This window comes from Physella acuta, unplaced genomic scaffold (genome assembly GCF_028476545.2).
Source record: "Physella acuta isolate Inbredline_101_S28 unplaced genomic scaffold, ASM2847654v3 ptg000863l, whole genome shotgun sequence".
Lineage (NCBI taxonomy): Eukaryota > Metazoa > Mollusca > Gastropoda > Physidae > Physella > Physella acuta.
In genome coordinates, this window is record NW_026732380.1 from 611,262 (window position 1) to 838,950 (window position 227,689).

Below are 227,689 nucleotides of genomic sequence, written 5' to 3' on the forward strand. Positions count from 1 at the left end.
GATTTAAAAGTATTTTCTAATTTTCTATCTAAATTATGTTTTTTTTTCTCTCGTCGGGGGAGGGAGGGGGGGGGGGGGCTATAACACTGTAACTGTAGCTGGGAAAATAAATACATTTCCAATATTCAGCTAGTGAATCGTGTCTGTTAATATATTTTTGTTGGTTATTGTGTGCATATTCCAATTTAAAAAAATATTCGGGGAGGGGGGAAGGGGGTAATCCATAACTGATGCAGACTTTTAAACCCAACCCACCCCTTAGAGGCGTAGCGACCCATTCCAGCGCAAAAGCGCCGCCCTCCCCCAAATTAGAAAAGGCGGGGGCGCTTTTTACCAATCACGTTTTTTATGCTGATGTCAAATAATTGATGTCAGCTAGAAATGTTTTTTTTTTTTTTTTTAAATTCCAACCCCGTTCGGCGCCCCCTAAGGTCGGCGCTTGGGGCCGCTACCCCACCCGCCCTCCCCTAGCTACGCCTCTGACCCCTCCTCCCCTTTCTCATCCCTCACTATAACCACATTGATCGCGGCGTCGTTTGTGGACGACCCCTAACCCTCATTCTGTCAACAATCCATTTTTTTAAACATCTCTTTAGAATGGAGCAGGCGAAATGCAATTATATTTTATTATATAGATCCAGACCTCGATAGATCTCACACAACAACTTGGACCATTTTATTATTGGTCACCATTATACCAAAGTCGCTATCTAATTTTGTACTGAAAAGTGGAAATTACTTTAATATACAAACAAATAATGTTTCCATTGTGTACCTATGGTGTGCCTTAAAGTTGTAAAATGGGATTTCGTCTCGTATTTTACTGTATATGGAAGTTCACCGATTACTTCCAATTTCCAACATACGATCATTAAGAATATGTAATAGTATAATCTTCTTCCATGTTGTTCTAAATATTCTTGCCTGAAAAACTAAAGATGGCTGGACAGCAGGGCTGTACCACGTCAACAAATATTTGCCCAGTGTAATATGCAATGTGGGAAAATACATTTGTCATATTGACCGTTAAATCTGATATTTGTAAGCTGTAGTCGGCAACAACATCCAACAGGTCTGATGTTGTACAACATCCAACTAGTTGATAGGATGTTAGGTCTGATGTTGTACAACATCCAACTAGTTGATTGGATGTTAGGTCTGATGTTGTACAACATCCAACTAGTTGATTGGATGTTAGGTCTGATGTTGTAAATTGACAACAACATCCAACTAGTTGATTGGATGTTAGGTCTGATGTTGTACAACATCCAACTAGTTGATTGGATGTTAGGTCTGATGTTGTAAATTGACAACAACATCCAACTAGTTGATTGGATGTTAGGTATGATGTTGTACAACATCCCACTAGTTGATTGGATGTTAGGTCTGATGTTATGTTGTACAACATTCAACTAGTTGATTGAATGTTAGGTATGATGTTGTAAATTGACAACAACATCCAACTAGTTGATTGAATGTTAGGTCTGATGTTGTACAACATCCAACTAGTTGATTGGATGTTAGGTCTGATGTTATGTTGTACAACATTCAACTAGTTGATTGAATGTTAGGTATGATGTTGTAAATTGACAACAACATCCAACTAGTTGATTGAATGTTAGGTCTGATGTTGTACAACATCCAACTAGTTGATTGAATGTTAGGTCTGATGTTATGTTGTACAACATTCAACTAGTTGATTGGATGTTAGGTCTGATGTTGTACAACATCCAACTAGTTGATTGGATGTTGGTCTGATGTTGTACAACATCCAACTAGTTGATTGAATGTTAGGTCTGATGTTATGTTGTACAACATTCAACTAGTTGATTGGATGTTAGGTCTGATGTTGTACAACATCCAACTAGTTGATTGGATGTTGGTCTGATGTTGTACAACATCCAACTAGTTGATTGGATGTTGGTCTGATGTTGTACAACATCCAACTAGTTGATTGGATGTTGGTCTGATGTTGTACAACATCCAACTAGTTGATTGGATGTTAGGTCTGATGTTATGTTGTACAACATTCAACTAGTTGATTGAATGTTAGGTATGATGTTGTAAATTGACAACAACATCCAACTAGTTGATTGAATGTTAGGTCTGATGTTGTACAACATCCAACTAGTTGATTGAATGTTAGGTCTGATGTTATGTTGTACAACATTCAACTAGTTGATTGGATGTTAGGTCTGATGTTGTACAACATCCAACTAGTTGATTGGATGTTGGTCTGATGTTGTACAACATCCAACTAGTTGATTGAATGTTAGGTCTGATGTTATGTTGTACAACATTCAACTAGTTGATTGGATGTTAGGTCTGATGTTGTACAACATCCAACTAGTTGATTGGATGTTGGTCTGATGTTGTACAACATCCAACTAGTTGATTGGATGTTGGTCTGATGTTGTACAACATCCAACTAGTTGATTGGATGTTGGTCTGATGTTGTACAACATCCAACTAGTTGATTGGATGTTAGGTCTGATGTTGTACAACATCCAACTAGTTGATTGGATGTTAGGTCTGATGTTGTACAACATCCAACTAGTTGATTGGATGTTAAGTCTGAAAAAGTACAGCATGAAACTCCAAAGTAAACAGAAAACTGGCTGTTAAAAACCTTTTATTTCAAGTGGACGTGTAATTAATTAACCACAACAGCGCCCAAGCAACACTTAAGTTCACTCACAATAAAATGTTTGCAGCACAAAACTTCATTTGTTCTTAAAACAGTCATACAATTTTGTTGAATATTGTTGTATTCAAATAAAAATATATAATTTGCTGTGGAAAAAATCGATTCATGTATTCTTAACATTAATACATCAATTATTTCTGGCTTTTTTTTTTGTTATTATTTTTTTTTTTTTATAAATGTTTTTTTTTTCAACCTTGAAATCAAATTTCAATAAAAGAAAGGTAATAAATAAAATTTTTAGAGACGCATAATTGGAAGAATTCTCTCCCTTGGAGCCTCGATGGCGGCTGGTGCAGGTGCTTCAATGCTGAGAACGCCGTCTGCTGCTAACGTTGAGTTCAAGCTGAGCGGGTCAATCTTTTGGGGCAGCACGTACTGGCGACTGAATTCACGGTACACCTGAAACATTCACAACATTTAGTTGAACAAATTGTTTTTAATTAGAAGTTTTTTTTAATTAGAAGTTCTATGATCCACTAACTACAAACTAGCTTGTGGTTCTGGAACATTCGTTTCACAACATTCAGTTAGATGGAGGTTGTTTGTATTACTGTGGTTTTTAATTGCAGTTTTGAGACCACCAGTATAAACACACCCAAACAGAAGGATTAAACACCCTAGACCCCCCCCCCCCGGACACAGAGTTGTGTAGTGACGCCACTGATGAGACCAGTTACCTTTCTGCCGGGTGACTCCTCTGTATGTTTGGCCTGTACCATCAGTTTGTTGTCGATAGTTTTCACTGTGATCTCTTCAGGTTTAAAGTCTTTACAATCAAACCTGAGGTAAACCAATACACAGACAATAGAACATCGGAAATAGCAAAGTGAAAATCTGAATGAAAGGTGTTGTGTAGTTATTTAGTAAAAGAAAAAGGTTTCTGTTTCATGCCCTTTACGAGTGTATGTAATAGACTGGTAGTTATTTTAAATGTGAGTGTAACTCTTCTGTAACAAAACCTAAGTTTTACTGTCTTTAAGCACAGCCCCTATGGTGCCAACTGTTTAAGTAAACATTTGGAAGTTTCAATAAAAGTGTCATCACACTAGTCAACACACACATCCTATGACGTCAGCAGCACACGCCACAACTAGACTATGACGTCAGCAACCTACATTACAGCTAGCAGATTACCTCAGCAGCATAACCACACTATGACAACAGCAGCATAACCACCCAAGACAACAGCAGCATAACCACACTATGACAACAGCAGCATAACCACACTATGACAACAGCAGCATAACCACACTATGACAACAGCAGCATAACCACTCTATGACAACAGCAGCATAACCACCCTATAACAACAGCAGCATAACCACCCTATAACAACAGCAGCATAATCACCCTATGACAACAGCAGCATAACCACACTATGACAACAGCAGGATAACCACCCTATGACAACAGCAGCATAACCACACTATGACAACAGCAGCATAACCACACTATGACAACAGCAGCATAAGCACCCAAGACAACAGCAGCATAACCACACTATGACAACAGCAGCATAACCACACTATGACAACAGCAGCATAACCACACTATGACAACAGCAGCATAACCACACTATGACAACAGCAGCATAACCACACAAGACAACAGCAGCATAACCACACTATGACAACAGCAGCATAACCACACTATGACAACAGCAGCATAACCACTCTAAGACAACAGCAGCATAACCACACTATGACAACAGCAGCATAACCACACTATGACAACATCAGCATAACCACACTATGACAACAGCAGCATAAACACCCTATGACAACAGCAGCATAACCACCCAAGACAACAGCAGCATAACCACCCTATGACAACAGCAGCATAACCACCCAAGACAACAGCAGCATAACCACACTATGACAACAGCAGCATAACCATCCAAGACAACAGCAGCACACGCCACACGCAGCCCTTGACGTCAATAGCACGAACAGCTAGATTATGACTTCACAATCTACATCAGACTATGACGTCAGCAACATACGTCACAGCCAACCTATGACGTCACTAACGTACCTGAGAGACAGCCGTTTGTTCCCCTGCTCATCAGACACGATGGGCCGCTCGGGTTTGATCATGGACGAGCCGAAGTCGTTGAAGTCGAGGGCCTTGAGGGTGAACATCTCGCTGCGCATCCTCTCCAACTCGCGGTCAAACTCCTTCCACTCCGAGTCCATGTCCTTGTCCATGCCCTTGAAGATGTCGCTGAAGACCTGTCTCTGTCTCTCGAAGAAGCTCCAGTTCTCACGTCTGAGGGGCACTAGATGTTCCATTGTCTTGTACTGTTGGAGCAGACGATCAAAGTTCTTGCTTGGTTTGTCTAGCGAAACTTGTTACTTGATGAGTTCTTTGGTGTCTGGAAGTATATTTTGTAAGTACAGTTTACTACTTACATCCATTTATTGAATGTTAGTTTAACTACATATGTTTGTAATTATAATCGATAAAAAATACCAAAAGCTACAAAACACATTTCTCAATTTAATTCTTGACTAGAGAAATAAACAAACAATGAAACTTTGCTGTGAGCTTATTTTGTTTTGTTTTTGTTGAGAGATAACTGCCTTCTGCTACTGCTACACATTGCTTATTTACTTGCTACTCATTGCGCACTTTGAAAGCGAGCTTTAGTAAACATATATTTGAGTTCTCTAAGTGTCGGCTAGGCACGCACTAGACGTATCTGTTTGTTTTTTCCCGTGATAGTTTTTAGATGTTTTGTATCAAACGATGATGAAAAGTGGGTTGAAAAAAAAACTTTCCCCATTCCTCGGCCATTTATCACCTTAAATCTCACGTCTGCCAGTGGCACAATGACAGATCCACCTGTAGTCTTTACCTGGGCTAACGTCTGCCCTAACAAGGATGGAGTGTCGGAGCCATCAACTTTTTAATCAAATAAAACTAATCAATTTTAATGCCAGCGATGCTTTAAGATTGGGGTATCTAAAATTGTCTGTTGTAGGCCAACATTTAGATGCACCAGGGGGAGTTTCCTACGATTTTTGGGGCACTTACCTGTGGTTGAAAGTGGGCAAAGGCCCGGGCCTGACAAAAATGATACAGGTGAAAATACGGACCAGTCGCAACTTCCTCAGTAAGGAGATGAAAACTGACCTATATATCCCTTGTACACAGATGAACACAGACGCATATATATTTCATAAGTGTTTCTTTCAGGCATCAGTTGGGGGGGGGGCACGTTTACTGCCCGCCCCCAAAGAAATAGATTCTTGGTAGAAAATATTTAATTCGGCCAAAGTTTCAAGTCCGTCGTCTTATTCGTTCAGAATTTCAAAACAGAGAGAGGACCTCTTTATTCAGTCTATATGAATGGGAGACAACTTCCCAAAACTTTCACTTATTTTTAGGATTGTATACTTTTGTGCGGTGAAAAGTAAAGCACTAATTAGAATTCGTAAGCGTAACGATTCCATTACACAATACATATTGATTTCAAACAATAGAAAGTATATAAACCAACTCAATAAAATAAAAATTGGGAAAATTTTGGTTGAGTTGTATAGCACAGGAAAAGTGTTTCTTCGTGAAAGGTGGAATGTAGGCCATATCCTATTTTAAGTAACTCGATGGAACTCTTTTGTGCCAAAAATGCCCGTGCTAACGCTGTAATAAAATGTTAGGTAGTTAAAGCTTTATTTATTACCCCTAAAATTATAAAAAAAATCTTCCCTTAAGCTGCTGGAGACCTATGATAATTATCTAATCCAATATTTAAACACAAAAGCTCATGCTAAAATCCATGCATGCCAATAGCATTAAGGAGCCAGTGCATATTTTCAAGCAACCTAAAATAACCTGAAATTACTTTTCCAGATCGAAGTCAGTGGGTTATTTGTTCATTGTTAAGAAAATATATAGCCGATGGAAAGGGGAGGGGTACAATGTCAGGGAAGGATTCTGGAGTGGGGGGGGGTACAATGTCAGGGAAGGATTCTGGAGTGGGGGGGGGGTACAATGTCAGGGAAGGATTCTGGAGTGGGGGGGGGGGGTACAATGTCAGGGAAGGATTCTGGAGTGGGGGGGGTACAATGTCAGGGAAGGATTCTGGAGTGGGGGGGGGGGGGGTACAATGTCAGGGAAGGATTCTGGAGTGGGGGGGGGGGGGGTACAATGTCAGGGAAGGATTCTGGAGTGGGGGGGGGTACAATGTCAGGGAAGGATTCTGGAGTGGGGGGGGGGGGGTACAATGTCAGGGAAGGATTCTGGAGTGGGAGGGGGGGGGTACAATGTCAGGGAAGGATTCTGGAGTGGGGGGGGGAGGGTAAATCTACCTGAAGGTCAGCACATAATCTTGGCACCAAAGTGAGGCTGTACACCTGGGAATCGTACCGGCTGGCAGACGTCGTTCTTTTGGTCAGAGTGTTTAACCCTTTTAAGTTTATTTTCTTTTACCTGTGTTTCCGGGGGGTTGTTTGAATTTTTGGGGGTGTTGTAATGAGGTGTGTTGTATAGGGGGTTGTTGTATTGGGGTGTGTTGTGTAGGGATTGTTGTATGGAGGGGCGATGTATAGAGGGATGTAATGATGTGTTTTGTTGCATAAGGGAATGTTGTATTGGGGTTGTTGTATGGGGGGTTCGTTGAATCGAAGGGTGTTTTATGTTGAGGTGCAGTATAAAGGGCTCTTGTTTTGTATATATATATATATATATATATATATATATATATATATATATATATATATATATATATATATATATATATATATATATATATATATTACTTAAAGCAAGTATAGTATGAGTGTCAATTTATATACATGTCTTAAAGACTGTATGAAGGTGTCATTTTTGTCGACGAGGTTGTGTAACTTGTTATAACACCATTTTAATTCTGTCGGTTAAAATCTTTTTAAAAAAGGGAGCGAACACTAATTTACTAACAGGCCTTAATATCCACAAATTTGAAGTTTTTAAAATGCATCGCCAGCAAAAATGCATGACCGTAATAATTGTACTAAATAGCAATTTTTACTTTCTTTTTGTAAGCCAAATGTAAGAAAAGTTTTAAAAGAAAAACTATCTACTAAGCTCTATTATAGCACATTGTAGTTTGGCTCTGAGACTAGGGTTTAGAACTGTTTTCTTGGTCCGTGTAATAAACGAAAGAACCCAGTGTGAATGTGGTGGCCACAGGTGTAACTCTTGTGCCAAAAAGATCCGGAAAAATGCTCCATGCGTTTTATTTTTAAGTGAAGTAAGATGATAAAAAAAAGGAAGAAAAAAACTCTTCCTAATGAAAAACAATCAACTACTCATCGGCTGCAATATTGGTTCAAAACTCGCGCCACAAATATCGAATCTTCTCGCTCGATTTCACTCCGTAAAAAAGTCGGATCTTTTGTTGGCTGATAAAAAAACCAAGATGAGAAGAAAGTTAATAGGTCTAGCAGTTGTACAGGTAAACATACAGAGGACAGAAGGTCACAGGTAACTCAGTGGGGGGGGGGGGTTGCTGAGGGCTCCAGAACTAGGTTTCTCCAGGAGTCTTCTTTAAGAAAATGATTTCTGACAGGCTCTGGCTATCGGCTTACAGCGAGTTTCAAGTCTGTTGATTGTTTACTCACGGCGAGGTGTGTTTATACTCGCGCTTGTACCAACAGTTCGACTTCATCGTCGTCAGGCTCACGGGTGTAGCCGATCGTTGTAGTGTCGATACGACTAGGGCGGTTCATTGGGCCGATACGGTACTACTTCAGGTGATTGGTTGGTCAATACGATACTACTTGATGTGATTGGTTGGGCGATTACGATTCTACTTGATGTGTTTAGTTGGGCCAAAACCATACGACCTCGCGTGATTTGTTGGGCCAACACGATACTTCTTTAGATGGTGGTCAATCTAATACAAATCTTTCAGTTATGGGTTGGGCCAATACGACGCCATGAGATTAAAATAAACCACAGACCACCCACAGACCACCCACACACCACCCACAGAGCGTGAGATCTCGACCAGCCTCAGCCACCTGACGTCATAAACAAAGGGAACGGTTGACCCACCGTGACGGGGGTCGAGCCCTGGGGTCGAGCATGGGGGTCGAGCTAACCAGCCAACAACAGAAAGAAACAGCAGCACACACAGAAGGTGGTCTAGATCCCTCATACCATCTCGCGTTCCCTCCACATTTTTCCCTCCACAAGGTCTACATTTTTCCCTTCACAAGGACGTTTCAAAGTGCAAGGCAATTTTTTATCTCTAACGAATGCTGACTTGCCAAAAACACTTTTTTGAAAAGCTATGAAAGCAGACGACTCCTCCTGTTGTTGACGATAATCAGGTCGTTCAAAAACTCACATGATGGTGCAGTCACGTGATGTTTTATCTGATTCACTCCAGTGACAGTGAGTAGAGTTTGTACTTTTACATGGTCTTACCTGATGTTACCTGGTCTTACCTGATGTAACCTAATGCTATCTGATGTGGGGGAACCGCTTGACTGGTAGATACATTTTTCATTTCACTTGCAAATGGAATATGACATCGGCATAGATACAAACTTCGACGCCAGGAATATATATATATATATATATATATATATATATATATATATATATATATATATATATATATATATATATATATATATACATATATATATATATATATATATATATATATATATATATATACATATATATATATACACATATATATACACACATATATACACATATATATACACATATATATATATATATATATATATATATATATATATATATATATATATATATATATATATATATATATATATATATATATATATAGTCCCTTGGTAAGATGTTAGCTACTCAGTATACCGCTCGTTAAAACGGTGCACGTGACTCTGATAAAGTGGATTAAACTCCAGGAAAGATTTGTGTAGCTCCGGTATTCTCGTACATTCTGTGTAGGACCAGGTGTTATTGGCACGTGCTACAAGTAAGGCGATGTTGGTTCATCGTCTGCTGGTTTGATGGTTAAAGCTGATACCTTGTTTCGACATAAGGGATAATAAATGATACAGCCAAACTCTGCCTGTTTGATTGGGTACTAAACGATCTTGTAGGGAGCTGATAGCTAGAACAAAGCTTCGGAACTGCATGTGTTTGCTTGATAAAGTGATACTGGGGTATTGAAATCTTTGGGACTTTTGACTAGAACTCTCATACCTTTATTTCATGGTATTTTATTTTTTTGCTCACCTGTAATTTATAATGCAGTTTTGATCTTGATTAAGAAAATTCTACAGCCATTACGTCAGAATATCTTAAAATATGACAACACAAGACGCTTGAAAACTGTAATCTGGCTACTTTTATGTCGTGAGTACAAGCTATTTGACAGAATACATTCTGACGTGAAACTGCGCTCATGCCTGCTTTTTTTTTAAAAAACGAGATTAATGTTAAGTATATTTTAACTGCAGTAGCCCGACCCTACCTACCCCTCTCCCTGGCACCAGTAGCCCGACCCTACCTACCCCTCTCCCTGGCACCAGTAGCCCGACCCTACCTACCCCTCTCCCTGGCACCAGTAGCCCGACCCTACCTACCCCTCTCCCTGGCACCCACAAGGCTCCAGACGCAGGCTACCTTTCAGACGGTAACAAACACATCAATATCAATAAATAAACAAGCACAGGCTCTGGGAGAGGACTAGACCCAGGAAGAGGCTCCAGGCTCTGGGAGAGGCCCCAGGCTCTGGGAGAGGCCCCAGGCTCTGGGAGAGGCCCCAGGCTCTGGGAGAGGCCCCAGGCTCTGGGAGAGGCCCCAGGCTCTGGGAGAGGCCCCAGGCTCTGGGAGAGGCTCCACGCTCTGGGAGAGGCCCCAGGCTCTGGGAGAGGCCCCAGGCTCTGGGAGAGGCCCCAGTCTCTGGGAGAGGCCCCAGGCTCTGGGAGAGGCTCCACGCTCTGGGAGAGGCCCCAGGCTCTGGGAGAGGCTCCACGCTCTGGGAGAGGCTCCACGCTCTGGGAGAGGCCCCAGGCTCTGGGAGAGGCCCCAGGCTCTGGGAGAGGCCACAGGCTCTGGGAGAGGCCCCAGGCTCTGGGAGAGGCCCCAGGCTCTGGGAGAGGCCCCAGGCTCTGGGAGAGGCCCCAGGCTCTGGGAGAGGCTCCACGCTCTGGGAGAGGCCCCAGGCTCTGGGAGAGGCTCCAGGCTCTGGGAGAGGCTCCAGGCTCTGGGAGAGGCTCCAGGCTCTGGGAGAGGCTCCAGGCTCTGGGAGAGGCCACAGGCTGGGGGAGGCTCCAGGCTCTGGGAGAGGCCCCAGGCTCTGGGAGAGGTTCCAGGCTCTGGGAGAGGCCCCAGGCTCTGGGAGAGGCTCTCTGCTCTGGGAGAGACTCTCTGCTTAGGGAGAGGCCCCAGGCTCTGGGAGAGGCCCCAGGCCCAAGCATGCAGAACAACAACCCGGTCGTTATTTAATCCTAACTGTAAACTCGCCCTACCTGTGGCGTTCTATAAACAGGTGTGACCTCTAACGTGAGTGCTGGTGTGTGTTACATGTTCTTTGTGTGTGTTTGGGTGTGAGAGAGCCGTGTTAAGTCAAACGTTGTGTGTGTGTGGGGGGGTGTGAGCCGTGTTAAGTCAAACGTTGTGTTATATGTGTAAGTTCTAGTAATACTACAACAAAATTACATCCACTCAAGAAGCAAAAATTAAAAGACATTTCACTTTAAAAACCTAGCCAAGAGTATTTGCGTTTATTTCTATGCCACTAGACCCCCTGAAATAAATGCCACTAGACCCACAGTAAATAAATGCCACTAGACACACTGTAAATAAATGCCACTACACCCACTGTAAATAAATGCCACTAGACCCCCTGAAATAAATGCCACTAGACCCACAGTAAATAAATGCCACTAGACACACTGTAAATAAATGCCACTACACCCACTGTAATAGACCTATTGCTTGTTTATGTTTTATTTTTCCTCCGTGAGTTGTTACTGTTTTCTTTTATTTAAGTCGTGTTAAAAAAAAAACTATCACACATGAAAATCCCGTGGTTCCATTTTATTTCTAATGTAACATGCCAGCAAAATGCACAAATGCAAAAAGAGTTTCTTCCAGCGAACAAAATGGAATTTACATAGAAAACATATACTTTTACAAGTGTCCGACCCCTCCCCGGAAAATGTTGTCCGCCCCCCCCCCCCCCCGAAAATATCAAGTGACCCCCCCCCCCCCACCCACCCACCCATCCCACCCCAGAGAAAGAAAAGTCTGAAAAAAACACTTGCATCAACTAATTTGTGTTTTTTGTTACCAGCAATGTCCAGTTTTTTCCTCAAGTTTTTTTGATAAACATCCCGCCACAAGACAAAACAACAACATCACAAAATTAAAGTTTTAAGAGTAATGTTTTTTAAATCGTCAGCACATTCCCGTTCTGCCGTTTTTAAAATTACGTGCACATTCTTTAATTCAAGAAATGGGAACAACGTGGGATAAACACTAGGGCTAATTGGCGATCTTTCGACAGGCAAAATATATTTTATAAAGTGATACAAGGCGGTGTCAGAAGTAGCGGTCCGCACCGGGTGACACCATTTTAGGGGTGACACCATTTTAGGGGTGACACCATTTTAGGGGTGACACCATTTTAGGGGTGACACCATTTTAGGGGTGACACCATTTTAGGGGTGACACCATTTTAGGGGTGACACCAAATCGAAAAATATGTTGTCAAAACAATGTTTCATCCTGTTAAAATAATAAAATAGAGTGGCAGAGGGATGGGATGACACCTAACCGAAAATGTAAAATTGTTGGAGGAGGGGAGGGTCCAGAGTTTCTTCCAGGCATCTCTTCGGGGGGGCTTAGCCCCCCCGAAAATTTTTTACCGCCCCCCCGAACGAAATGAAATTTATATAATTTATATAGAAAATATATACTTTTAACAGTGTCCGCCCCCCCCCCGAAGAAAGTTTGCCGCCCCCCGAAGATTTCAAGTGCCCCCCCGGAGAAAAAAGTCTGGAAGAAACACTGGGAGGGTCACACCCTCAGTCACCTCACAATGTAACACCCGACCCAGTGACGCCACTGTATGTGGGCTGTACAAGCCTACATATACGTGTGCGTATACAAACCTACATAGACGCTATAACTAAAACTCTAAAGACGCATGTTTTCATGTACCAAGAAGGTGAGACGTGACAAGGTCAGACTAGGAGTATAAAATAATCCATGGAGTCGTTCACGCAATCGCTCAGATCGATGGATAAAGGACACGGAACACGTTCGATTTTATTCAATCACACGATTGTTAACTGCTAAAACCTCGATGTTTTTAACATTATATTTGTATCGTTGTATAGAGATGAGGCTAGAAACAGGCCTGTATACTCACTTAACAGCTATTTACAAATAAAAGAACAGCAATTTGCTTGCTCTATTGAGATACTTCGCTGTCAATTAATGGACCCAAAGAGAACTAGAATCTTTACAGTTAAAAATGTATTTATTGTTTCAACCAATTTGCTTAAACAATTTATTAATCAAATCCTTATACACAATGCTAGAAGATTTTTGACGGAATGTGATCTATATGCCTCTTTTAAGAAGCATTGGTTTATTTCCCTTTACGAAAAAAAAAACATTCAAAAACCTATTAAAATTAGTTTAGATTATTCAATGCCATCTCTCCAGTACTCTCTTGTGTTAGCGTAAATATAAATACCTGTATAATTATTTCATGATCACCTGTTATTTTATACTAAAATCTAAATTTATAAAAAAATTGTAAGTTTACCTTCCGAGTAGTTTCTTGGTCTAGAAAACTGGAAGACGTAAGGTTGTCAAAGTTCTTGTAGTTGAGATCGAAACCTTCACGGTGTGAGATGTTGCTTCAAATGGTGCCGTGGCTGATAGCTCGCCAGGTTATATAGAACTCACACCTGTGTGTCACAGCAGAACTGGGCCAAGTTCGTACCAGACGATTCCAGCCCGTGGGTGCCCGGTGAGATCATCTCACGGCGTCATGGCTCAGGTATGGCAGACAGCTCACCTGTACTCTTGTACGCGCGGAGGTAGGAGGATAATGACCCAAACATCTATAGGACACACGGAGGATAATGACCCAAACATCTATAGCACACACGGAGGATAATGACCCAAACATCTATAGCACACACATAATGACCCAAACATCTATAGCACACACGGAGGATAATGACCCAAACATCTATAGCACACACGGAGGATAATGACCCAAACATCTATAGCACACACGGAGGATAATGACCCAAACATCTATAGCACACACATAATGACCCAAACATCTATAGCACACACGGAGGATAATGACCCAAACATCTATAGCACACACATAATGACCCAAACATCTATAGCACACACGGAGGATAATGACCCAAACATCTATAGCACACACGGAGGATAATGACCCAAACATCTATAGCACACACGGAGGATAATGACCCAAACATCTATAGCACACACAGAGGATAATGACCCAAACATCTATAGCACACACGGAGGTAGGAGGATAATGACCCGAACATCTATAGCACACACGGAGGATAATGACCCAAACATCTATAGCACACACGGAGGATAATGACCCAAACATCTATAGCACACACGGAGGATAATGACCCAAACATCTATAGCACACACGGAGGATAATGACCCAAACATCTATAGCACACACGGAGGATAATGACCCACACATCTATAGCACACACGGAGGATAATGACCCAAACATCTATAGCACACACATAATGACCCAAACATCTATAGCACACACGGAGGATAATGACCCAAACATCTATAGCACACACATAATGACCCAAACATCTATAGCACACACGGAGGTAGGAGGATAATGACCCGAACATCTATAGCACACACGGAGGATTATGACCCAAACATCTATAGCACACACAGAGGATAATGACCCAAACATCTATAGCACACACGGAGGATAATGACCCAAACATCTATAGCACACACATAATGACCCAAACATCTATAGCACACACGGAGGTAGGAGGATAATGACCCGAACATCTATAGCACACACGGAGGATTATGACCCAAACATCTATAGCACACACAGAGGATAATGACCCAAACATCTATAGCACACACGGAGGATAATGACCCAAACATCTATAGCACACACATAATGACCCAAACATCTATAGCACACACGGAGGTAGGAGGATAATGACCCAAACATCTATAGCACACACAGAGGATAATGACCCAAACATCTATAGCACACACGGAGGTAGGAGGATAATGACCCAAACATCTATAGCACACACGTAATGACCCAAACATCTATAGCACACACGGAGGATAATGACCCAAACATCTATAGCACACACGGAGGTAGGAGGATAATGACCCAAACATCTATAGCACACACATAATGACCCAAACATCTAAGGCACACATGGAAGATAATGACCCAAACATCTATAGCACACACATAATGACCCAAACATCTAAGGCACACATGGAAGATAATGACCCAAACATCTATAGCACACACATAATGACCCAAACATCTAAGGCACACATGGAAGATAATGACCCAAACATCTATAGCACACACGGAAGATAATGACCTAAACATCTATAGCACACACGGAGGATAATGACCCAAACATCTATAACACACACATAATGACCCAAACATCTATAGCACACACATAATGACCCAAACATCTATAGCACACACGGAGGATAATGACCCGAACATCTATAGCACACACGGAGGATAATGACCCAAACATCTATAGCACACACGGAGGATAATGACCCAAACATCTATAGCACACACAGAGGATAATGACCCAAACATCTATAGCACACACAGAGGATAATGACCCGAACATCTATAGCACACACGGAAGATAATGACCCAAACATCTATAGCACACACGGAGGATAATGACCCGAACAACTTTAGCACACACGGAAGGTAATGACCCTTCCGGGGCGCCAACCTGCGAATTAGACTTTTTTTTGCAGATACCTTCCTAAAGTTTCATGGCGATCTAAATTAGATTCTAATGAAAGGTGTAGTAAAGAATAAAAGACATTAAATAATGTTTTTCAGTAATGTATGATTTATTATCCTTGAATAACAAATACATTAACAACTCAACTTATTGTCTAAAAATCAGAGGTTCTCAATGTGACTTGATATGGGTAGAGTGGAGCTAGAGTGGGGGTCACATACATGTTGACACCATGACAGTGCATGAGGCCTGACTGATGACAATATGAAAGATGATAAAGAAATCAGACGTAAAAGCTGTATGTGGGTAGTTTTCATAAAATATGAACACCAATAGATTAAGTGAAATAATGTCTTTAATATGTGGGAATAGTGAACATAAACATTAATTGAACGTATCACAGAAATTAATTTTAAAATAGTTGTCACTTAGTCAATCACATTTGCCTACAGTTTTAGCATCCACACAAAGCCTACTTCACATTGGGCACATTCATATGTGGTCCATTTATAATCATTACATCCAAATATTTATAATCACTTTACCTTAACACTAACAATCCATACAACATAACAATAAATGATATCAGAAATAAAAAATGGCAAAATGAATGCAATATGCATTAATTAATACTTTAACATAAAATAAAGTTTAAATAAATAAAATATAATTTCAATCAACTTGTTGCATAAAAATGAACCCAAGAACCAAAAGTAATCTTTAAAATTCCTTTTATAAAAAGGAGATCCTCGAAGTGCATTTTCAAGGATTTAAAAATCTTGATGGATTTAAAAAATCATCAGTTTACAACAGCATCCAACTCCTCTCAGTGGTAAAATGTGGTACTCCAATGTTTAGTTAACTGGAGATGACACCCATGTTTTATAAAGACCTCATGCCTACATATCACATAATGTGTTGTGATCTTAAAGTTCATTAAAATAATTTAATAAAACTTATGACGTTATTTTTTTAACTTAAGGTAATCCTCAGTGCATGTTCTGAGTTATTTAAAAAACTGTCAGTGGTTGATGTAAAAACAAAAACCAGACAAGATAAAACACAAACTTAACTGAGAAATAAACACAGCCAGAATTAAAAGAAATAAAAGTTAAAAGGTTGATGTAGAGGACTTGAGCAGATTGAATGCTGCCAGAATGGAAGAATTTGATTGGTTAAATTCTCTCAGCAAGAGTTAATCATCCTGGAACATCTCCCCATAGACGGAGACCCTGCTGTGGAATGTCTGGGCAGGACAGTGCAGGATTGTGGGGTCATGAAAATAATTTAATGTGTAGTTAGACAAGGAGGTGTAGAGACCAGACAGGCTGGGAGCTTTGGACTCCTGCTCTGTCTCCTCTGTTGTACTGGAGAATAGGTTGAGAATTTTTCTTGTGATTGATAGAATGTTGTCTCTCTTGACCTCTAGGGGTGAGGGGGGCGTGTCAGGCGCCATGACGGGTGAGGCTGGATCCTGCTGAGTGCTCTGGGTCTGTATCTGGTGCTCTATGTGGGACTTGAATTTTTCTGTTGTTGGGTTTGGTGACCTGACAGTTTCTTCTGTACTTTGTTGGGGTGTTACCTCCCCTTGACCTGTTTCCATTTTTGTTGAAGAATCACCATCAGATTCTTTACCATCAAATTCTTTACCATCAGATTCTTTGCCCATTTTAATGATGACAACACTTTCCTCGCCTCTCAGAGTTATTTTATGCTGGATGACAGTTTTCCTTTCCCCATCACTGCTTACAACTTTTTCTTCTACAATCATTGCCTGGTTATCTTTCTGTTCCTCTTCATGGTGACTTGCCTCAGGGTGACTTGTGTCACCAGACAACTCACCTTGTGAGGCTACTGGATGTGAAACCTGATCAATTACATTTGAAGCAGGGGCAGTCTCTGGCACATTTGTAGCAGGGACAGTCTCAGGCACATTTGTACCAGGGGCAGTCTCAGGCACATTTGTACCAGGGGCAGTCTCAGGCACATTTGTACCAGGGGCAGTCTCAGGCACATTTGTACCAGGGGCAGTCTCAGGCACATTTGTAGCAGGGGAAGGCTCTGGCACATTTGTACCAGGGGCAGGCTCTGGCACATTTGTAGCAGGGGCAGGCTCTGGCACATTTGTACCAGGGGAAGGCTCAGGCACATTTGTAGCAGGGGCAGGCTCTGGCACATTTGTACCAGGGGCAGGCTCAGGCACATTTGTAGCAGGGGCAGGCTCTGGCACATTTGTACCAGGGGCAGGCTCAGGCACATTTGTAGCAGGGGCAGGCTCTGGCACATTTGTAGCAGGGGCAGGCTCAGGCACATTTGTACCAGGGGCAGGCTCAGGCACATTTGTAGCAGGGGCAGGCTCTGGCACATTTGTAGCAGGGGCAGGCTCAGGCACATTTGTAGCAGGGGCAGGCTCTGGCACATTTGTAGCAGGGGCAGGCTCTGGCACATTTGTAGCAGGGGCAGTCTCAGGCACATTTGTAGAATTCTGCACTGTCTCCACAACTGGCAAATTGTCCCCAGCTTCCAGAATCTTCTTGGCAGCATTGTTGGCCAGATTCTCATACTCAGAATCCTTGTACTGCTGTCTTAACTTTTCTGCTATTTGCACCGAAAGGTTTTTCAATATATTCTGTATCTGCATCTCCTTCAGGAAAATGTGCGTCAGATTTCTCTCCTTCTCAGTAAAACTTGTCATGTCTATAACTTCAAGAGAGCGTTTACCATCAGACTTGTGCTTGTGTGAATCAACTGAGTCTTTATCCCTCCAGGACTTGAAATCTGTATCCATATCCTCAAAACTCTTAAAATCATCATCATCATCATCAGGACTGTCTTCCTTAACATCCTCATCTTCATTAACCTTGACAACATCAACATGTTCACTGCCTTCCACCTCATCCTCCTTACCAACCCCAGCAACCCTCTTCGCTGTCTTCTTTTTGAATCTTTTGTTAGCAGACAACCAGTTGGTTGGTTCTTTGGTTTCCACCAGGCTAAACAGAGAGAGAAGGTCAAGGTTGTCGTGGAACTCCTGCAGCACACGCTCCTCTTCTTTCTTGAAGGCGCTGCAGCAGTGGACGGCGGCCAGGTCGATGGGGTGAGCCTCTGTGTTGAAGACGTAGCCACCGGCCTCTATGACACAGGAGCCGCTGGGTGTGTGCACCACATCGCCGCGGCTGCCGTTGTTGTGGATGAAGTTGTCGGGGTCAAACAAGAGGTACAAATATTTGGTCGTCTCCGCTAGAAAAAAAGATTCCATTCTGTCCTCAAGTCTGTGGTCTCTCACGTCTTTGATCTAGGAGACAAGAAATAAATTGATGATACCATATCACGTCTTTGATCTAGGAGACAAGAAATATATTGATGATACCATATTACGTCTTTGATCTAGGAGACAAGAAATAAATTGATGATACCATATCACGTCTTTGATCTAGGAGACAAGAAATAAATTGATGATACCATATCATGTCTTTGATCTGGGAGACAAGAAATATATTGATGATACCATATTACGTCTTTGATCTAGGAGAGAAGAAAGAAATTGATGATACCATATCACGTCTTTGATCTAGGAGAGAAGAAAGAAATTGATGATACCATATCACGTCTTTGATCTAGGAGAGAAGAAAGAAATTTGATGATACCATATTACGTTCTTGATCTGGGAGACAAGAAATAAATTGATGATATCATATTACGTTATTTGATCTAGGAGACAAGAAATAAATTGATGATATCATATTACGTCTTTGATCTAGGAGACAAGAAATAAATTGATGAAACCATATTAAGTTATTTGATTGAGGAGACAAGAAATAAATTGATGATACCATATTACGTATTTGATCTAGGAGACAAGAAGTAAATTGATGATACCATATTACGTTATTTGATCTAGGAGACAAGAAATAATTGATGATACCATATTACGTCTTTGATCTAGGAGACAAGAAATAAATTGATGATACCATATTACGTTATTTGATCTAGGAGACAAGAAATAAATTGATGATACCATATTACGTTATTTGATCTAGGAGACAAGAAATAAATTGATGATACCATATTACGTTATTTGATCTAGGAGACAAGAAATAAATTGATGATACCATATTACGTTATTTGATCTAGGAGACAAGAAATAATTGATGATACCATATTAAGTTATTTGATCTAGAAGACAAATAAATTGATGATACCATATTACGTTATTTGATCTAGGAGACAAGAAATAATTGATGATACCATATTAAGTTATTTGATCTAGAAGACAAATAAATTGATGATACCATATTACGTTATTTGATCTAGGAGACAAGAAATAAATTGATGATACCATATTAAGTTATTTGATCTAGAAGACAAATAAATTGATGATACCATATTACGTTATTTGATCTAGGAGACAAGAAATAATTGATGATACCATATTAAGTTATTTGATCTAGGAGACAAGAAATAATTGATGATACCATATTATGTTATTTGATCTAGGAGACAAGAAATAAATGATGATACCATATTAAGTTATTTGATCTAGGAGACAAGAAATAAATTGATGATACCATATTAAGTTATTTGATCTAGAAGACAAATAAATTGATGATACCATATTACGTTATTTGATCTAGGAGACAAGAAATAAATTGATGATACCATATTACGTTATTTAAAAGCAATCAATTTAATACATTTCTCAAGCAATTAAAACAAGAGAATAAACAATTACAAAATAAACAATAATATCACTTCAGACAAATCAATCAAGTTTTTGAGTCGCTGATAGAAACAAGCAATTATTTATAGAATAAAATTGTTTTAAAGTAATTAAAGATTAAGAACAGAATCATTACACAGCAAAATCAAGATAGCCAACACATTTTATAATTTCAATGATTTTTAGGATCACCATAAACATTTTAACAACTAAATATACAAGCATGGGGTGTAACCAGAAAAACAATGCCTTAAGTCAATGCATACATGCTGGGAATGGCTGTCCAATGGGGAAACCTAAATGAACTGAAACAACAAATGATCACTGTCTTACTGTAGCATATCCACAAGCTGTCCTGTGGGAAACCTAAATGAACTGAAACAACAAATGATCACTTCCTTACTGTAGCATATCCACAAGCTGTCCTGTGGAAAACCTAAATGTAAACAACAAATGATCACTTTCTTACTGTAGCATATCCACAAGCTGTCCTGTGGAAAACCTAAATGTAAACAACAAATGATCACTGTCTTACTGTAGCATATCCACAAGCTGTCCTGTGGAAAACCTAAATGAATGTAAACAACAAATGATCACTGTCTTACTGTAGCATATCCACAAGCTGTCCTGTGGAAAACCTAAATGAATGTAAACAACAAATGATCACTGTCTTACTGTAGCATATCCACAAGCTGTCCTGTGGAAAACCTAAATGTAAACAACAAAGGATCACTTTCTTACTGTAGCATATCCACAAGCTGTCCTGTGGAAAACCTAAATGTAAACAACAAATGATGACTGTCTTACTGTAGCATATCCACAAGCTGTCCTGTGGAAAACCTAAATGAACTGAAACAACAAATGATCACTGTCTTACTGTAGCATATCCACAAGCTGTCCTGTGGAAAACCTAAATGAACTGAAACAACAAATGATCACTGTCTTACTGTAGCATATCCACAAGCTGTCCTGTGGAAAACCTAAATGAACTGAAACAACAAATGATCACTGTCTTACTGTAGCATATCCACAAGCTGTCCTGTGGAAAACCTAAATGAACTGAAACAACAAATGATCACTGTCTTACTGTAGCATATCCACAAGCTGTCCTGTGGAAAACCTAAATGAACTGAAACAACAAATGATCACTGTCTTACTGTAGCATATCCACAAGCTGTCCTGTGGGAAACCTAAATGAACTGAAACAACAAATGATCACTGTCTTACTGTAGCATATCCACAAGCTGTCCTGTGGAAAACCTAAATGAACTGAAACAACAAATGATCACTGTCTTACTGTAGCATATCCACAAGCTGTCCTGTGGAAAACCTAAATGAACTGAAACAACAAATGATCACTGTCTTACTGTAGCATATCCACAAGCTGTCCTGTGGAAAACCTAAATGAACTGAAACAACAAATGATCACTGTCTTACTGTAGCATATCCACAAGCTGTCCTGTGGGAAACCTAAATGAACTGAAACAACAAATGATCACTGTCTTACTGTAGCATATCCACAAGCTGTCCTGTGGAAAACCTAAATGAACTGAAACAACAAATGATCACTGTCTTACTGTAGCATATCCACAAGCTGTCCTGTGGAAAACCTAAATGAATGTAAACAACAAATGATCACTGTCTTACTGTAGCATATCCACAAGCTGTCCTGTGGAAAACCTAAATGAACTGAAACAACAAAGGATCACTGTCTTACTGTAGCATATCCACAAGCTGTCCTGGCACTGTGCTCAATACTTTCAACAATATCCACACCCATTTCAAGCAGGTACGGATCCTTGGTTGCTTGATACAGATACATGACACTTTCAATGATTTCTGTAAAAATAGTTGTTGTTTTTTGGAACATTTTGTATTTAACTGAAAATCTCAATTTTTAGTCTTAAGTAATCACTGGGAGTAACTAGATGGTTTTTTTAAAGACAACACAATCCTTAATGAACACCTTGATCTGATGATCCAACATACCTGTCTCACCTTGATCTGATGACCAAACATACCTGGTCTCAATGGATAGCCTTCTCTACCCTGGTGGACATCAGCCTTTGGGATGTTGTAATATTCAGGTGTAAAGCCATACTGTCTCCACACTTGATGGAAGTTGTGAATCGTTTTCATCCCATCTTCTATATCTCCTAGAATGGCCTGAAGAATTTTTTAACTTTAAAATTTTGATATCATTCATAAAAAAGTCAGCAGTTTTATTGTCAGATTGAATTTTGAATACCTGAATTCCTGGCCAGAAGCCATCTAAAGATGTAAACAAAGGCAGAGTTATTGACCCCTTGTTCATCTGTGCCCACATGTACCAGTCATCTCTTTTGATGTATTTTTTTATAGGCTCTTCATATTCTACGGCAAAACAAAACACAACTCCATTTGGCATATGCAAAAATTCTGATACATTAAGCATGACATTTGACATACAAGAACGTTCTAGTATATAAACATGACATTTGACATATGAGGAAGTTCTGGTATATTTAACATGACATTTCACATATGTGGAAGTTCTGGTATATTAAACATGACATTTGAGATATGAAGAAGCTCCAACAAAGACTTTACCTCTAAACATGTGCAGAAGTTCTGGTATATTAAACATGACATTTGACATATGAAGAAGTTCCAACAAAGACTTTACCTCTAAACACGTGCAGAAGTTCTGGTATATTAAACATGACATTTGACATATGAAGAAGTTCCAACAAAGACTTTACCTCTAAACACGTGCAGAAGTTCTGGTATATTAAACATGACATTTGACATATGAAGAAGTTCCAACAAAGACTTTACCTCTAAACATGTGCAGAAGTTCTGGTATATTAAACATGACATTTGACATATGAAGAAGTTCCAACAAAGACTTTACCTCTAAACATGTGCAGAAGTTCTGGTATATTAAACATGACAGCTCCTTTGACCAGATACTCAAAATATGAATCAATGCCACCACCAATTCCTGAGTCTAGAGCTGTCCATTTACCATTGCTGACGTCTATATGGTTGCCTAGCTGCAAGTGGTAGAATGTCAGTGTGAATATGAAAGATGTAAACTATTATTTTTAAAAGTTTACTGTACAAATACAAGTCCGTGTATTTCAAGTAAAAAGTATTTTAAGTTTACGTTCTTTGTTTTTTTTTATCAAACTTTACCAATAATAATGTTAAACTAGTCTGAAAGAAGTAATAAGGATTTAACAGTCGTATGAAATTAAGATAAACAGTCCTTAAGAAAATAAAGATATACCAGTCCTAAAGAAGATCTATATTTCCATAAAGATCTTATTGCTCTTATTGCAGCCTTTTCAAAAATGGGGTCTCCAGTTAACCGACTCAAAGTGCCAAACTCAACAATAAAAGTTCCCACGCCTGCTGTACATGTGACTGTGGTCTCACCTTTAGGGACCCCATGGCGCAGGTTCACTGTACCGTATGGCATGCCAGTAGGTGTATCAAAGGCTGAGGAAACAAGCTAAAACTGATTCACATTCAACTTGTAAAATATTAACATGATTTTTATCACTGTAATTAATCATATCTAACAATGGATGTTTTTCATGGTCAACATTGAATGGAAAGTTCAAAAATTATTATGAGATGGTAACGGTATAGCAATATTTCAAGGGAGTATATTTTTTTTTTTAAAGTTTCTTTAGATGCATCATGTCAATATGTTTATTAACTGCTGTTTTATTTTCTTTAAAATGTTTAAGAAACAATATTTTTGACTGTACCTGGTAAAATTTTCCTGGCAATGTTGTCTGCCATCCTCAGCAGAGGGCCTGAACATGGCCAGGCTGGCTCTAAGACCATCCCAGCTCTCTTCATGAGCAGGTGGCCAGATAGAAGACCCCCAACAACTATAAAAAAGAAAAATATTTCATTCATGACGTTCGAGTAACATAGTAACACTTATTAAAATACAGACATCAACATAAACTCAAAGAGTGAAATCTATTAACGTGCAACTTTACCTTTTCTAGTACAAGCATTACAGATAAAAATTTAGTTTGAAGATGATGAATAAAACCCTAAGAAAATAGAACATATTTATATTTACTTCGTATGTTTGTCTCAAAAACAGAAGCATTAATATCAATGTCAAAGAAACTTTCTCCTTTGTCTATTAAAATCTGTGCAATCCGTCGAAACTCAGAGTAGTTTCCCATGACAGCCAGTGTATCCATTGCATCAATCAATGTCAAAGAATAACTAGAACAAAATCAGTAACAAATTTAGAGCTCACTATTACTTTTAGTAATGGAGAGAAATTTTAAACTATGAAAAATTGACGTATTCATTTTTAAAGATTTTTTATAATAAGTAATAAAAGGTTTTTTAGATCAGTTATTAAGTTATTATTAGAAGACTAAATATTGTTTCTAAATTATAAATTATAAAGATTATCAGATAATTAACTGAAAAGTGATTGTGTCATTTTATTCTACGATTATCACAATGAAACAACATTATTGAAAGTTTTTACACATTTTGTGAATATCAATTTACCTGCCCCAAGTGTCATGACCCCCACAGGTCAAAGGCTGTAATTCATCATAAGGATAGGCATATTTTAAATAGCCTTCATAAGCATGGTAAAACATATTTTTTACTTTTTCTCTGTAAACAAAAAAAGGGTGTTTCAAATAGTTGCTTAGTAAAACTCCACTAAGAATTACAACACTGTATATAGATCTATACCCAAGCTTCTTACACTTAAATATTAATAAAGTATTTATAAGGGTTAAATAAATTCCATTTTATCCTTTAAATCCATCTCCCATGGTAATTTATTTTTGTTAAGGGATGACACACAATACTATGCGTGTGTGGTATGCGGCCTGACTTATTGTTTATATTACTGTTTGAGTCTATAATCAACTCAATGCTACAAGCCTGCTGGTTGGCTGAGGCCATGGCAGGGCAGTGTTTCTTAAAGGCATTTCTTCAGGGACAGGGGGGATCATCCTCAAAGCATGTCTATCACCCCCCCCCCCCCCAACAAAATATAATTTATAGGCCCTACTTTATTTAGGACTATTATACAAAATATATATTATTATGTAAGCCCCTCTGAAAATTTTGTCCTCCCCCCCCCCCCCCCCCCATCCCAAGAAAAAAGTTGTAATAAACATAATAAATGAACACTGCATCTGGGCTTGTTCAAAGGTTCGATTCTCAATAAATTTAAATATTGTCCTTCAAAAGTATTAGATATCGAAGTGACTACTCGGAAAAGATTTTTTACCCCAGCGTCTCCACCTTGTCGGCAAAAGATAGTTCTGCGCTTGTGCAGTGACTTTAATAGCTGAGCTAGGGTTAGGGTTATGCAATTGTAAACACTCGCATGCGCAGTACCATCGAAAACATTGCAGCGAAGGCAAGTCGTAGTTTCTCTCCAGTGCGCATGCATATCTTTTTCTGGCTAGAATAGGCCATTAGATATCCCTTTCTTTCTACTACTTAGAATTTAGGGCTGTAGGCCTACTTACTACGCTTACAATACTATCAATATCACTATTTTTATCAACTTCAAGTAGGCTTAAAGTAGGCCTAAGCTAAGGGCTAAGACAAGAGTAAGTAAGTACTAAGTTAGGTCTAAGTACACTAGATCTAGTAGTAGATCTAAGGTAGTCTAGTAAGTACAGTAAGTAGTAAGTAAAGTTTAGTAATAGTAAAGTTACAGTAAAAAAGTAAGAACTTAAGAAGTAAGCAACTATCAACAAACCTATACAGCGTTACATTGATTTCTCCCACTCTTGTTTTACTTTCAGATATAACAGGCAGGTGAATTATAATTACTATAATTGAGAGTATTCCAGTATAACTAGGTCTACTAGAACTGAACTGAATGCTATAAAAATGCTTCATTTGCAAGCCGATTTGTAAACATCGACATCAAGGTCTTACTAGATAACGATACATTTGAAACATTAAGAATAATAATAATCATGCTCATTGAGTTCCTGTACAATATAGATCTATTATTAAATTAAACATAAACAATAAATATTTAGTTAAAGATATTAAACTATAGTTAAACAAAAACTTGATTTATAGGCCTATAATGTTAAATTATTTAGTGGTTACATTTTGACAACATTATTACATTAAAACTTGTCTTTTTTTTTTTTTCCACAGACAAGCAATTTCTGTGCATGTTTGGTTTTTAGTATGACAGCCATTCGATGCAGAACGCTTGTCTCAAGTAACTCATTGTTTACATTAGTAAATAAATTATCTACATTTTTTACAGGCTAACATTTGTTTGGAAGTTGTTAAACTAGATCTAAACTAGAAAATTACAGTAAGTAAGTAGGCCTACTAAGAAGCAGATCTAAATTAGATTAGAAAATTTGGTAATCGATCTATATTCTATCGGAATCTAAAACTAAACTGCTAGATCTAAATAAAATTAAATAAATTCTATCGTTTTGTGTTTTACTAAACTAAAACTTTTACTCAGAGTAGGCAGAATCAAAAGAATGGGTAGATTGAAGATTCTAATCTACACGTAAAATCGCCCGCGGCTAGATCTAGTAATGTACGAAAAAGTTACCTCATTGTCAAGGCTTTAGGCCTAGTAATAGAAATATATTGTGATATATTTGTGTCAAATAGTTATATTATAGATAGGCCTAAATGAATAATAAACCTAAATCAATGGCTAAATATTAAGGCTGATGCTAGCCGGAATAACATACGCATGCGCAATGGAGAGAAACTATGACTTGTCATCGCGGCGATGTTTTTGATGGTACTGCGCATGTGTGTGTTTACAACCATAGAACCCTAACACCAACCCTAACCCTAGCCATAGGTCACTGCGCATGCGCAGAGCTATCTTTTGCCGACTAAGTGGAAACGTTGGGGAGAAAAATCTTCTTCCGGGTAGTCATAAGTCACTTCGAAATATTAAATATAGGCCCTATAGGTAGCTAGGCCAATGCCGCTGCCGAGAAAATCGGACAAATCGGCTTTTCCCTACCCCCAGCATGTTTAACTCTGTTTTTTGCATGCTTTTATTGTGTTTATTTTAACATGTTATACATCATTCTGTTCGTAATTGAATAACCTTTTTAACTGTATTAGTTTGATTTCTGTATTATTTCAGACGTTGAAGAAATCGCCGATTAAATCGCATTTTTTACCCCCCGCGGCGACGTGCCGATTAGGGGGGAGGCTTTTTCACCTTTTTAAAAGGGGGGTGTTACTTGGAGTCTATAGACTCTGTGAGTTTTCGTACTACAACTGTGAAACTTGGTAGAAGAATAGATTAAATGTACACGTATAACGCTCAGGGTTCTTGGTTAAAATATGTTAAATACTTTCGGAGATATCGGACCGCAAAGTTAAACTAAGTTATTTGAGCTATTTATGGACCGATTTTGTATTTGAACCCTGAGCTGTATTCCTGAAATCTCGACGTTTATTAATATGTATCATATGTCCTATAAGGCCCTATAATAAGGACGTCTATAGACTTTGAAATGGACCGAAAATATAAACACGACGCGCCGACCACTGTTCGACAGAACCGCCCTGCTGTGCTTCGAATCGCCGTCTTTAACCTGATGACGCGTTACAAAATTTGTATACACGTATCGAGTTTACGTACTACAACAGTTAAATTTGGCAGACGAATACATTAAATGTAGACGTATAACGCTCAGGGTTCGTGGTCAAAATAAGTTAAATACTTTTGGAGATATCGGACCGCAAAGTTGAACCAAGTTTCCCGGTCTATTATTGGACATATTTTACATTTGAACCCTGAGCTGTATTCCCGAAATCTCGACGTTTATTTAAATGTATAACATGTATTATAGCGCCTCGTAATAAAGCCGTCCATACATTTTAAAACCGAACGAAAATAAAAATTAACGCGTCGGCCGCCGTCCGACTGAATCGCTCTGCTGTGGTGATCTACACATCGTGTGGCACAGCCGAGTGTGTGGTCACGTGACGCTAGGCGCTTGATCCGATTGGATGATACTATAAACAATGTCTAAAGATAGATACATGTGTTCCCGTGTTTGACTCGACGGCTATTGCTACTTTATATTTATAAGCACACAGACATGTTGCATAACTTTGTCTTAACCCATTGAAACGTCAAACAAAAGTTTTGTTAGTATTTACGGCTGAGGACTAATCGTCAAAATTATCTTCTTTAGAAATTAATCCGAATAGCTTCGGCCCGATCAAACAATGCTGTGATGTGATTCGTGTAACGTTTCATAATTGTGTACATTGCATTTTCGTAAAATTGGCTTTAAAAAATAAATTAAATTATAGATCTATCCGGGGCTCTTTTCTACAAATTTTAATACCACTAACAACGTGGGGGTTTCTAGCTTGCCAAATCGACCAAAATGGGGTGGGGTGGATGGGGGTAGCCACTGACCATCCCACACCGTATGTAACACCCGTAGCCTCACCCCGCCCCCACTAGTCCGTGACGCGACAAGCCGACGAGCATCGCTTTTGATGTTGTATAACACCCGTACGGTACACGGTGGTTTCATACCCCACCTCCCTCCCCCTTCACTTTGTGGAGTTGATGTTACTAACCCTCGGGCATAGATCAGGAAATCTTACCAGACTTTTGTCTCTGAAATTACATAATATTCGTCTGACACGTTCATCGGGTTGGCCGACTAGCCTATCCAGCGGTGGTGTTTACGTAATAGGGCAATAAAATTCGTTGGTCAGAAGACCTGGTTACCCACATGTCTGATTGAACTAAATCTAGGCAATAGCTGGTGGTGGTACACGTGTCTGTGTATACTGTATAGCCAAACACGGTAATCTTACACAATTTCTACACAATTTCTAGAATCTACTAGATCTACACAGTCAAGCACTCAAACACGTGTTTTTTTTCTTAAGAAAGTTGTTAATTGTAAAAGGCCTATACTGGTAGGCTTACAAAATACATAAACCTACTTACTACTAGCCTAATCATTGAGCATAAATATAAATTTACGAGCCGGCCCGCGGCATAACATACGCCGCTATTTAGTTGTTTCTAATTTTCAATAATTCATAATTTGTGAATTCGACAGTACCAACGCTGACACTGAAAATATTTCTTTAAAACACTATAAGTAGCTCGTTAAGGACCATAACCCCCCCCCCCCCCCCCTACGTTTAAAATCGTTGGCTCTGCTTGTAAACATTTAGAGTGAACACAGCTCACTAAAACCATGTAGGGGTGGGGAGGTAGGGAGAGCGTTTGCAGCTTGTTTTCTAACGGCTCGAAGAAGAGAATTATATATATAGATGTTATATATCTATAACTTACACTATACCTTGTGCAAGTTTTTAAACAAAATATTTTTGGAATAGAGTAGGCCTATGGTATTGCACATAGATTACATAACATCTTTTAAGAAGTTACATAATCACAAATTTACTATAGCATTCTTCTCTTTGTATTGAAAAACTTGATTAGTTATATTTTCTTCTAGTAGGCTATTAACTTGAAGTTAACTGACAATGAGCAAAAGTGATTTTAAAACAAATTCATGGTATATTTTGAGCAAAGGGTGGGATTACATAACCTTAACATTTGATAGTTATGTAACAATGTTGGACCATTTTAAATCTACCATTATCTTGAGCTTATACAAATGTCATATTTTAGATTAAAACAGCGTTACATTTAAAAGAATGACTTCCTATCACATTAATTATTAGATGTTTAAAAAAAAATTGACAGGGGGATATTACATAATCTATGAGATTAGTAGGTTGAGTAATCGAATGACACTTTTTAAAATAGCATCATTGGATTCAGCATACAAAAATCTATAAAATGTCTTAAAATTACATCAATTGATAAAGTATTCTGGCTTTTATACCACTTTTAGTGAAAAACGCTTAAAAATTTGGTCCATACCCTCCCAGTATTTTTCCTCTTTCAGGGTCTACCCCGGTTGTCTGAAAAAAGTGTTGTTTTTTAATGACTAAAAAATTCATAACTTTTTTGTTTATGGTCAGATTTTGAAAATTCAAACTGATCTGTAATCAGATTGACAGCCCCTATCCAAATATGTAACTATTATATTGTTTTACTGAAATTAAATTTTTGCATTGGCCTAGCTACTATAGGCCTACTCAGGATATATATATCTACTAGGCCAGAAATTAACTTTAAATAGCAGTGTTTGCTAGCAAGATTTGCTATATATTATATATTAGGCCTAGGGCCTATATTATATTAATATATAAACAGTTCCGCCATTTTTAAAGTAGAGTGGTTTCCCCTTTATCTCGCACTATAAGTTTACAAAAAAACTCAAACGAGATGTTTGCTATAGTTAGTAAATGGTTGCATCTGTTGGAAACATCGCTAGTCTTCATTTATTACTGAAAAGTTTTAATTCAATTGTTTAAAAACAGGTACAAAAATGAAACAAGGAATCATCTTTATAATTTTCAAAACATAAATCCTCCTCAAAATGTGAAATAATTATTAAAATTTAAGGAGTCACCTGTTTTTCACAATACTAGTCGCTGGCGATTTTATGTACCTAAAACGATAGATTACCTTTTAGGTAATGATTTGAAACTAAGGGGAGATAATAACATGTTCTGCGTGCTCTCTTCATTGTCGCCTGTAAACTGTCGTCACAAACAGCTGCTATCACTGAGCCGGGGGGGGGGGGGGTGGAAAGTGAGGGTGACGATAATCGTCCTTCACTAGCTACTGATAGTGTTTTAAATATTTTCAGCATTGGTAGTGTCGAATTCACAAATTATGAATTACTGAAAAATAGGAATTAAACTAAATGGCGGCATATGCTACGTCATGGGTCAGCTCGTGTGAAATAATTACTAAAATTTAATGAGTCACCTTTTTTTCACATTACTAGTCTCTGCAGATTTTACATACCTAAAATGATAGATTACCATTTATTTTATAGATTAGCCTACCTATAGATACACATAATGAATAGGTCAAGTCTAGTGTATACACAGACACAGTGTTATGATGGGATGATAGCAAAATGAAGTGACAACACATGTCGCAGAGCGCTATATTTTTAAAATTCCGTATATGGTACTATCTGGAAAATAATTCTACTATACCCTATACATATATATAACCAATAAACTCTAATATACAAATTCAGGCCCAGTAATAAATAATCTACTAAGTATAAATTAATATGCTATATCATGTTTCGAAATTACAATATATATTTCGACATGCAGTAAGAAAATGAAGCAGTGTTTATTTCCTTTGGAATTTGCCATCTTGTGATTGGAAATGCTTACTTATTCCTTTTAAAACACATCGGGTGTGGTTGAGTTAATAGTGTGGCAGCTGAAGTTCACAGACCTGAAGCTCAGAGTTCGAACCCAGAGTTAGCACGACCGGTATTAATGTCTTTTTACATTTTATTTTTTTCATATTAAAAATATAACTGGTGATTTTTTTTTTATAAAATTTCCAAACATCGTCACTCGCATTATTGCTTGCTTACATCTACTAGATTCTATCCCGTAAGTGAAAAATCCCACGACGGTCGGCATGGTCACTGTGAGTTCAGCAGGCCTATGAGCCCTATGGCATACGTCATAGAATGAACCCAAGTTCTAATTAAGATCAGCTGTGTCTTCTATTCTCACTTCAACCCCCCCCCCCCCCTCAAGCAAATTGAAAAACAGACCTACTGCTGGTCCTTTTTTTGAAGTTCACATAGGCTTAATAATATAGACATAGATCTACTATTGGTCATTTTTAAAGTTCACATAGGCTCAATAATATAGACTTTGATTTACTATCACGCATGCTAGATAGTATAGCTGTAAAAGCAATTTACTAAAGAGCAGTTCGATTTAGCTAGATCTAGGACTCTCATCTGACCCAGTGGCGTAGCCAGAATCGTCTCAAGGGGGGGGGGGGGGTGCCAATCGAAAGTTTGTCCCCGGGTAAAAATTGAAACACACACCCCCCCCCCCCCCTTGAGACGATTCTGGCTACGCCACTGGGTCAGATGAGAGTGTTCCAATTTTTACCCTCAAACTTTCGATTTGCTCCCCCCCTCAAACTTTTGATTTGCACCCCCCTTTATATATATATATATATATATACCGAGGGGTCTATGGGGGGGTTATGACCCCCCCCCCCCCTGCCTACGCCACTGATCTGACCTACAACTGACACTTTACTGTCAAGAAATAAAACACTTAAACTAGATCTAGATCTATGTCAACATTAAATTGCTAAGACGAAAAAAATCGGACAGTCCTGTTATCTATTTTTTTTTAGATCGTGTGCGACCTAGGGTAAAGATTTAGCGCAACGTGGCGTGGACCGTGCAAATGTGGCCAATAGCAAAAATATACTCCGTTACTAACTTACTTAGTAGTGTTTAAATATTTTAACATTATTATTTTTCTCTTTTAGTACTACATACAGGATTAGTTCTGCCAAATCTACATCAACCTAGTCACCATGTCGTACATGCTGCAGCATCTACACAATGGTTGGCAAGTTGATCAAGCCATACTTTCAGAGGAGGACAGGGTAGTAGTTATTCGTTTTGGACATGATTGGGATCCTACCTGTATGGTAATGGATGAAACACTGTATAAATGTGCTGACAAAATGAAGAATTTTGCTGTTGTCTATCTAGTGGATATTACTGAGGTAAAGATTTTATTTTGTTATTAAATTATTTAAATATGTTAAATAAATACATTATTTTTACATGGTTGGTTTATTATACTAGCAGTCAGAACCCATTACACATCTTTGAGAAAAATGTTTTATAAAATAGTTATTGGTCAAACCTCAATTTTCTTTACTACATGTTGAACTATACAAAGCAAAGAAATAACCAAATAGCAAAAAATCTGGCACATTAAAAATAACATAGGCTACCAATACCTATTAGAAAGACCAAATTATATACATAATTAGTCAACACAATACCATATTAAATGATTAAGAGAATAAAATTATTCCTTTAAAAACCAGACTGTTTAATTGTATTTCTGCTTTTTTTTTTTTTTTTAAAGTAAATTTTTTAAGAAAATTGAATATATTTCATAGCATACGTCCCAATAAGTAGATCTAAATCAAATTTTAATGAAATAGTTCATTTCTTTATATTCTAAAATTGGAAGATGACACCATTAATTTTGTGTTCTTTCCGTAGTTTAAACATGTGGCATGTGACTTCATTGTTTATTGTGTTCTTTTCACAACAATAAATGCTTTTCCGGTTGCATAATTAAAGTTGTTTCTATATTCAAATATGCCTTTATTTTTATTTTCTTTCTTTAAATAAAATTTAGTTTTTACATTAATAACATCCACCATATTATTTTTCAACAAACGTCTGTATCTTTAAGTTCTCCATATATCACTGAACATACTGATCACATCGCCTAAAAAAAGGACAGAGAGAGAGAAGTGCACACATGGGCTTTTATATATTAGGATATTTATTTAAAATGTAATAGTACATTACTGCAATAAATGTACTACATTGTTTAAGCTGGTAATCTCTTACTCTTAGCATTACTATCAATTGATTCTTTGAATAACTTAAATTTTGCTAGGTAAACTGTACTAACTAGTGGCAACTGCAAAATTAGGTTTAATTCAATATTGAGCTGTATCCAAGACTTGCTTCAGTTTGTTTTCCTCCACAAAAATTTATTTTATTTTTCTCTTTAGGTACCAGATTTCAACAAAATGTACGAGTTATATGACCCATGCACAGTTATGTTTTTTTATCGCAACAAACATATCATGATTGATTTGGGTACTGGTAACAATAACAAAATTAACTGGAGTATGGAGGATGTACAAGAATTTATTGACATTGTGGAAACTGTTTATAGAGGTGCTCGTAAAGGCAGGGGTCTTGTTGTTTCTCCAAAGGATTACTCCACTAAATACAGATATTAAAATATTAATCAGTGTTAATGTTATATAAATAAAAATTAATGTTTTACAAAGTTTATTACTATTTTAGTTGTCTTTGATATGTTGTTGCATGTTTAAGATCTTTTGAAGATTACTTAAAAAGCTAAGTAAACATCTTTTCCCCGTTATATTTGTCCTATGTGTAGCCTATACGGTCTACACAAAGTTGAGCATAAATATTTAAAAACTAGGTATAGCTAATTAAAGCTTTCACCTAATCAATTTACAAGCAGAAGTCAGTTTTGCATTGTTACTTTATTATCTGAAAGTATCTGGAATTGTATATATTTATAAAATACTATATACACAAGCTTGTCAGTAGTTAGAAAGATTGATAGCATTGTACATAACAAAATGTGTTCACAATTTCATTAGAAACAAGGTTTCTTCTATAAAAAATGTCATTCTAACTGCAAAAGACACCTTGTAAATAAAAAAATATTTATAGATAATCAAAATGAAAATTACCACAACCAAAATAAATGAATATGAAATTTGTTTTTAAAAAACATTGTCGTTGCCTAATATTTTGTACAAGTCAATTGATTGTTTGAATAAATAATGGAAATTGTGTGGCAGTCTCATCAAAATATAAGTATAACATAGCACAAATATGTGTGAAACAGGCTAAATAATGTAAAGATTATGGGGGTCATCACAAATGACATTTAACAGCTGGAGAAATAAATGTCAAATATCTTATTTTCAGCTTATTTTCTCAACTCCCAAGTTTTTGTTGTTGTTTTTTAATCACTTTGTTTTCACAAACATCAAATGAGCAGAAGAAGATAGTTATTAAAATTGCAAAATATACCTATTTTCAAGAAAGTGCATATAAATGCAAAATAGCAGCCACAATCAGAATTTTTTAAATGCAAACAAAGTTTGATGTCATACTTTCTGAACTTTTCACTATCAATAGTCCAGCACTTCAGAAAGTGCAGTTTTATATGAATGACCCCTTGTATAATATGATGGTTAAATGGAGTAAAGTCTGAAGTTGACTATGGAGAACACATTTAATACTTGACATGCTAATGTTAAAATGTTGGAAAGCTAAGTCATTATAAGGATAGTTAAAAATTGTATGCATTAAATTCTAAGATAACCACAATAGTGCAGAACAAGCAAATAATTATCACAAAATCAATGTATTACAGACACTTCCCAGCCAAAGCTTGGTTTGCTTTCTTGATTGATTTTAACTGACAACTTCTTCTGGTAAAAAAAATTAAGCTGTTAATAAATTAAAATCTAGAATCATAGCTAAAAGATTATGAACAGCCACAATTCCATTTAGTCATTTATTCCAGAAAAAAACATAACTGACATTGTAGATTATACTTTATAGAGCTAAAGCATCTGTTATTCAAATTTATTAAATTCTTTACGGGAACATGAATGAAGACAAAATATCACAAATACTTGCAAACCAGTTAAAAAGGATTCATTATCAGATGACTGTTTTTGTAGCCACAACAATGCTCGATGTTTTCTTTAATTTGTAATATCTTCAAAGACCTGCGTTATTTTTAATTTATACAGCAAATATTACCCATAAGACAAAGCATAATTCCTGAATATACACATTTTTTATTAGCATAAAGTAGAGAAAATGTTTACTATGAAACAAATGAAAAATCACACTGTACAAAATTCAATAATTATCTACATTTCTTTGATAAAAATATTCCTCTAATGAATGAATAAATATCAATAAGTAATTACAAAGTCAACTACTAGGAAAAAGATTTTAAAAATAACGTATCAAATTAAGTACAATGTCTCATTGTTTTTACATTTTTATGTGCATTATACACTAACCTTGAGTTTTGTCTCAGTACATAAATTTACATAAAAAAGTTAACACTAATAAGTTAAAGTATTAATTTGGAGCACAGGGCAATTCTTTTTTTTTTAGATAAGAGATACAACATTATAACAATTTAAATTGTGACCACACTGTACACTCCTCCACATCAAGCTTCTACTGTAGCCTTAGTGTCACAAGACTTCAATATTAAAAGTCATCACTCACAACTATTGTCTAGTAGCATCTACTTGTTAAATATATATTAGAAGCAACCTAAAAAAATGTTTAATACACTTGAATATCTAAATAAGTTATTACTAGTTGTAAATAGACAGTGATATGTTATTTCACACAAATATTGTATGCACAAAACAAATTTTAAAAATATTTTTATATATTTGGTTATTTTATGTAGTTTTTAAATAATTATTCTCCAGGGTTTATCAATATTATATCATTCTTATATTTACACATTTAAATAAACATAATAGTAAACTTACTCTTGGTATAATACTTTTAACAATACAGCAAAAGGAAAGTAAACCATTTGAATTTAGTTTATGAAAAATTTTCTGAACTTTTAATGTTCAGTCAGAACGCTTGATATACTCAAATGCCGGTTAACTGAAACTTTTAAAATAAATATTTAATAAAGGGGATATTTTTCTTGTGTATGCCTTAATAACCCAGAAATTATATGTGGTTAATATAATAATAATTGTATATCAAGGCATGGTATTTTTTTTCTTATTTAAAGTGTAGAATGAATTTCTAATTTATTTACAGAAAACAGATAAACAACATACATTTCAAAAAGGTAAAGAGAAAAATTTAATTGATTAGATTCCAGTCAATACATTAAGTATTAGAAACACCAGGTTAAATTGTTAAAAATCAGATTCCTGTTCAGATGTTAATCTGAACCCATTAAATAGAAAACAATTTTTTTAAATAGAAATCTATAAAGAATATCATTAGCTGATCAAATGAATTATTTATTTTAGGCAGTAGTTTTATAAAAGATTACATGACTATTTATTGTAGATATTTAGTTTGACAGGCATGATGAGTTATTCTGATTGGCTTCTTATATTTGTTGAACTTAAACACCATTATTAGAATTTTAGTTTTTAGCTCAAATAAAAACGTACAATTAAAACAGACACATTTAAGTCATTTATTGTAGTTTACATATTTTTCCTCCATAAAAATGTATTAAAAAGTAGTTTTTCATAAAAATAGGTAGATGTATGTGCTGTATGTACATTAAAGTTTTAGATCATCTCAAACCCAGGAATCTGCTCCTCCTCCACTACCATCCATGTTGTGATGTATCCCTGTTGTAGAGCCTGTGTTCAACATTTGTGAATCATATGGATCATTCCGGCGCCGGTTTCCTTTGTTGACTTGTGCATATAGAGGTTCAGACTGGAGGGTTGCTGGTTCAGCCTGTGTCCATAAATAAATTTATCAGTGTTTCACTTTATGTGCATTGTGAGCAAATAATACAAGTTACTATTCATGTGTTATTCCTTTAAACCTTTGCCAATTGTTGGCTTATTAAATAATGAGGATTAATTACAGAGATGAAAACAAATCTTACAATATAATTAGGAAATATATTTAGGCCCTACCTCCAGAAGTTAATTACAGATTTATTGTATTACAATAAACATATGTACAAAGCCATTAGATTTAAATGATTAGTTATCTTGTAGTCAAATGAAATATAATTCATTACACTTTTTAATATTTATTTGCTATTTACTTTTTACACAACAGTAATTTTTACTTAAAAGTAAATTAAATAGGAAAATTATGACAATCCATTGTTAATAATGTATTTGTCTTATAAAAATAAATAAACCGGGAGTGATCTCCCCTAAACTTTCTCGAATATTCTTATATAAAATAACAGGGGATGGGAACTCGGGCTATAGACATGATTTTTAATCCATTTTAAATACTTAAAGTTTTAAAAATAGAATAAAATCTCGTAGACAAATTAATTGCACACCAAGTGAACGCCAAATAAAAAAGCGCATAATGGTGCGCAATATTATTATAACTTTTAAAATTTACATTAGTTTTTTGAGAAATCGGAAGTAGCGTAAAGTACTACTTCCAGTCATCGGAAATGACTCAAAATTTAATAGAAGGTAGAGAATTAGATCTTTTACTTACATATGAAATTTCATTTATCTATCTGAAATAGTACTCAAGTTATAGGCTTTTGAAAAATTCAAAGTAGGAAAAGTACCACTTCCGGTTATCGGAAATCGCTCAAAAGTTGATACGGATCTACGATTTTGATTAAATACCTATATATGAAATTTCATCAACCTAGCTGTAACGGTACTCAAGTTATCGTGTTTACACACGGACAGACAGACACACAGACAAGATTGCAAAATTATGTTTTTCCGTATCAATGAGGTGTGAAACGTCGAGATTTGTAAAAATCTCGATTTTTTTTTTTTTTTGCACGATTACAAGACTTTCTCTATACTTCGTATATACGAGAAAGTAAAAAAGGGCTCTGTATATGGTGACTTATCCAATCTAGCAATCATATCCCTGTGTCAGGTGACACTGAGTATTGAGCATGGACAGTCTCTTTATTTACACTAAGGAAGTCTACAGTAATTAACCTAATATGGGATCACCAGAAATGTTTATATCATGTATTCCCAAAAAAATAGTATTGTGAAATCTTACATTTTACCAAAAATAATTTTCTGTAGAATAAAAACACTTCTGTTTTTTTTTTAATTGGTGTATAACTTTACATTTGTGTGATTGCTATTTTAGAAAGTCAGAAATGTCATACTTTAAACAAAAATCTCTCATTTGTAGAGGAATTGTAACAAAAGAGGTGGGGGTAGTAAAGAAAATATTTTAAATCTTGTCATTGAAAAGCTTATCGGTGTAACTTGTGCTATTTAAACAAAGTGCATTTTGTTCATCAGCACAGCCGTAGATCAAATTTCTTGACGCTCCCCATATTTTTCCATTTGGTTTTCAATAGAAAAACAATGTATCCACACAATTGAATACTTACAGGAGTAAGGTTTGGAAACAAAGGTACACCCCCAACAGGTGCTTTAGTTCTGTGTGGACGGGGCTCATCAAGAGGGGCATAGCCTGGACTAAGGTCATTAGCAGCCAGGTCAGTCATCTATTTAAAAAAAAAACAAGTTGTAGGCAACTTTGTTTTCAAATTTGAGATACTCTAAGAGTGAGATTATTATTTGATACATACCTGAACAGTTTCTCTTGGATAACCATGACTATCTGTAAAACAAATTAATATTTACATTAAAGATAATGTTTCACAAGTTCTTCAAAGTTGAAATTTAAATATTACAAAGCTTATATTAAGTAAGTAGGACTACAATTTCTAATGTTCATTGAAATATTAGAATAATTGTGGGTTAAGTTCTATAGAGACCATCATCTTTGAATTTGTAGATTTAAAAATTTCATAACAAAAAAATCACATCGAGTATTTATCAAACATTACAATAAAAATGTACAGCTGCTATAAACTGGAGACATGGTTAACAGAAACTATTTCTACAGAGCACGTACCTTTACTATCGTTGCGATTAACCTGCCTAAAGCTTTCCATTTCTCCTGGCTCATTATAGAACCCACGCTGCTGCTGAGCTCGCGCAGGTGTGAGGGTGTTGTCGTCATAGCCTTGTCCAGATACAGGCCGACTTAGTGTGTTATATGGTGTTGTATGATTACTAGAGACAGGTGTCCTGGACATGTCATTAGATCTAGAGTTGTCAAGTCTACAGATGGAAAAAAACAAATATGACAAAATTAAAAAACTTTCCAACCAATTTTGTTAAGAAAAAAACATCTAGAATTTTAAAAGCTTACCTTGGTTTGGCTTTAGACATTGTGAAATCTGTTTGGACATATTTTAATTTTGTATATTCAGCATGTAAAGCCTTGTAACTCCATAATGTCTTAAGAAGCTGAAAGTGAAAAATCAATCAGTTATTTCAGAGAGAATCTTATAAATGGGAAAATATTATTTGTAATTTTTTTAACTAAGATCATCTGTACATTCTCTATACCTGTAAAGGGAAACAGAATTATAAAGCTGACAACACAAACAACACTAATGTAACAGTTTAATTTGTGTTCAGACGAATAACAGTTTCAAAATGTCCATGTTAAGTCAAAAGTTTTTAAAATTGTGTAAATGCTCACAGTTTGAGTAAATTTGAGTGTCCTAGCAAGGTATCTCCCTTCTGATGTGTTAATATGCATTAAACGATGAAGACCTTCTTCTTGAACCAAAGCTCTGTTGATTTAAAAAAAGGCACAAAGTTAGTTGACATGCGTGAATTAAAAGTTGACCTTTATCAGGATTATTTAATGGTAATCTTATAATTCAGATCAGAATCTTGTTCTAGCTTTGAACATACTAGATGTCAACCTACAGAGCAATAATTTTGAACATACTAGCTCTAGATGTCAACTTACAAAGTGGTAACTTTGTACAAACTAGATGTCAACTTACAAAGCACTAAGCTTGAACATAATAAATGTCAACTTACAAAGCAAAGTCCTGGTTGTCTTTAACAACCTCATATAATGTAGCTACTACGGCACATATTGTATCATCAGGCATGTTACTGCGGTTGTCCCTTGGAAGTCTGCTAACAAGTTGTCTGATGGCATATTTTCCTAGTAACAGTAAAAACAATAAATTAAAGATAGCACACAAATAATTTCCTTCAGCTGATCAATACAATAAGTGTTGCTTACCAACTAGTTCTTTATTTTTCTCATCAATGGCTAAGTTCCTCAGTGCTGTAGCTGTTGCACAAACAACCCTGTCGCTTTCAGCTGAGAGCAAGTCAACAAGTAGTGGCAATCCCTTTTCTTTTCGCACCATTGCTCTGCTTTCAACAGCAGGCTGGGTATGAGATCATTAAACTAAGTTTCACAAAAATGATTTGATGGAAAGGCACAAACCAAGTATGATTATTCAATGAAATTGGTTTCAAGATTGTAGGCTTACTTAAAATTATTAAAATGTCTGGAAAATAAAAACTTCTCATATACACCTTCAGATACCTAAGCTAATTGAACTATTTATATACATATACTAGGCATGCTGCCCAGCTTCGCTTAGGCTTTCGAAAACATTGAGAATTTGAATGCTTATTTAATTCGCCCGAAGGTCGGTCTACGACCTCAAGAGTTATGAAGAGGTTCCTCCGTGGACATTTTTTTTCGATTTATAGCTCATATAAGGTACCGGTCAGTCGAGGTCAGTTTAGACCCCCACATCGTAGACTTTTCGGCCAACCGGCCCCCGTGTTCTGTCGCACCAAGGCAAGATAATGCCAAATTTGAAGCGCCTGCGGCGCCGGGAAGTGCCCTATCGGACACCCGACAATCTAGATCTAGATCTAGATCTAGATTCCTAAAAGAATTTTTTTTTTAAGTTTAGCCCGAGCATAATAAAAAAGAGTACATTAACCAAGTTGACTTGCTGTGTCTCGAACCCGCACCACCTGCGTGGTTTAATGTACACTAACATCTCCGCTATTTAGGCACCTTATAAAATACGGAGAATGAAACACGTATTTTAAAATCTTAACTTACGCGAATATGCCTATTCTTTCAAATTAATTTTTTATCCCAAATTAGCCAGTTCCAAACAAAGATTTTGTATAAAATAAATAAGTCTTGAAATAGTTTAGTCCTAATATAGAAATTTATTTTTGGAATTGATTTTAGAAAAGTTAGAGTCTAAATCTAGATCTAAGCGTCTACGTCTAGATCTAGTTATTGCGTAGATTTAGATTTAGATTTAGTCTAGATCTAGAATCTCTAGATCTAGAATCCAAATAAATAAAATAAATTTTATGAGTTTAGGCCGGAAAAATTGTATTGTATACATTTCATAGTGTACGTAGATCTAAATCAAATTTGAATGAAATAGTTCATTTCTTTTCATTCAAAACACAGCAGATGACGTCATTAGTTAATGTATAAGCAATAGCGACGTCACAGTTTTATGCGTTCTTTTTCACATGTATTAATACTTTTCCGGTTGCATAAATAATACTGTTTCTCTACATTCGAATACGCCTTTAATTTTTATTTTTCTTCTTTAAGTAAAATTGTGGTTATACATTTAAAACATCTAACATATTATTTTCAACAAAAGTCCGTAAAAAGTTCTCCATATATCGCTGCCGATTCTGACGTGATGTCCGGCGAAAATTTTTTGCGGACAGAGAAAGAGAGAGAGAGAGAGATGTGCGAACGTGGGGATTTATATATTAGGATGTCTAAATTTATACAGTGGGGTACTTTTTTAGTACCCATAAATTGATAGAATATTCGCAACTTATTACTCGCAAGGTTATTAGAACTGAAAGGGCTTTCATAAAAATTATCAATCAAATATTATATTAAATTACTTTTGCAATTAATTTTACAATTACAATACAATACAAAACTTAATTTATAACACAATATCCATTTAAAACAATGCTATACTTTATGATTTTTGTTTTTTCTTAAAAAGAGTATACAAAATATTAAAAAATTGTTACATTAAAAAGTTACCTCCCCTGCTCATAGACCAATTGACCAAATTTCGTATAATGAGAATTTCACTCGCAGTCATTTTTAGCCCTCTTCGAGGGCTTTAATGCTGACCAACAGGTTTTCCATACGGCCCATCTATCAATAGAAGTGTATGCAAAAAATTAGCCAGTTATACAAAGAGTAAGTACCCTAAAATTTGCGTAGAAATTACCCAGTTTTCCCCATAAAATACAAAGATTATATAGGGAAATACAACTGGTCAGTTTTGACCCCTTTACGAAGTTTTCCCAGATATGCCGAGTTTTTTGTGACACCCCAAGGCGATCTCCTACCACCTCACAAAATATCAAAGGGGGTCGTCGGAGGAAATTTTTTTTCGTAATAGAGCTCATATAAAGAGAATTTCACTCGCGGTCACGTTGTAGCCCTCGTCGAGGGCTTTGAGTCAAACCGACAGTTTTCCCTAAAGGTCAAGCCATTGACCTAGGAGCATGCAAAAAATTAGCCAGATATACTGAGCTTAAGTACCCTAAAGTCTGCGTTGAAATGACCCTCTGTTTTTCCCATAAAATACAAAGATTATATAGGGAAATACAACTGGTCAGTTTTGACCCCTTTACGAAGTTTTCCCAGATATGCCGAGTTTTTTGTGACACCCCTAGGTGTTCTTCTACCACCTCACAAAATATCAAGGGGGGTCGTCGGAGGAAATTTTTTTTCGTAATAGAGCTCATATAAAGAGAATTTCACTCGCGGTCACTTTTTAGCCCTCGTCGAGGGTTTTGAGTGTAACCGACAGTTTTCCCTAAAGGTCAAGCCATTGACCTAGGAGCATGCAAAAAATTAGCCAGATATACTGAGCTTAAGTACCCTTAAGTCTGCGTTGAAATAACCCTCTGTTTTTCCCATAAAATACAAAGATTATATAGGGAAATACAACTGGTCAGTTTTGACCGCTTTACGAAGTTTTCCCAGATATGCCGAGTTTTTTGTGACACCCCTAGGTGTTCTTCTACCACCTCACAAAATATCAAGGGGGGTCGTCGGAGGAAATTTTTTTTCGTAATAGAGCTCATATAAAGAGAATTTCACTCGCGGTCACTTTTTAGCCCTCGTCGAGGGCTTTGAGTGTAACCGACAGTTTTCCCTAAAGGTCAAGCCATTGACCTAGAAGCATGCAAAAAATTAGCCAGATATACTGAGCTTAAGTACCTTAAAGTCTGCGTTGAAATGACCCTCTGTTTTTCCCATAAAATACAAAGATTATATAGGGAAATACAACTGGTCAGTTTTGACCGCTTTACGAAGTTTTCCCAGATATGCCGAGTTTTTTGTGACACCCCTAGGTGTTCTTCTACCACCTCACAAAATATCAAGGGGGGTCGTCGGAGGAAATTTTTTTTCGTAATAGAGCTCATATAAAGAGAATTTCACTCGCGGTCACTTTTTAGCCCTCGTCGAGGGTTTTGAGTGTAACCGACAGTTTTCCCTAAAGGTCAAGCCATTGACCTAGGAGCATGCAAAAAATTAGCCAGATATACTGAGCTTAAGTACCCTAAAGTCTGCGTTGAAATGACCCTCTGTTTTTCCCATAAAATACAAAGATTATATAGGGAAATACAACTGGTAAGTTTTGACCGCTTTACGAAGTTTTCCCAGATATGCCGAGTTTTTTGTGACACCCCTAGTTGTTCTTCTACCACCTCACAAAATATCAAGGGGGGTCGTCGGTGGAAATTTTTTTTCGTAATAGAGCTCATATAAAGAGAATTTCACTCGCGGTCACTTTTTAGCCCTCGTCGAGGGCTTTGAGTGTAACCGACAGTTTTCCCTAAAGGTCAAGCCATTGACCTAGGAGCATGCAAAAAATTAGCCAGATATACTGAGCTTAAGTACCCTAAAGTCTGCGTTGAAATGACCCTCTGTTTTTCCCATAAAATACAAAGATTATATAGGGAAAGACAACTGGTCAGTTTTGACCGCTTTACGAAGTTTTCCCAGATATGCCGAGTTTTTTATGACACCCCTAGGTGTTCTTCTACCACCTCACAAAATATCAAGGGGGGTCGTCGGAGGAAATTTTTTTTCGTAATAGAGCTCATATAAAGAGAATTTCACTCGCGGTCACTTTTTAGCCCTCGTCGAGGGCTTTGAGTGTAACCGACAGTTTTCCCTAAAGGTCAAGCCATTGACCTAGGAGCATGCAAAAAATTAGCCAGATATACTGAGCTTAAGTACCCTAAAGTCTGCGTTGAAATGACCCTCTGTTTTTCCCATAAAATACAAAGATTATATAGGGAAATACAACTGGTCAGTTTTGACCGCTTTACGAAGTTTTCCCAGATATGCCGAGTTTTTTGTGACACCCCTAGGTGTTCTTCTACCACCTCACAAAATATCAAGGGGGGTCGTCGGAGGAAATTTTTTTTCGTAATAGAGCTCATATAAAGAGAATTTCACTCGCGGTCACTTTTTAGCCCTCGTCGAGGGCTTTGAGTGTAACCGACAGTTTTCCCTAAAGGTCAAGCCATTGACATAGGAGCATGCAAAAAATTAGCCAGATATACTGAGCTTAAGTACCCTAAAGTCTGCGTTGAAATAACCCTCTGTTTTTCCCATAAAATACAAAGATTATATAGGGAAATACAACTGGTCAGTTTTGACCGCTTTACGAAGTTTTCCCAGATATGCCGAGTTTTTTGTGACACCCCTAGGTGTTCTTCTACCACCTCACAAAATATCAAGGGGGGTCGTCGGAGGAAATTTTTTTTCGTAATAGAGCTCATATAAAGAGAATTTCACTCGCGGTCACTTTTTAGCCCTCGTCGAGGGCTTTGAGTGTAACCGACAGTTTTCCCTAAAGGTCAAGCCATTGACCTAGAAGCATGCAAAAAATTAGCCAGATATACTGAGCTTAAGTACCTTAAAGTCTGCGTTGAAATGACCCTCTGTTTTTCCCATAAAATACAAAGATTATATAAGGAAATACAACTGGTCAGTTTTGACCGCTTTACGAAGTTTTCCCAGATATGCCGAGTTTTTTGTGACACCCCTAGGTGTTCTTCTACCACCTCACAAAATATCAAGGGGGGTCGTCGGAGGAAATTTTTTTTCGTAATAGAGCTCATATAAAGAGAATTTCACTCGCGGTCACTTTTTAGCCCTCGTCGAGGGTTTTGAGTGTAACCGACAGTTTTCCCTAAAGGTCAAGCCATTGACCTAGGAGCATGCAAAAAATTAGCCAGATATACTGAGCTTAAGTACCCTAAAGTCTGCGTTGAAATGACCCTCTGTTTTTCCCATAAAATACAAAGATTATATAGGGAAATACAACTGGTCAGTTTTGACCGCTTTACGAAGTTTTCCCAGATATGCCGAGTTTTTTGTGACACCCCTAGTTGTTCTTCTACCACCTCACAAAATATCAAGGGGGGTCGTCGGAGGAAATTTTTTTTCGTAATAGAGCTCATATAAAGAGAATTTCACTCGCGGTCACTTTTTAGCCCTCGTCGAGGGCTTTGAGTGTAACCGACAGTTTTCCCTAAAGGTCAAGCCATTGACCTAGGAGCATGCAAAAAATTAGCCAGATATACTGAGCTTAAGTACCCTAAAGTCTGCGTTGAAAAGACCCTCTGTTTTTCCCATAAAATACAAAGATTATATAGGGAAATACAACTGGTCAGTTTTGACCGCTTTACGAAGTTTTCCCAGATATGCCGAGTTTTTTGTGACACCCCTAGGTGTTCTTCTACCACCTCACAAAATATCAAGGGGGGTCGTCGGAGGAAATTTTTTTTCGTAATAGAGCTCATATAAAGAGAATTTCACTCGCGGTCACTTTTTAGCCCTCGTCGAGGGCTTTGAGTGTAACCGACAGTTTTCCCTAAAGGTCAAGCCATTGACCTAGGAGCATGCAAAAAATTAGCCAGATATACTGAGCTTAAGTACCCTAAAGTCTGCGTTGAAATGACCCTCTGTTTTTCCCATAAAATACAAAGATTATATAGGGAAATACAACTGGTCAGTTTTGACCGCTTTACGAAGTTTTCCCAGATATGCCGAGTTTTTTGTGACACCCCTAGGTGTTCTCCTACCACCTCACAAAATATCAAGGGGGGTCGTCGGAGGAAATTTTTTTTCGTAATAGAGCTCATATAAAGAGAATTTCACTCGCGGTCACTTTTTAGCCCTCGTCGAGGGCTTTGAGTAAGACCGACAGGTCTGCCCTACGGTCAAGCCATTTACCTATAAACATGCCAAAAATTAGCCAGATGTAAACAGGGTAAGTGCCCTAAAATCCGTTTTGAAATGACCCTCTGTTTTTCCCATAAAATACAAAGATTATATAGGGAAATACGACTGGTCAGTTTTGACCCATTTCCCGATTTTTCCCGGACATGGCGAGTTTTTTGTGACACCCCAAGGTGTTCTCCTACCACCTCACAAAATTTCAAGGGGGGTCGTCGGAGGAAATTTTTTTTCGTAATATAGCCCATATAAGGCGCCGGTCAGTCGAGGTCAGTTTTGACCCCTTCTCCGTAGACTTTTCGGCCAACCGTCACCGGCCTTCGTGTTCTATTGCCCGAAGGCACCATCGTGCCAAATTTGACGCGCCTGCGGCGCCGGGAAGTGCCCTATCGGGCACTTGACCACTTTGCTTTATATATATAGATATATATAAAAATATACATATATCATTTTTTGTACTGAGGGTAATGTAAGCCAAACAATAATTTGATAATTTTATCCCTCATAAATTGTGATAGTGACCTACCTGCCAATCACATGCTGTAAGATTTTGTATAGCTCCTGCTGCCGCCTCCATAGTGATAGGATTAGTACAACGTTTTAAAACAGTAGAGTATAATGTGTGAATCTCTGATCCCCAAAGAGAGCGGTATTGGACTGAAGCTGCTGGTAACTGAGGTGGGGCACTATGGAGGAGAAAGAAAGTGTCCTAAATTTTTAAATTACAGCCCAACATTTATTTTAATAGCATTGAAAAATCATTTCAAGCAACAATTTTAGTTTCAAACTCAAAGTACTTTAATTTAAAATTAAATCACAATTATTTTAATTAAAATAGGAAATCTTGAACATCACACCAAACCATTAAAGATTTTTAGAAAGAATTATAACCAAGATTTATAATACAATACAGATTTCTTTTATTAAATGATTAAATAAACAGAAGGTAAAACTCCAGGTAATAAAAAAAACTTCCCAGCTTCCCATGACAGATGTAGTTCATCTGAAAAATTTGGACGCTGGAGCACAATAATCAGTCACACTAGATCTTCCTCAGAACTCAATGTAAAAGTGTACAAGTAATAGACCAAACAAACTTGACTATTGCCACCCAAACAGAGTAAGCCTACTTTCATTGCTGAGAAATTTCCTGACAAAAAATGTGCTGAAAATACACACCTGCTTGGCTGGTTACTGGTCTTGCCCCCTTGTGCAGCTTTGGCTTTTGTAGATTTGTTTCCAAAACATCCTGCATTGCTGTCTGTCAAAGAGTTGTATGTATGCCATTATCATGTACTCCACAGAAAATATGAAACTTAGTAAAAACTAGTATCTTCCAGTAATATTTTGTTGATAACCATGGAAGAAGTGATTTTAAACTACATAGAATACTAAAGTAAGTTTACAAATTGAACTTCAACATGTATATAGTATTGTGAATGTATCTAATCAGCTATTTAAAGTCACAAAATGGTCAGTTGTGTCTGTTAGGTGGTGTATAGTTGTTGAGTATATGTTAGTGGATGAAGTCTAGGTGTACAACAAAGTCAACAAGGACTAGAGTGTGATTAACAAGTTGATCATTCATTAACTGTAATGTAGAACGTGTATAAAATGAAGTAGATATTTTAAATTATCAAAAAACGTACAAGTATCCAGTAAGTAAATATTTAGGAATTATTTTTGAGCATTACCTTTCCCAGATTTTCCTTTCCCTTGATTCTGCTGCCTGGGTAAAGTTCTGTTCTTAAAGAAATCTGGATCCACAACTTCTTGAATTCGGTAAGACAAATTGCGTAAAATGCAGACAGTGTTTTCCACCACCTTGTTATCAATGTCATTAGTGGACATATTGTCAGCTGCCATTTTTAAAATGTTTATCAATGCATTGACCAGACCTTCACACTCTCTCAATCTTTTTCTTGCATTCAATCCAGCTGAACTAACATTTCTGCAAATATAACAAGTTGATTTTACCACCAAGGTCTAAGAAACCAAAATTAAGTTTAAAAACTAATTCAAAATCCACATAAAAAAATGTGAGATGGACACACCTTAAAATTCCTGTGGTATTTCTACAAACAGTTGTCCAGGGAAGCTCATTAGGTGACGGGTTGATTGGACTTCTGCTGGAACATTTTAGGATGACTGAGTTGACCAGCACAGCCAAGCCATCATCAATTATTGATTGCTTCAGGTCCTTCCAAATTTTCAATCAGAAAAAATAATTATGCATTATTTACATATAGTCAACATGTTTTAATAAAGAAACTGGGTACAGCTACAGTTTAAAAAATACACAATTAACAGCTTTTAAAATGTTTGACATACATCACATGATGAAAGGTTCCATAACACTCCAGTAACAGATTCTTTTACATCCTCTTGGTCTGTCTTTCTCAACAATCTGATTAATTCTGGAATGCCGTTTTCATTTTTGATTGCTCTCTGTAGCAACAGGAAAATTAAAAATATATATATATAGCACTTGAGATTGTCAAGAAATACAATTTTACAGCCAGATAGTTTTAATACATTACTATTCACAACAATTCTAATGAGCCCTTTTTGAATAATTAAAAACATTACTGAGATAACTTTAGCCTGTATACAGTGTATAACAAATAACTGAGGTACTAAACAAACCTTGTTATCATTGTTGTTTTTGCCATAAGAAAGATTTTGCAAGGCACCACAAGCATTCTTATGTACTTCTACCAGGTCATGGCTCAAGAGTCGAATTAAAGGTCGGATACCTCCAATACTCCTGGGAATGTTAAAGGGGTAGTTTTAATGCCCTACTCAAAAGTGGTAAAAGAAATATAGTAATATAAACCTTTTGTTATCAAAGAATATTTTAACGCCAGTTAAGTGAATAGAAATGTTGGAGTTGGAGAGCAAAAACTTTAAGCTATTTTAAGGTTTTCATATTTTAAGCTTGTCATAAGCCTCACTAATAGTAAAAGTAATGAAATGAGAGCTGCGCATGTCTCAGAAAATTTTTGTTTCATTTATTAAATTAATCCTTAGGAAAAAAAAACTTTTCCTTTTTTGATTAAAAAGGTTTCCAACATTTTTCTAAAAGGGCAAGAGAATTTTTTTGTATTCATTTTTGGCGTGCAAATTTCTCAAGTGGAACACTGGATATCTATAAAAATATGATCTCTGATTCAAGGGTAATTACCTGGTTTTTGCTTTCATTGCATCATCCATATACACCAGATGCTGCAAATGTGCTGCAGCACTAGCTTTGGTGCTGTCATCAGGTGAACTAAGAAAGTCTATCACTTCCTGTAGATCTGGTTGGCGCATTGAGTGAGCTGGAGCATTTTACAATATTTATTAGGTTAATAATGAAAACAGATTTAGAAAAACAAACATTTTATGTTGTTTTTTTCATTTACAATGTACAGAGTTCAAAAATAATTTTCCAACAGCAATACAAACATTACTTCACTCTTACTGAACACTTTCTAATTGTATTGCTGAAACTTAGTTGCACTGTATTTTAATGTTGTTGAATATGAAAACCTTAATAAAATGATAAATGTACTTACAAAGGCCTCTGCCATCTATAGATGGTGTATGATGCCCTTCAGGAGGGGCTCCAAGAGTGAGTCGCTCCATCCGTCTAACTGTGCTTGCTTCACTTAAGTATGGATCCTCTGGTGGGTAATCTAAACATTCAGGAGTAGTTTGTTGACAAAGTTATCCATTGCTAGACATTCTATACTGAAATTATTCTAAACAAAATTTTTGGTGGAAAAATGTTTTCTGACAAATTTACATTTGAGTTTTTGTAAATCATGCTAGAGACCCTGTATGCAACAAATAAAGGGAGTTATTACCATTATATCCAAGAACATTCTGTGAATATGGATCTGGCCCATCTCTTTCATCATAAGACAAATCATGGTCATCACGTACTGGTCCTCTTACATCATATGGGACAGGTTCTGGACCTGTTAATAACATCAACTTCTTTTTAACGCTTTTAAAAATACCTTAAATAAATTATTTACAATTAAATTAATTACATGTAACTATTGTAATGTTCTACATCAAACAAATGATCGTGTTAACTTAAAAAAACACAAGCATTACAAGAGTGATAAAACTAATTTAATTATAATATAAGGAGTAGCAATCGGAAATAAGTTGATCAATTATTTTAATTTTCAAAAATATTTAATAAAAAATGTTTGTACAGAATGTTAGATCAAACTATATTTTTGTCTGTTAGATTTGTATTTAACTATAGTAAATAACCATAATAAATTTTAGTAGGCACATAATAACAGCAAACTGTTTTTAACGCATATCTATAATAAACAAATATAATACATTATATATCACGCAGTACCATAGTTAGTCAAAACTTATAATTTTATAAGTTCAGGTCACTATTAAAACAACACAAAAGCAGTTAATTATTTAGCTTAATGTGAAACAGTCAAGTGACTTCTCGATTCCAACCTTACACATAAAAGTTTATGTAAGAAATTATTTTATTCATCTGAGACACAAAAATAATCAAAATTGATCACTGATCCATGCAATTCTTTTCAGATGGTAAATAATCATTTGAGTTGATTATTAATGAAGTTTAAAAATTTCTTAGACTACACAGTAGTTAGTTGTTCACTGAGGCATGTCACAGGCAATGAGTAACACTTACATATCCTTGTGTTATTCATCCAACATGCTGAGTTAGCAGACACCTAGAAGAGAAAAGACAACATATTACCGTAAAAATATGAACAGTAAAGATCACTACCTCCAGCTGGGGATTGACCACGATAGTATGGGTCTTCCTGAAGAATATGTTTTGCTTCTCTGCTGTTCTGTTCTTGGAATGGATCATCAGCAAAAGGATGCTGTCTTACTAAAGGTAATCCATCATATCTGCGCTGTTGATCATTCTCATCATCATAACCATTCCCTGGTGGTTCAAAGTTTTGCTGATGCTCTTGAGAGGCATCTGAGTATCTATCATGCTCTAGATACTGACTGTGATGTTGTGGAGGAGGGTGCACATCATATGGCTCTTGAAATGAATCATGTCTTAGGTCATGAAAAGATGTATTTTGGTGATGTGGATGGCTGGGGGGTGGCTGAAATGAGTCCAAGTAAGGCTCATCGTGAGAATTTCTTGATCTATTGTGGATATCTCTATAGTCTTCTGGTCTCGGAGGCTCAAGATCATCATGGTAGCCCTGTGGATCATCATGGTAGCCCTGTGGATCATCGTGGTAGCCCTGAGGATCATCATCATAGCCTCCCCTTTGATCAATGTAGTCAGGTCCTTGCCCACCATAGGAATCCTCAGGATAGTGAACTCCACCATTGTACCTGGGTGGTTCCTCCTGGTAATGGTCTCTAGGATCCCCATATGGATCATTGTAGTTACCACTTAAGTGAGGATCCACCCCAGATGTTCCATGAAAACTGCTATGACTGCCTTGATAGGAGATATCTCTAAAATAAATTTAAATACAAATATTAGATCCCATATTCATTACTTGAAAAATGAAATGAATTTCATGTTGTTGTCAGCAATTGATCTGTTAGTGGGAATTTTTCTGATGTATTTTTTTTCAAAAACAATTGAAAATACATGTTCACATTAATAAAAAATTTGTTTGCATAAAATTTAGTCTATTAGTATAATATTTTCTAATATTTCAAGATAAAATGAAAATAAATATTGATATATATTGTCTTGTTTAGACTGGGTTATTAAGAATACATACTCATTCATAAGCAATATTTATCAGAAATATGAGCATAAAAATTGGAGGTCGTTGCTATGAAAGAGCAAATTAAAATCTTAGGTAGGTGGTTAGCCAAGTTGAATTAGCTATAAATTGCTACTGAATGGTTGAACATCTAACTTTTTAAACTATTTTTAATACACATTAGTTTTTAGCTGTCTAGAGAAGTAAAAAAAAATGTCATAGCTATCAAATGTAATGTTTTATGCATGCCCAACTTATACAACAAAAATCACAGTAGTTAAATTTAAAAGGGAGATAATAATTAAACATCAAACAATTTTTTTCCCTGTAGTTTATAACTGTTATTTAAAAGTTATTTAAAGATATTATTTAAAGTTATATTAGAAAAAAAACATTCTAGCTAACTACAGAAAAAACTAGCAAGTTCATTACTAATTTAGTTAAAAGATTTAGAAATAAGGGGTTCTTTAAAATTCTAAGGAAGCATTGTTAAATAAAAATATTTGATTACAAGTTTTAGTTAGGAAAATTACAAGTGAAAAAGATCATAAAAATTAATATCATTGAATGGTAGATTTTTTTTTACTCCATTAATGCATTACTTGTTAGTGTAAAAAAAATAATTCAAAATATGAACGTTGACTAGGGATGACATGCAACTTCACAGATAAATAGCACATATACAAAGGTAGATCATTGACTCCAACATTAGAAGTAGCTTTTATACTAATTTGTAACATAGGTACACTTTTTGAATAGTTTAAAATTAATACTGTTTTCATAAGCAGAATATAGATACATTTTGTATATAAAAGGTTCAAGGGAGGTGGAATAAAATTTTTAAAAATAAATATTAGTTAACTATTCCAGAAGGTAATGTGTTATCTAGCAAGCTCAAGGAGGGTGAAATGAATTTCTATTTCATAAAACTTTAGTTCATTCATGTCAAATTATAATTGATTCATTTTGAGAATAGTAAAGTGCCAATATGGTATTTAACTTCAATAAATTATTAAAATTCAGATCATCTAAACCTCCTTTTAATCTGGCCACTATCTACCTTTGCCCAAAGCCAGCATGCAATTCCTCATCATCAAAATGGTGGGAGGGATGTGATGGGACATGATCATATGAGCGAGGGTTTTCTTCAACATAACCTGGATTAACTACAGATGGTGTGTCCCCATCATCATAGTAATCATATGATAAGTAATTGTGTGGTGCCTCCCGCTCATAATCTCTTCCCTCCACATCGCCACTACCATGATGGGCATAATCGTTGGGATCTAAAGACCTGGCAGGTAGTGGGGAAGCTCTCAGCTGCTGGTCAGATCTGTAAATGTTGTTACTGCTTCCATAAGGGCCACCATTGGGTATTTCTGCATAATTCTTCACCTGGAAATTGGACGTGAACAACTTGGTAAAAAAATTTTTAAAAATAAATGTGTTGATTTTGAGAGATACAAAATGTAATTTATTGAAAGTTCAAGCCTAATGTAAACCTAGTTACAAAATTAATTACATTTTCAAATGTATTGGTTCAGTGAATTACATGTTTAACCTTTGTCATTCATCAAAGAAAATAAACAGTTGCTGCATTGGAAAACTGGAACAATAACATTGATCCAAATAAAATGTGTAGGCAGGATCAAGAAGAAAAAAAAAGGAATTATAACAGGACAGATGACAACATACCATTCTGTTTCTGTCACTATGGATTGAATGCTCACTCATTCTCTCAAATGATGTGTTGTTACCATAGTTTCCTTCATATCCACCCCCACCACCACTTCCACCACTGTAATAAGGGTCATGTGGAGCAAATCTGTGAGAGGAGTATGGGTCTTCTTGCATGTAATCCATATTCCCTGGGTCACTGCGGATAAAAGCCAAATAATCACTCTATTAAGACTGAGTCTTCTTGCATGTAAAAATTATTATTTGCAAGCAAATAAATGCAGTTTAATACAAATGATGATAAAGAAAATGTACTATGTGTGAAATGACCATAAACACCAATATTATAGTCAGCTTCACAGCAGTAATTTCATCTGTTGAACAGATTTTGGTTTAGATAATTGTGATGACGCTAATTCAAGATAGTATGGTAGAACAGACTATAGCTAGTTGGTTAGACTGACCAATAAAAACACAGGAGCTGGCCGGTCACGTGGGACGGTCAGTTGACCACTGAAGCGTGGGTCAGAGTTAGTAGTGTGAAAGAGACGGTCAGAGATATGTAGAGCAAGGGAACAGTATAGATTAGTTGGGTAGGAAGTTGATTGTGTGAATTTTAATTGAGGATATTATCTATTGGATAGGACTTGTGTTTGTTAATTCCAAACTATAACCAGGCTAGTATCATCTTAATCACCACTGCCCTCAGATTTGGTGGTGCTGCATTTCCCCACCCTCACAACTGGTGGAAGATCTCCATTCACCCCCACCCTCACAGTAATGTTTGAGGTGCCCTCAACTAAATGAATGAAAACACCACTAGTCTTGTATTAATGGACAATTTGTTCAATGCCAGAAAAATGTGGGACCTCATGGTATTAAATTTAAATTAAGATATACAAATACTTCTTGGAAGTTTATTCATTGAAATTGGTACAGCCAGCTCAACTGTGAGATCTAAGAAGTTTCTAGACATTTTTTTTTAAATAAATTGTGCCAATTAAAGACAAATTATTGTTTTAGATTGGTACAGCCTTTAATTCCATAATTAGGACTAAATATGTTGTCAATCTTATTCTTAGGGAACTGCAATAGGCCTTATTAAATATTATTAGCCTACCTTGTTTTACTTTAGTAATGCTAACACTAACATTAAACAAGGTAACCTTCTCTAATTCATTAAGTATAACTATAATCATAAAAATTGTAATGCAATGCATATTGATTGCATGGTTCCTGGTGATTACATTGGTATAATATAGTTATAGTATAATGGTAATTTGGTAGGCCTAGTCTAGACTGCCAGTCTTGTTCTGGATTCAAAGGCCAAAAGCCGCCAAAGTGTCGATTAAAAAAAAAAATTTAATATGGGCCTAACAAACAGTAACTAAGTCATTTTCATTTAGCATTTGGCCTAGATCTATATTTTTCTATATTTAGATTCTATATCATATAGATCTAAATACTATTTAGATTTTTTAATTTATCTTGATTCTCGTTCTGGATCTAGAAATCTAAGTGGATTTTCTTAATGCAATTTAAATTTTAAATTCAACTCGTCGAAGTAGTTGCACCGCGGAAGTGCCTTCACCATAATAAAAATTCAACGATCAATGATGCAGTGACCTGGTTAGGGCACTGCCGAATTAAAAGCATGCCATGAGCTACCAACGCCTAAAAACTAGAATAAACTCCTTACAAAATATTTAATCGGCTGTAAAATTTCCCACAGCAGTCCTAACAAGTAATCCGAATAGAACATGTTCCACCATATTATCCTAAAGAAAAAAACAGCACTTCCTCACTGCACCCACACAGCCGCGACGTTTGTCAATAACGCACCGTTATGGAACGCATGGGACAATACGCCTAAATATAGGCCGCGTCCTCGCTGTTTTGATTGGCTAGGATTTGGCTTCCCTTGTTGTCCTGCGGGTTGATCAACAGTGGAATGCCGTTAGCGCTTGCTAGCGACTTGGGAAAAAAATTAGTTGAAAATCGCAAGAAAATATATTCGATAGGAGTTTAGCGGAAAAGTTATGCTTGCAAATTTCCTTAATTTCTAGACTTTGATCAAAAGAGTGTACAAACTAGGCCAAAAGATTTTCGAAAAATTGTGTGTAAGGTGTCCTCCATAAACAACGTCACACTCGTAGGGGGAGAGGGGAGTGTATCTTTGTGGAGATGTGTGATGAGGAGGGGGGGGGGGGGGGGGTGAAGGAGTTCAGACGGTGTTAAAGTAATGTTAAAAACTGAATTTAAGCCGTTATTTCGCATCTTCAATAACTGTTTTTGTAAATTGTAGGCCTAATAGAATACCGCAGTAATCAATAAATAAAGTTTTAAGACGCGCTAGTGGGGTGTCGTTATGAAAATATTTGATCCGACAAAGTACATGAAGTGGGCATCTATGCTTCCTTGTTTTATAACCCTTTTTTTAAGATATCAAACAATAACCATAAACATAACATTCGACTCCCCTGCACAAATCAAACAATGGAGACACCAGCAAAAGAAAATGGTTGCCAAATCAAGAGAGCAAATCGCTGTGATATATCAACGTAATTGAGTTTCTGTGAAGTGAACTAAGGGTCCAGGTGTAATTTGGGGAGGGGAGAGCAATGCCACCGTAAGCTTATTAAATGTTTTTAAAAAGCTTATATTTTGAAACCCGGCCAATAAAAAAAATGTAGAGTAATGGAGAAAGTCAAAGCAAATATTTCTATACGTCAGAGAAATGTATATTTAAAATACCCTGAAATACAAACATGTGTAACTGTTGTGGAATTAGTAATCTGGAACCTCAATATTCAAAATGCTGTAGCTATCACTCACTAAAAAAAAAAAAAAGATGTTTTCTCTAGGGAACAAAACCCTCACTACTGTAGGCCTACTATAGTGGTTATCTCCCATTTAGCTGATTATTTTCTCCACCAGGTTTCACGAACATAATTCTTAACTTTGCGGCCGGCAACCTCTGAATGAATAAATAATACACACGCCTCTTTTAGATATTAAACATTCAATTAACGGTCTTACAGGTCGATAATTCTATTTCAACTGGGAAAACCTTAAGTATATCATAATCTCTTGTTTTTTCTATAGATGGGCATTAGGTTTTAAATGTTGAGTGTATTATTAAGTATCACCAAATTATCTCCAGCTGAGAGACCCATATCATCCTATAGTTTAAAGACTAAATATAGACTGGTGCTTGACTCAATAATGTACAAGACTTGGGTCTGATCTGCTGCTACAACATCTATTTAGAACTACCAACAAACTGATACTAAACCACATGTTTGAGCTCTCTAACAAAACAGTGTCAGTAAAGCTGGATGCCTTCTATTCCCCACACAGATTCCATATTAAGGGCCAACATCCCACCCTGCCAGCTTTCTGTTTAAATACAACAATGGTTGATTTTACATGCAGTTACTTTCTGGCATCTCTTGGGGGGGGGGTGTCTACACACCAACTATTCCCCCCTCCCTCCCCTGGAAAATATTTATAACTTTTATTTTTATAGAGAATATATACTTTACCAAGTGTCCGCCCCTCACCCACCCTGAGAAAAATGTCATGTCTGAAAGAAACCCTGTTGACATGTAAACTTGTAACAAATATTAAGATGCTAGCTGTGACAACCAAAACTTGTCACAAATATTAAGATGCTAGCTGTGACAAGCAAAACTTGTCACAAATATTAAGATGCTAGCTGTGACAAGCAAAACTTGTCCAACAGGAAGGGCCAGGAGAAGTAGAACTGTTGTGAGATTTGTAAACATTTTCTAACTACATTGTCTGTACATCTTTACAATCACAAGCTAAATAATAACAGATAGGGTGGTAAAACACACAAGAATTAAAGTAAACATGACAGCGCAACAACTGAGCTGAAACACTAAGAAGTGTTTATTAATTATTCAAAATTAGGTCCTTCTTCTCCATATGAACACCTTTCAAACTGAGCTGTCTAGTTAATTTAAAAATGCCATTACTCACATATCCTGATGATGTGAGGTGGGATAGAATCTGGCATGAGTGCCACTATCCAACTGAGATTGTAAGGGAGGGAGGGACACTGGAGACTGGTCATGGAAGTGAAATGAGTCTTCAGTGTTTGTTATGCTGCTCATGCTCATGGTAGCCTATCATTCATCTGAGAACAAGCACCACACAAGCAATTAACTAGACAAATTCTTCATGGGATGCTACAGCCATAAAAGGCTCAATAGTCAAAAAGAAGAAAAAATTCTTAAAATAAACACTTCTTAAAACTAACCCTAGCAACTATAGCTGTGTCTACCAAGCTTCTAAAGTAACACCACAAAAAGCCTGTTTGTGCTTAATTGAAGTAAACCACTAAACATGTGTATTTAAGACTGAAATAGTTTCACTTACTACAACTTGGAGAACCAAACCACTAATCCTAGTCTAGTGCCATAAAGACTAAAGACTTTTCATTCAATACTCTATACCAGGGGTCTCCAAACTTTTCAGTCCGAGGGCCGCATTACCCATCAAATTTCAGTTCGGGGGCCAGTTACTTCCAGGCATGTCTTTAATTTTTCAGGGCAAAGTTCCTCAGCCATCACAAACAGACGATTTTTCCTTAGACAAAAAGATCTCCGCGGGCCGGATGAGAGAATTTCGCGGGCCGCATCCGGCCCGCGGGCCGTAGTTTGGAGACCCCTGCTCTATACCTAGGTGTCAGCATTAAATCAAATTAAGTTCAAATACTAAATCTAGCTTGACAATTGTACAATGGAAGTCGAAAAGTTCAAGTCGTGTGTTTAGAGGGGTCATAAAAAAATTATTTTGAAAAAAAATCTGACTCCTGAGTGTGGTGGGGGGGAGTAGATGAAGTATACAAGGGGATAAGAAAATATAATTGTTCTCTCCGAACTAATAAATAAATTAAATGTGTTGGGCGTGTATCTTGTAATGCTAATAGCTTAGAGTCAGTTTTTCTTTTCTATTTTATCTGGTATTTTATTAATTGAATATTAAAAATAGAATGTATTGAGAAAAATAAAATGTTTGAAAATTTAATTATAAATATATATATATGATGAGTGCTTGTTATAAACTTATATAATTGTAGTTTTAATGTTTTGTTTTTGTTAACATCAACCAAATACCACAGCAGGGTATTAATTTAAAATCATTTTATAATTTAATGTATTGGTATGGAAAGAAAAGTTTTTAAAATATTACTTCTGCAGTGTCTTATCATTATAATTAGCTTTATGGCTATAGTGAGCTAGTAGCCCATACTGTCATTACTCATATTACCAAGTATATCAAGTAGCTTATACATTTTATAAATATAGGTTTTATGTGTGCTGCCAATTAAATAAATACATATTGTGTATAATTGTGTAAAATTCTTTGTTTTTCTTTTTATTAAACTGACCATGTTTTAGGAATTCCCATTATAAAATTTTAATGTGTGGATGTCCAAATGGACATGAACAACACCTTCCCCACCCCCTCAAGTTGACAGACATCTATAAAATTCTCATTTAAGTTGTATTCAAGTGGTTCTATTGTCACAGATTTTAAAATGTGTGTGAGGGGGAGTACTATCAGCATTTTAGTTGCTATAAATAAGGTTAGCCGACAATACATTATTTTAATAATAAAAGCTGCTGCTGATAATTTAGTACTTGTGTATTGGTGAAAAGAACCAAAGACAACTTTTAATAAAGTGCATTTAATAATTTATCAAACTTCAAACAGAAGAAGTGATTAGCCCTATTTCAGAGACTAGTATGTAGGCCTATGAAAAATGCATACTAACATCTAAACAATAGAAAATCTAAATTTTAAGAGCGAGTTACGTTACCTAAGAATAAATCTAAAGGTTATTTATCCTACTTGTGGTCGATTGGTTGAGTGTTTGGCTGCTTGCACTGAAGAACTCAAGTTCTGATCTCAGTTTGGATTTGTGACTGTACTTGTGATAGGTACTTGACATAGAATTTATGTTGGGGAAAGTAAAGGTGGCTGGGCAAAGTGGTGACCACACTGTCCCTTCATATACCAGTTAAGAAACATGAACTCTTCTTCATATGCGCACCAATGATGGGTTGCTAAGCTCAAGATGAGCTGTACTGTGCGACCCTATAAAATAAGTAGAATCTAGTCGCCTAAAGCTTAAGGTAAGACAGATTCTAGATCAAGATCTACAGATCTAGAAATCTATAGTTAAGAGTTAGTATGTATGTAATATGTAATCATGTGTTAGTATAATCAATAATCACTAGATTCTAGATCTAGATACCTAGTTTTTTAGTATTAAATATTAAATAATCATTTAGATCTAGATTCTAGATCTAGAATCTAGCCATGATTTATCATTTAGGCCTACAATGATTCTAATGATTAGAATTAGATGTATTCTAATGCTAGGACCTACACTTCAAATACAATAGGTTACTTGCCAAACAATCTATAAAGAAAAAGAGAGAAACAGAACTTAAAAACGGGAACACACTTACTACACAGAGCACAGCTATTTTCGTCAATCGGAACAGGACTTGTTGCCTCTCCCAACTATCCCAATGCAGTGGGATATGTTCCTAATTATTTCTAGACCTACAATACAATTGTACTGAAACAAATTTATGCTAATTAAAACCTTTAATTAGATCTAGTAACTAATGTAAATGTGTAACAAATATTTGAAACGCATATTAAACTGTATACAGATCTTTAAATATTTCTGAAATATATCAACTATTCACAACAATACAACTCGAGTCAGGAAATGCAACATTTTCAATAACAAGAGGGAGTAAAACGAGAAGAGCTAGGAATGCAGCGCCATCTAGCTTCAGCAAAACTGATTTGGTATGATTTCTGATAGTGTTTATTGTAGTGCTAGGCCCTAAGCCTAGTCTTTCTTACTTACTACCGAGACGGGTCTACTATGCTTGCAATATTAATCCTGCTATAGAAAATAATGAATATTCTAACAATTAAAAAATCTGACTACTTTTCAAATAATCAAAACTACACAAACGCAAATCTAAATCTATATTAGATTTCTGTTGAACTGTGATAACTAGACTAAACAAAACAGAGCAGTGGCGTAGCCAGGATCGTCTCAAGGGGGGGGGGGGGGGGTTCCAATTTTTACCCGGGACAAACTTTCGTTTTCGATTTGCACCCCCCCCCCCCTCAAACTTTCGATTTGCACCCCCCCCCCTCAAACTTTCGATTTGCACCCCTCCCTCAAACTTTCGATTTGCACCCCCCCCCCTCAAACTTTCGATTTGCACCCCCCCTCATACTTTTTCTATATACCGAGGGGTCTATGGGGGGGGGGGGGTTATGACCGCCCCTAACCCCCCCCCTGCCTACGCCACTGAAACAGAGGCCTAAACTAAAATGCAATGATAGCGCTGGTTTTATTATTCCTGCTTTCTAAAAAAATTATATCTATAAACATGAGTCTGAAATAAAATAGATTCTATATTGTGTTCGTGGTGATGGTGGAAGCCGCACGGTGATTTTTTAGGCATCTCTCGGAGCAGGGCCGGCGCTACCTATAAGGCGAACTAGGCGGTTGCCTAGAGCGCTATCCATAGAGGGGCGCAAAAATGTGTGATCTCGATTAGTAAAAAGTACATAATAATTAATATTTTGTATTACATTATATAAACTTTAGACAGGGTAATATACAAAGGCGTAGCGATCTATTTAGGTGCCCAGGACGAACTATCAATTTTGCGCTCCATCTTTAAATTAGGCCTATATAGCTATTCGCGTTGGGGAAAATGCGCCCCAACCTCCCTCACTAAGAAAGGTCGGGGCGCTTTTTAACAGTCACTTTGCCTTTTTATTTTGGCGTCACACAATTAATATAGAAAACAATTAAATAAGCTCGTAATGCCAAGTAGCAGTTAAAATTCTTCATTTCGACTGTGTATAATTCACTAACCCTAACCCAAAGCCCCCTTTGGGGCTGCGCCTGTGCAATTTCGATTTTTAAATAGGGCTAAGTCTTGTTTTCGCTAACTTAAAATTTTAATTAGAAATCTCGTTAGCCAGGGCGATATTTAGATTTTCAAAGTAAATTAATAGTTGGCACCACAAGATCCTAAACAGAATTTTAAAACAATAGTCTAATATTTTAAAACACACGCACACACACACACACATTCACACACACACACACACACACATATATATATATATATATATATATATATATATATATATATATATATATATATATATATATATATATATATATATATATATAATATGGGGGTTCGAAAAGATGTGCTGGGGGGGGGCGTTTTCATAAGTTTTGCCTAGGGCGCTAAATAACCTGGCGCCGGCACTGTCTCGGAGCATCACCCCCCCCCCCCCCTTCCCCCGAACGAATAAAAAAAAACGACAACGTATACTTTTACTAAATAGATCTAGATCTATATAGCCTACTTTAACCATGTCTGCCCCCCCTCCTCGAAGTTTCAATTAGGTGTCTCCCTACCGAAGATTCAAGTGCCGCCGCCCCTCCCCCACCTGTCCTTAATGACGCTGCTGATGTCGCTTTACAAAAACAGAAAAAGATGTCAAGATGTGTAACTATGGAGGGGGTTGTAAAATTGTTTAATAAGACGTGGAGTCTTTTATTGATGACCCCTTACGACTAGGAGTATTTTCAACAACTTCCCTAAGTTTCATGGTAATAGAATGAAGGATGTAGTACTGCATAAAGGACAGACAAACAAACAGACATACACATAGCGTACCCTCCGGTGCGTTGTTGTAGGATATTTTGAGAGGATTCCATCGTTACCAATCATGTATTTTAAGATTTTTGCCATTGTTTTCTTAATTAAACTGAGTTATTTAAATGTAAATACAGTGCTATACAGTGTATCTTTCAGGAATATCTTTGTCTCCCCCAAACCCTGAATCATGTCTACCACCCCACCCCCCCCCCCACCCCCAATGTTTAACTAGTGTCCACCCTCCCGAAAATTTAGAGACAGTGGCCCTTCATCTCCACCTAGCTCTGATGTGCTATTGCTTGAGACAGTGACCCTTCCTGTCCTACTAGCTCTGAAGGTCTTTGGCTCAAGATAGACATCCTCCAATGTCGTAAAAAGACAATTTTATACAAATGCAACAGTACTGAATGATGAGGCAGGATCTGAATGTACAATCAGAGAGTAAAGCTGTAATCATTGCTGTAATAATATTTGCATGGATACAATGAGGTTAATTCATAATGGAAGTTTAGTGACCGGAAGTTTATTTTTCCGTGGGTTATCAAAGCTTGCATGTGAGGTATCAGACAGCGAGATCTCGTTCTTCTGTGTGTCTCAGACAGCGAGATCTCGTTCTTCTGTGTGTCCTAATCTGCATGCCCTTCTCCAACATCACATTTGATAAATATTGTGATCGACAAAAACGACAACCCCTACTTTCAAAAGGGGGGAGGGGGAGTGGGGAGGGGGTCTTAATGTTTTATGAACGAGCCCCAGTAAACGGAGCATTGAACGTGTAAAGGGGAGTAATTGTCCACTACATCTCCCTGACAAGACACGAAATGGGCCGATCGATGGCCCCAGATAAAAAAAAAATTAAAATAAGTTTTCAAGCACTGTACCTTTTTGTGCCAATAAATGCTCCATAATTATATGTACCTTTACGTGCTGTTAAATGCACCATAATTTTTTATGGATTTCGAAAAAATAAGTTAACGTAAATACATTTAGTGTGATGAGCCAGAAAGGAAGTTGTTATGTTAAAATTTACCCACACGATGAGTAGAACTAACCAGCATCACACCATGAAATTCTTTAGCTCACAAAATGACATCACCTTAGGTGATCTTTTAGTTCACAAATGGCATCACATCTTGAGATCTTTTAGCTCATGTGCCACAAGATGACATCACCTCATGTGATCTTTTAGCTCATGTGTCACAAGATGACATCACCTTATGTGATCTTTTAGCTCATGTGTCACAAGATGGCATGACCTCATGTGATCCGTTAACTTAAAAAAGGCATCACCTCATGTGATCTTTTAGCTCATGTGCTCTGAGCTAAAGAATGGCATAACTCAATGCCATTCTTTAGCTCAGATTCTACAAAATAATATTTCACGAATAAACTGGCACATGTCCCAAACATTACATCACAAGAACAAAAATCTAGTAGTAGTAGTTATCAATAAACCAGGCAGGCTCGTTGGATGTATAAAATTTCAATCCTTTTCAAATTCCTGCTTTACAAAACGAAATAAATCGCAATCCCTTCGTGAGTGTTTGTTTCGTTTTATAGATCCCATATTTTGTCATTTCTCCCCAGAAGATCTATTTACCCACACTGCATGCGACCAAAAATTGATTGAAACTTTTAAAAAAATCTACTAGTTGGCCATGAGGGAGGAAACACATCAGAAGATTTAGAGTTCAAATAAATGATCCAAATTCGGAGGGGTGGTCAAAATTTGATTCAAATGTTAACAGACTCGCGTTTTGGTGAATACTGAACCATATTCTGACGAGCATTCAGTGGCAAATTGTGTTTTTCTACACACAACAATTGTTAGTTCTGAGTATTTTCTCCTTACAAATTTTCATTGTATTCCAAACTAAACAACTCATGGCACTAGAACATTTCCATACGCCCCTGTGTCCCTCCCCCCACCCCTCCCTCACGCCAACTCATGTTGCACACAAAAAAAAACAGGGGTACATTGACATTCGGTTATAATTTTATTGTCATTAGTACAAGATACGTTATTAAAAAATATGAAACGTGCAATTCTTATAATGTTTAAAATTTTATCATTCTGGCTAATGATTCTTGTGTTCAGGTTCTTAAAATAAGATTTTAATTAATTAAGAAGATAATGAATTACCTAGTGATTTAAATATTTGATCAATGTCTCCCCATCAAGTCAATTAAGAACAGTATATTTCAATTGTAATGATTCACGTTTTGACCGAACATTTTAAAAACAGAATTGAAAAGGTCTAAGACTAAATAACTGTGGCTGCTCTATGTGGCATGAGAGGTAGCCACGCCTTCTGTTTACGTCGCAACTCCGCCTTGAGAGCCTGGTATTCCTCCGCCGTGTACTGTTTGTGTTTTTTCTGTGAAAGACAAAATGGTAAAGTTACTGTTTGTGTTTTTTCTGTGATAAAGACAAAATGGTAAAGTTACTGTTTGTGTTTTTTTCTGTGAAAGACAAAATGGTTAAGTTACTGTTTGTGTTTTTTCTGTGAAAGATAAAATGGTAAAGTTACGGTTTGCGTTTTTTCTGTGATAAAGACAAAATGGTAAAGTTACTGTTTGTGTTTTTTCTGTGAAAGACAAAATGGTTAAGTTACTGTTTGTGTTTTTTTCTGTGAAAGACAAAATGGTAAAGTTACGGTTTGCGTTTTTTCTGTGAAAGACAAAATGGTAAAGTTACTGTTTGTGTTTTTTCTGTGAAAGACAAAATGGTTAAGTTACTGTTTGTGTTTTTTCTATGAAAGACAAAATGGTAAAGTTACTGTTTGTGTTTTTTTCTGTGATAAAGATAAAATGGTAAAGTTGCTGTTTGTGTTTTTTTCTGTGATAAAGACAAAATGGTAAAGTTACGGTTTGCGTTTTTTTCTGTGAAAGACAAAATGGTAAAGTTACTGTTTGTGTTTTTTTCTGTGAAAGACAAAATGGTAAAGTTACTGTTTGTGTTTTTTCTGTGATAGAGACAAAATGGTAAAGTTACTGTTTGTGTTTTTTTCTGTGAAAGATAAAATGGTAAAGTTACTGTTTGTGTTTTTTTCTGTGAAAGATAAAATGGTAAAGTTACTGTTTGTGTTTTTTCTGTGAAAGACAAAATGGTAAAGTTACTGTTTGTGTTTTATCTGTGATAAAGTTAAAATGATAAAGTGTGCATTATCGCTTTATCTGAAATGTGTTTTTTTCCCCAAACCAGACCTTATGTAACAACTAAACCTTGCTGCCCGGGTGTCCCGATTTAAGACAAAAAAATAATAACTTGGCGGGAGTTCGGACTACATAAAAAAAAAAGAACAACTTTTTTTAAACTAAAAATTTAGAAGTTATTTTTGCATTTCTTTAAAAATTTAAACGAAAATTACAAAAAAAAAAAATAATCAGATCAATGTTGACCCAGCTCAATAAATAATTGAGACAAAAAATGCTGTCACGATTAGATCTTGGGGTTCAAAATATCGGGTTGAAATAATACGTTTTGAGAATATCTCTAGTTAAAACCACTTGTAGGCCACGTCGTCATTTATTTTTTTTTTTAAATGTTTTTAGCAGTTTCAAATGAGACGTTTAGGCCTGTTCTATCCCAGGCTTAACGGGGCAGTGGCTGTGTTTCAGGGCGATGATTAGCACCATTTGAAATGTACACACGCAAAATGCCGCAAGATATTTTTTCTTATCCCGGAGATGATGGACTGGCACAAACTTTAAATTTTGTTCTGGCAAAGTTCCAGTAGTCTGCACCAACGTGAACTATTCTAGACCATTAAAATCACGCCCAACAGCAATCATTTGATTTGATGATTGTTGTTAAAACATAGCTTGTAAAACTAGCTAGCCGAATGTACACTCACAGCTTAAGTTGCTGGTGGTGGTTTTTTTTGTATTTTTGTTTAAAGCCCGCATCACATTATCTCCGTCACAAAACTTAGACACTCCCCCCTGCTGAACCCATGTAGTGACCTGTTTAAACCCTACTGAACCCTTGTACTGACCTGTTTAAACCCTGCCGAACCCTTGTACTGACCTGTTTAAACCCTGCCGAACCCTTGTACTGACCTGTTTAAACCCTGCCGAACCCTTGTACTGATCTGTTTAAACCCTGCCGAACCCATGTAGTGACCTGTTTAAACCCTGCCGAACCCTTGTACTGACCTGTTTAACCCTGCCGAACCCTTGTACTGACCTGTTTAAACCCTGCCGAACCCTTATACTGACCTGTTTAAACCCTGCCGAACCCGAGTGCTCACTGCGTGGCCCTTTAACTTGCTGTAAACCCAGAGATGTGCTCGGCCGATCTGATATTGACGGGGAAAAAAAACAACACAAAAATGGAATCAAATGTGAACATAGCAACTTTTTTGAAAAAAATGAAACCAAATGTGAACATAGCACATTTTTTTAAAAATGGAACCAAATGTGAACATAGCAAATTTCTTTTTAATGCTCTCTTGTTCAACCCTACACATTTTCTTTAAATCAAAACTCTCACAACTGTTTTTTTTATTAAAATATTTTCATAAATTTTTTATCGCATAACAATATTTTACACATTTTCCCCTACACGTCCAGTCATTTATTTTATTTTTTTTATTTTGAAAGCCTTTCTACAGCAGCTGGTAGATCCCCTCAACTCTGCAGCCAGTACAACTGTTCTAGCTACATCTAGACAGGCAAAACGTGTGGTCTGTCTACATAGGATCATAAAGAAGGGGGGGGGGGCACTCAGTATGCCTATAAGACATAGTGAATGGGGATCTTTTGTGTAACATTTGGATTGGGTGGGGTGTTGGGGGGGGGGGGGGGGGAAGAGAAGACTAAAAAGGTAGTAAATTCAAACTTACTGAACCATTTTGCTGATATTTTAAAAATCAAAATTGATTATTAGTTAAATATATAACATTAATGTAAAGCGAATCTGTTTTTTAAAAGCCTGATTTCAAATGTTAGACAAATGCTACAACACAAAAACAAGCTTAAATGATTGTTAACAGATGTCAACATTTTAAAAGTAGAATGTTATCTCTGGCAACTGTGCTGATCTCTCATCTGGTTGTATCAATTATGGGAGCACTGATTATACTGCTAATTTATTATAATTATAACATTATAAATAGAAAGTATTACATTTATAAAGTATTAGCAATCAAAGAACTGAAAAATAATATTAGATTAAGTTAATGTATAATGTGTAACATGCCTTAAAATAAAAAAAAAAGTTTTACAGCAAACACGATGAAAAATAAATTTGAAGCTAGGCTAAAATTTCTAAATATTACAACAAAAAATAATTCAAAAAAGTAATAAAAATCAATAAAAACATCTAAACTAAAAGTTATGATAGGCTGATATATATATTGGAATAAAATAAAATAGGTCAGTTTTTAAAAAGGATATTTGTTTACCAACTAAAAAAGTAAAATAAAAAACACGAAGGAAATGTTTGATTAGAAACATCAGACCTGCGTGATCAGATAAGTCATCAATAGGTCTATCATTTACATTTTCTACGACTCGCAAGCTGTTGAGGAAATAAAATAATAATCCATGCAATACATTGATCATTAGTGATTGAACACAATACTGATTTGAGAGATTAGTCATTTGACAAATTATTGATTTGACACATTTCTGTAAACTACCAACTTACCATACAATCCATGAAGCATTTGAGTTAGTCCCAGTAATTTGGCGAGACCGTTAAAAAACTATGCACTTTTTAAGAAGAGACATCCATGTTTACACAAGTTTAAAATAATCATTAGCAGTGGAAGGTGAAAAGTTTTTTAGAAAGACAGACTTGACATTTGTTTTTCTATTTTTGTCTCCCGATCTAACACATAGTCCCTTTTTTTTTCTAAACCAAAATTTTAACAACTGATTAGGATTATAACATTAATGATAAGTATTATCACGTTAATGATTAGGATTATCACATTAATGATAAGGATTATCACATTAATGATAAAGATTATCACATTATCCTGCATCGTTATTGAGGATTTTCTACTTAGTGAATAGTGAACCAAACATGTAATCTTCATCATCATCATTGGCATCATCATCATCATCACTATCGTCATCATCGTCATCATCATCATCATCATCAAAACCAGATCATAATACAATATTCGACTGACGACTTTGATACAATTTGTAGAAAAACTCGATGTAATTTTTATAGTGAGTTGTAATTAAACAGACTAAAAATATTTAAAATATACGTATGTGTGTATATCATGCAAAAAAAAAACACTATTTTGTGCAGAATAAAAGAGGAATATTAAAACCTGCTGGGGGTGGAGGGGTTGGGTGAAGCATTAACATAAACATATTTCCTATTTTAAATTTGAGTTAATACTAGTTTAGAAGTTTAAATGTGGAAATATTTATAATATATGATTTACAGCAACATTAAAATGTATTCTCGATGATAACAGCACTAGCTTATGACTAGTGTTTAGATCTGCTCTTATTGCTAGATAATAACAACTGACTATAATCATTGATTAAATTTATTAATGACATTTGTTTTTTTTGTCGCTGTACAAGTAAATAAAGTACCTGGCTAGTGCAGTGTGTAGTGCAGTGTGTAGTGCAGTGTGTAGTGCAGCTATGTACAAGATGTGACAGAGGTGTACAAGGTGCTGGGTACACAGTACAGTGTTAATGAATACACCATCAAGCATTCTCGTGTTATTAGTCGCTGATACATAGCAGGTGTGTTTACCTGGGTAAATAAGGTACTGAACAAACCTGGTTAATACTGATCTTGTGTTCTGACCATTCTGTCTGTCGTGTGAGCCGGTCAAGTCCTCAGTCCTGGTGGTGTTTTGTAAAGCGTATATAGACACATGTTTGGGCTTAGATTTGAGTTTAACATATACTTTGTTGCCGGGTTTGGGCTTATGCTCGTCCTGGTAAAAAAATATTTAACGAGTGATGGTTAATGAAGATTAATAAGGCATCAGGTTTTTTTTTAAAGGGAGAGAATCATAAGGGTGATAAACTTTATAGTACATGGGACATAATTCAATTTTCACTTTAGAACGTTAAAACAATTTTATTATTTCCCTTGCTAAATCATCTGCATCAATCCACACGATGCATATTTTAATGTATTTTCTTTTGATAAATATGTAATGTGAGGAGTTATGCAAGCGATAAAGTTGGATATTGAATACAATCTTTAAACAACACTACGTATTATTTAACTCCCTTTTTTACTCGATCTACGTGCTTCATATCAAACATATTAAAGTGAGCAATATGCATAACAAGTAATTTAACACTTAATTTAACACTTAATTTAACACTTAATTTAACGCTTACTTTAACACTAAATTTAACACTCAATTTAACACTCAATTTAACACTTAATTTAACACACAATTTAACACTCAATTTTACACTCAATTTAACACTTAATTTAACACTCAATTTAACACTCAATTTAACACTCAATTTAACACTCAATTTAACACTCAATTTAACACTTAATTTAACATTTCGTTCAACACTCATTTAGCACTCAATTTAATACTTAGCTCAAAACTTCATTTTTAATCTAGCACTTCTTTTTATTTTAAATCAAATTCTTATTGTCAAAATTCCCGATCTCCCCCCCATCCCCCCCCCCACCCCCATCGCCATCCCAACCCATCCCTTATACGTTGATCAGAAATGCCGAGCTTACCTCAAACTGGAGCCGGTGCAGTGGGACCTCCCCCTGCCCCAACTTATAAGTTGTCCAGGCATGTCCCCCTACCCCAACTTATAAGTTGTCCAGGCATGTCCCCTACCCCAACTTATAAGTTGTCCAGGCATGTCCCCCTATCCCAACTTATAAGTTTTCCAGGCATGTCCCCCTACCCCAACTTATAAGTTGTCCAGGCATGCCCCCCCTACCCCAACTTATAAGTTGTCCAGGCATGTCCCCCTACCCCAACTTATAAGTTGTCCAGGCATGTCCCCCTACCCCAACTTATAAGATGTCCAGGCATGTCCCCCTGCCCCAACTTATAAGTTGTCCAGGCATGTCCCCCTGCCCCAACTTATAAGTTGTCCAGGCATGTCCCCCTACCCCAACTTATAAGTTGTCCAGGCATGTCCCCTACCCCAACTTATAAGTTGTCCAGGCATGTCCCCCTACCCCAACTTATAAGTTGTCCAGGCATGTCCCCCTGCCCCAACTTATAAGTTGTCCAGGCATGTCCCCTACCCCAACTTATAAGTTGTCCAGGCATGTCCAACTTACCTCAAACTGGAACCGATGCAGTGGGACGACACAGTTGCCCTTCTGTATGGTGGGCAGGCATGTCCAACTTACCTCAAACTGGAACCGGTGCAGTGGGACGACACACTTGCCCTTCTGTATGGTGGGCAGGCATGTCCAACTTACCTCAAACTGGAACCGGTGCAGTGGGACGACACAGTTGCCCTTCTGTATGGTGGGCAGGCATGTCCAACTTACCTCAAACTGGAACCGGTGCAGTGGGACGACACAGTTGCCCTTCTGTATGGTGGGCAGGCATGTCCAACTTACCTCAAACTGGAACCGGTGCAGTGGGACGACACAGTTGCCCTTCTGTATGGTGGGCAGGCATGTCCAACTTACCTCAAACTGGAACCGGTGCAGTGGGACGACACAGTTGCCCTTCTGTATGGTGGGCAGGCATGTCCAACTTACCTCAAACTGGAACCGGTGCAGTGGGACGACACAGTTGCCCTTCTGTATGGTGGGCAGGCATGTCCAACTTACCTCAAACTGGAACCGGTGCAGTGGGACGACACAGTTGCCCTTCTGTATGGTGGGCAGGCATGTCCAACTTACCTCAAACTGGAACCGATGTAGTGGGACGACACAGTTGCCCTTCTGTATGGTGGGCAGGCATGTCCAACTTACCTCAAACTGGAACCGGTGCAGTGGGACGACACAGTTGCCCTTCTGTATGGTGGGCAGGCATGTCCAACTTACCTCAAACTGGAACCGATGTAGTGGGACGACACAGTTGCCCTTCTGTATGGTGGGCAGGCATGTCCAACTTACCTCAAACTGGAACCGATGCAGTGGGACGACACAGTTGCCCTTCTGTATGGTGGGCAGGCATGTCCAACTTACCTCAAACTGAAACCGGTGTAGTGGGACGACACAGTTGCCCTTCTGTATGGTGGGCAGGCATGTCCAACTTACCTCAAACTGGAACCGATGTAGTGGGACGACACAGTTGCCCTTCTGTATGGTGGGCAGGCATGTCCAACTTACCTCAAACTGGAACCGATGTAGTGGGACGACACAGTTGCCCTTCTGTATGGTGGGCAGGCATGTCCAACTTACCTCAAACTGGAACCGATGTAGTGGGACGACACAGTTGCCCTTCTGTATGGTGGGCAGGCATGTCCAACTTACCTCAAACTGAAACCGGTGTAGTGGGACGACACAGTTGCCCTTCTGTATGGTGGGCAGGCATGTCCAACTTACCTCAAACTGGAACCGATGTAGTGGGACGACACAGTTGCCCTTCTGTATGGTGGGCAGGCATGTCCAACTTACCTCAAACTGGAACCGATGTAGTGGGACGACACAGTTGCCCTTCTGTATGGTGGGCAGGCATGTCCAACTTACCTCAAACTGAAACCGGTGTAGTGGGACGACACAGTTGCCCTTCTGTATGGTGGGCAGGCTGTTGTGCCAACGGGTCAGCCTCTCTTCCAACTTGCTGAGGGCTGTGTCACTGCTAGCCCAGTCGTACTGCTCATCAAGGTCAAGGTAGTTCGTCTCGTAGCCGTCTGCAGAATAGTATCATCTCTTAATTTATAACCACAGCATTGGAACAATATGGCAGCGACGTTGGTCCGTTTACCTAAAGCACACGACGTTCGTCCGTTAAAGCACACGACGTTGGTCCGTTAACCTACACCACCAAGTCGTAATTGTAATGACGTGGTGTATAACCACGTACTGTGAGGGTGACATTGTTACAAAATGTTACAAATTTACAGACGTTTATGACAGCACAGAAATAACGTCACAATTACAGGTCAAGACACGGTCACGTGTGTGGATGTGCTGGTCACGTGTGGGCAGAGGCGTAGCGAGGGGTGGTGGGGGGACACATATGTCCCCAGGCGCCAACCTTAGGGGGCGCCAAAATGGGTTGGAGAAACAAATTTAAAGTTTGAGGGGGGTTCAAATCGAAAGTTTATTCCCGGGGCCGGGAAGAGTCGCTTCGCCTCTGCGTGTGGGTGTGCTGGTCACGTGTGTGGGTGTGCTGGTCACGTGTGTGTGTGCTGGTCACATGTGTGGATGTGCTGGTCACGTGAGTGTGTTGGTCACATGTGTGGTTGTGCTGGTCACACGTGTGGGTGTGCTGGTCACGTGTGGATGTGCTGGTCACGTGAGTGTGTTGGTCACATGTGTGGTTGTGCTGGTCACACGTGTGGGTGTGCTGGTCACATGTGTGGATGTGCTGGTCACATGTGTGGGTGTGCTGGTCACGTGTGGATGTGCTGGTCACGTGAGTGTGTTGGTCACATGTGTGGTTGTGCTGGTCACACGTGTGGGTGTGCTGGTCACATGTGTGGTTGTGCTGGTCACACGTGTGGGTGTGCTGGTCACGCGTGTGGGTGTGCTGGTCACGCGTGTGGGTGTGCTGGTCACATGTGTGGGTGTGCTGGTCACGTGTAATTGTGCTGGTCACATGTAGATGTGCTGGTCACGTGTGGTTGTGCTGGTCACATGTGTGGGTGTGCTGGTCACAACTCGAGGATGTGCTCAACATACATTTTTTTAAAATTAAAAAGTTATGTTTTAAAAACAAAACGGCCCATATGGAAAAATAGACATCAAGACAAAATTTTCTGCTTTGGTTTTAAAACAGTGAAATATTACAGCTACACAAAACACTAGTTTTAGGGGCGTGAAAAAATAAACCAAGTACATTTTCATTACTCACCGCCATCAGCATAGTCTGCATCATCCAACTCTGTGATCATCTTTGGATCTGCCGCCCCGTACAAGTTGATCATGGAGGCTGTGGCAGAGGTCGGCTCCTCGTTCTGTGTGTTCACATTTCTAGAACCATAAACATTTGAGGTCAGAGTTGCTAAAGTTTTCACGGCAGCCATAACTGACGGTTTGGCCGCCACGCCCCCGAATCTAAAATTAGAAGCGGGGTTGTTCATGTGTCTCTTCTGCCTAGCCTTCATTTCTTTAGCTCTCTTGCGAATGAGGTAAAAAACGCTGCCCGGACCGTACATGTTAACAAGCGGCCCTTTCTGTAGATTCTCCACGTTGACGTCCATGTCCTGGGGGGTCCGTGACCTCGGGGTTCTGGCATTGAGTCTGGCATCTTTCTCCTTCTCGTCGAGGGTGTAGAGGAAGTACCTGTACAGTGGGATCGTCTCCTCGTTCAGCCGCGAGAAGTGGAGGGTCAGCTTGGTGTGTACAATGTCCCTCAGCATCTCCAGGGCGCCGGGGTTTCGCTTCTCGATCAGACGGTCGTAGTTTCTTTGGTCCAGATGGAAAATGACCGACTCCTCTGTACATTCGACGGTCTGAGAGTAGGTCATCAACCCCATCGCCATCTCCAGGTCGCCTGCTCACAGGGGAAAAGTAAAAACATGAAACATCTCAGAAACTTTTCGGAACAAAAAGTAAAATTCAACCCCGACTAATATAAATAGTCTAATTGGCTAAATCATAAAAAAATCTTAGCTGGGACTTTTCAACATCAGTTTTTCTGGCCTAAAAGAAACCAAATTTTCAATCGAAGTAAATGTTGATCACCTATAACATCAATGGCACCAGCTAAGCAGAGTTCTAGAGGTTTCTGATTGGTTTTCTTCACGTCACTCACAGGGACTGCTCGGCGTTGATAGGTTGATTTCTTGTCGACTGTTCTCTGACGCTCAAGGTTCATCTCCCTAGTCACATTAAAACCACATGTAATTGAACCTCAAGATTCATCTCCCTAATCACATTAAAACCACGTGTAATTGACGCTCAAGGTTCATCTCCCTAGTCACATTAAAACCACATGTAATTGACGCTCAAGGTTCATCTCTAAAACACATTAAAACCACATGTAATTGACGCTCAAGGTTCATCTCTAAAACACATTAAAACCACATGTAATTGAACCCCACGATTCATCTCCCTAATCACATTAAAACCACATGTAATTGACCCTTACGATTCATCTCCCTAATCATATTAAAACCACATGTAATTGAACCTTACGATTCATCTCTAAAACACATTTAAAACCACATGTAATTGAACCTCAAGATTCATCTCTAAAACACATTAAAACCACATGTAATTGACGCTCAAGATTCATCTCTAAAACACATTAAAACCACATGTAATTGACGCTCACGATTCATCTCTAAAACACATTAAAACCACATGTAATTGACGCTCACGATTCATCTCTAAAACACATTAAAACCACATGTAATTGAACCTCACGATTCATCTCTAAAACACATTAAAACCACATGTAATTGAACCTCAAGATTCATCTCTAAAACACATTAAAACCACATGTAATTGACGCTCAAGATTAATCTCTAAAACACATTAAAACCACATGTAATTGACGCTTAAGATTCATCTCTAAAACACATTAAAACCACATGTAATTGACGCTCAAGATTCATCTCTAAAACACATTAAAACCACATGTAATTGACGCTCACGATTCATCTCTAAAACACATTAAAACCACATGTAATTGACGCTCACGATTCATCTCTAAAACACATTAAAACCACATGTAATTGACGCTCAAGATTCATCTCTAAAACACATTAAAACCACATGTAATTGACGCTCACGATTCATCTCTAAAACACATTAAAACCACATGTAATTGACGCTCACGATTCATCTCTAAAACACATTAAAACCACATGTAATTGACGCTCACGATTCATCTCTAAAACACATTAAAACCACATGTAATTGACGCTCACGATTCATCTCTAAAACACATTAAAACCAGAGTTTCTTCCAGGCATCTCTTCGGGGGGGCTTTGCCCCCCCCCCCCCCCCGAAAATTTTTTACCGCCCCCCCCCCCCCCCCGAACGAAATGAAATTTATATAATTTATATAGAAAATATATACTTTTAACAGTGTCCGCCCCCCCGAAGAAAGTCTACCGCCCCCCTCCCCCCGAAAATTTCAAGTGCCCCCCCGGAGAAAAAAGTCTGGAAGAAACACTGATTAAAACCACATGTAATTGACGCTCACGATTCATCTCTAAAACACATTAAAACCACATGTAATTGTTTTGTATTCAGCATTAGCATCAAGTCTCACTTTCACGTTGCTGACTTTGGCATTAACAAACTATTTTCATTTTAAAATTAATAAGATAAGCATGTGTAAACTTTCGTTTTGTTTTAGCAGAACTTGAATATAAATGTGAACTTTTTTTAAGTTCAGTTAAATTTATAACATAAATGCTGTACAATTTATCGACAGGTTAACCTTGACCTACTTCCGAAGCAGCTCTCTGGCCTTCTCCCTCTCCAGGTCGGCGATGTCCCCCAGCGGGTACAGGTGCTGGTATTGGCTGGGGTGCTGCTGGGGGTCAACACGAATCTTCACCTGACCCCTGAAAGGTGAGGGGCATTTTTTTATTAAACAAAATTAATTAACCAACAAGGAAAGTGACGTCAGTTTTTCAGCGAAGCCTCTACTTCCTCTCATTTCCCGAAGGGGTGGGACCCAGCAAGCGGCCAGTTGCCCGGCACAAACTAGAAAAGCTAGTGCTCGATACATTAAGAGCCAAACAAAGCATGTTAAGATACAATTCCCACGCTGATTTATAGTCTATAGATCTCCTCATTTTTCTAAGACCGGCCTGGGCAGGATGGTGTGAATCTACTCTCTAGGTAATGGAATACAAAGAAGTGACGCCTCCGTGGTTTCACCCTCCCCTTACAACAATCAATGGGAGCCCTAATTGGGTGGGTGGTAGGCCTACTCATTAGAGTCATTAGGCTTACTCATTAGAGTCATCTGAGGGTCGTGCCTGAGATCGTAGCCTCGTTCTGTGGTGGGTGGAGCCTGGCTAAAAGTGAACAATTCGGTGGGTGTGTTGAATAGAAACACACAGTTCATGACAACGCTTTAATCCATCCCCACCCTCTAACAAGTGAGGCCCCCGAGCACCTGATAATGAAGTGCATGCCATCAACAGCGTCCCCCCACCCCCCACCCCCTCACCCCACCCCACCAAGTGAGCACCTGATAATGAAGTGTATGCCATCAACAGCGTCCCCCCACCCCCCACCCCCTCACCCCACCCCACCAAGTGAGCACCTGATAATGAAGTGTATGCCATCAACAGCGTCCCCCCACCCCCCCACCCCCTCACCCCACCCCACCAAGTGAGCACCTGATAATGAAGTGTATGCCATCAACAGCGTCCCCCCACCCCCCACCCCCTCACCCCACCCCACCAAGTGAGCACCTGATAATGAAGTGCATGCCATCAACAGCGTCCCCCCACCCCACCCCCACCCCACCCCCACCCCACCCCCACCCCACCAAGTGAGCACCTGATAATGAAGTGTATGCCATCAACAGCTTTCCCCCACCCCACCCCCACCCCACCCCCACCCCACCAAGTGAGCACCTGATAATGAAGTGTATGCCATCAACAGCTTTCCCCCACCCCACCCCCACCCCACCCCCACCCCACCAAGTGAGCACCTGATAATGAAGTGTATGCCATCAACAGCGTCCCCCCACCCCCACCCCCACCCCACCCCCACCCCACCAAGTGAGCACCTGATAATGAAGTGTATGCCATCAACAGCGTCCCCCCCACCCCCACCCCCACCCCACCCCCACCCCACCAAGTGAGCACCTGATAATGAAGTGTATGCCATCAACAGCGTCCCACCACCCCCACCCCACCCCCACCCCACCAAGTGAGCACCTGATAATGAAGTGTATGCCATCAACAGCGTCCCCCCACCCCCACCCCCACCCCACCCCCACCCCACCAAGTGAGCACCTGATAATGAAGTGCATGCCATCAACAGCGTCCCCCCACCCCCCACCCCCTCACCCCACCCCACCAAGTGAGCACCTGATAATGAAGTGTATGCCATCAACAGCGTCCCCCCCACCCCCCCACCCCCTCACCCCACCCCACCAAGTGAGCACCTGATAATGAAGTGTATGCCATCAACAGCGTCCCCCCACCCCCTCACCCCACCCCACCAAGTGAGCACCTGATAATGAAGTGTATGCCATCAACAGCGTTCCCCCACCCCCACCCCCCACCCCCACCCCACCAAGTAAGCACCTGATAATGAAGTGTATGCCATCAACAGCGTTCCCCCACCCCCACCCCCCACCCCCACCCCACCAAGTAAGCACCTGATAATGAAGTGTATGCCATCAACAGCGTTCCCCCACCCCCACCCCCCACCCCCACCCCACCAAGTAAGCACCTGATAATGAAGTGTATGCCATCAACAGCGTTCCCCCACCCCCACCCCCACCCCCCACCCCCACCCCACCAAGTAAGCACCTGATAATGAAGTGTATGCCATCAACAGCGTTCCCCCACCCCCACCCCCCACACCACCCCCCACCCCGCCCCACCAAGTGAGCACCTGATGATGAAATGTATGCCATCAACAGCGTTCCCCTGCTTGACGATCGTGTCCTCAAACCGCAGCACCTGTTTCTTGAGACTCATGGCCATCATCTTCTTGTAGCGGGGCGCCCACGAGTGGAACATGGGGAAGGAGCTGACAAAATCTTTTCTCTGCTCGAACTCGTGGGTCTGGAAGGCTCTCAGTGACCTGGTACAAGGGGTATATAAAAAAAAAAAAAATATATATATATATATATATATATATATATATATATATATATATATATATATATATATATATATATGTTTATATAAAGACAATATTTAATATTGTCATTAAGACTGTGATCACGTAAATACAGACAGCACTCAATGCACGTGTCATTAACCCGTGCACGTGAAACAGCGTTACCTGCTGTAAAGATCATGTTAAACAGCCTCACCTGTTGTAAAGATCATGTTATACAGTGTCACCTATTGTAAAGATCATAGTAAACAGCCTCACCTGTTGTAAAGATCCCTGTCAACAGAGAGCAGATCCGTCGACTCGTCTGCAATGATTGTGGCGTTACGCACACAATCAGCATTGATCAAGGCCAGCTCACCGAAACTTTTTCCTGCATCTGAAAACAAAGCGACGTTTATCTCAATCAATATCAACTTAGCCCAGGTCTCATGACTCCAGGCTGGACCTCTAGCGCCGTCTGCACATCAGGGACAGAATTTGAATAAACTGACAGTTTGGTAGGGACAAAATATTCGAGTTTAACCATTTGATGGGAAGTAAATGTTGAACAAACACTGTTAGCCTGATAAAGCATTTTGTTTTGCGAGTTTGTTTGGGTCATCAATCAATGACGTCACATGCCTTATGGGTATGGGTACGCACTTTTGTGACGTTGTTAGATTAGAGGGGGGGGGGGGGTAATTAATTAGTGTTTCTTAAAATAACAGCAATAGCAATTTTTAAGGGGTGGTAACTATGACGTCACTTTATGGGGGAGGGGGTCTTGCATTTTTAGAAGGAGCAAGGCAAAAATGTAGGGGTCTCACCAATTTTGCCGACGTAAATTCCGTATTTTGTCCTGTCCAGGGCGCGCCCCAGTGCGGCCTCCCTCTCAACCAGGGCCTCTTCGATGAGCTGGGTCTCCTTTATGGCTGGGTACTCCTCCTCCGTCAGTGTGGTGTTGATGTGGATGGCCACACTGCCACTTAGGATGATGTAGAAACTGGCGAGTGGGGGGGGGGGGGTCTGTTACAACTGTTAACTTGTTTGTATCTAAGGCTATCACGTTTTGATGTTCTATCCCAATTAGGGCCAAACATATCGAATAATAATTTAGATAATGGGAATAATATCATTTGCTGGACTTTACTTTCACACCCAAAAACATAATTCTTTATAAATAGGGAGTGGGGAGGGGGGGGGGGGCAAGAGTGTGACTGTTTCTTTACTATTGTAATGCGTTTTGTTTCAATTCAAACATCATTAATAGAAAAAAAATTGGTAATATCAAAATATTTTGCACATTTCAACCACGGATGCTTTTACTAAGTCTTATTTTTAAATTTTCAATGCATTTTAAAGTTTATTATAATGGAGATTTTTATATTTGTTAAAATTCTTTTTCAAAAATCCATTTGCTTTTTTTCCTGTCTGAGACACATTGGTGATTATGACAAGATGGCCAGACACGCCACTGATTGTATCACGGTCGACACGTTTGGTTCGATCAATCGGAACGGCACAGAATTATTTGTGGCTCCAAGCTTTCAATTTCGTTTTTATGGTGCAAGTTTGGCCGCCCCTTGCCCCTCCAGCCTTCAATGGACCAGACACGTCATAACCTCACAGAATAATAGGGTACAGGCAGACGTGAAGCTACTGAACAGGTTCTTACAATTTTGTATCGTGTGTTGCGGCGGTGCAGCTAAAACGACACACTGTACAATACATCACCACATGTTGTACGCTTGTTACGGTTGATTGGGTTTGAAATCTAATCAGTTAATCCATGATTTTTTTTACCAACACACAACTGCTAAACCCAGCTTGGCAATTATATTTTACATTACTTGTGCTATGAAAGGTAACTTTAGTTTGAAGAATCAAAATTTTCTTTGAATATTTATTGTGGAAACCAGTTGCTAAATAAACATTTAGTGTCGAACAAAACTCTTTTTTTAACGGCCTCATTTTTTTTTATCAGTTTCACTTAAAGCGAGGAAATAAAAAATACGCCTCAACCCCCCCCCCTCCCTCTCATAAATTATTAAACCTAACCTACTAAAACGTTATTTTCTGGGACAGCAACCCATCTAGGACAGAGAGCCCTAGGGGGCGCCTCAAGCGTCAGGCGACACTAGAATCAGGATGGTTCAGTAGATAATTATTGAAATGAAAGGAGTTCTAAATGCTTTAACAAAACAAAACAATGTAAACTTTTTCACAAGTTTTTGAGCTTTATATCCCGACCATCGCCATGTGTTAAACCTTATGAGTTTATCAGTGAGTTAACTAAAACAACCCTAGTCTTTACACGTGAGTTAACTAAACCCTAATCTTTACACGTAAGTTAACTAAACCCTAATCTTTACACGTGAGTTAACTAAACCCTAATCTTTACACGTAAGTTAACTAAACCCTAATCTTTACACGTGAGTTAACTAAACCCAAATCTTTACAGGTGATTTAACTAAACCCTAATCTTTACACGTGAGTTAACTAAACCTTAATCTTTACACATGAGTTAACTAAACCCTAATCTTTACACGTGAGTTAACTAAAGCCTAATCTTTACACGTAAGTTAACTAAACCCTAATCTTTACACGTGAGTTAACTAAAGCCTAATCTTTACACGTAAGTTAACTAAACCCTAATCTTTACAGGTGATTTAACTAAACCCTAATCTTTACACGTGAGTTAACTAAACCCTAATCTTTACACGTGAGTTAACTAAACCCCAATCTTTACACGTGAGTTAACTAAACCCTAATCTTTACACGTGAGTTAACTAAACCCCAATCTTTACACGTGAGTTAACTAAACCCTAATCTTTACACGTGAGTTAACTAAACCCTAATCTTTACACGTGAGTTAACTAAACCCTAATCTTTACACGTGAGTTAACTAAACCTTAATCTTTACACATGAGTTAACTAAACCCTAATCTTTACACGTGAGTTAACTAAAGCCTAATCTTTACACGTAAGTTAACTAAACCCTAATCTTTACAGGTGATTTAACTAAACCCTAATCTTTACACGTGAGTTAACTAAACCCTAATCTTTACACGTGAGTTAACTAAACCCTAATCTTTACACGTGAGTTAACTAAACCCTAATCTTTACACGTGAGTTAACTAAACCCTAATCTTTACACGTGAGTTAACTAAACCCCAATCTTTACACGTGAGTTAACTAAACCCTAATCTTTACCAGTCGCCTTTGTCCATCTGCCGGATGATGACGCTGTCGCGTTTGGTTGGGGTAAACTTGCAGTTTTTCACAATGTCCCGTACAATATCTGCAGCAGAAAAACATGGGTTGTCATGTTGGTAAAATGCAGGTGTTGGCTAGATATGGGTTGTTGTGCTGTTAAAATACATGGGTTGGCAGTACACACACACACACACACACACACACACACATATATATATATGTATAAATATATACATATATATATATATATATATATATATATATATATATATATATATATATATATATATATATATATATATATATATATATATATATATATATATATATATGGTGCCCTGTCAAAACGGCCCGGGACAAATCGGCCCCGTCAAAACGGCCCCGTTAATTTGACCCCGTCAAATCGACCCCCGACAAAACGACCCAGTCAAAATAGCCCCGTCAAAAGGGCCCCGACTTATTGGCTCCCGTCAAATGGGCTCCCGTCATATTGACTTGCGACATATATGCTCCCGACAAATGGACTCCCGATATTTAGGCTCCCGACAAATGGACTCCCGACATATTAACCCCTGACAAATAGGCTCAGGACATATTGGCTCCCGACAAAGCGGCTCCCGACATATTGGCTCCCGACATAAGGGCTCAAGACAAATGGGCTCCCGACAAATGGGCTCACGACATATTGGCTACCGACAAATGGGCTCCCGACATATTGGCTCCAGGCAATTGGGCTACCGACATATTGGCTTTTGACAAAATGACTCCCGACATATTGGCTCCAGACTAATGAATGACCACTATTGGCATAAAAGTAACCATTTTGTCCTACCTCCAATACCACTATAAATTCTTTTAAATGCCCGAACGAAATTGTTTTTCATGAACCAACATTAATTCACAAACAAATCGAGCCCTTAACAGCTAAATTCCACCAATTCTAAAGTTTTGATAGTGTTTAATTTACAACAGTAAAGATCTATTGCTTAAAAGCGAACACAGAAGTGTACATGTATGATATACATGATGTTTACATGATAACAGCATTTTGTTTTGATAACCTACAAGCATACTGCAGGTAGGAAGGTATAACGTGGACCCTTCTCCCCACACACTGAGTTGGAACAGCCTATAACCGACTCAATTATGGATGTCATAGATAGATGAGCCTTAAATTAAATGATACTATATTTTATAATAGATAAATATAAAAATAAGGCCTGCCGAACAAGAGATGCATACGTTGTATTCAGTGGCGGAACTAGAAAAAATGGGCCACCCCGCAAAAATATTTTTAGCCCCCCCCCCCATATCTACATCTACATCTACATCTACATCTACATCTACATCTACATCTACATCTACATCTACATCTACATCTACATCTATATATACATATATATATATATATATATATATATATATATATATATATATATATATATATATATATATATATATATATATATACAAACACACAATAAGAACATAGGATTCTCATTGCTGGCCTGTTCGGGTTTTGAAAAAATGATTGTTTTTTTTTTCAATTAAGCAAATTACAACATGTCATGTGTGTAAGTGCAATAGTCTGTTTTAAATTTTTAGTTTATTTTATCTCTGCTATCAGATCTTTTAATCACAAGTAAGTCAAAAGTATAAAAATATATAAAACATGAAAGCTTTGTATAAGTTATGGTGTCTCGTTTTATGTAAATTTTAAAGTTTTTTTGTATTTATATTAATAATTTTAAATGCATTTCCTTTTTGTACAATGTCATTCTTTAGTAAGTACTTTATAAAAAATAATTATTAAGAGAAGTAATTACCTTTTAATTTGTTTAGTGCAAATCTATTTAAAGGAGCTTATGAGCACCCCTATTTGACTATTTAAAAAAGGGAAATAAGTCATGGAAGTGGTTTGGACGTTTACTTATCTTTGATAAGTTTGATTGTAGGAGAAAGAGGACTCGGCTTTCACAGTGGTTTAAAAACATAGGGAAAAAGAATACAAGAGCGTGGGGTGGTGTCTATAGAATAAAGATAATCCAATCGCAGCTATAGTAATCTTTTTACATAACAACCATCAAGTTAAAAATGCAAGAAAATTATATTTTTAAACTATATATTTTTTAAATTATGGTCGGCTGTGGGCCCCTAAAGGGCTCCCCCTCCCCCCCCCCCCCGCATTGCGGGGTCTGGCGGCACTGTAGTTCCGCCCCTGGTTGTATTACATAAGAGTGTTGGATAAGCTAACTCTCACTGGCAGACCGCTTTGCCGGGAGACTTAGTCAGGTTTTGTCAGTGGTCCTTTTGTCTGGAGCCAAATTGACAGGAGCCTTTTTGTCGTGAGCCAAAATGACGCTAGCCTATTTGTCGGGAGTCGTAATGACGGGGGCCGTTTTGTGGAAAAAACTAAATGACGGGAGCCTATATGTCGGGAGCCAAAATGACGGGAGCCTATTTGTCAGGAGCCTTATTGACTGGAGCCCTTTTGTCGGGAGCCTATATAACGGGAGCCTATTTGTCGGTAGCCTAAATGACGGGAGCCTATTTGTCGGGAGCCTATATGACGGGGTCCATATGTCGCTGGCCCTTTTGACGGGGACGATTTGACGGGGTCGTTTTGACGGGGCCGTTTTGTCGGGGTCGTTTTGACGGAGCCGTTTTGTCATTGGCCGTTTTGACGCCGCACGATATATATATATATGTATATATGTATATATGTATATATATATGCCTTTATGTATACGTCTCTGTATGTGAATGAACACCTTTACGTTTGTTATAAACTCTTATTCCTTAGCAGCTAAAGCTGACTACAACTATTTCCTAAGGTAACATATTTTATTTAAACTCAACCTCTTCACATTGTTATTAGAAATCTATTTACACATTTTAAGTGACAAACAACAAATAACTAAGGTAACAAACAAAACAGTATTTACATAACATAAATCACAAACTTAGTTCACACAACTAATACTTCAGGGAACAACTTATGTCAAAACCACTATTCACACGACTAAAGCATCAAACACTATTGCCACAACTGAAAGCACAGCACGAACCTGTGTGTAAAGATTTGAAAAGATCCGACTTTTTCCTGAACCAGGGCAGGATCTGCTCGATCTCGCCATCCTGACGCTCCACTGGGGGCTTGTTGATGATGTTGATGACCTTGTCGTACAGGAGACTCATGGCTGACCGCTAGTGACCAGCTCTGAGTGGACCTGGTCACCTGAGAAGGCCTGGGTCAAGGCTGATATTCAGGGCTAAGTTTGGGCCACTGGTGACCTTACGAGACCTAAGGTGGACCTCTGATGACCTTAACAGGTCGGCGGTTGACCGCTGGTGACCTAGCAGGCCTGAAGTGGACCGCAGATGACCTTAGAAGGTCTGCGGTTGACCGCTGGTGGCCTTACAATCTCCAGAACCCTGTAGTACGAAAATGTAGACATTGTGTCAACCTGGTAGATAAGTGAGGCCTACTTAGTACATCAGCGACTACTTAGTACATCAACGACCTAATTAGTACATCAACGACCTAATTAGTACATCAAAGACCTACTTAGTACATCAACGACCTACTTAGTACATCAACGACCTACTTAGTACATCAACGACCTACTTATTACATCAACGACCTACTTAGTACATCAACGACCTACTTAGTACATCAACGACCTACTTAGTACATCAAAGACCTACTTAGTACATCAACGACCTACTTAGTACATCAACGACCTACTTATTACATCAACGACCTACTTAGTACATCAACGACCTACTTAGTATATCAACGACCTACTTATCTGGAAGAAGAGAAGGGTGGGTGAACCAGACTAAGGCAGGCCACGTCGAGTCAGTCTAGTTTGTGAAGAGTTTTACGCAAAGACGTAGCGTGGGGGTGGGGGGCGGGGGGGACATATGTCCCCGGGCACCGAACTTAGGGGGCGCCAAAATGGGTTGGAAAAATAAATTGAAAGCTTGGGGGGGGGTGCAAATCGAAAGTTTGAGGGGGGGGGGTGTAAATCGAAATCTTGAGAGGGGTGGGGTGCAAATCGAAAGTTTGAGGGGGGGGGTGCAAATCGAGAAATCTTGAGCGGGGGTGCTAATCGAAAGTTTGTCCCCGGGCGCCGGGAGGGGTCGCTACGCCTCTGGTCTTACGTAAGGCATATTTTTACAATGTTCCAGAAATAGACCCATTTACACATTTCTTATTCTCTGCATCATCCTTTAATTTAATGTTTATTCCCTCTAGTTTATAGCTATTAAGGGGTCGTCCATAATGACGTCACACTCGTAGGGGGGAGAGGGGGTCTGTAATTTTGTGTGTGATGAGGGGGAGGGGGGGGGGGTTCAGATGGTGCGACGTCACACTTTTGCATTATAAAAAAGCAATGTTAGAAAACGACTTTTAGACGTTATTTCGCGTTTTAGAATACTGTTTTAATAAATTGTATTAGGAATTGATTAAAACACTCTATTTTGACAGAGTTCAGACAAGATTTAGAAAAATATCGATGTTTTTAAAATAATTCAACTGCAATTTTAAGGGAGCGGGGGGTTGTAGGCTGCGGTGTGACGTCATTTTAAGGGGGGGGGGTATGGCTTTTTGTGACGATGTGTGACAGAGGGGAGGGGGGGGGGGGGTAAAAATCGTCCAAAAAAGGGTGACGTCATTTATGGATGACCCCTAATTAAATATTTAAATTTAATAATTACATTTTAATAAATATTTATTAGCATAATCTATTTAAACAAGTTGGCTCTATTTCGTCACTTTCGGATTTCTACGAATGTTTTCTCATCGGGACTCAAGGTTCCAGTAAAACTAACATAACACTGTTTTCTCGAGTAAAATAACAAAAATTATTTGTGAATGTATTTTTGAGCTAAACCAGCCCCGCAACAAATATTTTAGCGAACGGGGTCCAAAAATAGAAATCTAGTCGTTCCCTGAGGACCACCAATACGTCATTTCGTAAATAACAAAGAGTTATTTCCCTTGCGTTCACTGGGTAGAGAACAATCCATCCTTTCTTGACATTGTTTCCTTTCAATTATTCCTACCTGAAAAAACAAATAATCCTCCGGACTAATCTCCCTTACACGGCTTGATGAACCATCCAGCTATAACGTGAACGATTACTTCCCTTACCTCCACATCAGGTCGGACGTTAGCTAGAGATTAACGGCTTATCGAATTATCGAACCATGGCTTATTAAAAACCATTCGCCTGGAATTTTTTTCTTACATTTTTTTCCTGACTTCAACAACGTGAGACGGGACAATGAACCAACTAGGGTAGACTTTATATGAGGCCTGACATACTAGAGACGGGACAATGAACCAACTAGGGTAGACCTTATATGAGGCCTGACATAACATACTAGAGACGGGACAATGAACCAACTAGGGTAGACCTTATATGAGGCCTGACATACTAGAGACGGGCCAATGAACCAACTAGGGTAGACCTTATATGTGGCCTGACATACTAGAGAAGGGACAATGAACCAACTAGGGTAGACCTTATATGAGGCCTGACATAACATAAGAGACGGGACAATAAACCAACTAGGGTAGACCTTATATGTGGCCTGACATAACATACTAGAGACGGGACAATGTACCAACTGGGGTAGACCTTATATGAGGCCTGACATAACATACTAGAGACGGGACAATGAACCAACTAGGGTAGACCTTATATGTGGCCTGACATACTAGAGAAGGGACAATGAACCAACTAGGGTAGACCTTATATGATGCCTGACATAACATAAGAGACGGGACAATAAACCAACTAGGGTAGACCTTATATGAGGCCTGACATACTAGAGACGGGACAATGAACCAACTAGGGTAGACCTTATATGAGGCCTGACATACTAGAGACGGGACAATGAACCAACTAGGGTAGACCTTATATGAGGCCTGACATAACATACTAGAGACGGGACAATGAACCAACTAGGGTAGACCTTATATGAGGCCTGACATAACATACTAGAGACGGGACAATGAACCAACTAGGGTAGACCTTATATGAGGCCTGACATAACATAAGGGACAATAAACCAACTAGGGTAGACCTTATATGTGGCCTGACATACTAGAGAAGGGACAATGAACCAACTAGGGTAGACCTTATATGAGGCCTGACATAACATAAGAGACGGGACAATGAACCAACTAGGGTAGACCTTATATGAGGCCTGACATACTAGAGACGGGACAATGAACCAACTAGGGTAGACCTTATATGAGGCCTGACATGACATACTAGAGACGGGACAATGAACCAACTAGGGTAGACCTTATATGAGGCCTGACATACTAGAGACGGGACAATGAACCAACTAGGGTAGACCTTATATGAGGCCTGGCATAACATACTAGAGACGGGACAATGAACCAACTAGGGTAGACCTTATATGAGGCCTGACATAACATACTAGAGACGGGACAATGTACCAACTGGGGTAGACCTTATATGAGGCCTGACATAACATACTAGAGACGGGACAATGAACCAACTAGGGTAGACCTTATATGAGGCCTGACATAACATACTAGAGACGGGACAATAAACCAACTAGGGTAGACCTTATATGAGGCCTGACATACTAGAGACGGGACAATGAACCAACTAGGGTAGACCTTATATGAGGCCTGACATAACATAAGAGAGGGGACAATGAACCAACTAGGGTAGACCTTATATGAGGCCTGACACACTAGAGAAGGGACAATGAACCAACTAGGGTAGACCTTATATGAGGCCTGACATAACATACTAGAGACGGGACAATGAACCAACTAGGGTAGACCTTATATGAGGCCTGACATAACATACTAGAGACGGGACAATGAACCAACTAGGGTAGACCTTATATGAGGCCTGACATACTAGAGAAGGGACAATGAACCAACTAGGGTAGACCTTATATGAGGCCTGACATAACATACTAGAGACGGGACAATGAACCAACTAGGGTAGACCTTATATGAGGCCTGACATACTAGAGACGGGACAATGAACCAACTAGGGTATACCTTATATGAAGCCTGACGTAACATAAGAGACGGGGCAATGAACCAACTAGGGTAGACCTTATATGAGGCCTGACATGACATACTAGAGACGGGACAATGAACCAACTAGGGTAGACCTTATATGAGGCCTGGCATAACATACTAGAGACGGGACAATGAACCAACTAGGGTAGACCTTATATGAGGCCTGACATAACATACTAGAGACGGGACAATGTACCAACTGGGGTAGACCTTATATGAGGCCTGACATACTAGAGACGGGACAATAAACCAACTAGGGTAGACCTTATATGAGGCCTGACATACTAGAGACAGGACAATGAACCAACTAGGGTAAACCTTATATGAGGCCTGACATAACATACTAGAGACGGGACAATAAACCAACTAGGGTAGACCTTATATGAGGCCTGACATAACATACTAGAGACGGGACAATGAACAAACTGGGGTAGACCTTATATGAGGCCTGACATACTAGAGACGGGACAATGAACCAACTAGGGTAGACCTTATATGAGGCCTGACATAACATAAGAGAGGGGACAATGAACCAACTAGGGTAGACCTTATATGAGGCCTGACACACTAGAGACGGGACAATGAACCAACTAGGGTAGACCTTATATGAGGCCTGACATAACATACTAGAGACGGGACAATGAACCAACTAGGGTAGACTTTATATGAGGCCTGACATACTAGAGACGGGACAATGAACCAACTAGGGTAGACCTTATATGAGGCCTGACATACTAGAGAAGTGACAATGAACCAACTAGGGTAGACCTTATATGAGGCCTGGCATAACATACTAGAGACGGGACAATAAACCAACTAGGGTAGACCTTATATGAGGCCTGACATACTAGAGAAGGGACAATGAACCAACTAGGGTAGACCTTATATGAGGCCTGACATACTAGAGACGGGACAATGAACCAACTAGGGTAGACCTTATATGACGCCTGACATAACATACTAGAGACGGGACAATGAACCAACTAGGCTAGACCTTATATGAGGCCTGACATACTAGAGACGGGACAATGAACCAACTAGGGTAGACCTTATATGAGGCCTGACATAACATACTAGAGACGGGACAATGAACCAACTAGGGTAGACCTTATATGAGGCCTGACATAACATACTAGAGACGGGACAATAAACCAACTAGGGTAGACCTTATATGAGGCCTGACATACTAGAGACGGGACAATGAACCAACTAGGATAGACCTTATATGAGGCCTGACATAACATACTAGAGACGGGACAATAAACCAACTAGGGTAGAACTTATATGAGGCCTGACATACTAGAGACGGGACAATGAACCAACTAGGGTAGACCTTATATGAGGCCTGACATACTAGAGACGGGACAATGAACCAACTAGGGTAGACCTTATATGTGGCCTGACATAACATCCTAGAGACGGGACAATGAACCAACTAGGGTAGACCTTATATGAGGCCTGACATACTAGAGACGGGACAATAAACCAACTAGGGTAGACCATATATGAGGCCTGACATGCTAGAGAAGGGACAATGAACCAACTAGGGTAGACCTTATATGAGGCCTGACATACTAGAGACGGGACAATAAACCAACTAGGGTAGACCTTATATGAGGCCTGACATACTAGAGACGGGACAATGAACCAACTAGGGTAGACCATATATGAGGCCTGACATGCTAGAGAAGGGACAATGAACCAACTAGGGTAGACCTTATATGAGGCCTGACATACTAGAGACGGGACAATGAACCAACTAGGGTAGACCTTATATGAGGCCTGACATACTAGAGACGGGACAATGAACCAACTAGGGTAGACCTTATATGAGGCCTGACATAACATACTAGAGACGGGACAATGAACCAACTAGGGTAGACCTTATATGAGGCCTGACATACTAGAGACGGGACAATGAACCAACTAGGGTAGACCTTATATGAGGCCTGACATAACATACTAGAGACGGGACAATAAACCAACTAGGGTAGACCTTATATGAGGCCTGACATACTAGAGACGGGACAATGAACCAACTAGGATAGACCTTATATGAGGCCTGACATAACATACTAGAGACGGGACAATAAACCAACTAGGGTAGAACTTATATGAGGCCTGACATACTAGAGACGGGACAATGAACCAACTAGGGTAGACCTTATATGAGGCCTAACATACTAGAGACGGGACAATGAACCAACTAGGGTAGACCTTATATGTGGCCTGACATAACATACTAGAGACGGAACAATCAACCAACTAGGGTAGACCTTATATGAGGCCTGACATACTAGAGACGGGACAATAAACCAACTAGGGTAGACCATATATGAGGCCTGACATGCTAGAGAAGGGACAATGAACCAACTAGGGTAGACCTTATATGAGGCCTGACATACTAGAGACGGGACAATAAACCAACTAGGGTAGACCTTATATGAGGCCTGACATACTAGAGACGGGACAATGAACCAACTAGGGTAGACCTTATATGAGGCCTGACATAACATACTAGAGACGGGACAATGAACCAACTAGGGTAGACCTTATATGAGGCCTGACATACTAGAGAAGGGACAATGAACCAACTAGGGTAGACCTTATATGAGGCCTGACATAACATACTAGAGACGGGACAATGAACCAACTAGGGTAGACCTTATATGAGGCCTGACATACTAGAGACGGGACAATGAACCAACTAGGGTATACCTTATATGAAGCCTGACGTAACATAAGAGACGGGACAATGAACCAACTAGGGTAGACCTTATATGAGGCCTGACATGACATACTAGAGACGGGACAATGAACCAACTAGGGTAGACCTTATATGAGGCCTGGCATAACATACTAGAGACGGGACAATGAACCAACTAGGGTAGACCTTATATGAGGCCTGACATAACATACTAGAGACGGGACAATGTACCAACTGGGGTAGACCTTATATGAGGCCTGACATACTAGAGACGGGACAATAAACCAACTAGGGTAGACCTTATATGAGGCCTGACATACTAGAGACAGGACAATGAACCAACTAGGGTAAACCTTATATGAGGCCTGACATAACATACTAGAGACGGGACAATAAACCAACTAGGGTAGACCTTATATGAGGCCTGACATAACATACTAGAGACGGGACAATGAACAAACTGGGGTAGACCTTATATGAGGCCTGACATACTAGAGACGGGACAATGAACCAACTAGGGTAGACCTTATATGAGGCCTGACATAACATAAGAGAGGGGACAATGAACCAACTAGGGTAGACCTTATATGAGGCCTGACACACTAGAGACGGGACAATGAACCAACTAGGGTAGACCTTATATGAGGCCTGACATAACATACTAGAGACGGGACAATGAACCAACTAGGGTAGACTTTATATGAGGCCTGACATACTAGAGACGGGACAATGAACCAACTAGGGTAGACCTTATATGAGGCCTGACATACTAGAGAAGTGACAATGAACCAACTAGGGTAGACCTTATATGAGGCCTGGCATAACATACTAGAGACGGGACAATAAACCAACTAGGGTAGACCTTATATGAGGCCTGACATACTAGAGAAGGGACAATGAACCAACTAGGGTAGACCTTATATGAGGCCTGACATACTAGAGACGGGACAATGAACCAACTAGGGTAGACCTTATATGACGCCTGACATAACATACTAGAGACGGGACAATGAACCAACTAGGCTAGACCTTATATGAGGCCTGACATACTAGAGACGGGACAATGAACCAACTAGGGTAGACCTTATATGAGGCCTGACATAACATACTAGAGACGGGACAATGAACCAACTAGGGTAGACCTTATATGAGGCCTGACATAACATACTAGAGACGGGACAATAAACCAACTAGGGTAGACCTTATATGAGGCCTGACATACTAGAGACGGGACAATGAACCAACTAGGATAGACCTTATATGAGGCCTGACATAACATACTAGAGACGGGACAATAAACCAACTAGGGTAGAACTTATATGAGGCCTGACATACTAGAGACGGGACTATGAACCAACTAGGGTAGACCTTATATGAGGCCTGACATACTAGAGACGGGACAATGAACCAACTAGGGTAGACCTTATATGTGGCCTGACATAACATCCTAGAGACGGGACAATGAACCAACTAGGGTAGACCTTATATGAGGCCTGACATACTAGAGACGGGACAATAAACCAACTAGGGTAGACCATATATGAGGCCTGACATGCTAGAGAAGGGACAATGAACCAACTAGGGTAGACCTTATATGAGGCCTGACATACTAGAGACGGGACAATGAACCAACTAGGGTAGACCTTATATGAGGCCTGACATACTAGAGACGGGACAATGAACCAACTAGGGTAGACCTTATATGAGGCCTGACATAACATACTAGAGACGGGACAATGAACCAACTAGGGTAGACCTTATATGAGGCCTGACATACTAGAGACGGGACAATGAACCAACTAGGGTAGACCTTATATGAGGCCTGACATAACATACTAGAGACGGGACAATAAACCAACTAGGGTAGACCTTATATGAGGCCTGACATACTAGAGACGGGACAATGAACCAACTAGGATAGACCTTATATGAGGCCTGACATAACATACTAGAGACGGGACAATAAACCAACTAGGGTAGAACTTATATGAGGCCTGACATACTAGAGACGGGACAATGAACCAACTAGGGTAGACCTTATATGAGGCCTGACATACTAGAGACGGGACAATGAACCAACTAGGGTAGACCTTATATGTGGCCTGACATAACATACTAGAGACGGAACAATCAACCAACTAGGGTAGACCTTATATGAGGCCTGACATACTAGAGACGGGACAATAAACCAACTAGGGTAGACCATATATGAGGCCTGACATGCTAGAGAAGGGACAATGAACCAACTAGGGTAGACCTTATATGAGGCCTGACAGACTAGAGACGGGACAATAAACCAACTAGGGTAGACCTTATATGAGGCCTGACATACTAGAGACGGGACAATGAACCAACTAGGGTAGACCATATATGAGGCCTGACATGCTAGAGAAGGGACAATGAACCAACTAGGGTAGACCATATATGAGGCCTGACATACTAGAGACGGGACAATGAACCAACTAGGGTAGACCTTATATGAGGCCTGACATACTAGAGACGGGAAAATGAACCAACTAGGGTAGACCTTATATGAGGCCTGACATAACATAAGGGACAATAAACCAACTAGGGTAGACCTTATATGTGGCCTGACATACTAGAGACGGGACAATGAACCAACTAGGGTAGACCTTATATGTGGCCTGACATACTAGAGACGGGAAAATGAACCAACTAGGGTAGACCTTATATGAGGCCTGTCATAACATACTAAAGACGGGACAATGAACCAACTAGGGTAGACCTTATATGAGGCCTGACATACTAGAGACGGGACAATGAACCAACTAGGGTAGACCTTATATGAGGCCTGACATAACATACTAGAGACGGGACAATGAACCAACTAGGGTAGACTTTATATGAGGCCTGACATACTAGAGACGGGACAATGAACCAACTAGGGTAGACCTTATATGAGGCCTGACATACTAGAGAAGTGACAATGAACCAACTAGGGTAGACCTTATATGAGGCCTGGCATAACATACTAGAGACGGGACAATAAACCAACTAGGGTAGACCTTATATGAGGCCTGACATACTAGAGAAGGGACAATGAACCAACTAGGGTAGACCTTATATGAGGCCTGACATACTAGAGACGGGACAATGAACCAACTAGGGTAGACCTTATATGACGCCTGACATAACATACTAGAGTCGGGACAATGAACCAACTAGGCTAGACCTTATATGAGGCCTGACATACTAGAGACGGGACAATGAACCAACTAGGGTAGACCTTATATGAGGCCTGACATAACATACTAGAGACGGGACAATGAACCAACTAGGGTAGACCTTATATGAGGCCTGACATAACATACTAGAGACGGGACAATAAACCAACTAGGGTAGACCTTATATGAGGCCTGACATACTAGAGACGGGACAATGAACCAACTAGGATAGACCTTATATGAGGCCTGACATAACATACTAGAGACGGGACAATAAACCAACTAGGGTAGAACTTATATGAGGCCTGACATACTAGAGACGGGACAATGAACCAACTAGGGTAGACCTTATATGAGGCCTGACATACTAGAGACGGGACAATGAACCAACTAGGGTAGACCTTATATGTGGCCTGACATAACATCCTAGAGACGGGACAATGAACCAACTAGGGTAGACCTTATATGAGGCCTGACATACTAGAGACGGGACAATAAACCAACTAGGGTAGACCATATATGAGGCCTGACATGCTAGAGAAGGGACAATGAACCAACTAGGGTAGACCTTATATGAGGCCTGACATACTAGAGACGGGACAATAAACCAACTAGGGTAGACCTTATATGAGGCCTGACATACTAGAGACGGGACAATGAACCAACTAGGGTAGACCATATATGAGGCCTGACATGCTAGAGAAGGGACAATGAACCAACTAGGGTAGACCTTATATGAGGCCTGACATACTAGAGACGGGACAATGAACCAACTAGGGTAGACCTTATATGAGGCCTGACATACTAGAGACGGGACAATGAACCAACTAGGGTAGACCTTATATGAGGCCTGACATAACATACTAGAGACGGGACAATGAACCAACTAGGGTAGACCTTATATGAGGCCTGACATACTAGAGACGGGACAATGAACCAACTAGGGTAGACCTTATATGAGGCCTGACATAACATACTAGAGACGGGACAATGAACCAACTAGGGTAGACCTTATATGAGGCCTGACATACTAGAGACGGGACAATGAACCAACTAGGATAGACCTTATATGAGGCCTGACATAACATACTAGAGACGGGACAATAAACCAACTAGGGTAGAACTTATATGAGGCCTGACATACTAGAGACGGGACAATGAACCAACTAGGGTAGACCTTATATGAGGCCTGACATACTAGAGACGGGACAATGAACCAACTAGGGTAGACCTTATATGTGGCCTGACATAACATACTAGAGACGGGACAATGAACCAACTAGGGTAGACCTTATATGAGGCCTGACATACTAGAGACGGGACAATAAACCAACTAGGGTAGACCATATATGAGGCCTGACATGCTAGAGAAGGGACAATGAACCAACTAGGGTAGACCTTATATGAGGCCTGACATACTAGAGACGGGACAATAAACCAACTAGGGTAGACCTTATATGAGGCCTGACATACTAGAGACGGGACAATGAACCAACTAGGGTAGACCATATATGAGGCCTGACATGCTAGAGAAGGGACAATGAACCAACTAGGGTAGACCATATATGAGGCCTGACATACTAGAGACGGGACAATGAACCAACTAGGGTAGACCTTATATGAGGCCTGACATACTAGAGACGGGAAAATGAACCAACTAGGGTAGACCTTATATGAGGCCTGACATAACATAAGGGACAATAAACCAACTAGGGTAGACCTTATATGTGGCCTGACATACTAGAGACGGGACAATGAACCAACTAGGGTAGACCTTATATGTGGCCTGACATACTAGAGACGGGAAAATGAACCAACTAGGGTAGACCTTATATGAGGCCTGTCATAACATACTAAAGACGGGACAATGAACCAACTAGGGTAGACCTTATATGAGGCCTGACATACTAGAGACGGGACAATGAACCAACTAGGGTAGACCTTATATGAGGCCTGACATAACATACTAGAGACGGGACAATGAACCAACTAGGGTAGACCTTATATGAGGCCTGACATACTAGAGACGGGAAAATGAACCAACTAGGGTAGACCTTATATGAGGCCTGACATAACATACTAGAGACGGGACAATGAACCAACTAGGGTAGACCTTATATGTGGCCTGACATACTAGAGAAGGGACAATGAACCAACTAGGGTAGACCTTATATGAGGCCTGACATAACATAAGTGACGGGACAATGAACCAACTAGGGTAGACCTTATATGAGGCCTGACATACTAGAGACGGGACAATGAACCAACTAGGGTAGACCTTATATGTGGCCTGACATACTAGAGACGGGACAATGAACCAACTAGGGTAGACCTTATATGAGGCCTGACATACTAGAGACGGGACAATGAACCAACTAAGGTAGACCTTATATGTGGCCTGACATACTAGAGACGGGACAATGAACCAACTAGGGTAGACCTTATATGAGGCCTGACATAACATACTAGAGACGGGACAATGAACCAACTAGGGTAGACCTTATATGTGGCCTGACATAACATACTAGAGACGGGACAATGAACCAACTAGGGTAGACCTTATATGAGGCCTGACATACTAGAGAAGGGACAATGAACCAACTAGGGTAGACCTTATATGAGGCCTGACATAACATACTAGAGACGGGACAATGAACCAACTAGGGTAGACCTTATATGTGGCCTGACATACTAGAGAAGGGACAATGAACCAACTAGGGTAGACCTTATATAAGGCCTGACATAACATAAGGGACAATGAACCAACTAGGGTAGACCTTATATGAGGCCTGACATACTAGAGACGGGACAATGAACCAACTAGGGTAGACCTTATATGAGGCCTGACATAACATAAGGGACGGGACAATGAACCAACTAGGGTAGACCTTATATGTGGCCTGACATACTAGAGAAGGGACAATGAACCAACTAGGGTAGACCTTATATAAGGCCTGACATACTAGAGACGGGATAATGAACCAACTAGGGTAGACCTTATATGATGCCTGACATAACATACTAGAGACGGGACAATGAACCAACTAGGGTAGACCTTATATGAGGCCTGACATAACATAAGAGACGGGCCAATGAACCAACTAGGGTAGACCTTATATGAGGCCTGACATACTAGAGACGGGACAATGAACCAACTAGGGTAGACCTTATATGTGGCCTGACATACTAGAGACGGGACAATGAACCAACTAGAGTAGACCTTATATGTGGCCTGACATACTAGAGACGGGACAATGAACCAACTAAGGTAGACCTTATATGAGGCCTGACATAACATACTAGAGCCAGGACAATGAACCAACTAGGGTAGACCTTATATGAGGCCTGACATACTAGAGACGGGACAATGAACCAACTAGGGTAGACCTTATATGAGGCCTGACATAACATACTAGAGACGGGACAATGAACCAACTAGGGTAGACCTTATATGAGGCCTGACATAACATACTAGAGACGGGACAATGAACCAACTAGGGTAGACCTTATATGAGGCCTGACATACTAGAGACGGGACAATGAACCAACTAGGGTAGACCTTATATGAGGCCTGACATAACATACTAGAGACGGGACAATGAACCAACTAGGGTAGACCTTATATGAGGCCTGACATACTAGAGACGGGAAAATGAACCAACTAGGGTAGACCTTATATGAGGCCTGACATAACATACTAGAGACGGGACAATGAACCAACTAGGGTAGACCTTATATGTGGCCTGACATACTAGAGAAGGGACAATGAACCAACTAGGGTAGACCTTATATGAGGCCTGACATAACATAAGTGACGGGACAATGAACCAACTAGGGTAGACCTTATATGAAGCCTGACATACTAGAGACGGGACAATGAACCAACTAGGGTAGACCTTATATGTGGCCTGACATACTAGAGACGGGACAATGAACCAACTAGGGTAGACCTTATATGAGGCCTGACATACTAGAGACGGGACAATGAACCAACTAAGGTAGACCTTATATGTGGCCTGACATACTAGAGACGGGACAATGAACCAACTAGGGTAGACCTTATATGAGGCCTGACATAACATACTAGAGACGGGACAATGAACCAACTAGGGTAGACCTTATATGTGGCCTGACATAACATACTAGAGACGGGACAATGAACCAACTAGGGTAGACCTTATATGAGGCCTGACATACTAGAGAAGGGACAATGAACCAACTAGGGTAGACCTTATATGAGGCCTGACATAACATACTAGAGACGGGACAATGAACCAACTAGGGTAGACCTTATATGTGGCCTGACATACTAGAGAAGGGACAATGAACCAACTAGGGTAGACCTTATATAAGGCCTGACATAACATAAGGGACAATGAACCAACTAGGGTAGACCTTATATGAGGCCTGACATACTAGAGACGGGACAATGAACCAACTAGGGTAGACCTTATATGAGGCCTGACATAACATAAGGGACGGGACAATGAACCAACTAGGGTAGACCTTATATGTGGCCTGACATACTAGAGAAGGGACAATGAACCAACTAGGGTAGACCTTATATAAGGCCTGACATACTAGAGACGGGATAATGAACCAACTAGGGTAGACCTTATATGATGCCTGACATAACATACTAGAGACGGGACAATGAACCAACTAGGGTAGACCTTATATGAGGCCTGACATAACATAAGAGACGGGCCAATGAACCAACTAGGGTAGACCTTATATGAGGCCTGACATACTAGAGACGGGACAATGAACCAACTAGGGTAGACCTTATATGTGGCCTGACATACTAGAGACGGGACAATGAACCAACTAGAGTAGACCTTATATGTGGCCTGACATACTAGAGACGGGACAATGAACCAACTAATGTAGACCTTATATGAGGCCTGACATAACATACTAGAGCCAGGACAATGAACCAACTAGGGTAGACCTTATATGAGGCCTGACATACTAGAGACGGGACAATGAACCAACTAGGGTAGACCTTATATGAGGCCTGACATAACATACTAGAGACGGGACAATGAACCAACTAGGGTAGACCTTATATGAGGCCTGACATAACATACTAGAGACGGGACAATGAACCAACTAGGGTAGACCTTATATGAGGCCTGACATACTAGAGACGGGAAAATGAACCAACTAGGGTAGACCTTATATGAGGCCTGACATAACATACTAGAGACGGGACAATGAACCAACTAGGGTAGACCTTATATGTGGCCTGACATACTAGAGAAGGGACAATGAACCAACTAGGGTAGACCTTATATGAGGCTTGACATAACATAAGGGACGGGACAATGAACCAACTAGGGTAGACCTTATATAAGGCCTGACATACTAGAGACGGGACAATGAGGCCTAACATAACATAAAGGACATTTAATCTTGATATTACCATTGGTTTGGTGAGCGGTTATATCCCAGTAAGATCTATATCTTAGTACACAGGCAAGCACTGTTTACACGGGTTATTTAGATTCTAATCGGAGTTAAAAGTGAGGCAGCCATTAAACGACCGAACAATAACGGGTTGTGGCAGTGTGCAACACGAAGGGAGACTAACCTAGTTATTCACACATTTTATGTTCAGATTGCGCCAATGTTTAAGATAGTTAAATCTATTACTATTAGAATCTTTATGTTCCTCAGTAGACTAGAGTTTTCCACACTTACGCACGTACATGCCTAGAATTAAACGAATTGAACTGTCTGGGATTATTAATATTATTAAAATCTAAGGGGCTGCCTTAATTCCCGTAATCACAATATAAAAATGACGTCACTCTCGTTTGCTTTATTTTTGACGACATGTGCTTTCGTGAAAAAATATAATTATGTCTAGTAAATAAAGTTCATAAACTAAATGTCTAACAAATAAACTTAACATTCTAAATGTCTAGTAAATTATATTTACAAATTAAATGTCTATTAAAAAACATTTACAAACTAAACGATCAACTTTAGTCGGAAGAAGATTTCTAGATTGATTACAGACAGATAGAACTGGCAATATAACTAGTTATATAACTGGTTATAGAACTGGTTATACAACTGGCTATAGAACTGGTTATAGATCTGGTTATACAACTGGTTATAGAACTGGTTATAGAACTGGTTATAGAACTGGTTATAGAACTGGTTATAGAACTGGTTATAGAACTGGTTATAGAACTGGTTATAGAACTGGTTATAAAACCGGCTACAGTGCAGTACTTAAAGAGCTGAAGCATTGTTAAAACCATGCTGCAGCGAAAGAATAGAAAGCTTTGTTTCTTGTGTTCCCTGTAATTCCTGCCCTTATAGACGTGTTTTAATCATCAGGTAACAGCGGTCTGATCACCGGGGACATGGCCAATACATTCCTTCGTCTGTCTTCGGTACCCCATAGATCGACATTAGTCTCATTCACAAACATGGGTATTAGAACTTTCTTTGGTGCCCCATACGGCGACATTGGTCTCATACATAAACATGGGTATTAGAACTTTCTTTGGTGCCCGATATGGCGACATTGGTCTCATACACAAACATGGGTATTAGAACTTTCTTTGGTGCCCCATATGGCGACATTGGTCTCATACATAAACATGGGTATTAGAACTTTCTTTGGTGCCCCATATGGCGACATTGGTCTCATACACAAACATGGGTATTAGAACTTTCTTTGGTGCCCCATATGGCGACATTGGTCTCATACACAAACATGGGTATTAGAACTTTCTTTGGTGCCCCATATGGCGACATTGGTCTCATACACAAACATGGGTATTAGAACTTTCTTTGGTGCCCCATATGGTGGGCGACATTGGTCTCATATTTAAACATGGGTATTAGAACTTTCTTTGGTGCCCCATATGGTGGGCGACATTGGTCTCATACACAAACATGGGTATTAGAACTTTCTTTGGTGCCCCATATGGTGGGCGACATTGGTCTCATACACAAACATGGGTATTAGAACTTTCTTTGGTGCCCCATATGGCGACATTGGTCTCATACACAAACATGGGTATTAGAACTTTCTTTGGTGCCCCATATGGTGGGCGACATTGGTCTCATATTTAAACATGGGTATTAGAACTTTCTTTGGTGCCCCATATGGTGGGCGACATTGGTCTCATACACAAACATGGGTATTAGAACTTTCTTTGGTGCCCCATATGGTGGGCGACATTGGTCTCATACACAAACATGGGTATTAGAACTTTCTTTGGTGCCCCATATGGCGACATTGGTCTCATACACAAACATGGGTATTAGAACTTTCTTTGGTGCCCCATATGGCGACATTGGTCTCATACACAAACATGGGTATTAGAACTTTCTTTGGTGCCCCATATGGTGGGCGACATTGGTCTCATACACAAACATGGGTATTAGAACTTTCTTTGGTGCCCCATATGGTGGGCGACATTGGTCTCATACACAAACATGGGTATTAGAACTTTCTTTGGTGCCCCATATGGTGGGCGACATTGGTCTCATACACAAACATGGGTATTAGAACTTTCTTTGGTGCCCCATATGGTGGGCGACCTTGGTCTCATACACAAACATGGGTATTAGAACTTTCTTTGGTGCCCCATATGGCGACATTGGTCTCATACACAAACATGGGTATTAGAACTTTCTTTGGTGTCCAATATGACGACATTGGTCTCATACACAAACATGGGTATTAGAACTTTCTTTGGTACCCCATATGGCAACATTGGTCTCATGCACAAACATGGGTATTAGAACTTTCTTTGGTGTCCCATATGGCGACATTGGTCTCATACACAAACATGGGTATTAGAACTTTCTTTGGTGCCCCATATGGCGACACTGGTCTCATACACAAACATGGGTATTAGAACTTTCTTTGGTGCCCCATATGGCGACATTGGTCTCATACACAAACATGGGTATTAGAACTTTCTTTGGTGCCCCATATGGCGACATTGGTCTCATACACAAACATGGGTATTAGAACTTTCTTTGGTGCCCCATATGGCGACATTGGTCTCATACACAAACATGGGTATTAGAACAGTCTTTGGTGCCCCATATGGCGACATTGGTCTCATACACAAACATGGGTATTAGAACTTTCTTTGGTGCCCCATAGGGCGACATTGGTCTCATACACAAACATGGGTATTAGAACTTTCTTTGGTGCCCCATATGGCGACATTGGTCTCATACACAAACATGGGTATTAGAACTTTCTTTGGTGCCCCATAGGGCGACATTGGTCTCATACACAAACATGGGTATTAGAACTTTCTTTGGTGCCCCATATGGCGACACTGGTCTCATACACAAACATGGGTATTAGAACTTTCTTTGGTACCCCATATGGCGACATTGGTCTCATACACAAACATGGGTATTAGAACTTTCTTTGGTGCCCCATATGGCGACATTGGTCTCATACACAAACATGGGTATTAGAACTTTCTTTGGTGCCCGATATGGCGACATTGGTCTCATACACAAACATGGGTATTAGAACTTTCTTTGGTGCCCCATATGGCGACATTGGTCTCATACACAAACATGGGTATTAGAACTTTCTTTGGTGCCCCATATGGCGACATTGGTCTCATACACAAACATGGGTATTAGAACTTTCTTTGGTGCCCCATATGGTGGGCGACATTGGTCTCATACACAAACATGGGTATTAGAACTTTCTTTGGTGCCCCATATGGCGACATTGGTCTCATACACAAACATGGGTATTAGAACTTTCTTTGGTGCCCCATATGGCGACATTGGTCTCATACACAAACATGGGTATTAGAACTTTCTTTGGTGCCCCATATGGCGACATTGGTCTCATACATAAACATGGGTATTAGAACTTTCAGTTAAAAATTAACTGACTGACTGACTGGCTGACCGACCGACCGACCGACTGACTGACCGACCGACCGACCGACCGACCGACTGACCGACCAACTGACTGACTGACTGACTGATTGACTGACAACTAAAAGGACAGGCTTGCAGAAAGAAAGCAAGAGTAGTACGCCCCTGCTATTACCTGACCAAGTTCAGCAAACCTAAATCTAGTATAAAATGATTTATGGTCGCAGGGCTAAGACTTGAGAGTTTGATTACCCTACAACTACTGCTTTCCTTATTCGTAATACTTAAGACATGGCCCTTCCTTTCATTCATACGCTCCTTTCACTTTTCAAAGTCTTTCACAACCGTCAACCTTACTTCAATCAAAAAAGTCGGCACAAATAGAAAAAATGGCGACATATCTACTCTTCAGATTCAACTTCGGCTCTACACAACGGGTCCAAATACATGCTTGTTACCAGAGCGGATGGCCATTTTACCACAACAGCTACTGATTTAAGTCTCATTTCATGAAAATGTGCTTTGAATTAAATATATTCGATCAATAACTTAACAAATTATTTGGCATTTTCCCCTAAACATACAAGTGCAAGGTTGATTCATAAACCGTCTTTACTAGATTATTTTAGCTTGTAAACCTTATTTACTAGACATTTAGTTTGTAAACTTTGTAAACACTATTTACTTCGACGTTTAATTTGTAAACCTTTTTACTAGACTTTGATTTGTAAACTTAATTTGATAGACATTTAGTTTTTAAACTTTATTTCCTAGACATTTAGTTTGTTAACGTTATTTACTAGACATTTAGTTAGTTAACGTTATTTACTAGAGATTTAGTTTGTTAACGTTATTTACTAGAGATTTAGTTTGTTAACGTTATTTACTAGACATTGAGTTTGTTAACGTTATTTACTAGACATTTAGTTTGTTAACGTTATTTACTAGACATTGAGTTTGTTAACGTTATTTACTAGACATTTAGTTTGTAAACTTTATTTACTAGACATTTAGTTTGTAAACTTTATTTACTAGAGATTTAGTTTGTTAACGTTATTTACTAGACATTTAGTTTGTTAGCGTTATTTACTAGACATTTAGTTTGTTAACGTTATTTACTAGAGATTTAGTTTGTTAACGTTATTTACTAGACATTTACTTTTCACAAAAGCACGCCGGTCGTCAAAAACAAAGTAAATGAGACATTTTTTTTTATTATGCATAGCAATTAATAATTTCTTGTGTCTAATAATACATTTGAAAAAAAAATATCTATAGTATAAATTCAAGATAGATAGGTAAGTAAAAGACCCAAGTCGATAAACAGCAGTATATAACTTAGTTTCATTCGTCCCTAGAATATATTGAGTTGGTGCAAACATTGTAGTTGTAAGATTGATATATTGTTTGAGTGCCGGATTTTTTACCACCAGTTTGTGCCAAATCAAAATTTAGAGCAAGCTATAGTCCTTAGTTTGCGACACGCTGAAGTTCGAGATCTTCATAGAGCCGTTAATTCATCTCAAACACGATTTTTATTTGGTAAAAAAAATAATTCCAAAAGACGTGGAACGTCGTGTTGAGAATGTGGTACATATCTGGGGAATGTGGTACATATCTGGGGAATGTGGTACATATCTGGGGAATGTGTACATATCTGGGGAATGTGGTACATATCTGGGGAATGTGGTACATATGTGGAGAATGTGGTACATATCTGGAGAATGTGGTACATATCTGGGGAATGTGGTACATATCTGGGGAATGTGGTACATATCTGGGGAATGTGGTACATATCTGGGGAATGTGTACATATCTGGGGAATGTGGTACACATCTGGGGAATGTGGTACACATCTGGGGAATGTGGTACATATGTGGAGAATGTGGTACATATCTGGGGAATGTGGTACGTATCTGGGGAATGTGGTACATATGTGGAGAATGTGGTACATATCTGGAGAATGTGGTACGTATCTGGGGAATGTGGTACATATCTGGGGAATGCGGTACATATCTGGGGAATGCGGTACATATCTGGGGAATGTGGTACATATCTGGAGAATGTGGTACGTATCTGGGGAGAAAGATGAGGAGAATGGGTTTGGGGAGTTTTTAGGTTAGATAACAAATGACACTGACCAAGCTCAATGTAGAATGCGAAAGAATTAAATCAAGTCACGGGAAATGATATATCAGTTTAAGGGCATGGGCGGGTGATGAGTACCAACTTCCTTATTTCCGAGTCTAAAGATGTAATACTTTGCTAATAGTTATAACTCAAAGAGATAAGCATAAAAATATTTTTTTTAATTTTTTAAATCCTCCGTTGCCATGGTGACGGCGGCCATATTGGATTTTATTGACGATTTTTAAATGGAAATAACTCAAAAATGGTTTGTACAAATTTCAAAAAAACTTAATACAGTCTGGAGATACATGTGTTTAACACTTCCTATTGAATACATTTTCAAAAAAGAAGATAGTTTATTTTTTACTTTTTTTTCCCATACATCACTGTAAAAAATTCATTATTTCGTCCAATTTTTTCACTATTTCAACAAAAAAAATTTTTTTAAAAAAAATTTCCAAAAGTGTTCAATACGTTTTATTTGAACATATATACAGAGTAACTGGAACAAATTTAGTTCAGTTCTGATAATTATTAACAAAGTTATTTCAATAATTGTTCACAAAAGTATCAAACTGAGAAAAACGCAAAAAACCAACAAAAAGTTGCAAAAAAAGAAAATTTACAGCTGCATGTCACTAAAATTGACCACATTTATTGCCTAAAGTATGGTGTTGCTGAATATATTCCTTCTGAGCTTGTTCAGCTGTAAGTTTCCTTTTTTTCTGGCTTTCTTTGTTTTACCTAGAGCTGTAGTAAAGCTGTTGCGAAGGCGTCTTTTTTGGCGTCCTTCACTGAGTCTTCGACTATGGTTTCCTTCTTTTGACAGCAATGCCATAGCATGCATGGGCCCAATACTGAATTATGCTATCGCAGAAACAGCAGTATATTTTGCATGGTCTCGTGTCTAAAGCCAATTATGATAAGACGATGTCTTTGTTTATTGTGAATGGCCTTGTTCTGGATTCTTTTGCAGTTGTATACTTACGGTTTACAACATTTTTTTTACTGCCACACCATGCTTGAAGCAAACCCTTTACACTTTTTTCATCAATAGTAGCCACTACATCACAGTTACACTCTGGGCAAGGAAATGTATTGATTACATCAAGAAGCAAATCACAGTCGACAATAATTCTGCATGGCTGTTGTTTACAATTAGCACTACCATACTAGATGTAACAGTGCTTTCTTCTGTCTGTAAAAACTTTCTTACATTGCCGCAGCTTCTTAGTAAATGTGCATATTACATCTGCACCAGTGCTTGTCTGAATAGTGCTAGATTGAGTAGAGGTAGACTCTAGATGCAATCAGTTGCATTCGGACGTGCCCTTGCTTTAGTAAATTCGTTAGATGTGTGTATCTATTTTTAGCGAGTGTTTTGTTCTACCCATTATCGAAAGAGAAACAAACTGCTTATGATAATTCACACAAACTAATCTAAACTGTTAATAGTATATTTAATTTAAATAATTATATGTTAAAATAATATAAGTATTTCACAGAAGCTTAGAGAAACAAAACTAGATCAAACTTAGCAACGCGCTGAAACTAAGGGAATGTTTACTTGCGAAGCGAAACGACCAATCGCAAACTAGCTTCCGCCGTTGAATGCCAATGAAAAAATTGAGGTCAAAAATTTGCATACCGGAAAAACCCGACTGAGTAAAATAAACAACTTTATGACGTAGAAAAATAATCACATTAAAATAGGTATTTTGATTGGTCCTTTAATTTTAGAACAAATAAAGAAAGGAGGTCACGGCCTTTCCATTGATATGAAACACATTAGGCTTCCGCAAAATCTAATAGTACTTTTCTAGGTCGAAAAATGGCTATTTTTACCGAAAAAGTGATCAAATTACCCTGAACACACTACTTTGAACCCGGTTTTTCATAAATAAATAATGTTTTCAGGCTCATAACAATGTCATTTTTAGATTCAACGATGGTTATTCTGTATAGATCAAGTAAAAGTGGGAAATCGATGATTTAGTGGATTTATGACGAAAAGTACACCCGCCCATGCCCTTAAAAAATGTTATATTTATTTAGCACACAATTTATTTGATGACAAACTGAGTTATTGACAATCATTTTATTTGTGAGCCACACAATTTCTTTTTGCCACAAAGAAAGTTTTCTTTATTTGACCTCTGAGCAACTCGTGTCGTCCGGGTAGTGTAAACATAATGTAGGGGGAGGGGGGCTGATTTCTTCATAGTAGCTTCAAGGACAGTCCTCCACACGCTTTTATTAGCGGCGTGTTACATGTCAGTTATGTTCTTCACACAGCCAAACTAGTTCATGCTAGCTGTCACACAGCCATTCTAGGTTCTGATAGCTGTCACACAGCCAAACTAGCTCATGCTAGATGTCACACAGCCAAACTAGCTCATGCTAGCTGTCACACAGCCATTTTAGCTCATGCTAGCTGTCACACAGCCATTTTAGGTTCTAATAGCTGTCACACAGCCAAACTAGCTCATGCTAGATGTCACACAGCCAAACTAGCTCATGCTAGCTGTCACACAGCCATTTTAGCTTCTGATAGCTCTGACACAGTCATGCTAGCTTTTGCAAGATGACGTAACACCAGTTTCTGTGGCCATGATTTAATACATCTTTATGTGGCCATGATTTAATACATCTTTCTGTGGCCATGATTTAATACATCTTTCTGTGGCTATATATTTGAAGGTACTAACGAAAACAGTGGGACATTTCTAAAGTTCAAATCTTAAGCTGGGAGAGGACTTTTATGAGAACACGACAGACAGTAAAAGTCGCTAGGTGTAAATCTAGTTTGTTTATAAAAGCTTGGCTAAGTCAGCCAATCACAGGAGGTTTTATACGTTAAGGGAGGCAATAGCAAGTGACTTTTTTACGTAGACCAACTGGGATCAGTTTTTTGTTAGACCAACTTGGGTCAGCCAACTTGGGTCAGCCAACTTGGGTCAGCCAACTTAGGTCAGTTGTGACTTTGTCAGAACTCAATTGACAAAATTATAAACGAAACAAAAAAAAACTAACTTAAAATGTTTTCCGTTTTTACTCTCGATCTAGGGTCTATTCCATGTCGTATTTAGCATGGGTGACTATAAAGTTATTTTCGACCAAATCAACTAGCACTTTAATAATACGGGGGGTGCGGGGGGGGGGGGGGGGGGGTTGCACATGACCGATCATATGTGCTCATGGGTGGATGTTTCTATCCTCTATTGACAGAATACAGCAGACCTTACTTTGGTCATCGTTATTAAAGTTATTAACTTTTGTAAAATTATTAATATGTAGACCCTATTCAAAACGATGTAGGCATCATTGATCGCGCAACACGTAGCCTACCATGTTAGCTTGTTGTTAGATACAAGAATGTCTCTTATACATGTCCTTGCTGTATTATCAGGTTCATTACACTTTCTCATGAGTTCAAGAGTAACTCTAATTCACTTTCTGCGTGGGACGACACGTTTGAAAGGGAACTTTAGTTGTTTTTGCTTTCTCGAATACAAAGTTTTGTGATCGTACAAAAAATTGACGTTTTATACTTCCCTGAGTCGGAAAAACTTAGATTTGTTAATTTTGTTTGTATGTCTGTATGCATTTGTGTGTTTGTGTCTGTCTGTGAACACGATAACTTGAGTGCCGTTACAGGTAGGTTGATGAAATCTCCAATGAGTAGTTCTGTATCAACTTTTCAGCGATTTCCAGAAGTGGAACTTATTCTACTTTAAATTTTTCAAAAGCCTATAACTTAAGTACTATTTCAGTTAGATAGACACAATTTCACTTTTAAGTAAAAGATCTAATTCTCTGTTCTCTGTCAAATTTTGTGTAATTTCCGGTGACCGGAAGTAATATTTTACGCTATTTCAGATTTTTTTAACGCATATGAGTTTTATAAAGTACTAATGTTCTGGATTGTTTGCTGTTTACTTGGTGCGCAATTCCTTTTTTTTACGATATTCTATTCTATTTTTAAAAGTTTAAGTAAAAATTGATTAAAAAGAATATGTATATCCTGAGTTGCCATCCCCTCAAATATATCGTCTTTATTAGTGCCCCTAACACAGCGCCCCTAAGTAGACAGTACCTCCCCAGTTTATGTCAGTCATCGTGCCATTAAAAAAAATTGTGAACCTAAAAATTTCGCTTTTTCAAAACACTAGATCAGATCAGTATATATCTAATTTTAAATCCTGTATTTGAAATACTGGGGTCTCTTTTTCAATTTATTTTTATTTTGAAACATTTTCATAAAATATTTTAAAATAAATCTGATTTTAAAAAAAAAAACTTACTTGAAATCTTCCATTAACTCCAGTGCTGGAATTCTTGTGTGTCGAAAAATATTATTTATTGTCCATAAATTACCGTAATCACGGAACAAAATTAGTAGCCACGGCTTAAAACCTACTTACTTTTCCTAATCCAAGTTTTTGATAACAAGGCACACAGCAGAAATCAATGCCCCCTGTGAAACAGTGTCAACCGTATGAATACGATCTCACACCAACCGGCAGGCTTTAAATAACGGATCAATCTATATCAATATATCGATCACTCTCCTTCCGTAATTATTGATATAGATCTGTGTCCGTCAAAACTGATCGCTTAAAATTACTTTGTAAATGAGAGGGTGAGAAGTGAAAGGACCGAGGGGGGGGGGGGGGGGGTCGGGTCTTTGATAGTTGCACGGACTGTAATAAACGTTTTGCGGACATGGTTTCTAGCACTGGTGGGGTGGGCAGGGGCGACATGTGTGCTGGGTCAAAAATATACCATAGAGTAGAAGAGTTATTTTTATGTGTACGAAAATAGAAACAGGTCTACTTATGAGTAAATTGAGTCATTTATCCAAGGGTGTTTTTTGTATTTTTAAAACTGTTCAGTCATTTGTCAGGAAGTTGATTATAAAAAATTTAAAAATAAATATGTATATGAATGTATATATATGTATATATATATATATATATATATATATATATATATCGTTAATGTCATTCAAATGTTCCTTGTCTAGCCTGGCTTACAGGACAATGTTCCTGTCAGATAACGACCTGACTTTAAGATGTTCCTGGTATTTATGAACAACCACGACATGTGAATAAAATCACAAAACATCCTGTCAGATAACAAAACATTTCTACCGTTGTCCCTCACGTGACATAAATAAATCAAGCCCTCGACGTGTAAATAAGTTCACGTTTGTCAAGCAAGTAGACAATTAGTTTCAAATATCAAATGAACAGGCGCCCCCTGAAATCAAGTCTCGCATGTTCACCTGTCTTCACCTGTCTGCTGTCCTGTTTCTTGTCTTCACCTGTCTGCTGTCCTGTATGTTTCCTGTCTGCTGTCCTGTATGTTTCCTGTCTGCTGTCCTCTATGTTACCTGTCTACTGTCCTCTATGTTTCGTGTCTTCACCTGTCTACTGTCCTCTATGTTTCGTGTCTTCATCTGTCTCAGTGTCTACTGTCCTCTGCTGTCCTCTATGTTTCGTGTCTTCACCTGTCTCAGTGTCTACTGTCCTCTGCTGTCCTCTATGTTTCGTGTCTTCACCTGTCTCAGTGTCTACTGTCCTCTGCTGTCCTCTATGTTTCGTGTCTTCACCTGTCTCAGTGTCTACTGTCCTCTATGTTTCGTGCCTTCACCTGTCTCAGTGTCTACTGTCCTCTGTCTGCTGTCCTCTATGTTTCGTGTCTTCACCTGTCTCAGTGTCTACTGTCCTCTGTCTGCTGTCCTCTATGTTTCGTGTCTTCACCTGTCTCAGTGTCTACTGTCCTCTGCTGTCCTCTATGTTTCGTGTCTTCATCTGTCTCAGTGTCTACTGTCCTCTATGTTTCGTGTCTTCACCTGTCTCAGTGTCTACTGTCCTCTATGTTTCGTGTCTTCACCTGTCTCAGTGTCTACTGTCCTCTGCTGTCCTCTATGTTTCGTGTCTTCATCTGTCTCAGTGTCTACTGTCCTCTATGTTTCGTGTCTTCACCTGTCTCAGTGTCTACTGTCCTCTATGTTTCGTGTCTTCACCTGTCTCAGTGTCTACTGTCCTCTATGTTTCGTGCCTTCACCTGTCTCAGTGTCTACTGTCCTCTATGTTTCGTGTCTTCACCTGTCTCAGTGTCTACTGTCCTCTATGTTTCGTGTCTTCACCTGTCTCAGTGTCTACTGTCCTCTATGTCACCTGTCTGCTGTCCTCTGTTTCGTGTCTTCACCTGTCTCAGTGTCTACTGTCCTCTATGTCACCTGTCTGCTGTCCTCTATGTTTCGTGTCTTCACCTGTCTCAGTGTCTACTGTCCTCTGCTGTCCTCTATGTTTCGTGTCTTCACCTGTCTCAGTGTCTACTGTCCTCTATGTCACCTGTCTGCTGTCCTCTATGTTTCGTGTCTTCATCTGTCTCAGTGTCTACTGTCCTCTGTCTGCTGTCCTCTATGTTTGGTGTCCTCATCTGTCTCAGTGTCTACTGTCCTCTATGTTTTACCGTCACTTCGTGGATCAGTCGCGTCCACCATCCAGTTGCCTTAAGTTTTGTTTCCACTATTCTCTTTTGTTTTCTTCATTATTATCACGCTATTGTGATGCTATACTATACACATATTGTAATGCCATACACATATGGAGATGCTTTTCACATATGGTGATGCTATACACATATGGTGATGACATACACATATGGTGATGCTATACACATAAGGTGATGCTATACACGAGTCTCGTGTTTAGTAAATAAATGGTTGGAACTACAGAAACTCTAAGACATGTTGACAGCCTCGATTTGACTCTGATACTTCCATCAAGGGAGGTCATTGATGGAATGTATTGTTAGCGTCCAAGGTCAATGAGGGAATAATGTTACCAACATTCAAGGACAATGTGGTCATTCAAGGTCATTCATGGCCAATGGAGGAATGTGTAGGCAACATTCAAAGTCAATGAGGCAATGTGTAGGCAACATTCAAAGACAATGAGGCAATGTGTAGGCAACATTCAAAGTCAATGAGGGAATGTGTAGGCAACATTCAAAGTCAATGAGGGAATGTGTAGGAAACATTCAAAGTCAATGAGGGAATGTTCAGTCAACATTCAAAGTCAATGAGGGAATGTGCAGTCAACATTCAAAGTCAATGAGGGAATGTGTAGGCAACATTCAAAGTCAATGAGGGAATGTTCAGTCAACATTCAAAGTCAATGAGGGAATGTGCAGTCAACATTCAAAGTCAATGAGGGAATGTGTAGGCAACATTCAAAGTCAATGAGGGAATGTGTAGGCAACATTCAAAGTCAATGAGGGAATGTTCAGTCAACATTCAAAGTCAATGAGGGAATGTGCAGTCAACATTCAAAGTCAATGAGGGAATGTGTTGGCAACATTCAAAGTCAATGAGGGAATGTGTAGGCAACATTCAAAGTCAATGAGGGAATGTGTAGGCAACATTCAAAGTCAATGAGGGAATGTGTAGGCAACATTCAAAGTCAATGAGGGAATGTGTAGGCAACATTCAAAGTGAATGAGGAATGTGCAGTCAACATTCAAGGTCCACAGAGAATTGTGCATCATGTCGAGTATGAGGTTGTGTGATCACAATGGAGAACAAAAGTATAAAGACGAGCTTATTTCCCTGATCCTCTACTAGACATATATGATGTAGGGAGTGAACAATAGCAGAAATTTTGTTAAAATTTTAATTTTGTAACAATAAAATCAACACCATTGCCCGACCTTTAAAAACAAAGTATTATCAACCACTAGTTGCAGCTGATTAAATCACAATTTCAAAGTAACCGGTTAAAACCAAAATACATTTTAAAGTGCTAAACAATACAACACAACAAAATAAATAAATGTACATAAATATCTACACACCTTCTCCCATGAGTATAATAAACAATCATCTTTTTTAACACACATTGTTTTTCAAATGGGAACAGAATTGGGTCATCAGATCTTGATTATCGTACATATTTAGGAAGCTTTTTATATGCTGGTGAAATGATTGTTGTATCTAGTCCCAATCTATTTACAGAATTATTTAACATGACATGAAATGGAGTTGCTGCAAAATAATAAAACAATGGGCACACAACTGATTAAAATCAGAGTAAGTGTATAGTGTGTTTGTTTCCCTTGTTTATGTAAAGTAAGTGATCACAGAAGCAACTTCTTTCCAGCTTCTCAATAAATGTTTTTAGTTCATGTAACAAAACCTTGCAACAGATAAGACTAGATTTTACAATAGTTAAGATGTTACAAATATTTGGGTTTCAACATATATGTGACAAATATTTCAGATGTAAAAAAAATTTTGAAGTAACAGACATTTAAGACATCATAAAGCAACTAAAAAAACATCTTTTAGAAGGTATAAAGCCAGCAGTAGAAGTCAATCGCCTAGCAATAAAGATTTTTTTTAAATAACTGTTATTTCTAAATTAAGAATCTTTAAACTGTCAGACTATTTAAAATCATAATAGCTAATTAATAATTAACATCTGATAAAATGTGAAGGCTTTTTTTTTTATCTATACAGTAAGAGAAATTTAGTTAAAAATTTAATTTAAAAAAAACATATTTTTAGTGCAGTTATAATGATGCACATTGTAAAGATACCTTTTAACTAGCAATGTTGGTTATACTCTTGATTTACAGAACTATTGTAAAATTTTATGCAAAATAAAATTAACAAATGTAATACTGCTAATTTTAATGGTAGAAATTGTAATCATAAAATGCTTTTGGGTATTAAGTACTAAATAAAAACTATTTAGATTTGACTAGCATTTGAAAAAAAAACTTATTTTAATACTCTTTCAATATAACAAAATTGAACTGCAAATTGTTTTTTATCAGTGATAATGACTGTAAAATGACATACTAAAAATTGCATAAAACTTGTCATTGAATTTTGACCTTAAAAAAACAAATAAATGTACAAATATAATTAAAACTTCAGGCTAAAAAAGAATAAATCATGTTTTCTTAATTACACATAATGAAATATTATCACTGCCTGTGATGTAGTATTGAATAATACATTATTTTACAAAAATATTCTTTAAAAGATTTGTGTTCAAAAACCACTTGAAGAATTAAAAGTCTGGGAACAAGCCTTTAAAGACAATTTAACACTTCCAGGATTTATCTTTAAATTTAACAAAAACAAGTCTTAACTTCATCACATTACACAGATCTTTGGTCCCACTTCACTTCCTGAAATTAATTGAAGAAATCATATCTTGTGTTAACCAAAGCACATGCTTAGCATTCTGTAGGGCCTACTGTACAAATGTTTTTTTCAACTGCTCATATTTAGTTTAAAAGTCCATAGAAAAGGCAGATGGTCCAAAAGAGTCAAAGCCCACAAACAATTTTCCATCCTTGTCCACTTTAACTGGAAAGGTTTTAGCTTTTATAAGGTGGCCTAAAGGATAAATTGTTCTGCCATCATGAATGCTGAATTGCCATTTGTGCCATGGACACTTGAGGCAAATTTCACCAGTCAACAGTTCCTCTATGTCTGCAAGGTGTAGAGGACCGCCTGAAAAGAATAATTTTTTCATATTGTATTTACAATAAATGAAATCACTTGAAATATTATAAGAAGAAAAAACATATATACATACATATCATGTGACATCATTTTTACTTTCTCGTATATACGAAGTATAGAGAAAGTCTTGTAATCATGCCAAAAAAATCTAGATTTTAGCAAATCTCGACATTTTACACCTCCCTGAGTTGGAAAAACATAGCTTTGCAATCTTGTCCATATGTTTCTATGTGTGTGTGTGTATGTGTGTGTCTGTAAACACGATAACTTGAGTACCGTTACAGCTAGGTTGACGAAATTTCATATATAAGTATTATATCAAAATCGTAAATCCGTATCAACTTTTGAGCGATTTCCAATAACTGGAAGTGGAACTTTTACTACTTTGAATTTATCAAAAGCCTATACTTTGAGTGCTATTTCAAAAAGATAAATGAAATTTCACAAGTAAGTAAAAGATCTAATTCTCTGCCTTCTGTCATATTTTGAGTAATTTCTTTTGACCAGAAGTAGTAATTTTCGCTATTTACAATTTCTCAAAAAAGCATGTGAATTTATAAAGTACTAATAATATTCCGCACTATAATACACATTTTGTTTTGCGTTCAGTTGGTGTGCAATTCTTTTTTCTAATAGATTCTATTCTATTTTAAAAAGTTTAAGTAATTAAAAATGAATTAAAAATCATGGCTATATCCTGAGTTGCCATCCCCCGTAGTGTTACATAAGAATATTTGAGAAAGTTTAGGGGAGATCACTCCCGGTTTATTAATATTATGTCATGATAACAATGATTTTAAGGGAAATATTAAACATTCAGAAATGAATTGGCAGGGTCAAACAGGTATCAAAGTAACAATTGTGCTAGGATAGGTGTGTGTGGGGATTTTACCTAATTTCACTACTGTTAACTGTTGGAGAAATATCTCCTCTAGGACTAACAATGGTTTAAAAGGGCTGATGAGGTTAGACAAAGATGATTTTAAAATGTTTTTGAAGAAAAATCTACAAATTCTTGTTATATTTTTTGGATTTTCTTAAATGATCTACATATTCAAAACTATTAAAAACCTTATCTCCTGCCCATTTCCCACAAAACCCCTAATGATATAACAAAGAAAACCTCAACATACTCACCAGCATGAGGACAAGTTGCTTGAGTTGCATATACCTTTTGACCAATTCTAAACAAAGCTATATTTTCATCATTTAGCTGTATTTGGTTCCCAAAACACTTGTTATGCATTCTTGTATTATTTGGTTGAGATTTAAAGTCATTGTTTTTTTCAACCTGTACTTTTCTCCGATGGTTTCGATCATTGACGTTTTTCCAGTCTAAAAGATCTACAGTAATAAAAAAATGGTTTTTGTTAAATAATTTGTAGCAATAAAAAAAATTACTGTTGCTTTTTTAAAAAACTCTGCCACCTTATTTATTAAGATCACTAGCGTGTCCGTAAGCGCACGTTGCCGCGATCTAAGAAGAAAGTATGACATAATATTTTAGGAGGGTTTCATCAATGCGTTACCAATCCTATATTCTTAGACGTGTGACATTGTTTATAAGACTGACTTATTTAAATGTAAACAAATGTGCTTTATTTCTTGGATCAGGTCTATCTACAATTGTGAGGTAGAACACACTCCAATTACACTACCGCAGGGACCTTGTGTACAGCCCCTGGCTTGGTTTAATCATCAAATGTCATGTGCCACAGTGTCAATATTGTAGGGTGCTCCTTAATACTAATATAGGCGCCACAGTACTCACAGAATAGCCCGGGGCACCGGCATACACACCTGATTTTTTTTACTGAACTACTATAATAACACATCTTATCCAAGGTCTATCACAGTTTGAAAACTAAAGAAGGCACTATAGTACTCAAGGAATAGCCCAGAGCGCCAAATCACACCCTGCCGGGGTACGCGCCTAATTATATTTTGTGAACGACTTTAAAACCCCATTTTATGGATAGTCTTTCGCACTGGTTAAAACAAACGTACGCACCATCACGCTCACGGGATAGCCGAGGGCACCAAAGCTCACCCTGCCAGGGCGCCGGTGGACTCGCCTGATTCAATTTATTGAATGACTATAAAGCCCCACTTTATCCATAGTCTATTGGACTGTTTAAAACAAACGTAGGCGCCACTGGAAAGACCAGGGCGCCAAAACGCACCCTGACGGGATGGGCGCCCGTGCAAAATTGAATTATTTTCCCCCGCCAAAATTTTGGGAGTATTCTCATCAACCCCCCAAAAATTCATGGCACTTGGATGAACAGTGTCGAACCGCATCCGACTTTCATTTATACCGTATATAGAGAAAATCACACCCTTGCAAAATTAAAATTGTGTTTAATCAACTCCCCACAGTTTGATGCCGATTGGATGAATGGTGTCAAACCGCAATTGACTTTTATTTTTAGTTATCCGTATAGGCCCTATAGTGAGGAATCAAATAGCGCCCCTGCAAGGGCCACCCCTGTGAATTTAAAAAAAAAATTTCGCAGAAACCTCCCCAGGAGTATTCCAACAACTTCCCAAAGTTTCATTGCGATCAGATGAAAGGTATAGTAATGCATAAAAGACAGACAGAAATACATTGTTTTTTTATATAGAGATTTTGAAATAGAAGGACTAGCAAATCCACAAAACTATTTAACACACAAAATAAAAACAACAAAATACTAGCAAATCCACATGTAAAATCAGGATATTTCGAGTCGTCCCTTTGAATTCTGTATAAATTTCATAAATTAGGTCTCGATAAGTAAATCTATAGATCTAAATCAAATTTTAATGAAATAGTTCATTTCTTAGTAGATCTATTCTAAAATTGGAAGATGACGCCATTGGTTTTGTGTACTTTCCATACTTCATACATATGATATGTGACGTCATCGATTTCGGCGTTCTTGTCCCAACTATAAACAATTTTCCGGTTGTATAATTAAAACTGTTTTTCTACATTCGAATATGCCTTTATTTTTTATTTTTCTTCTTTAAATAAAATTGTGTTTATACATTTAAAATTTAAAACATCTACCATATTATTTTCAACAAAAGTCTGTATCAAGTATCTAGTTCTCCATATAGATTATAGATCTATCGCTGAAGCTTCTGATGTGATATCCTGCGAAAATATTTTGCGGACAGAGAGAGAGAGAGAGAGAGAGAGAGAGGTTCGCACATGCTGGCATGGGCTTTTATTTTTTATATAATATTATTAGTAGGCCCTATTTATTAGGATATCTATCAGTGAGTATCACAGCAGATCAGTTCAGCTACTCGCCCTCTTATTTCTTTTTTATCACACTAGATCTAGAATATCTAGTTATTTAGGCCTAATATTTAATATTTAGTTATTACTAGACTCTAGTACTAGATCTAGATTTAGATCTAGATATCTAGATCTTAGTACTTAGTACAAGTTAGTAGTAGTACTGTACTACTGTATGTAGTAAACTTAAGTCAAGTAGGCCCTAAACTACCACGGTAATCTATCGTTTTGGGTACGTAAAATCGCCCGCGGCTATTATTATTAATGTACGAAAACGTTACCTCATTGTCAAGGCTTTAATAGAAGTATATTGTGATATGTTTGTGTCAAATATTATAGATAAATGAATAATAAACATAAATCAATGGCTAAATATATCAATATAGGCCAGAAATTAACTTTAAACAGCAGTGTCTGCAAGCAAGATTTGCTATATAAAAAGCGGCCATTTGTAAAATAGAGTGACTTCCGCCTGAATCTCGCGCTATAAGTCAATAAAAATAAAACTTAAACAAGATGGCTGCTATAGTAAATGAGCATGGTTGCATCTGTTGGAAACATCGCTGGTGTTCATTTATTACTGAAAAGTTTTAGGCCTAATTCAATTGTTTAAAAACAGGTAGAATCTACATAAATGAAACAAGGAAACATTTTTGTATTTTTCAAAACATAAATCCTCCTCAAAATGTGAAATAATTATTAAAATGCAAGGAGTCACCTGTTTTTCACATTACTAGTAGCGGGCGATTTTACGTACCTAAACCTAAACGATCTACCCTACCACTACCGACCTCACCTGAAAGTCTTATTTCGGGAACAGGCATATACAATTTATCGTCATTAATTTCGGAGCCCATTTAGAATAGATCAATTTTCAAGAAAAAACTTTCATTTAGATTTTTTAATTGCTTTCCACATTTTCATTTGTTAGGAAAAGCGTTTTAATTTCAATGTTTCAGTTGTCCCAATGTCCGTGACTAGATTTAACAAAAAACGGCTGAAAAAACGACCAATATTTGATTTTAAACTGCTAGACCTAGATAGTAGATAGACTCTAGATTTTGATCTTCCACACAGGGGAGGGGGGGGCGCTCGAAAAATACCGACTTATGATACTGGTAGGCCAAAGTTATATTATGTGGACTGTGGACGCATGTGTACTGGTGAGGGGGGGGGGGGGGGGGTCGGGTTTGGGTCAGTATGGGCGTCCACAACATTAAAAAAAAATGCACGTAAAATGTAGATTATACATCTCGTGCTAAATATCTTCTGCACCACGGTGAATACAATACATGTATCAGAAATGTAACTGTTGCAGTGTATTTTTTTTTTTTTTTACAAACGAGAGGGGAGGGGGCAATGACTGCTACAATTTTCTGAAACATTCAAGTTTAAACATTAAATTTTAAGCCATTGAAACATACATTTAAAAACAGCTAGATATAGATCTAGGCCTTGATTGAGCGTGTAACTAAATCATAATAGGCAGTGTTTCTTCCAGACTTTTTTCTCCGGGGGGGGGGGGGGGGGGGCACTTAAAATTGTCGGGGGGGGGGGGGTAGACTTTCTTCCGGGGGGGGGCTTCACCCCCACCCCCCCCCCCCCCGAAGAGATGCCTGGAAGAAACTCTGATAATAGACCTACATCATTATTTTGTGTCAAAGCCTAAGTAAGACTATATAGATCTAGTAATTTTTTTTTCAAGTAAACACTAAAAATAACCACGTTAAATAACAGCGTGTGCTCGCTTGATCAGTGTGTGTAAAAAGATAAATAAACAGGATAGAGGTAATATGCATGGGGAGGCTGTAGCCTATAGTTATGAATAGTTATGATTGTTAATAAATTAATATTATACGTCATCCTATACGAGTTGCAGAAAAAATACTATTAAATACAACATCGAATATTTAATATTTTACAGTTTTTGTTTGGTATTGACAATTGACTGAAACATTTATTAAATAAATCCAGCGCTTATCACGTAATATTATTACTTAGGCCTATAGTAGTTTATGTTACCGAAAATATTCCTATTTTGCATTATCAATTAATAATGTAGCAAGGTACACGTACACATTGCATTTTGATGAATTAGTAATTTTGCAGCATGTTTTTATAAGTAAATTATAAGAGGTCTAAAACATTTTTTGTGGGACGTCCACATGGGGGGGGGGGGGGTAGATTGTAGTGTGACGTCATGTTAGTGGCGGAGGTCTGGCTTTTTTACGATTGTGAGATTGTGACGAGGTGAAAAAAAATTACCAAAAGTGTGACATAATTTATGGATTACCCCCTATTCAATGTAAATTATTTTATTATCTTCTTTTTAGGGCTTAAGGGTCGTCCATGAATGACGTCACACTCGTAAGGGGGAGGGGGGTCCATTATTTTGTGACGGTGTGATGATGGGGAGGGGGGGGGGGGGGGGGTTAAGATGGTATGACGTCACACTTTTGCATTATAAAAAAGCAATGTTAGAAAAATTTTTTAGCTGTTATTTGTTTTTTGGGCTACATTTACCAGCTGCATTTCAGTGCTTTGTAACAGTGTAATGATTGTACAGCTGTTACATAGTGGACAGAAAAGAACACCACAAAACACAACCATTTCTCTCAGTCCTATAAAACAGTTTTTAATACACTTTTTGAAATATTAAAAAAAAAGAGGGGGCAGGGGGGGGGGGGGGGGGGGGGGGCAAATAAATAAAACACACTACAAACAGAACAGTACCACATCCCAGCAAAACCTAACCATTGCACCGACACATTACTCACACACTAATCCTTCACCACACAATAATGCCTTCCCCACTACCACACACACCACACTTAATATCTCCACCATCCACTTCACACACAACTCCCCACCATCCACTTCACACACAACTCCCCACCATCCACTTCACACACAACTCCCCACACACATCACAATGCAACCAACAATGTATTACATCTCCCACAACTTTCTACTAGTAGAATGTTGTAAAATGACTATAGAGTAGAATGGAGTAGAAAAGAGTATAAAATAGTGGGAGATAGTGTTCTACTCTGTAGTTCTGAGGTGTAGAGGGTACTGTAACACAAAATAATAACAGTAATATAAGAAATGGGTGCTGCATTTCATATCGAACATCGTGTGGCCTGAGAATTAACCAACGCTGAACTATGGGGAAAAAACCTTAATGTGTAAATGGAGATTGATCGCGCAAACATACTAACAACATCACCCAACAGGCATTAGCATTGAATCCCCATGGAAAGAGAAACGTGGATTGGCCAAAAGAACTTGGCAATTGAATGGCATGAACCCAACTTGAGGAATAAGTGAATACATTGTAAGTTGGGGCAATGGATTAATGTTCAGTAAAGGAATAGTTTGTGTTTTGTTCAGTTCATTTGTATGATCCACTAATGGAATATAGTTCAAGAATCTGGTTTTTTTCTTAATGTGCAGACAACCAGATCAAAGCAAACTTAACACAAATAATATTTATTAAATGGATTTTTTATTTTGGATTTTTTTTACAAGTTAAAAAAACAACAATTATATCTTGACTAGAATATAATTTGAGACATGCAATAAATTACTTAATTAACAATTGTGAACATTTTGATGATTTTAACATAAACTAAAAAAAGGATTGAGTAAAATCTTCTATTGTGATATTTTAAATAAATTAATGCTAATGTACCTTGATGATTAGCAAAAAAAAAAATGTTTGTGATAATCTTAACATTTAACATCTATACTTTTTATATTATATATACATAGGTAGTAGCACAGTCAGAACCGTCCCCTTCCCATTCCATTTAAGGAGCAAAAGCTAGAGTGCAATGAGCATTTTGTGGTCATGGTACTCTGAAAGATTTACACTTATGTATTATTTTATGAAATGACTAAACTTCAGGTTTACAACTACACAGCAAGCCACACAGCTAAGAAGAAACATCCCCCCCCCCCCCCCCACTGACAATTGTCAAAGTAACAACTACTGGCAACAGTGTACTTTTGCTTTCAAAGCTTTTAGTTTCATAAAATCACAATTTTACATTCTCAAAAACTTTATAGAATATAAACATATATACACAAATAGATACATAAATATATAAACTTAACAAGGCGAGATGTGCCTGAAACTCACTTTGCCCGTTATGGAATTGCAAACTTGTCACTTGAGAGCAAGACAAGAATCTTCACCACTAATGTTAAGGTATGGCTCAGAGACATGGAGGGTAACCAAATCAAATACCAACAGAACACAGTCGTTCACAAATATGTGTCTATGTCAAATCCTAAAGATAAGATGGCCAGACAAAATGTCCAACAAAGACCAGTGACAAACCATCAAGCAACAGCTGATTGACAGGGATAATAAAGCCTGCAAATGGAGAAGGATTGGGCATATCCTGGAAAAGGTCAACATTGCGAGGCAATGGACTGAACTACCCAGGGGAAAAGAACCATAGGCTGACCTAAGCTATTCTGGAGGAGGGAAAGCTGGGGCTGCTATGCTTATGTGGGCTCAACTAAAGAAAGCTGCCCAAAACACAGTCTGATTGAGAGGTGTAGCTGCAGCTCTTTGATCCTCAGGGGTTTCAAAGGAATAAGTAAGTCATACGTCCATAACAAAATGCTGCATTTGCCACTGCATATGTATATATTTTCAGAGTAAAACTTGTATTTGGTTATTATAAGAATGCTAGTAGGATAAACAGTATTATCTCAAGAAGTTATTTTAACAGGTATCATTGATGGTGACAGAAGTAGCATTACTAGCTCTTTTATAGATACAATATCCTGCCAATGTTTTAAAATGCACCTTGATTCAGAAGTTAACAAGTTACTTTCTTTTCAACTATTCTGCTTTCTGTCTATATTCAATACTTTAATGAAAAATGAAGCACTAGCTTCACATCAAAATAAAAACGGAAATAGTGTTACATTTTACCTGCCAAAATTGTTTATTTTACAATTCTACAAAATATTATCCTGAATATTGAATATATATATATATATATATATATATATATATATATATATATATATATATATATATATATATATATATATATATATATATAGATATATAGATATATAGATAGATATACATACAAATTTAGGCTTATGAAACCATACAAAACAATAACCCACTCTTTAAAAAATGATTATTACCATAAAAAACCACATTAACTGATTCATCAATTTATACATAAAGCATAATATAAAATCTCTTAATTACATCTGGATATAATACTGTAAGATGGCATTAAAATCCATGTAATTTAACAAATAAAACTATTATTGCAAGATTTTAAAAATTACAGCATTTTGTCAAAAAATAACATACACCTTTTGAAACTGTGCACACAGTTTTAAAACAAGTTTGATTGTTTACAGATTCCTTTTGTTTAAAATTTTTATTGATATGACATAAACACATTTTCATAAATAAATCTTTAAAAATCTTAAATATATATTACTTTTACATACACATTTTAAAATGATATTAGTGATTCACTCCTGAATGGAGATTGCATTTTTAATAATATTAGCCATTAATTCATACTGTAAATTACACAATATATACTTTAAACTTAGTCATAATTTTTTTTTAAAATCATAATTATAATTTATAAGCATGTTTCTTTTTCCTAAGAGATTTATTATAAATGCTTTTATAAAATATAAATAAATAACACTTAATACCCAGAAAAAAGGATTAAAATAACCTGCTATAAATAATAGTGCTGTACAAAGATTACTGGATGTTAAAATGCTGGACCAAGCTTATGAAAAGCTATACAACCAAAAAGTGACCAGCACTATATGATGGATACAAACAGCAAAGTAATCTACACATGATTTGAGAAACATGTCATATCTGTTATGAAGCTAAAAAATAAGAAATTGTAATTTTGGATTTGGAATGTATAACATTATATTTTTAACTGAAACTTAAATTTCTACAAAATTTATAATCAGCTTGATATGCATGATAGAAATAATACAACAAAGAAAACAAAAATTATGTACAACTAATGCTATTTAAACTTGTACAGCATATACAAAATAATTGTAATGTTATCTAATTAAATAATACTGAACTTACTAGACTAGCACTATAAACCAAATGAAAAAATAAATAATTATTTAAAAATGAACTAGTTGTAGTTACACTTTTTGTGATCATAGCATCTCATAGGCTCATTAAAATTAGTAAACATTAACAAACAAATAGAATTGAGGATAGAATGTTTGACACATTTCATAGCTGCCTTCCTTTCAACTCTACTTTCTACCAGATGGGCCTGTATGGGGCAGGTGAAGTAGAGTTTGTTTCTTTTGACCTCAGCATAATTATAAAGGGATTGTGTGGTCAGCACTAAGCTGAGCTTCCTGTATTTTTGGATTGGATTTGATATTAATTACTTGATTCATGTAACTTTCTGGTTAGACATCAAGTAGTCTATTGCTTGACCATAATATTCCATTACTGTTCTATGAGGGTATAACGTCCCCTACTGAAGTAGCTTGTGCCTTTTGTGTTCAGGCTAACACAAGAGATTCTTAAGGCAGTCCAGCATTGAATGAGTTTCATAGTTTTTAGCACCAAGTCCATACAATTCTGCTTACATCTAACATTGTATTTGTAGATGCTACATGGACTTCATTTGATGTGATGTATGATTGTTTATATGTTAGTAGTTTAATATTTTTTATTGCATTGTTTGAAAAAATAATACCTACATATCTGTATAATAATAAGTTTTTAAATGCACTAAAAATAAAATAAAAAGTACTTTCTTTAGATATTTTTAAAGCATTGGACACTTTGACAGTTGGTCAATGGTTACATTTCTAGAAATTAAATATGGATGATGTGATAAGCTAATAATTAATTTTCAAAATTTCCAAAAGCGAGTCTCATGTATTAGTTCTATTCAAATTCAATACTACCACCATATATTGCCAATATCAACATAATCAAGTAGCCAGTAATGAGACCAGCATTTTGTAACATAAATGTTTTCATTTCACCAAACTTTTTGCCTTCTTCAGATTCAGCTGCTGTGTTCATCTCTGGCATCTGAGAGAAAATAATTTATTCAAGTTAATAAAGTGAAAATTGTTGAAAAGTTTACACACACTCAAGTTTTGTGGAATGTAATAGGACTATACATACATTAAAAAAAATATTTTTTTTTTTAACATTCTTGGTATTAAAAATAAAGTTGAGCAACTTGCCATATCAACCAGAGAAATGTAAAGGAACATTCCACCAGCCACTGCAAACACCCACTCGTGTGATGATGTGTTCTCACCCAGCACAATACCCAGCATAACACCAAAGTAGCATGTACAGGCAGATAAGAAATTGTACAAAATTGCTTTTTTAAATTTCATTCCCGAATTTAGAAGAATGGCAAAATCCCCTGCAAAGACATTTGATGGAAATATATGTTTTGAAACGTATCATCCGAAGTACAACTTTTGAGAACATAATAGACTATGAGCTAAAAAAATGTAATTGTAATGAGAAGAAGTAACACAAGTAAGGTCTATAAAGAAATCTATTAGATCTAAGATAAAACCTATTTAGATTTGAAATAATGATATAGGATTCATTTGAATACACTAACATTAAACTGGGCTGAGACTCAGTGTTGGAACTCCAATGCCGCCAGACCCTGCAATGCGAGGAGGGCCCACACGGTTTAGGGGCACACATAAACAATTTTTTTATAGTTAAAAAATGTCATTTTCTTGTTTTTGACTTGATTGTTATTTTGTAAAAAGAATACTGTAGCTGCGGTTGGATTATCTTTATTCTATGGACACAATCCTACGCTCTTGTATATTCTTTTTCCCTTTGTTTTTAAACTATTGTGAAAGCTGAGTCCTCTTTCTCCTATACTCAAACACGCTGTTGTAGGCACAATTCTTTTGAAAAAAAAAATCAAAGTCCATTGTGAGCGAGGCCTCTAGATATAACGACAACTTTTGCTTCTTTATAGCGTTGGAAAGAGGCCCACAATCCATTGTGATTTTACAATATAAAAGGTAAGTTTTTTGTATTGGTAGAACTACTATTCTGTACTATCCTGTATTCCACAAATAATTTTTAAAAAATTTCGGTTTTATGTATGTTTACTTATTTTTGTTTTACAAAATATGTGAAAGTAAACTTGTATAATTTGAATTCTCTCCCTTGAGTAAATTACAATAGGCTTTAGGAAAAGTAGTTGAGACCATCCCAGCTTCGGTACATCGGTTGTCCCTTTTAAGTTCCTTTTTTCAGACCCCCCCCCCCCCCCCCCCCCCTTAGCCTTACAAGCAGCCAATAGATACATCACTAGTGTCTAATAAAATGGGAGAATTGTAGAATGTACAGCTTGGAGGCTAAACAATTTTTTTGCGGGGTGGCCCATTTTTTCTAGTTCCGCCACTGCTGACACTTGTTTTAATTTAATGCTTTTACTCTTATTTGTAAATACTTAACAAATAATATTTATTTATAAATTCCTAAAGCATCTGAATGAAACATCTTTCGTACTTACCCAATTCATGTGGAAGCTCCTCACACAAGACAGCCACACTTACACCCACGCCTGTCATTATACTTTGTGTAAAGGCTGACCCAATGGAAAGGCCATCTATAAAGTTATGTAATGCATCCCCAAATATGATCATATAAGCCACTGGAGCAATTTCATCTTCAGCATGGTGATGGTGATGTGAATGGCAGTGACCATTACTGTGAACTTTATCAGCTGTTTTAATGATTGGGTAATTCTAAAAAAGACGTACAAATAATACAGATTACCTCCCTTTATACTACAGGATATCAAGATAAAAGGATTTTGACACTTATTATTCCTGCCTACTATTCTTGTTATTTTTTTTTTTGCTTACAAAAAAAGGACTGGAAAAAATTGTTTACACGTACTGAAAATTTCAAAAATTACTTTTAACATCTAGACTCTAGAAAGTTTAAAAAAAGATTGACTCCAGCTACTGACCTGATCCCCAGACTGGTCAGGCAGTAATGTTTCCCTGTTACCATCAGGCGTGTCTGGTGTCTGCTGACCAGCCAAGCTAGTCCCTTGACTAGATATAGAATAGGAGCTGGAGTTTGAATGAATTTGTAGACTGCAAATCCCACCTATGTTACTAGGAATCTGTGTCAAGTCTCTGCCAGGTATGGAATTATCAAGTGGTATTCGTCTAAATGATGTAGTTAGTGTTCCTTCAGTGGCCAGTTCATCATGTTTCTTTTTTAAGTTTGTATTCTGTGTCAGATGCATATATCATATGGTAACAAACATTTTACGGGCAAATTCAATGAAATGTCACTAACTTCTCACTCATTTAACTTGAAATATTATAGAAACTCTTACCTCCCTCCTTGAATTTATCATCCTCATTATTTTCTCAGTGAAATAGAAAAGATAAATGCCTGCCATGATAGCACTTGCTTTCCATATATAACTCATATCATCATCATGGACCAAATGAAAGGCCTGTTAAACAAAATCTCATTATTTAAAAAAAATAAAGTGATCCCAGACAATTTAAGAACAAATAAAAGAAAGTGCTCTAATGTACCTCTGGGATAAGAAAGAGAAGTCCACTACCAGCAAGTGTCCCAACAGCTAACGCCACCATAAACATAAGTAGAACTTTATAGCTGTTTAACTTTGTACATGGTAGAATAAGGGCTCCAGTCAATGATGACAGATTTATAAGAGTAACAAACAAAAAGCTGTAGCCCCAAGCTAAGAAATAAAACAAAAACAATTATGTAGAAGCATAGATAAAACAAAGCATCATTAGAACAAATGTAGTCCCTACCTAAAAGCAGCAGCTTTTTGTGTGATACAAAACAAGCCTAATCAATACAAGATGTTGTATGAACAATTTATAAATATAAAATATTCCTCAAAGAGTAATATTGAATACTCTTATTCTTATTCAAAAATTCCTTAAAAGATTAGAACTTACTTAAAAATAAATTAAAAAAAAACAACTTACAAGCTTCGGATGTGGGCATAGCATGCTTTGTTAACTTGTTTTTATTTCTATCTTGTATTTTTTGTTGATTACATGAGATGAAAGAGTAGAGCAAGGCAGGAGAAATATTTTGTATCTGCTCTTGTGTTAATGGTTCATTCATGTCCAGTTTGTACAACACACTCACATCTTTTAATGTCAAGCACTGATTAAAACATAATTAAAGCAATTTAGATTTACACATTATAAAATAAAATACTTAAAAAAAAGTTTTTAAAAAACCACGTTTTTCTTGTGGACTAAAAAGTAGAAAATAATTTTTTCTTTTGTGCTTCCTCGAGCTGTGCAGGTTCTTGTGATTACTGACAAAAAACGTGGGTACGTTCACCATCAAATTTCCCGACCCATCTGCCCGACCCACGTTTTTTGTCAGTCATCACAAGAACCTGCACAGCTCGAGGAAGCACAAAAGAAAAAATTATTTTCTACTTTTTAGTCCACAAGAAAAACGTGGTTTTTTAAAAACTTTTTTTTAAGTATTTTATTTTCTCCTTTTTAGTCCGTTGCTACACATGAAAAACGTGGTTTTTAAAAAGTTTTTTATATAGTTTATTTTCTACTTTATCTAATGACTTGATTAAGCATGACTTGACTAAGTGTTTATAAATACACGGACTAAAAAAAATCTTGAGCGACCGATACGCTTTAAACAGAGATTCGAAAAAATTTTATTAAACAGGATTCGAACCTGGGTTGTCGCGGCCACAACGCGAAGTACTAACCACTATACGATCACGGCCAGCGCGCTCACATCGATTGGGGCCGAAGTAACTGTGTCAATAGGCCTCCAGTCTTGTCGGTATGTTTAGAAATCATGTCCTCGATTTTATGGTCCTTGGGGCGTAATTTAATTAAGCTAATTAAAGTCTCTAATTGCTAGTTTTTATGATTGCATCTGAAATTGTTAGGCAAAAATAGCCTGCATTCCAAATTTCAGATCTCTAGAGCAATCAGAAGTGGGCTAATTTTCGATGTCAATTTTAACAACAAACAAACAAACAAACGCGAAGCTAAGTTAAGAAAAACGTGTTAAAAAAAAATTAAACAGCTCTTTGATTGAAACATATATTCATATTTCCCATGAATTTTTAAAAATTCTAAAACAAAAATATATAACTAATCAGAGCACAAGTTAAATTCACCTCAGTCATATTGTGTACACAAACTGATAAGTTTTCACTTGAGGCCAGACAGTCTGGATTGCATGATGATGAGTTTGTAATAGCTGACCATAAGACATCCTGAGAGGCAGCTAATGTGGAGAGGGATGATTTTGATTGGGCAACAGCAGATGAAAACAGAGCCTGTATGCTGTTTAAATCTCTAGTCCTGTTTTCACAAGTTGCTGTTTGACACAGAAAATTTACAGCCAAAAGTATCCATAAAGAAAAATTCCGCATTTTTAATTTCATTTTTCTTCTCTAGGTAAACACTTTGTTAATCTGAAAAATATATATGTAAATTTAAATACTTTTTAGTTTTACGTATTTACATACATATTACAATACACAAAGGCATGTAAAAAATAACTAACTGCTGTTAGATCAGTGTCTTTAAAACAAGAGCTTTTCTTAAACAGTGTAAAGTGTTATATTCTCAAAGAAAGTTTGGAGAATATTTAAACTGTATTGACTGTTTCACATGGAACAAGATAAAAGCCAAAGATTAGCCAAACTAATGTGTACAACCTTATCAGCATGCTTTTTTTTAAAAGTCAGGAATAATTGTTATGTTTCTAAAACTAGTTTTAACAGGTCTAGGCCTAAAAAACCCTCACATTCCTATTTTATTAACTGAACATTTCTAGCTTAGTAAGTAAAGCTTACTTGCATAAAAGAAACAAACACTGAATCATTCTGTAATTACATCAACCAAATGTAAAACAAAAAATATAATACAAAGCATCATGTTCAAACCCAGATGCCTGTGTAAATAGCAATTAAAAAATGCAGCAACCCTACACTACAACTGCTGCTATGCTCTTGGTAAGTGTGTGGATTTAATAGAATTGCTAATTGCATTGTCTGACCAAACCAGAAATTTTAATTACTTGGCGTGATGTCAATTTGTCACTGTTACATGTGTATAAACAACAAATACAGCAATTAAAAAACAACACATGGTCATTAAAAATGTACGGTAAGCAAGGGGTGAAACAAAACTTGAAATTACTTTGGCAGAGTTTATCTGTCTATGTGTGGTCAGGTACTTGGAAGAAAGAGAAGGCATGGAAAGTCCTGCAGAGTTATGCCCTAAAACATTGGTTGTTACACTTTCACATGCTTAAACAAAACAACATCAGAAAAATGTTTGCAAAGAAAGAAATCATCAAGAAAATTATTATTTTAGGTACAAACACTTTTTAAAAAATATATGAATACATTTAATTATTACAATTTTTACTTCATAAAGCAAATCTACATGAAGTATGCCAACAGCTTGCTTTTTCGGGAAGCTTTGTTACGTTTGTGTATATATTTAAAATGTTTTTTAATAACTTAAAAATCTTACACTTATATTAGCTTTACATTTCATTAAGAAAATGTGTGCCATGTTATTTTATTATTAGCCTATACAAAAACAAGGTAATTAAAAAGTCTAGTGACAATTTTAGCGCAATATTCTTATGTTATCTAAAAATAGCTCTGTCGTAGCGTAAATCAAGAGCAGGGTTAGTAAAACCATTGGTTAGTTATTAAAACGTTTTTTATTTAAAAAAAATTCAGTATTTTACATGTTTTATTTACAATAGAGTTACATGACTAAAAACCATTGCGCGCCTACTGAACGTGATGGCGCAGCCATGGAACGCGATGGCGCAGCTATTGAACGTGATGACGCGTGTGGTGTGGTTGGAAAAAATGCCTACTAATTCGGTCCAAATTTTAATTAATTCAAAAAATTTTTTGTGACCGAACGAAAGGATATTTTTGAAAACTTTCTTCGGCAATATTGTTCTAAATTATGGCAGGAATCGATTGGTACATGTTTCAAGTCGCTAAGTGGTCTGGTTGCCGAGATATTGGCCAAAAACTGCTTTTTTTTGAGGTTTTTTGGCTTTTCCGGGAAATCCATGAAAGAAACCCGGAATTTTTATGGCCTATGTTCATCCTCGTAACTTGCTTAACATAATTGCTTTTGGAACTAGTCATCGATATTGCTTCGTTGAGGAGGAGATACGACTTAAAGCTGCGGACACACATCCATCCATTCATTCATACATTCATACATCCAGAAATGACGAGTTAATAAACGCAATTCTCCAGAATGGAAATTGCGCTAAATATGTTTAAAATTGCTACTCATTAGTCCAATTTTCTTAAACTATTAAAATATCTGGGGGCCCTATAATTCTTATTGACTAATCACTCTTGAATTGTTTTTTACCAGCTTTATCTCAGAAATTTTAGTTATCTCTTTCTACAAACACAGCCTTAGAAAGTTATCGGTAAAAAAAAATACAAGATACTTACAACAAATGTTAAGAAAATTGTAAATGAGTAAAGATAGTTGGCCAATCATGATCATCCACACTTTGCTTTCAGGGAAAGTTGAGTCCCTGGTCTAATAAAAACAAGTAACAAAAGTGTCAATATTAGAACTGTTATGCAGATATCCAGCGCCCTGGCTGTTGTGTGACCCATAACACCCAGTTACCCCCATCAGCACTATGGCATCTACATTAGCTTAAAAGAATGTCCTATATTAGGGATAGAGTAGGGTACTAAAATTGATGAATAAACTGACCCAGGATCAGACCTGGTGCCCCTGTAATAAATGTAACTGGTGGCTTCCTAAGTGCCTGTTGACCCTGAGAGGTGTTGTATCTTACCATTGTGGTGTGTGTTGAATGTCTGGAGAGCAGTGCTGACAAACTTAAGATCCAAAAAATATAGTGCTGACATTGTTTACATTTAGAAAACAAGGTCACAAGTCAAAAATGTATGTATTGGAAAGCCTTCAGATTTATTTATGTACCAGACAGAAAAACAAAGAATATTGTGTATGAACAAGCACGTGAATAAATCAATTAAATTCAACACTTTGAAATGTTTTACATATTAAAATTAATAGACTCTATACCTAATAAGGTTTAATAAAAATGACATACTATTATTAGAGTGCAACTGACTGGTACTTTTAGCTTGAATTTTTTCATAATCATATCACATGTATTCATTTCTACTAAAATTGTAGCAATGTGTGAAGAGTAATAATATTAGGTGAAACCCTAGTTTATTGTCGGTTATTATTCCAAAATGGAAAAAAATATAAAAAAGCAATAAAAAAACAGTAAAACAATGACAAAGTCTGTCACACAGTTGCGGAAAACTGCCGGAAGTACTGTAAAACACATTTTATTTGGCACCAACTTTTTAATACAGAACGTTTAAAATTTGGATAGACTGATTTTAATTAAATGTTAAATACTGCTTTACTAATCATTTTGTATTGCTAATTCTTTTAAAGAGTTTCTGCTAAATATATGTTGAATTGTTCTAGTCATTTTTACTATTTTCATAATCATTTTTATTTTTACTAGGCCCTAGCAGCTAGCTAGATCTAGATCAGTGGTTCTCGAACTTTTTCGAGTGGCGACCCCCTTTTAAAAGAAGTAAGTGACCCGTGACCCCCATAGAATTAAAAACTCAAAATTATTAAGGAAATTAATAAGCAATAATGGTGCAATGGATGAATGGTGCATACTACACCAAATTGTGTGAGCAGTTTTTCATTTAACATGATAGTGATGCGGAATCAAAAGAATTCATCTTGCAATTCATCGGCAGGAATGCTGGCAACATCAAGGGAAGCAGAGAATGGGTTATATGTCAATGCAGATTCATCTTCTTTCAGCTCAGGGTAATAACACCGCAGTTCGTTTTCAAGAGATTCAAGATGACCAGAATCCTATTTCAAAATTTTATTTGTCTCACAATCAGATTCTTCTACCACACTACAGAGTTTCTCAAACATGGCAATATTTCCAAGATTTTTTTTTCTTCGGAAATTTTGCAGCTTTGTTTAAAATGTCAAGAGATTATCATGAAAAGAGATAATATTCGTTCTTTTTCCCTGAAGCTTCAGGTTAAGTTTATGTTGAGGTTCAAATATATCTGCTATGTATGATACTCTCTCCAACCACTCTTTGTCATTAAAATATATCAGAAGTTCTTGTTTCCTTTGCACTACCTAGAACAACTTGATTTCATCTGTCAATTCAAAAACACGATTCACAACATTTCCTTTTGACAGCCAGCATACTGTAGTGTAGACTGTAACAACATGAATTCTTTGTTGTTATTGTGGGTTCTTCAATATACTCATACGAGCAACAGTAGTTGTGAAACAATAACTTTATTTACACTTTGTACAGAGAATTAATAGACCCATAGTAAATCCATGGTCACAACTGGTATAAGTACAATCACAGTCAAGAAACAAAGTGTCGTAGTAACATCCTACATTCACAGCCACAGTCCTCAGGTTCAAGTTCTAGCACACAACACCCGTTCACCTTTTTGCTCTCCCTTTTATTCACCACTTTCTCTCCCCTTACGTACATGAGCGATCTCACCCAAAAGCATGAAACAACACATGACGATCGCTCAGACAGTCCTTCCGCTAGCCAGGTACTCTTCATTCATGCAAAACACAATATAATAAGGATACATAATTATACAGTCTGTGACACGTCCCCCCTTCAATTAAAATTTTGTGTAACAAAATTTATAAATACAATATTGGTAGGGCAGGATCATGTGCCAGACAACAAAATTTTTATACATCTCAAAAAACATGGAAAAATACATTCTTTGTAGACTAATGCACAAGCATTATGTGTAATGTATTCAAATATGAGAAAGAAAAACATTTCAATTACCAAGTAATTGTATAAACAAGACAAATGAGTTTAGTGAATTACCAAACTATAATACATAGTTGAAATTATCAAAGACTTAATTCAACTCATGAATTAAATAATTATATCCTATGTAGTAAAAAACTTCCTTAGCATCAAGGCATGTTATTACGACGCATGATTAATATACTTTGTTGTCTCCCCTAGTTGACCCATTTCAGACAAATCTAGGTCACAACACAACAACATTGCCTTTCACAGGTATGGCTAACACACAATTCATCATTGAGACTTCCGTCTTATTGTTATGCGGAATAATAGTCTCTAACTTTTACTTGATTTACTTTATTCACTGTTAATTAATAGTATAGAATAGGTTTAACATAATACAGTTTACAATCTTTTGAAATAGTACACAATTTATATTACTGATACAAATTGTTTGATATTTATATATTACAGTTACAGACTGTATAATATTAATAAACTGTAAATTGATAATTTAATCTTAGCACCCTCTATAGCATGAGTAATCGTTCTCGTGCAGTTGACGATGACCTGTATGCCATCTCTCCCTCAAATTGTAGCTTTTAGCTGTGCTACCATAATCATTTCCTAGATTTCGTGTAACTTGTGTTACTTCATTTGTTTTAATATTCTCCTCTGGTTTCTGAACAACGTCAGTGGTTATCTTGCTTTGTGTATGTTGGTTTGGTTCATCAACCAACTCAATATAAATATTATGGCATTGCTTTGGCCTCTCATAATATGTGTTGCGTCGGTAACTTCCATTAGTATACCTATTCACACTTTTGTTATTCTGATTTGAAGTTGATACATTTCTTAAATTACTGTATTTCTCACATGACTTTCTGTGTACATAATTGTTTCTTCTCTGATTTGCCAACCTATGCCAACATTGATTTTGGTAATGACCTGTTTTTCCGCAGTAAAAACATCTAGATTTTGGCTTCTTATAAACATGGTGACTGTATTCATAGTTTGCTAAATTTCTTTTTCTTTCATTCTGTGCATTAATGACATTAATGACATTCTTATTAACATGTTGACTGTATTCATAATTTGCTAAATTTCTTTTACTTTCATTCTGTGCATTAATGACATTGTAGTTTCTAGTTACTGTTTCATCTTTCTTAACTTCCTTGTGCTTCTTTATTGATTCTAATTCACACATAAATTTCTGTGTTAATTTCTCCATTTCTTTGTTAAATTTATTCTTGAGTTCTAGGATATCTTCTTTAAAGTTTGACTCCAGATTTCTAAGTAACTCCTCAATAGGTACGTTCTCTTTATTGTGGCTTATTAAGTTCACTGATTCATTAATCATCATTAGTTTATCATGATTCCTGCCATTCTCCGATGGACTTATTAAATCATCACTGCCATTGACTGATGGGCTTATTAAATCATTTTGACTACCATTCTCTGATGAACTTGTTTCTTGTTGACTGCCATTCTCTGATGGACTTGTTTCTTGTTGACTGCCATTCTCTGATGGACTTACGATACAACTTTCAATAATATTCTCGTGTACCTGCGTATCATTCAAAAAAGAGTCAATCTTAAGACATACTAATGTATCTGTCACCTTTAAATCATTATTAAGTTCAACCTCTGTTTTATCCTTGGGTTTCAATTCTTCCTGGACTATGTTACTCTGTTCTTCATTCCAAAGGTTGCCAATATTTACTTCTTCAAGTTCTGCTTTAAATTCTGTCTGTTCACTTTCTAATTTTGGTTCATTTGTGTCTGTTATAGCTTTCATTTCTAATAGTTCTTGTTTATATTCTAGTTCATGTAGGCCAACTTGTTTTTCCAAAGTTTCAGCCCTTTTATCTGCTCTCTGTTTTCTGTTTCTTTTTTTTCTCTTCCCTTTTTGTTGTACAGTCTCCTCTACTTTATCTCCATCTGACATTTTTTTTTCTTCTTGCATTTCTGTAATACCTCTTGATTTATTACACACTATTTCTATCACATCATCTAGTTCTCTCAATACATTTCCATGAGCTCGTTTGGGTTGTTCATTTTGTTCGTCCCATGCTTCTAATGCTTTTTCTATGTCTCGGTCAAATCGAGTGTTTGCCCAGGCTATCTGCTTCTTCATCTTCTTAATGCCTTGCGCCCTCGCTAGTGCTAGATATTCTTCAAAACATAACATTTTGATATATTTTCTATGACATAAAATATAAATTCATTAGTTGACAATAGATAAATGTTAATTAATTTACAATACCCTTTCTTGTATTCTGGCTTTGTTCAGTTGATTAGAGACATCTAGTAATCCAAGAAAAGTTCATAGTACATATATAGTACAAAAATAGTTCACTTTGTTGATTCCAAAAAGTTGAAAAAATTCAAAATAGTTCTAGTAGCCTGTTACAGAGTAGAAATTTGTCCAGTTTTAGATAAGACATCTTTAGGAACAGTTTAGGAACAGTTACAAAAATAAACTTGATCTGCTAAATCCAAACAGTAGAAAAACTTGAACAGCTAATCCATATAGAAAAAACTTGAACAGCTAAATCCAAACAGTAGAAAAGAAACACTAAGACTTGATCGGCTAAATCCAAACAGAAAAAACACACAGACGATATTTACTCGACATTGGTGAGACAATATCGAAATAAGGTGATAAAAATTATCACGTTGATGACTTGACTTGAACAAGACGTCTGACTTGACTACAGCAACCCTTCTGACTTGAGTGTAGATAGATGACTTTCAAGAACTTGACGTACTTGGTAAACAGTGGAAGACCACTTCAAAAACGTTGAAAACTGCTTACAATGATAATGTGACAATTCTTGATCACTTGTAGTAACACTGTAACTTCGTTGACGATTTCAGACTTCAATATAATTTACCAATGTAACAACATCACTTCTTCAATTGCTTCTGACAATGTAACAGTAGAATCAGTAACAGTAGCACCACTTCTTCAACCACTTTTGACATCATATGTAACAGTAGACGCTCACTTCTGACACCATATGTAACAACATGAATTCTTTGTTGTTATTGTGGGTTCTTCAATATACTCATACGAGCAACAGTAGTTGTGAAACAATAACTTTATTTACACTTTGTACAGAGAATTAATAGACCCATAGTAAATCCATGGTCACAACTGGTATAAGTACAATCACAGTCAAGAAACAAAGTGTCGTAGTAACATCCTACATTCACAGCCACAGTCCTCAGGTTCAAGTTCTAGCACACAACACCCGTTCACCTTTTTGCTCTCCCTTTTATTCACCACTTTCTCTCCCCTTACGTACATGAGCGATCTCACCCAAAAGCATGAAACAACACATGACGATCGCTCAGACAGTCCTTCCGCTAGCCAGGTACTCTTCATTCATGCAAAACACAATATAATAAGGATACATAATTATACAGTCTGTGACATAGACAAGCAGAACCTCATTATCTTTATTCATGCTTTTGCACAGTTCTTTAAACAGACGGGTGTTTAGGGCTCCAGATTTAATATAATTTACGACTTTTATTAGCAATGGAGTCGGAAGAGTGTTGCTGGTGAGGGTATACCGGTGAATCATGCGGTGGATTCCCCTTGGTTAGGGAGCTAAATATTTTACTTTTTTCTGAAACCCCGAGTTTGACCCAAACATGGCGCACCATCCCTACAAACCCCATAGCAGTTTTCCCATTTTAATCATTCTGTTTCAAAAAACTTATTTATTTTCTCCATGATATCTTCACAAAATAGCAACTCTTCTTTGCCATCATCTGAATGAAGATTATATTTCACAAAGACAAGCAACTGCGAAAACGAATTCGCGTCTGTTGATTCATCAACTTGAAAAGCAAACAATAGTGAAAGCTGGAATTTCATTCCAAATTAGTTCTTTAACATCTACGGTATAATAAACCATAAGCCGCTGAATAGTATTAGACTAGTATTATTAGACAGTGATCTAGACGATCTAGTCTAGTTAACTCTAGTTGAAGGCTGCCAGTCAGTACCACTGCTACTGCTAGGGATTCAAAGGGTCGAATATTGTCGAAATAATCGGAAATATTGAAATTTCTACTAACAACTTACTAATATTAATAAAATAATAAAGCCGCCGCTGCCTTATACATTAATGGCCGATGCTAGCCGGAAAAAGATACACAGGCGCAATGGAAACTACGACGATGTTTTCGATGGTACTGGCATGAGTGTTTTTACAACCGCAGAACCCTAGCCCTAAACCCCAACCCTAACCCCATCACAAACCCTAATTAATCCTATCCCTAATGCCTACTAATCCAACCCTAACCCTAACCTCAGCCATTTGGTCACTGCGCATGTGCATAACTATCTTTTACCTAGTCGACAAAAGATAGTTCTGCACATGCAGAACTATCAGAACTATCTTTTGTCAACTAGGTGGAGGCGTTGGGGCGAAAAATCTTTTTCCAAGTAGTCACTTCGTAAACCAATAAGGCATAAGAAGGCATAACGGCATAACTGATAAGGCATTCTAGTATGGATGGTGGATGGGCTTAGGTTAGGACTTAGGTTAGAAGTACTAACTTAAAACTAAGGAAGTGGCTATTGGGACCCGGGTCCTAATAGCCTCGGCCGCTATTGGCACCCGGGTCCTAATAGTCTTGGCCGCTATTGGGACCCGGCATTAAGTTCGTTAAGCACTTGTACAACCTGTATTAAAATTATACCTTTTATGTTTATTTGATTTTTCTTGAGGATTTGCTCGTATTTTGTTGTCTTTTATTGTAATTAGTTATGCGGATTAGCTAGCGTTAGTTCTTGCGTTGCTATTTCTAAATACCCTATATTTATCTCTATATACAAAATCATTAAATATCAAGTAATTATCGTAAGACGTCGTAGTCAAGTTGAGAACGCAGTACCTCCCGATTCTTGACCAGTTACGGGAGCGGAACCTATCAAAGCTCTTGTTTTTGCGTGTAGTAAAGTGTATTTATCTAAGTTTAACTTTCCATTGAGTTGCTTGCATAAGTGTCTTTTATACATTTTGTTTTAAAAAAGATTATATATTTTTTTCTAGGTTTAGGTTTTTGAACACGCCTTTTATAAAAACATCGTTGCTCCATTGATCGCCCGCTCGCGTTTTCTGGTCAGCGCAGGAAAAATACCGACACGGTCTAGCCAGGGTCACTGTGAGTTCACATTGGTTTAGGCGTGAACAGTGTAGGCGTATAGCATACGTCATAGCAAGACCATTGCTATGAGCTTGTAGAGATTTGTCGTCGTCGTAGTCCCCCTCCTCCCAACCCAGCAAGAGGGAAAAACGGATTTGGGGTCATTGTGAGTTCAAATGTTACATATTGCTTCTATTAAAGCGTACTACAGCGCATGCAAGATATTCGTGTTCAAGAAAATGGACCCGGAGGGAGCTGTAGTCTGCAGCCTATAGATCTAGAATATTTAATAATAGACCTAACGACACCCGCTCATCATAACATTTGTCAGTAATGATATCGGGTATTTAAAGCAAGATAATATAATATTATATATATCATTTAGTTTAGAATTACAAGGAAAAAAATAACAACAGAAAAGCAATATTCTGCATCTTAAAATAATGTTTGGGTAATCTATCGTTTTAGCGTAATCAATTCGGCTGCAATAGTAATGTGCGGGAGAGGTAGCTGATGAATATATTTGTTTAAATAAGTTTATTTAAGTCAAATTTTACAAAATATCACAGATAATTGATTTAAAATAACAAACAGTGACCAAAACAATTTAAATAACATGAAACTAACTTTAAACTAGGTGTTTGAGATCAATATTTGTAGAAAAAAAACAGCGGCCATCTTTCCAAATAAAATTTAGAGTAGTTTCCCTGGATAAAAATGTCTATTCGTATGTATATTGTGTTGACTTTGTTGTTTAATATACATACCTGTCTTGTTTAATATAAGTAAGACAGAGGGCCGTCTTCTTATCTTTAATTTCATTTTCAAGTGAAATGAAGGCTATGTATGTATGTACATCCAAGATCTCAAAAAATTTTGGGAGGTCCAACATTTACTAAACCCTTTTGTACTGATTAGGGGTCGTCCATAAATGACGTCACAATCGTAGGGGGGGTGGGGGGGTCGGTAATTTTGTGACGATGTGTGATGACGGGGAGGGGGGGGGGGGGTTCAGATGGTGCTACGTCACACTTTTGCTTTATAGATAAGAAATGTTAGAAAACGAATTTTAGACATTATTTAGCTTTTTAAAAAACAGTTTTAATAAATTATAATAGGAATTGATTAAAATACTATATTTTGACATATTTCAGACAAGATTTTGGAAAAATATCGATGTTTAAAAAAAAAAATCAACTGCAATTTTGAGGGGGGTGGGGGGGGGGTTGTAGGCTGATGTGTGACGTCATTTTAGGGGGGGTCTGACTTTTTGTGACGACGTGTGACGAAGGGTAGGGGGGGGAAGGTAAAAATCGTATTTAAAAAGCGTGACGTCATTTATGGATGACCCCTTAACTTGTCAATTATGAGGTCGTCCATATTCCTCATAAATGACGTTGGACTCAAAATATGGGACGGTGTAAAATATTTTTTTCAAAAATGATGAAGAATATATTCGTTTTCGTTAGAAATTGTGATTAAGGGTTCGGGTATAGTAGAACTGCGATATGATATTAAATCATCATCTTGCTTTTAGTAACTATTGGGTGAGAGGGAAATTGTCGGGAAAAGTATGACGTCATTTATGGGCGATCCATTTAATTAAGCCTAGTTGTTTATTTTGTCTGTAGACATTAGTCTTAGGCCTACACTTTTTCTGAATTAAGATTATTGTGTTTATTAAAAAAAAAAACTAGATCAACCTACAGTTCGTAGGAAAATTAGAATCTATTACTTATTCGTCTGTTAAAAAAAAAAAAGAAATACGTCACTTTTTTTCTCAACCACGCCGTTTCATCCCCCACTAAGCACAACGTCACAAAGTTCGCGGCGCGCGTGACGTCATTTGTCTTTAGGCTAATGTTTAAGAAAGAGATACCGCGTAATTTTAAAAAATCGAAACAGGCACTAAATGACTATGGCGATGAGACTTTAGCGACATTTAGCCTGACGAATAGATCTAAATGACTTTAGTTCGGTGAATTATATTGGTGTTTAATTTATTACAGTGACATGATGTTCTCCCTCTACTATACAAATTCACGTGCTTTTAATTTCTGCAACATGCTGCCCTGAGACGTTCGGCTCTAAAATGCCCTTGACACAACGGCTTCGGCAACTGCATTTAGGCTCCCGGTCCCACCTATAAACGTCTGTCCATTAAGCTCCACGCAAAACGTGTGATTAATATGTGGACATAAGCGGCGCTAGTGGTGGTGTCAACAGGGGCCAAGCTCAGGTCTTAAGCTAAAGGTGCTCCGCACTTCATAAAAGACAAAATTGATGTTCAGATATCGTCGGACTCTGGCGTTTTGCCGACGGCCGTACTCCTAATGCACAGTCTTAGAGGCTGTCCACTGCTAACACTATTTTATGTTAAATTCAAGCCTATACTGAGCTGTGGCTTTACATTAGCTCAGTGGCGTAGCGAGGTCGAGTGTCACCCGGTGCGGCACTTAATGGTGTCACCCCCCCCCCCCCCCCAGAGGCGACAAACTTTCAATTTTCGATTTGTCCCATTTTACCTGCTAGTCAATAATTGTCATGGACTCTTGTCGAATATTGTTGCCAGGAGCTACTTGGTTTGAGCCTTGTTGTCAGAAGTTATTTCATTTGGAGTCAATATAGTGCGGCCTATTTTCGCCGGTAGGCATTTAGTGGCAGGCCTTTTTGTCGGGGATGATGTGCTGAGGTTGTTTAACACCGCTTAGGACAACAGGCATGCAATAGTTATCATCATTCGTTATGAACAAATGTATGCCTGAAAATGAACGCTTTATGTTCCTCATTTTCATTGAGCACAGCTTTATAGAAGATTCCAAAATAGACGTCACACATCCCCCCCCCGACCACCCTGCGTAAGTTGACGTCACATTAGCATAGCATCGTTTATGGACAACCCCATATAAATAATATAACTCATTTTGGGTATTTGGTATCAACATTTTGACAACAAAGGTTATTCAAAATGTATATAGGACTTGACATCTACCATAAATGACATCGCACACTTAAGGGGTGGAGTCAGAGCCGGCGTTAGGGGGTGGCGAACGGGGCGGTCGCCATAGGCCCCGCGCTTGAAGGGGCCCCGCGCTTCAGCAATGTCATTGTTATCTTCGTAATTCAATGGGGAAAAACTAAATGGTCGAATGCCGAAGTTGTTGATTGTTATAACTGAGGCCACGGTTGATGTTGGTTAGTCCCACCTGAACTGGGACAGGCCGTAATTTGATACAAAAACAGTGTCACACACCTCCCCTTTGTGTAGGGTACGGTCGCCTGGCATTTGACCTGAGCTGACTGGAGATGGCGGTCGAGAATTAGCCCACGACGTAAAGAGATACCCTATTGTATGCGGACCCATGAAGACGTCCTTTTAGTGAGCAGACGGGATGTCTGTAGTAGACAGTTAGTGACCTGATGAACTCTAGTCCTGACTTTCTTGTTGTAGATGTCGTATAATGTCGTATATGTACAGTGTTTCTTCCAGACTTTTTTCTCCGGGGGGGGGGGGGGGGAGAGGCACTTGAAATTTTCGGGGGGGGGGCGGTAGATTTTCTTCGGGGGGGGGGGGGAGGGGGGCGGACACTGTTAAAAGTATATATTTTCAATATAAATTATATAAATTTCATTTCGTTTTCTGGGGGGGGGGGGGGGCTTGCCACCCCACCCCCCGCCCGAAGAGATGCCTGGAAGAAACTCTATATGTAGGCCTATTTGTCTTGGTTAACAAAATTAACATTCAGTTGCGTGCAGAGGGGTGGGAGGAGGGCGACAAGGGGGGGGGGGGGCTTAGGATCTATATCAGGTGGCATTAAACATAGTGATTTATTATTATTTTTTGGAAGAAAGTTAAAACTGTTGTTATGTTGTGTCACCTTAAGGATTCACCCGTTCAATAATTAATACAATAATGTTTTTGGTTTTAAAATATTGTATGAATTCTAAACAAATTTTGAAGTCTATACTGTTTTGATACATCAGGCCGAGTTCGCTGTATTGTAAACTTTATTTTCCTAATTATTCGGCACGTGATTAAATGTTCTTAAGTGATTTGGTATGAATTACATAACTGTCAAAAGTTATTCAATATCTTAGCAAATGAAAAAAAAACTACGAAAATTGGGTTAATACATGGGAGAGATAAAAATCTGTTATTATAGTGGAAAGTTTGACATTAGCTTATAAACTCCAAAACATTTGTGTTATTATGTGTACATCACATTATATAGGCCTTTATACACACACACACATATATATATATATATATATATATATATATATATATATATACATACATAAAATGGAAAGGCCCCGCGAGGATGGTTGGCCCTAGGCCCCGCGTATTCCTAACGCCGGCTCTGGGTGGAGTAACTGGTTTTGAGACGACGTTTTACGCGGGAAGTGGGAGGGGTAAGAAACGTGAGACGTTAAGTATTTCGCCTAATACAAAAATGCTGAAAATATATTTTTCATTAGAATTATGGCTTGACTTTTTAATAGACAGGGCAAAAAGGTTATTTTCGACATTACGACTATTTCGTGACGGCGAAAATGGGGGGTGGGGGGGGGGGGGGGGGGGGGTTAAGGTAAGAGAGGTCAAAAAAAGGGACGTCATTTATGATTAAATCACTAATTAAAGGAAAAAAGCATGAACATATTAAATGAAAATAGCAAACAAACAATTACACAAACAATAAGAATTAACTCAAACTAATATTTAAATAAACATTAGATATGTAGTGGTAGCTCTATTAAAAAAAGGGAGTATCTTAATGTATAAAAATTGCATCTCATAATAATAATTCTAGAACAGATGTTTATTGTCAGTCAATTAAATTGTTTAAAGGGCAGAATTAAAAAAAAAAACGCATGCTTTGTATTTAAACACAAGACTAACGTATTTAATAGCAAACATCAATACAGTTCCATACAAATAGAAATTAAAGGGAAATGACTCAAAATAATATTTTCTTAAGATGGCCGCTGTTTTTAATAGCAAATTTAGTATCTGGAACATCGCTGTTAAACCTTAATTTCATGACATTTTTATTGATTTAACCCTTAAATGTGGTTTAATATTCAATTATCTTTAGTATTTAAGTAGAATATGCAAACATTTATTCATATTTAAGCCATATTTATAGAGTCCTTTCATATGACGTCACGTCCGTTCGTGATACCTACGCCCGCCTCCACAGTGGTGTACACAAGACGTAAACACAATCAGCTGTTCGCCAGCGCTGGACGTGTTCACCAGCGCTGGACGCGTTCACTGTATGTAAAGAACCGCACCCGCGGAAAAGGACAAATACGTTAAAAAACTTGAACTCTTAGAAATTGAAGATCCTTATACTGTTATTGACAGTTTCGTATAAATAAATATGTGGACAAAATTTCTAAATAAAAATACTGTTAGGAATACTGTTTGCGTTTAGAGTTAAAGTAGCCGAATCTGATCAAATGCAGTTCTCGATACTTTGTTTCAGGTAAGGACAGTAAAATAATAAACTTCATTTTAGTTATAAAAGATAACTATTAATAATTAATAAAACAAATATGCTCGACCTTCACAAATACTAATATATAGTAAAAGACAAAGTCAAAAGTAATAGGCTAATAAGAATAATAAGATCTAATAGTAGGCCTAATACCTGGCTCCGCTGGGTAGACATAGAATATAGAATCTACTTCTTTACTTAAATTTAATTACTTTAGATCTACATTCGATTCAAAATACACCCATAATAAATCAAAAGTAGTCATAATAGGCCTAATAAAGCATTTAATTGTCTCTAAGATCTAAAATCTCGCTCTATTAGTATTATCTAATCATTTTTTTAGCAAACGAAATTTTCTGAAATTGAAATAGATTATATGACTAGACTTAGATCTAGAATCTGCTACTTAAATTAAATTGTAAAAACTTTATACAAGCATGTAGTTAATATTATTGTAGTAGAAGGCTTTAATAAATTACTAAGGCCTACCTACTTTGTTGTCTTTTTACAGCAATATGTATCTGATACTGGACTGAGTTTAATTAAATTCAAATCTAGTAATTGGTCTACTAAGTTTTTGTAGCCTAGTAGTACAATCTAGATTCTAGATCATACCAGCCAACAACAAATAACCACATTTTTATTATTTGGTTAATGATTAGGCTAATTTTTTTTTTAAATCCACTGTTTATAAAAGAAACAAATCAAGCTAGAAACATTATAAGTGAGATGGTTTAGAATAATAACAATGGACCCAGTCTACAATTGATACAATTGCAGGTCTACTTAGGGCCTACAGTCTAGTAGTTTACAGTAGGCACCTAGTGTGTAGCTAGTATACTAGTGTGTAGCTGTCCAGAGTTAAGATTCTTAATGCCTTAATGCTTTCCCCTGATAAGCCGTGTGTGCTATAAATGACATAACATGACACCGAGGTGAGAAGTGTTGAGGGGAGAGCAGTGGGACTTTCCCCTTTGTTCTCCCTGCTGGGCCCTGAGGGTCAAAATTATATAAGAAATACTATCTCTGTGGGGCTGGGTATCACGGAGGTGAGACATTTTCAGGGGAGGGCAAGGCAGACTCCTCTTTGGTTTTATTGTGGGCTAGATACAGGTGGGGGCAGCCATCGTGAGGGTTGAACGTCAGTATTAATGTGTCTGATCACTTCCCTGCTGGATTATAAGGGTCTTAAATTGTATAACATGCTACCCAGATTGGTTATTACCCATGGATTATATTAGTCGTTGTAGTGTGGGTTTTGTAGGAGTTAAGTGGTCTCACGTTTGCTACAGTAGATAACCTCTAATATATTACTGCATTTGATCAGATTCGTCTACTTAAACTCTAAACGCAAACGGTATTACTAACAGTATTTTTATTTAGAAATTTCGGCCACATATTTATATTATCCACGAAACTGTCAATAACTGTATAAGGATCTTCAATTCCTAAGAGTTCAAGTTTTTTAACGTATTTTTCCTTTTCCGCGGTCGCGATTCTTTACATACGGTGAACACGTCCAGCGCTGGTGAACACGTCCAGCGCTGGCGAACAGCTGATTGTGTTTACGTCTGATGTACACCACTGTGGCGGCAGGCGTAGGTATCACGTGATTTAGGTCACGTGTTTGCAAGGACTCTATTAGTTACCTTATCCCTACATTACTAGTGACGGCCGAATTGATTACGCTAAAACGATAGATTACCTAATGTTTGTATAACTAAATCTTAACAATTCTATTGGCTGGTCCCAATAAACAATAAATGAATAATTATAATATATAATACTCAGATTCAGACAGATTCAATAGCGGCCGTGGCTATTGTAATTGTGACCCGGGTCCGAATAGATAATCATAATCTATTCTAGATCTAGATTCTAGGTAGATGCATCCTAAAACTAAATTCATGATCTAGATCTAGATCTAGAACTAATATCTAATATCTAGATCTAGATTCTTGATCTGGACTCTCTTCTAGATTTAAAAAAAAAATTATTTAATATTTAGCCTTAGCTTACCTGTTGGCACTCAGGATGTTAAGTTTTGTTTAGTTTGGAAGTTTAGTTTTAGTGCATGACTGACACTGATTTCGACATAGAATCGAATCGTCACAAAATGCCTTCACTGCGCATGTTATTTCGACACAATAAAACCTAGATCTAGTCTCTGGATTCTATATTAGATTCTAGATATAGAAATCTAGATCTAGCTCTAGATCTAGATCTAATGCACATCTAGAACGTCAAGTCTATTTTCTACAGTATAGACTTTTAAGTGTTAGTATTCCGCGTGTAAAACAGAAGATTAGTAGCCTTCCCCCCCCCCCCCCGAACGAAATGGAATTTATATAGAAAACATATACTTTTACCAGTGTCCGCCCCCCCCCCCCCCCCCCCGAAAATATCAAGTGCCCCCCCCCCCCCTCCCTCCCCCTCGAGAAAACAAAGTCTGGAAGAAATACTGCCGACTTTGCTTTTTACTTTCTCGTATATACGAAGTATAGAGAAAGTATTGTAATCGTGCACAAAAATCACTTGAAATTTAAACAATTTTCACCGTATTACATCTCAGTCCTTCATCACATCCGAAGTATAGAGGACTTATTTTAATCAGGCAAAAATTATCAATCCAGATTTATCAAAATTAAGAGGCTTTATGCGTAATCCAGTCTGAAAAACTGGGCTTTGCAATTCTGTCCGTATGTCTGTGTGTCTGTGTGTGTGTGTGTGTGTCCGTGTGTAAACACGATAACTTGAGTACCGTTACAGCTAGGTTGATGAAATTTCATATATAAGTATTTTATCAAAATCGTAGATCCGTATCAACTTTTGATCGATTTCCGATAACCGGAAGTGGTACTTTTCCTACTTTGAATTTTTCAAAAGCCTATAACTTGAGTACTATTTCAGATAGATAAATGAAATTTCACATGTAAGTAAGAAATCTAATTCTCTTCGTTCTGTCAAATTTTGAGTAATTTCCGTTGACGGGAAGTACTAATTTACGCTATTTCCGATTTCTCAAAAACGAATCTAAATTTATAAAGTACTAATAATATTGCGCACCATTATGAACATCTTTATTCGGCGTTCGCTTGGTGTGCAATACTTTTTTCTATGAGATTCTATTTTATTTTAAAAAGTTTAAGTATTTAAAATGGATTAAAAATCATAACTATATCCCGAGTTCCCATCCCCTGTTGTTTTATTTAAGAATATTCGAGAAAGTTTAGGGGAGATCACTCCCGGTTTATTTCATTTAAGGGTCGTCCACAAATGACGTCATGACGTCACACTCATAGGGGAAGGGGGTCCGTAATTTTGTGACGATGTGTAATGAGGAGGAGGGGGTCAGATGGTGCGTCACACTTGTGCATTATAAAAAAGCAATGTTAGAAAACGAATTTTAGAAGTTATTTCGCGATTTAGAAAACTGTTTTAATAAATTGTAATAGGAATTGATTAAAAGACTCTATTTTGACAGAGTTCAGACTTCTTCTTCTTCTTCTTTCTTAATTTTTAGTGTTTGAGGGGATCGAGCCTTATCTGCCAGAAGGTTTGAAATCGAGACTTGTTCGCATTTATCAACCATTAGCTTTGGCCGACTCGACCATCACAATTAAGGATACGTGTCAACTGGTTATGCGCCATTGAGGCCATTGACTCCGATTTCAGCCTGCTTTTCTTTTTGGATTTGCTTCCTGTGCTTCCATAGCCTTTGTCCAACCAAGAACAAGCTACAAGGCAGCAGTTGTTTGATTTTGGAGTTGTCTCTCCTAGAAGAGCTGCTGCCCCCAGCTAACGAGCCTAATCTGCCCGAGGGTTCGAACCAGTGTTTCTTCCAGACTTTTTTCTCCGGGGGGGGGGGGGAGCACTTGAAATTTTCGGGGGGGGGGGGGGGGGGTAGACTTTCATCGGGGGGGGGGGGGGGGGGCGGACACTGTTAAAAGTATATATTTTCTATATAAATTATATAAATTTCATTTCGTTCGGGGGGGGGGGGGGGCTTTTTAAACATATCGATGTTTTAAAAAAAATTCAACTGCAATTGTCAGGGGGGGGGGGGTTGTAGGCTGAGGTGTGACGTCGTTTTAGAGGGTGGGGGGAGATCTGGCTTTTTGTGACGATGTGTGACGGAGGGGAGGGGGGAGATAAAAATCGTCCAAAAAGCGTGACGTCATTTATGGATGACCAATTAGCTTTTTATAGATATCCAGAATCTAGTTTTTTTTTGTTTGTTTTTAATTTAAAATTTAGATCTAGATCTTGATGTAAAGATAAGACTCCAAGGTTGTCACATGTCGATGATTCATAAAAGACACATGGCTTGGGCATTAGGCAGTAAAACTTGCTGTACCATCTTTAAAAAAAAAAACTATCTCTATTTGTAGCTGCTTACTTATGTATGAAGTATAGATCTTCTTGCTCTATAAATAATAGCTCTGTTGGATATCTGAGATGTGCTGATTTAGAGCCAGAGGCTACACAAAATTCAAAATTAAACTTATGCTTAAATACACATTGTATGTTTATCTGGATTTAGGTATTATATTTACAGTACGTATTACATTAGACTACATTTCTTTTACAGTTTACTAACTACAGAATCACATTCATGAATTAGGGTGGGCTTAATTTGAATTAGGGAAATGTCTTGAGCTAATTCATAATGTATTATATGAAGGTGAAAAGGGCGAAATAATAAATCTGATAAAAACTAGACCTAGCTTTTTAAACTTCTTTATCTTGACAACGGAAATAAATACCTTATTATTATTACTAAACAAACCAATTATTTTATCGCATTCATTAAATAAATCATTTGTGCTATAGTAAAATCAAACACGTAGAATCTAGTCTTTATTCTCCAATGTGTAAGAGAAAAGTGAGTTAGAAGCATTCAAGACTTTTCTAATTAAAGACCAATATAAAAATACTAAAATACTTTTGTAGCCTAAAATATTAAATAATAGTTTAATAGTAGGGCCTAATAATAAATATATATATTAATAATAATATTAAAATATGCCTATAAAATAATAAATAAATAAAGTTACTACTAGTATTACTATAGCCTGATAGGCCTAAACTGCCCTTACCACTAGGCCTAGCTTTTAGCTAGGGCCTATACTATACTTTTAAACTTTTATCGTTAGCACATAAAGTTGAATAAGACTAATAATAGTTATAATATTGAAATAAAAAGGGCAATGCAAAAGCATTGAAAGGCAAAAGTGCATAGGCCCTACCACATTAAATAAAAATTAGTTATTTAAATTAACTGGGCCTTTAAATAAAAATTATTTATTTAAATTAACTGGGTCTTATTAATATTATAATTAGATCTATATCATTGTCATTAGTCACTTCCCTTGTTTTATATTTTGTTTAATGAAGTCATTCAAACAGAATACTCTGAAAATACAGAATTACAGATGGACCTTATCTCCCTCCAACTTATGTGTCTCTTGGGTATAAACGAGAAAATATATAGGCCCATATATTATTAAATATATTAATATTATAAAATAGGAATATAAATATAAAGATATATATATATATATATATATATATATATATATATATATATATATATATATATATATATATATATATATATATAGTTGAATCCAGTCAAATATAGAAAACAAATCTTAAAAATTAATAAATGTCTATGTAATAGATTGAGTTAATTGTGAGGTCAAGGGGAACTCACTCTCTGTATTAGTATTATATTTATATTGTTATCTTGAGTGATGTCCCTTACATGTTGTTATCTATAAATAGTTCTCTCTCGCCATTTCTCTCTCTCTCTTTGCATGATGGCGTCTGTACATAATAAAGACTGTTAACAACCAACGCGGCTTCTCGTCAGTCGTTACAATCCACTTCATTTGGCGACGAAGGATAAACATCTACTAGAAAGAGCACCTACTTACGCAAAAAAGAGGTTTGCTAGAGCTTATTAGCTAATTATTTCTAGAATTATGGCGCTGTATGGCCAAATAAAAGAATTTGATGCGAATGATGAAATCATTCAAGATTACCTAGAGAGGTTAAGCTTTTACCTAGAAGCTAACGACGTGACGATAGAAGCCAAAAAGAGAGCTGTTTTGTTAACAGTCATAGGGCCTCAACAATTTAGGCTACTAAAGGACTTATGCGCACCAGCTAGTCCAGATACCAAGAGCTTTAACGAGCTGAGCAAATTGCTAACAGACCACCATGCGCCTACCCCATCAAAGTTTCTATGTCGAGCTAGATTTGACAGTAGGACTCGTCAACCAAACGAGTCAATAACAGAATATGTTGCTGCTTTACGTCATTTAAGTGAATTTTGTGAATTCGGAGAAACGCTGTCTGACAGATTATGTGAAAAGTTTGTGACAGGTGTAAACAGCCCTGATATTCAAAGAAAGTTGCTGCTCGAGTCAGATCTAAAATTGGAAAAAGCAATACAACTTGCAACTTCATACCAGCAGTCATCAGATGCGGCGAAATCTCTAACGCCTTCAGGGATCCATGCAGTAAACAGCAGGTTAGTCAATAAACATCAACCCCATCAGAGCATTCCAACTTATGCTAAACAGCCTGCTCGTTCAAATCCTAGATCTAAATCTAGTAATAATTATCAAAAATGTCATCGATGCAATGGTCCCCATGCATCTCATCGGTGCAAGTTCAAATCAGCAACTTGTTATAAGTGCAGTAAGCAAGGTCACATTGCCAAGGCCTGCTTTGCAAAGTCTTCGTCTGTTGCTAAATCTAGCCAGTCAAGACAGTACCGCAACCAAAGGCAGCACTATGTTAACTCTCACCAAGACTACCTAACCCAACCAATGAACCACTCTACCTGTGAAAATGCTCAAATTGATTTGCAGCCGGATTTCAACCTGTTCTCTGTTAAATCAATAAGTCATGCTCCCATCAATGTACAAGTTAATATCAACGGTAAGAGCATCAGCTTCCAACTTGACACTGGAGCATCTCTAACAGTCATAACAAAGAAAGATTTTGACGCTGTCACAGGAGGATCAGTGTCTCTACAGCCGTGTCACAAGTGTCTAACAACATACACTGGTGACAATGTTCCGGTAATAGGAGAGTGTATGGTTCATGTAAGTTATAATGGTCAAAGTGTTAAACTTCCTCTTCTTGTGGTTGAAGGAAATGGACCGCCATTACTAGGTAGGAACTGGTTAAGTGATCTTAAGTTAAATTGGGAGAGTATTTGTTCATTGAAGAATGTAAAAGAATCTAGTCTTACTTCACTAGATAAAGTTATATCTGAAAATAAATGTGTTTTTGGTAATTCAGGTTTACTAAATGATAGAACAGTGAAGTTAAGCATTAAAGATACAAATCCAAGATACTGCAAAGCTAGAGTTCCACCTTATGCAATGAGGAATAAAATTGAAAATGAGCTAAGTAGATTGGAATCTAATGGCATTATAAAGAAGGTAGACTATTCCGATTGGGCGACACCCATTGTGCCAGTGTTAAAGAAGGATGGTTCTATAAGAATTTGTGGAGATTATAAAACTACACTGAATAAGCAAATAGAGCTAAATAGGTACCCTATACCTAACATTGAGGAAATTTCTTTGAATTTGGCAGGAGGAGACAAATTCACTGAATTAGACCTTAGTCATGCTTACACTCAACTAGAACTGCATCCAGATTCAAAAGTCTATACGACAATAAACACACATAAAGGACTCTACCAATATGAAAGACTATGTTTTGGCATATCATCTAGCCCTGGAATTTTCCAAGCTGTCATGGACAGTATTTTTAAGGATATTCCAAATGTTTGTGTGTACTTTGACAATGTGTACATAACTGGTAAGAATGACACTGAACATCTTAAAACACTTGATAAAGTATTGAAAATTGTTGGTGAAAAAGGTTTAAAGATAAACAAAGATAAATGTCAATTCATGTTGACAGAAATTAGTTTTCTTGGTTATATATTAAGCAAGCAAGGCATCAGACCTCAACCTGAGAAAACAAAAGCCATTAAAGAAGCACCCAAACCTGAAAATACCCAACAACTAAGAGCTTTTTTGGGCTTGATAAATTACTATGCAAAGTTCATAGGGAATCTGTCTGGTAAACTATCACCACTGTACAAGCTGCTACAGAAAAATGCAACTTGGCACTGGAGTAAACAACAAGAAGCTGCTTTTAATACAGCAAAAGAGGCTTCTGACACCTTACTAACTCACTATGACCCAGGGAAAAGACTTGTATTAACATGTGATGCTTCACCAGATGGTGTAGGAGCAGTCTTGTCCCACATGGATGAGAAGGGTGACAGACCCATTGCTTTTGCCAGTAGATCTTTGAATCAGGCTGAGAAAAATTATTCTCAGTTAGATAGGGAAGGCTTAGGCATCATTTTTGGTGTTAAGAAATTTCATAAGTTTCTGTTTGGTAGGAAGTTCACCATCTTTACAGATCATAAACCATTGCTAGGTTTATTTGGAGAAAACAAAACCCTACCTGAGCATGCCTCACCAAGAATTCAAAGATGGGCTATCACACTAACTGCATACAATTATGAATTGAAATACAAACCTGGATCTGAGAATAGTGCAGATAGTCTTAGTAGATTACCTTTAAAAAACCAAAGCCTGAGCTATGTACCAGAAGATGTATTTGTTCTCTTCACTATCATGGATAACTCCAATATAAATGTGAATGATATTAAAAGAGAAACACAAAAAGATGAGTGCTTAATAAAAGTATATGAGTACTGTAAGAATGGTTGGCCTGAAAAGTCTGTGAATGATGACTTAAGGCCATATAAAATAGGAAATTAAAACCTTTGTGAAGATAATATAAAAGATGGAGAAGATGCAGTCCATTATCAGTCAGAGTTGCCTAAACAAAGTATTTGTAACTTAATAAATGATTATGGTGATATGGCAATTTCAAATGTTTTAAAGAAAATACATTAGTAAGAAGGAATGTGATCATCAAACAACTTTGCTAACATCATTAGCACTTACAGAAACTAAAAGGGTAACATCAAAAGAAAAGAAAAAAGATTTTTGCCATTTAATACACCCACTTCAAATACTGGATCACAGTTGCAAAGTGATATGGTCCAGAATATTACTCATAAACAGTATTTTTGGTTACCAGGAAAGCACTATCAGATTACCTGAGAAAATTGATCAATCAAAGAAATCTATGTCAATTAAGGATCTGAATAATAGCATAATACTTTCAGATGCCAATTCAAAAATAGTTCCATTAAATCATGACAAAACATTCATTGAAAGAGAATTTGGTGTTAATAAGAATGTGTATCTAAGAAATTATGGGAGAAAGGAAAAATGGATACCAGGTCAAATTGTTCAATGTACAGGACCTGTGTCTTATAAAGTTAAAAATAACTTGTGCAGATAATAAGTGTGAATCTGTCAATCCCACCAAATCTGAACAGTTCACACCAAATCAGTTTGTTCCACAACCAAGTTCTGTTGATATGAGTGAACCAAGTTGTCTGGAGTCAGAAAATGTAAATTCTGGAGTTAATGATTTAAATCCTAGACCTCCTGAGATAGAGAATCCAGATGGTCAGAATCTTGAGTCACCAAATCAAAAGCTACTGAGAAGGTCAAGCAGGACAATCAAAGTCCCAAATAAGTTAGACCTATGATTCTAAAGGTCAAAAGGACTTTGACATTATTGTTTTGTATTTTGATTATGTTGTAGCATATTGTGCATTGTTTGTAAGGATGTAATCTACCATAGTGTTCATGTTACAATATAATTGGTGATTTTAGGATACTATCAATTGTTCTATTGAGAGATGTGTTATTGTGTTCTAAGGGTAAAGGGATGTAATAGATTGAGTTAATTGTGAGGTCAAGGGGAACTCACTCTCTGTATTAGTATTATATTTATATTGTTATCTTGAGTGATGTCCCTTACATGTTGTTATCTATAAATAGTTCTCTCTCGCCATTTCTCTCTCTCTCTTTGCATGATGGCGTCTGTATATAATAAAGGCTGTTAACAACCAACGCGGCTTCTCGTCAGTCATTACAATCCACTTCAGTCTATTGTATATTTAGGGATCTTCCATAAATGACGTCACACTATAGGGGGGAGGGGGGCCATAATTTTGTGATGGTGTGTGATGAGGGGGAGGGGGGATGCGCAGAAGGTGTGACGTCACACTTTTGCTTTATAAAAAAGCAATGTTAGAAAACCAGTTTTAGCTGTTATTATGTGTTTTAGAAAACTATTTTAATTAATTGTAATAGGAATTGATCGAAATACTCTGACAAGATTTTGGAAAAATATCGATGTTTTAAGAAAAATTCAACAGCAATTTTGAGGGGGGGTTGTAGGCTGAGGTGTGACGTCATTTTAGTGGGGGGGGGGGTCTGAGTTTTTGTGTCGGAGGTGGAGGTGGGGGAAATTGTCAAAAAAAAGCACGATGTAATTTAATGATGACAACTTATACTTATTTTTATTAATAAATATTGCTTATGAATCTTTTAGAAAAGAAAATTTATAGATGAATAGATTAAGATTTCATTTTGGTTTATATTTATTTTTATTAATAATATTAATTATTATTTCACAAGATGATTAATCTTTTTTTTTAGAAATGAAAAATTTGAAGATGAATAGACCAAGTTACTAGTAAAAGGATTCTATTCATTCTTGATTTTAAAAAAAGACAACAATAAACTACATGGAGTCATATTCAACTTTAAAAACCAAGACTACTAAACAGGAAAATGAAAATGGTATGTTTTGCTTAAGTTTCTTAACACTGTATTTACGTCTTATTAATTGCAGTTTGATTTTGAGTCAAATCAAAAACACAAGTCAGGTACACATCAGGTGGACTCCAGAATGTCATAAAAACTTTAGGATTGTAATGTCGTGCTCGTCCATGCTGTCCTATTAATAGGTATTATATAAATCTCAGAAGACATTTCACGATCAAGTATTAGAGTGTTAGATTAAGGTCAGATAAATAGATGTCGAGAAGCACTGACCTGCTTTTTCTATATATTTTGATTAAATTTTTGAACAACAAACACTCCTATTTAATGGGTTCCTAATGAGGTAAAATTCTCTTTAAATTAATTAATTCATTTAACTTTGTATCATTTTGTAGTGAGTGACATCTTCATAACTGCAACAGAACATGGAGATGAAGCAACAGTAGAGAAACTATTAAAAGAGCTAAAAGACTCTGTCAATTTAAAATCAACTCGAGGGGGCTTTACAACATGTGCCTTATCAGTTGCTGCAACTTATGGCCAAACACACATTCTTGCTGAACTTTTGCAGGTTTGTGCAGACCCATCAACAAGGAATTTTTTTTGTACTGTAGCTTGTAGCTATGTCTCATTTTTAACTAGACATCATTTCAGTTTAGCCTCTGTATTATAAAAATAATATCTTTATATACATGTGTATAGGTATTATAATATTAATTTGTAGTTATAGTTATTTTAAAATGCCACAATATTGAAATTAAAGTGTTGTTGTATGTTTCTCTTGTTAAATACTTTTATTAATATATTTTTAGAATGGAGCTAACCCTTTAGAAAAAGGTGCGAGAAACAGAGTTGCTCTTCATGATGCATGTATAGGAGGTCACTTAGAATGTGCTCGCCAGCTTATTCAAATGATGCCTGATATAGATATTCCAGATAGTAATGGTCAAACTGCTGCTCATCATGCTGCCTTCAATGGGGAAATCAAAGTTCTTAAACTTCTTCAAGAAAATGGTATATAATAATGAGAACTTGACATTTAGGCCTGGTACATAGTTATGACAACTTCACAGTTAGGCCTTTATTGAAATTTAGCTTTTAAGTTTTTTAATATGTAACATAAAAATTGAAGTTGCATTTGAATGAAATTGATTTGTATAATATTAGATTAAAATTGTATAGCAATAACTTCAGCTATGTCAGTTATTGATAGGGGCAAGTATGACAGCAGTGGATAACAAAGGGAGACAACCATCACATCTGGCAGCTAGCAGGAATCAAGTCAGCATTCTAAAATTCTTGTTTGACATTGGTTTGAATTTAGACATTCCATGCCACACAGGAAAGACTGTCCTTCATTATGCTGCACAACACGGAGGTTAGATAATATTTTAGGTTTGATTCTAGTGTATTTTTACACACCTCTTTCAATTGAAGATTTTAAAAATGTAGTTTAAAACAATACTGTACATATTATTACCACTGGATACAGATAAAAGTTTTTGGACACCTATTCGTGATGTCCAGAAGAAAATATAATTCTCCCCACTCCTGTTGTGGAGAGTCACACTAAATAAGATTCTCTTAAAATTTGTCATTTGCTTAAGTCACAGGATCACAAAAATATGCCTCATCTATTTGATTACCACTTATTTTAATTTTCTTCATAGCTAATTTTCCAAAAGACACAAATTTTATAGATGCAGACTCTGTGATCTCATTTCTTGCTTTTAGTAAACTAAAACAATTATAAATTGTAACCCTCCCCTCTTCCACCAAGTGTAGACATTAAATGTTTGTTTTCTGTATGATAAAGTATTTATAATATTTGAAATAAGTTGAACTAATAAATCTTTTTTAAATTAATGTTATAGTTTGTCTTGTTTAAGATGTTATTTATTATATAGTTTTGTGTTGCAGGCCTTGATTGTGTAAGGTTTCTAGTTGAAAGAAACTGTGATACGACTGTCGGGGATAAATTTTCCTTCCTGGCAACCCACCTTGCTGCACATTACAACAGGTTGAGTTGTCTGCAGTACCTGGTACAACAAGGAACATCCATAGACACAACACAGCAAGATGGTAGAGCCTGCACACATATTGTAAGTAACAAGGAACATCCATAGACACAACACAGCAAGATGGTAGAGCCTGCACACATATTGTAAGTAACAAGGAACATCCATAGACACAACACAGCAAGATGGTAGAGCCTGCACACATATTGTAAGTAACAAGGAACATCCATAGACACAACACAGCAAGATGGTAGAGCCTGCACACATATTGTAAGTAACAAGGAACATCCATAGACACAACACAGCAAGATGGTAGAGCATGCACACATATTGTAAGTAACAAATGCAGAGAGGCAACTGAGCACCAAAATTAATAGAAATTTGTCTCAAAGTGAAAAAAATAACAACAGCAAAGCTGCATCTCCGTTAATGTTTTATTAAAAATCCTGAAGTAGACAAGTAATGAAATATTCTATTAAGAACTAATCAATTCAAGAGATCAATCAATAAAACATAAAAATAAGGGACATTTTCTTCAATTTGACAACCTTTATTGACAATTGTTTTCTTATTGGAAGTGATTGAAAATAAATTATTTCTTAATTACTACGATTCTTCAGGAATTTTGTCTTTTTTTTTCATTTTGGTCAGTTTTAATACTGAACTTTAGATATATCTTTTTGTTTAATAATTTTTTCATATATATTTTTTAAAATCAGAATATTTTTCTTTCTGCTTGTACACCTGTGAAGGCTATACTATATAAAGATATTGTTTCAATCAGGCTGCAATGCATGGATCTGTGAATGTCTTACACTGGTTGCTAGAAGCTGGAGCCAACATCAACTTGCAAGATTGTAAATATATTCATTCAGAAATTTCTGGTTAGATTAGGTATGGTTATGTGTTTTCTTGGTTTTCATTTCCCCCTCTACCACACAGCTGAAGGCAATACACCAAGCCACTATGCAGCACAAGAGGGAAAGGCTGAGTGCTTTAACTGTTGTCTGCAGCATGATGCTTTACTTTCTCTGGTCAATGCTAAGGGAGAAGTACCCATGGATAAGGCCAGAAAGAGTGGACATTTTTTACTCATGGAGAAAGCAAGTAGGACCAAACAGAGTTTTTTAATGATTGACAACCACACAAAATACAGTATACAATAAATGTCTTAAGTTAAAATTTGAGGATTAGCTATTAACTTTTTAGCAACTTTTTTTTATATACGTTTAAATTACTTTTAAAATAATATTTTATTAACACTAAATCCAATTCATCAAATGAAGATGTCAAATGATAATTATAAAATACATACAATATAATTAATTTTGTTTTTTAAGTAATCACCTTTTTATTTTAAAAATGTATACATATAGTTAGTTATTACATATTAAATTCATAGAAGCACAATTTGGATTGAACAAAAAATCCTTGTAATTATTCTTCTACTACTTCCAGCCACCAATATGGTTGTGTGTCCAATGTGTTATGTAAAATTTGAGAAAGAAGAATATGATCTTGCTCATGCACCTTCCACTGTTGAGAGGTCAATTACTGCAGCCAAATCAAGAGCCTACTCATCTCCCTTATCTGGGTATGAAACCCTCTTACATTTTTTAAATTGTAATTTGCTGGTGTTTTTTTTAAACCAGCTAAACTATTAAGTCAATAGTATTTATACATTAGTACCTTGCTGTAACTGAGCAACAAAGGACAGAGAAGTAGCAGTCATGAACCTGATATGGCTTTAAGATTTATTATAACTATGGCTGCCTAGATAGTTACCAAAAATATTCCCTCAAATACTTTGATGTAAAAAATTTAGTAATATTCAGCTTCAAATTTTGTTGATTTGGAAAAAACAAAATCATTAATTTAAAAAAAAGCATCACCAAAGTTTAATGTAATTTTAATACATGGAATGTATTTAAGATATTGCCCATATATGATGTCACACTTTTAGACAAATTATACTTGCTAAGGTCTCTCTTAACAGAACATTCCTAAAACAACTCTTAAGTTCCACTCTTCATTCATGTTTTTCTCAAATCATAGCAACTTTTTAGATACATTCATTCTAGAAATGTTTTTATCATTTTATTTCAGGAAAACAAGCAGTGTCCAGAAGCATATAGAGAAAACCAAATTCAAGTCAGAACACAAAAATGTAACAAATTCGCTCAAAAAATCTCGAAATCTTCCAACTAAATATTTTGGGGAGTATGTTGATCCTAATAAAGCATTTAATTTCAAAGCCAAATGATATTCTACTTAACAAATACACTTATAAATCAATTCATCATCTTTTCTGTTTGTGCCCAAGACATGGGGCCACCACAGAAAGCTCCTTCCACTTTTGTCGGTCTCTGGTAATTTTGAGACAGTCCCCTAACATAGTCCTGCCTTTGTCAGTTGCTTTTCTGCTGTGCGCCTCCATGTCATTCATGTGCTTGCGTTTTCTTTTTCCCTGAGGCATCCAATTTAGTGTCATTTCTTAAAACGTGCCATCTTTTTTCTGTTGTGATTCTCCATCCCCCCAGATGTGTATGTTTAATATAAATATTTTGATCGTATAACATGTATTGGTTGTGTGTAAATTGCATGTTTAATAAATCTCTATGCTTCATCAGTTTATTCTTTTTGGAAATGTCTTAAGCTTGTATTAAATATTAAAAGTAGTAGAATGTTTTGATAAAAAATAAAAACTTTAAATAAAAGATCTGATCAGCAAGTTATTGTCAAATTATTTTATTGGGTAAAACAAATATGATTCAATAAAAATTGACATACAGGTCTATATATAAATAGGGCCAACAAAGAAAGTTTGAACTGACCAGAGTAAGAAATGTACAGCTACAGTACTCTTCAAAGATATAAACTGGTCTGATGAAGAGCTTTGTACAAGCTGACAATAAACTGATGATAGAAGAAATGTAACCCCTCAAACAGCCTGGTTAAAATTTGATCGCTTCCTTGAAGTATTTTAAAAACTAAATGAGAACAATTTCAAGGTTCATTGAACTATTTTTGTAACTTGCACATAATCAGAAGAGAAAAAAGATTTTTCATTAGTAAATAAAAATATATAAGCTGTTTCATTGGCATGACTAACATAGAGGGTAAAAAAAAAATACCATTGTAGTTAGTTTTTATTTAACAACCCATATTTAAATTAAAACAAAAATTATCAATATAAACCAAATTTAAAAGATAAAAGTAGTAATGTGAATAAAAACAATTTGATGTGAGGTTTGTCTTAAACCGTTACTAAGATAATCTCCAACCAAATTTGTCAGCAAATGATTCTTGAAGTTTTAAAATATGTCATACTCAAACATATATGAAAATAAAAATCACACACATCACAATTCTGATTCGATGTACATTGATTTATGGAGTGTACATTGTAGATGAGAGTTAGCTGTATGAATCACAGTGAAATGGTTTTTTTTAATTATGGCATTTTTAAGTTGAAGATTTGTTTCCTGTCCAAAAGTACTTGTTGTATTTAAAAATCAATGAAACTGTCTTTTAAGGTTTTGGTAACTGTCTTTGTGGTAACAGTCTTATGATGGTAACATGGTCTTTTCTAATGGTAAAGTGGTCTGGTCTGATGGTAACATGGTCTTTTCTGATGGTAACATGGTATTTTCTGATGGTAACATGGTCTTTTCTGATGGTAACATGGTATTTTCTGATGGTAAAGTGGTCTGTTCTGATGGTAACATGGTATTTTCTGATGGTAAAGTAGTCTGTTCTGATGTTAAAGTGGTCTTCTCTGATGGTAAAGTGGTCTGTTCTGATGGTAACTTGATCTGTTGTACAGAGTTGGGATTACTGTTAGAATCATGCAAGCATTTTTTCAGCCGTAACTTTGTAGATCTTCCTGATCTTGATGCTGACATTGTCTTTGAGTCAGTGTCTGTAATACAAAAAAAAAACCAAGACCAATGTAAATAAGGATTAAGCAAATGGTTTGTACAGTAACTTATAAAGTTGACCACCATCCTACCCTATGTCAGTATATGTGTTACATAATGTATGCATCATCACAAATAGGTATAGCCAAAAGAGACAGGTGAACCTAACATTAAAAGTTTAAAGCAAGTGCCAACTCTGTAGATTGTAGTAGTTAGTAACTGGTAAAACAAAAACTTTAACTCATTCTTTTACGAATTTAAACATTGCAGAAACAACCATTGAGTGTATGTTTCATTCTAATTTCTGATAATTTTAATACCTTCACTGAATAATGTCAATGTTATCCCTCACCCTTATTCTGGCCTAACACTAGACCTGACAAAACAATGGTAATGTTATGCTTTCAAAAATGATCCCACCCAACCCCATCATCATCACAAAAAGCCAGACCTCCTCACCTAAAACGTCACACATCAGCCCCCTCAAAATTGGTATTTTAAAAATATTTTAAACATCAATTTCTTATCTAGATCTGTAGCGTCACATGACGTGGGGCGGGGGGTGGGTGGGGGTCCGGGTGACAATTGAAAAAAAAAACCTGTTAAAACAATGTTTTGTCTAGTTGAAATAATAAACAGTAGGGGAGAGGGACACCAAACCGAAAATACATTGTAGGAGGAGGTGGGGTGACATCTTCAGTTACCGCACCGGGTGACACCCGACCTAGAGACGCCACTTGACTAATCACTAATCTAGTCCAGATCTTAATGAAAGTTTATTATCAAAGTGATAATAATAATAATGAATAGTTAAATAATAAATTTTACTAAATCTAAAATAAGTGTCAATTTACTCAGAGTTTAAAGCAACAGCCGAGGAATACAGACCTCTACCAATAATTAATTAAAATTATTTACTATTTGAGATCTTTAAACCATGTGGCATGTGGTCTGACTGATCAAGTTTTTTTAATATCTTGCCACAAATATTAAATATTGAAATTTCAAAACTAGGACCGCGCCCCTAGTTACACGGTTCGGGTGTACTTTCACTTTTTGTGTTTTTTTTTTTTTTTTTTTTTGTATTTTTAAATTCCTCCATTTTATAGTCCAGTATAATAGTAAATACATACAAACCCGTGTTTCTTCCACTTTTTTCTCCTGGGGGGGGGGGGGGGGGGGGGGGAACTTTTCTGGGGTGGGGGGGGGGCGGATCCTGGTAAAATTATGTTTTCTCCACAAATTCCAATTTAAAATGCGTGGGGACGGGTGGACTCCCCCCCCCCCCCCACGAAGAGATGCCTGGAAGAAACTCTGCTATAAACTGGTGAGCTTACCTAGCAAGGGAGTTATCAGATTTAAAACATACGAAGGGGATTTAGGTGGGAGTTATCATTTGCTATGTGGGCTCCAGTGGCGTAGCTAGGGTATGCGTCTACCATGATCACAAACCTTTGGTGAGCGAAAAGAAGTAGAGTATAACGCTAATATGCACACAGTTGATAGTAACTATGTTCATCTATAGTCGGTTATAAATATAGCTGGATGTCGCATTATTTCTTCTTTAGCTAGCAAGTTTACGTCATGGTGTCGAACCCCCTCCATTTTGTCGGGATCGGCAATTTATACTTAAAAGACTTTTTAAACTCTAATTAATCGAAGAGACGAAAAGCATTTTTCTTCTGTTTTGCAATATTTTTCTTGGTGTCACCCCCTAAATGGTGTCACCCGGTGCAGTCCACACCCCCGGCCCCCGCCTCGCGACACCTCTGTATATATATATATATATATATATATATATATATATATATATATATATATATATATATATATATATATATATATATATATACTTGTACCTCGACATACGAGATTCTTTAGATAAGAGCTATCGAGCGAGCTAAAGTTTGCTTTGACATACGAGCAAAAATTTGAGATTAGCAAAACATTCTAGAAAGGAGGAAAACACAAACCTTCTTGTATGTTTATTTACGGCCTGTTTAGGAAAGTGAGGAAATAGTGGCGAAAAAAAAACAAAGACCAGGGAAGAGAAAAGCTGTAAAAAAATTAAGCAAAAGTAACAAAACATTATACAGTAGGATTTAGGTTCAATTATTTTCGGGGAAGTTTAGGTTTCGTTAAGTTTAGGATCATGTGCAGCGTTAGGGCGAAACTAGTAAGTGAATTAAAGTGAGCTAAAGAGCTTAGCATTTACAATGAATAAGCGAATTAAAGTGAGCTAAAGAGCTTAGCAGTTACAATGAATAAGTGAACTAGGTTAAGCTCCTCCGCCTATTTCCTCCACCCCACATTTGACTTACACAGTGTTTCTTCCAGACTTTTTTCTCCGGGGGAGGGGGGCACTTGAAATTTCGGGGGGGGGGGGTAGACTTTCTTCGGGGGGGGGGGGGGAGGGGGCGGACACTGTTAAAAGTATATATTTTCTATATAATTTATATAAATTTCATTTCGTTAGGGGGGGGGGGGGCGGTAGAATTTTTTCTGGGGGGGGGGGGGGGTAAATACACTTTTCAAAACAAGCTTATTTCTTTGCATTATCCTTTATTATGTTATTGAACAAATATTTATCATGTAGGCCTATATATATTAACTTTTCTTATTAAAAACAAACACGAATAAAAAAAAACAACATGGTGTGCCATTTTGAGGGCTGGAGCGAATTAATGTTATGTAAATTAATTTCAACGAATAAAATATTGTACTGAGATGCGAGCAATTTTACATTCGAGCAAACTAAGAACTAATTTAACTCGTATCTCGAGGTATCGCTGTATATAATAGTAAATATTTTATATATATATATATATATATATATATATATATATATATATATATATATATATATATATATATATATATATATATATATTACTAGGGTAAGTAAGTGATTATTAATCTGTATTTTAAAATATATTTCGCATTTTGAAAGACATTTATAAATTGAAATAAAAAGGATCAATATACCTACTTTGAATAAAAAGGCTCAGTTAATATTTATGAGGATATCATTTTCCAAGGGTGATGTCTGAATATTTTTGACAAAGTGTGACTATGGGGAGAGGGGAGTTTTAAAAAACATGACGTCATTTATAAACGATTCCTTTTTGGTGTGTGTGGGGGTGGGGGGTATGTTGGTCTTTTTTTATTCGTCGCTCAGAATGGTTAAATGAATTTATCTAAAAAGAATTTTTAAAAGGTTTTATTTACTTGCGGTTAAAAAAAAATGTGGTGTTGGGACGAGGGAACGACAGTGGCTGCTGTCATGTGCGCCCCCCCCCCGGTCAGTGTCATAGGGAGCTGGTTCCATGTCCACCACTGAGTTGCCAAAACGTTAAAGTTACCATCTGTATATTTGCATATTGTTAAAACGTTAAATTTACCATCTGTATGCTTGCATTTCAAAACGTTAAATTTACCATCTGTATGCTTTCATGGTATCAAAACAAAACGTACTTGTTTTGCAAACAAAATCTTTATATGTCAACGGCAGCATACGAGTTACACACGCTCTCACACGCACACACGTAGATATATACATACACACGTAGATATAATACACATACACGTACACGTACACGTACGCGTACGCGTACGCGTACGCGTACGCATACGCGTACGCATACGCATACGCATACGCATACGCATACGCATACCCATACGCATACGCATACGCATACGCATACGCATACACATACACATACACATACACATACACATACACATACACATACACATACACATACACATACACATACACATACACATACACATACACATACACATACACATACACATACACATACACATACACATACACATACACATACACATACACATACACATACACATACACATACACATACACATACACATACACATACACATACACATACACATACACATACACATACACATACACATACACATACGACACAGACATAGACATAGACATACACACACATATATACATGTACACACATATATATATATATATATATATATATATATATATCTACACACACAAACATATATATATATATATATATATATATATATATATATATATATATATATATATATATATATATATATATATATATATATATATATATATATATATATATATACTGGTCCTTGACTTCCTCTTCACACACTGGTTGTGCTACATTGAGTTTTACATATTGCTCCAGTTGATGTTAACCGACATTGAAGAATTAAGACGGTGTCAACACAGGCTTGCATGTCACGCCGGTAGCTCGCAGACTAATGACGTCTATTAGTGGATCTCACTCTGTAGCTCGCAGACTAATGACGTCAGGATCTCACTCTGTAGCTAGCAGACTAATGACGTCTATTAGTGGATCTCACTCTGTAGCTCGCAGACTAATGACGTCAGGATCTCACTCTGTAGCTCGCAGACTAATGACGTCAGGATCTCACTCTGTAGCTAGCAGACTAATGACGTCAATTAGTGGATCTCACTCTGTAGCTCGCAGACTAATGACGTCAGGATCTCACTCTGTAGCTCGCAGACTAATGACGTCAGGATCTCACTCTGTAGCTAGCAGACTAATGACGTCAATTAGTGGATCTCACTCTGTAGCTAGCAGACTAATGACGTCAATTAGTGGATCTCACTCTGTAGCTCGCAGACTAATGACGTCAGGATCTCACTCTGTAGCTAGCAGACTAATGACGTCTATTAGTGGATCTCACTCTGTAGCTACCAGACTAATGACGTCAGGATCTTACACTGTAGCTCGCAGACTAATGACGTCTATTAGTGGATCTCACTCTGTAGCTCGCAGACTAATGACGTCAGGATCTCACTCTGTAGCTAGCAGACTAATGACGTCTATTAGTGGATCTCACTCTGTAGCTCGCAGACTAATGACGTCAGGATCTCACTCTGTAGCTAGCAGACTAATGACGTCTATTAGTGGATCTCACTCTGTAGCTCGCAGACTAATGACGTCAGGATCTCACTCTGTAGCTAGCAGACTAATGACGTCTATTAGTGGATCTCACTCTGTAGCTCGCAGACTAATGACGTCAGGATCTCACTCTGTAGCTCGCAGACTAATGACGTCAGGATCTCACTCTGTAGCTAGCAGACTAATGACGTCAATTAGTGGATCTCACTCTGTAGCTCGCAGACTAATGACGTCAGGATCTCACTCTGTAGCTAGCAGACTAATGACGTCTATTAGTGGATCTCACTCTGTAGCTACCAGACTAATGACGTCAGGATCTTACACTGTAGCTCGCAGACTAATGACGTCTATTAGTGGATCTCACTCTGTAGCTACCAGACTAATGACGTCAGGATCTTACACTGTAGCTCGCAGACTAATGACGTCTATTAGTGGATCTCACTCTGTAGCTACCAGACTAATGACGTTAAGGATCTCACTCTGTAGCTAGCAGACTAATGACGTCTATTAGTGGATCTCACTGTGTAGCTCGCAGGCTAATGACGTTAAGGATCTCACTCTGTAGCTCGCAGACTAATGACGTCTATTAGTGGATCTCACTCTGTAGCTACCAGACTAATGACGTCAGGATCTTACACTGTAGCTCGCAGACTAATGACGTCTATTAGTGGATCTCACTCTGTAGCTACCAGACTAATGACGTCAGGATCTTACACTGTAGCTCGCAGACTAATGACGTCTATTAGTGGATCTCACTCTGTAGCTACCAGACTAATGACGTTAAGGATCTCACTCTGTAGCTAGCAGACTAATGACGTCTATTAGTGGATCTCACTGTGTAGCTCGCAGGCTAATGACGTTAAGGATCTCACTCTGTAGCTCGCAGACTAATGACGGCAGGATCTCACTCTGTACCTAACATACTATGACGTCTATTAGTCTGAGGAAATCTTACCCAATATAAAAACAGCCGGACATTTAGAACACGCTAGTCACTGATCAATCAGTTGGTAAAAAAAATAATGAAACCAACATAGAAATATAAGGGTTGCAAGCGAGTAGACCACACATATTTCTATCAGAACAACTTGGTCATCCGAGGGATTCAAGTCCTTAAGTCGTGACTGTGTTCATTCCAATCATCTTTACTCTCACGACCCCATTGTTGTCAGTGTTTCACAGCGGGCACTTGAAACTTGGGGAAGGGGGGGGGGGGGAGGCTAAATTCTCCGGTGTGGGGGGGGGGGGAAGACTGGTAATAGTATATTTTTTAAATATACATTTTATTTCATCCAGATTGTGGAGGGAAGGTGGCGGTGACCCCCCCCCCCCCCCCCCCAACCAGTGGCGTAGCGACCCTTCCCGGCGCCCGGGGACAAACTTTTAATTTGGCGCCCCCCTTGGGAACAAACCTTCAGTTTTCAGTTTGCTCACCCCCATTAAACTTTCCATTTGCACCCCCCCCCCCTTCTCCTCAAACTTTCCATTTGCACCCCCCCCCCCCCATATATATTTTATATTTAAAATGCAAAACTGCTCCTAAAATGAGATTTTAATTTGTTTTTCCAACCCATTTTGGCGCCCCCCAAGGTCGGCGCCCGGGGACATATGTACCCCCCCCTGCCCCCCCCCCCCCTTCGCTACGCCTCTGCCCCCAACTTTCCCAGAAAAGATGCATGAAAGAAACACTGATTGTTATTTGTTTCTCAGCGATTTAATCTAGCACAAAAACAAAATTAAAACTTGTGAATTTAAAACTATGTTTAATTTTTGTTTTTTATAAAACCACCAAAAAGTATTCTTTCACACAAATATGTGCTGGTGCATTGTTTAACATATCTACACATGTCTATGTATGTTCTAAATTGTAAGATATTGTTTAGTGGCAAGAGCAAGTTGTGTGAGTTGTGTTAGGGACAAGAACAAGTTGCCAGAACTTGTTGGATAAAATAGCCGTCACAACTTAGGGGAAAGAACTCTGATGACAGACGGCAGTAAGTGGGGAAAATACAACACCGTGTTACTTATGATGGTTATATTTGTAGGCCTTGCCATTCGTTTCTTGTGTGATTTCATGTAATGAGTGTAAAGTATTATGGCACGTGGTTTACACCGATTATAACATAATTAATAGCAGTATGATTTAGAGCTAACGAGCTTGATGCTCCAGTAATTGCTACAGCCCTTAATCAGGCGATATTTATTTGTTTATGTCTGACAACGTAATCTTTGTTTGATAGACACCCCCGCACAATCCTCTGACCACGCCCCCACACTTCCTCCCGTCACGCCCCCTCACTTTCTTGCACCCCGCCTTTCAAATCGCCCCCCCCCCCCCCCCAAACAACAACAAAGTTACTCCTTTAAATTCATACAAGCCCTTGTGACGTCTATCGTAGGCCTACTAGTCGCTTTTCTTACTTGGCATTAATCCTGTAAGTCTTCAATTATTTTTTTTAGCCCGAACACCCCCTATTCCCCCTCCCCACCGCCACCACCTCCCTCCCGCACCACCCGATCCCTTAAAGCGGGGATTAGGGAGAAGAGGGGTGTCGAGGGGTGTCAGGCCAAGTGGCAGCCCAGCTAACAAATGAACCCATGTAAGAGAGCTGACGTCTGCCTCGCTGGCTCGCCTCGACCAAATTCCCCCGCGCTAGTTCCCAGCCTCGGCACATGGCTTACAGCCCGGTGGATGACGGCGTCTCCCAACCGCCAAACACCAGACGAGGGGTGCTTTTTTTTTCTTTCCAAACTCAAAATTTCAATTCTAGATTTGAAAAATTTACTTTTGGCAGACGCCGACACATCGCGATGTGCGCATGAGCAGATGTCGGGATACCCGCGAGATCGCTCAGTTCGATAACCAATCACTCAATCACAGACATCGCCGCTGGTGTACACGACTAAATTACCCCGGGGAGTTAAGATTCCTTGGTGATGACATATGGCATTAAACTCAAGGTAATTAATTAACTACACGTACTTAATCACACACTAACGCAAATTATATTTACTGATAGTAACTTGTGTTTTAACGCTTTAGTTATTGATTATGTTAACTTTACTTTATCTTGGGATAATGTTAACTTATCTAGGGATAATGTTAACTTTAGCTAGGGATAACGTTAGCTTTATCTAGGGATAATGTTAACTTTATCTAGGGATAATGTTAACTTTAGCTTGGGATAATGTTAACTTTATCTAGGGATAATGTTAACTTTATCTAGGGATAACGTTAGCTTTATCTAGGGATAATGTTAACTTTAGCTTGGGATAATGTTAACTTTATCTAGGGATAATGATAACTTTAGCTAGGGATAATGTTAACTTTAGCTTGGGATAATGTTAACTTTATCTAGGGATAATGTTAACTTTAGCTAGGGATAATGTTAACTTTATCTAGGGATAGTGTTAACTTTATCTAGGGATAATGTTAACTTTATCTAGGGATAATGTTAACTTTATCTAGGGATAACGTTAGGTTTCAATAACACATTGGAGTCAAATATTCACTTTAGAACATTTCTCCTTGTGACTAGATCCTTCATTGGGCCAAGCCACTGATCATGTGGACTTTATAACAAGCCACAGATCATGTGGGCTTTATAACAAGCCACCAGATCGTGTTGGCTTTATAACAAGCCACCAGATCGTGTGGGCTTTATAACAAGCCACCAGATCATGTGGGCTTTATAACAAGCCACCAGATCTTGTGTCTTTATAACAAGCCACAGATCATGTGGGCTTTATAAGCAACTACTAAGTCTAGTGGACTTTATAAAGTATAAAGTTTGAATTATTGATCTGTATCTTCAAGTGACTTATATTATAATATTTTAATTCACTGAAGACTTTTAATCTTTCAAAATTACATTCGTCTGTCTAATCTCAGTGTGTGTGTGGGGGGGGGGGGGGGGGGGGTGGGGGGGGGGGGTCGTACACATAATATTAGGATTTATCATTGTTTTATGTTTGGTTTTGTTATTATATATATATATATATATATATATATATATATATATATATATATATCACTCAGAGGCGTAGCGACCCTTCCCGGCGCCCGGGGACAAACTTGTGATTTGCACTCCCCTCCCCCCTCAAGATTTCGATTTGCACTCCCCCCGCCCCCTCAAACTTTCGATTTGTATCCCCCTCAAGATTTCGATTTGCACCCCCCCCCTCAAACTTTCGATTTTCACCCCCCCCCCCCTCAAACTTTCGATTTGCACCCCCCTCAAACTTTCGATTTGCACCCCCCTCAACCTTTCAATTTATTTTTCCAACCCATTTTGGCGCCCCCTAAGGTCGTCGCCCGGGGACATGTCCCCCCCCCCCCCCGCTACGCCTCTGATATCACTACTAGTGCTCGTCTCAATTCTAATTTTCTCAAAAAACTCGACTCTACTGAATGGTTGAGTGAATCAATGTAAAGCGTCATATCTAGCCTACACGAGCTCTGCACGCGAATTGAATCTAATTTAATATCTCAACATAGTTTTACAGTAGCCTCTAATTGAATGTGTACAAGTGATCTTAGCTCAACATAGGTTTACAGTAGCCTCTCATTGAATGTGTACAAGTGATTCTATCTCAACATAGCTTTACAGTAGCCTCTAATTGAATGTGTACACGTGATTCTATCTCAACGTAGTTTTACAGTAGCCTCTAATTGAATGTGTACAAGTGATCTTAGCTGAACATAGTTTTACAGTAGCCTCTTATTGAATGTGTACAAGTGATTCTATCTCAACATAGTTTTACAGTAGCCTCTAATTGAATGTGTACAAGTGATTCTATCTCAACATAGTTTTACAGTAGCCTCTAATTGAATGTGTACAAGTGATTCTATCTCAACATAGTTTTACAGTAGCCTCTAATTGAATGTGTACAAGTGATTCTATCTCAACATAGTTTTACAGTAGCCTCTAATTGAATGTGTACAAGTGATCTTAGCTGAACATAGTTTTACAGTAGCCTCTTATTGAATGTGTACAAGTGATTCTATCTCAACATAGTTTTACAGTAGCCTCTAATTGAATGTGTACAAGTGATTCTATCTCAACATAGTTTTACAGTAGCCTCTAATTGAATGTGTACAAGTGATCTTAGCTCAACATAGTTTTACAGTAGCCTCTAATTGAATGTGTACAAGTGATCTTAGCTCAACATACAATTTTTTTGCAGTTTCTGCTGTAAGTGTTGTAAGGGGTTTTCTGTAAAAGCAATCTTCTACGGTGAATTACTTTGACAATCCAAACTTTTTTAAACCATGGGGTTAGGTTGTTGCTAGTGTTTAATTTGATAGCTTTCTGTCTGTTGAAATGTTAAATAAAATTATATGAAGGAGAGCTGGGTCAATAATATCGTGCTTTTGTCGTAAATTGGATGGCCTACTTTTCTGTAGCATGCAGATGTAACAGCCGTAAATTTATTTATGTAATGTGTAAATGTAAGGAGCTTATAACAACTTTTGTAACGTGTAAATGAAAGGACCTTCTACAACATTTTGTAATGTGTAAATGTAAGGACCTTATAACAACTTTTGTAATGTGTAAACGAAAACCTTATACAACATTTTTTAATGTGTAAACGTACCGGCTTTGTAAAACCTTTCTATAATGTGTAAATGTAAGGTCCTTATAACAACTTTTGTAACGTGTAAATGTACCGGCTTTATAAAAACTTTTCTGTAAAGTATAAATGTAAGGGCCTTATAAAAACTTTTCTCTAAAGTATAAATATAAGGGCCTTATAAAAACAATGAACACCGGTTTGTGCGTGGAGCGTTCTGTAACCCAACACACGCCGGTGTACACCCAACTCTAACACCTCAGAAACACGAGACATGCGACACTAGCAGGGCCCGTCAGCCAGTATTTTAACTCCAATTTCAGCACCATTCTACCCACAGCTGGAGTGGTTCGCAGTTTTTTGACACAACAATCAGCCCCGATTCGTGTTGCCAGCCTATAGACCGGTCATTTCACCCGGTCACTTCAGCCGTTTATTGTTGGAGGTGTCAAACCGAGAGTGTCATTGAACTTTCATCTTGACCTCATCCCACCGCTGTCGCAGTGTCACCTGCTTGTAATGACCTCCATTGTCAGTTTACTCATAGTCTCAAACCGCTGGCTTTCGGGGACTCCAGTCTATAATGGCCAAATAGTTAGAGAATTCTTTTCTCAATTCTATAATGGACATATAGTTATAGAATTCTTTTCTCAATTCTATAATGGACATATAGTTATAGAATTCTTTTCTCCATTCTATAATGGACATATAGTTATAGAATTCTTTTCTCCATTCTATAATGGACATATAGTTATAGAATTCTTTTCTCCATTCTATAATGGACATATAGTTATAGAATTCTTTTCTCCATTCTATAATGGCCAAATAGTTATAGAATTCTTTTCTCCATTCTATAATGGACATATAGTTATAGAATTCTTTTCTCCATTCTATAATGGACATATAGTTATAGAATTCTTTTCTCCATTCTATAATGGACATATAGTTATAGAATTCTTTTCTCCATTCTATAATGGCCAAATAGTTATAGAATTCTTTTCTCCATTCTATAATGGCCAAATAGTTATAGAATTCTTTTCTCCATTCTATAATGGACATATAGTTATAGAATTCTTTTCTCCATTCTATAATGGACATATAGTTATAGAATTCTTTTCTCCATTCTATAATGGACATATAGTTATAGAATTCTTTTCTCCATTCTATAATGGCCAAATAGTTATAGAATTCTTTTCTCCATTCTATAATGGCCAAATAGTTATAGAATTCTTTTCTCCATTCTATAATGGCCAAATAGTTATAGAATTCTTTTCTCCATTCTATAATGGACATATAGTTATAGAATTCTTTACTCCATTCTATAATGGCCAAATAGTTATAGAATTCTTTTCTCCATTCTATAATGGCCAAATAGTTATAGAATTCTTTTCTCCATTCTATAATGGCCAAATAGTTATAGAATTCTTTTCTCCATTCTATAATGGCCAAATAGTTATAGAATTCTTTACTCCATTCTATAATGGACATATAGTTATAGAATTCTTTACTCCATTCTATAATGGCCAAATAGTTATAGAATTCTTTTCTCCATTCTATAATGGCCAAATAGTTATAGAATTCTTTTCTCCATTCTATAATGGCCAAATAGTTATAGAATTCTTTTCTCCATTCTATAATGGACATATAGTTATAGAATTCTTTACTCCATTCTATAATGGCCAAATAGTTATAGAATTCTTTTCTCCATTCTATAATGGCCAAATAGTTATAGAATTCTTTTCTCCATTCTATAATGGCCAAATAGTTATAGAATTCTTTTCTCCATTCTATAATGGACATATAGTTATAGAATTCTTTTCTCCATTCTATAATGGCCAAATAGTTATCGAATTCTTTTCTCCATTCTATAATGGACATATAGTTATAGAATTCTTTTCTCCGTTCTATAATGGCCAAATAGTTATCGAATTCTTTTCTCCATTCTATAATGGCCAAATAGTTATAGAATTCTTTTCTCCATTCTATAATGGACATATAGTTATAGAATTCTTTTCTCCATTCTATAATGGACATATAGTTATAGAATTCTTTACTCCATTCTATAATGGACATATAGTTATAGAATTCTTTTCTCACTTCTATAATGGACATATAGTTATCGAATTCTTTTCTCACTTCTATAATGGACATATAGTTATCGAATTCTTTTCTCCATTCTATAATGGCCAAATAGTTATAGAATTCTTTTCTCCATTCTATAATAGACAAATAGTTATAGAATTCTTTTCTCAATTCTATAATAGACATATAGTTATAGAATTCTTTTCTCAATTCTATAAAAGTAATATAGAATTCTTTATTGCATTTTATAACAGTGATTTAGTTTTAGAATTCGTTACTCCATTCTAAAAAAGTAATATAGAATTTTTTACTCCATTCTATAATAGTGATTAAGTTATAGAATTCGCTACTCTATTCTATAATAGTGATTTAGTTATATAATTCGTTACTCCATTCTATAAAAGTAATATAGAATTCTTTACTTTATACTATAATGGTCGTATAGAATTCGTTACTCCATTCTATAATAGTGATTTAGTTATAAAATTCATTACTCCAATATATAACCTCACTCACTTTATCACTGAAAACAACATTCAATACGGATATATACAAATAGTATATATATATATATATATATATATATATATATATATATATATATATATATATATATATATATATATATATATATATATATTGCGATATGTATACGTTTAGGCCTACGTATATGTAGAAGTAATACATATGCGTATATATTTGCATTTGCGCATTTGTGTATAAATGCACATTTTTCTGTACATTTATATGCAGAAATATAGTTATGGCGTATGTATATAAATAGGTACTCATGTGTATATGTGTTGACATAAGTACATATGTGTGTATGTGTATCCTATAAATTTGTAACTGCGATTTTCCCACACTAAGGCTTTGGTTATAATAGGACTTGAAGTAAGTCTAGGATTAAACAGAAGAACGTGGTGCCTTCAGTAGCTATTATTTTAACTTTTCGTGGTAAGGGAGAGAATTTGAAGGGGGAACCGTTCAATAGACGACGAAAAAATGTATTGAAGGGCGGGGGTGGAGGGGAAAAGTGCAATAATAGACGTCTGTGGCGGGCTGTGATTTTTTAAGAGGGGAAACTACATGTCTTCTCTTGTAGGGCAGACACAATCTTTCTTAAGAGGGGAAACTACATGTCTTCTCTTGTAGGGCAGACACAATCTTTCTTTTACTTGACAGACAAATCTTTCGTGCTAGACACAATCTTTCACGGTAGACACAATCGTTTCTTTTACAGTAGAAGATTCAATCTTTCTTTTACAGTAGAAGATTCAATCTTTCTTTACATGATTTAAAAAAATCTGTACATGGTACACAAAATCTCTCGCTGCTCGCCATAGCTTTTAATGAATTACAGAGTAGACAACATGATAACGTTATCATTTACATGCCAGACAAAACCTTTCTTTTAAATACCGACCAAAACCTTTCTTTTAAATACCGACCAAAACCTTTCTTTTAAATACCGACCAAAATTTTTCTTTTAAATACCGACCAAAACCTTTCTTTTAAATACCGACCAAAATCTTTCTTTTAAATACCGACCAAAATCTCTCTTTTAAATGCCAGACAAAACCTTTCTTTTAAATACCGACCAAAATCTCCCTTTAAATGCCGAACAAAATCTCTATTTTACATGACAATGTTTTGTTTTACAAAAACTAGGAAAAACTTTTTTTTTCAAAACGTGCAAAACGCCTTAGTCTAAAAAGTATAAGGGTTAGTTTAGTTAGCAGCTCGAAGTTGAATATTTCGTGAGAAATATAATATTGTAGTTGGGGGGGGGGGGGGGGGGGGGTGACGACATTGGTACTTATAAATTGTTTTTGGTTATCAAACCAGGATTCCCGTGCTACACAAAATGCTACAAGGTACACTTGTACAACTTTCATTGTACACAATATATTAGGGCCGCGTTTTTATTATAGAGCCGCTAAGCCCTGGTCTAGACTGGATATAATACAGGGGAAAAACTAGCGGGTTTACAGGCGTAGCGTGAAGGGTTGTTGCGACTAGGCTACATTATCGCACCCGAAAAGTCCACTTCTATTTTTATTTCAGGCTATAGGCTATTCTTTAAATAAATGTAATGCTTAATTGTTATTAATAAAAAAAAATTCGAATGCTTTAAAGTATTTTCTTTGCATACCGACAGTGCTGGACCCCCCCCCCCCCCCCCACGTCCCTTCCCGCACCTTTAAAAATCGTAGCAATTTAGCCTTCTAAACATGATAACATTTTTCATCCTTTTAATCAATACGCGGATTTTGGCGTTGATGTCTCTTTGTCATGTTACAGTAAATGTGTCATAATTTAATATTATGTTTGTGTTATAATGTGTGCTAAATTAATATTATGTTTGTGTTTGTTATAGTAAATTGTGTCCTAATTTTAATATTATGTTTGTGTTATAATGTAGACTAATTTAATATTATGTCTGTGTTATAATGTGTCCTAATTTAATATTATGTTTTTTGTTATAATAAATTGTGTCTTAATTAAATATTATGTTTGTGTTATAGTAAATTGTATCGCCCATTAAAAGTAATTTTGTCAGCTAATAATTCGTGCATTAGCATGTATCTGATGCTGGATATACAATTTCCCGAATGTGTTCCTCAGTAAAAAATATATATCCCACGAATTGCCCAACGGCCATTATTTTTAAAATAAAGTTTGAAACTTCTCGCATGCCAAAAATGTGACACACATATAGGTAATGATAGGATGAAAGTGGGATGAGCTCTCTCTCTCTCATCATCTCTTTAATGAAGATTTATAGTCAGCTGGCTCCACCCCTCCCTGGCTTAACTTATGATAGGCAAGATATTAACAAGTTGTGTTTTTAATGAATGTATATCTCCGTGGGGGGAAGCCGGGGTTGGCACGCTCGCCTGATCTACGGGCTGGATGCTTGCTAGTTATCTATCTTTAGAAACTTGAACAATTCTCTGCTCGCAATGACTCAAAGAAAACGATAACTCAGGCAATGGGATATAAAATCTACAAGTTCTGACGTCAAGTATGCGGGCTCAGCCTGGCGATGGGAAACCCATACAGGTAACGCATACAGGTAACGCATACAGGTAGGAGCGGAATGTTTATCTAGGCACGCGGCAAAACTACCTTCCTTCAGCCAGCGCTAGAAACATTATATATATATATATATATATATATATATATATATATATATATATATATATATATATATATATATATATATATATATATATATTTATATATATAATCTGTATATATATATATATATATATATATATATATATATATATATATATATATATATATATATATATATATAATCTGTATATAAGTATATATATGTATATATATGTGTATATATATGTGTATATATATGTGTGTATATATGTATATATATATATATATATATATATATATATATATATATATATATATATATATATATATATATATATATATATATATATATATATATATATATATATATATATATTATATAACCGATCAATATAAACTTCGGTTACTTTCAGGTCCATAGACCGTCATGACCAACAGAAAATGTGAAGTTCCGTCCAGCCAGCGTTGAGAAAATATTTTATCAGCAGGTCAAATTGTTTGCAAGAACCTGGGCACAAGTTGCTTGAAAAGAAAAAAACCAAAACATCGGCACAAGTCGCTTGAATTACAGCGAAAACATCGGCACAAGTCGCTTGAATTAAAGCGAGAACATCGGCACAAGTCGCTTGAATTACAGCGAGAACATCGGCACAAGTCGCTTGAATTACAGCGAGAACATCGGCACAAGTCGCTTGAATTACAGCGAGAACATCGGCACAAGTCGCTTGAATTTTTCATTACGGGTTGTTGTTGCCGGTGCTCAAGTAGTGGCGGGTGATAATGGCGTTCAAATTTAGTATCGATATTGTATTCTTGCTCTCTGTATATATCTATCCAATACTGGCAACAACGGCTGACTCGTATCGATACGGCAAGGATAGTTACAGCTACGATTATTTCTACGGCAACAACAACGGCGCCGGAGAAGACGAGTACGCCAGCGACTGGAGCACGAGTGAGTGGGGCAAGCTGAACAGCCGGACACTGCCGTCTAAGTGTGTGGACATCCCCAGCAACCTGACCCTGTGCCAGGGCATCGGCTACAAGAAGATGCTGCTGCCCAACATACTGGACCACGACTCCCTGTACGAGGTCACCCAGCAGGCCGGCTCCTGGGTGCCGCTCATCAACATCAACTGCCACCCCGACACCAAGGTCTTCCTCTGCTCCCTCTTCTCCCCCGTCTGTCTGGAGCGGCTAATCTACCCGTGCAGGTAAAACACTTTTTACATGCCCTCAATGCTTCTTTATAAACAAAACGGATGGCGTGCCTGTCAAGATTAAATCCTGGCCGCCAGCGGGGGGGGGGGGGGGGGGGGGGGGGGAATTGTTGATTGGGGGAAATACATTTCCTGATAGTGGGGGATTGTTGATTGGAGGAAATACATTTCCTAATAGTGGGGGATTGTTGATTGGGGGAAATACATTTACTGATAGTGGGGGATTGTTGATTGGGGGAAATACATTTACTGATAGTGGGGGATTGTTGATTGGAGGAAATACATTTCCTAATAGTGGGGGATTGTTGATTGGGGGAAATACATTTACTGATAGTGGGGGATTGTTGATTGGGGGAAATACATTTACTGATAGTGGGGGATTGTTGATTGGGGGAAATACATTTCCTGATAGTGGGGGATTGTTGATTGGAGGGGGGGTGAATACATTTTCTGATAGTGGGGGATTGTTGATTGGGGGAAATACATTTTCTGATAGTGGGGGATTGATCCCCGTTGTCCAGGTAGTGTTCAAGACCCATTAGGTAGATGAAGTAGAGTTCATCTGTTGAATAACCTCGGCTGTACTGGTGTGTACAGTGTGAGATCGTTGATTAAAGGGAATACATTTTCTGTCGTTAGGGAATGGGGTGGGGGTGGATCATTTTTTAATCATAACTTTTTGCCACGTTTGCAATATGACGTTAATTATTTTTCTTAGTTAGCTTCTCCTTATTGCAATATGACGTTAATTATTTTTCTTATTGCAATGTGACGTTAATTATTTTTCTTAGTTAGCTTCTCCTTATTGCAATATGACGTTAATTATTTTTCTTATTGCAATGTGACGTTAATTATTTTTCTTATTGCAATATGACGTTAATTATTTTTCTTAATGTAGCTTCTCCTTATTGCAATATGACGTTAATTATTTTCCTTATTGCAATATGACGTTAATTATTTTTCTTATTGCAATATGACACTAATTATTTTTCTTATTGCAATATGACGTTAATTATTTTCCTTATTGCAATATGACGTTAATTATTTTTCTTATTGTAATATGACGCTAATTATTTTTCTTATTGCAATATGACGTTAATTATTTTCCTTATTGCAATATGACGTTATTTTCCTTATTGCAATATGACGTTAATTATTTTTCTTATTGTAGTCTCCTTACTTAAACTTTATGTTAAATTCACATTAGGGTAATTTAATGTACAACTGATTTTATTGTGACTTGATATGAAAATAATTCTCTTGCCACGGTAACTTTTCAGTGATCCTCCTCCACCCCCTTCCCCGTCTCCCACAAACAGACGTAAATAAAATCAGTTACAACTATGTAATAATCGCTTCCGTTTTTGTTTTTTTCAATTTTTGTTTTGTTTTTTTTTTGTTTTTTTTTTGAGGCTGTAAATGTAGCCATTTACGTCCGTCACTTTTTAGCGGTTTTACTGTAGCTACTATCTGTAATAAACACGGCTTTGGATTAATGAGAATATGGGACAAAATTAATTAGTAAATTAACTAGAAAACCTGTAATCATAGAATTTGTTGTTCATAAAAAAAATCATTTTACATTATTGATTAAAAGCCGTTTTAAATATTGAAAACTTTTTTCTTTTAGAAAAAAAAAATTAAGAACCGGTCGGTTTTATGGAATTTTTCTCCAGAATTTGTTTCGCGTTAAAATTTCAATATAATTTTGTACCAATAAAATGAGAATGGAAGTTGTTTCATAGTTTAATAGATCTCAGTATCCAATCTAGAATTAACACATTGCAACAGATAGGCCGCTAGACACAAAGTTAAAGTAACATATTGTATTATCAGTCTGTTTGAATGTAGCAGTTACAATACATATCGTAACATCAGTCTGTTTGAATTTGAATGTAGCAGTTACATATCGTAACATCAGTTTGTTTGAATGTAGCAGTTATAGTAACACAGACGCCTTTAGTCATAGCTGCAAATATACAAAACATTTTGCCGAGCTTTCGCCCTAGTCCTAGTTATTCGTCTATTTGAAGGGAGATATACTCATGCCTCACATCTAAAACTCTTAGCCACACATTAACCCATTGTAACTCAGCGTCATATAGAATCACAACTACAAGTCTAAAACTCTTAGCCACACATTAACCCATTGTAACTCAGCGTCATATAGAATCACAACTACAAGTCTAAAATATAAGGTAGTGTGATATTTCTGTCACAATTACAAGTCTAAAATCTAATGTCACAACTACACAAATGGTGTGTTTTAACTGATATTTTTTACACGAGGCAGAGGCGTAGCGAGAGTGGCGGCGGGGAGGGGGGGGGGTACAAGTGTCCCCCGGGCGCCGACCTTAGGCGGCGCCAAAATGGGTTGTAAAAACAAATTAAAATATCATTTTAGATGCAGGCAGTTTTGAATTATAAATATAAAAATATATGGGTGGTGCAAAAGAAAGTTTGAGGGGGGGGGGTGCAAATTGAAAGTTTGAGGGGGAGGGCAAATTGAAAGTTTGAGGGGGGGGGGTGCAAATTGAAAGTTGAATGGTTGTTCCCAAGGGGTACACCAAATTGAGAGCTTGTCCCCGGGCGCCGGGAAGGGTCGCTACGACTCTGACACGAGGGAAAGATGGTGTTTATTAACAGATATTTTTACTTCTCGATTCTGTCAGTTAAACATTATGTTCAATAAAACGACTTAACTCGTTTTTAGACTTTTAAGCTAAAATTATTGCCTCCTCTTTCTAATAAACATCTGAGCGAGAAAAAATGTGCCAATTGTTTAAATTGATTTTGTTAATTTTGTCTTTGACTTAAGGACGCTTTGTGAGAGTGTACAAGCGGCATGTGCCGGCCGAATGAAAACGTACGGCTTTGGTTGGCCAGATATGCTCAAGTGTGACAGGTTTCCATTGGATAACGATATGTGCATCAAATTGATTCATGACGTCAAGCGTAAGTTCAGCTGTTGTATTTTTTTAACAGTGAGGGTAAGGGGGGTAGGCAAGGGTTGGGTTCGGTTGGGATTTAAGCAAGGGTTGGGTTCGGTTGGGAGTTAAGCAAGGGTTGGGTCAGTTGGGATGTAACCAAGGTTTGGGTTGGTGGGTAGGCAAGGGTTGGGTTCGGTTCGGTTGAGATGTAAGCAAGGGTTGGGTTCGGGTTAAGCAAGGATAGGAGGGGGGGGGAGGGGGTTAAATAAGGATAGAGTTAGGGGGTAAACATGGGTAGGGTTGGGGGGGGGGGGTTTAGCATGGATGAAATGTTGTGAACTTATCAGGTTCGCCAATAACTCCGTCTAATGGAGCTAAAATTTGGGAGGGCTGTGAAATCTTCCTGCACAAAATAAACACGTGGTTTAATAAAATTTGGGAGGACTGTGAAATCTTCCTGCACAAAACATGTAGTTTAATAAAATTTGGGAGGACTGTGAAATCTTCCTGCACAAAACAAACACGTGGTTTAATAAAATTTGGGAGGACTGTGAAATCTTCCTGCACAAAACATGTAGTTTAATAAAATTTGGGAGGACTGTGAAATCTTCCTGCACAAAACAAACACGTGGTTTAATAAAATTTGGGAGGACTGTGAAATCTTCCTGCACAAAACATGTAGTTTAATAAAATTTGGGAGGGCTGTGAAATCTTCCTGCACAAAACAAACTGCACAAAACAAACACGTAGTTTAATAAAATTTGGGAGGGCTGTGAAATCTTCCTGCACAAAATAAACACGTAGTTTAATAAAATTTGGGAGGGCTGTGAAATCTTCCTGCACAAAACAAACACGTGGTTTAATAAAATTTGGGAGGACTGTGAAATCTTCCTGCACAAAACATGTAGTTTAATAAAATTTGGGAGGACTGTGAAATCTTCCTGCACAAAACAAACACGTGGTTTAATAAAATTTGGGAGGACTGTGAAATCTTCCTGCACAAAACATGTAGTTTAATAAAATTTGGGAGGGCTGTGAAATCTTCCTGCACAAAACAAACTGCACAAAACAAACACGTAGTTTAATAAAATTTGGGAGGGCTGTGAAATCTTCCTGCACAAAATAAACACGTAGTTTAATAAAATTTGGGAGGGCTGTGAAATCTTCCTGCACAAAACAAACACGTGGTTTAATAAAATTTGGGAGGACTGTGAAATCTTCCTGCACAAAACATGTAGTTTAATAAAATTTGGGAGGACTGTGAAATCTTCCTGCACAAAACAAACACGTGGTTTAATAAAATTTGGGAGGACTGTGAAATCTTCCTGCACAAAACATGTAGTTTAATAAAATTTGGGAGGACTGTGAAATCTTCCTGCACAAAACAAACACGTGGTTTAATAAAATTTGGGAGGACTGTGAAATCTTCCTGCACAAAACATGTAGTTTAATAAAATTTGGGAGGGCTGTGAAATCTTCCTGCACAAAACAAACTGCACAAAACAAACACGTAGTTTAATAAAATTTGGGAGGGCTGTGAAATCTTCCTGCACAAAACAAACACGTGGTTTAATAAAATTTGGGAGGACTGTGAAATCTTCCTGCACAAAACATGTAGTTTAATAAAATTTGGGAGGACTGTGAAATCTTCCTGCACAAAACAAACACGTGGTTTAATAAAATTTGGGAGGACTGTGAAATCTTCCTGCACAAAACATGTAGTTTAATAAAATTTGGGAGGGCTGTGAAATCTTCCTGCACAAAACAAACTGCACAAAACAAACACGTAGTTTAATAAAATTTGGGAGGGCTGTGAAATCTTCCTGCACAAAACAAACTGCACAAAACAAACACGTAGTTTAATAAAATTTGGGAGGACTGTGAAATCTTCCTGCACAAAACAAACACGTAGTTTAATAAAATTTGGGAGGGCTGTGAAATCTTCCTGCACAAAACAAACACGTGGTTTAATAAAATTTGGGAGGACTGTGAAATCTTCCTGCACAAAACATGTAGTTTAATAAAATTTGGGAGGACTGTGAAATCTTCCTGCACAAAATAAACACGTAGTTTAATAAAATTTGGGAGGGCTGTGAAATCTTCCTGCACAAAATAAACACGTAGTTTAATAAAATTTGGGAGGGCTGTGAAATCTTCCTGCACAAAATAAACTGCACAAAACAAACACGTAGTTTAATAAAATTTGGGAGGGCTGTGAAATCTTCCTGCACAAAATAAACACGTAGTTTAATAAAATTTGGGAGGGCTGTGAAATCTTCCTGCACAAAATAAACTGCACAAAACAAACACGTAGTTTAATAAAATTTGGGAGGGCTGTGAAATCTTCCTGCACAAAATAAACTGCACAAAACAAACACGTAGTTTAATAAAATTTGGGAGGGCTGTGAAATCTTCCTGCACAAAATAAACACGTAGTTTAATAAAATTTGGGAGGGCTGTGAAATCTTCCTGCACAAAATAAACTGCACAAAACAAACACGTAGTTTAATAAAATTTGGGAGGGCTGTGAAATCTTCCTGCACAAAATAAACACGTAGTTTAATAAAATTTGGGAGGGCTGTGAAATCTTCCTGCACAAAATAAACACGTAGTTTAATAAAATTTGGGAGGGCTGTGAAATCTTCCTGCACAAAACAAACTGCACAAAACAAACACGTAGTTTAATAAAATTTGGGAGGGCTGTGAAATCTTCCTGCACAAAACAAACTGCACAAAACAAACACGTAGTTTAATAAAATTTGGGAGGGCTGTGAAATCTTCCTGCACAAAACAAACACGTGGTTTAATAAAATTTGGGAGGGCTGTGAAATCTTCCTGCACAAAACATGTAGTTTAATAAAATTTGGGAGGACTGTGAAATCTTCCTGCACAAAACATGTAGTTTAATAAAATTTGGGAGGACTGTGAAATCTTCCTGCACAAAATAAACACGTAGTTTAATAAAATTTGGGAGGGCTGTGAAATCTTCCTGCACAAAACAAACACGTGGTTTAATAAAATTTGGGAGGGCTGTGAAATCTTCCTGCACAAAACAAACACGTAGTTTAATAAAATTTGGGAGGGCTGTGAAATCTTCCTGCACAAAACAAACACGTGGTTTAATAAAATTTGGGAGGGCTGTGAAATCTTCCTGCACAAAACAAACACGTGGTTTAATAAAATTTGGGAGGGCTGTGAAATCTTCCTGCACAAAACATGTAGTTTAATAAAATTTGGGAGGGCTGTGAAATCTTCCTGCAGAAAACAAACACGTAGTTTAATAAAATTTGGGAGGTCTGTGAAATCTTCCTGCACAAAACAAACAAGTAGTTTAATAAAATTTGGGAGGGTTGTGAAATCTTCATGCACAAAACAAACTGCACAAAACAAACACGTAGTTTAATAAAATTTGGGAGGGCTGTGAAATCTTCCTGCACAAAACAAACACGTAGTTTAATCAAATTTGGGAGGGCTGTGAAATCTTCCTGCAGAAAACAAACATGTAGTTTAATCAAATTTGGGAGGGCTGTGAAATCTTCCTGCACAAAATAAACGCGTAGTTTAATAAAATTTGGGAGGGCTGTGAAATCTTCCTGCACAAAACAAACTGCACAAAACAAACACGTAGTTTAATCAAATTTGGGAGGGCTGTGAAATCTTCCTGCACAAAATAAACACGTAGTTTAATAAAATTTGGGAGGGCTGTGAAATCTTCATGCACAAAACAAACACGTAGTTTTAAATTTATTTTAAATCGAGGCACAAACAACGAGACATGAGGTGTGTTATTTTGATCCATCTGAGCAAGGTCTGTTGAAAGTCTTGGTATATCTAGACAAGTAGTCTGTTATAAGTCTTGGTCTCTCTTAGCTCTACCTCCCCAAAAGTTAAGATCTGTTTTAGCTCTACCTCCCCATAAGTTAAGATCTGTTTTAGCTCTACCTCCCCAAAAGTTAAGATCTGTTTTAGCTCTACCTCCCCATAAGTTAAGATCTGTTTTAGCTCTACCTCCCCAAAAGTTAAGATCTGTTTTAGCTCTACCTCCCCAAAAGTTAAGATCTGTTTTAGCTCTACCTCCCCATAAGTTAAGATCTGTTTTAGCTCTACCTCCCCAAAAGTTAAGATCTGTTTTAGCTCTACCTCCCCATAAGTTAAGATCTGTTTTAGCTCTACCTCCCCATAAGTTAAGATCTATTTTAGCTCTACCTCCCCATAAGTTAAGATCTGTTTTAGCTCTACCTCCCCATAAGTTAAGATCTGTTTTAGCTCTACGTCCCCATAAGTTAAGATCTGTTTTAGCTCTACCTCCCCAAAAGTTAAGATCTGTTTTAGCTCTACCTCCCCATAAGTTAAGATCTGTTTTAGCTCTACCTCCCCATAAGTTAAGATCTGTTTTAGCTCTACCTCCCCATAAGTTAAGATCTGTTTTAGCTCTACCTCCCCAAAAGTTAAGATCTGTTTTAGCTCTACCTCCCCATAAGTTAAGATCTGTTTTAGCTCTACCTCCCCATAAGTTAAGATCTGTTTTAGCTCTAACTCCCCATAAGTTAAGATCTGTTTTAGCTCTAACTCCACAAAAGTTAAGATCTGTTTTAGCTCTACCTCCCCATAAGTTAAGATCTGTTTTAGCTCTACCTCCCCATAAGTTAAGATCTGTTTTAGCTCTACCTCCCCAAAAGTTAAGATCTGTTTTAGCTCTACCTCCCCATAAGTTAAGATCTGTTTTAGCTCTACCTCCCCAAAAGTTAAGATCTGTTTTAGCTCTACCTCCCCATAAGTTAAGATCTGTTTTAGCTCTACCTCCCCATAAGTTAAGATCTGTTTTAGCTCTACCTCCCCATAAGTTAAGATCTGTTTTAGCTCTACGTCCCCATAAGTTAAGATCTGTTTTAGCTCTACCTCCCCAAAAGTTAAGATCTGTTTTAGCTCTACCTCCCCATAAGTTAAGATCTGTTTTAGCTCTACCTCCCCATAAGTTAAGATCTGTTTTAGCTCTACCTCCCCATAAGTTAAGATCTGTTTTAGCTCTACCTCCCCAAAAGTTAAGATCTGTTTTAGCTCTACCTCCCCATAAGTTAAGATCTGTTTTAGCTCTACCTCCCCATAAGTTAAGATCTGTTTTAGCTCTAACTCCCCATAAGTTAAGATCTGTTTTAGCTCTAACTCCACAAAAGTTAAGATCTATTTTAGCTCTAACTCCACAAGTTAACTTGTTTAGTCACGCAGAGGAGAGATACTATAGGGGATTATTTCTGTAGCGGAAACGAGGCGGTTTGTTTTTCCTTTCAATATTTTGATCGTGCTGTCGACTGGGTGTGAATTTCACAGAACGAGAAATGTGAGTTTAGAACTCAATGAACTGGAATGCCAGACGAACATTGACGTCACCCACGGGAAGCTAGAAACAAATGTTTACTCAATTCTAAAATTAGATTCTGAGGTCAGGCCGACACTAGAATTTTAAAACCTGTTATATTCCAACATGACAAACAAAACACTCATTTCTATTACGGCATTTGTTATTCGCGAGTTATTGAACCAACACATGTCATATTTTCTTGAAGCTTTTAGAAATTGCGCAGATAGTGGAGATAAAGCCGCATCTGGCTTGCCCTCTAGAGGCGTGGCCAGGGTTTGTTGCGGCGTGGCAAGGGTTTGTGTTACCCAGGGATAATCCCCCGGGGTAGTCGAAGGAAAAATCGCTATAAAAACACCAGGCAGTAAGTTCAGATTTTTTCTGTATAGGGTTAAGAAAATATCGTACATGCATTGACATCCAATGAAATTCTACGGAGGTGGAGGGGTGGGGGGGGGGGGGGGTGAGGATGGGTAGGATGTGGGTGGGTACACATTTGTAGATTGTTGAGTACACGAAGATATCAACATTTGTAGATTGTTGAGTACACGAAGATATCAACATTTGTAGATTGTTGAGTACACGAAGATATCAACATTTGTAGATTGTTGAGTACACGAAGATATCAACATTTGTAGATTGTTGAGTACACGAAGATATCAACATTTGTAGATTGTTGAGTACACGAAGATATCAACATTTGTAGATTGTTGAGTAAACGAAGATATCAACATTTGTAGATTGTTGAGTACACGAAGATATCAACATTTGTAGATTGTTGAGTACACGAAGATATCAACATTTGTAGATTGTTGAGTAAACGAAGATATCAACATTTGTAGATTGTTGAGTACACGAAGATATCAACATTTGTAGATTGTTGATTACATGAAGATATCAACATTTGTAGATTGTTGAGTACACGAAGATATCAACATTTGTAGATTGTTGAGTAAACGAAGATATCAACATTTGTAGATTGTTGAGTACACGAAGATATCAACATTTGTAGATTGTTGATTACATGAAGATATCAACATTTGTAGATTGTTGATTACACGAAGATATCAACATTTGTAGATTGTTGAGTACACGAAGATATCAACATTTGTAGATTGTTGAGTACACGAAGATATCAACATTTGTAGATTGTTGAGTACACGAAGATATTAACATTTGTAGATTGTTGAGTACACGAAGATATCAACATTTGTAGATTGTTGAGTACACGAAGATATCAACATTTGTAGATTGTTGAGTACACGAAGATATCAACATTTGTAGATTGTTGAGTACACGAAGATATCAACATTTGTAGATTGTTGATTACATGAAGATATCAACATTTGTAGATTGTTGATTACACGAAGATATCAACATTTGTAGATTGTTGAGTACACGAAGATATCAACATTTGTAGATTGTTGAGTACACGAAGATATCAACATTTGTAGATTGTTGAGTACACGAAGATATCAACATTTGTAGATTGTTGATTGCATGAAGATATCAACATTTGTAGATTGTTGAGTACACGAAGATATCAACATTTGTAGATTGTTGAGTACACGAAGATATCAACATTTGTAGATTGTTGATTACATGAAGATATCAACATTTGTAGATTGTTGAGTACACGAAGATATCAAGGAAATCACGGGCCACACTTTGTTCCTTACATAGTGGCTACATTCGTGTAGAGAATATTCAAGGTTTTATCAACGCGTGCACAATCAATGTCTGTCTAGTTGGTTTCAATGTCTGTCTAGTTAATTTAAATGTCTGTCTAGTTAATTTAAATGTCTATCTAGTTGGTTTCAATCTATATTCGCCATGACAGCCCCCCCCCCTGTTTATGTCGTATCAAAATTCCACATGGCATCACACTGTTTATAAATATAAATAAATATTATCATTGTTTATGCGGTACTAATATCTTCTTTAAATAGACTGGTAACGTCTGGAAAAGTGAGACTGCTCAATTAGTTTTGTTGTAGAGAAAAGTGAGACTGCACAATTGGTTCATTGTAGAGAAAAGTGAGACTGCTAGGTTGGTTTTGTTGTATAGAAAAGTGAGACTGCTAGCTTGGTTTTGTTGTATAGAAAAGTGAGACTGCTCAATTGGTTTTGTTGTATAGAAAAGTGAGACTGCTCAATTGGTTTTGTTGTATAGAAAAGTGATACTGCTAGGTTTGTTTTGTTGTAGAGAAAAGTGAGACTGCTCAATTGGTTTTGTTGTAAAGAAAAGTGAGACTGCTAGGTTGGTTTTGTTGTAAAGAAAAGTGAGACTGCTCAATTGGTTTTGTTGTATAGAAAAGTGAGACTGCTCAATTGGTTTTGTTGTATAGAAAAGTGATACTGCTAGGTTTGTTTTGTTGTAGAGAAAAGTGAGACTGCTCAATTGGTTTTGTTGTAAAGAAAAGTGAGACTGCTCAATTGGTTTTGTTGTAAAGAAAAGTGAGACTGCTCAATTGGTTTTGTTGTAAAGAAAAGTGAGACTGCTAGGTTGGTTTTGTTGTATAGAAAAGTGAGACTGCTAGGTTGGTTTTGTTGTAAAGAAAAGTGAGACTGCTAGGTTGGTTTTGTTGTAGAGAAAAGTGAGACTGCTAGGTTGGTTTTGTTGTAAAGAAAAGTGAGACTGCTAGGTTGGTTTTGTTGTAAAGAAAAGTGAGACTGCTAGGTTGGTTTTGTTGTAGAGAAAAGTGAGACTGCTAGGTTGGTTTTGTTGTATAGAAAAGTGAGACTGCTAGGTTGGTTTTGTTGTAGAGAAAAGTGAGACTGCTAGGTTGGTTTTGTTGTAGAGAGAAGTGAGACTGCTAGCTTGGTTTTGTTGTAGAGAAAAGTGAGACTGCTAGGTTGGTTTTGTTGTAGAGAAAAGTGAGACTGCTAGGTTGGTTTTGTTGTAAAGAAAAGTGAGACTGCTAGGTTGGTTTTGTTGTAAAGAAAAGTGAGACTGCTAGGTTGGTTTTGTTGTAAAGAAAAGTGAGACTGCTAGGTTGGTTTTGTTGTAGAGAAAAGTGAGACTGCTAGGTTGGTTTTGTTGTAGAGAAAAGTGAGACTGCTAGGTTGGTTTTGTTGTAGAGAAAAGTGAGACTGCTAGGTTGGTTTTGTTGTAGAGAAAAGTGAGACTGCTAGGTTGGTTTTGTTGTAGAGAAAAGTGAGACTGCTAGGTTGGTTTTGTTGTATAGAAAAGTGAGACTGCTAGGTTGGTTTTGTTGTATAGAAAAGTGAGACTGCTAGGTTGGTTTTGTTGTATAGAAAAGTGAGACTGCTAGGTTGGTTTTGTTGTATAGAAAAGTGAGACTGCTAGGTTGGTTTTGTTGTATAGAAAAGTGAGACTGCTAGGTTGGTTTTGTTGTAGAGAAAAGCCCACATGCTAATTTTTTCCTTCTCTCACATTGAACGTTCCTGTCTCCTGCGAGTAAACAGCCCTTATGCTGAGTACGGGTCTATTGCTGTGTCAACACACTGACACCCCGCCCCGCTCTCTAGCACTGGGGCGATACAAAACAGTGACACGTCTTGAAAAGAAAACGCTCCGCCCCCTCTCTTCCCCCCCCCCCCCCGCTCCACAGTGGGGAGGGGGGAACTAATAATAGCTGCTTGGTTTGCCCATCATCCTGATTACCTAATTAGAGCATGTAATTATTAATGTAATAGGTTGGGTTAAGATTGTAATTATTGATATAGTTGGTTAGGGTTAAGGTTGGGACCATCAATGGAACAGTAAATGCTGCAGACAGCAATGGAACAGTAAATGCTGCAGACAGCAATGGAACAGTAAATGCTGCAGACAGCAATGGAACAGTAAATGCTGCAGACAGCAATGGAACAGTAAATGCTGCAGACAGCAATGGAACAGTAAATGCTGCAGACAGCAATGGAACAGTAAATGCTGCAGACAGCAATGGAACAGTAAATGCTGCAGACAGCAATGGAACAGTAAATGCTGCAGACAGCAATGAACATGTCCGCCGATTGTTAGCGTTCTCCGTCAAGTCATTGAAAGCCTTAACATTCTGCTAGTGAACAAAAGATTCAGTAAACCCATCCCACCTGTCTGTCTACCTCTCTTTCTATCTGTCTATCTGCCTGCTTTCTACCTACCTGTCTACCTCTCTTTCTATCTGTCTATCTGCCTGCTTTCTACCTACCTGCCTACCTCTCTTTCTATCTGTCTATCTGCCTGCTTTCTACCTACCTGCCTACCTCTCTTTCTATCTGTCTATCTGCCTGCTTTCTACCTACCTGTCTACCTCTCTTTCTATCTGTCTATCTGCCTGCTTTCTACCTACCTGCCTACCTCTCTTTCTATCTGTCTATCTGCCTGCTTTCTACCTACCTGCCTACCTCTCTTTCTATCTGTCTATCTGCCTGCTTTCTACCTACCTGTCTACCTCTCTTTCTATCTGTCTATCTGCCTGCTTTCTACCTACCTGCCTACCTCTCTTTCTATCTGTCTATCTGCCTGCTTTCTACCTACCTGTCTACCTCTCTTTCTATCTGTCTATCTGCCTACCTTCTACCTACCTGTCTACCTCTCTTTCTATCTGTCTATCTGCCTGCTTTCTACCTACCTGCCTACCTCTCTTTCTATCTGTCTATCTGCCTGCTTTCTACCTACCTGCCTACCTCTCTTTCTATCTGTCTATCTGCCTGCTTTCTACCTACCTGCCTACCTCTCTTTCTATCTGTCTATCTGCCTGCTTTCTACCTACCTGTCTACCTCTCTTTCTATCTGTCTATCTGCCTGCTTTCTACCTACCTGCCTACCTCTCTTTCTATCTGTCTATCTGCCTGCTTTCTACCTACCTGCCTACCTCTCTTTCTATCTGTCTATCTGCCTGCTTTCTACCTACCTGTCTACCTCTCTTTCTATCTGTCTATCTGCCTGCTTTCTACCTACCTGCCTACCTCTCTTTCTACCTGTCTATCTGCCTGCTTTCTACCTACCTGCCTACCTCTCTTTCTACCTGTCTATCTGCCTACCTTCTACTTATCTGCCTACCTCTCTTTCTATCTGTCTATCTGCCTACCTTCTACTTATCTGCCTACCTCTCTTTCTATCTGTCTATCTGCCTACCTTCTACCTACCTGCCTACCTCTCTTTCTATCTGTCTATCTGCCTACCTTCTACCTACCTGTCTACCTCTCTTTCTATCTGTCTATCTGCCTACCTTCTACCTATCTGCCTACCATTCTTTCTTCGTGTCTATCTGCCTGCTTTCTACTTATCTGCCTACCATTCTTTCTTCGTGTCTATCTGCCTGCTTTCTACTTATCTGCCTACCACTCTTTCTTCGTGTCTATCTGCCTGCTTTCTACTTATCTGCCTACCTCTCTTTCTACCTGTCTGCCTGCTTTCTACCTGCCTGCCTACCTTTCTTTCTACCTGTCTTTCTACCTGTATGCCTACCTGTATTTCTTCTTCTTCTCCGTCCTTATTCGTATTATTAGACAGGATTTCCTCAAACACAAAAAGTATTACGTGTCAACCTGTTGTGCGATATATAGGCCTCAAATCCGTTTTTTTACTTTCTCGTATATACGAAGTATAGAGAAAGTATTGTAATCGTGCACAAAAATCACTTGAAATTTTAACAATTTTCACCGTATTACACCTCAGTCCTTCATCACATCCGAAGTATAGAGGACTTATTTTAATCGGGCAAAAATTATCAATCCAGATTTATCAAAATTAAGAGGTTTTGTGCGTAATCCAGTCTGAAAAACGGGGCTTTGCAACTCTGTCCGTATGTCTGTGTGTCTGTCTGTCTGTGTAAACACGATTACTTGAGTACCGTTACAGCTAGGTTGATGAAATTTCATATATAAGTATTTTATCAAAATCGTAGATCCGTATCAACTTTTGAGCGATTTCCGATAAGCGGAAGTGGTACTTTTTCTACTTTGAAATTTTCAAAAGCCTATAACTTGAGTACTATTTCAGATAGATAAACGAAATTTCACATGTAAGTAAAAGATCTAATTCTCTACCTTCTGTTAAATTTTGAGTCATTTCCGTTGACCGGAAGTAGTAATTTACGCTACTTCCGATTTACTAATAATATTGCGCACTATTATGCACTTTTTTATTTAGCGTTCACTTGGTGTGCAATTCTTTTGTCTACGAGATTTTATTCAATTTTTAAAACTTTAAGTATTTAAAATGGATTAAAAATCATGACTATAGCCCGAGTTCCCATCCCCTGATGTTTTATATAAGAATATTCGAGAAAGTTTAGGGGAGATCACTCCCGGTTTATTTTTTCTGGACTTGCTTCCATCGACGTTGTCCAAACTAGAAGGCAGTAGTTGTTTTATTTTTGAGTTTTCTCCCCTAGATGGGTTGCTGTCCCCAGCTATCGAGCCTCATCTACCCGGATGTTCGATCTCGGGAGTTTTTGGTTGAGCAACTATGAGCTTTACCGACCCGACCACGCAGGACCCCTTTGCCCACCTGTATGCCCACCTGTGTGCCTAACTGTACATCAACCCTCAGCCTACCAGTACACTTACCTCTCTGCCTACCTGTATGCCTACCTGTATGTCTACCTGTATGCCAACCTGTACACCTACCTGTATACCTACCTGTATGCCTACCTGTATGCCAACCTGTACACCTACCTCTATACCTACCTGTTTACCTACCTAAATGCCAACCTCTATACCTACTTGTACACCTACCTGTATACCTACCTGTATACCTACCTGTATACCTTCCTGTATACCTACCTGTATACCTACCTGTATACCTACCTGTATACCTACCTGTATGTCTACCTGTATGTCTACCTGTATGTCTACCTGTATGCCTACCTGTATACCTATCTGTATACCTACTTGTATACCTACCTGTATACCTACCTGTATACCTACCTGTCTACCTACCTGCATACCTACCTGTATGTCTACCTGTATGTCTACCTGTATACCTACCTGTATACCTACCTGTATGTCTACCTGTATGCCTACCTGTATACCTACCTGTATGTCTACCTGTATGTCTACCTGTATGTCTACCTGTATGCCTACCTGTATGTCTACCTGTATGTCTACCTGTATGTCTACCTGTATGTCTACCTGTATGTCTACCTGTATGTCTACCTGTATACCTACCTGTAAGCTCACCCTACCTGACAGATGGCCTTCCCTCCCACCTGCCAGCCAGAATGGGGTACAAATATTTATCATCATAAACTTTTTAGCATTTATAACTTTTCTATTAATACAAGAAAAAACATTCCACGTGTTCTCATCAAATTGAATCTTAAAATAAAATTAAAAAATCCACGGCCAAATACATTTTTATCTCATAAAGTCGCATGTAAGCTGTCAAAACTATTTTTTTAAGTCAAACTTTTTTAAAGCAAGTGGCAAAAATCTGTTAGTTGTTGGTGCTTTCATAAACATTTTACATTGTTTTGACCACAAGTAGATAAAACTTTGATTGACACAGGTTGAATGGGACAGATCATATTTGTAGTACATGGGTCTGACCACTTTAATATTACATGGGACTGACCACTTTAATATTACATGGGACTGACCACTTTAATATTACATGGGACTGACCACTTTAATATTACATGGGACTGACCACTTTAATATTACATGGGACTGACCACTTTAATATTACATGGGACTGACCACTTTAATATTACATGGGACTGACCACACTAATATTACATGGGACTGACCACTTTAATATTACATTGGACTGACCACTTTAATATTACATGGGACTGACCACTTTAATATTACATGGGACTGACCACTTTAATATTACATGGGACTGACCACTTTAATATTACATGGGACTGACCACTTTAATATTACATGGGACTGATTTTTCTAATGTTTAATTTAGTCGGACAAAAACCAAATAGACAGGATTTTATAATTATATTTATGTGTAACATCGCACATGATTTTGTGAATATGAAATGGGCTTTTGACTAATTTCGAGACTATTGTCGTTGTCTATTTACCCTAAAGGGTTTATAATATGTCGGGTACCTATATATATATATATATATATATATATATATATATATATATATATATATATATATATATATATATATCCGGGGAAATTTATATTACAAAGCTCAATGAATGACCAGTCGCCTCTATATTACAAAGCTCAGGGAATGACCAGTCGCCTCTATATTACAAAGCTCAGTGAATGACCAGTCGCCTTTATATTTAAGCTCAGCATGCTAACTGATGGAGCTAACATTTGCATGCAAGTACTCCTGGGAAATGCCGGGAAGAACCAGCGTCCAGGCTAATTGAATATTCGCGCTGATCTTTGGGCGGATGGCACGAAGGAGAACCGGGGTGAGGATTTAGAGAACTCTTCAAGTCGAGAGTTCAGTGGGCGCACATGACTAAGGGCACGACTATGTGCTAGCCAGCTGATGGAGCTGATGAGGAATTATTCGACTCAAGAATGGCCCAGCACGCACAAGAAAGCTCTCTGCCGTTGGCTTCAACTCCATTCTTTTTAAAATCGTCTTTTTTTCCAATCTTTTTTATTTCTTTAATATTTTAATGAGTTCTTGAACATAGAGGCCTACAATTAATTTCTGTAATAAATCCATTTTTTAATATTTGAATGAGTTCTTGAACATATAGGCTTACAATTACTTTCTTTAATAAATCTGGGGGTGCGGGCCACTAAAAAATTTCCGAAAGGGGAGGGCAGTGGTTGAAGTATATATTGTCTATTTGAATGGTAGGAGGGCAGTGGTTGAAGTATATACTGTCTATTTGAATGGTATAGTTGTTTCTACTTAGTCCCGAAGATTTGCCTGAAACAATGAATAAATCCCAGTAGCTTCTAGCTGACCTCTTTCTTTGTCTTCCTTCTTAATGCTGGGCGGCCTCCAACAAAAGCAACGTGTCAACATTTTATGTGCAATATGGCCAACTATTACTGTAATAAGCTGTCCTTACATCCCAACTGTTACTGTAATAAGCTGTCCTTACATCCCGTTACTGTAATAAGCTGTCCTTACATCCCCACTGTTACTGTAATAAGCTGTCCTTACATCCCGTTTCTGTAATAAGCTGTCCTTACATCCCGTTACTGTAATAAGCTGCCTTTACATCCCACTGTTTTTGTAATAAGCTGCCTTTACATCCCAACTATTACTGTAATAAGCTGTCCTTACATCCCCACTGTTACTGTAATAAGCTGTCCTTACATCCCCACTGTTACTGTAATAAGCTGTCCTTACATCCCGTTTCTGTAATAAGCTGTCCTTACATCCCGTTACTGTAATAAGCTGCCTTTACATCCCACTGTTTTTGTAATAAGCTGCCTTTACATCCCAACTATTACTGTAATAAGCTGTCCTTACATCCCCACTATTACTGTAATAAGCTGTCCTTACATCCCGTTTCTGTAATAAGCTGCCCTTACATCCCGTTACTGTAATAAGCTACCCTTACATCCCGTTACTGTAATAAGCTACCCTTACATCCCGTTACTGTAATAAGCTGCCCTTACATCCCGTTACTGTAATAAGCTGCCCTTACATCCCGTTACTGTAATAAGCTGCCCTTACATCCCGTTACTGTAATAAGCTGCCCTTACATCCCGTTACTGTAATAAGCTGCCCTTACATCCCGTTACTGTAATAAGCTGCCCTTACATCCCGTTACTGTAATAAGCTGCCCTTACATCCCGTTACTGTAATAAGCTGTCCTTACATCCCGTTACTGTAATAAGCTGTCCTTACATCCAGTTACTGTAATAAGCTGCCCTTACATCCCGTTACTGTAATAAGCTGCCCTTACATCCCGTTACTGTAATAAGCTGCCCTTACATCCCGTTACTGTAATAAGCTGCCCTTACATCCCAACTATTACTGTAATAAGCTTCCCTTACATCCCTTTACCAAACGAGCCAGCTGAAGAATCTCAGAGTTGCGCCCTCTATGGGTTGTTGGTACATTAAAAACGGAATAGACCGAGCCAAGTGTTTGGATGGGCCTATAAAAATGGATTTAGACATCATAGAAACTATTAGAAACATGGAAAACATAGACAGAGAGGGGGGGAAGGGGGAGACTGATAGAGAAAAAAAACAACTATAAAGTGTGTGGGTGGTAATGTGGATATGCCTTGATTAGCTTTAGTTTCACAAAATTCCTGAAATGCTTTTGTCAGGTTGTTTTTAAACGACAAAACTTCGGCTACTTAACATCGTCATACAAACGTGTCTTTGAGATATAATAGGTAAATGTCTCCATAGAGGCTTGTCTGTAAGATGTAATAGGTAAATGTCTTCGTCTTTAAGATATAATAGGTAAATGTCTCCATAGAGGCTTGTCTGAAAGATGTAATAGATAAATGTCTTCGTCTTTAAGATGTAATAGATAAATGTCTTCGTCTTTATTAAAATGTAATAGGTAAATGTCTCCATAGAAGCTTGTCTGTAAGATGTAATAGGTAAAGGTCTTCGTCTTTAGGATGTAATAGGTAAATGTCTTCGTCTTTAAGATATAGTAGGTAAATGTATGTCGTCATAAAAGCGTGTCTTTAATATGAAATAGGTAAATGTCTCCATAGAGGCTTGTCTTTAAGATGTAGTAAGTAAACGTCGTATGAACTCAATAATTCTGAACTGTGCTGCATCGATTGATTTATTTGGATTTCTCTTCCATCTAGTTTTTAAAAATTCCTCCGGTTTTTTATATCATTTGGCTCATTAGGCTTAATTGGTGCATGTGAAAGAAAAGCTTTTTTTTTTTTACATTTGCCAAGCCATAACACATTTCACGGCTTTAATTATTTGTGCAATCCACTGAACACATTTCACGACTTTAAATATTTGTGTAATCCACTAAAAACATTTCACGGGTTTAATTATTTATGTAATCCACTGAGCACATTTCACGACTTTAATTATTTGTGTAATCCACTGAAATGTTCAACAGACCGACTCACAACCTCCCCCCCCCCCCCCCTCATGGATTTCTTGATTCTTCTTACCTCAAAGATTGCCTGTTGCAACTGTTTTAATTTGCTTAAATTTCGCTCTTCGCCCCAAAACATTGACTTTTGCTTCTTGCCCCAAAGATTGTATGATACCAGTGACTGAAAACATAGCCCCAAAGATTGTATGATACCAATGACTCAAAACATTGCCCTAAAGATTGTATGATACCAATGACTGAAAACATAGCCCCAAAGATTGTATGATACCAATGACTCAAAACATTGCCCTAAAGATTGTATGATACCAATGACTGAAAACATAGCCCCAAAGATTGTATGATACCAATGACTCAAAACATTGCCCTAAAGATTGTATGATACCAATTACTCAAAACATAGCCCCAAAGATTGTATGATACCAATGACTGAAAACATCGCCCCAAAGATTAGATATTTCCTATTTATCCAAAGGTTGTTCTGTATACACCATCTTATCAAGTAAACTAATATGCAGCTTTATTGTAGACTTTTAGCTGTCCATACCAATCATTTATCTAATAACTAAATACATATTTCGTCTTCTATCTTAATTATAGTGTTGGATGGCAATAATTAAGTATACGTGCCAACTGGTTATGCGCAATTTAGGCTGTTGACTCCGATTAGAGCCTGTTTTTTTTTTATTTGCTTCCATAGCTTTTGTCCAAAAAGAACAAACTACAAGGCAGCAATTGTTTGATTTGGTTCTATAGCTTTTGTCCAACAAGAACAAACTACAAGGCAGCAATTGTTTGATTTGGTTCTATAGCTTTTGTCCAACCAAGAACAAACTACAAGGCAGCAGTTGTTTGATTAAGGCGCTTTATCTCCTAGAGAGAAATATTGCTTCCCTGTAGCTCCTAGTTTTTAAACTATTCAAACATTTTGACAACCATTTGAAAATCCAAAACCAACGGGTTTTTTTTTCTCACCAGCTGACAACAACTGCTCGGCATGCAGGCATCCACTGACTCACGAGGCCATGATAGACCATTTCTGTCGGGCTGACATTGGTAAGTCCATGATAGACCATTTCTGTCGGGCTGACATTGGTAAGTCCATCATAGACCATTTCTGTCGGGCTGACATTGGTAAGTCCATCATAGACCATTTCTGTTGGGCTGACATTGGTAAGTCCATGATAGACCATTTCTGTCGAGCTGACATTGGTAAGTCCATGATAGACCATTTCTGTCGGGCTGACATTGGTAAGTCCATGATAGACCATTTCTGTCGGGCTGACATTGGTAAGTCCATGATAGACCATTTCTGTCGGGCTGACATTGGTAAGTCCATGATAGACCATTTCTGTCGGGCTGACATTGGTAAGTCCATGATAGACCATTTCTGTCGGGCTGACATTGGTAAGTCCATGATAGACCATTTCTGTCGGGCTGACATTGGTAAGTCCATGATAGACCATTTCTGTCGAGCTGACATTGGTAAGTCCATGATAGACCATTTCTGTCGAGCTGACATTGGTAAGTCCATGATAGACCATTTCTGTCGGGCTGACATTGGTAAGTCCATGATAGACCATTTCTGTCGGGCTGACATTGGTAAGTTCTTATATCCGTAGGTAAGTTCTTAAATCCATAGGTAAGTTCTTAGATCCATTGGTAAGTTCTTAGATCCTAGGTAAGTTGTTAGATCCTAGGTAAGTTCTTAGATCCTAGGTAAGTTCTTAGATCCTAAGTAAGTTCTTAGATCCTAGGTAAGTTCTTAGATCCTAGGTAAGTTCTTAGATCCTAGGTAAGTTCTTAGATCCTAGGTAAGTTCTTAGATCCTAGGTAAGTTCTTAGATCCTAGGTAAGTTCTTAGATCCATAGTAAGTTGTTAGATCCATTGGTAAATTGTTACATCCATAGGTAAATTGTTTTGAAATTCATAGCTTAGACGCCTATATTTTTTGAACAACATGGCTAAACATCTGAACAACATGACTAAACTTCTGAACAACATGACTAAACATCTGAAAAACATGACTAAACATCTGAACAACATGACTAAACATCTGAACAACATGACTAAACATCTGAACAACATGACTAAACATCTGAACAACATGACTAAACTTCTGAACAACATGACTAAACATCTGAACAACATGACTTAACATCTGAACAACATGACTAAACATCTGAACAACATGACTAAACATCTGAACAACATGACTAAACATCTGAACAACATGACTAAACATCTGAACAACATGACTAAACATCTGAACAACATGACTAAACATGAGCGAACAAGTTTTAAATCAAAACTTGAGCCCTATGTGTTGTGTAGTTTGGTTGGGTTAAAAAAAATTAAAACCATGTTTTTCCACGAAAGGAAAAATGTATTTAATCGAATTATCTCCCCGCAGGAGAAGCCGCAGTGAGTGAGTTCTCTCCCTCTTCCCCTGCCACGACCCGTCCTGGCAGGTCACGATGACCCGCTACAATTGAATTTCCTCCATGGAATTGATCCGTATTTTAATTAAAGAGATTTTTTCCCCTCGATGTCAAAGACGTTGTTTCTTACCGGATTCTAACAAAACAAAAGAAGTCGGGATGATGTCGGTTGTCGTGTCAACATTAGAATTGATGGCTTGATATTTCTCTCCCCTTGTTGACTTTTGTTCTGAACTTGACCTTGACGACTGTAAAAAATATGTTCGAAACTCGACACAGTCGTGTTATCGATTATATATGAGTGAGTTTTGATCAAGCTTGTTTTATTTACTGAACCCGTTCTTTTATTGTTCCAGTGTTGCGAGCTACGATCAAGGAATTCAAAGAGAACAACGGACACATGGAGCTGGTGCTTCACAACAAGAGAAACATTTACAAGACGGCGCCCGGCAAAAAGGAATTCAAACAGCAGACGACAGCAATCATTGAGGGCGGGGCCGGGTGCACGTGCGAGACGATCAACTCCACGCAGGAACGTTACCTGCTGATGGGGACCTGGAAGGACGAGAAACTCGTCATCAACTTCGGCATCGTCTGGAACAAAAAGGACAAGGAATTCAAGAAGGGTCTGCGGCAGATTCGCAAAGGGAACACATGCGAGATCATCTCCAAGGACCTTCTCAACAATGGCGTCGAACCCAAGCCAACAGCGGGCGCGGCAAAGGATGGTCAGAAAAAGAAGAAGGTAAATAATGGTAATGGAAAGAAAGATAAAGAAAAAGATAAAAAGGGGAAGAAAGGAACGAAGAAGAAAAACAATAACAATGAAAAGAAAGGAAAAGCCAACAAGAAAAATAAAAACAAAAAGAACAAAGAGAAGGGGTCATCTAAGTCTGAGCTGGAGGATCGCGCGCTGAGCACTTTCATCAAGGCCGCCCGCTGACTACCCGGTCAGTCGATCGATGACTTCGTGTTTGAATTCTTGGAGCCCACATAACATTACCTGGACATTCGTGGCTTGTACAATCATGAAAGGGGAGGAGAACTCGTGGCTTTTACAATCATGAAAGGGGAGGTAACTTAGGAACTTCCGGTCTACGTGGCATCTGGTCCGTGTGGAGTGACCTCCCATGTCAACAGTCAATGACAAGTTGGCATTTGACATTTGTCGTCAATAGAAGCTAGATGACTTGTGTATAGCAATAGCATAGAACAAATAGAAAAATATCGTGCATATAATTAGACAAGTATCATGTAGAATTAGTTATGGTTATGTCAAGCAATATGTGTGCGCGGGGCAGGACGAACTGTAAACATTGAAATCTGTAAATAACTTGGCTGTCCTTGCATACTTCATCACTTTAAAACAACATTATTCATTTATTTATTCCATGTATTTCTCTACAATTTGACGATGTACTAAATATACACTCATAGGAGCTTTCAGTCTAGTCTAGATGGTTTACCCACACCTTTTAGGAACCTGCAACCTAGTCTAGATGGTTTACCCACACCTTTTAGGAACCTGCAACCTAGTCTAGATGGTTTACCCACACCTTTTAGGAACCTGCAACCTAGTCTAGATGGTTTACCCACACCTTTTAGGAACCTGCAACCTAGTCTAGATGGTTTACCCACACCTTTTAGGAACCTGCAACCTAGTCTAGATGGTTTACCCACACCTTTTAGGAACCTGCAACCTAGTCTAGATGGTTTACCCACACCTTTTAGGAACCTGCAACCTAGTCTAGATGGTTTACCCCACAACCCTCTCTCCTACAAACCCCTTTAATAACCGAAGACACTTAGTACAACATTGGATCCAGTAACTGTACTCAACACATTTATTTTCAAACCTATATTTGCACCACGAGCTGCCAGTGAAATTCTCACCAATGCTACTGAAAGAGTCACAAGCATTGTTGTAGGAAGCAAAGAACCAAGGCAAGACAAACTAAATTATGAGCTCAACACGAGATGATAAGAAACAATCAATATTAGTTTACAAAAATAATAAGAAAGAAATATATTTGAAAAAAATAATTAGAGAGAAATCTATTTGAACAAACAACCCAAGATTGGTGAGTGCCCAAAGGCTGCCAATCAAGCTGTTACTTATGAATGTATAATTGACCTCTCCTTAGCCGCCAACTGACCGCACACAGACACCCAGCCCACTGAACCCCCCCCCTCACTCTACTCCCCCTCTTCACCCTCCACCCCCCACCCCTCCCCCTGCTGGTATTAGAACTGGCACATTTTTAGAGCTGGAGTTTGTTTGATAAACAAAAGGCCAGGTTTAAATATGGCAGGTGAAATCTATTTTTAACGTCTAGAACCGAAACCAACAAATCAGACAATGTAAGCTCAGCAAATATTTCTCTCCAGTCTTCCAGTACAAGACAATGGTAAATGGAGGCTTGACGCATGGAGATTGGGATTGGTTGCATTTTTTTTTATTTCAACAACCAAATTCAGTTTTCTCAACCAGAGTTATGCGATGTGTTCAATGTGTTTTTATCCAGTTTAATCAAGTAGTGATGGGATTTTTTTTTCGAATAAACTTTTAAGTCTGCTACACGTTTGCAAATATTTTTCAATCAATTTTTGTAATTTGGGGGACAAGATGGGTAGGCTACTCTTGCCTGACAGATCTACTCTAGATTAGGTTCGATACAGTGAAACAGATTGGAAACCATTCAACTTCTCTTTGGGGCTTCTTTCATTTGCTATTTTTCCCTCCGTATCTTTTTAGTTTTATAATGCTCGTACATTTTTTAAAAATTGTATAGTTATAAACCATTTCGTCTTCTGTAAAAATCACCTTTGTCGCTAGCCACTGAAAATATTGTAGCCGTTGTTGCGGCGGTGTTTTTATGCTGTTTGACTTTGCTGGAGTGCTGTTAACATAAGGTATTCAAGCATGAACAAATGTATAATACTGGCTCGGCTGGGATGTTTGTTGGTGTTGTATGAAATTAATACTACACCTCTGCGATAAATAATATACATTTCATTTTAAAACAAGTCGTCTACTACATGATGACATTTTCCACATCAAGTATATTGTATACATGCATAGTCAACAGGCTTTTTTTTTTAATTGTCGAGGTTTTGGATCATATAATGGATTGTATGATCCAGCCCACTAGAAGGTCGGGATTAAAGGATTGTATGATCCAGCCCACTAGAAGGTCGGGATTAAAGGATTGTATGATCCAGCCCACTAGAAGGTCGGGATTAAAGGATTGTATGATCCAGCCCACTAGAAGGTCGGGATTAAAGGATTGTATGATCCAGCCCACTAGAAGGTCGGGATTAAAGGATTGTATGATCCTGCCCACTAGAAGCTCGGGATTTGTGTCCAGGTATTCAGGAGAGTGTTTGGATGGACTGTGTTGACTTGTGATATGGACATGATGTTGCTGCTGTTAAATAAACGTTGTATATAATCATTGGATGTATCTTTGGCTCGCATCTTTTGTGTTCGTCTAAAATGGGAAGGTTGTGAGAGGTGGGCTTTTATCAAAGCTGGATGGTGTCAGATAGAGTGGGCTTTTATCAAAGCTGGATGGTGTAAGATATGGTGGGCTTTTATCAAAGCTGGATGGTGTCAGATATAGAGGGCTTTTATCAAAGCTGGATGGTGTCAGATAGAGTGGGCTTTTATCAAAGCTGGATGGTGTCAGATAGAGTGGGCTTTTATCAAAGCTGGATGGTGTAAGATATAGAGGGCTTTTATCAAAGCTGGATGGTGTCAGATAGAGTGGGCTTTTATCAAAGCTGGATGGTGTCAGATAGAGTGGGCTTTTATCAAAGCTGGATGGTGTAAGATATAGTGGGCTTTTATCAAAGCTGGATGGTGTAAGATATTGTGGGCTTTGGTCAAAGCTGGATGGTGTAAGATATGGTGGGCTTTGGTCAAGGTGGAATAGTGTAAGATATAGTGGGCTTTGGTGAAGGTGGGATGGTGTCAGATATGGTGAGCTTTGGTCAAGGTGGGATGGTGTCAGATATGGTGAGCTTTGGTCAAGGTGGGATGGTGTAAGATATGGTGAGCTTTGGTCAAGGTGGGATGGTGTAAGATATGGTGGACTTTGGTCAAGGTGGGATGGTGTAAGATATGGTGGGTTTTGGTCAAGGTGGGATGGTGTCAGATATGGTGAGCTTTGGTCAAGGTGGGATGGTGTAAGATATGGTGGGCTTTGGTCAAGGTGGGATGGTGTCAGATATGGTGAGCTTTGGTCAAGGTGGGATGGTGTAAGATATGGTGGGCTTTGGTCAAGGTGGGATGGTGTCAGGAGGGGGGTGGGGCTGAGCTAAAGAAACTGTTTCTGTTTCTGTTATCCTCTAATCTCTGGACTATCATCTACTGCCCTATTATCTGTCATTTTTCACAACCTAGCCTAGAACTGATATTATATATATATATATATATATATATATATATATATATATATATATATATATATATATATATATATATATATATATATATATATATACTTGCCGTCCCGGCCAAGCTCTGCACTGGCTTCTGTGAAAAACCTCTGTAAAGGACCATGACATGTGTGTTTAGTAATCAGCATATACCCGGTACCCTAACTACAACCAACCAAAACCTAAACAAACAAAAAAACGCAAACATAACACAAACACAAACGCGAATGCGAACACAAAACCAACCACAAACTCAAACACAAACACAAACACAAAGAAAACATAATCGAAAACAAACCAAATCCAAACAGAAACCCAACCACAAACGCAAAACCAACCCAAACACAAAGAAAACACAAACGCAAACATAAACGCAAAGTGCTCACAGTCTAGCCCGGGGCGCCAAATCGCACCATGCTGGGGCACCAGCGGAATCGCCTGTTTCAGTTTAGTAAACGACTATAGTTATATTTATAGTACCCTAACTTATTCATAGTCTTTTGCACTCACTTAAATGAACGTAGGGAAGGTCCGGAGCGCCAAATAGCACCCTGTCGGGTATCAGAGGACGCCCGGATTGGATTCACTTAAAGACTATAGTAACCTTTCTTATCGAGTCTATCGCACTGTTTAAAACAAAATTATGTACCATAGCGCTCACATGATAGCCCAAGGCGCCCAGATCGAACCGTGCCTGGGCGCCGGCGGACGCGCCTGTTTTAATTTAGTGAACAATTATAATACCCCAAGCTTATCAGCATACGGAAAGAAGTAAACATAGAGGAATTTTTTTTCCCCCAACACCAAAACAAAATAATAAAAAGTAAATTCCCGTCCCCCAAGGTAATGTTTATTATAAAGGGAAGTAATTGTGTTTTCCTAATTTATCAAGGGAAGTACTGAGTGCTAAAGGACTAAATGTAAATAATATTCAGACATAATTAAAATTTTTGTGAAAGGCGATACATTTTTAAAAATTGTGTTTGATGGACATGCCGACAATTATCACTATGAGTTTGAAAAATGAAAATTGTTTTACAACACTTTGAATATTATTTTTTTTTTAAATTAGACCATGAGCACTTTATACGTATTACACTATGACGAAAATAATAGATTAAATTCTTATAATCTTTTGTAATCCACGGTTTTATACAAACATACAGAATTGAACTGTATATATATATATATATATATATATATATATATATATATATATATATATATATATATATATATATATATATATATATATATATATATATATATATATATATATATATATATATATATATATATATATATATATATATATATATATATATATATATATAAATATATACGTATGTATATACGTATGTATATACGTATGTATACATATATATAAATATAAATACATATATATATGTATATATATATATGTATATATATATATGTATATATATATGTATATATGGTATATATATATATATATACCTATATATATATACCTATATATATACCTAGCGTATCTATCATAATGACCGTTGGGTCGGACTGAGAATTTCTTTAAAGGTAGCAGAAAGGGGGAAAGGTCGGGCTTTCTCTTTTTCTTTTTAAAGGGAATCATCTCCAGCTAATGTAACATGTAGATCTGAATTCTACAAGTATATGCTCAGATCTACAAGTATTAAATAAATATGAACTAGGGAGAGGAGTGCACTCCTCTTATCAAAGTAAATGAAGGTTGGGTGTAAATCTACATAATTTTATAGGTTATATCAATATAGGTCAAAACTGTGAAGCGTGGGCGGACATCTATGAAGACGTTTCAGGAACGAGGGTTGAATTGTGTGTCGAAGGTAGACGTTTCAGGAACGAGGGTTGAATTATGTGTCGAAGGTAGACATTTCAGGAACGAGGGTTGAATTGTGTGTCGAAGGTAGACATTTCAGGAACGAGGGTTGAATTGTGTGTCGAAGGTAGACATTTCAGGAACGAGGGTTGAATTATGTGTCGAAGGTAGACGTTTCAGGAACGAGGGTTAAATTGTGTGTCGAAGGTAGACGTTTCAGGAACGAGGGTTGAATTGTGTGTCGAAGGTAGACGTTTCAGGAACGAGGGTTGAATTGTGTGTCGAAGGTAGACGTTTCAGGAACGAGGGTTGAATTGTGTGTCGAAGGTAGACATTTCAGGAACAAGGGTTGAATTGTGTGTCTAAGGTAGACGTTTCGGGAACGAGGGTTGAATTGTGTGTCAAAGGTAGACGTTTCAGGAACGAGGGTTGAATTGTGTGTCGAAGGTAGACGTTTCAGAAACGAGGGTTGAATTGTGTGTCGAAGGTAGACATTTCAGGAACGAGGGTTGAATTGTGTGTCGAAGGTAGACATTTCAGGAACGAGGGTTGAATTGTGTGTCGATCAAGGTTTGATGTCGGTAAAATAAATGATAAGTTGTGGTATAAATCTGGGGGCGATGTCCGTAAATTTTGGTATAAAGTCAGTGGCGAAAATAGAAAAAGAAATACTTCCGCTAAATATATATATATACATATGTACATATATATATATATATATATATATATATATATATATATATATATATATATATATATATATATATATATATATATATATATATATACATATATATATATATATATAGTAATTTAAGATAATTCATAGTGAGACAACCAACCACACTAAAATAGGCTCAAACTCATTTCGGGCCTGAAATAATTGAGTGTTTAAAATGTTTTTATGTAATTTTTTTGCGCGACGAAAATTGTGAAAATGTAACTTAATATCTGGCAAGCTGGTCAAAAGTATATCAAACACGGAAACTTGTTATGTGTATTGATTTCTTGTGTTTGATTTCTCCTTCTTTTTTGTATTTATATTATTAATTAGAAATATATTACTTTTGGTTGCTATGTCATTCTTTAAGATGCCTTATTTAAATGATAATTAAGACAAGAAATTACTTTTTAATTTGCTTAGGGGTCATCCATAAATGACGTCACGCTTTTTTTGACGATTTTTACCTCCCCCTCCTCTCCGTCACACGTTGTCACAAAAAGCCAGACCCCCCCCCCCCTAAAATGACGTCACACCTCAGCCTACAACCCCCCCCCCCCTCAAAATTGCAGTTGAATATTTTTTTAAACATCGATATTTTTCCAAAATCTTGTCTGAAATATGTCAAAATAGAGTATTTTAATCAATTCCTATTATAATTTATTAAAACTGTTTTCTAAAACGCTAAATAACGTCTAAAATTAGTTTCCTAACATTTCTTATATATAAAGCAAAATCGTGACGTCACACCATCTGAACCCCCCCCCCCCCTTCCCTCAACAAAATTACCGACCCCCCCCCCTTCCTCCCTACGAGTGTGACGTCATTTATGGCGACCCCTTAGTACAAAACTATTTTAATCTTTACGGGCACCACTCCAGCTCATGTAGATTTTTATTTTATTTTATACGCAACAATCACTACAATCGTGGATCTTTTTATATTTCTACAAAACCACTAGTCTATAAAGGTGCCAAAAATTATCATTGATTTTTGGTCAGATTTTGGAAACCTTAAACAGTCTGACAGTATTGTAGTTCCACCCCTGTATAAATAGTGGTATCGATCTTGTATAAATAGTGGTATCGATCTTGTATAAATAGTGGTATCGATCTTGTATGTATAAATAGTGGTATCGATCCTGTATAAATAGTGGTATCGATCTTGTATAAATAGTGGTATCGATCTTGTATAAATAAAGGGTAATAGTTTAAAAAACGTGAAATCGTTAACAATTCTTTACTACATCTAGTTATAGCGACAACGCCACATAATCCACATGCAAATGTCAGTCCTGATGACTCTACTGATTGTCATACCCGTGCTGACTTCTGATAGATTGGGTTCAAATGTCAATGTCAAACCAAGTGATGACTTTGATAGATTGGGTTCAAATGTCAAATGTCATACCTAGTCCTGACTACTGACATACAGTGGCGTAGCGAGGTCGGGTGTCACCTGGTGCGGCACTTAATGGTGAGATCAGGTCAAACCGACCTAGCAGCTGTTTCTATAAACACCAGTGTTTCTTCCAGAATTTTCGGGGGGGGGGGGGAGGTAGACTTTTTTTCGGGGGGGGGGGGGGGGGGCGGACACTGTTAAAAGTATATTTCTATATAAATTTCATTTTGTTCCGGGGGGGTGGCGGTAGACTTTCTTCGCCCCCCCCCCCCCCCCCCCCCCCCCCCGAAGAAATGCCTGGAAGAAACTCTGATAAACACCAACATAAGAAAGAGCTAGTTAAAACTGCTTGCACTAACTCAGCTAGTTAAAACTGCTTGCACCAACTCAGCTAGTTAAAACTGCTTGCACTAACTCAGCTAGTTAAAACTGCTTGCACCAACTCAGCTAGTTAAAACTGCTTGCATCAACTCAGCTAGTTAAAACTGCTTGCACTAACTCAGCTAGTTAAAACTGCTTGCACTAACTCAGCTAGTTAAAACTGCTTGCACCAACTCAGCTAGTTAAAACTGCTTGCACCAACTCAGCTAGTTAAAACTGCTTGCATCAACTCAGCTAGTTAAAACTGCTTGCACTAACTCAGCTAGTTAAAACTGCTTGCACTAACTCAGCTAGTTAAAACTGCTTGCACCAACTCAGCTAGTTAAAACTGCTTGCACCAACTCAGCTAGTTAAAACTGCTTGCACCAACTCAGCTAGTTAAAACTGCTTGCACCAACTCAGCTAGTTAAAACTGCTTGCACCAACTCAGCTAGTTAAAACTGCTTGCACCAACTCAGCTAGTTAAAACTGCTTGCACTAACTCAGCTAGTTAAAACTGCTTGCACTAACTCAGCTAGTGAAAACTGCTTGCACTAACTGAGCTAGTTAAAACTGCTTGCACTAACTCAGCTAGTTAAAACTGCTTGCACTAACTGAGCGATGTTAGAGAAAAACTCAAATCAACATGGCTGCGCTGATGTCTGTACTCCTCAACACGTCTGCCCGGTGTACGCACCGTGTCGGACACGGAGATTGCCGGTACAGAGAAGAAAAACATGGATTGGCTCAAGTCTGTGAACTTATTAATATTTAAATCTACGTCCCGTTAAGTTTAAAGAACTATTTATATCTTTATAACTTAGGATGGATATAAATAGGACAAATTAATTGAAGGAGTAAGCTGGCAGCAAATGAGTTCACCTGTCGTTCACCGCACACAAAAATTGCTTAACGTTACTGAAATACAACGTTTACACGAAATTTGTTAGTGCGCATTTTAAAATGAAGAGATAATGCCCCTTTTATTTACTCCGGTTAAATGTGACGAATGTGCAATTGAGTGTGTGTTTTTTCTGTATCCGTGTGGCTGTACTCAGTAGGTCTCACATTTTTTTTCTCATTAGGTCTCACATTTTTCTCATTAGGTCTCAAATTTTTGTTCTCATTAGGTCTCACATTTTTGTTCTCATTAGGTCTCAAAATGTTATTCTCAGTGGGTCTCAAATTTTTGTTCTCATTAGGTCTCACATTTTTGTTCTCATTAGGTCTCACATTTTTGTTCTCATTAGGTCTCACATTTTTGTTCTCATTAGGTCTCAAAATGTTATTCTCAGTGGGTCTCAAATTTTTGTTCTCATTAGGTCTCACATTTGTGTTCTCATTAGGTCTCAAATTTTTGTTCTCATTAGGTCTCACATTTTTGTTCTCATTAGGTCTCACATTTTTGTTCTCATTAGGTCTCACATTTTTGTTCTCATTAGGTCTCACATTTTTGTTCTCATTAGGTCTCACATTATAAGTAAATGCTGGAGCATCAAGCGGGCAGGACCACACACACACACACACACACACACACACACACCACATGTCATGTACCCACCACACTAAGCTAGGTTATAAGTAAATGCTGGGGCATCAAGCGGACAGGACCACACACACATAATTTCATACCGAATTTTCAAGTGATCTACCGCATGCCATCTACTAAGACTGAAGGTATTTTAAGTACGAATGTTCGGATGAGAAGCATCACTTTGTCCGAGCATTGGGTCTACACTAGCTCAGATTGCAGAATACACAATGAGTGTGTCAGAAAAGTGTCTTTACAAATGTAAACATTGTCTGTCCACAATTACAAACATAAATGAGTACAAATTAATCAGCTCAGCGTTTCACAGTTAATTCTGACAAGAAAATTCCGGCTGGTTATGTTGATACTTGTGTATAGAACCAGGTGTGTTACCTACATTTGATAGAGGTATCTAAACGGTTGTGATGGGGGAGAGAGGGGATGTTGAGAAAAACTTTTAACATGAAGATTAAAGAAATAATTGTCCTTCTGTCCTTAAGTAGCCTATGTTGTACTAATTTTCAAAATTTCTTAAAGTAAAATTGGATTTCTTTTTTTTTTTTTGTGTTATAGATTTAATATTTTTAAATTGCGTATGTAAGAATACCTTTTTAACATAGGCTTAAAAATGTTTTGTCACTATTCCAATACTGCGTTGATTTTGTTTTCTTTGGAGAAAAAACACTTATCTCTTTTTTAAATGTCAACAAATTTACAAGACTGTCGGTCGTTTAATAAAGGAATATTGCAATTTTACATTGGAAATTTATTTTGAATTAATTTGTTGTCCTAATCTGCTGTACAAAGCAACACCAAATGCCTTATATTTTAGCTAGTCTTTACTTATTTATTTTCTTCGAAAGTTTTTTAGGAAAACAGCGTGTCTTGTGACTGATAGGAGGAAAAATGATCCAACCGTCGCTAGGGTACGTTTAAAAAATCGCAATCGTGACAAGGACATACGACATGAAGATTTGGTACGCCAATTTTATTTCCCCAAGCCTCACCCTCTAATCCCCCCCCTCAACTCTCACACTGAGGTCACATCCTAGCGCCACCATTGTTTTTTTTAAATCAACGTGTTGTTTTTTTTAGACAATCTCACTAGGGACTTTTTTTTAATTACTTAAGCCTCAGGGTGTCTAAATTTGGTTTTCAGCATTTTCCAGGCTGATTAGGTTAGTTAAAAATGACGAATCTACCGTTTATAAATTGTTTTAATTCACAGTAACTTAGCTCATATGGCACCACATGGCACACGGTGTAAAGGTGGGATTTTAAGACTATGGTAAAGTAGGAACTTTATGGCTAAGTGGGAATTTGAAGATTATAGCGGTTTGAATGTAAATATTATGGTAAAGGTTGGAATTTAGAGACTAATGTTTGGAATTTAATTACGATGTAGCTATGAAAATGTAGCTATGAAACGTAAAATAATTATGTTATTTCATCAGCCGACTAATTTTAACATTTAAAAAAATGCGACTTCAGAATGACTAATGTGCAAGAAAACTGTACCGAGATCTCCTATCTTTGAAAATCCGAAAACCTTGTATCCACCCGAGCAGAGGTGAACTGGGTTTCTACAAGTTTGATTATGCCACTTAAAAGGCCAAATATAACCCTAACTACGCGAATGGCAGTCAATTAGGTGATGCTAAATCTGGACAACTTAAACACTGGTTTCAAGAGTTCACGCGTCAAATGTTTTGGGTGCGGCACTATTTCACAAAGAGGAGAGCGTGTACAGTACAGCTCTATCCAGAGCTAATGTCACACTCTCCTGTCCTAGTATCACTCGCCTGATCTATTATCACACTCTCCTGGCCTAGTATCTTGTGGTCCAGTGTCACTCTCTCCTGGCCAAGTGTCACAAGTATTCTCTGTAATGTCAACCTTACCCCGAATATTTCATTGTTTAACTGAATAAAATTTACTTGGACAGTAAATATTACCATTATTTTAAAATTTGGTGTCACCCCCTAAATGGTGTCACCTTGTAAGAGCTGCCTCCTCCCTCCCCCGACCTTTGTTGCTACTCTCTTAGAGCAGGTTATTGATCAGCTTTTTATTCTCGGCTAATTTTCAGCCTTTTGTAACATGTTGCATAAAAACACTCAAGGTGCTTTAGAATAATTTTCCTAGACAATCTGTTATTTGGTATATCGGCCATCACGCTACTCCACATGCCCGTCTAACCGCTTAACTAATAACCCAAACCTGGCCCTCAACGAACACCTTGATACATAGTCTTATGTTATTAGTGCACCGGTCACCTGACCATAATCCTAATTAATTAGAGTTTAAGACAGAAATACACACTCCACATGTATCACACATACCGAGAGACAGAAACACACACACACACTCCACATGTACCACACACCGAGAGATAGAAACACACACACACACACTCCACATGTACCACACACCGAGAGATAGAAACACACACACACACACTCCACATGTACCACACACCGAGAGATAGAAACACACACACACACACTCCACATGTACCACACACCGAGAGATAGAAACACACACACACACACTCCACACAGGGGCGTAGCGAGGGGGGGGGCGGGGGGTGCGGACCGCACCGGGTGACACCATTTAGGGGGGTGACACCAAGGCAAAAAATAGCAAAATATATAGAGAAAAACTCGAGGGGGGGGTGCAAATCGAAAACTCGAGGGGGGGGGGGGGTGCAAATCGCAAATTTGAAAGTTTGTCCCTGGGAAGGGTCTCTATGCCTATGGGGGGGTGACATCATTAAGTGCCGCACCGGGTGACACCCGACCTCGCTACGCCACTGACTCCACATGTACCACACACCGAGAGATAGAAACACACACACACACTCCACATGTACCACACACCGAGAGATAGAAACACACACACACTGTTCACATATACCACACACCGAGAAATAGAAACACACACACACTCCACATGTACCACACACGGAGAGATAGAAACACACACACACACACTCAACATGTACCACGCACAAAGAGGGATAGAAACACACACACACTGTTCACATATACCACACACCGAGAAATAGAAACACACACACACTCCACATGTACCACACACGGAGAGACAAAAACACACTCAACCAACTAGGTGTACTAAGATGGGGAGATGTAGTCACTGTTGTCTCAGGCAGCCTAAGGAAAACAGATGGGGAGATGTAGTCACTGTTGTCTCAGACAAAGGAAAACAGATGGGGAGATGTAGTCACTGTTGTCTCAGTCAGCCTAAGGAAAACAGATGGGGAGATGTAGTCACTGTTGTCTCAGACAAAGGAAAACAGATGGGGAGATGTAGTCACTGTTGTCTCAGTCAGCCTAAGGAAAACAGATGGGGAGATGTAGTCACTGTTGTCTCAGACAAAGGAAAACAGATGGGGAGATGTAGTCACTGTTGTCTCAGACAAAGGAAAACAGATGGGGAGATGTAGTCACTGTTGTCTCAGACAAAGGAAAACAAATGGGGAGATGTAGTCACTGTTGTTTCAGCCAAAGGAAAACAGATGGGGAGATGTAGTCACTGTTGTCTCAGTCAAAAGAAAACAGATAGGGAGATGTAGTCACTGTTGTCTCAGTCAGCCTAAGGAAAACAGATGGGGAGATGTAGTCACTGTTGTCTCAGTCAGCCTAAGGAAAACAGATGGGGAGATGTAGTCACTGTTGTCTCAGACAAAGGAAAACAGATGGGGAGATGTAGTCACTGTTGTCTCAGTCAGCCTAAGGAAAACAGATGGGGAGATGTAGTCACTGTTGTCTCAGACAAAGGAAAACAGATGGGGAGATGTAGTCACTGTTGTCTCAGAGAAAGGAAAACAGATGGGGAGATGTAGTCACTGTTGTCTCAGACAAAGGAAAACAGATGGGGAGATGTAGTCACTGTTGTCTCAGACAAAGGAAAACAGATGGGGAGATGCAGTCACTGTTGTCTCAGACAAAGGAAAACAGATGGGGAGATGTAGTCACTGTTGTCTCAGTCAGCCAAAGGAAAACAGATGGGGAGATGTAGTCACTGTTGTCTCAGACAAAGTAAAACAGATGGGGAGATGTAGTCACTGTTGTCTCAGTCAGCCTAAGAAAAACAGATGGGGAGATGTAGTCACTGTTGTCTCAGTCAGCCTAAGGAAAACAGATGGGGAGATGTAGTCACTGTTGTCTCAGACGAAGGAAAACAGATGGGGAGATGTAGTCACTGTTATCTCGGTCATCCAAAGGAAAACAAATGGGGAGATGAAGTCACTGTTGTCTCAGTCTGCCTAAGGAAAACAGATGGGGAGATGTAGTCACTGTTGTCTCAGTCAAAGGAAAACAGATGGGGAGATGTAGTCACTGTTGTCTCAGTCAAAAGAAAACAGATAGGGAGATGTAGTCACTGTTGTCTCAGTCAGCCTAAGGAAAACAGATGGGGAGATGTAGTCACTGTTGTCTCAGACAAAGGAAAACAGATGGGGAGATGTAGTCACTGTTGTCTCTGTCAGCCTAAGGAAAACAGATGGGGAGATGTAGTCACTGTTGCCTCAGTCAGTCTAAGGAAAACAGATGGGGAGATGTAGTCACTGTTGTCTCAGAGAAAGGAAAACAGATGGGGAGATGTAGTCACTGCTGTTTCAGTCAGCCTAAGGAAAACAGATGGGGAGATGTAGTCACTGTTGTCTCAGTCAGCCTATGGAAAACAGATGGGGAGATGTAGTCACTGTTGTCTCAGACTAATGAAAACAGATGGGGAGATGTAGTCACTGTTGTCTCAGACAAAGGAAAACAGATGGGGAGATGTAGTCACTGTTGTCTCAGTCAGCCTAAGGAAAACAGATGGGGAGATGTAGTCACTGTTGTCTCAGTCAGCCTATGGAAAACAGATGGGGAGATGTAGTCACTGTTGTCTCAGTCAGCCTAAGGCAAACAGATGGGGAGATGTAGTCACTGTTGTCTCAGACAAAGGAAAACAGATGGGGAGATGTAGTCACTGTTGTCTCGGTCAGCCTAAGGAAAACAGATGGGGAGATGTCTCAAAGGAAAACAGATGGGGAGATGTAGTCACTGTTGTCTCCGTCAGCCAAAGGAAAACAAATGGGGAGATGTAGTCACTGTTGTCTCAGTCAGCCTAAGGAAAACAGATGGGGAGATGTAGTCACTGTTGTCTCAGTCAAAGGAAAACAGATGGGGAGATGTAGTCACTGTTGTCTCAGTCAAAAGAAAACAGATAGGGAGATGTAGTCACTGTTGTCTCAGTCAGCCTAAGGAAAACAGATGGGGAGATGTAGTCACTGTTGTCTCAGTCAGCCTAAGGAAAACAGATGGGGAGATGTAGTCACTGTTGTCTCAGACAAAGGAAAACAAATGGGGAGATGTAGTCACTGTTGTCTCAGTCAGCCTAAGGAAAACAGATGGGGAGATGTAGTCACTGTTGTCTCAGACAAAGGAAAACAGATGGGGAGATGTAGTCACTGTTGTCTCAGAGAAAGGAAAACAGATGGGGAGATGTAGTCACTGTTGTCTCAGACAAAGGAAAACAGATGGGGAGATGTAGTCACTGTTGTCTCAGACAAAGGAAAACAGATGGGGAGATGTAGTCACTGTTGTCTCAGACAAAGGAAAACAGATGGGGAGATGTAGTCACTGTTGTCTCAGACAAAGGAAAACAGATGGGGAGATGTAGTCACTGTTGTTTCAGCCAAAGGAAAACAGATGGGGAGATGTACTCACTGTTGTCTCAGTCAGCCAAAGGAAAACAGATGGGGAGATGTAGTCACTGTTGTCTCAGACAAAGTAAAACAGATGGGGAGATGTAGTCACTGTTGTCTCAGTCAGCCTAAGGAAAACAGATGGGGAGATGTAGTCACTGTTGTCTCAGTCAGCCTAAGGAAAACAGATGGGGAGATGTAGTCACTGTTGTCTCAGACAAAGGAAAACAGATGGGGAGATGTAGTCACTGTTGTCTCGGTCAGCCTAAGGAAAACAGATGGGGAGATGTCTCAAAGGAAAACAGATGGGGAGATGTAGTCACTGTTGTCTCAGTCAGCCAAAGGAAAACAAATGGGGAGATGAAGTCACTGTTGTCTCAGTCAGCCTAAGGAAAACAGATGGGGAGATGTAGTCACTGTTGTCTCAGTCAAAGGAAAACAGATGGGGAGATGTAGTCACTGTTGTCTCAGTCAAAAGAAAACAGATAGGGAGATGTAGTCACTGTTGTCTCAGTCAGCCTAAGGAAAACAGATGGGGAGATGTAGTCACTGTTGTCTCAGACAAAGGAAAACAGATGGGGAGATATAGTCACTGTTGTCTCAGTCAGCCTAAGGAAAACAGATGGGGAGATGTAGTCACTGTTGTCTCAGACAAAGGAAAACAGATGGGGAGATGTAGTCACTGTTGTCTCAGTCAAAAGAAAACAGATAGGGAGATGTAGTCACTGTTGTCTCAGTAAGCCTAAGGAAAACAGATGGGGAGATGTAGTCACTGTTGTCTCAGTCAAAGGAAAACAGATGGGGAGATGTAGTCACTGTTGTCTCAGTCAAAAGAAAACAGATAGGGAGATGTAGTCACTGTTGTCTCAGTCGGCCTAAGGAAAACAGATGGGGAGATGTAGTCACTGTTGTCTCAGACAAAGGAAAACAGATGGGGAGATGTAGTCACTGTTGTCTCAGTCAGCCTAAGGAAAACAGATGGGGAGATGTAGTCACTGTTGCCTCAGTCAGTCTAAGGAAAACAGATGGGGAGATGTAGTCACTGTTGTCTCAGAGAAAGGAAAACAGATGGGGAGATGTAGTCACTGCTGTTTCAGTCAGCCTAAGAAAAACAGATGGGGAGATGTAGTCACTGTTGTCTCAGTCAGCCTATGGAAAACAGATGGGGAGATGTAGTCACTGTTGTCTCAGACTAATGAAAACAGATGGGGAGATGTAGTCACTGTTGTCTCAGACAAAGCAAAAAAAAGATGGGGAGATATAGTCACTGTTGTCTCAGTCAGCCTAAGGAAAACAGATGGGGAGATGTAGTCACTGTTGTCTCAGACAAAGGAAAACAGATGGGGAGATGTAGTCACTGTTGTCTCAGTCAGCCTAAGGAAAACAGATGGGGAGGAGTAGTCACTGTTGTCTCAGACAAAGGAAAACAGATGGGGAGATGTAGTCACTGTTGTCTCAGAGAAAGGAAAACAGATGGGGAGATGTAGTCACTGTTGTCTCAGACAAAGGAAAACAGATGGGGAGTTGTAGTCACTGTTGTCTCAGACAAAGGAAAACAGATGGGGAGATGTAGTCACTGTTGTCTCAGACAAAGGAAAACAGATGGGGAGATGTAGTCACTGTTGTCTCAGACAAAGGAAAACAGATGGGGAGATGTAGTCACTGTTGTCTCAGCCAAAGGAAAACAGATGGGGAGATGTAGTCACTGTTGTCTCAGTCAGCCAAAGGAAAACAGATGGGGAGATGTAGTCACTGTTGTCTCAGACAAAGTAAAACAGATGGGGAGATGTAGTCACTGTTGTCTCAGTCAGCCTAAGGAAAACAGATGGGGAGATGTAGTCACTGTTGTCTCAGTCAGCCTAAGTAAAACAGATGGGGAGATGTAGTCACTGTTGTCTCAGACAAAGGAAAACAGATGGGGAGATGTAGTCACTGTTGTCTCGGTCAGCCTAAGGAAAACAGATGGGGAGATGTCTCAAAGGAAAACAGATGGGGAGATGTAGTCACTGTTGTCTCAGTCAGCCAAAGGAAAACAAATGGGGAGATGAAGTCACTGTTGTCTCAGTCAGCCTAAGGAAAACAGATGGGGAGATGTAGTCACTGTTGTCTCAGTCAAAGGAAAACAGATGGAGAGATGTAGTCACTGTTGTCTCAGTCAAAAGAAAACAGATAGGGAGATGTAGTCACTGTTGTCTCAGTCAGCCTAAGGAAAACAGATGGGGAGATGTAGTCACTGTTGTCTCAGACAAAGGAAAACAGATGGGGAGATATAGTCACTGTTGTCTCAGTCAGCCTAAGGAAAACAGATGGGGAGATGTAGTCACTGTTGTCTCAGACAAAGGAAAACAGATGGGGAGATGTAGTCACTGTTGTCTCAGTAAGCCTAAGGAAAACAGATGGGGAGATGTAGTCACTGTTGTCTCAGACAAAGGAAAACAGATGGGGAGATGTAGTCACTGTTGTCTCAGTCAAAGGAAAACAGATGGGGAGATGTAGTCACTGTTGTCTCAGTCAAAAGAAAACAGATAGGGAGATGTAGTCACTGTTGTCTCAGTCGGCCTAAGGAAAACAGATGGGGAGATGTAGTCACTGTTGTCTCAGACAAAGGAAAACAGATGGGGAGATGTAGTCACTGTTGTCTCAGTCAGCCTAAGGAAAACAGATGGGGAGATGTAGTCACTGTTGCCTCAGTCAGTCTAAGGAAAACAGATGGGGAGATGTAGTCACTGTTGTCTCAGAGAAAGGAAAACAGATGGGGAGATGTAGTCACTGCTGTTTCAGTCAGCCTAAGGAAAACAGATGGGGAGATGTAGTCACTGTTGTCTCAGTCAGCCTATGGAAAACAGATGGGGAGATGTAGTCACTGTTGTCTTAGACTAATGAAAACAGATGGGGAGATGTAGTCACTGTTGTCTCAGTCAGCCTCAGGAAAACAGATGGGGAGATGTAGTCACTGTTGTCTCAGACTAATGAAAACAGATGGGGAGATGTAGTCACTGTTGTCTCAGTCAAAAGAAAACAGATAGGGAGATGTAGTCACTGTTGTCTCAGTCAGCCTAAGGAAAACAGATGGGGAGATGTAGTCACTGTTGTCTCAGTCAGCCTAAGGAAAACAGATGGGGAGATGTAGTCACTGTTGTCTCAGACTAATGAAAACAGATGGGGAGATGTAGTCACTGTTGTCTCAGACAAAGGAAAACAGATGGGGAGATGTAGTCACTGTTGTCTCAGTCAGCCTAAGAAAACAGATGGGGAGATGTAGTAACTGTTGTCTCAGACTAATGAAAACAGATGGGGAGATGTAGTCACTGTTGTCTCAGACAAAGGAAAACAGATGGGGAGATGTAGTCACTGTTGTCTCAGTAAGCCTAAGGAAAACAGATGGGGAGATGTAGTCACTGTTATCTCAGTCAGCCTAAGGAAAACAGATGGGGTGATGTAGTCACTGTTGTCTCAGACAAAGGAAAACAGATGGGGAGATGTAGTCACTGTTGTCTCAGTCAGCCTAAGGAAAACAGATGGGGAGATGTAGTCACTGTTGTCTCAGTCAGCCAAAGGAAAACAGATGGGGAGATGTAGTCACTGTTATCTCAGTCAGCCTAAGGAAAACAGATGGGGTGATGTAGTCACTGTTGTCTCAGACTAATGAAAACAGATGGGGAGATGTAGTCACTGTTGTCTCAGACAAAGCAAAAAAAAGATGGGGAGATGTAGTCACTGTTGTCTCAGTCAGCCTAAGGAAAACAGATGGGGAGATGTAGTCACTGTTGTCTCAGACAAAGGAAAACAGATGGGGAGATGTAGTCACTGTTGTCTCAGTCAGCCTAAGGAAAACAGATGGGGAGGAGTAGTCACTGTTGTCTCAGACAAAGGAAAACAGATGGGGAGATGTAGTCACTGTTGTCTCAGAGAAAGGAAAACAGATGGGGAGATGTAGTCACTGTTGTCTCAGACAAAGGAAAACAGATGGGGAGTTGTAGTCACTGTTGTCTCAGACAAAGGAAAACAGATGGGGAGATGTAGTCACTGTTGTCTCAGACAAAGGAAAACAGATGGGGAGATGTAGTCACTGTTGTCTCAGACAAAGGAAAACAGATGGGGAGATGTAGTCACTGTTGTCTCAGCCAAAGGAAAACAGATGGGGAGATGTAGTCACTGTTGTCTCAGTCAGCCAAAGGAAAACAGATGGGGAGATGTAGTCACTGTTGTCTCAGACAAAGTAAAACAGATGGGGAGATGTAGTCACTGTTGTCTCAGTCAGCCTAAAGAAAACAGATGGGGAGATGTAGTCACTGTTGTCTCAGTCAGCCTAAGTAAAACAGATGGGGAGATGTAGTCACTGTTGTCTCAGACAAAGGAAAACAGATGGGGAGATGTAGTCACTGTTGTCTCGGTCAGCCTAAGGAAAACAGATGGGGAGATGTCTCAAAGGAAAACAGATGGGGAGATGTAGTCACTGTTGTCTCAGTCAGCCAAAGGAAAACAAATGGGGAGATGAAGTCACTGTTGTCTCAGTCAGCCTAAGGAAAACAGATGGGGAGATGTAGTCACTGTTGTCTCAGTCAAAGGAAAACAGATGGGGAGATGTAGTCACTGTTGTCTCAGTCAAAAGAAAACAGATAGGGAGATGTAGTCACTGTTGTCTCAGTCAGCCTAAGGAAAACAGATGGGGAGATGTAGTCACTGTTGTCTCAGACAAAGGAAAACAGATGGGGAGATATAGTCACTGTTGTCTCAGTCAGCCTAAGGAAAACAGATGGGGAGATGTAGTCACTGTTGTCTCAGACAAAGGAAAACAGATGGGGAGATGTAGTCACTGTTGTCTCAGTAAGCCTAAGGAAAACAGATGGGGAGATGTAGTCACTGTTGTCTCAGACAAAGGAAAACAGATGGGGAGATGTAGTCACTGTTGTCTCAGTCAAAGGAAAACAGATGGGGAGATGTAGTCACTGTTGTCTCAGTCAAAAGAAAACAGATAGGGAGATGTAGTCACTGTTGTCTCAGTCGGCCTAAGGAAAACAGATGGGGAGATGTAGTCACTGTTGTCTCTGTCAGCCAAAGGAAAACAGATGGGGAGATGTAGTCACTGTTGTCTCAGTCAGCCTAAGGAAAACAGATGGGGAGATGTAGTCACTGTTGCCTCAGTCAGTCTAAGGAAAACAGATGGGGAGATGTAGTCACTGTTGTCTCAGAGAAAGGAAAACAGATGGGGAGATGTAGTCACTGCTGTTTCAGTCAGCCTAAGGAAAACAGATGGGGAGATGTAGTCACTGTTGTCTCAGTCAGCCTATGGAAAACAGATGGGGAGATGTAGTCACTGTTGTCTTAGACTAATGAAAACAGATGGGGAGATGTAGTCACTGTTGTCTCAGTCAGCCTCAGGAAAACAGATGGGGAGATGTAGTCACTGTTGTCTCAGACTAATGAAAACAGATGGGGAGATGTAGTCACTGTTGTCTCAGTCAAAAGAAAACAGATAGGGAGATGTAGTCACTGTTGTCTCAGTCAGCCTAAGGAAAACAGATGGGGAGATGTAGTCACTGTTGTCTCAGTCAGCCTAAGGAAAACAGATGGGGAGATGTAGTCACTGTTGTCTCAGACTAATGAAAACAGATGGGGAGATGTAGTCACTGTTGTCTCAGACAAAGGAAAACAGATGGGGAGATGTAGTCACTGTTGTCTCAGTCAGCCTAAGGAAAACAGATGGGGAGATGTAGTAACTGTTGTCTCAGACTAATGAAAACAGATGGGGAGATGTAGTCACTGTTGTCTCAGACAAAGGAAAACAGATGGGGAGATGTAGTCACTGTTGTCTCAGTAAGCCTAAGGAAAACAGATGGGGAGATGTAGTCACTGTTATCTCAGTCAGCCTAAGGAAAACAGATGGGGTGATGTAGTCACTGTTGTCTCAGACAAAGGAAAACAGATGGGGAGATGTAGTCACTGTTGTCTCAGTCAGCCTAAGGAAAACAGATGGGGAGATGTAGTCACTGTTGTCTCAGTCAGCCAAAGGAAAACAGATGGGGAGATGTAGTCACTGTTGTCTCAGTCAGCCTAAGGAAAACAGATGGGGAGATGTAGTCACTGTTGTCTCAGTCAGCCTAAGGAAAACAGATGGGGAGATGTAGTCACTGTTGTCTCAGACAAAGGAAAACAGATGGGGAGATGTAGTCACTGTTGTCTCAGACAAAGGAAAACAGATGGGGAGATGTAGTCACTGTTGTCTCAGTCTGCCTAAGGAAAACAGATGGGGAGATGTAGTCACTGTTGTCTCAGACAAAGGAAAACAGATGGGGAGATGTAGTCACTGTTGTCTCAGTCAGCCTAAGGAAAACAGATGGGGAGATGTAGTCACTGTTATCTCAGTCAGCCTAAGGAAAACAGATGGGGTGATGTAGTCACTGTTGTCTCAGACAAAGGAAAACAGATGGGGAGATGTAATCACTGTTGTCTCAGTCAGCCTAAGGAAAACAGATGGGGAGATGTAGTCACTGTTGTCTCAGTCTGCCTAAGGAAAACAGATGGGGAGATGTAGTCACTGTTGTCGCAGTCTGCCTAAGGAAAACAGATGGGGAGATGTAGTCACTGTTGTCTCAGACAAAGGAAAACAGATGGGGAGATGTAGTCACTGTTGTCTCAGTCTGCCTAAGGAAAACAGATGGGGAGATGTAGTCACTGTTGTCTCAGTCTGCCTAAGGAAAACAGATGGGGAGATGTAGTCACTGTTGTCTCAGACAAAGGAAAACAGATGGGGAGATGTAGTCACTGTTGTCTCAGTCAGCCTAAGGAAAACAGATGGGGAGATGTAGTCACTGTTGTCTCAGTCAGCCAAAGGAAAACAGATGGGGAGATGTAGTCACTGTTGTCTCAGTCAGCCTAAGGAAAACAGATGGGGAGATGTAGTCACTGTTGTCTCAGACAAAGGAAAACAGATGGGGAGATGTAGTCACTGTTGTCTCAGTCTGCCTAAGGAAAACAGATGGGGAGATGTAGTCACTGTTGTCTCAGTCTGCCTAAGGAAAACAGATGGGGAGATGTAGTCACTGTTGTCTCAGACAAAGGAAAACAGATGGGGAGATGTAGTCACTGTTGTCTCAGTCTGCCTAAGGAAAACAGATGGGGAGATGTAGTCACTGTTGTCTCAGTCTGCCTAAGGAAAACAGATGGGGAGATGTAGTCACTGTTGTCTCAGACAAAGGAAAACAGATGGGGAGATGTAGTCACTGTTGTCTCAGTCAGCCTAAGGAAAACAGATGGGGTGATGTAGTCACTGTTGTCTCAGACAAAGGAAAACAGATGGGGAGATGTAGTCACTGTTGTCTCAGTCAGCCTAAGGAAAACAGATGGGGAGATGTAGTCACTGTTGTCTCAGTCAGCCTAAGGAAAACAGATGGGGAGATGTAGTCACTGTTGTCTCAAAGGAAAACAGATGGGGAGATGTAGTCACTGTTGTCTCAGTCTGCCTAAGGAAAACAGATGGGGAGATGTAGTCACTGTTGTCTCAGTCTGCCTAAGGAAAACAGATGGGGAGATGTAGTCACTGTTGTCTCAGTCAGCCTAAGGAAAACAGATGGGGAGATGTTGTCACTGTTGTCTCAGAGAAAGGAAAACAGATGGGGAGATGTAGTCACTGTTGTCTCAGTCAGCCTAAGGAAAACAGATGGGGAGATGTAGTCACTGTTGTCTCAGTCAGCCAAAGGAAAACAGATGGGGAGATGTAGTCACTGTTGTCTCAGTCAGCCTAAGGAAAACAGATGGGGAGATGTAGTCACTGTTGTCTCAGTCAGCCTAAGGAAAACAGATGGGGAGATGTAGTCACTGTTGTCTCAAAGGAAAACAGATGGGGAGATGTAGTCACTGTTGTCTCAGTCTGCCTAAGGAAAACAGATGGGGAGATGTAGTCACTGTTGTCTCAGTCTGCCTAAGGAAAACAGATGGGGAGATGTAGTCACTGTTGTCTCAGTCAGCCTAAGGAAAACAGATGGGGAGATGTAGTCACTGTTGTCTCAGACAAAGGAAAACAGATGTCGCTCACGGTGATTTTAAGATGGAAATTTCAAATTGCTCTTCTGTTGTAACTTGTGTAGGTATTGAACGAGCAGTGGCGTTTGTCTTGCACTCAATTTAAACAAAAAAAAACACTTTCTTGTACATATATTAATGTAGGTCCACGGGGCGATTTTTTTAGACTAGTGGTATTATTTTGACTTTCAGAGCTAAGAATGGTTAAAAAGAGTTTTAGGCTATATATCATTGCTTTAGAGAACGACGACTCACACCCAGATAATATGCCAACATCAATTCATGAACCACCTCTGCGTGTTTAAAAGTATTCGTGACGTCGGGAAATCGACATTTAGGTTAACTTTTGTTTAAAAGATGATCAAATTACGTAGTGTCCAGAATACAGGGCAGATATTTGTGGTTTGATATTTAAGATATTTGTTTTAAGCTAGTGGCGTCACTACGTCGTGTGTAATATATATATATATGTATATATACACATATATATATATATATATTTGTATCACTACCTTAGAACCTAACTATTTTAACTCCAACAAAGCATTTAAGTTTTGTTTTCCTTAACATTTCTATATTAAGCATTTGATGAAATGGAATTATGTAATAATAGTGCATAAATCTTGTAAATTTGTTTGTTTTTTCTCCAAATGGATACAGAGTCAGACAACTGGTTGGACAGATGGATATATATATATATCCGGAGAGAGATCGACAGACAGACAAACTGAGGATTTTTTTAGAAAGCATTTCTTTTAATTTCATATATAAATCATAAGTCTAGTATGCATTTTTATTTAATAAATTATTTTCTGTTATTTTAAACTATTTTTAATAAGTGCATCAAACAAAACATACAGAAATTAGAATGTAAAACTATATAAATCAAAACATCGAAATTAAATTACTGACTACAATTAATAATTAAAAGTACAATAAAATCACTTATAAAAATTGGAAAACTATGAAAATGTTACATTAAATGTAGGCAGTGATTACCTGGTAGGAAAACAAAATCCAAAAACAAACTTGAAAACTGATGGTTGTCTGTTCTTAATTTGAGAATCTAGCCTTTGTCTTTGTGGTATTATTATATTAAAAACTTTAGCAAGAATTTACTACATATGACCACTTAAAACAACCTTACATTTAAAAATAGACCTGATGAAACTCTGAAGCCATTCTGTTGACACTAAACTATTGTTGTTTGTGGTCTGTAAATATCCTCATATATTGAGCTTGATATCCTGTTTTTAAAAAACCTGAGGGTTGTGTCTTGTTCAGCAGAGTGCCAATATAAATTATTGTAAAGATGACCATAATTCAGATAAAAATGAAGTAATAAATTTTTTTAGTGTGGTTTACAAAGTAAAAGCTGTCTGTGGCGTATTCCTAATCTTGAGTCTGTAATTTGCAATGCCAGATATTAGAAAGTTTATTAACAAGTGTACCTTCAGATATTTAAAGACAAAAAAACTTTAGCTCACCAAGTTACATCTAAAATATATGACAATATTAGACAAAAGTAACATAATTTAAACAAGAGAGATTTATGTCAACAGCTACAATAATTCCAATACTTTTATTTATAGAAAACATTGCTGTATAAACAGCTAATCTTACTATGTTGTCACATGAATCCTATGCACAACTATTTGCTAGCCAAAAATCACACGTGAAGGCTCATAATGGATTAATAAAACATCTACAAATTTGGCAAACCAAACAGCAATAAAATTAGAAGTCTAGTGAAATGATGTAAAAAGCTGTGTTGAAAAAATAAAAATATGTAAAACTTTATATATATATATATATATATATATATATATATATATATATATATATATATATATATATATATATAACTGAACTTTAAAAGTAATGGAAGCAGGAACACCACATGCCCAAGTAAGCATTTTTTTAATACCAAACCTCAGCAGACATGTAGTTAGTGTATGCATTTGTGTAGGCTAAATACAAAAATAAGGACATGCATGAGCTTAGTAATTTAACATTACAGAAGATTTTTTTTTAAATGTAACTGTATATAATATATAAATATTTATTGTAATTTATTAGAGACAAATGTAGACATTAAAATCTGGTGGATAAATATGCCTTTTTCACATCGTTATGTAGTCACATTAAATAGTGAACTGAAAAAAACAACTAGCAGGTTTGTACACCAGGGCTAAACATTTTCTCTGATTTACTCGGTAGGAACGGAATTTTTTAATTTAAAAACAGCATCTCAAGGCACAAAACTAAAGGGGAAATGTTTTTTCTTACTTCAGGTAACAATCATGGGCATTCTCTACCTCAATGTCATTTTTTTGCTGCATAACCATTACACAAACATTTTCCCTTCCAAACTAAAATGAAAGAAACATTCACACAGAAATGGCACCTACAATGTAAATTCTTTCCTTAAGCTGTTTGTTTTACTCCACTACTGTTAGGCCAGTCACGTGAAATTTGCTGCTAAGTCAAACCACAATCTTGGGTAATTAAACACACCTTTACACCAATAAAATGTTCACATTCCTTAGCACTATTTCAAAATTATTATTTTGAACAATGTAGTACCAAACCTGTATTAGTATATTATTGGTATCAATCTAT

The 227,689-nt window shown here is 37.8% G+C and overlaps 10 protein-coding genes across 19 annotated transcripts; 4 read left to right on the top strand and 6 right to left on the bottom strand.

Moving 5' to 3' along the window:
• Positions 1-2,619: 2,619 nt before the first annotated feature.
• Positions 2,620-13,729, bottom strand: LOC131952302 (major egg antigen). The gene is made up of 4 exons (XM_059314910.1): positions 13,482-13,729; positions 4,742-5,081; positions 3,385-3,487; positions 2,620-3,106 (listed from the first exon to the last, which is right to left on the bottom strand). Exons 2-4 carry the CDS (start codon positions 4,996-4,998, stop codon positions 2,945-2,947), a joined length of 522 nt encoding a protein of 173 aa, XP_059170893.1. The 5' UTR covers positions 4,999-5,081; positions 13,482-13,729; the 3' UTR covers positions 2,620-2,944.
• A 2,323-nt stretch (positions 13,730-16,052) lies between these two features.
• Positions 16,053-26,363, bottom strand: LOC131952295 (uncharacterized). Its single transcript, XM_059314902.1, has 10 exons — positions 26,194-26,363; positions 24,975-25,085; positions 24,526-24,677; positions 24,200-24,325; positions 23,713-23,924; positions 23,335-23,476; positions 22,690-22,814; positions 22,463-22,607; positions 22,159-22,280; positions 16,053-19,016 (listed from the first exon to the last, which is right to left on the bottom strand). The coding sequence occupies exons 1-10, from the start codon at positions 26,334-26,336 to the stop codon at positions 16,917-16,919; spliced, it is 3,378 nt and encodes a 1,125-aa protein (XP_059170885.1). The 5' UTR covers positions 26,337-26,363; the 3' UTR covers positions 16,053-16,916.
• A 281-nt stretch (positions 26,364-26,644) lies between these two features.
• On the top strand, positions 26,645-34,451 carry LOC131952269 (thioredoxin-like protein 4A). 3 transcript variants are annotated; one of them, XM_059314863.1, is made up of 3 exons: positions 26,645-26,673; positions 32,887-33,129; positions 34,165-34,451. In XM_059314863.1, the coding sequence occupies exons 2-3, from the start codon at positions 32,935-32,937 to the stop codon at positions 34,396-34,398; spliced, it is 429 nt and encodes a 142-aa protein (XP_059170846.1). In that variant the 5' UTR covers positions 26,645-26,673; positions 32,887-32,934; the 3' UTR covers positions 34,399-34,451. The 3 variants fall into 3 exon arrangements, with proteins under 3 accessions (XP_059170846.1, XP_059170845.1, XP_059170844.1); XM_059314862.1 differs by having other exon boundaries at positions 26,656-26,772; XM_059314861.1 differs by lacking the exon at positions 26,645-26,673 and adding an exon at positions 26,684-26,776.
• Positions 34,452-34,652: 201 nt separating this feature from the next.
• LOC131952268 (splicing regulator ARVCF) lies at positions 34,653-61,265 on the bottom strand. Of its 4 annotated transcripts, none has more exons than XM_059314860.1 (22): positions 60,987-61,265; positions 58,486-58,642; positions 54,499-54,679; positions 54,098-54,198; positions 51,843-52,543; positions 50,914-51,027; positions 50,623-50,742; positions 50,250-50,385; positions 49,712-49,832; positions 49,397-49,513; positions 49,120-49,265; positions 48,760-49,016; positions 48,245-48,326; positions 47,592-47,751; positions 41,018-41,168; positions 40,807-40,936; positions 40,457-40,550; positions 40,121-40,218; positions 39,821-40,029; positions 39,492-39,523; positions 39,291-39,407; positions 34,653-37,678 (listed from the first exon to the last, which is right to left on the bottom strand). In XM_059314860.1, the coding sequence occupies exons 2-22, from the start codon at positions 58,623-58,625 to the stop codon at positions 37,514-37,516; spliced, it is 3,372 nt and encodes a 1,123-aa protein (XP_059170843.1). In that variant the 5' UTR covers positions 58,626-58,642; positions 60,987-61,265; the 3' UTR covers positions 34,653-37,513. The 4 variants fall into 4 exon arrangements, with proteins under 4 accessions (XP_059170843.1, XP_059170840.1, XP_059170841.1 ...); XM_059314857.1 differs by having other exon boundaries at positions 53,864-54,198; XM_059314858.1 differs by lacking the exon at positions 58,486-58,642 and having other exon boundaries at positions 53,864-54,198.
• A 3,998-nt stretch (positions 61,266-65,263) lies between these two features.
• On the bottom strand, positions 65,264-110,843 carry LOC131952283 (uncharacterized). Of its 3 annotated transcripts, none has more exons than XM_059314888.1 (14): positions 110,722-110,843; positions 85,371-85,737; positions 82,300-82,387; positions 79,914-80,089; positions 79,366-79,483; positions 78,877-79,068; positions 76,743-76,859; positions 75,025-75,161; positions 74,192-74,833; positions 72,862-73,025; positions 69,993-70,153; positions 68,699-68,757; positions 67,455-67,534; positions 65,264-65,611 (listed from the first exon to the last, which is right to left on the bottom strand). In XM_059314888.1, exons 2-14 carry the CDS (start codon positions 85,498-85,500, stop codon positions 65,498-65,500), a joined length of 2,178 nt encoding a protein of 725 aa, XP_059170871.1. In that variant the 5' UTR covers positions 85,501-85,737; positions 110,722-110,843; the 3' UTR covers positions 65,264-65,497. The 3 variants fall into 3 exon arrangements, with proteins under 3 accessions (XP_059170871.1, XP_059170870.1, XP_059170872.1); XM_059314887.1 differs by having other exon boundaries at positions 110,602-110,833; XM_059314889.1 differs by lacking the exons at positions 65,264-65,611; positions 68,699-68,757 and having other exon boundaries at positions 110,602-110,835.
• A 3,123-nt stretch (positions 110,844-113,966) lies between these two features.
• Positions 113,967-120,144, bottom strand: LOC131952305 (cholesterol 7-desaturase nvd). The gene is made up of 3 exons (XM_059314914.1): positions 119,930-120,144; positions 116,985-117,191; positions 113,967-115,835 (listed from the first exon to the last, which is right to left on the bottom strand). Exons 1-3 carry the CDS (start codon positions 119,988-119,990, stop codon positions 115,612-115,614), a joined length of 492 nt encoding a protein of 163 aa, XP_059170897.1. The 5' UTR covers positions 119,991-120,144; the 3' UTR covers positions 113,967-115,611.
• Positions 120,145-124,775: 4,631 nt separating this feature from the next.
• On the bottom strand, positions 124,776-147,846 carry LOC131952282 (metal cation symporter ZIP14). Of its 2 annotated transcripts, XM_059314885.1 has the most exons (10): positions 147,745-147,846; positions 132,681-132,771; positions 130,350-130,649; positions 129,169-129,352; positions 128,743-128,912; positions 128,535-128,657; positions 128,157-128,426; positions 127,695-127,929; positions 126,382-126,569; positions 124,776-126,223 (listed from the first exon to the last, which is right to left on the bottom strand). In XM_059314885.1, the coding sequence occupies exons 3-10, from the start codon at positions 130,617-130,619 to the stop codon at positions 126,074-126,076; spliced, it is 1,590 nt and encodes a 529-aa protein (XP_059170868.1). In that variant the 5' UTR covers positions 130,620-130,649; positions 132,681-132,771; positions 147,745-147,846; the 3' UTR covers positions 124,776-126,073. The 2 variants fall into 2 exon arrangements, with proteins under 2 accessions (XP_059170868.1, XP_059170869.1); XM_059314886.1 differs by lacking the exons at positions 132,681-132,771; positions 147,745-147,846 and adding an exon at positions 130,742-130,854.
• Positions 147,847-150,210: 2,364 nt separating this feature from the next.
• On the top strand, positions 150,211-161,218 carry LOC131952286 (serine/threonine-protein phosphatase 6 regulatory ankyrin repeat subunit B). Of its 2 annotated transcripts, none has more exons than XM_059314894.1 (10): positions 150,211-150,282; positions 156,354-156,497; positions 156,875-157,050; positions 157,292-157,493; positions 157,693-157,857; positions 158,400-158,581; positions 159,282-159,354; positions 159,440-159,604; positions 159,956-160,091; positions 160,604-161,218. In XM_059314894.1, exons 2-10 carry the CDS (start codon positions 156,443-156,445, stop codon positions 160,758-160,760), a joined length of 1,311 nt encoding a protein of 436 aa, XP_059170877.1. In that variant the 5' UTR covers positions 150,211-150,282; positions 156,354-156,442; the 3' UTR covers positions 160,761-161,218. The 2 variants fall into 2 exon arrangements, with proteins under 2 accessions (XP_059170877.1, XP_059170876.1); XM_059314893.1 differs by lacking the exon at positions 150,211-150,282 and adding an exon at positions 150,479-150,610.
• Positions 161,219-166,704: 5,486 nt separating this feature from the next.
• Positions 166,705-167,862, top strand: LOC131952296 (uncharacterized). Its single transcript, XM_059314903.1, has one exon. It carries the CDS (start codon positions 166,705-166,707, stop codon positions 167,860-167,862), a length of 1,158 nt encoding a protein of 385 aa, XP_059170886.1.
• A 2,159-nt stretch (positions 167,863-170,021) lies between these two features.
• Positions 170,022-203,247, top strand: LOC131952273 (secreted frizzled-related protein 1). Its single transcript, XM_059314872.1, has 5 exons — positions 170,022-170,333; positions 178,565-179,365; positions 182,190-182,326; positions 199,582-199,659; positions 201,402-203,247. Exons 2-5 carry the CDS (start codon positions 178,932-178,934, stop codon positions 201,986-201,988), a joined length of 1,236 nt encoding a protein of 411 aa, XP_059170855.1. The 5' UTR covers positions 170,022-170,333; positions 178,565-178,931; the 3' UTR covers positions 201,989-203,247.
• The last annotated feature ends 24,442 nt before the right edge of the window (positions 203,248-227,689 follow it).

Excerpts from the sequence above, each read along its gene's own strand:
- LOC131952305 (XM_059314914.1), bottom strand. The coding sequence starts at position 119,990 with ATGGGCTCCGAAATTAATGACGATAAATTGTATATGCCTGTTCCCGAA. Across the intron at positions 117,192-119,929 it reads TCCCGAAATAAGACTTTCAG|ATCTTTTAGACTGGAAAAAC; the intron begins GTGAGGTCGGTA and ends TTATTACTGTAG. Across the intron at positions 115,836-116,984 it reads AGCAACTTGTCCTCATGCTG|GCGGTCCTCTACACCTTGCA; the intron begins GTGAGTATGTTG and ends TATTCTTTTCAG.
- LOC131952273 (XM_059314872.1), top strand. The coding sequence starts at position 178,932 with ATGGCGTTCAAATTTAGTATCGATATTGTATTCTTGCTCTCTGTATAT. Across the intron at positions 179,366-182,189 it reads CGGCTAATCTACCCGTGCAG|GACGCTTTGTGAGAGTGTAC; the intron begins GTAAAACACTTT and ends CTTTGACTTAAG. Across the intron at positions 182,327-199,581 it reads ATTGATTCATGACGTCAAGC|CTGACAACAACTGCTCGGCA; the intron begins GTAAGTTCAGCT and ends TTTTCTCACCAG.
- LOC131952302 (XM_059314910.1), bottom strand. The coding sequence starts at position 4,998 with ATGGAACATCTAGTGCCCCTCAGACGTGAGAACTGGAGCTTCTTCGAG. Across the intron at positions 3,488-4,741 it reads AACAAACGGCTGTCTCTCAG|GTTTGATTGTAAAGACTTTA; the intron begins GTACGTTAGTGA and ends GGTTTACCTCAG. Across the intron at positions 3,107-3,384 it reads AGGAGTCACCCGGCAGAAAG|GTGTACCGTGAATTCAGTCG; the intron begins GTAACTGGTCTC and ends TGAATGTTTCAG.
- LOC131952282 (XM_059314885.1), bottom strand. The coding sequence starts at position 130,619 with ATGAAATTAAAAATGCGGAATTTTTCTTTATGGATACTTTTGGCTGTA. Across the intron at positions 128,658-128,742 it reads TTCTCTTTCTTATCCCAGAG|GCCTTTCATTTGGTCCATGA; the intron begins GTACATTAGAGC and ends TTTGTTTAACAG. Across the intron at positions 127,930-128,156 it reads CTGACCAGTCTGGGGATCAG|AATTACCCAATCATTAAAAC; the intron begins GTCAGTAGCTGG and ends CGTCTTTTTTAG.
- LOC131952269 (XM_059314863.1), top strand. The coding sequence starts at position 32,935 with ATGTCGTACATGCTGCAGCATCTACACAATGGTTGGCAAGTTGATCAA. Across the intron at positions 33,130-34,164 it reads ATCTAGTGGATATTACTGAG|GTACCAGATTTCAACAAAAT; the intron begins GTAAAGATTTTA and ends TTTTCTCTTTAG.
- LOC131952286 (XM_059314894.1), top strand. The coding sequence starts at position 156,443 with ATGGAGTCATATTCAACTTTAAAAACCAAGACTACTAAACAGGAAAAT. Across the intron at positions 157,494-157,692 it reads TAAACTTCTTCAAGAAAATG|GGGCAAGTATGACAGCAGTG; the intron begins GTATATAATAAT and ends AGTTATTGATAG. Across the intron at positions 158,582-159,281 it reads GTAGAGCCTGCACACATATT|GCTGCAATGCATGGATCTGT; the intron begins GTAAGTAACAAG and ends TGTTTCAATCAG.
- LOC131952283 (XM_059314888.1), bottom strand. The coding sequence starts at position 85,500 with ATGAGTCTCCTGTACGACAAGGTCATCAACATCATCAACAAGCCCCCA. Across the intron at positions 79,484-79,913 it reads AATTTACGTCGGCAAAATTG|ATGCAGGAAAAAGTTTCGGT; the intron begins GTGAGACCCCTA and ends CTTTGTTTTCAG. Across the intron at positions 68,758-69,992 it reads ACAAGATCAGTATTAACCAG|CTTGCGAGTCGTAGAAAATG; the intron begins GTTTGTTCAGTA and ends TTTCCTCAACAG.
- LOC131952296 (XM_059314903.1), top strand. The coding sequence starts at position 166,705 with ATGACGTCTATTAGTGGATCTCACTCTGTAGCTCGCAGACTAATGACG.
- LOC131952295 (XM_059314902.1), bottom strand. The coding sequence starts at position 26,336 with ATGAAGCATTTTTATAGCATTCAGTTCAGTTCTAGTAGACCTAGTTAT. Across the intron at positions 24,678-24,974 it reads GGTCATGACACTTGGGGCAG|TTATTCTTTGACATTGATTG; the intron begins GTAAATTGATAT and ends ATTTTGTTCTAG. Across the intron at positions 24,326-24,525 it reads TTTTGAGACAAACATACGAA|TTGTTGGGGGTCTTCTATCT; the intron begins GTAAATATAAAT and ends TCTTTTTTATAG.
- LOC131952268 (XM_059314857.1), bottom strand. The coding sequence starts at position 58,625 with ATGAGCATGAGCAGCATAACAAACACTGAAGACTCATTTCACTTCCAT. Across the intron at positions 51,028-51,842 it reads TGGTCAATCCCCAGCTGGAG|GTCCAGAACCTGTCCCATAT; the intron begins GTAGTGATCTTT and ends TGTTATTAACAG. Across the intron at positions 37,679-39,290 it reads TGTTTCCAAACCTTACTCCT|GCTGAACCAGCAACCCTCCA; the intron begins GTAAGTATTCAA and ends TTATGGACACAG.